The following is a 288358-nucleotide window of genomic DNA, read 5'->3' on the forward strand; positions in this document are numbered from 1 at the left end:
AAATCTCTTAATTTTAAAAGCGACAATAAATCATTTTATTATTCTCTTATTTTCAAAGTGCTTAATTCAAATTCAACTCTTTCTTTCTTCCTTCCTTCCTTCCTTCCTTCCTTCCTTCCTTCCTTCCTTCCTTTCTTCCCGCCTATAAAGGGGTTTGATTTCTTTCTCCAGAGTGGCCTACTTGGATGAAAGGAGTTACTCTCTAAAGCAGCGGTTCTCAACCTGTGGGTCTCCAACCTGTGGGTCGTGGCCCCTTTGGGGGTCGAATGACCCTTTCACAGGGGTCGCCTAAGACCATCGGAAAACACATATATAATTACATATTGTTTTGTGATTAATCACTATGCTTTAATTATGTTCAATTTGTAACAATGAAAATACACCCTGCATATCAGATATTTACATTATGATTCATAACAGTAGCAAAGTTACAGTTATGAAGTAGCAATGAAAATAATTTCATAGTTGGGGGTCACCAGAACATGAGGAACTGTATTAAAGGGTCGCGGCATTAGGAAGGTTGAGAACCACTGCTCTAAAGGCAACACACACAGAGGCTGAGAGTTAAGGATTAGACCCACATCCTTACACAAAAGGAAATGAAATCAGAACAAGATTAATCAGAGGAGGGTGAAGAAAATTAATAGGTGTAGAAACGCTTTTTTTAAAAAAAAGAAAAAAAGGAGAAGAAAAGAAAGGAGTTTACTGTAGAACATGGCCTCTTTGAATATCTGAGTGGGAAAGACAGAGTATCCTGCCTACCCCCTCCTTTACTAATATATTCATTTGTCCTTTCTCTGCTGTTTCATAACCATTTATATCCACTTTCACGAGCTTTCAGTTTCAATTTAGAAGGTAGCTCCTCAAAGACAGAGTGACGGTCTTCAATTCCCTCCTCGTCCTTCTACAGCACTTTGCACACCAAAGGCATTTTGAAAATGTTTTTGGAACTCAAGTGTAAGAGGTATGAGTGAAAAACCTTGAACAATACATGTATTTTTTAATTTTTTTTCTAGAGCCCAAACAGAAAATAACCATCTGTTGGTTACAAATCTGAGGATAAGTTCCACCAAGGATGCCAGATGACTATCTGGGCATCAGAGGACCTCCAGGTCTGGTTTTCCCTCTCAGGTGCTTAAAACAGTAGCTCCTACCACCACCCCACAAGAAGGCCAACAACATGTCCTTGTAAAAACTAAAATACTTTTTCTCAAAGCTGCATATCTTGTCAAAATCATTTGCCCACATCACTGCAATCTGTGTGCAGGGAAGCCTGAAACAAGTCCATGTTTGGAAAGCAATAGAAAGTACAGGGGGTTCTGAAATTCATAAGCCTGGGAGAGATGATTCACAGAGAAGCTGTTCTTGGTTCTTCCAAATTGAAAAGCACTCAAGGCAACAGAGCAGGGGCTGCTTGCCTAGGCTGGTTCTTATTGACCTAACTTGACCTTGTATCTCAAGTTTGAATTGGGCCTCTAACTAGACCAGGAAACCACAGCCACCCTCCCATGACCAACTTTGACCTAAATATCTTTCCTCCTCCCTGCAGAAGTATACCAGAGAGACAGCCACAAGTTAGGCCTAAGCATTTGTTTCACTCAAGGTTTAACACCAAAACAGTTATCACAGCCCTCCTTCCTCCTTTTTCCAATAATTTGCTCATTTCTCATCCTTTACATTTCATAGGTTTCAGTTCCTATTACAGGTGATTAATAATTGGTTATTAATTCCTTTCTATCTTCCAGAAGTCACAATAATCTGAGCAATGATGACACAATCATAGCCCGAGAAGGAAACATGGGTGGGCAGAACTGAAATTACAGTGTTTTCTTTCCTGTGTAAAAATTATAACATAACACATGACATGGCTTGTAGGTCACAGTGTTCAATCTATAAACAAACATTTTATTCCATTTTGAATTGTGTTTTTCCTTTATTTCCCAAGCAATCTCTGTGTTCTCAAGACATGAAGAAGAGGGGAAAAAGCAGCATTACTATTCAGGCATTATGAATTTCCTTGGCTCCAACTATTCAACTTTAAATATTTACTTGGCAGCTGATTCAAATTCAAATAAACCTGCAGTTATTAGGTAAAATAAAGTATTCCTCGTAATTCAAAACACTCCTAAAGTGGAGAAATTTCTCAACTGATGTCATTTATATTCCCACTTTGACCGAGAGTAAGTTGAGTCACTCATTACTGAGTGACATGCGGTTAAGGCCAACTCAGAAGAACTCAGTCAAGGAATGTTTTTCTTTGATGTTGCTCTTGACTTCCCAGAGTTTGTAAAACAAAATCCTTCCTGAAAAACAGTGAATCTGCATGGCGTGCGTGCATGTGCATGCGTGCGTGCGTGTGTGTGCGTGCTAAGCTAGTTGATGGATGCTAAGCATATTCCTATTTTATTTTTTTCTTTGTTTTTTTTTTAATTTTGTTTTATTACTGAAAGTATTACGAAGAGTATTACATATGTCTCCTTTTTTTATTCCTAACTATTTTAAATCAATTCAAAGAACTGGCAACTAGAGAAATTACTAACCACCTCCACCTCATACCATTTGTTCTCTTTGAATTCCCTCAAAGTGGTTTAGGGAGAAAAGCCCTTTAATTACAGTAGATGCTCAACAGATACTAAAGTAACTGTGATAAAGGTGCTTTGTCCCGCATTTCAAACATGCCATGGAATACCGGGAAAAATGAACTTTGTGGAGGGAAATATTCCATAAATTAATGTTGTCGTTCAGAAAAGAGCAGACGAACTACAATATTAGTAACACAGATGGAAGCTTCTCTTTCTGCAGCAAAGCTTCCCGGACCTTCCACTGCTCTGTGGTTCAGACCCTCAGCCTGGCTCCATCTCTGCCGCTCGAATTGGTGGAGGCTGTGAGATGTCTCGCTGTGAGAGAGGAAAAGACTCCAGAAGTGGTTTCAGCACTGGCTGCAGGTGCCTCAGGCAACCATACCCCAACTGAAATCAATGCAGAATAAAGATTGTCCTCCTTTCCCTGTCCGGATGAGCTGTGTGCTGACCAGGTTCTGGAACCTGGAGCTCTGACTGGCCAGCCCTGTGAGTGCTGAGGACGCTGGAGAAGAGCTGCTCTCCTCACATTCTTCCCCGGAGTGACGCGGGCAGAGAGGCCACACCACGCAATCAGCCAGCAAGTGTAAAATTAGTGCCTTTACCCAAACCTGGACTCTCTGCTCAGGAAACTTACGCCTAGTAGGAGAGTTTACGGAGCCTGCGGAGACGTCAGCCTTGAGCCCATGTAATAAAACCAGAGTGAAGGCCGAGGCCAGCCCGGATTCCACCAGGCAGCAGGACAGCCAGCACACGGTAGAAGGCAAGGACTTTGGACCGGAATGCCTGGCTTCATGACCCTCCACCTTGACACATTCCTCAACCCCCCTGGAGCATCCATCTGCAAACGCAGGAGACAGAGCAGTGCCCCCTCCCTGGACGGTTGTAAGAATGAAATGACGTAGGACATGCCAACTGGTTAGCCCTGAGCCTGGACCAAAGGCATGGCTAAGTGGGAGCTCTGATTCTGGGACACATCACACAGGTGCCTGGGCACTCTGGGCTCAGAACGTGGGCCCACCACTGTTTGCTTATTTCTCTCCACATGACTCCACCCCCCAAAAACATTAAGAACATACGAAATGGTGGGAGAGACGGTGTAAATATGTATGAATGATATCAAGCACTAAAATTTCGACATCCAATTTCTTTTCCTCAGTCACCAGTACTAGTATATCCATCAAGAAACTCTCTCAGGTTATTGGACTGTCTCAGGGCACATGTGGCCTTTGTCTGTTTTACAAATTCCCCCCAAATTCTTTTCTAAAATGGATGAGACTATAATTCATGTTTAATGTGCAGAAGAATGATAAGAAATGCAAAAGTCTCTTAGGTGATATAAAAATTGAAAATGCTCCATCAAAGAGACCCACTTAAATGTCTGACTGGTAAAAGCAGATGTCGTTAACAAATTTTTCATTTGTCACACTCCACGACGTCTCTCCTGCTCGCCGCGCCCCTGCGAGTCCCTCCCTGTGCTCCCTGGGAGCGGGACAGCATGGCTAGCTGGCTCCTGCTGGCACTGCTGCTGGATGTGTGCAAATCCACCTGCCCCAGCCTCCGCTCCCACTGGCACAGAACCATGTCTCCCTCTGCTGCGTCTTACAGCTACCCTGGGAGGGACGTGACCAAGGTCACCCACCCAGGTAGGTGCCCAGCAAGCACAGACTCCTTCCTGATGACTCCCAGTCCAGTGCTCATTCCACAAGACCAGGCTTGCATTGCGAGGCAGCAGAGAGAATGCCACAGGGCTGACTTTTAGCCATCAGATCTTAGATCAGAATCTTGAAAAGCCTCTGGGTGTTGGGTATCATTTTGGCCTCAGCTCCTCTAAGACCTTTGTGGGAATATCCTTCACGTTGCAACTCTGGCAAGCCTCACTCAGCCCAGGACTGCTGAAATACTGCCAGGCCCACGTGACCAGGACAGCCCCTAGAGCCAGTGCCGCCCCTGGTGGGACAGGATGGGACAGGCAGACTGACCAGGTGTCTTGGAATTTCAGGAACCCTGGCCTGGAAGGGACAGAGGGGGCTGAGGGCTGGGCTGCTGCAGGCTGAGGCCTGGGCTGCTGCAGGCTGAGGCCTGGGCTGCTGCAGGCTGAGGCCTGGGCTGCTGCCCTGCCGCTCATGTCACACACTGAGCTGCCTTCACTTAAGTGCTGCCAAAGTTCTTCAAAGTCTTTGAATGAAAATCTTCATAAAGCAAACACAGAAATCCATTGCCAGCAGTCACCAAATGCCGGTGCCTTGACGAATGGCCAACCTGCCAGCATCTGAGAAATGTGCTGTGCTGACAAGTGACTCTTGCAAAGGAGCCCTTTTAAATGAGGTGTGTACCCACCAGTGCACTACACGTGCGGCAGTCTGAGGATCAATGAGGCTACTTACTAATTAAAGCGGAGCATCAACCCCTGTGTTTAGAAAGCATTTGGGGAACCAGCGCCATCAGCTCACTTAAGCTCTCTGAATCCATGATTATAAAAATGAGTCAGGTTGTGCTGCGGACCAGCTGACAGGCCCCTGAGCTGCCGCTGGGAGTGCAGAGGCACTGGTGGTGGCTGGAGGAGATGCATCCTGTATCCTCATGGCTCCGCACCTTGCCCACCCAGGCATCCCACAGTGACTCCCCTGAAATGCAAGGGAGGACAGCTCACGGCGGATCAGAATGCTTACATAGAAAAACCAACTCTCCCCTTCAAAATGCACGTGGAAAATTTAAAGTTATTGCCTAAATATATTAAGATGAGGAATCTCTCTAATTATAAAAATCTTTGGCAACTTAAGCTAAAATTCTGCAGAAACCCTCAAGTATATTTTAGGGGTGGGGGTAAATTTAATCATCATTTTTAATGAAAGTTACATCTCCCTCCAATGCACTTCTCCACAAGACACCCAAACTAATGCCCTCAGCAAGTTTTAATATCTCATTTTGTATTTCTTCTTTTTTACATTTTTAGTTTTAATGTTTATATTGAAACAAAGAGTAGTCAGAGAACATTTCTTTCCAGGATAATTGAAAAACAAACCTTTGTATCACTGGCTTATATATGTATGTATAGAATACATGATATATATTTATATGAAATGTCGATAAAATACATTATATATGATTCTATATTACATTAATATTATGACATATAATTTTATGTATCATATATTATATATAATTGTATAATATATAATATAAAAGTTTATTATGTATTTATATATAATAGATAAGTATGTATATACATGTTTATATAATAATTTATATATAAATTTATTTTACATATGCATAGTCCAATGTCTTTGCAGGATGAGGACACTTCTGTGTTTTCTATCACCTTTGACAAAATCTCAAGGGCCCTGGAGGAATGAGATGCATTCCCTAGTCCTCAATTTTCATATTAGTACATGGGTTTGAGCAGCTAAGAGTTTGCAAAGCATAAACCTGCAATCCCTGCCTGGTCCTGGAGGCGAAAGTGTACTTAGCTCACAGGCACAGACCTCCCTCTGAGGGAGAAGTGCCGTTTTATACCATGTTGATGACTAATATTTCAAGTGCATTTTGCAGACTCATTTTACCAGCATTCTGTTGTTTCAGCTGAACCATTCATGCCACAATATTTTTATAGGCTCTGAGGCTGAAAAACGTTCCCATCCAGGCAGGATATATGAACCTCTTAGTTTTCTGATGCAAAAGATTATCCTCTTGCAAAAGAAAACCGCACTCCTTATGCTGGCAGGTGAATGGGAGAGTGGAGATTGAACAAGGACATGAAATATAGGTAGTACTTCTGAAGTGCCTTATGTTGCAGCATATGTGTAACAGCTGCCTTTATGCTATGCTGAGATTAAATCAGTGTTTCCGACCTGGGGTGGGGCATGGGGAGGCTTCTAGGAGAATTACAGGCCACACAGAAGGAACCCAATTCCCCCATTAGGTGCTCATAGTCTTATAAAGGCCATATTTCCTACTAAGCGTGGTGGATAAGAAGAGATGGAGTTCTAGAGACAGAGGCGTGGACTTGAACCCCAATTTCACTCCCTGTCCAGCCATAGACAAGTTACTTAAGCTTGAGTAGCCACAAATTCCTTAATAAACAGAATGGGGATAATTACAGTTTTGAATCCTGGTTTTGCCACTTGCCAATTGTAAAACAGACAAGTTTCTTACCCTCTCTGTGCCTCAATATCCTGTCCTATAAAATGGGAGTATTAATAGTTCTCATTGTATAGGTGAAGACTGAATGGTTAAGAGAGGGAAAGCTCTTAGAATAGTGCTAGCACACAAAAAGCTGTTTCATCTCTAGCCAGTGTGCTCAGTGGTTAGAGCCTCGGCCCTCACACTGAAGAGTCTTGGGTTTGATTCCCGGTCAAAGGCACGTACCTGGGTTGCAGGTTTGATCCCCAGCCCTGGTGGGGGTGCAACCAATCAATATGTCTCTCTCACATTGATGTTTCTCTCTCTCTCCCTCTATCTTTGCCGCCCCCCACCCTCCCTCCTTCCACTCTTTCTAAAAAAAAAAATCAATGGGGAAAATGTCCACATGTTAGGATTATCTAAATAAATAAATAAATAAATAAATAAATAAAACCATCTCATATGGTTCAGAAAATCCAAACTTAAGAGAGTCCTCCCAGAGACCAACCAAAGGACTTATATGCAAGCATATAGGCCTAACCAATGGACACAGACAACAGGGGGGTGAGAGCATGAGTGGGGTGAAGGGGGTAACGTGGGGATAAGGACATGTATGTAATAACTTAATCAATAAATAAATAAAAATAAAAAACCAAAAAGTGAAAAGGAGCCAGTAAATCACTTATGAAAAATCAGTGAATCAATAAAGTGACAGTAAATAGCCTTTAAAAAAAAGAAAGAAAGAAAGTCCTCCCAGAAAAGATGAAGAGGGGAAAGAAAGAAGCAAAGAGCTGAGACAAAGAGAGGAACAATGAACAAAGACTCTTTCCCCTGCCTTTGAAGAACTTGACCACACTGGCTTCTTTGGAGTCTGGTCTTAGGGCCTCTCCTTCTGAGCAGAGCTGCCAGGCAGGGTGACAGGTCCCCAGGAATTGACAGCTGCTATAGTTACACAGTTGTTTCTTCAATTACTTCACCCACAACCACTTGAGATCCACCAAACAAAGTACTTTTCTATAGACATTGATATGGAAAAAAGGAAGACAGGGAACTGGCTGAGACTAAATGCAAACAAAAAATAATTTTAAGCATTTAAGATTAATCAGTGGTAACAGAAAGAATGTTCTAATTTTTATGAGCTTCTAGAAAGCTCTCCCATAAGAACACACAAGGAACTAGTCATTGCATGTAAATGCCATATTAAGTGTGAGACTCTGGGAGCTATTTAAACTCAGAGTCTGAGCACTTCTTTTAGATGGCTAAAATCCTCTACTACGTTTTGAAGATAAAGGAGAACCAGGAAAAAACTCAGAGAAAAACAAACCACCTTCATCTTATTAATGCTCTCTGACCCCATCTGTGAGATGGGGACATACTACTTACAAGCCGGCCAGAAGGACAGGCCACCAGGGCAGTGCCAGAGGTTCCAATCCTGAAAGAACAATCTCCCTGACATTTGGAACTCTCTGAAAATATAACCAGAGGAGAAACATAGATACAGAACTTCTTCCATGAAGAGTATCACATTCAGTTGAAATACATTATTTGATAATCCTAGCCAGGGAATAGTTGATATCTAAAACCATACCCGCTCCTTTCTCAAGCCTCGGCTGGGAAGGCTGCAGTTTCTCCATGTGGTCAGCTGCCTAGGTTTGTGTCAATGAGGTATGAGCAGAAATGATACTGCAGCATCCAAATCATGCCCATAGAGAGACATGAGTGGCCTCTCCTTCCACCTGTCCCTTTTCTCCTTCCCACTGCATGGAATTTGACATGTAGGAAGCCATCTTGGACCATGAATATGAAAATCCTGCTCTAGGGATGGCATAGCAACAGGTAGAGGAAGCTGAATCCCTCATTCCATGGAGATACCATACCAGCCCCGGGCTACTTATATACTGGACCATTAAGGGACAAACGTTCATTTTGCTATTTTGGGTGGGTATCTGTGGCACTAGTTTCACCTGTGTTCTAATTAGGTAATGGAAAGATGGGGTGAGAGCCGCAAGAGGTGCTCTTGAGTTATAACTGAGCATAAATTGCCTTCAAAGGAGGAAAGGTCTCAGTAATGCAGGGTTTTGCTTTGCTTTTTGCAGCCAGAGCTGAATTGCCATGAACAATAAAGAGGAGACTGAGCCTGAAAAATATCCTCCTTCTCAGCTCTTCCCACAGACAGTGCCCAGACTAGTCTATATATAAATATGGCTAAAAAATTTAGAGAATATCAACTTGAAGGCAGAGGCCCTGGGTGCACATCTCAGTTTTATCCTACCTTCCAGGCAGAGTTTTGAGATGTGAGATGTTTGTGAAAGTACTTAGGAGAATGCTTGCCAAGTATTTTGGACTCAGTAAATGTTACTTTCCTTTCTTCTTGATAACTGCCTCCTTTTTTAATAATGAACATGAGATTTCTAATAGAGGACCTTGGCTGTATTAAGAAACGCTTTGGAAGTTCCCTACCTATGAATGCATGTCATAGATATAAACAAAGCCAAATCACCTGTGAATTACTGACAGGCCAACTACAAATATTGTTTGCAATTAACAAATATGAGTAAGGCTTTCCGAAAATTTTATTTGGGAACAAATGAGTGAAAGTTTAACCCCAGGCCAAGAAACAAAGCTGTTCATTAGGAACTCCTAATTTAATTTTTCAACAAAAGTTTTTCAACAAACGTCTCTTTCCTCGCTGAAATATTGAAAGGAGTGGTCTGAGTCAATGAGCCCTGCAGTCTAAACTGAAACTGGAAAATAAGAAAATATGATGTGGAAAAGTATCTTTCATTCATTTTAAAAGTCATCTTGCTATAACTTCATTGATTCATCCCTCACTCTTCTGGTCATAACAGCTGCAATGCATCCAGTAGACATGCATGAGCACCTCCTGGTACCCAGGACCTGCGCCAGGCTCTAAAAACACCAAGACAAAACCCTTGAATACATTCAATCCACTGGGAGATGCGGCCAGAAAAGGGCTCGACATTCCAGCTGGATCTGGAAAGTGTGGGAAGACTTTGCGATGGGCAGTAGATATTCTTGACAGTGAATTGATTGTGGGTCACTAGAGGACACCGAAGAGGACTGGGGACAGAGAGACAAGTTAGAAGATGATTATAGTCAAGACAGAGAGAATAAAGACCTAGGTTAAGGGAGTGTTAATGGGGATGCCAAAGACACAGAATTTAATGACTAATTAGATGTGAAAAGAAAGAAAGGAGATGACTCCACAGTTCTTGATTTGCTATATTATGTAGGTGGCATCCAAATAAAACATGACGAATAATGAAATAGACAACATAAACCTAGAAGACACCAAGTCCTCCTTTCAGATCATGAGTTTGCAGTTCTGTAGGTCATATCCAGAAGGAGATATCAGGGAAGCTGCTAGAAGTAAAGCCCTTGAACTCAGGAGAGAGGTCAGGCTGCAGGTTTGGGTTCAGAAATCTTCCCCACATTCATGGTAGCTGCAACAATGGGAGGAGATGAGAGGATGCAGGGAGAAGGTGTACAGAAATAAGAGGTGAGGATAAGAGACAAAACCCTCCATAGTCTAACATCTAAGGAATGGAAAAGGAATGAAGAAAAGACATAGAACTGGGGGTTTCAAAAAAATAGAGGGAAATCAACATTCTCAAATACTGCAGAAAGGTCACTGAGAATAAAAACTGAAAATAGGCCAATAGACTTGGCAAGTAGGAAGACACTGTTGAGCTCTGAGAGCAGTTCTCATGGAGTAGAACCTGTAGTATAAGGAGAGGAGAGAGGAGGGAGCATACAGGAAGTGAACTTGGCGAGACTAAATTACTTTCAAGAAATTTGGTGGTAAATTGAAGGAGGGAAATTGAGTACTAGCATGAGGAGGAGGTCATGCCAAAAGAAAATAAAATTCAAGATGGAAGAAGATTTAAAACAAGTTTGCAGACTGATCACAAGGGACCAAGAGAGAATGAAGGGTTGATGATTCAAGAAGAAAGTAACTGATGGGACAAGATCTGGAGCAGGTGAGAATGGATGGGCTGTCAGGCCCTCGCCTGACTTCTATCTCTCTTTTAGCAGGCACAAGCCTTGAGTTCCAAAGTTCTGCTTTGGGCTGACTGCTATTCGTAATAGTGATAACAAAAAACTAACCTAGGTTGGATCCTAGGTGTCCAACATACCAGATTGAAAGGTACCAACCCAGGAAATCTAGAAATTCTAGTCACCTTCTAACTCTATGAGATTATGACTGGCTTTAGAAGCCAACCCTATTGCCCATACCTATATATGCTCGTCTCTTATGACCTTAGCACCTAGCCTCACCCTCCACTCTTTATTCTGGTTTGTTAGGCAAAACACAGGCATTGAGTTTGACTCCAAGTTTCCTCACTTACTCCTTGTGTGATTACTAGTATAGGCCAGGTATGTAATCTCACTGTGCCTCCGTTTCCTCATTTGTAAAATAGAGATGCTTTCATGCCTCAAAGCTGATCTTTTTAGTTATCATGACAATTCACTTCTAACTATTAAAACACCTTTACTTCCTAAATTCTTACAAGTAAAACAACTATGTTTTCATGACTCAGATATTCCCTGTTCCTCCCACTGAAATGATTGTTATTATATTGTAAATTTTTCAGAAGCAAAAAAAAAAAAAAAATAGTGAGGAGCCCCCTCTAGATAAAAGGCAACTCAGACTCTACCATCCTCAGGAAAGGCTGAAGGATTGTTGTGGTAGGCTGAACGGGGCCCCCAAAATATCCAAATTCTAATCCCTGAAACTTGTTACTTTATATAGAAAAAAGGGGACTTTGTGAATGTCCTCAAATTAAGGATCCAGAGATGGGAGCTATCGTGGATTATCCAGATGGGCCCAAACTGCAATCACAGGTGTCATAATAAGAAGGCAGGGGAGAACCACTCACAGAAGAGAAGGAAGCCAAATAACGGAAGCAGAGAGAAGTGGAGAAAAAGGAAGGGGACGGGGGGGGGGGGGGGGGGGGGGGCGGGGGGGATGCTATCTTTGAAGACGGAGATAGGGGCCAGGAGCCAAGGAATGCAACTCCAGAAGCCAGAAAAGGCAAGGAAACGGATTCTCCCCTAGAGCACGGACCTGCAGACACCTTGATGTTAGCCCAGCAAAACTGATTTCAGATTTCTGACGCCAGAATGGCAAGAGAATCTATTTGTATTGTTTTAAGTCACTAAGTTTGTGGTAATTTGCTACAGCAGCCATAGGAAATTATTGCAACCGTGTTCTTCTTTCTGAGACGTAGAAGGCAAGTAAGTTATCAAGCCCTCTTCGAGAGAAGAAGGCAGAAATCAAGTTCCCAATCCTCTTTTCACTTCTGGACCACAGAACAGGACCTTCTAGAGCACTGGCTAGTTGTTTACCCCACCCCAGAGCAGCCTCGCGGCCTGCGAGAGAGGATTGTTCATTCTCTTCCGAATGGGAGTCCAAGAGGAGATTCGCATGTGCTGCAGAGAATGGTTTTATGTGTTTTTTAATCAAATGAAATTAAGATAATCATTTCAAATATTACATACAATAAAAAGGTAATCAGACTAAGTTAAGATTCCACTTTTTATTTGCCCAAGAAGCAGGGAACTTCCAGCTTATTTGTAAGTACTAATAAAACCTGCAGTGTAAGGAAGTGGTTTCCAAACACAACCCATAAAATAAGGATGTATTTAAAATGCTGTTATTAGATAATTGCCATTCCCACAAACTTCCCCTCATGCATCCTGGCAGCTGATCACACTCTGAAGGAAAAGGAAGAAATGGTTTTATGTGTAGTTTTTTTTCTTCTTCTGACATTTTCATGAACAATAAGATCATGTCATCAAGAAAAACCTGCTCTCAGAAAGAAAAAAAATTACTTAAATTTTGTCAGGTGGTCCTAGGGGAACTAATGAAAAATGTACTTCTTTCAGGAGGGTCTCTGGATGCCTTAAAGAGGCGGCCAGCACACAGAAGCCTGCAGATGTCTTGCTTTTACAGTCCACCTTCCTCTGAAGGAGTAAGTAAAAGGCATTGTCTGAGTTGTCATAAAGAGTGGTTTATGTGCCTGGATAAAAGCCTGACTCTGTTGGTCCCTGATCCACTTGGATATACTATATCCTCACGGAGCATCCCAGAGACTTTTGGTGAAAATTCATTTTAAACACTACTTATACAATTCTCCATACTTGAAAATGTACCATGAACAAGGAGATTTGATTCATACAAAACATCGAAATCCTATTTTCAATTTGATATATCAAACAAATATTGAGCCACCACTACCACCCACGTGCAAGGAAATCATATAGCTGCTGAAATTGGGGATAATGCTCAATAACAAATGAGTCACCTGCCTTGATTGAGAAAAAGCAATCTTTTCTAAGATAAAGACAGAAGGAAGCGTGTAGGCAAGAATATTCAGTTCAAACTTGACCTCTCCTGGGGGCATTCTGGGTTATACTGCACATCTGTTATTTCACTCTGCCTTAGCCTCTGCTCCCAGATTGTGGTAACAATTTAAGAGATTCCGATTCGCAGGCTCTCCCCAGATCCAAAATTCCCAGCTATTCCCATTTCTTAAACAAACTATTCCAGTATCATAAATCATTGAGGGCTAGCCTATATTTTTGAAGTGTGTTGGAAAAGGGGGTTTTTAATTCTCTGAGGTCATAGTTCAAAAGTTACACATAACAAGAGTAAATATCAAGTATATAAATGCCCCCCTCAAATGCACTAAGAATAACTCTAAGTCCAATGTTCTTCTTTAAAAAAAAAATATTATAGAGTAAATATCCCCAAAGTTGCTTTCATCTGACCAAATTTAAAAATCTAATTTGAATCTCTGTACTTGAAGTGCATGTTATTTCTATTTGTCTTTGGCTTTTATTTTTGTAATACATTTTATTGATTTTTTACAGAGAGGAAGGGAGAGGGATAGAGAGCCAGAAATATCGATCAGCTGCCTCCTGCACACTCCCCACTAGGGACGTGCCCACAACCAAGGTACATGCCCCTGACCGGAACCGAACCTGGGACCCTTGACTCCGCAGGCTGACGCTCTATCCACTGAGCCAAACCGGTTAGGGCTGTCTTTGGCTTTTATAACTCCCTGTTTATATATCCAATCTTCTGAACAATTTTATCCTAGAAAGAAGGTTGTGGAGCTCAAGAAAATCTTATGTGTAAAGGAGGTATCTGACTTGGGTGTATAGTCTACTAAATTACCAATGATAACACTGAAAAACAATACAACTCAGGAAACTTAAAGCACCCTGGTGTCATGGCCTTCTGACAAATATACAAAACATTCTGAACCCAAAGAGATAAACAATCGAGGTTATAATTTCACCCCACCCAATGCATCTCCTGTAGCTGAGTCAACAGAAAACCGAGTGATATCATATCACAGGGTGGGATAGCCACGTGTGTGGCTACGGAATACCGTTCTTTCCTTTTCCTGTTAATGTTGTCAGTTATGAAATGCTGACTTGGAATGTTCTTATATTTAAGACCTGTTCAGTGTTCTCTCTTTTTCCTCACATTTATGTTAGCCCTTTCCTTTAATTATCTTGATGTTGTTATTCTTGGCAAGGCTGCCCTTTCCATTATGGTGTGTTTACCTTCTAAACAGTCCCTACTTCCTCCTTATCTTTGTGAGCTTATTAAAATCTCCAGCTCCAACTGCTCACTTCCCCTCTTCTGAATATCCTCACCTTCACAGCTCACTTCTCTTTCTCTCTTTTCAACCCTTCTTTCAACTCTTACCCCGGCCCTCTCACCCCTTTGGAATAACAAGTTATTTCCTCTTTCATTTCCTCTTACAGAAGATGTTTTTGGACCCATTCCCAAAAATCTTTGGCATGAAACCATACTCATGCCGTTCTGTGTTTCCATTGGGCGCATCGCCAAAGGTGTTTCATCGGCCCGGAGCCCTTGGCCTTCACACCAGCTTAGGTCTGGCTCTGTCAATCATGTTCATCCCCAGCCGGCATTCCAGGAAAGCCACGACTGTGGTAATAGGACTGGTGAGTCTTGCTCCCTCTGGCAGCAGGCTCTTGTGTTCATATCACTTTCAGAAAGTCTGTATGAGGTATGAAGAATCCAGACTTCTTTTTTCTCTTGTGAGTGAAAAGGTGATTAGATGAAGGGAGGGGATGCTGAGCCAGCAGTATTTGCCCAGCTGAGACGTGTTTCTCAATTTATAGAATAAGTGTATTATCCAATCACTTTTTATTCTTCAGGGGGCAATCCAGAAAGAAGTATGTTTGACAGTTGCACCCAAGCTGGAGAAAAATATATTAAACAAAAAATCTACCTAATATTAAATGTTTTCTATTTTAAAATTAAAAAATGAAAATTGAGGGGGCAGAATCATATCCATTTGTCCTTTAATGGGGGATGGAGTGCTAATACCTATAATGATTATATCAAACAGATTAAAACTTTTACCGTTCCTTACTGGATAGTGTGTTGAAGTGAATGAGTAGTTTCACAACACATTTTGATATTTATTCTTAATATTTATGTATCACTAACACAATATATTTAACAGCTAGAGGACAGTGTCTTGAGATGAAGGTGTTTCTCATGCACTGAGACAAAAGACAAGAAGCTACAACAGTGTCCTGAGTCATGTTACCCTAAGTGGTCTCTCCACATTCTACATGTAGTGCTCTGGCAACCAAGTAAATAAACATGCATGAAACCTCACATTCCAACTAGTGGCATTGGAATCTGGTACCCATAAACTAATGCACTCAAACTGAACAAATAAGTTTTTTCCTTTGATTCAAAACATTCTACATTCAAAATCCGAACCTGGTCTGTTTTGCGAAGTTTGATCGGTTTAGTTTGTTTTGGTTTGGTTCACAGGGCAAAGAGCAGGGACAAAAGAGAAAAGGCTGTGAATTTTAATCTAATCTTAAAATATTGCTTAGTAAGTAGGCTGTTGTCTGGGCCAAGTTATAAACATTTCCTAAGTCACTCCAGTACATTGTTGTTAATAGCATTAAAAATACAAAATCAAAGAGATTCCCAATTCTAATGGTATTTGCCAACCAGCTGCAATATAGCATCTTCTTTCAATCCGATGACAATACTGATGAGAGCCCAGAAAAGATCGCATTGCTTTTAAGGCATGTGCTCAGCACACAAACAAGCTGCAGGAGGGGCAGGAGGAAGAGAGAACATGAGTAGATCGGAGGCGCACTGGTGAGCACTTGTTTGGAGGAGGAAGGCTCAGTGCCCATTCGTCCACCTCCACAGCCTGAGAGCTCAAAAAGGAGATCAGACCCCACCCCAGGAAAGGAGCAAGGGCCCAGGACAGTCCACTAACAAGGTCCAATCTGCAGAGCTCACTCCTGTGTGAGGCTGAACAAAAAGGGGTGGGGAAATACTGCAGAACAAGGGAAAGAGAACAGCTTCCACAAAACCCAGAGAAAGAGCCAGCAGGCCTTCAGTTTATCACGTGCTGGCTGCCTGAACTTGGACAGGGTACCTAAGCTTTGTAACCTTCAGTTTTTGTGAGAAGTAAATAATGTATTAAAAAAAAAAAGCAAAAAAAATGTTGTGCCTAAGATATAGTAGTCAATAAATGTTAGTATAATGACTTTGATTACCAGTGATTATTACTGAATGCCTGTTCTGTTCTGACATTTAAAAAAAATATCATATATCCTTTCCTATTATCATGCTGCTTATCTTCTAGTATAATAATCTATATAATAAAAGCCTAAGTGACCGTTATGACGAAATGACTGGAACGACTGGTCACTATGATGAGCACTGACCACCAGGGGACAGACGCTCAAAGCAGGAGCTTCCCCCTGGTGGTCAGTGTGCTCCCACAGGGGGAGCGCAGCTCAGCCAGAGCTGGGCTCACGGCTGGCGAGGGCAGCGGAAGCCTCTCCCGCCTCCACAGCAGTGCTAAGAGCAGCGAGCAGGCGGGGTGGTAAGGAGCGAGGGGTCCGGACTGCGAGAGGGATGTCTGACTGTCAACAGGCAGACATACCCGAGGGGTCCCGGACTGTGAGAGGGCACAAGCCGGGCTGAGAAACCCTCCGCCCAGTGCATGAATTTCATGCACCGGGCCTCTAGTTAATAATAAAATAGTTCTGCTCCAAGAATGATAAAAATGGTAAGCAATATAGTAATATTATCAATGGAGTATTGGGAGAAAGGATCATGGGAATTTCATAATCATAGTCAAAGTCAGAGTTTAACTAAAACTATGTCACCAACTGGATTTAATAAAAGCCTTTTTAATTAGACTTTTACACCCAATATTTAAGAACATAATTACTATTCTACCCAAAAATATAAAAATAGTAAAAGCATAATGACCTCTGAACACAGACACCACATAAATTGCTTAATGTGGAATATAGAAAATTCAAGGAACTTAATTTACCAAGATTTGTTATAAGAAAAGTAAAGCATCAATATGATAATATCAATCCTAAGTTAATAGCAGTCCTGATGTTCTAATAGTTATTATGTCAGAATTGCTTTAACTTCCCCCATGCATCACTCTAATTTTACTATCAGACATCTTTGCTATTTTATTTAATGTTATCACATTTGTCCTTTTATAGTAGTAATTCTGCTAATATTGACACATATTTTATTGAGGAAAAACACAATTTTTAAACTGACTTTTGGAATATGGTTAAATTGATTGATCTTTCTCATCCGTGTCAGGGCTGAAGAAGTCAGTCATCCAAACTAAGATGATGGAGCATTTGCCCCAAAGTAAACCCATTCCTGAGGTTGCTTGAAGTGTCATGTGCTGCTGCTTCTGTTCTGGACCAATTTAACAGAACTAGCTGATGTTTTTCCTAAAAATCCTTAAAGATGCTTGTTTTTCTCTGTGTATACTGACTCCTCAGGCAGACAGCCATCCTAATAAAGTGTGCTAGCATCTTACAATCACAGTGTTCTTGAGTAAGCCTGCTCACATAAATGTATGCAGGCTGTCATCCTGCCTACCTCATATGACAGGAAAAAATTAGGGATTTTACCTAATTATGAATGTTGAAACTACATGATTTTATGTCCCCTCAAAAGTTCTAAGTAAATAGATACTCATTGAAACAGACCAGAGCATATAACAATTTCCAAGTGTTACACTGCATCAGATGCTAAAATAGAATCCTCCTTTGTTTTCTAAGATGATCTGTCTATTCTTTTTTTTTCTATTCTTATTTAGAGAAGCCAAAAAAAGAAAAATAACTTCTTATTCCACACTAAATACCTTTTAAAGTCATGAATTGCAAGGCCTCCTTGGACCCTCTCCTATCTTTCTAGCTCTCTCTCCACCAGTAAAGGCTTTTAAAAAATGGAAAGGAATATCTTTATGTTCTTCCTAACTGTTCCCCACTGCCTCCTTCCTTTTGATGGGTAGGTTGGTGCTACCGTCAGCAGTCCAATTCTCTATCAGCACATTTTAAACTACACTGAAAAAAAAAGAGGAGAGAGGAGGTATGTCAGAATCCAGAGAGCTGACCACACTGGCTTCAACTTTGCTAATTGAAACACAACTCCCCGGAGCCATGGGTCCACAACTTTTATGTCCATAACTGTGTGTGAAGAGTTTGGAGAAAGAAAAATAGCAGGAGAAATACCAAAGTCTCAGATAGGCATAGCTGACCACAGAAGATTTCCAGAGTGATACCAGGCAACACCTCACTCCTGTGTGAGGCTGAACAAATGTACAGAGTGCAAGTCGAAATTGTCTTTGGAAGTAAACAGTGCTGAGTTGTAATCAGGCTCTATCCCTAGACAAGGTGCTTAGTTCTCTGAGCCCGCTTCCTCATTCATAGACTATGAATGGTAATACCTTGCTATTTCTGTTGTTATATAGATTAAATTAAAATAAAATATGTGGAGTACTTAGAATGATAATTGACCCATAGTAAGTACTCAGTATTAGCTATTAATATCATCATCATCTTTTACTTGTCTCATTGTTATGCATTTCTCATTTCTCCCAGTTATGTCAACCATTTCAAAAAAAAACATGTTTAAATACATGCCATGTGCCAAACAAGCACTGCAGAAGGATTTGTGATACAAAAAGTACCTGAAATGTGGAGATTGTGGCTACAGGGGCTCACAGTCCAGGGATGAGACAAAAACATAAACACATAGGCACTCAACTTACTAGTGAGCACATGGCACAATATGCCCTTATTTCTGCATATGTCTCCACGAACAATCTACATACCCCTCTAAGTCAAAACCCCTGTCTTAGTTTCTTCTATATCCCTAGTACCTAATCTGGCTCATGATAACTTGTACAATAAATGCTTGCAGAACAAGCAAATGAATAAATGAGTGCTTTGCATCTGTAACAAATAGAGCTTACTCCATCTGTAGAGATGGGGTGGCCTCGCCAAGGAGGTCACATGTGAGCTGGGTCTTCAAGAATAAGTTGAAGTTCAATAGGTATAGTGTAAAAAGGCTTTCTGGGGAGAAAGAACTGTATAAAAATTCAATTAAAAATTCTTTGAAGGTTAGAGTTCTAGTTTTAAATTCTCAGGACCTTGAAGAATGCCTGAACAATAAAAGTTATCCATAGATAAATGAATATCTGCAATAACTGATACTTGTTTGAGCACTTAAATGTGATGGGCACTATTCATAATGTCTTATGGTACTAACTCATTAAATGCTCACAATAATCATATGAGATAGGTACTTATTTTACTTAGGCACAGAGAGGTTATGTGATTTGCTCAAGTTCACACAACCAGAAACTAGTAGAGTCAGCTTTCAAACCCAGATAGTCTGAATTAAGACCCTATAGTCTTACAGGCTCTCTCACCTCTATATTTATTCACACCATCATTTAACAAATACTGTTACCTACTTTGTGTCAGGCACTGTTCTAGGCACTGGAGTAGTGCTTACCCTTGTATTCTAATACAAGAAGACAAACAAAAAACAAAATAAATAAGTAAACAATATAAAATATGAGACAGTGATAGTGAAAGAATTAAGGAGAGAGGAGAGAATAAGGAGAATTCGGTGAAGGGGAGATGATCTATTTTAATGACAGAGGTCAGGGAAGGCCTTGCTGAGTAGATAGCATTTGAGCAAAGACTTGAAATAACTGAAAGAGTGAGCCCTGTGGAGGTCCAGAGATAAGAACAAACCTGGCCTGTTGAGGAATCACAGTAGGCCAATGTGGCTGAGGCTGAGAGAGACAAGGAGAGTAGAAGAAGAGGTCAGAGAGATAAGAGATGGCCAGATCGTGTAGAGTCTTAGAAGCACTGGTTTTTACTCAGTAGTGAAAATATAATATAGTAGTTGATTTTCTTGGCCTCCCCACTACCTCCCCAGCCTTCTTCCCTAGCCTGAGTTAAGCAACAAGACAGATTTTATAACTGGCCTCTACCCATCCTGTTCTTTGCACCCAAAGAGACTGAGTCCACTTTCTGGTGCTCACAAAACTATCCCACCTTCTTTGGATCCCTTTCTGCATGCAATCAGATATACCCACGGGCAAAACAGAATCATTACTGACATACACAAAGTCCCTGGACCTTTGAATGAGTTGCTGAGTCTAATAGACCGGAAGATTAGGGATGGGGAGGAAGAAGGATGCTTACTTTAAAACAGCTGCTCTAAGCTTATTAGCATTTTTGGATGACAACTTCTATGACTTCACTTCACCCCCTACACAGTGGTCGTGGCCAGTAAGGCTCATTTAGTTAAAATGTTTTGGGGGTTTTTTCACACATTTTATAAATGTTTTAATAAATGCCAATTTTTTACTTCAGAACTTAGATTATTTTATTTTATCTCAATTTTTAATTTACAATTTGAAACCAGAGTCCCATTTTGAGTGAAAATATTCTCCACTTATCTCTCAAACTAAACCACAAAGATTAAATTTGACAGGGAAACTTTATAATAAGATAAAGGCAGATGTTAGTAACCAGATAATTAATAATCTTTAAATTCTATTATTTTAATAATTTTTATGTATAAGAAATCTGAAATCTCTGAATCAATGACACTTTTAATTGTGTTTATATAGGTAAAATTTACACACAATGAAATCTACAGACCTAAAGTGTTAGTTCAATAAGTAAATGTAAACCGTATAAGCAACAACTTTTAAATAAAGATATAGAAAAGTTCCTTATACATCCTTCTAGTCAGTCCCCGCAACCCCAAGATAGCTACTGTTCTGATTTTAAATCTCACCATAGATTAGTTTTAATGAGCCCATTTTCAAGTGTATATTGGGCATCTACCTGTCTTCTTTTTGAAGTACCCGATCTAGTCTTTTGCTGGCGCTATTGATATGTAGGAGTTCCTTACTTCTTCTTGATAAAAATCACCTGGCTTAGATATTTTTTAAAAATAACTTATTCCAGCCTACTGCATACCTTTTCTTTTCTTAATGATGCTTTTGATTATCAGAAGTTTTTAATTTTAGTGATGTCTTGTGTGATCATTTTTTAAATTTTGTGGGCATCCTTTTTCCACTCTCAGAAATCTTTGCCTGTCCCAAGTTCACAATGATATTCTAGGTTTTCTTAGTCTAGAAGCTTTATACTTTCATCTTTAAGCTTATACTCCATCTCAAATTAATTTGTATGTAGTGTGAGGGAGGGGTCAAGATTTTTTTTCTCCTTACATTTATCCATCTGTACCAGTACCATTTGCCAAAAATATTTTTCATTCCCCCATTGAACTGCAGTGGTATCATGGTCAAAAATCAATTCACCATATGCAGGGTGGGGCAAAAGTAGGTTTACAGTTGCAAGCACATGAAACACAAAATTTATTCTTGTATTATTATTTATTAATTATTGTATTCTTTTTCCACACGAACAACTGTATCTATTTGTAGACTCTATTCTATTAATATATCTCTCTATCCTTATGCTTCATTGCTGTAGGTTTATATAAGTCTTAAAATCAGGTAATTTAATTCCTCTAACTTTGCTTTTTTTTTCTCTCTCTCTCTTCTAGACACTTTGAAGTTCCATATAAATTATAGAATAAGCTTTTTTCTCCCAAAGGTGGGAAGGCTATTGCAATTTTATTGGAATTGTGTTGACTCTATCTATATATCAATTTGGACTGAAGTAACATGTCAACAATATTGAGTCTTCTATTTGTGAACAAATTATATTTTGCTTTATTTATGTTTTATTTAATTTGTCAGCATAGTTTTGAAGTTTTTAGTACAGAAGTCTTAAACATCTTTTGCTAAATTTATTTCTACTTATTTTATGAATTTGTTATTGTTTCCTTAAATTTTATTTTCAAATTATTTGTTACTATAATATAGAAATACAAATAATTTAATCTGTTGACCTTATATCCTGTGACTTTACAAAAATCACTTAGTTCTAGTAATTTTTGTGATTTTCTGAAGAATTTCTGTACACACTATTATAGCATCTGAAAATAAAACAATTTGACTTGCTTCTTTTCAATCTTTATGTTTTTCATTCCTTTTAATTTAACTTTTTCTCATTTCCTTTATTTTCTCTCTTTTTAGCTTTATTGTATTAACTGGGACCTCTAATATAATGTTGAGTAGAACTTCAGTCTTTCAAATAACTTTTCTGACTCATTCTTTTTCTTCTTTCTTTTAAAAATTGTAGTTCAATGTGTCTTATACTACTTGATATTTTTCCGTAGATCACCCAAGCTCTGTTCTCACCCGCCTATCTTTTCTTCTCTGTGTTCTTCAGTTTAACTAATTTCTATTTACTCCTTGAAGTTTACTGACTCTACTGCATTGTCCAAATTGTTTGTTGCTAATATAGAAATCTTTTCTAAGTTTGGGTCAGCTTCTAACATTTTATTCTTTTGTGGCTCAGCTTCTAACATTTTATTCCTCAATGTTATGCTTTTAAATACCATAAACTCTTTTAAACCAAGAGTTCTTTAATGTGGAGTTCTTTTGTTTTGTTTTATTTTTTCCAGTGTCACCTCCTCTGGGAAATATTCACCATTTCTCCACAATCAACTTCACAATTTGATTACCAAAGTGATCAGATTTTTTTTTTCTGTGCTGCACTGCATCTTTGTGGCCAATTCCCTGCTTCAATGATCAATTTTTGTAAAATGTCATGTGGGTTGAACACTGGGAGGTAAAGAGACAACACCACCATGCACTTTGCTTTCTGTGCATGAACTAAATAACAGATGCACAGTGAGCAATCACCGACAGGCATTGAATAAAATGATGTGATTGGTCACTGATCATGAGTGCATCTGTTTTTTACGTCACGCTTTGTGTACTGAAAGCTAGCAGCAAAGTCTGTATTTTAGAAATTACTCATGGTTAACAGACCGCAGTAACTGAGATTTGAACCATGTTGTTGGGGAACTGGTGTTATCTGACTAAACTGTGGTAACTGAAATTCTTGCACATCTGAACCATGCAAAGTGAGGACTGCCTGTGTTTAGAGACTTGGTTTTCCCACTGATTTGATTTGGCCTAAATTTAGTCACTTCATGTTTTCTTTCTGCATTAATGAATTTTATAGAACTTCTAAGCAAAAAAAAAAAAATACATATAAATAAATATATAAATAAAATTTTTTAAAAAATAAAACTTCTAAGCAAAGGATAGAGCTTAATTTCTATTTCAAATCCTTATTTCACCAAGTGGCAAAGCTTAACATCAGTCAATGCAGAGTTCCCTTATTTACACGTGTCTGGGTCCTGTGTCTGAATCCAAGAGTCTTCTATTATGCCAGCATGTAGTGAGTGAGGTAAGGGAGATTTCTGATCTCCAGGCACCAGCTTCTCTCCACACCAGCACATGGTGAGTGACTGTCTGCCTGCCTGGACTTGGCTCTCGTAGGGGTCACCACACCTTCCCTTCCTCATCTTGGCTGCACAGCTCTTTTCAGGTGCCCTGGTCCTTTGGGCAGGTCTAGCAGCTTTCTGTGATTAGAAAAACATTCTGTGGATCTCCAAGCCAGGCTGGGATGCTTAGGGTCTCTATAGGAGTCCATGTTAAGAGGAAAAGGTCCTCTCCTTTCTCCCTGTCATGGCGGGGGGGGGGGGGGGGGGGTAGACTCTTGCTCCTTTTCTAAACTCTTCCTGGAAAAGGGCACCGTCTTGTTCTTGGCTCTCCAAAACAACCTGGTATTCTACCAATGGCTTTCACCCGCACTAGGGTTCAATTCAAGAAGCCCCTACTCAGGGCCTACCAACATCCCTCCGGCTTCAGCCTGATCCTCTTGTATTCAGGGGCCCTCCCTCACCAGCACACATTACAGGATGAGGAAGGATCCTTACTGTTCTTCCAAATCATCTCATTGTATGCCTGGATCTTTCCAGAACTCAAAAGCCAAGAATTTGATTCATTTCCCATGACTACCATGAGGGGTTCTCCTACAGTGACCCCTTCTCAAGCAGCAGAGACACAAGATTCCAAATTGAATTGGAAAAGGGTCACGGGGAAAAAAGAAATGGAAGGAATCACACAAGCTAGTGTGTTTCCTAAATTTTATCCCACAGCTAGAGAATAAGAAACACATTGCTGTATGGTGGTTATGAGCTTAAACAAAAGTCTGTCTGCTTCTTGAGCTCCATGCCTCAACTACCCAGTCTATGATATTTTTCTTATACCCACTCAAATGGATATTATCAGACAGTTCTTAATCTAATATTATGCTCCCTTACAAAAAGCACTTAGGGGTTTTTTCCCACATTAACAAACAAAAATAATAGTAGCAACAACAAAAAACGACTGGGCTAGAGATTCATGGTACACGGCAACTTGGTCAACCATTTATACTGCATTGAGTAACTGCCATGGCAGTTTTTGACTCATACTCACTCATATGAAGGGAAAAGACCTTGATGTTCCCCTGAGTTTTGTCTTAACTTCCTGGACTGAAGTCCCTCTGTGCCTGTCTTTTGCATGGATACCCTTCTTCATTTCTTTCACCTAGCGTGACTACCAGCGGCTCCCTTTCAATTGGCCAAAAACCACTGTGAGACAATCTTCCACCAACCCCCTGTGAGCAGCCCAGTACCCAGTGAAAACCCAGAGCAGCCTCTTTTTCAAAGAGCAAGAGAGCTCTGGACAATAAGTTCTTAATCATTCATTCCAGAACCCTTTGAGGCTGCAAAACTTCCTATTAATTCCATAATAGTAAAGATTACTAATTAACTTCACTAGAAACTGTCTTTTAAGCCCTTTGATGGAATTATACCTTTTTCCTAAACTTTAAATAAAACTGAACCAAGCAAAAGTTGTTTATTTACTTTGTTTTGTTTTATTTTTAAAGAGAGTTAGGCAGTGGTTTTCTTACTGGTTTTCAGTACATTTTCCAAGTGTACTGCCTTTGGTAACTAATTCTGTTATTGAATAACACTTGGCTTGTTCTCTCTCTTCAACATCAAAAACAGTGTGGTCAAGTATTTAACTATCTTTTTGAACTACAACAAACCCCAAAGATTGGTGAGTGAGAAGAAATAAGGCACCATCCCAACCTACTTCTTTCCTGACAGACATAATGCTATCCTTCTCAATTCACCAACCTCGGGCCCTCTTTCAGAATTGTTCCTGAGTGCAAACAATGTCTCTTATCCCAATTTGGAATTCAGCTAAGACAATTCTGTATTGCATACTTCCTGACATTACTTTAGGCCAGGGGTGGGCAAACTTTTTGACTTGAGGGCCACAATGGGTTCTTAAACTGGACCAGAGGGCCGGAACAAAAGCATGGATGGAGTGTTTGTGTGAACTAATATAAATTCAAAGTAAACATCATTAGTTTTATTCATTTCAAACATGCCGGATCCGGCCCGCGGGCCGTAGTTTGCCCACGGCTGCTTTAGGCACTCTGGTGCATGTAAAAATAGAAGGTAATGTCTGCTTGTTCACATTGCAGCAATCCCATCACATTTCAAGGCTGATATCTACTTTCCTGTGAAGACCACATCTTTCTCTTTCTCTTTCTCTGAGCTCAGAACTTCCTTGGATCAGCAGCTTTTGCAGACTGCATTGTCTCCCATCCTTTGTAAAAGAAACAAGTCATACAAATGGCAAAGGCAAAATAATAGTAATCATAATCGTGAATAATGAGCCAGGGGAGGAAGGAGCCACAATGCAAAAGAGCTGAACTCAAACCCACTGGCTATCCTAAGAGATCATAAATTATAGGGACCCAAGGGCTTTGTCTGGGACTCACATTTATTTTACTATCCCTTTTGTGATATCAGTTACTCTTCACTTTTTGGATACAGAAGACTCTGTAGAGTTTCTGAGATGGGTAGAAGTCACAGAGAGGATGAGAAGCCCAGAGTCTTGCTACTCAAAGTGTGTTCCTGGACCAGCAGCATTAGCATCACCTGAGACCTGTTAGAAACGCAGAATCTCAGGCTCCACCCAGACCTGCTAACTCAAAACCTGCCTTCGAACAAGATCCACTGTGTGACTCCTCCATACACTAAAGTTTGAAAAGGTCCCAGTGGTCGGCAAACTCATTAGTCAACAGAGTCAAATATCAACAGTACTTCTTCAAAATAGACTCGCCCAGGCCGAAAACCGACTTCTGCGCATGGGCCACGAAGTTTCAATCGCACTGTATGTGTCCCCGCACATGGTATTTTGTGGAAGAGCCACACTCGAGGGGCCAAAAAGCTGCATGTGGCTCGCGAGCCGCAGTTTGCCGACCACGGGTCTAGCCTATAGCATTTGATAATTTGAAAAAGCTTTCAACACTACCTGAAGTTCCTGGTTATAATTCCTAGACTGTGAGAGAGAGAATTTATAATGCATGTACACGTCTTCCCTGCAGTACAGCAGGAAGCCCTTCTGATTTGTGACTGGAATAAGAAGACATCTTATAAGGCCTGTCTCTACTGATATGAATTGTCCGACAGTGAAATTTTTCATGTCATATATGCTTCCACTGAAAGAAAAGAATTTATGTGCTTATCAAATTTAAAATAGTTACACTTATTTTAATAACACTTAACATGAACATGAATTATGCAAAACCATTAAGGAAAGAATAAGAAAAATAAAACTAGTTCCTATAAAATAACCTCATCCCCCAAAAGGTGCCCAAAACAAAATCATGGACCGACATGACTTTCCTTTTTCTCTTTTCCAAAATATCCTATTAAGTAGATTTAATTTTGTTTTTCAGGCACATTTCCCTTGCCAAAGAATGATTTTGTGATATGCTTAAACCCATATGGACCATTCCACTATAAAATGGCCATGAATAATAAAGAAAAAGAACCCATTTTTTCCTAAAGAATTTACTTGAGGTGACAAAATAGACTAAATGAGGCTATTGCAAGGGTTAAACTCAGACTCCATGTCCTCCAAAAACCTAATGAAATGTAGGCCTTCTGGGAAGGATGGAGAAAATTTTATAGAAAATGAAGACTCTAAGGAAAACAATCTCCATGGGTAGTTCAAGAGGAATGAGAACCTATCTATAGCATTCAGGATTTAGGTTATAAATGAGGAGAAGTTTCCTGACAATTAAGATTATTAAATGCATATATTAGCATTAAATGGGAAGTTAAGAGGATACATGTTAATAGAGCTTGCCTCCTTGAAGTCACAGGGTTGATTTATTCTTATTGGGGTTCTTGCTTTAATAATAATTGTTGTTGTTACTACAAGGATGATGATGATGACACCAATGACAATTGAACACTAACAGTGTACCAAGCACTGTGCTTCATACTTTACATACTTTGTACGTGCTATTATTATTCTCATTTAACAGATGAAAATAACTGATTCTTTGAGAAGTTCAATGACTTATTCAGAGTCACAAAGGTAGTCTGTGGTAGAACCAGGATTCATTCCCAGGCAGCTTCCCTCCAGAGTCAGCACACTGAACCACTGACACACAGACTGGGGCCCCAAAGTTGGGTTAATGTGTTTTGCTGCACATAGATTTAAAGGGAGACTCTAGTCAATGTTGGGAAAGGCATTAACATCCAGGTGGTCTAAACATCTCATTTGCTCCTGGTCTGCTCAATGTGTCATCAGTCACTAGGAACAGCCCACCAAGCTGAAATCTAAGTTAGGCTGCCTCAGGGTGTCCATATGCCATCCACATGGCCCTCACCATATCAACACCTAGAAACAAAGCTGTTCTGGAGACATTCTGACCCTCATTCTCTACTGCACTAACCAACCTTGATCTGTCAACATGCAGTATCCTAGAGCAACACACACACATCGTCTCTCTCTCTCTCTCTCTCTCTCTCTCTCAATTACACACCAACCAAAATCACAAAAGTTTTCATCAGAAGGTACCAACAGAGGAGCCTGAAACTGAACTGATGCTATCATTACAATAATATAAATGCAATGGATTTAATGTTTCCAGTATCTACCTAGGTCAGATAAGGTAACATGGAAGACCCAGCCATCATTCAGTACATCAGATGTACTCAGCAAATGTTGGTTCTTTCCTTTGCCCCATCCTTAATCAGATCGCTCTTGCATATTTTATTTTACTTCTGAATTGGAGAGTGGAAAGGCATGATCCCTTTAAAAAAAAAAGCCAAGTATATTCCATTGTGAAGGCGACAGAAGGGAGTTAGAAGTGACAGGGCAGCAATGGAGATATTTACAGGGTGCCTCCGCTTGATAAAAGGCAGCTCAATTCCACAAGAGAAAAGGAAGATGAGTACAAATCAAGACAACACAAGATAGCAGAAGAGAGCTGAGAACTATAATAAACTGCGCTTGGCTGGAAGAAACCCCGAGTCATTTGAAGACGCTGACTGCCTGGACTCTACTGGGCTGTTACCAGTAGCTTATTATAAAAGGAAAGTACTGAACTGACCAAACACTGTGAACATGACTCAGATGTTTACAGGAAGCTTCAAATGGACTGATGGATGTGAGTTCGGATAACATTTTACCTTAGAAGGTATATCACTTGTACAAAGGTTTCAAAATGGACTTGTTAGTTACAGAGAAAATTACTAACTTATGTATTAACTTCTTAAATTATATTTTATCTTATAAGAGTGCTCCTGTAATAAGTGAGATGTCCTGTTTTTCTCCGTGACTCACCCTAGAGGCAAGTCTAACATCTGTCTCTGTGCTCCAGTGAATGAGTAGAAAGCAAACTATCAAAAACAAATGATGTTCTCGCTAGCACAATGGTTTTCCTTTTTGAAACTCATGTCCTTCTTTGATAGGTATCAAAATCTCATGCCTTCTTGTAATGTTCTACAAAATTCAAAGCAAAGTGAATATTGTTATTTACATTGAATCAAAGAAATGAAACAAAGTGATGCTTTGTCTTCACCCCACACGGTCCCTGCTGCCATTGGGGTAGTGGAGGTGGCCGTATAGGGGTGTAGTGCACCCCGGCTCACTTCTGCTTGAAAAATAATTACTCTTGTACTTATTCTGAAATACTGCTGGTTTCCAGATAAAAGAAATATTCTCACTGGCCAAATCACAAAGTTCCAATCTGGTGGACTTTCACTGAATACCCGTGGTTTCACAAGAACCCTAATGAAGGTACTAAGAGAAATATGTGAGCTCATTTTGTTTAAAAATAATTAATTCTGAGCAACTGCATCTGCACATTTTGCAAGGTATCTGTTAGTCATCCTAACTCTTGTGAAGCATTTCTAACATTGCCCATATTCTACACATGGTTAGAACATTTTGTAGGTTGTCATTTTCTGTCATCATCTAGGATTCAGAATTTGTTCCCTGGAACACACTCAGCGTATTATTGGCTCTTATGAGGTACATCATTTCTTTATATGGAGTGAGAAGGCATCATGGTACTGAAGGGGTTCAGAAAAGGCCCCCCAAGATGTGCCACTTTGGCATGTGGATTATTTTGAGCTGAGGGCAACTGAGACCCTGCAGGCTAAGAGAGACTTTTTGAATCTAAATTGGGGGCCCTGCTCATAGTAAACGTTAGTGCCTGAAGGACCTTTTTTATGACTTGTCTATAGGGCAAGGTAACTACCACTTACTGAATATCTGTCCTTATCATCCTCTGAATGACCTTTCTCCCCTCTGAAGCCCCGGGTGCCTTGCCTCATCCTTCACTCAGAATGCTATATGCACCTCATTTTACCTTTCTGTCTCTGATCCTCTCATATGTATGGATATGGGGTTTTCAAACATACATATGTAATTAAATTTGGTTATTTTCTTGTGTCAATCTGTCTCATGTTGATTTAATTATTGGACTGTCTGAAAGAACCTAAAAGGGTAGAGAAAAATTTTTTCTCCCCCACAGTATTAAGACAGGTTCCAAAGGCTTTGACGGTCAGATACACCCACATTCAAACCCTGAATCTGCTGCTATCTGGATGACCTTGAGCAATGTTCCTTAACCTCTCTGACTCTCCATTTCCACATCTGAAAATGACCTTAATAATTCCTCTCTCACAGGACAGTGTGAGAGCTAACAGAATATATTTAAAGCCTCTTTGCACAGTACCTGGCACATAGGAGGTACTTAGTATAATTTTTGAGTATCAAGTTATGGAAAAGATTTTGTTATTAGCATGATTTTTAGTACACATGATATTCCTTAAGAAAGATAATAGGTTTTGAGCTTTTAAAATGAAAAGTACTATGTGTCTAGATTTAATGAAATTTGATCTTTACTATCATAATAGTGATCATTTTGAATGAAATTGAAACATTGTTACCTAGGCAATACCCAAAAGCTAATTCCCCAAGACTGAGTGAAAGGAGATGCAAAAATTACTTTGATAATTGCCAATTTGTTTCCAAATGCTAGTTTTCTTGTCACATTATATAAATTAACTATACAGTACCTGCCACTAGTGTATCAAATCTTTGTATTTTTCCAATGTACCAACTAAAGTTAATTTAGAACAGCTATCTAATATTATCAAGACATCAGAAGCTCTGATTTTTTTTTCATTTTAGCTCCTCCATGCACATGGTTTGGTCTCTCATTGGTCCTGAGAAACCTAGTTTTCCTGGCGTGAATTCTTCCCTTCTTACCCTCACCCACAGGCAGTCACACTCTGCTCAGGAACAAGTGGTGGGCGGGGGGGGGGGGGGGGTCCCCTGAAGGAGCAGGGCTCAGCAATTACTGCTTACCACACCCGAGAGGATTAGGAACCCACAGAGTATTACAAAGTTAGGACCCAATCTTTTCAACCAGGGAGAAAAATTTAAATGATGATGTTGAAACATTTCTCAGCAACTCAGAAAGAGTACACTGTCCACAATAGTAAATGAAAATGGAAAAAAGAAAAAGACTTGCCAGCCCAGAGGAACAGTGATGCACCCATGACCATTGTTGGTAATGGTAGTAAGAAAGCAACCACGACAATGATCATAATCATTAACTTCCATTTATTGAATTCCACTTCTTGGCAGGCATGATGCTGGGCACTTCACATGTGATTTCCAAACCAGATAGGTGGTGTTATTTCTTGGTATTGTTTACTGCCTACTGGTACTCTGAGTGTGGACCCAGTTGAGAAAAAATACTCGGCTCTCGCTGGTTTGGCTCAGTAGATAGAGCATGGGCCTGCGGACTGAAGGGTCCTGGGTTTGATTCCAGTCAAGGGCACATACCCTGGTTGTGGGCTCCATCCCCTGTGGGGGGGTGTGCAGGAGGCAGCAGATCAATCATTCTCTCTCATCATTGATGTTTCTCTCTCTCTCTCTCTCTCTCTCTCTCCCACCCTCTCTCCCTCTCTGAAATCAATAAAAATATATATATTTAAGGAAAAATTTAAAAATACTCAAGGATTACAACAATGGAAATTAAAATGTCAATTTTAATCCTAAAAAACAAAATGAGAAATTGTGACTCGGATTTGCTGTCAAATGAGGTTTTTAATGTATATCCCTAAAGGGGAAGGCTTCCTCCACGAGTGTAAGACTATTCCTGTAAGCTTAGTTCACAGCAGAAAAAAAAAATCCACAGAGGAAAGAGGAAGGCAATGAAGTCAAGCACCTACCTGGTCAATAAATGACTCCCAGTCCCAGTGGGAAGAGTGAGAAAGGAAGAGGATGAAACAGTGTTTCCTTCACTGCTTTTCCCAGGGAAGGCAAATCCCTCCTTTGTATGGAAGAGTGGGGAATAAAAAGCACTTGGTCTTATTATCCACACTTTATAGACAAGCCAATTGCTGTTCCAGACTGTAACTTGCCCACGTCACAGAGCTGGGAGGCAAAAGAGAATCCAGGATCTGTCACTATGTCACATAAATTGTTTAATTCTTACAAAGGTATGAAAGGATCGTTGGAGAGAATACAAATATGAAAAGAGAAGAAAATTAAGAACATCCATCATTGCTCATAGCCTTTGCGTATTCTCGGGGTAGCCTTCTGCCCTTATGTGAGATGGCCTGTCTGAGAAAAACCTTGAACCAGGTTATTACTGGGAAATTTCTGGAGGGAGTTGGAGGACAAGGAGATGGGGCCCAGGGCCTGGAGAGTAAAGCCATGAAGTAGATCTGCAGACTCCTGAGACACACCACTCCTAACATCTGCCTGCCAGAAGTCAGCCCTCACCTTGGCCAAGTCAGCAGTGGACCCCCTCCCCTGTCCACTCCCCCTGGACGGCTGAGCGAGGTCCCTCCCTTTCTCTGGCACCAGAAGTTGGGAAGCTGCCTCGTCCATCATAGTCCCTTCTGTTCCTGAGGCCTCGTACCTGAGCTCGGGGTGCTTGGTCATTCCCCTTCCGCTCCCCAGGCACCTAGTTGCTTCCAGTTGCCTGGTTTGGGACTACTTCCTCGTTTGGACATCTAGAATTGGGGCTCCTTTTTTCTTAAATGTCTATCTGGCTTCTAGCTCACTGCTTGCTCTGATCCTTGTTCTTTTGTTGCTTCCATGGATAATCCTAACACTTGGCTTTCAGAACTAGGGCATTCCCATTCCAGCCTGCTGACCTCTCAAAACCAGGTTTCGCCCAGAGCCTCGCCCATTCCCACACCTACCATCTGTCCAGACTTGTACCCAGACCTGGATCTCACAGTCCCAATGCCCCCTCAGTGTCCACAGCCAATCAGTAACTCTCAATGTCCCCAGGTTCAAACCAGTCTTTTCCACTTCTATCAAGAGTCTGATCAGAACACAAGGATCAAAGACATTTCCAAACTCTATGTCTTCCACTCAAATCCGTTCTCACTGAGAAGTGGCATCTGCGCCCATCGCCGGAGTAGCAGTCAGAACACTGCTGCCCACTGCACCTTGGTATCTGCGTTGCCAAGGAAAACACATTGCAGTCAGGCACTGGATGGAATAACATTTTATTTACATAGAGAAGAACAGAGCAAGATCAGCTTCCGTGGTGGGCATCGTTGCCCACGGCCAGTGGCCACTCCTGGCAGCCTCGGGGCCACTGGCCTGCATGCACACCTCTTGTGCCACAGAATGAAGACCCCTATCCCCTCCCCAGTGCTGATAGGTTAGAGCAGTGAGGTTCGCCAGGTGCCATATGCCTTGAGCAAAACAAAGGAGCACATACTGAGTCTGAAACAGGGAAAGATGTGCCCACACAAGGTAATTAGTCTAGCACACGCTGTGAGGACTCTCAATCTCCTGGTGAGGAAGGTTCCAGGCCCAAAGTCCACTCTTATGCACAAAGGAGACTGTGCATAAGAGTCTCCTCCCACAGTTCTACTTTCGGAGTCACTCTACTTAGAAATGGTATTATTTTTATTGGGTCTATCAATGTGTTATCATTCCATTTCCAAAAGCAGCATAAGTGTATCTCAGTGAATGGAATATTTTTAGAAGATGTGGATCTAAAGAATTTTTGTTCTGAATTTGTTTTCAGCTCCAACTCTGTCTGATAGAGAGTCTCTTACACTTATCTGAGGCCATCACTCCCCCTCTTCCTGAACACAAACCACTGACTTGGCATGAGACCATAACCCAAGGGCTTTAGACTGTCATAAGATTATAAGCACTAAACGGAATAAATCTTATTGGACAGATTAGAATGATCAGAATTAAAATGATTATGTTAGAATCAAATTAATAATTAAGTTAAAATTACGGATTTGGAAAATTAGCTATAAAAATGTTCAGATCAGTGACTGCATTGAGAACTTGACTAGCATGTTTCTAAGTTTTCTAGAAAGAACTTAAAGAACGGGCCCCTACGCCCACACCATGTCTATGTTCCATGTAGTTGCTATGGAATGAACAACTCCCCTGGCGAGCATTTCCAGCTAGAAGTCAATGCACATAAACTGTCCCACGCCCCTCTGGACATATTTCTGCCCTGGTAGCGAGAGAGGTTGAACCACAGAATCTGAATCCGAGTGGAGGTGGGGGATACGTTTTAAACTCCTTCATTGTCCAAACGTTCCGACTCAGGTGGCTTTGAGATGTGTCCCAAAGATCTTAAAGACTTTGGGAGGGAAAACCCATCAAATCATTGGAATGCACCGTGTTTTAAACTCAACTTTGAAACCACTTCTTGGAACTGCACCAGATAGGAGCACCTTCAAACCGGCCGCATACAAGCACGTGTAATCAGTAAGCACCAGATTGGCTCAGTCAGTGGAAGACTAATAGAATAATGGGATTTTACTGAGTAAGCACATGGCTTGTTAAGCTGCGGTCCCTGGAACCAGCAGCAGCAGTGCAACCATCCCCCAAATGTTAGCAAGGGGCTGAAAACACAGTTTCTGAAACAGGTGAAGAATCAAAGTTCTTTGAAATCTAGCAGGAGGTTAATGTGTCCCCAGGCATCATTGAATCTAACTTAAGAAAGACCTCAAGGGATATGTGCTTCTCGGCTGCAGTTTCTTTTAATGCAGAGCCCCCGGCCCAAGAGACAGGCAGAGGGGAGCTCTAGAAATCCTTGGGTCTTCCCAACTGGGGAAGTGGCCTGGTCTCATTACCTAACACCAGCAGCACCATCTTCATCCACATAGTAGGGACAGGACGGATAAGCAAAAGAGGCTTTTCTTTGTGGTGCCAAAAAAAAAAAAAAAAAAAAAAAGACCCACTTCTCTTTTCCCCTGTTCAAATGCATGGGATTTTATAGCACAGTGCTAGACCAGCTCAGTACCTGATTGAAATAACCCGAGAGGAGGATACAGAGGGAAGGCTGAATTCAGAATGCTCTGTGAAAGAAAGTACATCTGTTTTATATGAGACACACAATCTGTCTCATTCCAACCTGCATTTCTGGGTCACTTGAGACATTTAAACTGCACTTATAATTAACAGCTATTTTTAAACAGTGAAAAAATAGAGCACTGGTAAGGTACAAAAGCATTAAAATTGCCCCAGTTTCGCTTTTCAATAGGACACACCACCGCAATATGCTTCAAGATCAAAGAGAGCTCAGAAAAAGAGAGAGTGAGAGAGAGAAAGAGAGAGACAGGCCGATCAGTGGGGATAAATTGTTCCCATTATAATGGTGTAAGAATAGGGTTCTTTCAGTTGAAACAATTTAATAACCACATTCATTACATTGGTGTCCACTTGGTTTTATCTGAGCAGTTTTTGCATAACTGGGGAGCGAGTTCAATTGAGCTTATTCTCTAGAAATTAAGATGTGCGGGGTTTGACATTCAGAAATTAAGCACTAATAGTCGACCAAGCAGTTGCCTCGAGATGTCCCCTGGATGTACTGAGATCTGCCTGCTGCTAATTATGTCAAATGCAAATGCATTCTCTAAAAAACCTGCCCCAAATTTTCGTCAGCTCATTTTAAGGCAGTTAAGGTTATATTAGGGTGATGATGGGATGCCAGGGTCTCTTCTTTGGAATATGTGTACAGAATCACCTTGCAAGGCATCACTTGCTTAGCATAAGTACAGCGTTGCCATCTGTAAACTTGTTTTTCCCTTAGCTATCCACAGAGCACATCTTTCGGCACACTCCTCGAGTATTCTGTGAGATCAAGACAACCAATAAGAATCACCGCAAACACTGCAAGTGCTGATTTGACAAACAAGGGGATCATTGATTTAAAGGGGGAGAAGTCACTAATTTTCCAGGGTGACTTCAGCTGTGGGTATCTATGCACTAGAAAAGGCGGGGGCGGGGGGACTTTTTGTCAACCAGCTCTCCTGAGCGCGGTTCCATTTGCCAGCTCTCCACTGCACTGTGGAGCCTAATGTGTCATTTGAAGTGTACTTTATCCTAAAGTGCTATTTTAAAAAGATATTAGGAATGGGGCTGTGGAAATGCATGCAGAAGAAACTCCAGGGTTTACATATGATGTATTAGACATGCACAATCCATTCTTGTCTGCTCCCCTCACGAGGAGCTAAATCACATACAGGAACATTTAGAAGACATTTCCCAGCACACACTAAATCCTTCTTTGTTTGCTTACTGCTGCCAAACAAGCAGAGAGTAAAGAATTGTTGGAACATACGTTGGGTGGCAACTTCATAATAGCTGCACTTCTTCTTTCCTTCCTTTTGCCAGAAGACAAAGTGTAAAAACTGAGAAGTCCCCCTTACCTCCGCAAAGCCTCTTAAATTATGGCTTTTCCAGGGGCAACTGCACTTCTCTCACTAGACCATTTCCCCAGATGGGATTTGCAATATAAAACCACCATAGATTGGCTTATTGAGGAAAGGAGATAGACTTGTACAAATCACTGGGAAGATAAATAAGCTATAGAGATCAATAAATAAAAGCCAGGCGGAGGGGAAAAAATCAAACTCCGGCATTCCAGACCAATTAAGATGTTATTTACTGCCCATGCGATTGTAACTTCGATGCTCTCCTTCCTCGTTTTCACACCATGCGCATTTGTTTTGCTGAGAGAAAGATATATAACCGATGTGTAAATAGAAAATGATATAGATAGATTTTATGTCCCATAAAACTGTTAATCTGTGCTCCACATTAAATATAAAGTACATTTTTTATTTAGACACTGCACTGGTATAATTAAAATAAAGTATGCTAGCTTTATTTTTTCAGTAAGTCATTTCCAACCATAGAGATCAAATAACAGTGCAACAGCAGCATGAAATGTGGTTATAATAGCCTGAGACCACATTTCCTGAAACTAAAACATGGGCGATAATAGTGTGAAGGTACAAATTAAATGCAAATAAAACAGATTCCCTATTGTTGCTAATCCCTGGATTGGGTTTCAGTGGGGAAATTTAGCTGCAGCGTTTAAATGCTTTATACAGCAATCAGTGACATGTTATCAGTTACATTTTGGGATCTTCAATGGAAACCGCAGTGAAGGGTTTAAGGAGACTACCTGTTCTCCTTTCAGGAAGAGAATGGAAGTGGCCTGTGGCAGATCAAATAGAAACGTACTGCCCAGACTGCCTCCTGGGCACATGGCAGCTGGCAAACACTCACTGGCTTATTCCCTAATTGATGTACATTTTTCTGGCAACTACTTTCATTCCCCAGCAGACGCTTCTTTCAATTTCAAAGGTGTGTCACACCCTTTTGAGGGTGGCTGCTCTGAAAACATCTCACATTTTAACACATTTTAAGGGAACTTATGGAGTCAGCCTGTGTTACAATTTCTGGGTTTCTTGCGCTGCAATGAGCCTACATGCCACGGAAATCAGGTGTGGCTGACACACACGTTTTCTAAAGTTGAAAAATACAACTTAAAGTGAGCTGAGCAAGGCTACCTTTCCTTTTGGCTCAGTTCCACAGGGACCTTGCTACTGGTGTTTACAATGTTTGTTGAGCAATCGGCTTCTCAGGGTTTTAAGCGCGCTGACACAAGTAGTTGTTCTGGGGAGACATGGCCTTACTCTAGAGCTTTTGGTAAATAATCGCTAATCTTTTATAAAATGACATTGGTCTTGTAATTCTATAATTTACAGCTCTCAGATTTCAGGAAAATTCTGGGCACATTACATTCTATACCATTACACTCTGTAACTACAAATGCCAATAATAGTGTAAGCAAAGCGAATAAATAACTGTCAGAGACCAAACTCTGCAGCCCCTTCCTTTCCTCAAAGCCTTATATGTCTGAAAGGATAAAGAGCCACATTTACACAAGTTAGTCCAAATGTCATCCTTTGTCCTTCTTCTCCCAAATAAGGTGCTCGTGGTCCCAGGGGCACATGAGCTGATGATGCATTGGGGCACCAAGGAACCACCCAAAGATCTGTTTTTATTCCTTTATATTCGAAGAAGAAATAAAGCTTTACTAACAGTATAAGTAATCCTATCTAATAAAAGACAAAAAGGGTAATTGACCATACCTTCGCTACGCTTCCCATTGGCTAATCAGGACGATATGCAAATTAACCACCAACAAAGATGGCGATTAATTTGCATACTAGGCTCCAAGCAGTGGAGCGAAGCCAAACGTACCCGAAGCCTGCTGAGCAGCGAGGCCTCACGGCCCCAGGATCAGTGGAGTGGCGAGGCCTCACCGTCCCGGGGATCAGCAAAGCAGCGAAGCCTGACAGCTGCGGGGGGGGGGGGGCCCTCTGGCCGTAGCCCAGCCAGAGCGAAGGCCTGGGTCCCAGGTGCCAGAGGAAAACTGGTGCCAGCAGCCAAGGGAAGGGAAGGCCTATTGCACGAATCTCTTCGTGCAACAGGCCTCTAGTATTATATAATAGTGTGGTTTAGAAGATTTACATATATTAAGGTGCATACTCAAAATTTTAAGACCATTTTCGTGCATGATTTTAAGAGACTACGAGGCTGGAGACTGCTATTAATCCTTCAAATATCAGTTTGAGAAAGAACTCGCAGAGACTCCATGTGGTAGGCAGACTAATGCCCGCCCCTAAGATGTCTAAGTTCCATCCTCCGAAACCTCTGAATGTGATGTCTTGCACGGCAAAGAGACTTTGTAGGTGTGAAAAGGGTATGGACCTTGAGACAGGGAGATTACCCGGGATTATATGGGTGGACCCAATGTAAACACATGAGTTCTCAAAGGTGGAGAACTTTTCCTGGCTACGGAGAGAGACAGAGATGTGACGATGGGAGGGGGTCAGACAGATGTCATGTGAGAAGGCAGGGGCCATGAGCTGAGGAAAGCAGGCAGCCAGAAGCTAGGAAAGACAAGAGAAAGATCCTCCCCTGAGCCTCCAGAAGGAATACAGCTCAGTCAACAAGTGATTTTAGCCCAGTGAGACCTCTGACCTACAGAACGTAATATAATAAATCTGTGTTATTTCAAGCCACTGAATTTGTGGTAATTTGTTATGGTAACAATAGGAAACTTATACACTCCATCTCCCTAACTAATTTTGAATACTGGAGTATTAGGACAGAGCTGAGTACTATATCCAATAGATTCAAGTTGCACTCACTTAAACATTTTTGGTCAACATTTTTCGTTTACATCACTAGGGGAACTAATAGCAGCAAGGTATGACATGAGAAGTTGACAAAATATTATTTGCAAAAATGAAAATAATATTTGCAAAATATTGGAGCAAGCTCTTTGGTCAGGAAGAGGTGAGAGTTTTCAGATATGATCTTGCCATTGTCTGAAGTGCCACCAAATATTAAAAGAGGAAAAAGGTGGCCTTGGAATAAGTTGCATTTCCCTCAAATCTAATGCTGTTAGAGGGTTTTAAAACCCATTCCTCAATATTTGAACTTCAGAAAGTAAAATCTCTAGGAATGACAGTATTGTGCTGGAAACATTAATGTGCCAGCATGAAATAATACCATTCCGTAGGAGGTAATAAAGGCATGAATTATGTCAAATTGTATTTGGTTCATGGATGTTACTATGCCTCTTATGGGCAGATACAGCTAACAGGCACAAGAACACCTGCCTGTCTCTCTCAGAAAATTACAGTCGTGTGCACAAATATCAGTCTAAGAAATTAGGGGACCGTTTGTGGCAACATGAAAATGTGCCATGTTATAGATACACCTCCTAAGGATATGGAATAACTCCTGCTACAGCAGGACATAATTTTTCTCTTGATCTTGCTCATAGTCGAAAGAACCATTAAACCATTCACATTACAAGTGGTGGCTTCTACTTCTGCCAGGTAATATAATTGACTAAATGAATTTGCTGCTATGCCATAGAGTGCTCCATTATGGATTCTAGCCATTAATTGGTTTGGGGTCATTGGCCATCTCCACTAATGTGAGGAATCTATTCTTCTTTAAGTAACATGTTCACTAGCATCTCCTATTGAAAGGGGCCACTCAAACACTATGCATCATCACGCATGTGCCGAGGTACATGTGTATCGGTTTTCCTGCATTTATTTAGGGGAAGAAAACAGAGTCCTTTCTGTAAAGTTTAAAGAAAGTATTATTAGCGCTATTGTGTACCAAAGTTGTCTAAAAGTCTGGGGGACATGTGAAACTCCATAAGCCTCCTCGTGACTTAACTCTTGGAGCTGAAGCACGAAGGGGGGACAGCGGCCTTCCCCTTCGTTGGCCCCGTCTGCAGATGCGTGGAGATGGCACCGCAGACAGGACCATCCCTTCTGCTGCAACCTGGGTAATAATGTGCTCGGTTCATCTGCACAGCACAGAGTCATCCTCTCAAAAAGTAATTCGCTTCTTTAAAAACGGGAAGGAAAATAAATATGGCGCAGTAAAATTGTTGAGCAGAGGAATCTATCTGGACATTTCACAAAACATTTCATTATGCTGACAATTCCCAGAAGTACTCTCAAGAGTGCTTTAAGCTGAGGATTACGGCGCGGGAGCTGATGGACTTTTTTTGCAGCCCCTTTAAAAGGCAGTGAACCGTTTTTCTATTTTATTTAAATAATGCCCCTTAAAATGGATTTTTAGAGGTATAATAACTCCTTAAGAGTCAGTTATGCTAAACAGTTTCTCTTGATAGAAATGTTGTAAAACTCGTTAACTGCGCAATTTCAGATGCCGGGTTGGTGAACACTAACTGACATGTGAATGACCAGAGTTTGTAAAATAAATTGCAATCGTTGTTGTATCACACAGCTAGCATTGCATGAGCTGGAGGCCACGAGGGGCTCCAACCTGACAGAAAATTACTTCAAGATGAATGAAAAGTGCTTGTTTCTCTTTATTAGTTTTTAGAGAACAATGAAAATGTTGAATTGTTTACAGAGGGCTGATTAAATGTGGTCAGTGGGGCCATGTCCCTACTGCTAACTGTTGGCCTCCCCCTCCCGCTGGCCCTCAACCTGCACACTCACAGGCCATGCGATCCCAGCTCCCAGCCCCCATCCTCTGCGCCCTGCCACATGCATCTTCTTACGGGCTATTATGGCCGCACATCTGTGTGTGAAATGTGCTCGTTCTGACATTCCACGGCTGCCCGGCGCTGCGAGGCCTTTGTTAGGTAAAGCCCTGTTGTCAAGCCCAACAAGCAGGTCATGCAATTTGCCGGACACTGCCGCAGGAACAGCCTGGGATGAATTGCTTCAGCCTCAAACAATGCTCGGTTCCACATTGGAATACATATCTATTTCTTTCATAACGCAGCACTCCAAAGAGTCATGATTTTGTGTTTATGAGGCTGTGATTTAAATAGATATGTACATGTTGCTAGGGTTAGACTACCACAAAATAGCCTGTTTGTTGTATTTACTTAGGATAACTGCTGTCTTATGGCTAAAGGAAAAAGCATGAAGTGCTTTCATTGGCCATTTGTGGTCTAAATCCCATTTATGTTTTACCAGAACGCACAGCGAGGGAGAGGAGAGGCACTCGCTACCATTTTCGCTGACGGCTTGGTTTACTTAAAGGGGTGGTCAAAACCAGGGCATTTAGGAGGATGTTGCGGAGGACGATTCTCACTTTATATTTCCACAAAGTAAACAGCCCTTGATGGAAAGAAATATGAGAACTCATTAATAAGCATATGCCAAGCAGGACAAAAACAGTCTTTTTACCAGACCAGGCTAAGTGAATCAGATCCAGAAGATGTTTTGGCAAACTAAAGCATCAGGAAAAGCAAATCACTGCCCTTTCAGCACAACATGCAGCTTCCCGTGGCCCATCCCCTTCCTCACTGCCAGCCTCTCTCTTACACACACATGTGTGTGCGCGCGCACACACACACGCACACACACACACACACGCACGCACATTAGGACATCAGCAGTAATCGGGAGCAGTTCAAATGCTATTTGTGGCATTCTAACACAATACAGACCACACACCCCTAATGTGCGAGCAGGGTTCTCTTCTCCTCTACGCAGAACATGCGTTCTGAGCCTATTATGTGTATAAACAATGGCATATGTAATTACCTTTCCAGGGTGGCAATTATTCCTCAGAATCAACAACCAGATTTAAAGCATGTTCCCCCAAAAGACATTCGGGGATCAATTCTGGGTCAATTACGTCAGGCTTTGATTTATCACATGGTGTCAGGCCATGTTAAAAAAAGAAAGTAAAAAAAAAAAATCAAACAGAAACACTCTGAGGTAAAGGCTAAAGGTTTGACTCAACTGGTTTGTTCCAACTTTGCTTTCCCTCAATTGCTCTGCTTTCCCCATCCTTAAAACAATTGTGATTTGCTGGGTTTTATCTGTTAGACAGTTTGCTGTTCGAGAAACTAAATGCAGTGAATCTGGACTACATCCAGATGTGAGCTGCCCCCACACCACCACCTGGCACTGGAAATTTCTCCAGGGATGCAGCAGAGAGTAGGGGTTAATAATTCAGGCTTTGGGATCTAAGAGATCTCGATTTACATCCCCATGATTTAAACAAGATACATATCACTGCAGTGGGTAATACTTCAAGTGGTTGTTGTGAGGTTTAAGTGAGATAATTAATGAAAGGATATGTGTAAGGCACTTAGCTCAGTGCCTGGAGCATCGTGAGTGTCCCATGAATAGAGTGATTGCCCTTCCATTGATGAACAAGCCATCGGAGAGGTGGGACAGCCCTCAGGACCTGCCCCTGTGTGACAAGGACCAGGGAAGCAGTGGCTGTTGGTACAAATCATAGGGCTGAGCTGCTGAATCCAAAACTGAAGTTAAGAGGTCCAATGTAGAGGACTAGACTATATATAAAGTATCAGATGATAAACTACAAACCAACAGCAAGCTTACTCTGTTAGCAAGATTGTTCTATCTTTTATAGAGCCTTATGAACCATAGATAAAAAGGCTACTTTACACACCTTGGTTACCAAGTGTTAACTGAACACATACCTGCTATGCACCAGGCACTGTGCTAGGCACCAGGAATACAGAGATGTTACTTCTAACAAAACTCCCAGAACAAAAAAATAAATATCTACAATTTAGTACAAAACAAGTTCATAACTCAGATTATTGAAAGCTACTTCAGGCAAATTGAAAGTGACATAACAAATACACAATATCACAAGGGTTTGGGAGCTGGGTGATTAATCCTATTAAAGGTGAATCATATAACTAAAGTTGTTGGTCAAATTAGAATAATCCTTTACTGAGAAGCAAAGTGGAAGTTTTCAGAAATTAAATAAAAAGGGATTATATGAGAATTCTCATCAAATTCTTTAGGGAACAATATAATATCCCACTCAAAGAACACTTAAAATCAATTTTATATGGAGTAACATTATTTATTCAATAAGAGGGAAACAGCACTTACACAATTCATTTCTCAGACGACACACAGTACTATTGGCAGTATGTATTGGCAGCTTAATTAAGAAGTCCTTTGATAATGTTAAAACGCTGGCACATTTTCAATTTAGATGGACACTCTCAAGACAAAGACATGTCAATTGTTGGCTCAAACATAACAAAATGTGTCACAGACACTACATAAAATGCCTAGTGTCAACAATCATATTAGTGTCTTAACACTGGAAAAATCATGACTTACTCCCAGATCAGAACTAATTTTTTGGAAAAAGTATATAGTCACTCAACTTATAGAACATAGAGGACAACACCATGAATACTGAAATAGCCAAATTTTCACACACAGCCATTTTCCAGGTCTGTTTGGCTCCTGTCCTGCCCTGTCTTGGGTCCATGAGTAAGGACCCCAAGCTTGATCCAAACCTTCCCCTCCTCCATGCTAATAATTCACTCAGGACGGCAGGCCCCTAGGCATTCAAGGTAGAGGCCTATTGAAACAGATGTGATTCCCTCACCCACTCCCCACCAATGTACAAACATAATATAGTTTTCCAACAGACACTCTACACCTACAGGGAAAAAGAAATTTAATTCAAGTTAACTCCAACTATAATGTGTTGATATCTCTAAAGTCTACAGAACATTTTTGAAATCAACAAAAAGGATCCTACCTATCAGAAGTCCAAAAAGAAATGGAATTAAGATGTCCTGAATTGTTCACATTAGAAGTTTTGTTTTGTTTTTTTTATTAAAGGAACTTAAAATACTCAGAGAAATATACTCTTCCATTTGTTTCCTGTCTTAGAGACACATTTATTAAGAACAGAAGACATACACAAAAATGTTCATTGAAACTAATAAATCTATGGATGGCAGGGACCACATCTTATTTGTCTCCTTCCCTCTCTCATGTTCCTTCCCCTGCTCCGTATAGTGATTCACATGTAGTAATTACTCAATTAAGTTGAAAAGCCAATGCATGTTTCAATTCACGTTCATTTGGAAGGATTGTGCTGATTTAAGGAGCAACTGAGACGAAATTTCCTGATTTCTGGCTAGTGAGGCACACACTGTCTTGAAAACTTTCTTTGCTGAAGCTTGCGTGCATAGCCCCAGCATCATTAACTGCTGGCAGCGGTGGCATTCTTAGGGTCTTCGCTTGTTTCCATTTTTGTTGATGGGAGCATGTTGATTCTCCATCGGCTGTTTTTCTAGAAAATGTGAAAGATGATGTGAAGCAGGTACTTAGTGAAGTGGGTGTTCAGCCTATCCCTGTCCCACAGATAGTACATCTGTGAACAAAATGCAAACACATTATTAATCCAAGCCTTTATAAAACAACTTCTCACAACTAGAATGACTGGTCTTTTGCTGATCACTAAAATTATTTAGCTCAACAGTTCAAAAACACAATAAAACTACAGGGTCTTTTATGGTAAATAAAAGTTTGAACAGGATTAAACTTTAATGCTGTTTAAAGTTTTCTTTCCTTACCTTAAATAATGACTTTCAAATCCATGCCACCTCCAGGTGTAGATCCACGTGTCACAAAACCAGAAACACCACATGTCTGTGCATTTCGAAAATAAGGTTTCCCTACCCGAGCAGATTCTGTCTTTTCTTCCTTGCCTTGATAAACAGGAATAAAATCCCTCCTGAGGTCCCAAGACCTACGTCTTCGTGACTAAAGTCCCTGCCTGGGTCCCATCGTTTAGCACCAAAGTGGATGGCTGGGAAGCAACAGCTGCAGATGGAGAAGCCTGTGATGAAGCAATCTGGCTGGGCAGGAGCACGCTTTCCTCAGCAAAGGCTCTGAGCTAACCAGGTAGGTAAAAGGCAGGTACAAACACTGCCAACACCAACCCCAGTGGGGGAAAAGCCCCCGCCACCATGAGAGCAGCATGCTAGGACCCAGGTAGGTTCCACCTTAGGCATATCCATGTGCATATCCATGTATATTAGTAACACTATTGTAGACCAGGAATGAGACACCTTTGCAAGAAACATTTCTATTTATTCACATCTCTGAAATGTTCCAAGCAGACCCACAGCAGTGAGAGGTAAAGCCAGCAAACACATAGGTAAGCTTAGCCTTAACACAATTTATTTACTAATTTACTTTATTTATTTGGGTTTTTAAAAAATAGGCCAAAAGCAATTGCATATGTGTTTATAATGCCCTTTAGCCCATGAGCAAAAATGCCATACTACATGACCATTTAAAATCCACCTGGAATCATTTTAGGTTTTATCCATTATATCAAACTTGTCACTAAAGCATGTTACTTCTTCATTTGAAATGTTTTTTGCAGTCCCTTTTTCTTCTAATTTCTACTAAGTCCCCCACCCCCCACTCCCTTTGTCAGACCTGGTTCTCCTCACCCTGGAATGTGGCCGCCCCCTCGCTATTCCTAGATCTCCTCAGCTGTAGTATCAACTCCTTCCAAATGATGCTGTTTCCACTGGGCCTCCACTTCCAACATTCACTTCAGGACCCCTCTGAGCTCCTGTCCTGCCCTATAGAAGTCTCCACTTAAGAGGCTCAGAATAGCTGTGACCTTCAGCCCACCTTTATCAGGCAGGCAAAGGAGCAACCACCTCAGCCCGCCAGATAGCACGACTGGAATTCCTTTTGTACTAAAAATACACTAAATTTGCTTCACACTCCTTCATTATTCTTTCTCCCACAATTTCCCTACTAACTCCAACATATTGGCCCAATATTCAGAATATTATAGTGTTAGGACCCCAGATTCTCTTCCAGGACGCCTGCTGCTGGCTGGGATCAGAATCCCCACTGCCATGACACCACCATTCCTGGCTCTGAATCTCACCTGTTCTAGTTGCCCAAACCTCCTGAATTGGATCTCCTCCAACACTGTCCCTGAACCACTCTCAAGGTCATCATGTCCTCTTGGTCACTGAGGACTGGATTGCTGGCCAACCGTAGTGCAGCCAGGCTCCCAAACCCTGATACACTTAGTCTTGACTTCCCCCTGCCCTCTGGCAACCTATGTTGCTGAGATACTCTTCCCAACCCAGACAAACTCTAACACTATAATGTTTTTGAAGCATTCCACTACATTTCCTAGTCTCCAACATGAAGTCTCCACTGCCCTCTCAGCTCATTCCGAATCTTTTTTTTTTTTTTAATATATTTTATTGATTTTTTACAGAGAGGAAGGGAGAGAGATAGAGAGTTAGAAACATCGATGAGAGAGAAACATCGATGAGAGAGAAACATCGATCAGCTGCCTCCCGCACATCTCCTACTGGGGATGTGCCTGCAACCCAGGTACATGCCCTTGACCGGAATCGAACCTGGGACCCTTCAGTCCACAGGCCGACGCTCTATCCACTGAGCCAAACCGGTTTCGGCCCGAATCTTTGTTTGTCCCCTTTCTTCTACCTTCTTAATTAGCTCTGCCTTCTTAATCACCTCAGTTGTGACATGATCTAAGAAGCATTCTTCAAGAAACAAATCCACATTGACTTATCCCTTATCTGGATTCCTCTGGAGTAATCAATATCACACAGTTTAAGCACTTGGTTTTCACTAAATGTTTTCATAGACATTAGCTCTGCAGACAGACTGCTAGTTCTCTGAGGACTTGGAGAGGAGTCATATCCTGTGCATGCTATTGACCTACACTGAGAGAGCAAAGTTCCACTTCCATCTTCTCTCTACCCTTACTCCACTCCCCAACCCACCCCCATGAAAGTGGCTGAATCAACTTACTGGATTCAAACTAAACCTTGTTAAAAGGAATACAGCTTTTGGCATAATGAGAGGAAAGGTTCAAGTTTTGGCTTCTGAAGGATGTGGTCTGTTTGGAGTTTGTCTCTTGGGGTTCTCCTTTTGGATTGCTTCTCTGTACTTCTATGTCACACTGAGAGAGCAAAGTCCCACTTCCATTTTCTCTCTACCCTTACTCCACTCCCCTCCTTCAGCACCGGCCCAGGTGGGCGGGAAGCTTGGCTTCCTTTGTCGCCTGGGTGACCCAAGCCTCCTGCCTGCTCTGGCTGGCTCAGTGGCTGCCACCATCTTTGTCCCACTAATTTGCATACTCACTCCTGATTGGCTGGTGGCCATGGCTGTGGGCATCGAGAAGGGACAGTTAATTTGCATGTTTCTCTTTTATTAGTGTAGATACACACTATATACATATGTACATAACCTTGATGTACTACTTGAAAAGAAGTAAATACTGAATGTAGGATATCCCAAAGTCATAAGATTATCTGTCACTTGTCCAAGTCTGTGGCCAAAACTTCACTTTGAAACAATGCTTTTAATTAGCATGTGATGCAGACACTGACAATTTTCCCCATCTCCCCTTCTCCTTTATTAATAGAACCCCTGAATTTTGAGAAGTACATTGCCACAAAGAGTATATTTCCAGGCCTTCCTGGCAGCTAGTATGGCTGGCAGGATGTGAGTAGAAGTTAAAAGTCCAACATCTAGGGAATGCCTTTAAAGAGAATACTTATGTCCTGACCGGTGTGGCTCCTGTACACCAAAAGGTCACTGGTTTGATTCCCGGTCGAGGCACATGCCTGAGTTGTGGGCTCGATCTCCAGTAGAAGGCATGCAGGAGGCAGCTGATCAATGTTTCTTTCTCACATCAATTTCTCTTTCTCACATCGATTTCTCTCTCTCTTCCTCCCCCTCCTCTCTCTCTAAAATCAATTTTTTAAAAAATATATTAAAGAGAATTCTTATATATCTTTAGACATATGAATGAGGCAAGCAGAAGGTAGTAAGATGGAAGTTTCTTTCTCCCTTACCCAGCAGTCTAAGTATAAGCAGTCGGAGCTGATATACTCCACTTTGTCAGGGAGCTCCCTCTAACTTGTTTCAACCACTGTATTTTAGAGTCTCTTAACCTGGATATAGGTTAGGCTGCTGTAACAAATATTGCATTATAATTCTAGCTCTTACTAACTATTCCAACATTGGACAAATTATTTAAACTCTATGAACTTGTTTCTTTTTTTTATACCTACTTAACAGGTTGTTGTTAGCAAATAAGACTGTCTTTTTTTTCTTTTGCTTCCCATTATATCCCCAGCTTCTAGCACAGATCTGCATATAATAAAAATTAGTTATTCTTGCTATTTCTGTTGATATACTGATCTAGAAAAATAATGTCATACTTTAACAACTAACCACTAAGTACTTCCAAAAAAATACACATTGAAATACAACTAATCAATATGTTGTGCATTAGAGATGTGACATTTTCCTGACCCAAATCTTAGAAAACATGATCTAACAAAAGGTTTTGTCTGACTTGTGAATTTACTTATATGAAAATTCTTATATGTTAAACCAATGGTTGTCAATTTAAAGAACTGACTTTACTTTTAAAAACAATCTGCTTAAATTGGGCAGCCTTGGAAAGTCAAAGGCACACAACCCCAACATTATTGGTTCTGTCCCCTCTGGTTTTTATCACAAGGTTCCATTTATGCATGCATAATATGAAAAAACTGGTTTTATAACATATTTATGGTTGTGAATTGGTATTATCCTAGTTCAGAATCTCGTGAAAAATAATTCTTATGTCTTCCCAAAGGAAGATGAGCACTTCTTGCTTCTACAAAAATAATAGGAGTGAGTTTTCAGTAAAACACATTCCTCCTATTGAAGAGTACTTAATAAACACACATACACACATGGTTGCTTTCATTTCACAAGTGGCACCCATTTGCCAGTCATCAAAGTAATACAGTCTGATCTACTGAGGTGATGGATTCTGATAAACTGTGTAAGCCTGTCATTAGGGGAGGAGATATTATAGTCTCTATGCAGGACATGATAGTGCTTAAATTTCTCATCCATACAGCCTATGAAACACAGGGGAAAGCAACAAGATGAAAATGAAGTTGAACATAAACTTACTGCTTCCCTTTTCAATGAATGATATGAGCTGGTCCCACTCTATACTTTCTACTTTGTATACATACAGCTCTATTTCTTCCTGGCTAATATAAAGATCTTTCATAAAGGACAAAGATTATGCACAAATTTTACTATTCAGTAATTTAAGTCTAACTTAATGCCTTGTGCTTCCACTTTTAAAATATTACTTTTCTCTCTTTTACTCTACCTATCTATATAGCCATTTTGCTTCTCTATAATTTTTTACTTACATATTTAAAATTCTCATCAGGATGAAGATTACATCTAGAGTAAAATTCATTAATTAGGTGAACTGAAGAAGACAAGTCTGAATTAATGAAAAGTCTTGAATGTGGGCTACTGTCAAAAAGATCACGATAACAGCAACATCTGATGTTTGAGAGATACTACATGAAAACCACCGGGCTGGCCACTTTACATGCATTATCTCACTGAGTCCTCATGGAAGTCCGGGAGGTATTATCATCTCATTTTCACAAATTAAAAAATAAAACCTGAGCAACATTATGTAACTTGCTTAAGGCCATGTAGCTAATGAGTGATAGAATTACTTTCAAACTTGAGTCTGACACTGAAGTATATGCATGATTTTCTCTACCACACCAAACTGCTAGGTCTTCCTTCAATCAGAAATAATAGTAAAGCAATATTTCAGATCAGGTTAACAAAACTCTAAAGCATTAAAGAACCCTGCTCTGGTGAAAAAAATGAGAAGTATTTGAAATTAGCTACTTTAGGTAGGTAATAATTATCTGCCATTTATGAAGTACATACTCATACCAGGCACTTTCGACACATTAAATGTAACCCTCACAGCAACCCCATAAATTAGATTACTGTCTTCATTTTGCAGACGAGGAAAGATTCTCAGAGAAGCTGAGTCATTTGTCCAAGGTCACATCGCTGGTGAGCGGCACAGTCTGCACCGTGCATTCTGCACACCACCTCTCTCCCTCTCCTGCAAGGCCTTCCCCTGGAGTGCTTGAAAAGACTGCTTTTTAAAGTAATAGTGCCACCCCCACCCCCCTGTAATTGTATTTATACTATGTGTTAGCCCAGAAAAGCTTTCGTTCAGAGACAATGCAAAAGTAAACTCTAACCCAGGCCCTGCCCTCATTATCATAAATTCCCAAATTTAGTGAAGTCCGTGTTAATGGGTTTTACTGTATATAACAAAGAGTTTAATAGTCACTTAGACCTGCTCTATCTCTATTAACAAATCTAAAAAGCTATTCAATGGTAAAGGGAGGAAGAGGAGTAACCTCAAAGCTAAAACAGATAAGAAGTGCCTGTAATTTGTACTCCAGCAAAATAAAAATAACACATAACATATGCCAATACAACCATATAGTACAGATGCCAATATATGACAACAAATTCAATCCTACAAGTTTAGTGATCTATTCATCAATTAAAGAAAATCAATCCTAATCAGATGTTCATATTAAGGAATATAGCCATAGCAAATCGGCAATAATAATTAAAAGTCCATTTCAAATCTCTTGGTCAGCAGCAAAATGATCTAACAGAGCCAGACTGCCTGGTCCTTTCTGCAGTGCTGTCTAAATGTGCACATTGTGTCAGAATTCCTGGCTGTTTAACACGGCCCTCCTTGCCACTCAGTCTGCACTTGTTTCTAATGAAGATACGCATCCATGTGTACCCTGAGTGAGGAAAATGTACAAGTGTGTAGGTCAGGCACATATCTGCTGCCAGAGCCAAGTCCCCGATACACAGTGTGGGTTTTCCCACACAGGTCATCACAGTGTAGCAGATTCCACACAAATTCTACCAGCCTTCGAGGGGCTACCTAAAGCCGTCAGGATCCCACAGCTCAGTCAGATTGCATGGGGGTTTCTTCTTGTCTTTAGGTCAACTTGTAAATGAGCTACCACAGGCCTCTCTCTACAAGGGAAGTAGCCTTGGGATACAAGCAAAACAATCTAGGTGGAAGGAGCCCAACTAATGTTTTAGGCCTGGTGCCCTGTGGGTAGGTGGTGGAACCAGATTTAAGTCAACAAGCACTTATTTCTCACAGTTTTGCAGGTTGATCAAGATGGGAGCAGATTCGTTTCTTGGTGAGGGTTCGCTTCCTGGCTGACAGCCACCTTTTTGCTATGTCCTCTCAAGGGAGGGGAGGAGGGAGGGAGGGAGGGAGGGAGGGGGGAGGGGGAGGGAGGGAGGGAGGGAGGGAGGGAGGGAGGGAGAGAGAGAGAGAGAGGAATCAAGCCTCTGGGAAGTAAGATTAGGAAGAGAGGACTTTAACTTTTTGCTTTGTATACACTATTGTATTTATTTAGGTTTCCAAGCAATTCCCCAAAATTGAGAACCCCCCTTCCTCTCCTGGGTTCCGAAAAAGTTAAGAATACAAAAATAAAAGAGATGAGAGGCTAAAGTATAACCTTGATTACTAACTGAGACCAGAGTAGAGGAAGCAGCTTATTGTGAAAGCCAGACCAAGCTCACTCCAGCAGTTGCCAACCGGTGGTCCCCGGTCCACTGGTAGTCTGTGAGGTCTGAAAGGTTGGCGACCACTGGAAAACCATCAACTCAAGCCATCTCCACAGCCAGGCTCATGCAGCCTGGCGGCAGGGGGCGGGGGTTGCCTCCCAGATTCAGGGAGAGTGTGGGCTCTCCATAGCCAGGCCCTCCTCTGGGTAGAAAGAAGGTGGCGGTAAGCTGAGCTGGCCCACTTATTCACTCCACATGTGTCAGTTACGTAAGCCCCTCTCCCTGTAGGGCAGAAAGTGGTCTGTGAATTAGGAGTATAGACTTTGCCTGTGACGGTAGTGTCAGTGGTGGCTGAGTCTAGATTGCAACAGATTAAAGAGTAAATGGTGAAAAGGAAGAGGCAAGAAAGTAGACAACTCAAGAAGAATTAAAAGAAGGGAAACAGAGTAAGGAATTTGGGGAAGGATTTTTTCAGGAAGAGGCCAAAAAATGTTGAATATGGCAAGTGGAAGAGACACCATGATTTCCAGAGAGAGTCTGGGCACAGCGATGGAATCCAGGCCACGAAAGGTGGATGCCTGTCACTGAGATGTGAATAAAATGGAAGGAAGAGGGAAAGCCACATGATTCGAGGCAAGGATGAAGGAAAAGAAGTTGAGTTCATATCATAGGATCAGTTTTGCAAGAAAAGTGGAGAGAGATTCTGGGGCTAATGCCAGACAACAAAATTTAAACTTGCAAACTGCCACAGGGCTGGCTGTGCTAAAGTCATGACAAAACAGCAAACCCAAAACCTACTTGTAAATGTTTTATCACAGTGTGATACTTTTGAGAAATTACATGATTTATTATTTATAAGACATTGCTTAGATTAGTATTGATGTATATGTACTCTGTCTCATTCACCATCGTGCATCATAACATTAGTTGATTCACATGCTCCCTTGTCCCTGGGAGCTCTGAGGAATAAAGTTTAAGCTTGACTGGCCCTGTGCACTTTTTCATTGCAATTCTGGCTACCATTACACGATAGTCCCCACATCACCAGGCAGGATGGTGGGAAACCAAATGGACCAGAGAAATTGGGAAGAGTCATAGTCTAAAAATCTGACTCCATACTTTTAACTGATAAAGAAATTTCTGCACTGAAATGTTTCCATATTCCCACTGATCTATCTATTTCCATGTTATGGTTTCAACGGCCACAGAAATCCTTCTGGCAAACAAATTCTTCCGGTGAACAGATTTCTGTGAGAAGAAGAGGAGGAAGAGGAAGAGCTTCATATCTTATAAGGGTCCCCAAAGTTATAGCCTTTCTCAAGTATTTCTTTCTTTAATCAGATTTTAAAGTTATGTTCCACGTCTCCTCAGTGGGGTTTAGCTTTACAACCCTCTTAACTAGCAGTTTTTGACATCATTTAGGTTTGGCAAAATGTGTGCTAGGGCCCCTCCTGGGCCTTCTCAGCTGCTATAAAAGTTATACTGCATTTGGGTAAGTGTGGAGGCTGGCACCACAGAGGATCCCTGATGGTGATTATCATGCAAATCGGCCTCCTGCAAGTCCAGCTCCTCCGAGGAGGCCCTCCAGCTCTGCGCCCCCAGTCGCCTCATTGTCCCCAGGATAAAGCGAACCATCTTCACTGCTGACACTGGCCGCGGCCGAGATGGGATCTCCTGGCAGAGATTAGTGAGCAGCAATGAATCTTTCACTTGGGGTAGAAATATGATTTTATTTAAGAAAATAACTATCATAATTGGGCTTCTGTCACTTTAAATTTTAATGGTGAGAGTAATATGGAGGCTTCTGGAACTTTAAATTATGGCTTTCAGAAGCTTCACACTGAATCTTTCAATTATTCTCTGTAAGTACTTTCTCAAAGCATGTGCCACCATGACATTGATATCACAATTCAAATCTAAATTCAAAACTGACTGCAAGGCTATGAGCTATGTGCTGGCGCGCCGGCTGCCTCATTTTATCTTTGAACATCTGAGCAGGCGAATCAAGAGGCGCTCTCCCAGAGCCCAGCCAGCTGTTTGCCAAATATTCAAATACCCTGGCATGCAGAAGAGCCTTTCAGATTTCCCCACATCAAAATTAGCGACGGCCCCCTATTTTTCTCATTAGCTTCTGGCTCACCTACACGCTCGCACACAGGCCCGCCTGACTCACTGGGCTGTTGGCTCTCCTCGCTCCCTCGCCTCCCAGGTGCTCCACTCCAGCACTGGGTCCTGGGTGTGCTGCAGGATTCAGCAGTTCAGACAAAACCAGGCTGGGGGATTCACGCCTGTGTTTCCTTGAAGTGGATCTGAGAGAGGGGCTGAGCTATTTGTAGTAGCAGAAAGACAGAGAGCAGAGGGAGTGTGTGGATTTTATTTAAAATGCATCCATTAGGGCTGGAGCAAAAAAAAAAAAAACGGAATTGGGAAGACAGCAAGGGAAAGGGAAAAGGCTTTCCTCTTTTATTTTGCTGTCTTAACTGCCTTGTCATGTGCCTATTTTCTCTAATCATGTTAATGGTTTCTCTTCATTGTAAAACAAATAGAAATAGATATATTTATTTTTAGGATGAACTTTAGACTGCTTCAACCATTTTAAAATGAGTCCTCTACCTCAGTAAGGACAGTGCCAAATATACAACGGTAAATAACTAAATCCAGCTGCACTAATGAATCTACGACGAAAGACAACCCTTACTTCACATTCTGTAGGTCCTGGAGCAATTTTCCTCAGCCAGATAACTGAGGACAGCGCACCCGGGGAGTTGAGAAGGAGCAAGGGACGAAGGTGCCACAAGACAGCAGCCTCTGCCCAAATGGCTGGTCCAATTTCCTGAAGCTGGACCCCGAAGCCCGCGCTCCAGCTGGGTGAGGGGGTTCCTTGATTCCTTCAGGAAAAGTGGGTCTTTACGTGCTCATTTCCTGTGATGTGTTTACACTTGCACAGAAGGGGCACAGCAGGGAGGCTTTCAGGGCACATTTAGGGGGAAGCCAGCCTCACAGGAGTCGTGAATGCCAGATGTCAGCCCAGTGCGAGCTGCTGAGCGCTCTGCAAGCAGGAGGCGCAGCCACCAAATCACAGTCTGAGAACACTCCGCCGTCCTGATCCAGGGCCTCTCCTTAACCACAGGCAGAGCAGGGTAGAAATTGATGTCACTTAAAAAATAGCAACAATAATAAAAGGAGCTGCTAACATGAGTATAAAAGTTATTTAAGAACCAGATAGGTTGATGGCATTCCAGTTCTGCCAGTCCAATATATTCATTCCATCAACCCAAATCATCATAAAGCAACTAACTTACTTCTGGGAACCACAGGTGCAAAGGTTAGGAAGAGGCCCATGTGTGGAGTGGCCGTAGGGTTGTTGATTGACATGATTCCCTGAAAACGGCCTCAAACACTACTTTGCACGGAGATAAGGGCTGTGGTGCCCAAGGAGCCACTCTTCTAAGACACTGACCATGGACAGAGAGACACAATTTTTTAAAACTCACATTGATTTTGTTTGGAGCCCAAAGCAGTACAATTACAAATCCTGTTTGACTTGAATACTTGAGGCTTATGGAGTGTTTCAAACACAAAACAGTTCTACATAAATCATTCATCCAAATATTTACTATGCCCCCATTACATGCCATGTAATATATTTTGATGAGCCAGTTTGGGTTAAAGAATAATCCTCTGTAGAATTTAGTACCACGGCATGTCCCTTCATCTTAAAGTTCCTTCATGTCTATAAAAGTTCTCTCCCCCTTAGAGGGATCTACATCTTGGATCACTCTGTCCATTTTACCAACTTCTCCTCTTCTTCCTCAACCTTGTCCTCATTACACTAACTCGATTGGGTGGAGGGGAGAAGGGTAGTACATGAAAACCATTTGGAGAACTTTTTTTTTCAAACTACAAAGACACTTTCCACCCCCATTTGAGAATCATTACCTATATATATGAACCACTCAGTATTTCTAGCTGCACTAAATCACATCACTAAGAGTTTGGGGATGAGAAAAATAAAAGACTAAAAATCTCTGTACTAACTACTTCCTCTTGACATTATCTACTCCTGAGACTTCAACTATCACTTAGATGCTGATATTTTAAAAACAACATTTTAATAAGCCCGATCCATATATGCAAATGCCTAGTAGGCCTCTGTTTTCAAATAACCTGACAAACTCAGGAAGCACAACCACAGATCTATTACCCTTATGTTTTTACTCTTCCCTTTCTTTATAGTATCCACTCAGTGGGTACTTCACACTCCCCACTCCCACTACACATACATCAAATCTGTCGCCAGATCCTTTCTCTTCTTCCTCAGACGCATCGTAGGTCTACCATGTGCCATATCCCACCTGGACCTCTGCAATAGCCTCCTCACTCCTTCCTACCCTTCCTACTTCAAATTAGTTTCCACGTGCTCCTGATTCCTACTGGTTAAAGCAGGAACTCCAAGAACACAGCAAAGCATAAGAGAAATACAAAATGACTTCTGATAGCATACAGACCTACTTTTAGGATATATTTTTAATAGGTCTAGAAAAGTAGACTTAACAGATCAACCTGGGGTTTTAAGTTAATATTGAGTTTGCTTTCAAAATAAATTTTAGTATAAGATCTGAACAATTAAAAATTAATTCAGATAGTATGCAGATATTTTTAAAAACATAAAAGTGGTACATCAATCAATAAAGTTTGGGAAGCTTGGTCCTACAAAATAGGTCTAAACTTCTTAACATGGCCCTAACCGGTTTGGCTCAGTGGATAGAGCGTTGGCCTGCGGACTGAAGGGTCCCAGGTTCAATTCTGGTCAAGGGCATGTACCTTGGTTGCGGGCACATCCCCAGTAGAGGGTGTCCAGGAGCCAGATGATCGATGTCTCTCTCTCATCAATGTTTCTTACTCTCTATCCCTCTCCCTTCCTCTCTGTAAAAAAATCAATAAAATATATATTTTTAAAAAATAAAAATAAACTTCTTAACATGATATTGCAAATGTTACACATCCTCTTCATCTCCAGGAAATGCCTCCTCCCACATCCCCTACACTCTACTTAGACCTTCTAGGTTATTAGCTTTGCTATCTATCAAAACACCCCAAACCTACTGGCTAAAATAATATTTTATTTAGTCCATAATTGAGCAAATCATCTGGGTCTTTTGACTGGGCTGACAACAGATTTCTTCTGGACTCTCCCATGTGTCTGGGGGATCAGCTGGTAACTAGATGGTCCAAGACGATCTCACTCACACGTCTAGTGGTTAGTAGACTGTCAGCCAGAGCCTCTGGCCTCCTGCAGGTGGCCCTTATTCTCCAGCAGGATAACCTAGGCCAGTGGTCGGCAAACTGCGGCTCGTAAGCCACATGCAGCTCTTTGGCCCCTTGAGTGTGGCTCTTCCTAAGCCTTAGGAGTACCCTAATTAAGTTAAAAACAATGTACCTACCTATATAGTTTAAGTTTAAAAAATTTGGCTCTCAAAAGAAATTTCAATCGTTGTACTGTTGATATTTGGCTCTGTTGACTAATGAGTTTGCTGACCACTGACCTAGGCTCATTGACAATATGGCCTCAGGGTTCCAAGCACAGAAGCACCAATGCATAAGCACTTTCACATTTGCTAGTGTCCACTGGCCAAAGCAAATCACGTGGCCAACCCAAATTCAGAGATGGGAAACAGACTCCATTTCTTAGTGGAAGGATCTTCAATATCACATTGCCAGGAGTTGGGTGTAGGAAAGGGTAGAATTTGTGACCACTCTTGCAATGTACCACTCCTACCATGTCCCAAAAACTACAAGGTGTTTTCACACACGTGCTCATGTTGTTCCCAGCACCTGAAATAAATTATCAAACTCCTTCTGTCCTTCTGGAAAATTCTTACTTCTTGTCCGTCAAAGTTCTGTTCAAACATAGCATTCCCTAACACCTTCCTTCAAATTAATTATGCCCTCGTATGTTCCAATGATCCCTTGCATATGCCTCTATTATAACATTCAGTGAATTGTATTATAGTTATTTGTTTCCCTAAATAGACTGTCTTTATACCACCCGCATCTAACACAGTACCTGGCAAAGAACAGACATTCAATAAATGTTCCCTAAATTGAATTGAATTGAATAAATTCAAAACAAAGCTTAAAGTCCTCCTCAAATAAGCCTACATTTAAAAGACTGAAGGTGCAACAATACAAAACTGGCTTTATGAGTAAGTAGGACTAATTAGATCCACCTCATCTCATTTAAAGGCCACCATATTATTGTAAGTCTAATAATGTTTTGCTGTAGTGCAAAGTGCATAGGTTTTAGAGTCTGAAACACTGGGACTCAAAGCCTAGCTCTTTTTGTGATCCTAACAATTCACTTAATATGTTTCTCTGCACCACTCAATACAGATGTTTCAGGGAAGGACTTAGCACAGGGCCTGCCACATACCAAACACACATCAAAACCCAGAGACTCCTACTAGAAAAGCAAATGACCTGGGAGGGGGTGACCTCAAGCCTTTATCATTAATATCTGAGGAGAGTAGGAGAAGGGGAAGAAGAAGAGCATGAAAGTTAAAGGGTAGAAATTAGACAACTTTACAATTTTACTGAGAGCCAGGCTTGTGGCTATAATTAAACAATTATGTCAGTTTTCAGGGACCCCCTGCCACAAGGTATACAATGACTATCTCTTGTTTTATATATTTTATTGATTTTTACAGAGAGGAAGGGAGAGGGATAGAGAGTAAAAAAAAATCGATGAGAGAGAAACATCGATCAGCTGCCTCCTCCATGCCCCCTATTGGGAATCGAACCCGGGACCCTTCTTCAGTCCCTGTGCTGATGCTCTATCCACTGAGCCAAACTGGTTAGGGTTATTTCGGTTTTAGAGTACTCAGAAATCTCTGCATAATTTTGCTGGGTATCAAATACGGAGTCAACATTTACACATGTACTTAGTCAAGACTACTAGGGAAAGCCTTAAGGAAGAAAAAGGGTTATTTAAAATGTTGGTGCTCTCATCTTTTTAATGCATATTCCTGTATCTATTTACTTTTACATTTAAAATTGGTAATTGGGTAAACAAGGTGTGTGTTTTTCCCTAACTAAAGATAACAATTTTTAAATGAGAAAAATGAAAAGCATGTTACAAACGCATAGTTCTACACTTCAAATTAAGTCACTTTTATAAGAAATGTTACATTCAAATCAATATAATGTGAGTTTTAGATATACAAATCCTGTTTCAAAGAGAAGCTAAATCTAATACATTTTAGATAAAATCTTTAAACTTCTGAAATCCAGGTAGGAACCTCATAGAAGGAATCTCTATAGTTGTCTCTCCTGAGGCTTCTCACATCTCAATGGCAGCTCTGAAACATTTCCGTGTTAGTGCACACTAAAGCAATGTGTATTTGTTGATACCCAGCCCTCTAAATGAATCTCCACCATGTCCCCTGCGACCTTTCATCCCAGCTACACTGTAAACTTCCTGGTACCCAGGATTATGCTTTCTGTATTTTCTTAATCCACCTCTCTTCACTCCCAGCACCCAGACTGTATTTAGTAAATGTTCATTTATGGCTGATGAGGAAAAATACGTAAGTAACATTTACTGATGGTAAATCCCTTGGTCCATTCAGGTTCAGATCAAGACCTCTAGAAACCCTAAACACTAAAAAATTATGTTGCTCCTCTCCATGCACATAGATGTAAAAATAGACTAACACTAAACAATAGGGCACAAAACTTACATGTTCAAATTACAGTAGCCTCTGCTAGCAACATTTTAGGTAAATTCATCAAAGGCTGGACTCCTCTCTCATTCTTTCCCCTCCCTATTATGAGAGAGGGAGGGAGGGAGGAAAGAAGGAAGGGAAGGGAAGGAGTTTCATCGCTTGAGTAAGCAAGTACACAGCATGTGCCTCTGATTTCCCTTTGCTTGGTTAGCTTTAGGGTACCCCAATTCTGGATTGAAATCATAAAACTATGTCAGGATATTAATTATGGGTATGTATGCTAGTAGCAAAAGAGGAATCAAATAATTGCAGATATTCACTGAGTGGCCAGATTATTATGACCAGCTGACATTTGTAGGCAAATTAGCTATAATTTCGCACTGAAGTTGCTAGAGGGCCAGACCATTATAAATAGGGAAGCAGGTTGTTTCCCATGACAGTAGAAGTGACATTTTTCTGAAGATATGAGTAAACAACGCGATTTAACAGCCTTTGGATGTGGAATATATTTGAACGTGAGTGGCCAGATTATTATGACCACCTCACGTTTGTAGGCAAATTAGCCGTACACTACATCATATGGGATATGGAAGCCGAAGGCCTGTTCGAACACCTTTGCTGTCTGCAGTTACCAAGATAAAACATCTCCAATTCGCACATGAACACAAGAATTGGACAGTCGAGCATTGGAAAAAAGTCATGTGGTCCGATGAATCATGTTATCACGTTTCCAGTTGCATCATGCAGATGGCAAAGTGAGAATTTGGCAGAAACAGCATGAAAGTATGCACCCCACATGCATGAGTACAACCCTTCAAGCTGGTGGGGGCAGTGTTATGGTTTGGGGCATGTTTTCCTGGCATGATTTGGGCCCTTTAGTTCGTGTGGAACAACATCTAAACAGCACAACATACCCAAGTATTGTTGCTGATCAGGTTTATCCTATCATGTTGATGGCATATCCCAATGGAGATGGCTTCTTCCAATAAGACAATGCACCATGCCACGGTGCTCGCATTGTGCAGGAGTGATTTCAAGAACATGAGGGAGACTTTACCTTGCTTAGGTGGCCCCACAATCACCAGATCTCAATCCAAGTGAGCATTTGTGGGACGAAGTTAAGAGAGCCATCATGCAGCTGGTTCCACAACCATCAAATCTCACAGAACTGGACAGTGCTATTCATCAGGCATGGTGTCAGATTCCTCGCATCACCTTTCAACATCTCGTGGAGTCAATACCAAGAAGAATCACCGCAGTACTGAAGGCAAAAGGTGGCCCAACGAAGTACTGATGGGGTGGTCATCATAATCTGGCCACTCACGTTCAAATATATCCCACGTCCAAAGGCTGTTAAATCGAATTCTTTACCCTTATCTTCAGAAAAAAATCACTTCTACTCTCATGGTAAACAACCTGCTTCCCTATTTATAATGGTCTGGCCCTCTAGCAACTCCAGTGTGAAATTATAGCTAATTTGCCTACAAACATCAGGTGGTCATAATAATCTGTCCACTCAGAGTGTGTGTGTGTGTGTGTGTGTATGTATGTGTGTATATATATATATAAATATATTTCCTCATCCAAGGATATGTCTCCATTGACTTTTAGAGAGAGAGGAAGTGAGGGAAAGAGAAACACTGATGTGAGAGAGAAACATCAACTGATTGCCTCCCGTATGCGCCTCGGCCAGGAATCAAACCCGCAACCTAGGTATGTGCTCTGATTGGGAATCGGACCCTCAACCTTTTAAGTGTATGAGACAATGCTCCTGCCAATTGAGCCACCTGGCCAGGGCAATCCATATGTACATTTGATGTTGCCCTGCAAGTGTCCAAACTCTATTGTATAGCAGAACAGCTTAACATAGTATGAATAGAAAAAATGCAACATTTTGCTTTGTCTGAGGTCACAATTGTATCACAGTTGTATATAGAAAAGGAGGTGCAATAAATGATTATCAGCAAAGCACACAAAAGCACAAGTTCTTTGCATTTTATTCCATTAAACTCCAATATTTGATAAGGGCAACAAATACCAAATTATATTTGGATAAACCTTCTATAAATAATGTTTTCACAGCAATCACAAAGTCTAGAGTATAGATGCTAATTACAGAGCCAAATCAAAACCATCATAATTATAATTACCATAAAACTAAAATATCTCACTTATAATATGATTCTCATATCCATAGTAACAGATATTAGTTAATATTTCCATTAAATTTGAATAGTCTTTATGGTTAGATATAATAATTTCAGCTGATCTATTCCCCCTTTTATATTTTAAAATCTGAGTGTGTGCCTCATGAGCTGAACACTTCATTTTTATATACCCAGGCAGACCTTTGTCTTATAATTTTTTAAAAAATGCTTGGATACTTAGGAAAACAGCATAAAAAAATCAGAAATATCCTGTGATTAGAACTTTTCTTCTAATTATAAAGGAACTTTAAAACAGTAAGTTTCTTAAACCTTATACTGACAGTGAAGTGCAACAAGAATACAAATTTAGGAATGAAATAAGATAATTTAGTACCTTGTCATGTCATCATTTCTGATGGTCCTAAGATGTGTCCAATATTTTAAATAAAGAAATAAAAAGATTTCCTTAGTGGCTTTGGTCTAAGAGTGGAGGGTGTACTGTGTCCATTAAATAGGAAACCAAGGATTATTTGAACAAATAATATTACAGCTCTATGAGATGACTGATGGTCTTTGCAAAGGCTCAGACTGGTTCCATCTTTCTTGAGATTTTTATCACTGATTTGTTCTTACTCATGTGCAGTCACCAAGACCAGCAGAGGTAACAAGTGTTTGATGTATGATGTGTGAGCCACTTTTGTCATACTGCATTTATTTTCAGCTGTACTCATACTCGGTACTATTTGTGTATGTTCTTGGACTTTAGTTTTTTCTTGTTTCTAGTGATGGGTCAAACAGATATGAAAATTATAATAGCACTACCCTCTAAAGCTCTACCAACATAACATATATCTGCTTCCTTGTAAGAGGCGCCTTTCCATTGCAAATTAAACAAATGACTAAAGAGCAAATACCTGAATATAAGAACTTAGTCTTTGTTGCCTTATTTGCACAGCTTACACATCCCCTACCTTTTAGCATGACCCATTTCAATTCAATCCCTATTTTACAATCTGTAGCACACCACAGAACTTCTCTTCTAGTTGAAAGGAAATTTCAGGGGATGAGAAGTATGGAAACACACATTTAATTCATCCTATTGAAAAAGGACAATTCTAAGTGTTTTCTGAGAACTTTTGCATCTTCTCACAGACTGCAAATCAGCTTAGATATCTTAATCAGTGGTTAGAAACATATCCTATTGGTAACATATTCATGAAAGATGGTATGTGTATGAGCTGCAAAATGTTTGGCAGAGACTCAGGAGTGAAAAAAAAAGAAAGAATATGGTAAAGAATTGATGAAATAGCTTTGTTTCTACCCCATTCATTTGGTAAATTTTCTATTACTTCTGTTTGCTCTATATGGAAGGATAATAGACAAACAAGCAGAATGTCAGACTTCTGTGATTTGATTTCATCTATATATAGATACACACACTGTACAATGATGCAGGATGGATGGATGTCTAGACACAGTGGTGACTGTAAGGCCATATATGCATTCTCATCTCTCTGAATTTTCCTATTCGGGATATTATTTCATGCAAAGTTTAGTGCTCTTTTGTTTTAACAATCTAAGCACTGCCTAAACATTATTTCACAAAATCGAGAGTAGATCTTGACAATTAATTTCTACAGTCAGTGGTCTTCTCAAACTGGGCAACTCCCCTTGGAACGTAGGAGCCACAGCAGCAGGCTGTGCGCGAGAAAGAGCAAGACAATTCATTAGCTGATTCTGCAGCAACTCAAAGTGGTGGGGGATGTCAACCCCTGCTCCGGCGCTTCAATACTAATGAGAGTCATTGCATATTCATAACCCCAAATACAGTCAGTTTCTTGTAAAAAGTTTTGTCACCCAGGCTTCATGGCAAGAGCAAAGCACTGCACAATTCGTGCGGTGGCACTTCCGCCAAGTGAGTGCAAGAGCAAGATTGATTGTTTTTCAGCGGAGCCTGACGGGGAACTAAAAGATGCTGCCCCAAGGGTCCTAAAACTCCGGCTTAGTTTGATTGCAAAGCCCTGAATAATCAAAGAAACAAAAAAGGAGGCCGTGGTGGTGAATGTGTATGTCTATTATATACATACACATGCATATACACCATACATAAATATATATTTATATATAAAGAATATTTCAAATAAGGAATCTAGCTTATTGAGTGTTCACAGTAATTATCTGTAAGGAATGTAAAACCACTCACATCAATTCTTATCATGTTAAAAGGAGGATGGTGAGCCTTAGTAAACTTGTTCTCACAGTTGCAGAAACGCCCTGGTACATATCTTAATGGAAACAGATTTCTAAAATTGTCTGAAGTTTCCCGTCATTATCAATACCAAAGCTTAGGGAGCTGAACCTGTCAGCTCTGCCAAATCTAGAGCTACCTGGAATCCAATTCCTCAGGCAGCTTTTTATGTTGTTGTCACTGCCTCCCTTGCTTTATCATCCTCATCATTATGATTAGTTTCCAGAAGTAAGCCATTCGGTGTGCTTGCCAGGAAATCCTAAGGGGCCAGTGCTATACCATTTGACCCCAAAATACCTGTCTGTTTGGGGTAGCTACCAGCATCCCCTCGAGTCAGAGAAAGGAAATGTATGTTTCAGCACCCACTTTGAAAAAGCCTTGAGCATTTTTTCACTCGTAATGATGTCTTCAGCTGGAATGCCAGAGCACGTCCACATTTCCCTGACAGGCATACAGTCTATAAACTCTCCATAAGAATTAAATAAAACAGGACAGTGAAAGGAAAGTTTCTAAATTTGATCACACTTGAGTTGTTCAAAGATATTTCCAGATGCATAGTGTGTATAAATATCTGCATAGCTAAAAACAAATCAGGGATATTGGGAGAGTGGTGGGGGATAGAGGATGAGGTGTTGTGGGGGAAGGGGCTCAGCAAACTGTTTTATATCTTAGTCACAGACACACAAGCTTCAGAAATAGAAGGATTTGTGTTTATGATTGATTGAGGTAACTGATTATCCACAGATATTTTAAGTGTGGAGACATTAAATTGTCAGCTCTATCAGTTTGATTGCAGTAAAACATGAAAACATTGACTTTTGTCTAGTTAGAGAAATTTATTTTTCCCAGAATGACAATCCTTTAAGTAGACGCCAGGCAGCTTGCCAGATTTCTATGTCATACACTGAAGTTTGCAAATGCAACCCATATTTTCAAGTGTTTTTCAAGGTTCAGTGAATGGTGCATAGGTCTTTTGCAAATAGTCTTGTAATAAACAGATTCCTGCGTTATGCTCATTCTCTAAGCCTGAGAAAAGCATTTACTCATTTTTGGGGGGGTGAAGGATGGGGGGAAGACAACATTGTAGTTTTGTATTCATGAAGAGTATGTCACCAGCGCTCCTCAGTTATTTAAAGTATCTCTCAAAAATAAAATAACCCTCTTTGGACCACCACTTCCAAACAAGTTTGATTAATATGTTTTATAAGCCTGAAATAAATGCTCATCATAACTGTCAGTGAGCTGACAGTTTTCAGAAGTCTTTGTTCCAAGAATGAGTGATTTGTCTGATATTCTGTAATATACCATGTTCCAGCCTAAAAGGAAGATGTCACAATCAAGTAAATTCTACTAAAATTTGATTGCCGTTAAATCGGCTTTGTATTCTGGAACTTTGCGTGCACTGTATGTGTGCACACTATTTTATAAAATAAAAACACCACATCTTATTTGTTATTATTGCTTGCCAGAGCAACTCTGTATTTCATTGGGCAGAACTGGGGTTCCAGTGTTTAAAACCTAGTCTATTATAAGAATAAAAAATGTCAGATATTATATATAGTCAGTCTTTTTAATAAAATCTGTGACTGGGAACTTATCACTAGGCCTGATGATTTAAATGAAAACACCAATCAAAAGACAGATGTGGTCATTAATTTCTACTGAAACATCAATATCTCTATATTTGCTACATATTTTCTAAGCATTTATTATGATCATTAAAATACAGTATGTTCTAAAGACCAGCAGACCATTGATCTCTCTGTGTCGGAGTTCTGCAGACAACAGTAGCTAATACCTGGGGGGAAAAAGAGGGTACCTGAGCAGCTAAGCCAGCTACATCAACTGAAATAATACTTCTTCCTAACTCCTTTAGCCAACCACCTTGTGCCCTGGAGCACTGGATTCGGTTGCCCTTCTTATCATATTTTACAGAGTAATAACTATTATAAGTAGTCATTAAATTATCCATTCTTCTACTCTTTTGTTCCAACTACCACTGATGCTTTATTGCTGTTCTGTGGCAGAGCTTTACAAAGCACCCTGTCCATATAGTGCCTACAATTACAGTTCCTTTTGTCAACATGCTTTCCCCTTGATTTAGTTCCACCTATTTTCACACCAGGCCTACCAATGTTAAAATTACAGATCCTTTTCCATTTAACATCTCTTTGTTTAATTTACATTTCTTGTCAATCCTGAATCATTTTTTCATCATCTGCTCTCTTAAAGTTCACTAGGGTCTTGCCTTTCTCGTGATAGCAGCCACCCTTATCATGATGTATCAACTTAAACTAAGATTTCCAACTTCACTCCTGCCTATGCTTCATTCTGGTTGCACCAATAAACCTAAATAAAAAGGTAAGCTTTATTGCAGCTACCTAAATAAGTTCCTTCATACTACCTATAGGCAGTCTCTCTTAGACTTCCACAAGCCCTGAGGGCAAATACAGACTTTGCCCCAGTGCCTAATTCTATCCACATGTTCTTTTAAGTGTATATCTCTATTTACCAACTATATCTGCACATTAGCAATATTTTAAAAGGTAACTTGTCTCTTCTTACAGCTAGTGAAATATAAGATATGCCCTTCTCTATATAAAACAATTACTATATGTATGACTATTTGCTCTCTCCCCTTTCTTTGCTGGAAGAAAAGATCACTTTAGTGCAGGGATTTTCAAACTGTATTCAGGAGCACATCAGGGGCCCTTTTCAGAAGAAAATGAGTGAAGGGGGATACCAAATAGAATGTACTCCAGCACACCATCACTTTTTTCATAACGTTTTATTTTGAAATCATTTTAAACTTGCAAAAAAGTTGCAGGCTTAGTACTATAAAGAACTCCTGTATGTGCTTGACCCAGATTGTTAACATTTTGCCATAACTGCTTTATCATTCTTTCCTGCCACCCCCTTCTCCTCTTTCCTCTCTCTCTCTCTCTCTCTCTCTCTCTATATATATATATATATATATATATATATAAAATCTTTTATTTTCTAAATTGTTTGAAAGCTACAAACACCATGTTCCATTCCTCTAAATATTTCAGTAAGGCTTTTCCAAGAACGAGGATGTTCACTTACATAAATTTAATACCTGCATGATGCTATTATCTGATTTAGAAATGAATTTAAATTGAGTTAATTGTCCCCCAAATGCCCTTTACAGCAACTTTTGTTTTTCTGGTCCAGAATCAGCCTTCCTCTGTCTTTCACAACATTAATACTTATGAATAGTACCAGCAATTTCCTTTATTAAAATTCCCCAGTTTTGCCGTAGCCGGTTTGGCTCAGTGGATAGAACGTCGGCCTGCGGACTGAAGGGTCCCAGGTTCGATTCCGGTCAAGGGCATGTACCTTGGTTGTGGGCACATCCCCAGTGGGAAGTGTGCGGGAGACAGCTGATCAGTGTTTCTCTCTCATCAATGTTTCTATCTCTCTATCCCTCTCCCTTCCTCTCTGTAAAAAAATCAATAAAATATATTAAAAAAAAAAATTCCCCAGTTTGGGTTTCTCTAATATTCCCTCATACGTTTTTGGTAGTATATTATACTAGAGGCCCATTGCATGAAGAGATTCCTGCAATAGGCCTTCCTTCCCCTGGCTGCCGGCACCAGTTTTCCTCCAGCACACGGGACCCAGGCCTTTGCTCCGGCCGAAGCAGAGACGCCAAGCCTCTTCGGTCTTCAGTCGTCTTCAGTCTTCAGTCTTCACTCTGGGCCTGCATATGCAAATTAACCGCCATCTTTGTTGGGTTAATTTGCATACTCATCCTGATTGGCTGGTGGGCATAGCAGAGTGACACCAATTTGCATGTTTCTCTTTTATTGGTGTAGATAAGTGATGTTGTGTTCTTTTTGGTGTGTTGCATCAGGAAGCACATGATTGGTTTGCCCAATATTGACATTATTAACTTTAACTACTTAAATAATTAAGGGGGTGTCTACCAGGTTATTCCATAGTAAAGTTCCTATTTTTCTTTGTAATTAAAGAGTAACTCATGGAGAGATACTTCTAAGACTATAAATATCTCTGTCCTCAATAGATTCTCACCCACTGGTTTTACCTTCACTGATGATCTTGTCTGATAGTTAAAATGGTTGCATTTACCACTTCTCTCACACTTAATGGTTGGCATACTATTCCATTATATTTGTTTGTTATAAGTGTGGACTCAAGGATTTTTTAAATTAATGAATTAAAACTTATTGACCTCATTATTTTGAAGCTCAAAATGTCTCTGATTTGGCCAGTGGAAACTCCTTTATTCTAATTCCTGTGAGTTTTTTTACATGTCCCTATCATTTTTTGAGATGAAACATCATTTTTATTGATTGATATTTGGGATTGATTTCCAAACAATGCTTTCAAAAGTTTGAAACTCACATGAAATCAAAGCAGTAATCAAGAAAATCCCAGCAAACAAAAGTCCTAGACCAGATGGCTTCATAGGCGAATTGTACTAAACTTTCAAAGAAGATCTAACACCTATGTTCCTCACACTATTCCCAAAAAAATTCAAGAGGAGGGAAGACTCCCAAAGTCATTTTATGAGGCTAACATTATCCTAATTCCAAAACCAGATAAAAATACGACAAAGAAAGAAAATTATAGGCCAATAACCCTAATGAACATAGGTGCTAAAATACTAAACAAAATAGCAAACCAGATTCATCAGTACATGAAAAAGATCATACACCATGATCAAATGGGATTTAGTCCAGGGATGCAAGGTTGGTACAATATCTACAAATCAACATGTGATACACCACATAAACAAAATGAAGGATAAAAATCACATGATCATATTAATTGATGCAAAAAGAGTATTTGATAAATTCCAACATCCATTTCTGATTAAAAAACAAAAAACTCTCAGCAAATGAGGAATTAAAAAAAAGATACCTCAACACCATAAAGGCCATCTATGACAAAACCACAGCCAACCTCATACTCAATGGGCAAAAATTACTAGTATTTCCCTTAAGATCAGGAACAAGACCAGGATGTCTGCTTTTATACCTTATTCAATATATTACTGGAAGTTCTAGCCATAGCAATCAGATGAGAACAAATAAAAGGCATAAAAATTGGAAAGATCAGAGGAATTGAATAAATAGACTTCAAGTCATGTGGCTCTTGTGAATGAATGAATATATATACATAAAGTTTGAAACCCACTTTGACAAAAACAAACATTTTTCTCCAATTTTCCTTATTTTGAGTCAGGTTTGTGTAAAAGTACCTAGAATATAGAGAAGATTAAGAATAAATGATGGTAGCCCCTTTGTTTCTGTGGCCACATTGGCCAACATGATGTCTCTCCAAACTGCCAGGTGTGCTCATGTGCATCCACTGTGCCCTTTTCCTGGGAACCTCCTTCCCATGCACCTGAAGGGCTCATTCCCAAATCTTCAAGTCATAGCTCAACAGCCCCTTCTCAGGAGGCATTCCCTGACCACCTTCATTATATTTAAAGCACTGTTTGGAAACCCCTTCGATAGTAACCTCTTCATTCCTAAAGCTTCATTTCAAAGCAAGATTTAAGATGACAATTAGGTGCAAGTCGGAAGCATGATCTTAACCTTTACTGGCTTATTTCACCCTAGTGGATTGACAAACTTTCTAAAGTGTTTTTGCTGGTGTACACATAGTGCTTCTGGGTAATGGAAACAAAGTAGATGTTACCCACCCTGCTGCTTTTGATTTCTTTGATTCCTTATTCAATTCACTTCCTTATTTCATAGAATACATCTACTTCTCTATCACTTTGCTATGAATTAATCTAATTTGAAAGTTGTTTTCTCCTATATAAAAGCAATAATAAATAAGAATAATGTAGAACTGTTTTTCTTTTCCTATGGAACACTCTCTAAAAGAAAATCTTTTTAACTATATAACATTCATAATTTCCTTTTCCCAAGTAAGTCTTTAAAAAACAAACAAAAAGAAAACCTTCAACAAGTATCATAGATAACAGCCAACATGGAAGAGACAGCCATAGGCTTTACAAATAATCAAGTGCTTTCACTCACATTCAGCAGAGAAACACTTTCCCTGAGCACACTGCATCAATAATACAATTCAACATGACTGCGTTTCATAGATGAGGGTTAAAGGTGTCCTTGCTAAAATACACAGCAAGTTCTGTCAATTACTGAGCTTGCCCAAAGCAAACTCAATAAGTGGTTACTACCATCAGTTTCTTAGCAGGTCTTAAGTTTTTCAACTACTTAGCTAGTCTGTTTCTAAAACTACTAACATACTAAAAACGTTCAAAAGGGTATTATTTCCAACTGCTACAGTAAGGGCATATAGGGTGGCTGACTTTTCCCTTCAATGTTTGTTTTTTCTTAAGTTACATAACAGAAATCTTTTAAGTAAGATGCTTCAGCAAAGCAGAATCAACACATTTTTCAACATTGTAAATAAGTAAATGTTTACAAGCCACAAAATGATGACCCACCTCATTATATAAGATTCTACCAACAGTAGATAATTTTGATAGACTATCAAGAATGGTTGTGCATAAACTTTAATAACCTCAAAAAACTTGTTTTCAGCATGTCAAGATCTGTTAAGCACCTTCTAAACACAAATATTCATTTTATAATTCATTTCTGGAATTTTAAGTTAGGAATGGATGACTTCTCATGAGGATCGTATCTATCCTAACCTTTTTAATGTCTTAATTTAGCAAAACCAAAAACACATTTGATCAAAACACATTTTAAGCCATTTCTCAAAATTTGTACACAGGTATATTTCAAAAACAATTTATTTAATGTGTTTCTGGTTCATTTACACTTTGCACATCAAAATGTGTTTTTTTATAAGAGTGCTCTAAAATGCCTTATAAGATTGGGTTTTATAATACATTGAAACACATTTTATAATGCATTTGGAGAGAGAAAGTTGCTCTAAAAACTTGTAACTCAAAATTACTAATTTGACTTGAATGGAGTCTACACGTGGCCAAATATTTCCATACTCTCAACCAACTTTTAACATTTATAACTCTATAGGCCAAATATAGCTACAATGGATGAGGACAGTGGGGAGGGGGGTAAGGGCAGAGGGTGGGGTGGGAACCGGGTGGAGGGGAGCTATGGGGGGGAAAAAGAGGAACAACTGTAATAATCTGAACAATAAAGATTTAATAAATAAAAAAAAGACAAATATAGCTACAATGTAATTGAAGGATATTTTTCACCTTATCTAGGCCGCATTTCCAAAACTGTGTTCTCTGGAACACTCATGTCTCAAGAGATGTCCGGAGGAGTGCATGAGTAGAAAGTGGTTAGGAGTATAGTCAACAAAGTATGGGAAGGGCTGAGACAAACAAAATAAACAGATTTCTTTACTAAAGATTTCTTAGAACCTTTATGTGCATAATGAATATTCAAGAGAAAGATATAGGAAGCAATGTTTCTCAAACTTATTTAACAATGGAACTCTTTTAATAAACCTCTTAACATGTTCTGTAAAAAATTTGGGCCCTGGTCGTTGTGGCTCAGTTGGTTGGGTGTTGTCCCATGAAATGAAATTAAAAGCTAGCTCTTTGAAAAGACTGATAAAATTGATAAACTAGCTAGTCAGGTCAAGAAAAAGAAATTATCAAGAACAAAAATGGAAACGGAGAAATCACCATAGATATTATAAACAAAAGACAATAGTAAGATAAAATCATGAATTATTTTATGCCAGTAAATTTGAAAATTTAGATGAAATGGACAAATTCCCTGAAAGAAATGAGTTGCCAAAGCTGAGTAGTCCTACATATTTAAAACTTTATCACAAAGAAAACTTGAGGTCTAGATGGCTTCACTTATGATTTCTACTAAACGTTTAAGGTAGAAATATCAACTCTAAAAAACTGTTTCAGAAAATGCAAGCAGAGTAAACAAAAGAGAATGCTGGGACAAGAGAGAGCAAACCCTGTAAGGAGCCACTATGAAGCTCCAGTTGACTTTTACCATATGGAAATTTGGTTCCAGTGTTGTCAGATCATTTTTTCCCAAAAAGAAATCTACCCAAATCAAAACGACAATAGAGTACTATCTCACACCTGTCAGAATGGCTATCATCAACAAATCAACAAATGACAAGCGCTGATGAGGATGCAGAGAAAAAGGAACCCTCGTGCACTGCTGGTGGGAATGCAGACTGGTGCAGCCACTCTGGAGAACAGTATGGAGTTTCCTCAAAAAACTAAACCCAGTGATCCCACTTCCAGGAATATATCCCAAGAAACTAGAAACCCCAATCAGAAAGGATATATGCACCCCTATGTTCAGAGCGGCACAATTTATCATAGCTAACATTTGGAAAGAGCCTAAGTGCCCATCAGCAGATGAGTGGGTTAAAAAACTGTGGTACATCTACACAATTTAATACTACGCTGCTGTAAAATAGAAGGAATTCTTACCATTTGCAATTGCATGAATGGAAATGAAGAGCACTATGCTAAGTGAAATAAGCCAGTCAGAGAAAGATAAATATCACACGATCTCACTCATTTGTGGAATATAATGAACAACATAAACTGATGAACAGAAACAGATCCAGAGACAGAGAAGCATCAATCAGACCGTCAAACCTCAGGGAAGGTAGGGGAGGGTGGGGGTAAGGGGGAGAGGTCAACCAAAGGACTTGTATGCATGCATATAAGCCTAACCAATGGACACAGACACCAGGGGGGTGAGGGCATGAGTGGGAGGGGGTGGGGGGGGCAACGGGGGGATAAGGACACATATGTAATATCTTAATCAATAAAGAAATATATATATATATATATATAAAAAGAAAAAATAATTTTTTTTCAATTTAATAAAAAAAAAAGAAAGAAACCTGCCCAGCCCATAGGGCTCAAGGTTGAGCACAGACTCATGAACAGGAGGCCACAATTCAATTCTAGTCAAGGGCACATGCCTGAGTTGCAGGCTCTATCCCCCGTGGGGGGAGTGCAGGAGGTAGCCAATCAAAGATTCTCTGTCATCATTGATGTTTCTATCTTCTCTTTCTCCTTTCCTCTCTCTGAAATCAATAAAAACATATAAAAATGAGATAATAGAATTAAAAGTTCTTTGAGTGATACTTATTTCTTTAAAAGAGAAATTTGGAAATTAAGCTTTTTATATGAATTTTCCCAACTTTTGAAATACTTCCCAAGCAAAAAGCACTTCTGTGGGTCAAATTCAGCCTATGGATTTACAACATCTGGCACAGAAGACAGATTTAAAACATCTTAAAAAAAAAAAAAAAAAAAAAAAGACTTTCTCGCCTCCCAGACTTGAAGAAAATTCCCTGTAAGTAAGAAAAGAAGAATCAAAGGAACAATGGATAGATTGTTTTTACAAAAGAACAGAGGCAATCTGCATCCCATGCCCTAAGCACAGGAGGCAGGAAGATCACACAGAATTGGATGGATACTGTGAGAGGCAAACAAGGTTATTAGCCTCATTGCATTTCCCAGGACCCCTCCAGCCGCAAAGAGACTTAGACAAGTAGCTCTCTCTGAGAATTCTCCATGGTCTTAACGGAGTTCGGGGACCAGAGAAAGATCGCACTCTAATCAGCAGCATGAAAATTGCAGGAAGAGTTGCTCTACCAGCTAAAACCTTGTGGATGAGAATGTGGGCTAAGTCAGCAGCAATGGGTGGCCACCAACTAACCTCAGAAACAAAATGAAGGATGAATATTTCAACAGATGCCCCCACTGTGGAAAGACGGAGATGTCCAATAGGACCCGCCACCCCCACCCAAGAATTAACAGAGCACTAGGAAAAGGTAAGAGACCCCTCATTAACATTAAAATTTCCGTCTTCTGTGCAGAATATGGGTTCAAAAATAGAAACTGAGTTATAAAAAAATAACAAAAAGCATACTTTGAACATGTGACATTGTAGACTGAGATACATTTCCATAGTCTGCTGCAGGCAAAGAGGTTATCAAGGGATGGGGAATCATTTTGTTTTATTTACTTTCTTTAGATGAATTATACCAAATAAATATTGAATTTGATAATATGCTCTACAAATAGGCCACAAGAGCATAAGACTCTGAATCACTACTACTCGGATTACAGAACTAAGCCCTTCAGATGACCTCTGTAACAATTTTACTAGATAAACTCTGCTATCAAACACATTAAGTTTCCCAAACTCGTTTTCAAGGACGAAGTGATTAGAACTCATTCATTCTTCAACTATTTAAATAAATATAATAACAATACAGCCAGAATTTATTGGCTTACATTGGAAAAAGTACAGGTTTGAGACATTAACAAGGAGGAAGCAGAAGTTGTCACAATGTGTGTGTGTGTGTGTGTAAAATTATATCTCCCATTTTTCAAAAATGACCACGTAGTCTTTTAATTTTCAGAAAATAATTAGAAAGTATGTGTTTTAAAATAGAAGCCATCTTTTCAATTATTGCTTTAGTATATTCTTAGAAATTTAATTGCCTAGTTAATCATGATTAATACTTAGATCTACACTATTGCAATTACCCCAATCATTCAGGCAAAGTGCCTATTTTAGTGTGAGTAATTAGCCAAGTGCTTCCTGCAGCTGTGGCACAACAGGACCTCTGAGGTTCAGTTTTCTTCTCTGTAAAATGGGGACAAATACCTGCACAGGCTAACATTTTCGAAAGTATCTACCCCAGTGTCTTATACAAAAATATTTGCTGGTTAGCCACCACTGACTTCACTTCTAATGGTCTCTGAAAGAGCTAATCAATGAAATCTTTCTAGGAAAACAATCACCTATTCCATCACAGTACTGTGTACTCTTCCACGGGTACAATAGTGCAAGCTGTCCTTGAACACCACTTCCCATTCCTACTACACTATTTAAATTAATAAATGCAACTGGGTAAGTGCCTATGACTTCTCCAGATCCTTTGCAGTTCTGCTTTTATATAAGAAAATATTGAGTGCAATGAGTCCATATTGCCTGTCTGCTCTCAAGTCTCTAAGTGTGATGCTATTTAAAATAAAATCCTATTACTTCATTGTGGTCTATCAGCCAAAGTCTTATCCTCATTTCCTACCACTCTCCCTTCCATCCACTATGCTTCTTGCTGATCCTTGGACACACCATACATATGCCTTTACACTTGACTCATCTTCCTGCCAGGCACATACTGCCCTGAAACTGACATATTTGTTCCCCACACTTCATTCAGATTCCTACTTAAATATCACCTCTGTCAAGAAAACTTCCTTGACTACCCTTTCTAAAGTAACATACTCTTATTTTCTATCACCTTCATCCGCTTTTTCCCCCCATAACAAATCAAATATACATTTATTCATCTGTTGCAATGTAAGTTCCATGAGGATTGAGACTTCATCTCACTGACTATATTATATCTCCAGAGCCTGGAACATTGCCTGGTATAAAGTGACACAGAGCCCTAGCTGGGTGGCTCAGTTGGTTGGAGCATTGTTCCGTACACCAAAAAGGTTGCAGATTCAATTCCCAATTCGGGCACATACTGAGGTTACAGATTTGATTCCTGATAGGGATGCATACAGGAGGCAACAAATCAATGTCTCTAATGTCAATTTCTCTCTCTCTCTCTCTCTCTCTCTCTCTCTCAAAAAAAAAAAAAATTATAAAGTGACAATGAATTATCATTGACAGTAAATCTGTTTGAATTAACTAAGTGGGAAAATTTGAATATTCCAGGAAAGCTTTCAGCAAATGCTACTGACAGTGGAATAGGAGTAAGAAGGCCTGAGCAGTAGAATGGAGAAAATTACCTTATTTTGTATCCCACCCTCTTTCTCTCCTCATCTTCTTTCCCTTCATGTTTCCTCTCTCAGTATCTACCCACTTTTGCCACCTCTTTTCCTCCTTCTCTTTTGCTTCCTCGGCCACAAATTGTTTTTCACTTGTATATTCCCCTTAAAGAGGATTTTCCCCCCCCTGTGAATCAGCAGTCTCAATAAAAGAAAAGCTCTCTAATAAGAAACTGTTAAGAGTATATTTGACATTCTGCCCTGGCCAGGTGACTCAGGTAGCTGGAGCATCATCTGTACACCAAAAGGTTGTGGGTTCAATACCTGGTCAGAGCACATACCTAGGTTATGGATTCGTCCTAGTTGGGGAGCATATAGGAGGCAACTGGTTGATGTTTCTCTCTCCCTTCTCTCTCTCTAAAATCAATGTAGCCCTAGCTGATTTGTCTCAGTGGATAAAGTGTTGGCCTGTGGACTGAAGGGTCCGGGTTCAATGCCAGTCAAGGGCACATGCCCAGGTTGTGGGCTCAATGCTCAGTGGGGGGGCGTGCAGAAGGCAGCCAATCAATGATTCTCATCATTAATGTTTCTATCTCTCTCCCTTTCCCTTCCTCACTGAAATCAATAAAAATATATTTAAAATAATAATAATAAATAAAATCAATTTAAAATATGTCCTCGGGTGAGGTTTTAAAAATACCAAAACAAAAAAAAGTGTATATTTGACATTCCTTTACATGCCAAGGATAACACCAACATTGTCATCATCAGTATCAAGTACTCATCAGGAAGGCAACAGACTGAAGCAAAGAATCATGAAGCCATTCCCTTTCACCTGCTACATCAAGAATTCTACGTGCTACAAATTCAAGAAGATTGAAATCATAAAAAGCTTCTTCACAGACCACGATGGCATAATGTTAGAAATAAACTACAATAAAAACAACCCAAAATACTCAAACACTTGGAAGCTGAATAGCATGTTATTAAATATTGATTGGGTTACCGATGACATCAAAGAAGAAATTAAAAACATCCTGGACACTAATGACAATGAAAACACAACAATCCAAAACCTCTGGGACACAATGAAAGCAGTCCTGAGAGGGAAGTTTATAGCTCTACAGGCCTATCTCAAAAAACAAGAAAAAATGGTAGTCAATCATCTAACTCTACAACTCAAAGAATTAGAAAGAGAGCAACAAGAAAACCCCAGAGTGAGCAGAAGGAAGGAGATAATAAAGATTAGAGCAGAAATCAATGAAATAGAGACCAAAAAAACAATACAGAAAATCAATGAAACCAAGAGCTGGTTCTTTGAAAGGATAAACAAGATTGACAAACCCCTAGCCAGGCTCACCAAGAAGCAAAGAGAGAGGTCCCAAATAAACCAAATCAGAAATGATAGAGGCGAAATAACAACAGACCCCACAGAAATACAAATGATTGTTAAACAATACTACGAGCAACTCTACTCCAACAAACTGGACAACCTGGAGGAAATGGACAAATTCCTAGAAAAATACAACATTCCAAAACTCAATCAGGAAGAATCTAAAAACCTCAATAGGCCAATAACTATGGAAGAAATTGAAGCAGTCATCAGAAAGCTTCCAGCAAACAAAAGCCCAGGGCCAGACGGCTTCACAGGGGAGTTCTACCAAACATTCAAGGAAGAACTAAAACCTACCCTCCTCAGACTACTACAAAAAATTCAAGAGGAAGGAACGCTTCCAAGCTCATTCTATGAAGCCAGCATCACCCTAATACCAAAACCAGGTAAAGACATCACAATGAAAGAGAATTACAGGCCAATATCCCTCATGAACATAGATGCCAAAATCCTCAACAAAATCTTAGCAAATCGGATCCAGCAGTACATCAGAAGGATCATACACCATGACCAAGTAGGATTCATCCCAGAGATGCAAGGATGGTACAACATCCGTAAATCAATAAATGTGATACATCACATAAACAAATTGAAAGAAAAAAACCACATGGTCATATCAATTGATGCAGAAAAAGCATTCGACAAAATCCAACACCCATTTTTGATAAAAACTCTCAGCAAGGTGGGAATAGAAGGATCATACCTCAACATAATAAAAGCCATATATGACAGGCCCACTGCCAACATCATACTCAATGGACAAAAACTAACACCATTTCCCCTAAGAACAGGAACAAGACAGGGATGCCCACTCTCACCACTCCTGTTCAACATAGTACTGGAAGTATTAGCCATTGCAATTAGGCAAGAAGAAGGAATAAAAGGCATCCAAATTGGAAAAGAGGAAGTAAAACTGTCCTTATTTGCAGATGACATGATATTATACATACAAAACCCTAGAGACTCCATCAAAAAGCTACTAGACTTAATACATGAATTTGGCAATGTAGCAGGATACAAAATTAACCCCAAGAAATCTGAGGCATTTCTATACACCAACAGTGAACTTTCAGAAAGGGAGATCAGAAAAACAATCCCATTTACCATCGCACCAAAAAAATTAAGATACCTAGGAATAAACTTAACTAAAGAGGTTAAAGACCTCTACTCAGAAAACTACAGGACGTTGAAAAAAGAGATAGAGGAAGACATAAACAGATGGAAGAACATACCATGTTCTTGGATTGGTAGAATCAACATCATTAAAATGTCCATACTACCCAAAGCAATCTATACATTCAACGCACTTCCCATTAAAATACCAATGGCCTTCTTCAAAGATCTAGAACGAACTCTCCAAAAATTCATCTGGAATAAAAAAAGACCCCGAATAGCTGCAACGATCCTGAGAAAGAACAAAGTAGGTGGGATCTCAATGCCAGATATCAAGCTGTATTACAAAGCCACTGTTCTCAAAACTGCCTGGTACTGGCACAAGAACAGACATATAGATCAGTGGAATAGAATAGAGAGTCCAGAAATTAGCCCGAACCAATATGCTCAATTAATTTCTGACAAAGGAGGCATGAACATACAATGGAGCCAAGATAGTCTCTTCAATAAATGGTGTTGGGAAAATTGGACAGACATATGCAAGAAAATGAAACTAGACCACCAACTTACACCATACACAAGAATAAACTCAAAATGGATAAAGGACTTAAATGTACGACAGGAAACCATAAAAATTCTAGAAGAATACAAAGGCAACAAAATCTCAGACATATGCCAAAACAATTTCTTCACTGATACAGCTCCTAGGGCAGTTGAAACTAAAGAGAAACTGAACAAATGGGACTACATCAAAATAAAAAGCTTCTGCACAGCAAAAGAAACCATCAACAAAACAACAAGAAAACCCACCTCGTGGGAAAACATATTTGCCAACGTCATATCGGATAAGGGCTTAATCTCCAAAATTTATAGGGAACTCATACAACTTAACAAAAAGAAGATAAACAATCCAATCAAAAAATGGGCAAAGGATCTAAATAGACACCTTTCAAAAGAGGACATTCAGAAAGCCAAGAGACATATGAAAACATGCTCAAAGTCACTAATCATCCGAGAGATGCAAATCAAAACAACAATGAGGTACCATCTCACACCTGTCAGAATGGCCATCATCAACAAATCAACAAACGACAAGTGCTGGAGAGGATGTGGAGAAAAAGGAACACTTGTGCACTGCTGGTGGGAATGCAGACTGGTGCAGCCACTATGGAAGGCAGTATGGAGGTTCCTCAAAAAATTGGAAATGGAACTCCCATTTGACCCTGTGATCCCACTACTAGGAATATATCCCAAGAAACCAGAAACACCTATCAGAAAGGATATATGCACCCAGATGTTCATAGCAGCACAATTCACCATAGCTAAGATCTGGAAACAGCCTAAGTGCCCATCAGTAGATGAATGGATTAGAAAACTGTGGTACATCTACACGATGGAATACTATGCTGCTGTTAAAAAGAAGGAACTCCTACCATTTGCAACATCATGGATGGAACTGGAGAGCATTATGCTAAGTGAAACAAGCCAGTCAATGAAGGAAAAATACCACATGATCTCACTCATTCATGGATAATAAAGACCATTACAAACTTTTGAACAATAATAGATACAGAGGCAGAGCTGCCTCAAACTGATTGTCAAACTGCAGTGGGAAGGCCAGAGAGAGTTGGGGGGCAGGAGGGAGGGGAGTAAGAGATCAACCGAAGGACTTGTATGCATGCATATAAGCATAACTAATGGACATAAGACACTGGGGGGTAAGGGAGGGTAGTGGTTTGTCAAGGGCGGGGGGGGGAAAAAGGATACTTATGTAATACCCTTTGTAATACTTTAAGAGGAAAAAAAAAAAAAAAAAAGAAAAAAAAAAAATTTTAATAGAAGATTAGTTAAATAAGTCATGGTACATCCATATAATATATAACAATGCCGCTGTGAAGAAGGAAGAATTATATCTACATGCAGTGACTTGAATAGTGATTATTGGGTTAAAAAAAAAAGCAAGTTACAGAATATGATCTTATTTTGTATTTAAACATTGAAAAGGGGTAGCCTATAAGTAGATATATGTTTACATATGTTTGCATATATAAAAAAAGTGGGGATTATATGATTGTGTGGAATAATGTGGAAAACTATGTGTATGGAAAAAATATGGAAGGACACATGGGAAATTGTTGACCTTGGTTACTCCAGAGGGTGGTTGGAATGGGTAAGAAGATTAATTTTTCATAAACTATGTATTGTTTTATTTATAAACACGAATTATTCTTATAACTTTAATAAAGAAGAATAAAATATATTGTAAAAATAAAAAAAAAAAAAAAAAAAAAAAAAAAAAAAAAAAAGAATTCTACGTGCTAAGTCTAGTGCTGATCTGGCACCGTATAGCTATTACAATATTATTGACTATATGATTATTTTATAACTACCAATTTGTACTTCTTAATCCCTTCACCCTTTCAACCACTATGCTATAGACCTGAAACTAATATAAAATATTACATGTCAACTATAATTGAAAATTTAAAGAAAAAAAGAATTCTGAATGCTTTGGGATTTCATCTGCTTAATTTTCTTCTCTTCTTTCTCCAGAATATATCTTTAAAATATAACCAACTTTTTTTTAGCTTTTCTGAGATATAATTAATATTTTTAATTACACATATTTAATGTATATATTTGGAGAGTTTGAACAGAGGCATATACCCATGAAACTATCACCATAATCAAGCTACTATAAATACATCTATCATCTCCAAAAATTTCTTTATATTCTTTTGTGGTTTTGTTTTTGCTCGTGGTAAGAACACTTAACATGAAATTTACCCTCTTAACATATTTTGTGCATAATAATATACTGTTAACTATAGGCAGTGTTATACAACAGACAACATGTTTGACTTCTATCTCACATTCCATTACAAAAAACTATGCCACATCCAGTAATATATATTTGCCAAAAATCTAATGCCAGGCTTAGATTTTTTTTAATTAAGTTGACCCTGGTGCTTATCAGAATAAATGAAAACTGGCAAGCAGTCCCATAGGCTTATAAATAATTGTGTATATGTGCCTCACCCCACCCCTCACCAAATGACACTGAGCTTGGTGTTTAAGTGTACTCTTTGAAGAATAATTCCTAATACATTAGCAGCAACCAACAAAATAATATCTATTAATTTCAGTCAAGTACCTCCCAAAATTCAGAAGGTTGACTTACTCATTTTGAAATCCTTCTGTAGGAGGTTACAGTAGAAGATGATTTCTATAATTCAAAATCAATCTTGAGAAAGTAAATTGTAAATCAACATTTTAGGAGAAATTCATTGTGAAGTTCATGTTTTTCCCATTAATCCTAGAGAACAAAGAAAAATCAAAGCAAAAAACATGGGTTTAATTTTTTAAGTATCAGGCATATTTACAAGTGATAAGGCATTAAGATTTATAAACTACATGATGACCTACTTAGAGCTAATCAATATATTCAATAACAAACAAGATACCCAGTCTTAAATAATGTATTCCATTATATTGGTAACTATGCTTAAATTAATTCCAATTATAACCATAAGCTCAAGACTTAAGAGAAAAGTAAGTTAATTCTATAAATGAAATATCAAAAGCCAAGAGTATTAATCTTCTCCATGTCTTTCCCTGTTTCCTTTTCCCAGTTCCCCATACCCACATCCCCTGTCTCTCTCATTATACATTCAAGTCTAGAATACTATGAAGTCTGATAGGGTTAGCGTAAAATGTGTATAACTAGCAATGTGACTTTACTATTCATTTTTCTAAATCCCAAAACTGAAGGATGCTAATACCCATGTAAAAGACTGAAACAATATATATGATATATATGCCCCAGTGCATGGATTTGTTCATATTGAAAGGTAATTAATTAGAAGTTGGCCAGTGGGAAAGGACTGGGTGAGATGGGCCAGACACGACCTGGAGCCAGAGCCAACCTCCCGCAGTCACTCCCCCAGTTGGTGGCTCGAAGGGTGTCAGTGGAGTGAGCAGGGTCCCTCCAGCAGGTGGGGTCCCTCAGCCTGGCCTGCAGGGATCGAGCCAAAACTGGCTCTCCAACATCCCTCAAGGGGTCCTGGATTGTGAGAGGGTAGTTCTCAGGTGACGCACCCTGGAATCGGGCTCCCTCCTCTCTGGTTCCAGGGTGTGTCACCCGAGAACCACTGCTGCCAAGTCACCACAGCTTGGCAACTCGTGCGTTGAGCATCTGCCCCCTGGTGGTCATTGCGTGTCATAGCTACCAGTTGGACAGATGGTCGCTTAGCCTTTTATATATAGAAATATGTCTCTCCTCACCCCTCACCAAAGCTGTGCATTCACTGACATATATTCAATATAAAATGTGAAAGTACAGAATGTAAGAACTATTTGTAATCATTTGTATTAGCTCCACAACATATTTACTAATAGTAAAGGGATAGGTCCAAATTTATGTTAGCAGCCTAATGTAGCTTAAAACAAAATACATCTTCCTAAAGCAACAGTTCTCAACCTGTGGGTCGTGACCCCTCTGGGGGTCGAACGACCCTTTCACAGGGGTCGCCTAAGACCATCGGAAAACGCATATATAATTACATATTGTTTTTGTGATTAATCACTATGCTTTAATTATGCTCAATTTGTAACAATGAAAATACATCCTGCATATCACATATTTACATTATGATTCATAACAGTAGCAAAATTATAGTTATGAAGTAGCAACAAAAATAATTTTATGGTTGGGGGTCACCACAACATGAGGAACTGTATTAAAGTGTTGTGGCATTAGGAAGGCTGAGAACCACTGTCCTAAAGAATTCACATTGTAAAATAAATTATAACCCATAAAAAGTAAGTATTTAAAGGACAAAAATATAGAACAATACTAATAGCAAAATATTCTGCTTTTCATGTTCACTAACTTGGTGTTAGCTTAATAAAATCTGACATTACTATCAGCATAGTACATTAAACATGAAAAGGTGTCCAATGTACAAAGAAAATATGAAAATCCCTAATGACAACAGCAAAAACAAAAATTATGTTTTCTCTTTTCCTTTAACATGCCCTCTGTGATAGCTTGAGAACATATGACCCTATTATCTACATACTATAATAAAAATAAAATTACCAGTGTGCCTAGATGGAGACTTCAAAAATAACTAAGGAAAATATTTCTCTGTACCCATAAAAGATTCATCATACAAGACCCAGTTCTCATTTCCTTATGTTAAAAGCTGTATTAAATGCAGATGAACAAGAAAAAAATACCTAAATAACTCTCAGAAGTAGCATACATAGATATTATATCTTTGTTGAAATCTCAAATCTTACATTATCTAAAGATTTAAATCACTTTTAAAATAATTTCTTTAAAATTCTAAACTCATATGGTGTTTAACTTTTTTAGAAGTGAATATATTCCTAATAACATGTTTGTATCTTATGTTACTCATATAAATAAAAGCACACAGTCATTTTAGGGATTAATAGAAAAACAGACATCTGCATGGAACATTTCCCTCATTAGATATTATCATGTTAGCATATTTTTCCTATTTCTGATTTTACTACAAAATAAAATGAGCTGATTTTTATCCCTAAGTTTCTCTATAAAGTATATTGCCAATAATGCAAAGACTTTAATTGCACATTAGAAGAATCTCATGTTCTGATAAAAAATTACTATAGAAAGTATCCCAGAAGAGACCTTATAACACAAGCAAAAATCAAGATAAGATTATGTCAAATTGGCAAACTAGTTACCACTTATACCAAATAGTACTTTGAACATTACTTTTAAATTAAAAGCTATCTTTTTAAAAATTCCTGGCAATTTCACATGAGTCATTAGTGTGTTAGCCTCTTCCTAAATTAGTACCAAATGGAATCAGTTAAAAAAGAATCAATTCGCCAAAAAAGTGAAGGAATGGGAAAAAATATTCCATGCAAATGGAAATGAAAAAAAAAGCTGGGGTAGCAATACTTATATCTGACAAAACAGACTTCAAGACAAAGGCCATAAAGAGACAAAGGACAGTATATAATACTAAAGGGATGGATCCAACAAGAAGATATCACCCTGGGAAACGTATATGCACCCAATATAGGAGCACCTAAATATTTTTTTTTTTTAATTCTTGGTGGACTTTAAGGAAGAGATCAACAGCAATACAGCTATAATGAGGACTTTACGACCTCACTGACATCACTGGATAGATCTTCTAGACAAAAAATTAATAATGAAACAGTGACCTTAAGTGACATACTAGATCAGATGGATTTAATAGATATTTACAAAACATTTCATCCCAAAGCAGCAGAATATGCATTCTTCTCAAGTGCACATGGAACATTTTCAAAGATGCACATGTTAGGACACAAAATAAGTCCCTACAAATTCAAAAATATAAATCATATCAAGCATCTTCTTGGATCACAATGGCATCAAACTAGAAATCAACTACAATTTAAAAACTCAACTGGAGGGTGCAGGAGCAGGCTGGTAGAGGTCAATGAGGGAAAAAGAAGACATGCAATACTTTCGACAATAAAGAATTAAATAAGTAAATAAATAAAATAAAAAACTCAAAACATTCAAACACATGGAGGTTAAATAGCATGTTATTAAACAATAATGGATTACAAATGAGATAAAGGAATAAATAAAAATTTACCTGGAAACAAATGAAAATCTATGGGACACAGCAAAAGGAGGAAAGTTCATAGTATTTCATGCCTAACACAAGAAGCAAGAAAAATCTCACCTAAAAGAACTAGAAAAAGGACAACAAGAAAAGTCCAGAGTAAGTAGAAGGAAGGGAATAACAAAAATGAGAGCAGAAATAAATGACATAGAGACTAATAATAATAATAATGATGATAATGCAAGAGATTGATGAAAGCAAGTGCTGGTCTTTTGAAAAGATAAACAGACTAATGAACCATTAGCCAGACTCATCAAGAAACAAAGATACAGGACCCAAATAAATAAAATCAGAAATGAAAGAGATGAAGTAACAACTGACATCACAGAAATACAAAGGATTGCAAGAAAATACTATGAACAATTAGATGCCAAGAAACTGGACAACCTGGGCATAATGGACAAATTCCTAGAAATATACAATCTTCCAAAACTGAATCAGGAGAATCAGAAAACCTGAATAGACCAATAACAACTAATGAAATTGAAGCAGTGATCAAAAAACTCCCACCAAACAAAAGTTCTGGACCAAACAGCTTCACAGGTGAACTTCATCAAACACTCAAAAAAGAACTAACACCTATCCTCCTCAAACTATTTCAAAAAATTCAAAATGAGGGAAGACTTTCAAATTCTTTTACAAGGCAAGCATTATCCTAATTCCAAAACCAGATAAAGACACAACAAAGAAAGAAAATTATAGGTCAATATTCCTGATGAACATAAATGCTAAAATCCTCAACAAAATATTAACAAATCAGATCCAGCAACACATTTAAAGGATCATACAATATAACCAAGTGGGATTTATTCTGGGGATGCAAGGCTGGTACAATAGTCACAAATCAATAAGCGTGATACATCACAAACACAAAATGAAAGATAAAAATCACATGATCATATCAATAGATGCAGAAGAAAAGTTCTATAAAATCCCTCACCCATTTATGATAAAAACTCTCAGCAAAGTGATAATAGAGGGATCATACCTCAATATAATAAAGGCCATATATGACAAACCTATAGCCAATATACTCAATGGTCAAAAAACGTTTCACTTAAGATCAGGAAAAAGACAGGAATGTCAACATTGTGCTGGAAGTCCTAGCCACAGTGATCAGACAAGAAGAGCTAAAAGGCATCCAAATTGTAAAGAAGGAAGTAAAGTTATTTGCAGATGACATGATATTGTACATAGAAAACTTTAAAGACTCCACACAAAAACTACTAGATTTAATAGTTTTTAATAGATTCCTCATAGTTAAAAGAAAGACAAATAAATGTTTTAACTAATGTTCAACAGGATAATGTCTAATATTGTTTCTGGAAATAACAGGTATGAATAAATACTTGTGGTATTAAACCAAACTAACCTGCGATAACTAATAAAAATAAAAATAGAAACAAATAAGTATCTTCCTGTCACTTCCAAAAGCTAAACACAATATCACTTAAGATAATAAAAATTTATACTTACCAAATTATAATATTAATATTAGACAACTGTTGATCATTAGGTAAAAAAAAAAAAGAGGGGTGGGGGTGGTTACTTCTACACAGAATAAACAGTAATACCATGCTTAGAATGCAGTATGTAGTCCCTAAAAAATTCAATACTATATTGATTAAGGATCTAGAAGTGGATAAAATAATTTTATAATTTTCCATTTTAACTCTTAAAATCAAACAATTGAAAATTTAATCTGAAAGTTACTTCCTTTTAAATGAAGCACTACAGGATTTCTAGAATTTTCCTATTTGGATAAAACTATTTCAAATCATAGCTCCTAATAATTTTATCTGTCATCAGAATTAAATAGCTAAAAAAAAGAATTAAATAGCTGTGGTTTTCATTCTCAAACATATTATCTAAATACATATTTTTATCAATATATAAAACTTATACCATCTATACCATCAAGATGATTAAACCAAGTTAAGGCCCATGTGTCCTATAAATTTTCAAAGAAAAAATTTTTTGCTGGTAAATGTACCAATGGTCAACATTCAGTAAATTAAAAGAGAGAAATACATTTAAACTGCTACAGACAATCAAGGACCAATTGGGATTAAAACATACACACTAAAGTACATAAGTATGCTTAGATAAAACTATATTTAACAATGCTTTAGTATACTCTTAAAGACCACACACACACACACACACACACACACACACTCTTTTAAGATACAAAGGAATTAACACTACCTGGTGGAATAATAGTCTGGTTATGTTAATTTGTGAAAAGCAGACCTCACTCAGCCACTGTTCAAATTTAAACCCTGGCATAGCATGGATAACCCACTTATGGACAATCAAGAAATTAATTACCACCACCACCCCCACTGAAGATCATTTGCACAGTTTGAGTTTAAAATGAGACTAATTTGCCGAAACCGGTTTGGCTCAGTGGATAGAGCGTCGGCCTGCGGACTGAAAGGTCCCAGGTTCGATTCCGGTCAAGGGCATGTACCTGGGTTGCGGGCACATCCCCAGTGGGAGATGTGCAGGAGGCAGCTGGTCGATGTTTCTCTCTCATCGATGTTTCTAACTCTCTATCTCTCTCCCTTCCTCTCTGTAAAAAATCAATAAAATACATATTAAAAAATAAAATAAAATAAAATAAAATGAGACTAATTTATAAAAATTATATTAGTATGCCTATGTCTTCTTTATAAATAATTATAAATAATATAATTTAAATAAACAGAACTAAGAGATGGATCGAAATTATTATATTAGTTAATATTACCTGAGATTATTAACCAAAACAGAATTATAGATAAAAATGAAATGGATTAATAAAACCTGTTAAGTTACACTTATAAAATTAATCTCCTTTAATGTTTCAATAATTATATTTTTCAGGCAATTTTTATGTAAAATTGTCTATCTTGTCACATTTATAACTTGTACAAGATTTTTAAATATAGATCAAATTTTGACCAGTTCATAAAGTAAAAAATTTTTTTAAATTAGATAATAATTTCTGAAAAGTTGTTATTAATTTGTCACAGTGTCTCAGATGCTAAGGTTGCTCATCTCACTCATTGTTATTCTCAGAACCAAGCATAGTGACTAGAGCATTGCAATTTGTAAATCATATCAAGCTGAACATGTATTTTTCAGCAGTCTGAGTCAAATTATTTTTTTAAGAAGATTTCCCTTAACATTTTAGTACATGTATGCCTATGTGGATTTTTCTGGGAAGAGAATCCATATTTTTCATCAGAGATTATATAACACCAAAAATGTTAAAAGCTATAGAACTAAATAAAATATGCACATGCTACCCTGGCCAGTTTTTCTCAATGGTTAGAGCATCAGCCCATGTACTGAAGGGTTGCAGGTTCAATTCCCAGTCAAGAGCACATACATCAGTTGCAGGTTCCCCACCCCAGTAAAGTTGAGGTGGAGGCAACCAATCAATGTGTCTCTCTCACATCAATGTTTCTCTCTTTCTTTTTCTCTCTCTCTCTCTCTCTCTCTCTCTCCCTCTCCTCCCTCCTTTCCACTCTCTCTAGAAATCAGTGAAAAATATATCCTTGGGTGAGGATTAAAATATATATCTATACTAATAATAGAGGAATATGCAAATTGGCTGGGATGTTATCACATAACGACCAATCAGGACGGGGGAAGGGCTTCGGCAGAGAGCACTCAGCACACCTGCACTGGGGGTCTGAAGGGCAGGAGAGGATAGGAGAGCAGATAGGCAATTAGGGCGATCAGGCCAGCAGGGGAGCAGTTAGGGGCATCAAGCAGGCAGGCAGGTGAGCGGTTAGGAGCCAGTGGTTCTGGATTGCGAGAGGGATCCCGGATTGGAGAGGGTGCAGGCCAGGCTGAGGGACCGCCCCCACACACACAAATGTTGTGCACTGGGCCTCTAGTGTGTATGAATATAGGTTGTGCTTCTCAAACACAAAGTAGAGAGCAAAGGCATCTCTAGACATAGTTCAGAAGAGAAAGGTCAACTCTGGAAAAAAAAACAAAGGAGTTTTTGGTTGTGTGTGTTTTCATCTGTTTGCTTGTTGCCCTTGTTGTTTTGCCTATGTTAAACAAAATTAAAAGATTAAAAGATTGCTACAATTCTTCATTTAGTTCAACTGGCACAAATGCAGCCACTGAGACAGTCATAATAAAGCACACTTTAGAACTGAACACTACCAGGGTACATATGTTTCTAGATAATTCTCATGGAATCCAGAGTTTAGCTTATTAAATATTCCTTTTATTAAATTTCGGAATACTTGGTTGGTATAACTCAGTAAAATAGTGGCTAAAACTCACATAATAAAGTAGGCTAGATTTCACATTAATTCTCCCTTTACATCCCACTTAAAATCTTCTTTTACACATATGTAAGTAATACCTTAATCAATAAAGAAAAAAATTAAATTAAAAACATCTTCTTTTAATTCTGAGCATACCTATTTGTAGGTGAATACCATATAGCCCTGCCCCAAGCTCACTGTATATGTCTGTCCTCATACCAACTGCAACTAAAATGCTACAATTCCACATCAGTACATTAAGCAAGAGCTAAGTTTCAGATTTTACACTGTCTGATTACTAAGATCAGATTAGCCCACTACTAGTGGTTTAGTCACTGTATCAGCTATAGTATTAAATCTTTGGATGCAATGAAAGTTAATGCTATTTTTATGCTGTGCAAAAAAAAATCATTCAGTCTGTTTTCCCTTTTTGATTACAGTTCATTTAAGGAAAAAAACGTTGCTGTATGGCTTGACAATGTTTTATGTGTCTTCAGCTGATAGAACACACAAAACGTTTGAATAGGCCCATTTATTTGAGCAGACGTATTAAATAATACTTTAAATGTGAACATGCATGTCATAAATTTTGTAGTCTCTTTAAAGTAGGATAAATCTGGTATTTAAAATAGTCTTTGTTCAAAGCCATTTTTTTCCTAACAGTCATAAAGGGACTCTGATTTGTGCTGCATGAACAATGCCAGCATCATCATTTTAATGTTATCCATATGGGCTTCTAATAATAGATAAGAGTCTACATTTGTATTATATGTCTTAGAGACATTTAAAATCTAGATAAGGAAAGGCTGATTTCATTGGCCCCATAGTTAAAGGAAAGCAGACCCTAATTAAAAGAATTCTGTTCTGAATTAACTAGTTTGACATGTGCTAATTGACAGTTCCTGTGAAATGGTTCTAATTAAAGTCAATATGTCTTTTTCAATTAAAAGGAAATTAAGAATATACTAATATACATTAACAACTTAATCTGCCTTCAATATCCCATACATCAAGCTGCTCCCCCCTCCCCCCAACATTATTGGAGAACCATCTGACATGAATCATCTACTGTTTGCTTATGGTATCTCAGTAATACTTCACACGAGCATAGCATTAGTATATGTCCCCTTGAGGAAGAAGATAACCTGCTTTACTTTTCAGAGCTTCCAACTCTTCAGTTCATTAAAAATAAACCCACCTTTTTTATTCCAAAAAATGGGCGTTCTTAATAAAAATATTTGGTAACTGAAAACAAAGACAAGTGTTCTCAATTAGTTGGTCTTTTTACTATAGGCCTTAGAGGTAATTGCATTCTGCTGGAAAGAAGGCTGGACTATGTTTTCATCATTTGGCTTGATTCAAAGCAAAGCTTGATTTGAGCAACATGCAACAGAAAACATTTTTCAAATCATGTTCTGTTTCCCAAGTGAAACTTTGGGGAAATCTCAGGTGGGAATACTTTGCTTTGTATATACAACAGGAAAATAGAAAGCAAGATTGCTTAAACGCCAGCACTAACAGAAGGCCCATCATATTCATTGAAAATGTAGCATTAGAGAAGCTGTTTATAGCAACATGATTAAATATTCAAATATGCATTACCAAAGCTATGGTGTTAGCAATTTTAATGCTAGTGAAAGTAATATTAAACTCAAGCATCAATACTAATGTACATAGCATTAACATCACATGGAGAACCATGGAATAGATTAAAACTATTTGTTTCTTCATAGATGATTATAATTTAGACATTTTAATTATAAGGAAAAGATTTTTAAAGAAATTTTTATACTATCAATATGCTATAAGCAATCCTTTCATATAATATAGCTTATATTTTGATAGTTCCATCACAACTGCCCCTTTTTCCAGAGTTTAAAACTCAACCATAAAATGTGGCTACTTATAGAAATAGGAAATTATTTTACTTAATTTCACCAAAACTGATTTATTCATATTTAATACAGATCAAAGAAAAAGATAAACAGGTCACTTCCAGGTTTCCACTTTCATTCACTCACATTTTTAAGAGATTAAATTTGCTATCACCTGTAGCATTCTGGGTATGTGTGAGAGAGACAGAGTCAGTCAATCAACCCAAGACTCTCATTGAAAGCATTTTCCCCAAATGTACTCTATTGTTCTTTTCTGAGTACTTACCACAAAATCTTTAATGAAAATCATCTTAAGTGGGACTTTAAAAGCAGTTGAAATCTAGTGAATTTCCAGAATGAGTAAATGCATATTAAACCACGTTCAAAAAAGTACCTCTTTACAGTTATAAATACAATCAGACTCAATAGTCAAAATGCAGTGCTATTTATCACCATGTGGAGCCCCTAGTCTGATTTTTAATCCTAGGATCTTGCTCCTCGAGCTGGCATAGCCTGGAAATGCTGCAGTAACAGTGTGTACTCAGCTTTTTTAAATGGGAGAGAAGCCCATGCAGCAACTTTTCTGCCCAATTAAAGAGCATTGTCTATAGCAGGCCTACACAACATAAGGCCTGCAGACTGCACATAGTCATGAAGCAATTGTTCATGACCCGCCCACAGATGTGAAAAGGGGGAGCAAGTAGAAAGACAGGCAAATGGTACCCCTGTCAGCAATAAGAGACAAGGCTGTTCCACAGACTCCACCTTTCAGGTCACATGTTATAATGACAATAATCCGGATCTAAACTCGGGATGAAAAATCAATGTGGTATGTCAACCCTTCCAACAGAGGTATGTACTGTACCAATGCTGGGCTACTATAAAAACTACCTAAAAAGCAGGAAGAATATTGAGCTGAAAACTAGGAAAACCTTGTGGCATTCACCTGACAGCTTATACTCTTTCAGCAGTCAATAAATATTTATTGATAACCCCCATGGTTTATATTTTCTGTAAGAACTTGTGTGTACCTATTTCTCTTGCCCCTGTCATTCAATTATAAATGGACAACCATAAAACTTATTGTCCAAAGGGAGTGGTATCATGGAAGATGGCAAGGGATGAAGCTCTAGAATTAGTCCCTCCACCAAAACAATTAATGAGCTTGTAGGAACTCTTAGAATAAACTATTTCAGAACTCTTCAGTCTAGTTGAACACTTGAAGCATACAGGGAGTGCTTGACAAAAAAAAGTGCCTGGTAAATTTTGGTGGATTTCAACATTACTCATAGCAGCCACAATCTTCAAGCCCCACTGAAAAAAAAAACAAAAACACAGCGACAATGTCCTGATCCTGATGTAGTTTTCTGGCATCATGGTGGACAATGGGAACCTTCTCCTCCAAAAACCAGGGTTCTGTATTTTGCTCTACTTGGAGTTCGCTAAGGGACCAGCACAGAAGATTCACAGGTATTGTTGAAGAAAGTTAAAGAGTCAGAATACCCTTTAAAAATTGTTTTTTCTTACCAGGTCCAGGCATTTAAGGAAATCTCTGCCAAGTCACTGACTAACCACAGAAATAAAACACGTAAGTTTCAGTGAGCACACATGACAAGGAATACAATCTTTGGGGGGAAAAAAACAGCAACAATTTGGTAAAGTCATTAAACAAATGAACAACTGCAGCCTTCATCAAGTAACGAAAGCAATACTTGATGTAGAGGAGAGAATCTGATTTTCAGAATTACATTATAATATTCAAACTGTTCAGGTCTCAACAAGTAAAGAATACAATTACAAAAAAGAGTAAAGTATGACTCTTTCACAGGAAAAAAATGAAATGGGCAGAAACCTTTCTGAAGAAGCCCAAACATTGAACTTAATAGACAAAGACTTAAATTTATTGCCTTAAATATGCTCAAAATGCTGAAGAAAACTATAGACAAATAACTAAAGGAAATTAGGTAAACTAAGTATGAACAAGTAAGAATAATCAACAAAGAGACATAAATTATTTAAAAGATTAAAGTTGAAGCTAAGTTGATATCAATTCAAACTAGATTTTTATAAACTTAGGATATTCATTGTAATCCCCAAGAAAATAAAAATGTACATAAAGCATTATTATCAAACTGTTGAAAGACAAAGATAGAGAGATTCTTCTAAGCAGCTAAGACAGCAATTCATCACACTTTGGAGAAGTGTCTATTCAGGTCCTTTGCCCATTTTTTAATTGGAGTGTTTGTCTCCCTGGTGTTGAGTTGTATAAGTTCCTTATATATTTTGGAAATTAACCCCTTATCAGATGTTTCATTGGAAAATATGTTCTCCCATACAGTGGGTTCCCTTTTCATTTTGTTAATGGTTTCTTTTGCTGTGCAGATGCTTTTTAGTTTGATGCAGTCCCATTTTTTTTCCTTTGTTTCTTGTGCCCTAGGAGATGTATTACCAAAATATTGCTCCAAGAGATGTCTGAGATTTTTATTGCCTATGCTTTCTTCTAGGATGTTTATGGTTTTGTGACTTGCATTTCAGTATTTTATCCATTTTGAGTTTATTCTTGTTATGGTGTAAGTTAGTGGTCTAGTTTCATTATTTTGCATAAACTGAAACAGTTTTCCCAACACTATTTATTAAAGAGACTATTTTTACTCCTTTGTATGGTCTTGCCACCTTTGTCAAATATTAATTGACCATAGAGATGTGGGTTGATTTCTAGGCTGTCTGTTCTGTTCCATTGATCTATATGCCTATTCTTATGCCAGTACCAGGCTGTTTTGATTACAAAGGCCTTGTAGTATAGTCTGATATCAGGTATTGTGATCCCTCCAACTTTGCTCTTTTTTCTCAAAATTGCTGAGGCTATTCAGGGTCTTTTTTGGGGTCCATATAAATTTTTTGGAATATTTGTTCCAAATCTGTGAAATATGCCCTTGGTATTTTAATAGGAATTGTGTTGAGTCTATAGATTGCTTGGGTAGTATGGACATTTTAATGATGTTTCATTCCATGAACACGGTATAAGCTTCCACTTGTTTGTATCTACCTCAATTCCTTTCTTCAATGTCCTATAGTTTTTCAAGTAGAGGTCTTTTACCTCCTTGGTTAAATTTATTCCTAGGAACCTTATTTTTTTGTTACAATAGTAAATGGATTATTTTCTTAGTTTCTATTTCTGAGAGTTGATTATTGGTGTATAAATATGCTACCAACTTCTAGATATCAATTTTGCATCCTGCTACTTTGCTGAATTCATTCATTAGATCTAGTAGTTTTTTTATGAAGTTGTCATGGATTTCTATGTACAATAGCATGTCATCTGCAAATAATGACAGCTTTACTTCCTCTTTTCCAATTTGGATGTCTTTTAATTCTTCTTATATGATTGCTGTAGCTAGGTCTTCCAGTACCATGTTGAATAAGAGTGGTGAAAGCAGACATCACAGAGAAGGAACACTTTATAATACATTTTATGAGGTCACCATTAACCTGATGTCAAAGACAAACAGATATCACAAGAAAAGTACAGACCAATATCTCTTATGAATATATACACAAAATTCCTCAATAAAATACCACCAAAGCAAATCCAACAGCACATTTAAAAAAATTATACACTATGTCCACGTGGCATTTAACTCAGGAATGAATGGTTGTTCAACATATGAAAATCAATCATTGTAAAACATACCACATTACAGAATGAAGCAAAGAACTACATGATCATCTCAATACATGCAGAAGGAGCATTTCACACCCTCTCATGATATTAACACTCACAAACAAGATAGAATGGAATTTTCTTAACATGATAAAAGATATTTATGAAAAACCAGCAGTTAGCACCATACTCAATAGTGAAAGAATTAAAGCTTTCCCTAAGTCAACAAGAAAAGAATGTCCATTTTGAACTCTGATACTCAACACTGTAGGAAGTTCTAGACAGAGCAATTTGTCAAGAAAAATATAAAATATACCCAAATTGATGATGCTTTTTAGGAGTAGAAAGAAGTAAAACTATATTTGCAGGTAACATAACTCCATATATACAAAATCCTGTAGAATCCGCACAAAAACTACTAGAACTAAAAAGTGAATTCAGTAAAGTTGTAGAATAGAAGATCAACACACACAAGTCAGTTGTGTTTACAGCAGCAATAAACAATCTGAAGAGGAAATTAAGAAAACAATTCAATTCACAACAGCTTTCAAATGAATAAAATGCCAGGGAATAAATTTAACCAAGAAGGTGAAAGACATTTGTTGAAAACTACAAAACATGGCGGAAAGAAATTTAAAAAGACCTAAGTAACTGGAAATGTATTCCATGTTCATGAACTGAAGACTTAATATTAAGATAACAATACTTCACAAAGTGAACTACAGTTCTTTAAATTTACATGGAATTGCAAGGGACCTCAAATAGCCAAAACAATATTGAAAAACTAAAACACAATTGGAAGACCCACTTTTCCCATTTTAAAAATTAATACAAAGCTACAGTAACCAAAACAGTGTGATACTGGCATTAAGATAGATATAGACCAACAGAATAGAATTGAGAGTCCAGAAATAAGCCAAATCTATGACTTTGGTTTTTTACAAGATCATTCAACAGGAAATAAGCATTTCTTCAACAAATGGTGTAGGAGCAAATAGATAACCACATACAAATAATTAAGTTGAATCTGTATCTTATTTCTTATATAATATTAATTTAAAATAAATTAATGGCCTAAATACAGGAGATTATAAAACTGTCAGAAGAAAATACAGAAGTAATTTTAACGTCAGATTTGGCAATGAATTCTTAGATATGACACCAAAAGCATGAGCAATAAGTCAAAATAGACAAACTGGACTTCATAATTAAAATCATTTGTACATCAAAGAACATTATCAAGAATGTGAAGGAACAAGCTAGAGAATGGAAGAAAATATTTTCAAGTCATATACCTGATAAAAGATTAATATTCAGAATATAGAAAGAACCCTGACAACACAACAAATAGACAACCCAAATAAAAAATGGGCAAAGCACTTGAATAGACATTCCTCCAGAGATTATATATAGCCAAACAAGCACATTAAAAGATTTCAACTTCATTGATATTTAAGAAAATGCACAAGGAGAAAACACTTCTCATCCACTAAGGAAGTGTTAATCAAAAAATAATTATTGGCAAGGATACAGAGAAATAGGAACCCTTGTACATCACTAGTAGGCATGTAAAATAGTACAGCTGCTGTGGAAAACAAACAAACTATTCCTCAAAAAGTTAAACACAGAATTACAATATAACTCAGAAATTCTGCTCCTAGGTATATGGCTAAGAGAAATGAAAACATATGTCCACACAGAAGCTTGTACATGAATGTTTATAGTAGCATTATTCATAATAGCCAAAAGATAGAAACAGCCCAAGTGCTCATCAGTGGATAAATGGATAAACAAATTGGGGTTGTATGTATTGTCTTTGTGTATACAAAAGAGTGAGAACCTCTTCAAAAATTCTAAGATGTGAGCCTTAAAAGTGCACTATTTCTATAATGAAATGTAAATGTTTACAGACTTTTCACCAAGAGCCAAGAGAACCTAGGCCTGCTCAAGAACATGTAATGGAGATAAGTTAAGGCTCCTAATACCTACCCTTTTATTCTATTTGGAAATAATAATTTATTCACAAAGTTATCAATCTTTAACATTAACTTTTAAGAAAAAATAAATTTAAATAATTTTATTTAAGAGAAATTTATTTAAGAGAAAATAAAAACACTACTTACTCAATTAATTATAAATTATTCTGGAAATGTTCTCAAGCAATTTTTCTGAAAGTATTTTACAACATTAAAATCGGAAAAATAATGTTTTTTGGATATTATAAACTAAATACAGTATACAATTCTAAAAACTATTGTAGAATATAGATAGCATTATTGCTAAACATTGTGCATATGATCTGAACAGAAAGAAGAAACTCAATATCCACATGCTAAAAGACCAGGAGAAAAAAATGAATTATTTCTCCAAGACTAAACATCTATTTTTTTAAAATGTATTTTATTGATTTTTTACAGAGAGGAAGGGAGCGAGATAGAGAGTTAGAAACATCGATGAGAGAGAAACATCGATCAGCTGCCTCCTGCACACTCCCTACTGGAGATGTGCCTGCAACCAAGGTACATGCCCTTGACCGGAATCAAACCTGGGACCTTTCAGTCCGCAGGCCGACGCTCTATCCACTGAGCCAAACCGGTTATGGCTAAATATCTATTTTTTACATATTATTAGGTATCCCCAAAAGTTAATAAAATCAAAGTGAAACAAAAAGAAACTCTAAATTCCTTTATATAAAATAAACACAAAACCCACATTTCATCTTTGTCTTTATGTAAATAATTAGCAACACATTCTGTTTATGTCTTGCTTTGATCAAGCAGGCTTGTCTATGAGAAAAATAAACTGCTGTTGTTAATGCTAGCTAAGCCCATCCTATAAATTCTAGAATCCAGGGAAAATACACTTTGCAAGAAATCTACTTAAGGAATTCAGAATTGGGCAAAAGTAAACTTGATTTGGGGTGATGAACACACAATGTAATATACAGATGAGGTATTATAGAATTGTATACTTGAAACCTGTATAATCTTATTAACCAATGTCACCCCAATGAATTCAATTAAAAAATTATTTAAGTTATAACAACAACAAAAGGAGAAATCAGAATTGGAAACATGGCATGGGTTGGCCCTTGTAGAAAGAACCCCCACCTCTTTGTCAGAATTGCTTTTATTCATTACTTTGGCTGTTATCTTCTTCTCTCTCTACTCTGTCTCCCTACCTGAGTATTCTGAAATAGTTAGGCATCTTCTTTTAACACATGCATTATGGAAACTATTTGCTCTGTTGAATAGGTAAATATGTTTTCTACATTTATTTGTTCATAAGTTAAAAACAGAAATACAAGGTGATTTTCAAGTCTTTCTGGCTTTGCCATATAGAGTAATTGTTCCCAGGCATTATTAATTTACACACCATGACTTTTGTGATATTTTTCTCTTGTTTGTTCTTGTTAACTGAATATTCATTTTTGTTATCTCAAAGCACAATAACTTGTTTCCTAATTCTAATTCAAGATTCCTGGGTGCATGATAAAGAGACAGTCAACTCCCTTGCCAGAAAAAAAATATATTATATGCAGGTACATGGGTCACTTTCTAAGTGTTTGCTTTAGTTAGCTTCCTCTTTACTGTAAAAACACGTATCTGCACTAAATGGTACAGATTTTCAATAAGGCTGTTTACATACTACATGAGAAAAAATCCAATGACTCTGAAATAGTCTGCCCAAAGAATGGACTTCTAAAATATATCCCTTTCTTAAATGTTTGTAATACATTCAGTAGAGTACTTTTTTAAAGAGATATTCTTTCACATGCTTCAGTGATTAGTAGTAACTTTAGTCATTCCCATAGACTGTGGTAGATACCAAATAACTCAAAAGCCCAGTTTTCTGGTTGAGTTTCTATTAATGCAAAGTGTAGGATGTGCATGAACAATGATGAAGCAGGAAATGACTTGGATAGCAATGGAGATATTATGCTGTATTTGTTTAAGTTGCTGTGTGAAATGCAAACCTTCCCACTTCCCTCATCACCAGAGCTGTAATTAAAACTCTGGCTCCCTGAAACCAAATATAAAGTTGTGTTCTCTTCACCAACCTGTCAATCTTTCAACTCATTGGTTTGCAAGATCTGGGCAAAGACAGGCTCCTATTTTAAAAATGTGGGTGAAAGATCCTACTTTGGCAAATTCAATTAGATGAAAAATTAAGCCTTCTCTCTTAGTTCCACATCACTATGGAACAGTGACAACTACAGGGCCTTCAACTGTTATCTTGTTGAACACTGTTTTTATTTATTATTTTTTAATCCTCACCCAAGGATATGGATTAATTGATTTGAGAGAGAGAGAGAGAGAGAGAGAGAGAAAAGAAATGAGAAAGAAAAAGGGAGAGAGAGAAACATCCAACCATTGCCTCCCACATGCACCCTGACTGGGATCTATCCTGCAGCCTTTTGGTGCATAGAACAACGCTACAACCAACTGAACCACCAGGCCAGGGCAACACTGTTTATACTTATTAATTTTGATGTGTGTTTTATTGTCTCAACCTATAAACTCATATTTAAATGTATATATACTATACTCAAGTATATTCAATGTAATACATATTTATAAATCTAAGTTGATGTAATTTTGACAGAGATGACATCATGAATGTAACAAATATCATAGCCCGAAATATCAGAAAAATTCCACATTAAGATTTTCATTTGCCCTGGCCAATGTGGGTAAGTTAGTTGGAGCATCGTCCTGTGCACCAAAAGATTGCCAGTTCAATTTCTGGTCAGTGCACATACCTAGGTTGCAAGTTTGATCTCCAGTAGGGGCATGTACAGGAGGCAATGGGTTGATGTTTCTCTCATACATTGATCTCTCTCTCTCTCTCGCTCTCTCTCTCTCAAATCCATAAACCATGTCTTCAGGTGAGGATTTAAAAAAAAATAAAAGATTCTCATTAGCTTTACCATCTTCCTCATGTTTTCACTAAACATGTCAGTAAATAGCTACACTGCATGATCTCTCATAATTTGAATCAAGGTTCAATTAGAAAACATTTCACCTTTTATTTAATTGATTTCAGAGTAAGGGAAAGGGAAAGATAGACACATTAATGAGAGAGAATCATCGATTGGCTACTTCCTCCCCACTGGGGGCCGAGCCCACAACCGGGCATGTGTCCTGACCAGAATCAAACTGTGACCTCTTGGTTCATAGGTCAAGCACTAGGCCATACCAACAGGGTAAAACATTTCACTTTTAAGTTTGCTAAACAACGCACAGCTTTCAATGGCATGTATGCCATTTTTGCACTTAAATTTTCTGTGCTCTTTTTTTAAAATAACTGAAGAAGTATGCTTTGAAGTTTCTTTAAAAATAATTTATAGCAAAAAAATCATAATAATAATATCTTTGGGGCTATCCTGAAAATTAACTTCCCTTGGAGCCACTCAAAGTAGTCTAAAAGAAGATTTAATACTCTTTCTTGTATTACTTTTCTCTCTGGTTAAAATATTATATATAATGAGTTAAAAGCTAACAAAAACAAGTAGGAATGAAATTACTATTAATTGTGATGACTTAAGAAACTCAAAATGATTAAAACAATTTTTCTCATACTTTTTAAAAATTCTTACCAATGCTTAAAGTTACAAGTAAATGTATCTTGGGGGAAAAAAAGAATTTTTCCAAAAGCTACAGATCTCTTTAAGGAATCTGTAGATTTAACTATGACATATATTTCTAAGCTATTTACTACATATTAATATTGCCTCCATATTTTAACTTGAAAAAAAATGCATAGCAAAAAATCTATCTGGAATATATGAAATACAAAAGTTCCTTTAGGTGGCATGCCAGTAGCAGATGCAGTTTAGTGAAACACCTGCCCTGCACAAAGAGGAGTACAAGTGAAACAAACATTATAAATCAAACAGAAATGAATGTCATTGGATAAGGGCTCTTCAAAGACAAAAATATATCCTAAATCAAGAATCTTAAGTGCCCTCGGCGGTCCCGGATCTGTCTCTTGCTTCAACAGTGTTTGGACGGAACAGACCCAGGGACACCCCTTCTTCCAGCCTCTGACCACTCTACAGCATCATATCCAGTCACCACCTTCAGAACCAGCTCTGGGATCAGCCAACACACCGGTTCTCTACCTTAACTCCTTATTACACAACAGCCATGAGCTCTCAAATTCATCAGAATTATTCCACCGAGGTGGAGGCTGCAGTCGACCACCTGGCCACTGGGCACCTGCGGGCCTTCCACACCTACCTCTCTCTGGGCTTCTATTTCACCCCAAAGATGTGGCTCTCGAGGGCGTGGGCCACTTCTTCACAGAGTTGGCGGGGAAGCACGAGGGCACGGAGCGTCTCTTAAAGTTGCAAAACCAGCACAATGGTCACATTCTCTTCCAGGACATGCTGAAGCCTCCCCAAGATGAGTGGGCAAAACTCAGGACGCCATGGAAGCTGGTCTGGCCTTGGAGAGGGACCTGAACCAGGCCCTTGTGGAGCTACAGGACCTGGGTTCTACCTGCACAGACCCTCGTCTCTGTGACTTCCTGGAGAACCACTTCCGGGACGAGGGGGTGAAACTCATCAAGAAGATGGGCTACACCTGACTCACCTCCACAGGCTGGCCGGACCCAGGCTGGGCTGAGTATCTCTTCGAAAGGCTCACCCTCAAGCAGGACTAGGAGCCTGTGGAGCCCAGAGGCCTTTGAGGGGCCCCTCTGCATCCCCTAGTGTTTGGCTTTTGCCTGAGCCTCTCCCCAAAACTACTAGCTATTTCTTAACCACCCTGAAGCCCTCTCCCATGCATTGGACCAACTGAAAACAATAATGTTTTTTCCAGAAAAAAAAAAGAATCTACACTAATATCCACAAATTATACTTAGGTAATTTTTATCTATTTTACTAAAAAGATAGTGTTATTGTCTAAAAGCCTTGTGACTATATATATATTGCCCTTTAGGAGGGAGCACTAAGATTAATTGACCTGTGTTTCCTACACAAGTTTTTCTTTGATTAAGAAAAAGGTGAAAAAAAGAGGAAAATAAGCAAGACGAAGAGGAGAAAAAGGAAGAGAATGTATGGGAAAGCACTCTAAAATAACTATTGCAGAAGATCAATAATATTTTCAAGTGAAAGAAAGGGGAAAAGGTTTAGTAGAAAATAAAATAATTTCAGTTATAAGATATATCTTATAAAATTGTTTCATATGTGTGAATGTATGTGTGTGTTCCTTCAACCAGCTAATTATAGAAAAGGGATGACAAACATGGGTGACAGAAATAAATGCTGTTGATCTACTTCTGGCAACATGACAAAGTGAACTGTTCCTGCTCCAAACAAAGAAATGCTGGATAAAATACATACCAAAAATTAATACATAGCTTAGAAATACCCAGGCTCCAGAAACAAAGAGAGAACTCAATCCCAGAGTTACAAGAGTAGCTGACAGCATGACAATTTAGGAAACTCTACAGAGCAGAAACAGGAACTAAGCTAGTTAGCTGAGGTGTAATGTCTGTATGTAGGGACAGAATATATGGTTTGGGGCCCACATAAGTAGGAGAGTTAGAATGAAATAACCGAGATACTGGAGTAAAAGGTTCAGAAAATCAAAAGATTGTTTATTCCATAAAAAGAAATATTAAAAGACTGGTCAGTTTGGCTCAGTGGTTGAGCCTCGACCTATGAACCAGTCAGGGCACATGCCTGGTAGGGGGCATGCAGGAGGCAGCTAAACAATGATTCTCTCTCATCATTGATGTTTCTATCTCTCCTTTTCCCTTCCTTCTGAAATCAATAAAAATATTTTGTTAAAATAACTATTAAAAATAAAAACAGAATCTCTTCTCACAGCTCAGGAGAGCAGCAAGGAAGCTGGTTCTCTGCCCAAAGCTCTAGGTAGGAAAAAAGTTTCCCATGAAAGAGTAAAACCTAAAGATAGGATTAGGGTCCAAATTTACATTATATGCATCGTATGGTAATCCCATACCAGATAAAAAAACAGATCCTAAGAAGGAATTTTTAGATACTATTATGGTATGATTTCCAGAAAATATTATTAAATGAAAAGAGCTGTGTGACAAACAATGTGAATAGTATGCATGTGTTTAAGAAAGAAAATACAAATATATAAACACACTAGTGGCCCAGTGCACAAAATTCATGCATGGGGAGGGGGGTGTCCCTCAGCCCGGTCTGCACCCTCTCCAATCTGGGACCCCTCGGGGGATGTCCAACTGCTGGTTTAGGCACAATCCCATGGACATCCCTCTCACAATCCGGGACCACTGGTTCTTAACTGCTCACCTGCCCGCTGCCTGCCTGATCACCCTTAACCACTCTGCCTGCCAGCCTGCTTGCCCCCAACTGTCCCCCCTGCTGACCTGATTGCCCTAACCGCCTCTGCCCCGGCCCCACCAACATGGCTTTGTCCAGAGGACGTCCAGAAGGTCTCCTGGAAGGTCTCTCGGACTAATTAGCATATTACCCTTTTATTAGTATAGATAGTTGGCTCCATTTAAAAATAAACAAAGGGGAGATCAATCAAAAGCTAATTAAATTACTGCCTCTGGGAAAGAGAGTAAAGGATAGAAGGGAGAATAACAGAAGCTAGACTTCTCTAAATTTATCTTTTTTTTAGATATGACTTTAAAATAAGGTAAATATCTAACATAATTATAAAACAAAATTGAATCAAGAATTTAAAAAGCAATTTCTAAAAAGTGAAAGTAAAATGAAACAAACAAATCTATGTATCGAGTTGATGGCCTAAAAACACTGAGAGTAATAATTTCAAGTTACTTCAGAATAGAGTAATTGTATTGTAAATACTTAGTGGGATTCACTTCTAGGAATATATCCTAAGAAACCTGAAACACCAATCAGAAAGAATGTATGCACCCTGTTGTTCATCACAGTGCAATTTACAATCGCTAAGATCTGAAAACAGCCTAAGTGCCCATCAGTAGATGAGTGGATAAAAAGCTATGGTTCGTTTATATCATGGAATACTATGCAGGAGTAAAAAAGAAAGATATCTTACCCTTTGAGACAGCATGGAGGGACCTGGAGAATATTATGGTAAGCTAAATAAGCCAGTCAGAGAAAGACAAGTATCACATGATCTCACGCATATGTGGAATCTCATGAACAAAATAAACTGATGAACAAAATAGATCTAGAAACATAGAAGCATGGAACAGACTGTTGAATCTCAGAGGGAAAGTGAGGGGTGAGGGAGTGGCGGGGAGTGAGGTGGTGAAGAGATCAACCAAAGAACTTGTATGCATATAGGCATAGCCCATGGACACAGGCAATAGTGTGTTGAAGGCCTGGGGCGGGGGGCCGAGTGGGCTAGAAGGGGTCAATGAGGAAAACAGAGGGACATATGTAATATTTTCAACAATAAAGATTTTTTAAAAATACTTTAGTGGGATATACAACAAAGACCAAAAGAGCTGCAAAGAAATTTTAAACAATTTCAGTAACCATATTATTAGTAATGGCATTGGTGTTGTTACACTGATATTAATATACAGAGAGCAAATAATTGTATTAATATCACTAGGAACCAACTTTTTCAGCATAAGAAAAAAAAAATCACAAAACCAAAAGAAGTAAAATCCCCATATCCCAAATTTGAATTGAAAATATCAGGATAAACTCAAAGTATTTTTTCATTTTAAAAAAAAGTTCATATTTCCTAGATGTTCATATTTTCATTGAAAAAAAACTAGAAACAATGACAAATCCAAGGCACTGAGCACCTCATAATCCAGATTGTGGTCTCTAAATATCATTTTTGCACTAAAAAGTACTAGGATTGCATAGAAAAACAGCTGGATTTAGATCTGGGGCAAGAAACATAAAATGAGCCTGAAATATCTTGCTGTACCAGAAAACAAGGAATCAAGGGTGAATAGATGGTGTTGTATCACAATGCTCAGTAGCTAACTTGAGGTGGCAAAAGATGGGACAATTTTAGGGAAAAGATTTCTATTTCAATGTATTAAAATATTAAATATGTTTAATATCCACATGTTCATAACAATAAAAACTCATACTTGTCTTTGGAGTATGCTAAGGGACCAATGTATTATCCTTAATACTGAAAATAAAAGGAATTCTGAAGTAAAAGAAAGAATCTTGCATTTTTTTCCCCTACCTTTTATTAACTGTACTTCAGAGTAAATGAATAGTTGGTGAGGGCAAATTCTTATTTACAGAAATATTACAGCTAATAAGTGAAAAAGAAAGTTAGATTTTACAAATCTAAATGGCATGACGAATCAACAATTGCTAAAATCATTAGGTTAATAGCCGATGGGGAACTTTATAATGCCTATATCAGGCTGATAACACCTGAACCTTCTAATCAAACTTAACATCACACCCACATAAAAAAAAGAGCAACCAGATGATATCTGCTTCCTGATAAGATGCAATAGAAAGTATACAACACCATCAATGAAATATTCTTGTCAAAAAAAAAAAAAATCAAGCTTGTGTAAGCCTATAGACCTAACTACTGGTTTACAGGAAACAGAGGAGACAGAGTAACGTATTTACCACCTAGCGTGCAGTTAGCAAAGCCCTGAATGTGGCTGTGCAAGAGAGAGTTACAGGGCAGGCCTGAAACTGCTGTCCTGAGAAAAATCCTGTTTGCAAGGCCGGACCTTGACTGGTGTCTGGGAACGTGGATTTCAGCAGGGTTCCCACCATTCTAGGAACTGATAAGAGTGCTCAGTGTGCCACTTTCCTTCTGAGAGCCTGGAATTTGGGTGCCGAGGATGCCTAAGTAACCTGTTGTTACCTCACAAATATATTACATAAAATCTTCAACGATGAACTGTGTGGAGAATGCGGTCGATGCTGAGCACCTGCTTTCCGTCCTAGAGTCTGGAATTTGGGTGCTAAGGATGCCTATGTAACCAGCCTCCAATAAAAACCTTGGGCACTCAGTCTCCAGTCAGCTTCCCTTTTAAACATCTCACATGTGCTGTCACAACTCGTTCCTGAGGAAATTAGATACATCCTGTGTGACTCCTCTAGGAAAAGACTCCTAAGAGGCTTGTGCCAGGTTTCCTGCTGACTTGGCCCCCTTTCGCCTTGTCCCTTTTCTGACATCGCTTTGTATGCTTTTGCTATAATAAATCATAGCCATGAGTCCAACTATCTGATAAATGCTGTGAGTCCTCCTAGTGAATCACTGAAACTCGAGGTGGTCTTCGGAAACCCAAACACAGTGGAAACTTTTCAGATTAATAAGCTGATTTCTTCAACAAATAAATTGCACAATGAAAAATGAGGGAAACCCTATAAATTGCAATTCAAAAACCGTAAAACTTAAAAGAAATTTAAATAAACTTCCAAGTAATTGTTGTACACCTCTGTGGCATTTATACTCTTGACGTCATTTAAATTTAAAACTGCACTAATACTTTCGGAATATTTTGTGTAAGTAACCTAAATTTGACTCAAGAAGAGTATCAAAAACTGAATATATTCCTAAACATCAAAAAAGTTAAATCAGCAGTCAAATATCTATCCACAAGAAAGCACCAGGCCACAAGAAAACCTCTACTGAGGCAATTATACTTTATTGTCAGGCATAAATGGAAACACAAATGAATGGGAAGATAAACCATGTGGGTGGATGGGAAAACTAAATTTCATAAAAATGTCTATTCTCACTAAATTACTCTCTAAATTCAATTCCAATAAAAATCCCAGGAGGATTGTTAACAGAACTTAATACCATAATCCTATAATTCACATAGGAGAGAAAAGACTGAAAACAGAATGATTTTGAAAAAGATGAACAAGGTGGGATGATTTACCCTAACAGTCATCATCATATCATAAAGCTCTAATAATTTAGATGGTGTGATACTGACACAGAGATCAAAAAATCAACTGCACAGAATAGAAAACCCACCCATATATAGCAATTTGGTAGATTAAAAATGGCAATATAAATCAGTGAGGAGAAGAGAAATTATTCAAAAATTGATGCTTAGAAAATTAGTAATACTTATGGGGAAAATTAGATCACTGTCTCATAATATAAATCCCAGGTAGATTTAGAAAACCTAAATCTAGAAAGCAAAATTATAAAACTTTTAGAAGGAAAAGCAGGAAATGAACCATATGGCAGCAAAATAAGCAAAGCTTGCTTAAGCAGGACCTAAAAAAGTACAAGCATTAAAGGGAAAGGCTGAAAATTTTTACACAATAAATTTTTAAATTTCTAGGCATCAAGACACTATAAACAAGTAAAAAATACAAGCCACAAAATAGGACAAATTTATAATGCATCACCAAAAATGAATTATTAAGAACTCCTAAATCAAAAAGAAAAATAATTTTTAAAAAAATAATGTGAATAGACTATTCACAGAAAAGGAAATCCAAATGACCAATAAACATATGAAAAGCTGTTCGTCTTCACTAAATATCAGTAAAATTAAAATTAAAATTTAATAACATATGACACTCTAGTCTAATAATATTAAGTATCAGCAAGGATGCGAAGAAAGAAAATCTTACATACTATTAGTTGAAGCTTAAATTGGTATATCTACTTTAAGGAATTATTTGGTCACATCACGTAAAGTTAAAAATGATTACAACCAACAAATGCATACCCTAAAGAAACTTCACACATGTGTGTATAAAAACAAGCATAACCCTACTACCTACAGCATTATTTTAACATTTAAAAGTAGAAAATAGCCTAAATGTCCACAAATTAGTGTGTCATTGTAGATAAACCTCAAATATAATATGGAGTGGGAAAAGCTCCAGAATATGAATAGTGTGATACCATTAGTATGAAGTTTAAGAACATGCAAACTATGGTATACATCAGCACTTCTTCAATGATGAAAATGTCCAGTATAGTAGCCTAAACCACGTGGGGGTACTGAACATTTCTAATGTGGCTAGTGCTACTGAGAAACTAAATGTATTTTATTTTATACTAGAGGCCCGGTGCACGAGATTTGTGCACTCGGGGGCGGGTGGCGAGGGAGGTGTCCCTCAGCCCGGCCTGCGCCCTCTCACAGTCCGGGAGCCCTCGGGGGATGCCGTCAGTCAGACATCCTTAGCACTGCCACAGAGGCGGAGGTGGGAGCGCCACTGCTGCTGCACTCGCCAGCCATGAGCCATGAGCCCAGCTTCTGGCTGAGCGGCACTTCCCCTGTGGGAGGGCACTGACCATCAGGGGCAGCTCCTGCATTGAGCGTCTGCCCCCTGATGGTCAGTGTGCGTCATAGTGACCGGTTGTTCTGCTGTTCAGTTGATTTGCATATTACCCTTTTATTATATGAGATTTCAACTTTTATTTATTTATTTATTGGATTTTAACTAATTTAAATGTAAATAGCGAGATTTGACTAGTGACCACCATCCTAGCAGAACAGGTATATGCTATAATTTATGGGTACATACATACATAGAAATATGAAAACTTAGAGGAAGGAAACACACCAACTTCCAGATAGTGTCTGCCTCTGAAGAAGTGGAGTGGGCCGGAATGGGGTGTGAAGAAACTCAACAGTTTTTATTACCTTTTATTTCTTTAAAACAACAAAAACATATAAAGCAAACATGTCAAATCACAAACATTTGTTAAAATAAAATTAGTCTCTTTTTTTTTTCTTCCAGTATGTTTGGAAAATTTCTAATTTACTTTTTCTAATATTTCCAATTTTAAATGCTTTATTTTAGTTTCTTTGAAATAGTTACTAACTTTAATTTTTAAATAACTTTCTGAAAGTAAATAGTATTTAAACCTTTGTTATACCAGCAGAGCTAAACCCAGGGGATCAACTATCATATGTATAGTCTCAATAGATACACATAAAATTAAGTAAAACAGTCAAGAGAGCAAAACCTCTGATACAATATACTCATATAGCTCCTATCTTACACAATTTTTACAATTTATTTTCAAAAGTCCAGCACAGACATTTCAAAAATGTATTATTTTACTTAGATTCTAAATATAACAAATGGACCATGTGTTCATCTTATAAATTAGAACCATTAAAATATATTACATAAAACACTGAAAATAGCACTGCACCAGGAGCCAGGGCAGTTTACATTACGTTCCAGTTCCACTCCATATTACCTTTCTGTGTTCTATTCACGTAAGTTTCTTCATTTGTACAAGATGAACTAGAGTCTCTGAATTCAATGTCAATTTCTTAAGATGATATTTAAACTTTTAATCAAGTTTCATTTCTTTCTAAAAATACATACCTAGTAAGTTATTTAGAATAATCATTCCTCTATCAAAATGTCAAAGATCTACACACCAAAAATCCAAATTCCCTTAGTCCTACCTCTCGTTGTCCATAAAATAGAAAAAGAGAGAAGACAGTAAGTACATGCTCAGCTAGTTAGTGATCCATGGCCTTCAAAGAACCTCATTTTTCAGAGCAGGAACCTTTTCTACTGGGTGGATGATTCTCTTGTGGATATTCCAAGCTCCTCAACAGAAAATGCGATTCTCTATATAAGTTGCATCTTTGCTCACATGAATGTTTTTATCTCACAAAAATTTAAAACTTATACATAGTTCCAATGTATATTTGTACTTCATTTTATAAAAATACTGAAGATCTTTCTAAGAAGGAAAGGTAAATACAACGACTCTCATTTATAACATTAGCCAGAGATCTCAATTTATTCAGTGCTCTCCCCATGTTATAATGCATACAAAGAATGTGGAAGAATTGGGTCTCTCTATGCTATTCATCCACACAACTTTTAATTACATCATTACGGGTGTGACAGAAATGTCCAGATCAGAAGAGGGAAGTTTGACTCTTTATGATCTGTTCTGACTAAACTGTATGGCTGGTATTAAATGGTGAGACTTTGGGAAAATTTATTTTGGATATTGGTACAAATGGCGGGAAATGACGGTAATTATCTCTTACCTTTTAATTTTTTTGTGACAAAATTATTGAGACATTTCTGACTTCTATCATCTTTCATAAAATACGTATAGAACTGCCCTGGCCGGTGGTGCTCAGTGGTTAGCATTTGGGTTCTAAAATGAAGTAGTTGCTTTATACCTTCTTGCTAACTCTTTAAAGTATTGTACAGCTGCTAATGTATGTTTATACTGGCATTGCTGAGTGGGCCTTGGGGATACAAAATCTGATTTCAGAAAAAACAGAACTTAGTTCAAATAAAAGAACAACTCTCTCCAACTGATAAGGTTCTTACTAAAAGAAAACAAAACACTAAGTGAAAAACACACTGTGATATCCCCTGTTAATCCTCTACAATTCTCAAAACTTTTTTTTTCATTTATTTCTTTATTTCATTATATATAGGGTGTCCCAAAATTCACACAAGATTTGCAGTTCAATTCAATAGCAAATCTTGCGTGAATTTTGGGACACCCTATATTTCCATTTCACATTTTCTCCTATGGTGGCTAATTTTTGTTAGCTTATTTGTTTATTGTAGGTTTCAAAATGTAATCCTATTGTTTCAAAGTACATTGAATTAGATATTTAAAACCAAAAAAAAATTTTTTTCAGAAAATTATCACAAAGATCTCATCAGAAAGGGAAACAAATTTAGGAACTATGAAGTGGGTACTTTTCTTATCCTGGGTAATAAAAGGCTACATAATATGCAAATAGACCGAATGGCGGAACCACCGAACAACCAGTCACTATGACATGTTCTGACCACCAGGGGGCATGTGTGGAACATGGTGGGTGTCAGCAGCAGGCGGTAGAGCACAAAACATGGCAGGCATCGGCCATGACTAGATGGTGGAGCAGGTGAGTGGGGGCACCAGACCAAGGCGGCCAGTCGCTGTCATCAAGGTGAGCCTCTGGTGGTTACTGAAAATTATTTGCTCCTGCATGCCACAGTCCTGCCCAGTGCTTGCACCTGCTGCCAGCACCAGCCCTGCTTGCACCCACTGCCAGCGCCTGGCACCAGCCCTGATCACCCCTCAAGGCTTCTCCATCTCCCCCTGCTCCTGAGGGGCGATCAGGGCAGTAAGGAAAAAAAGAGCCCTGGCCATTTTGGCTCAGTGGATAGAGTGTCAACCTGCAGACTGAAGGGTCCTGGCTTCAATTCCAGTCAGGAACACATGCTCAGGTTGTGGGCTCGATCCCCAGTGGGGGGCCTATGGGGGCAGCCGATCAGTGATTCTCTCTCATCATTGATGTTTCTGTTTCTTGCTCCCTCTCCCTTCCTCTCTGAAATCAATAAAAAAAATAAAAATAAGGAAACATTCATTCAAATGACTTCTACAATATATTAACTTCTACAATATATTACAGGCATATTAACTTCTATATTATATTACAGGCATAAAATGACCTTTAAGTCTTGGGCTCATGAGAACAATCATTTTGTACTTATGATAAATATTAATAATGTTATACAGACCTACAATAGACTTAGTGTCTCTAGAACTGAGGTGGTGTAGACACAGTAGAAAGACCATTGAACTGTTCTTTTCTGATATGCTATTAAGTAGATGATTTACAATTTGTAGTATATTAAAAAATTATAATCCTGATTTTGTATTTGTATGGAACATTAGAGTTCAAAACATTTTCATGTAGATGATTTTTATATATGTTTTTATTGATTTTTTTTTTTTTTAGAGAGAGAGAGAGAGGAAAGGAGAGGTACAGATAGATAGACACGTCATTGGTCAGCTGCCTTCTACACAGTCCCCACCAGGGATCAAACCCACACCCGGGCATGTGCCCTGACCAGGAATCAAACCGGCAACCTCTTAGATCCAGGGTCGACCCTTAACCACTGAGCCACATCAGACGTGCTCATGTAGATTACTTTATTCAATCATCCCAATAACCCTCAAGGAGAATAAGATTTCCATTTTACACATGAGAAACAGAGACTCAAAAGGAGAAATTTTCCAAAGAGCACATAATTTCAGAAATGGGATATGAACCCAGATATTTTTATTGCAAGACAATACATTTGTTTTCATCTTTACTTCAGCTTCTTTATCTTTAAAATGAAAACCATTATATGTATATGATGCAGTTTTTCATTTATTCCTCGAGTATTTAGTATCAATTACATGACAGGCAAGATTAAATGACATGCATGAAAGTACATTGGATGCTGTATAAAAACCAAAACAAAACATCCACACACAAATGTAGGATGGTAACAGTAAAGAAACTTGGCTTAAAGGACATAAATACCAAAGTTGATCATTTAACCCACAGTTATTAAGTTTCTTTGGGCTCCCTATGATATGCATCTGAGAAATCACCCTGATACACCTGGTAGATAAATCTATTAAGGTAGATTAGAATAGTTTGGTAGACTATTAAAAATTTTTAATGAAACAAAATAACATTTTAGGATACTGAGAGGACCCTTAATTTTTATTTCTATACTGAATTTTGGTAATAACATACTTGATAGTTAATATCACATCCCCATCCTCTACTAAAACAATGCTATTTAGAGCCTCCTGTCTGTTGCTATTGCCCAGTAATTCTTAATTTTTGACATAGAGATACCCAACTCTATTACATTTGTGATCTTTTATAGGAAAGGACTCTACAACAGCTGTTACTACACATTTTGTTCAACATAACGCTTAAAATACAATACACTGTGGCTGAAAAAAATACACTAAAATAACATTAAGAAGTCTAAACTAGGAGAAAGAGTTTCTAGAATATTACTCATCTCTGATGACTAAGTACAAACTGACATTTCTCCTAGCCAAGATTTTTTTTTAAATCCTATTTATAGAATCAAAAACTGAGCATTACTGTACCTAAAATCTGACTGTTAAGAATCGGGGTTTTTAAGAACAAATTCATATTCACAATTATTTATAGTAATATATATGTCCTAATAAACTCCATATAAATCACATAGTTCAAAAAGGAAATGTGGTCTATCTATTTGGAAACAGAACTACCTACATACATATTATTATAATAGTTGCCACATTCTCAAAAACTAAAATTTGTTTATAATACTTCAACTTTTAACTGTTTATTTTTTCATGTTTTAAGGTTGGAAATAGATTTGTTTTGACTAGTCTCTACTTTTTTGTTAATGAACACTTCCATATTGTCCTATTTCTGAAGAATGAAAGCTACACGCAAAAAAAAAAAAAAAAAGTTGTTTAATTCACAACTTCATTTTCACATATTCACCACACTTAATTATCCAAGGGAAAATTTCTAGACAAGTAGACTAGTCATTAAAATTTTAATCAGATCAAACAAAAGTAATTTTATTGTATTACTATCCTCCTTTTCCATTCAACAAGAAGAAATTTACAAGTTCTACTGAAGAATTCCTTGATCTAAGTTAGAAAGTTTTCAATCTAGGGCCAGATTATCATTCTATGAACTTCAAAATTGTTTTCAAGAGTAACATAGTATATTCGTAAGTGGATTGGCACACACAGTGATGGAGACTCCTCCAATGAATCCCAGTAAATTCTCATCTTCCATCAAAAACAAAGGAAATTGTTTAAGTGAGCAAAATGTAGATCACAGTCATAGCTAAAACACAAGAATAACATAGTGCTCTCCCTCTGTGGCAAAATAAAGCTTCTACATATCCTTGGTTTAAAAAAGAACCTGTGATTTTTATACTTCTTTGACCAAAATAAGTATGTAAATTATAAAATTAAACATTTGGAAAAGTCACAGTACTTCATTAATAAACAGATGAAATGATAATACAGTTAGTTGACCCTTGAACAACATGGGTTTGAATTTTACAGGTCCACTTATAAAAGATTGTTTTCAGCATATGCTTAACTTTATGTTTTTCTTGTTTTCTAAAATTCAATATATTTTTAAATTATTTTAATTTTTTAATTACAGTTGACATACATACAATATTATATTATTTTCAGGTGCACATCCCAGTGATTAGACATTATGTAACTTACTAAGTGATCACCCCAATAAATCTAGTACCCATTTAACACTATACATAGTTATTACAATATTATTGACTATATTCCCTATGCTGTACTTTATATCCCCATGACTGTTCTGCAACTACTAATGTATACTTCTTAATCCCTTTACCTTTTTCACCCATCCCCCCCCAACACCATTCTCATCTGGCAACAGTCGAAATATTCTCTGTATCTATGTCTGTTTCTGCTCTGCTTATTCATTTATTTCATTTTTTAGATTCAACTGTTGATAGATATGCATGTATTGCCATTTTATTGTTTATACTTTTACCTTTTTCTTCTTCTTCTTAAAGAAGACCCTTTAACATTTCATGTAATACTGGTTTGGTGGTGATGAATTCCTTTAGCTTTTTCTTGTCTGGGAAGCTCTTTACATGCTCTCCAATTATAATGAGTACCCTGATATCAAAACCAGACAAGCACACTGCAAGAAAAGAAAATTACTGGCCAATATCCCTGATGAACATAGATGCAACAAAATATTAACAAACTGAATTCAACAATACATTAAAAGGGTCATACATTAAAAGGGTCATACACTACTATCAAGTGGGATTTATCCCAGAAATATGAAGATGGTTCAACAGCCACAAATCAATGTAACATACAACATTAACAAAATGAAAGATAAAATCATATAATCATCTTAACAGGTACAGAAAAAGCATATGAAAAAATTCAAAATCCATTCAAGATATTAAGGATACATACCTCAACATAATAAAGACTATATATGCAGGCCACACATAATAACATACTCAATGGTAAAAAATGAGAAGTTTTTCTCTAAGATCAGGAACAAGACAATCATACCCATTCTTATTCAACATAGTACTGGAAGTCATAGACGGAGCAACTAGCCAAGAACAAGAAGTAAAAGGTATTCAAATTGGAAAAGAAGAAGTAAAACTACCCCAATTTCCAAATGACATGATAATATATACAGAATACCCTAAAGACTCCACCAAAAAAAATTACAATTAATCAAAAAATTAAGTAAATTTGTAGGATACAGTATCAATATGTAAAAAATCAGTTGCATTTCTGTACACTAACAACAATCAGAAACTGAAATTAATAAAATAAACCCATTAAAAAGCACATCCAGAGGAGAGACCAAGATGGCGGCATAGGTAAACACCGGAGATTGCTGCCGCAAACAACCACTTCAAAAACACAACTAAAAGACGGAACGGACATCACCCAGAACCACAGGAAGGCTGGCTGAGGAGAGACTCTTCAACTAGAAGGAAAGAGAAGAGCATACCGAGGCTCAGAGGAGGCGCAGTGTGGAAAATACAAAGGTATGGAGGTGCGCGCGCGAAGGGGGCTGGTGGCTGAGGGCACGGTTGTTGTTTTCAATCAGGAGGGAGTCTCAGACTCTGAGCTCCAGATCCAGGCGAGTCTCTAGGGACTCAGACTCAAACGGGAGAGGCGGGATTGTCTGGCATCAGTTGGAACGTGAGGGCAGCTTTCTCTCCGAGGTTTGCAGCAGTTGCTGGGGTTCTGAGAAGCAGAGCCTCTGGGAACAGGACTGAGAGCAGCCATAACTGCTCCCTCCGCCCGCCCTGTTGACCCCGTGCAAACCGCCCCGCCCAAGCCCTGCGCAGAGCCATTTGCCGGATAGCCTCAGGCAAAGGCTAGATTAGCACCTCTCCAGAGGACAGAAGTTTTCCCAAGGCAGACACAGGTGATTCTCACAGCCAGTCGGCCTGGTGGTCAAATCCCTCTAGTATTAACTACAACAATCAAGGCTTAACTAGAACAAGACTGGCACAAAGACCACAAGGGGGTGCACCAAGAAAGCATAAAAAATGCGGAGACAAAGAAACATGACAGAAATGGAGGATATAGAGCTAAAAAACGCAATTTTGAGGGCTTGCAATAATGTGCTACAAGCTGCCAATAAACTTGATGAGAGCCCCACGAAATCTAATGAGACCCTTGATGCTGTGATAAAGAACCAACTAGAAATTAAGCATACACGTACTGAAATAAAGAATATTATACCCAATAGCAGACCAGAGGAGCGCAAGAATCAAGTCAAAGATTTGAAATGCGAAGAAGCAAAGAACACCCAACCGGAAAAGCAAAATGAAAAAAGAATCCGAAAATACGAAGATAGTGTAAGGAGCCTCTGGGACAGCTTCAAGTGTACAAACATCAGAATTATAGGGGTGCCAGAAGATGAGAGACAGCAAGATATTGAAAACCTATTTGAAGAAATAATGGCAGAAAACTTCCCCCACCTGGTGAAAGAAATGGACTTACAGGTCCAAGAAGCGCAGAGAACCCCAAACAAAAGGAATCCAAAGAGGACCACACCAAGACACATCATCATTAAAATGCCAAGAGCAAAAGACAAAGAGAGAATATTAAAAGCAGCAAGAGAAAGAGACTCAATTACCTACAAGGGAATACCCATATGACTGTCAGCTGATTTCTCAACAGAAACTTTGCAGGCCAGAAGGGAATGGCAAGAAATATTCAAAGTGATGACTATCAAGAACCTACAACCAAGATTACTTTATCCAGCAAAGCTATCATTCAGAATTGAAGGTCAGATAAAGAGCTTCACAGATAAGGAAAAGCTAAAGGAGTTCATCACCACTAAACCAGTATTATACGAAATGCTGAAAGGTATCCTTTAAGAAGAGGAAGAAGAAAAAGGTAAAGATACAAATTATGAACAACAAACATGCATCTATCAACAAGTGAATCTAAGAATCAAGTGAATAAATAATCTGATGTACAGAATGAACTGGTGATTATAATGAATCAGGGACATAGAAAGGACAAAAATCGTGCACCTATGGATGAGGACAGTGGGTGGGGAATGAGGGCGGAGGGTGGGGCGGGAACTGGGAGGAGGGGAGTTATGGGGGGAAAATAACGGAGGAACAAATGTAATCTGAACAATAAAGATTTAATTAAAAAAAAAAAAGAATAGCTAAGAATAAATTTAACGAAGGAGGTAAAAACTCTATACAACACTGAAAACTATAAGATCTTGATGAAAGAATTGAAGAAGACACAAAATGGAAACGTAGTGTGGGTTCATGGATTAGACGAATTACTATTGGTAAAATGTCCATACTACCCAAAGCAATCTACAGATTCAATAAGATCCCTATCAAAATCCCAACGGTACTTTTCCCAGAAATAGAAAAAAAAAAACATTTAAACTTTGAATGGAATCACAAAAGACCCTGAATAGCCAATGCAATCTTGAGAAAGGAGAACAAAGCCAGAGGTATCATGCTCCCTGATTTCAAACTACATTTCAAAGCTATAGTAACCAAAAGAGTATTGTATTGGCGCAAAAACAAACACATATATCAAAGGAACTGAATAGAGAGCCCAGAAACAAACCCATGTACCAGAAATATGACTTTCTATTTCCACCTGGGATCAGCTGGCTCTCTCCTATAGACCTTTAGAAAGTTCCCACTTGATGGACTCATTGGCCTAGTCTTTTTCTCTCATTCAAGGCAGAACCAAAGTAATATGTTTAATAGTAGTAAAAGTGGCAAAAGGACCAATGGAACAGAACAGAGAACCAAGAAATCAACCCAAGCCATTATGCTCAATTAATATTTGACAAAGGAGGCAAGAACATACAATGGAATCAAGACAGTCTCTTCAATAAATGGTGTTGGGAAAATTGGACAGATACATGCAAAAAAATGAAACTAGATCACCAACTTACACCATACATAAAAATAAACTCAAAATGGATAAAAGACTTAAAAGTAAGACAGGAAACCATAAAAATCTAAAAGAAGCATAGGCAGTGAAGTAGCAACATATGTCGTAGCAATATCTTTACCCATACATCGCTGAGGATAATGGAAACTACAAGAAAATAAACAAATGGAACTACAACAAAATAAAAAGCTTCTGCACAGCAAAAGAAACCATCAACAAAACAACAAGAGAGCCCACTACATGGGAGAACATATTTTCCAATGTTACATCTGATAAGGGTTTAATCTCCAAAATTTATACAGAATTCATACAACTTAACAAAAGGAAGATAAACAATACAATCAAAAAAATGGGCAAAGGACCTAAATAGACACTTTTCAAAAGAAGACATTCAGAAAGCCAAGAGACATATGAAAACATGCTCAAAGTCACTAATCATCCAAGAGATGCAAATCAAAATGACAATGAAGTACCATCTCACACCTGTCAGAATGGCTATCATCAACAAACGACAAGTGCTGGCGAGGATGCAGAGAAAAAGGAACCCTCATCACTGCTGGTGGGAATGCAGACTGGTGCAGCCACTATGGAGAACAGTATGGAGTTTCCTCAAAGAACTAAAAATGGAACTCCCATTTGACCCAGTGATCCCACTTCTGGGAATATATCCCAAAAAATCAGAAACACCAATCAGAAAGGATATATGCACCCCTATGTTCATAGCAGCACAATTTATAATAGCTAAGATTTGGGAACCCATCAGCAGGTGAGTGGATTAAAAAGCTGTGGCACATTCACACAATAAAATACAACGCTGCTGTAAAAAAGAAAGAATTCTTACCATTTGCAACAACATGGATGGACCTGGAGAGCAAATAAGCCAGTCAGAGAAAGACAAATATCACATGATCTCACTCATTTGTGGAATATAATGAACAACATAAAGTGATGAACAAAAATAGATCCAGAGACATAGAAGCATCAAACAGACCATCAAACCTCAGAGGAAAGGCAGGGAAGGGTGGGGGAGATGAGGTAAGAGATCAATCAAAGGACTTGTATCCATGCATATGAGCATGACCAATGGAAACAGACACTAGTGGGTGAAGGCATGAGCTGGGGAGCAGGAGAGGGCAGGGAGAGGTCAGTGTAAGGAAAAGGAGACATGTAAAACTTTCAACAACAAAGAATTAAAAAAATAGAGAGATCATGAAAAAAAAAGAGTGGCAAAGGAAATGGACAAACAAGGGGATATGATGCTAACTGCCCTTTGAATATGGGTTCATGGCATCTTTCATACCTCAAGATCCCGATTTACTTTCTCCCTAACATTGTAATTCACTGAAGAAAAAAAAAGACAGAAATACCAAGTTTTATAGCAAGTCAGAGAGTTCTTCAATCCTAGAAACAATATTTGGCCAGATACAATATAGTTTGGATCTGGGAAAACCTTAAAAATTGAGTTCTAGCCTTCATTTTATATATAAGAAAACAGATTCAAAGAGGCTCAGTGACTTAGCCAGGGTTAATTTTCTTAAGTTTAATTCTTAAAAAGAAAAAAAATATTTTTCAAGTTTTTCTTTAACAATTTTTGTATGAGAGAAGAAAGTAAAGATCTGCCCAAACTTTTAAAATACAATCTTTTAAAAGTTGCCATTTTCTAATTTGTTCAACGCAGTCTGGTTAGAAGTCAATAAATAAAAGAAAATGAACTTGTCATTCTGTTTAATTAAAAAAAAAAACAGAAGAGAACTTTGTTTATCAACAATATAATAACGTATACTCGCAGCAGTTTTCTTGAAACCAAGAAATTCAAAGAAAGGAAAACAATGGCAAATGACTTCCCAAACTTCAGGGAAATATTTTTCTTTTAGAGTTAGTTTTCTGAAGCAAGTAGATAAAGACAAGACCACCTGTGAATTAATATAGTCTCAGAAAATTCTGTTTGAAAAATAAATGTGTTTGTTTTATTGTTCTACACACACAAAAAAAAAGAAATCAGACTTTATGAAACACACTGGAAAGTCCCATCCTTTCCATGCCTATCCTTATTAGTACAATAAAGAAATGAAAGCCAAGATATCACTGGCTATGATCCAAACTGCATGCTTTGGTTCCCGCTAGGACTTACACTAAATTTCTTATGAACTATTCTATTTTCCATTTAGCTGAGTGATTTCTTATAATTGCTACTACCCCAAAGAATTGTATTTATAGTTAAATAGCCTATGGCTCATACTTTGTGTTTGGGAAAGACTTTTTTGCCCTCGTTTCACTGTTTCTTTCCCTACCTTTTCTAACCTAAAGTGTCCCAAAACTTTATTAACAAATATTTCAAATCCAAGGATGAAAATATACCAAAATTAACCACAATAGAAGTTCTAACTCTGTCATAGTTAGATAAAACAGACTGGTAATGCAGACAAATATGATAGCCAAGGAACTAAAGAAGACTCTTTAAGCCAAGTTTTAATGCCAGAGAAGGTAAATCTAACATTCGCTTTTATTATTATTCCTAGAATGAATCCCTACTCTAAGCAAGAATAACAACAGCAGTAAATCTAAAAGGAGACAAGAAATCTTGAGAAAGCCTAATTATATCTTTTTTTCTTCATAATACACAGCAAATCTTAACACTCAATAGATAACATACACTCAGAGAAGAGCTCATTAATTAAAATATCACACTAGCTGCTTAAAGGCTGCCTCTGCCTCTGGTGATTTAAGTGGAACAGGCATATACTGCCTCTTTTAACAGTCTACAATTGCTTTTAGTTTTTCTGTCAATAGTTTTAATCTTCTTTGTTGTTTTGATGAACTTAGTCTTTTTTTAAAGTATACTTTGCAATCAATTTTGCAAGTATTTGTAACAATAGGTTCAATTGTGGACCTCTGTCCCTAAATGGAAAAGTCATTCTAAGTTTATTTTAGGTAAAACATGAATTTATTTGGTTGCTTCATTTCCAAACGTAGTTGTTATTAAAATCCTTGCACTTTTATAAATTTCAGACAGCAAGACAGAAAGAGAGAGTGAGAGAAAGAGGGGGAGAGGACTTTGTAATAGAATCCTGCTAGAGCCAACTCTCAGTAGTCTTTTGGCAAAAGGCCTGTGTGTGAACTATTTCCAAGACCTCAGTCTGAAAGACAGCCAAAGGCTCCACAAAAGAAAAGGTTCTAAATGGCTTATTACCTTTCACCTTTGACCTTTTACCCAGTTGCCTCAAACTTTGTGAACTTGAAATCTTGTGAGAGAATGCTTTGCCATCCTACTATTTACAAACAACCTATTTATTCTACAGGAACAGCTTGGCAGGACATATCCAGGTCACCTGACCTGGGTTGTCCCAGAAACTATGTGCCTCAGACTCTTCTTAAAATTAAGCCAAAACTGCAACATTTTGACTGGTTGAAATCAGTATTGGACTGTATAGCAATCATCAATTATTTAATTCATTTTTATTTGTACACTTTACCAAACTATTAACACAAAAAATGTAAAAGCAATCATACTTGTGTTATAAGTGGTATAAATTATGCCTTGCATGGAAGAGAGAAAAAGCATAAATTTTTAACCTGAATATTACAAGTTAATCTCAACTATTATACTACCCTAGATCTTGCTAAATTTACCAGTTCGTGACAAAAATTACACAGTCTTGCCGAGCCAGTGTGGCACAGTGGTTGAGTGTCAACCTATGATACAGAAGGTCACAGTTCAATTCCTGGTCAGAGCTCATGCCCAGGTTGCGGGCTCAGTCCCCAGTGGAGGGTGTGTAGGAGGCAGCCAATCAATGATTCTCTCTCATCATTGATGTTTCTATCTCTCTCTCCCTCTCCCATCCTCTCTAAAATCAATAAAAATATTTTTTAATAAATCTTTACTGATCAGATTGTTACAGATGTTCCTCTTTTTCCCCCCATAGCTCCCCTCCACCTGGTTCCCACACCACCCCATACCCTTACCGCCCCCCCATCACTGTCCTTATACATGGGTTTAAGATTTTTGTCCAAACTCTTCCCACACCCTTCATACCCTCTTCCCCCTGAGAATTGTCAGTCCACTCCCTTTCTATGCCTCTGATTCTATTATATTCACCAGTTTATTCTGTTCATCACATTTTTTTTATTCACTTGATTTTTAGATTCAATTGTTGATAGATGTGTATTTGTTGTTCATAATTTGTATCTTTACCTTTTTCTTCTTCTTCCTCTTCTTAAAGAATACCCTTCAGCATTTCATATAATCCTGGTTTGGTGGTGATGAACTCCTTTAGCTTTTTCTTGTCTGTGAAGCTCTTTATCTGACCTTCAATTCTACATGATAGCTTTGCTGGGTAGAGTAATCTTGGTTGTAGGTTCTTGCTATTCATCACTTTGAATATTTCTTGCCACTCCCTTCTGGCCTGCATGGTTTCCGTTGAGAAATCAGCTGACAGTCATATGGGTACTCCCTTGTAGGTAACTAACTGTTTTTCTCTTGCTGCTTTTAAGATTCTCTCTTTGTCTTTTGCTCTTGGCATTTTAATTATGATGTGTCTTGGTGTGGTCCTCTTTGGATTCCTCTTGTTTGGGGTTCTCTTCGCTTCCTGGACTTGTAAGTCTATTTCTTTCATCAGGTAGGGGAAGTTTTCTGTCATTATTTCTTCAAATATCTTTATAATATCTTGCTCTCTATTTTCTTCTGGCACCCCCATAATTCAGATGTTGGTACGTTTGAAGTTGTCCCAGAGGCTCCTTACCCTATCTTCATATTTTTTTATTCTTTTTTCTTTTTGCTTTTCCGGATGGGTGTCTTTTGCTTCTTTGTATTTCAAATCTTTGACTTGATTCTTGGGATCCTCTAGTCTTCTGTTGGATCTCTGTATATTATTCTTTATTTCAGTCAGTGTATGCTTAATTTCTGACTTGTCCTTTTCCATTTTTTTGGCATTCTCATTAAGATCCTTGAAGGTCTCACTAAGTTCCTCTGAGGTTTCTAGAAGATTTTTGAGTAACCTTATAACTGTGGTTTTTGAACTCTAAATCCAGTATTTTGATTTCTTCCATTTCTTTCATTTGTGACATGTTTCTTTGTCTCCGTATTTTGGCTGCTTCCCTGTGTTGATAGAGTGGCTTTGTGTGGTAGGTGTCCTATTGGGCCCAGTGGCTCAGCCTCCCCAATCACCTGAGGTGGACACTCTTGGTGCAACCCCTTTGTGGGCTGGGTGTACAATCTTGTTGTAGTTAAGCCTTGATTGCTATTGGTATCCCTGGGAGGAAATGACCTCCAGGCCAATTGACTGCAAGGACCCGCTGTGTCTATAGTGGAAGAACTGCTGTGCTGGAGATACCCTTATGGGGCAGGACTTGTATCAGTGGGGCTTTGGTGCTCACTGAGTCTGCCTCTTGAGTGTGTCACTTATGGATGTGAGGAGTTGAAATCTGGTATCTGACCACTGGGTACACTGGCTCCTGGATCTCCAAGGAGGCGCAAATTCAACCACTGTGTGAGTCCGCCCAGCAGGCGCTACCGCAAGATCTGCAGATTTCTCCTCTTCGTTTGGGGTTTGAAGATTTTGGAGCTCTTTGACCCAGCTGCAGTTTGTTAGGTTAGGCTGCAAAAGGGCAGGTGATCCATTTGCGCCACTGTGCACAGTTTGGGTGGGGTTGTAAATTGAGTGGGGCGGGATCTCAGAGAATCACAGGGCGGAGCAAACAGCGATGGCTGTCGTCAGCAGTCTCCGTGACTCCGCGCCTCTCCACGCCTCCTCCAGTCTCAGTGTCTCTGCGTCCTTGAGTCTCCAAGTCCTGCACCCCCAAGTAACAATGTTCCCTGCAAGCAGTTCTGCAAGAAAGCCACCCTCGCTTTCCAACCCAATGCCAAACAGTCCAGTTTCTCCCTGTAGGAGTCTGGGTCCCTAGAGTCTCGCCAGAAATGAGTTCAGTGCAGTCGGGAGCTTGTATCTCCTGATTGAAAAAACCACGCACCCAGGTGCAGCCCGGTTCTCGCGCCTCTGTACCTCTGCTCTTGGCGCCTTTGCACCTCCTACCCAGCCTCAATGCGCTTTTTTTTCTTTCCTTCTAGTTGTAGAACTTCCACTCAGCCAGCTTTCCCGTGGTTCTGGATGACCACCGTTTTGTCTTTTCGTTATAGTTTTAATGTGGTTGTGGGGGGGCGGCACGTACAGGTATATACCTTATTCCGCTATCTTGGTTGTCCAGAATATTTTTTTTAAATCACACAATCTTTCAGTCAGTTATTCATGTGTTTTCAAAACTCAGCATTTATTTTAATCAGATTTTACATTAGGCATTTACCTAAAGAAATTACTTGGTTAAATTCATTACCTCCAGCATGTTTGAACTGATCCTTCAAGGCTGCTGCTTTGATTATTTTGGTGATTCCTTCAAATAGATAATATAATTAATTTAAGTCCCACAAATTATTAAGGAGTATAAATATAGTCAGATTTATTTTTTAAATGTGAAAATTTATTTTAAGAATGAATAAATTAGTGAGCAATCACATTTCAAAGGGTCCTTTATTATTCAATGAATTTATTTTCAGGAGTTATTTTATTAATGTCCTTACTGTACTCAAAATGTAATTAAATTTGCCTAAATATTATATGCACACAGCTTATCAGAAATATCAACTATTTTGAAATAAGTACAATGTCAATGGATTTTCTTAATTGAAGAAAACTGTATCATTGTATTTACATATGTATTCACCACTAAGGAAAAATTAATTGCACTGATGACAAGAGTGAAGTTGATTTAATAATTTACCACTTGATAAATCGTAAATATGGTTTTTAATTTTAGAAAAGAGCTTCCGTGTTTAATCTAATGATGACAATGATGATGATAGGTAGGTAGCATTTATTGAATGTGCTGAACACTGCTGTATGTACTTTACATGGATTATCTAATTTAATCTTCATGACAACCCTATGAAATTGATACAATTATTATTCTCATTTATAGAACAGGAAAGTGAATCAAGGATAAGCTGGCAAGAGAAAGACGGAATTTGAACTTAAGCAATGTGACTTAATTGCCTCTCAAACCAGGGATGACTCTTAGAAAAAACTTACTAAATATACAAATAAAGTAACATTTTGAATTATAATACTTGTATACCACTTTATACTTTCTTTATAAGTCACCTTCATAAATGTTTCATTTGAGTTTCACAATAATCCTGTGAGGTAATATCATCATTCCTATTTTACAAATGAAGAAGCTAAAAGTAAGAAAGATTTCCCAGCCAGCCTGGCTCAGTGGTTGAGTGTTGACCTATGAAGCAGGAAGTCATGGTTCGATTCCCAGTCAGGGCATATGCCCGGTTGAGGGCTCAATCCTCGGTGGGGGGCGTGCAGGAGGCAGATGATCAATGATTCTCTCTCATCATTGATGTTTCTATCTCTCTCTCCTTCTCCCTCCATCTCTAAAATCAATAAAAATATATTTTAAAAATTAATTTAAAAAATAAAAGTAAGAAAGATTAACTGATTTTTCTAAGGTCATTTGGCTAATAAATTAATAGTGTGAGAATGCCAACCCAGGTCTTTTAAAATCAGACCTTATGGGGTTTTTCTTTGTAATTAAATGTATTGGGATGGCATTGCTGATCTCTATCGGCTAGATACCATTAGCTCCCTGAACCCCAATTGCAGAAACCAAAAATGTCTCCAGACATTGACAAATATCCCTTGGGAAAGCAAAATCATCCCCACTTGACAACCACTAGTTTAGACTATCCCTCCTGCTGAAAACTAAAAATGCAGAACTTTTATAAAAATACAATCACCTTAAAGCACTGAGCTGACATTATAGGGAATTTTCAAGTCAAATTCTAAATGAAATATCAAACCCAGTGCTATCTTTCTAGTAAGTAGAACATCAAACACCGAAGCCAATATTGACTTGAGGACATTTGTTAGTTGGCAAATTTAAACTTCAATTCAGAAACATTAAAGGCAAAGAGCCCCACCCAAGGAGGGGGTTGTCTAATAGAAAATCGTCTCCATATTAAGTTGGACCTCAAAGGCAATACCTAGAATGTCCTCCCATTCACAGCCTCACCCCTACGACTTCAGTGAAGGTTACTTTGGCACTAAGAAGAACGGAGGGAAAAAGGGAAAGGAAATGAGGAGGAACCTCTATAATCAGATGCAAATAAAATTAAATTGTACCCCTATCTTATACCACTCACACGAAAAATTAACTCAGAATAGATTAAAGACTTAAATATAAGACCTGAAACCATAAATTCCCAACTTTCCACTACCAAAAATATTTGGTCACAGGATGGCCCTTATGCATATTTGCTGACCAAGTTCTCATTACCTTAGTTGACTAGGGAACCTCAATTAGAGATTTTGGTTGAAATGGTCCTACATTATTTGGCAAAAGCAAATGAAAATCCTCCCTCTAGGAAGGGAACTTTATACTAAGCCTCCAAATAATTTTGCAAAAGCAATGAGAAAGATAACCAAGCATGCAAGGGAACAACAGCACAATGGACAAAAGCCTACATAAATAAAAGCCAACTGAGAGGAGAACCAAGATGGCGGCATAGGTAAGCACCTGTACTTGCTGCCTCTCACAACCACATCAAATTTACAACTAAAAGACAGAAAAACTATCTAGAAGAACTGCAGAAAAGCTGGATGAGTGAAAGTACTACAACCAGAGAGGTGAAGAAAGTGCATTGAGACTGGTAGAAGGTGCGGAGGCACAGAAATGGCTGGCACCTGGTTATGCTGCTTTTTTAATTGGGAGGAAGATACAAGCTCCTCCTTGCTCTGAACTCCAGTTCTGGGCAAGACTCTGGGGAACCCAGACACATACAGGGAGAAACTGGACTGTCTGGCATAGGGGCAAAAAGCAAGGGCGGCTTTCTTCCAGACAAAGGTGCTCACAGTGCTCATTGTTCCTGTACTGGGACCTCTCCAGTGCAGGGCTGACTGGCAGCCATTGCTGTTTGGTCCACCCTGGGGATTCCCTGAGACTCCGCCCCACCCAATTTACAACACCACCCAAGCTGTGCCCAGTGGCTTTTGCATATGAATGGCCTGTCCTTTTTCAGCCTAAAACCTGTCAAACAGGCAGCAGCTGGGTCAGGGAGCCCCAAAGCTATCAAAAGAAGGCCCAAGAACTGGCACCAGCACCTTGCTTCACAGCTGGGCCTCATCTGGGCACTTCCAAACCCCATACAAAGAGGAGGAATCTGCAGATCTCGCTGTAGGTCCTACTGGGTGGCCCCAGGCAGTGGCTAACTTTGCACGTCCTTGGAGATCCAAGAGCCAGTGTACCCAGTGGTCAGTGTGAGATCATACCAGATTACAACTCTTCACATCCAAGGGGCAGACACAGTCAAGGGGCAGACTCAGTGAGCACCAAAGCCCCATTGATGCAAGTCCTGCCCCATAAGGGTATTTCCTGCACAGCAGCTCTTCCATTGTAGACACAGCTGGTCCTCACAGCCAATTGGCCTGGAGGTCAATTCCTCCCAGTGATACCAACAGCAATCAAGGCTTAACTACAAGACTGTGCACACAGCCCACAAAAGGGTACACCAAGAGTGTTCACCTCAGGTGATTGGGGAGGCCAAGCCACTGGGCCCTGTAGGATACCTACCACACAAGGCCACTCTATCAACTCAAGGAGACTTAGCAGCTACCCAATACATAGAAAGTAACACAGGGAAGCAGCCAAAATACAGAGACAAAGAAATATGTCACAAATGAAAGAAATGGAAGAAATCAAAATACTGCATATAGAGTTCAAAACCACAGTTATAAGGTTACTCAAAAATCTTCTAGAAACCTCAGAGGAACTTAGTGAGACCTTCAAGGATCTCAGTGAGAATGCAAAAAAAAAAAAAGGAAAAGAATCAGTCAGAAATTAAGCAAACACTGACTTAAATAAAGAATAATATACAGAGATTCAACAGAAGACTAGAGGATCCCAAGAATCAAGTCAAAGATTTGAAATACAAAGAAGCAAAAGACACCCAAGGGGAAAAGAAAAAAGAAAAAAGAATCCAAAAATATGAAGATAGTATAAGGAGCCTCTGGGACAACTTCAAGCATACCAACATCCGAATTATGGGGGTGCCAGAAGAAAATAGAGAGCAAGATATTATAAAGATATTTGAAGAAATAATGACAGCAAACTTCCCCTACCTGGTGGAAGAAATAGACTTACAAATCTAGGAAGTGCAGAGAACCCCAAACAAGAGGAATCCAAAGAGGACCACACCAAGACACATCATAATTAAACTGCCAAGGGCAAAAGACAAAGAGAGAATCTTAAAAGCAGCAAGAGAAAAATAGTTAGTTACCTACAAGGGAGTACCCATATGACTGTCAGCTGATTCCTCAACAGAAACTATGCAGGACAGAAGGGAGTGGCAAGAAATATTCAAAGTGATGAATAGCAAGAACCTACAACCAAGATTACTCTACCCAGCAAAGCTATCATGTAGAATTGAAGGTCAGATAAAGAGCTTCACAGACAAGAAAAAGCTAAAGGAGTTCATCACCACCAAACCAGGATTATATGAAATGCTGAAGGGTATTCTTTAAGAAGAGGAAGAAGAAAAAGGTAAAGATAAAAATTATGAACAACAAAGTGACAATAAATACATATTTATCAACAAGTGTATCTAAAAATCAAGTGAATAAAAAATGTGACGAACAGAATAAACTGGTGAATAGAATAGAATCAGGGATATAGAAAGGGAGTGGACTGACAATTCTTGGGGGGAAGGGGGTGAGGGGGGTGTGGGAAAAGACTCAATAAAAATCTTACACCTACGGATGAGGACAGTGTGGGGGTGGTAAGGGCATGGGGTGGGAACCGGGTGGAGGGGAGCTATGGCGGGGGGGGGGAGAGGAACAACTGTAATAATCTGAACAATAAAGATTTATTTTATAAATAAATAAATAATAAAAAAGCTGATGAACAGAATAAACTGGTGAATGTAATAGAATCAGGAGCATGGAAAGGGAGCAGACTAACAATTCTCGGGGGGAAGGGGTTGTGGGGGTGCAGGAAAAGATTGGACAAAGATCTTACACCTATGGTAGAGGACATAGGTATAACTCTACCACCAGGCATAACGACCATCAGGCCCCCCGTGGGGGGGCGAGGGCCTGGGGTGGGGTGGGAACTGGATGGAGGGGAGCTATGTGGGGGAGGGGGGGAGAGGAACATCTGTAATAATCTGAACAAAAAAGATTTTTAAAAAAAGAAAAAAGTTTTCCAGGCAACCTCCATGCTGTCTCAAAGGGTAAGAGATCCTTCTTTTTCACTGCTACATAGTATTCCATGGTATAAATGTACCACAGCTGTTTTATTCACTCATCTACTGATGGGCACTTGGGCTGTTTCCAGACCTTAGCTATTGTAAATTGCACTGCTATGGACATAAGTGTGTATATATTCTTTCTGATTGGTGTTTCGGGTTTCTTAGGATATATTCCTAGAAGTGGGCTCACTGAGTCAAATGGCAGTTCCATATTTAATTTTGGGGGGAAACTCCATACTGTTTTCTATAATGGCTGCACCAGTTTGCATTTCCACCAGCAATGTATTAGGATCCCCTTTTCTCCGCAACCTCGCCAGCATTGTCATTTGTTGATTTGTTGATGATAGCCATTCTGACAGGTGTGAGGTGAGACCTCACTGTCATTTTAATTTGTATGTCTCTGATGATCAGTGACTTTGAACATTTTTTTTCATATGTCTCTTGGCCATCTGTAGGTCATCTTTGGAGTAGTGTCTATTTAGGTCCTTTGCCCATTTTTAATTGGATTGTTTATCTTCCTTTTGTTAATTGTATGAGTTCCTTCTACATTTTGGATATTAACCCTTTATCAGATGTATCATTTCCAAATATGTTCTCCCATACAATGAGCTCCCTTTTCATTTTGTTGATGGTTTCTCTTGCTGTCCAGAAGCTTTTTATTTTGATGTAGTCCCATTTGTATATTTTCTCCTTAGTTTCCCCTGCTCCAGGAAATGTATCCACAAAACTATTGCTACAAGAGATGTCTGAAATTTTGCTGCCTATGTTTTTTTCTAGGATTTTTATGGTTTCACAACTTACATTTAAGTCTTTTATCCATTTTTAGTTTATTCTTGTGTATGGTGTAAGTTAGTGGTTTAGTTTCATTTTTTGCATGTATCTGTCCAAATTTCCAAACATCATTTATTGAAGAGGCTGTCTTGACTCCATTGTATGTTCTTGCCTCCTTTGTCAAATATTAATTGACCACAGAGATGTGGGTTGATTTCTGGGTTGGAAAGAGGAGCATTTTATGGCCCCAATTTAGTTTATGGTCACTTCACAAAATCTGTCAAAGTTATAAAAGATGTAAAGTTTTTTCTATAATTAATAACTTGATCTTTTGTCTCTCCATATCTAATTCTTTATTTCCAATTCTACCAGGATGATTTATATTGTTAAAAACATCTTTAGAGGATTAGTATTTTGGTCATAATTTTATATGAATATAATAATGGATTATATATTAGTACATAAATAACTGCCTAATCAGGAATAAAATTTTAATCCTAGAAAAGACGTTTAATAGAAATTTTAACTAGTAGGCACATAATTAGTGGTGCTAGGGGTTTAAAAATTAAATTTCAATGTGGTTAAAGCATAAATTCAAGAACTTTAGACAATTTTTAAGAGAATAAAATGCTAAAATAAAAATCAGTTTATAATGTGTTTATATAATTAGGTGTAATTATACATTACTACTCTATTTTCATATATGTTAATATAGTAGAATATCATTCAGAAAAAAATTTTATGTAACATTTTTTTAAATATTTTTACAAATGTGTCTTTATCCCCCGTAGTCCCGTCATCCCCCAAGTCTTTCCCTCACCCTCACCCACACCCGCTGTTGTCTGCGTCCATCGCTTATGCTTATATGCATGCATACAAGTCCTGTGGTTGATCTCTCCCCCGTACCCCTACCCTCCCCTACCTTCCCTCTGAGGTTTGAGCATCTGTTCGGTGCTTCTCTGTCTCTAGATCTGTTTTTGTTCATCAGTTTATGTTGTTCATTATAGTCCACAAATGAGTGAGATCATGTGATATTTATCTTTCTCTGACTGACTTATTTCACTTATTAGCATAATGCTCTCCAGATCCATCCATGCTGTTGCAAATGGTAGGAGTTCGTTCCTTTTTACTGAGGCATAGTATTCCATTGCATAGATGTGCCAAAGTTTTTTAATCCACTCATCTGCTGATGGGCACTTAGGCTGTTTCCAGATTTTAGCTATTGTAAATTGTGTTGCTATGAACATAGGGGTGCATACATCCTTTCTGATTGGTGTTTCTGGTTTCTTGGGATATATTCCTAGAAGTGGGATCACTGGGTCAAATGGAAGTTCCATTTTCAGTTTTTTGAGGAAACTCCATACTGTTCTCCACAGTGGCTGCACCAGTCTGCATTCCCACCAGCAGTGCACAAGTGTTCCCTTTTCTCCACATCCTTGCCAGCATTTGTCATTTGTTGATTTGTTAATGATAGCCACTCTGACAGGTGTGAGATGGTACCTCATTGTCGTTTTGATTTGCATCTCTTGGATGATTAGTGGCTTTGAGCATGTTTTCATGTGTCTCTTGGCCTTCCTTATGTCTTCTTTCGGAAAGTATCTATTTAGATCTTTTGCCCATTTTTTGATGGGTTGTTTGTTTTCCTTTTGTTAAGTTGCATGAGTTCCCTGTAAATGTTGGAGATTAAACCCTTATTGGAGATATCGTTGGCAAATATGTTCTCCCATGCAGTGGGTTTTCTTGTTGTTTTGTTGGTTTCTTTTGCTGTGCAGACGCTTTTTATTTTGATGTAGTCCCATTTATTTATTTTCCCTTTAGTTTCCATTGCCCTAGGAGCTGTGTCGGTGAAGATATTGCTTTGGCATATATCTGAGATCTTGCTGCCTGTGGATTCCTTGAATATTTTTATGGTTTCCATCTTACATTTAAGTCCTTTATCCATTTTAAGTTTATTTTTGTGTATGGTGTAAGTTGGTGGTCTAGTTTCATTTTTTTGCATGTGTCTGACCAAGTTTCCCAGCACCATTTATTGAAGAGACTGTCTTGACTCCATTGTATGTTCTTGCCTCCTTTGTTAAATATTAATTGAGTATAGTGGTTTGGGTCGATTTCTGGGTTCTCTAATCTATTCCATTGGTCTATATGTCTGTTCTTGTGCCAGTACCAAGCAGTTTTGAGAACAGTGGCTTTGTAATACATCTTAATATCTGGTATTGAGATCCCTCCTACTTTGTTCTTCTTTCTCAGGATCGCTGCAGCTATCCTGGGGGGTTTTGTTTTGTTTTTATTCCAGATGAATTGTTTGGAGAGTTCTTTCTAGGTCTGTGAAATATGCCGTGGGTATTTTAATGGGGAGTGCATTGAATTTATAGATTGCTTTGGGTAGTATGGACATTTTAATGATGTTGATTCTACCAATCCATGAACACAGTATGTTCTTCCATCTCTTTATATCTTCCTCTATCTCTTTTTCAAACATCTTGTAGTTTTCTGAGTACAGGTCTTTTACCTCCTTAGTTAAGTTTGTTCCTAGGTATCTTAATTTTTTTTGTGCAATGGTAAATGGGATTTTCTTGTAATTTCTCTTTCTGTAAGTTCACTATTGGTATATAAAAATGCCATAGATTTCTTGGCGTTAATTTTGTATCCTGCTACTTTGCCAAATTCGTTTATTAAGTCTAATAATTTTTTGATGGAGTCTTTAGGGTTTTCTATGTACAGTATCATGTCATCTGTGAATAATGACAATTTTACTTCTTTTTTTCCAATTTGGATGCCTTTTATTTCTTCTTCTTGTCTGATCACTATGGCTAGAACTTCTAGTACTATGTTGAACCACAGTGGTGAAAGCGGGCATCCCTGTCTTGTTACTGTTCTTAAGGTTTTAGTTTTTGCCTATTGAGTATGATGTTGGCTGTAGGTTTGTCATATAAGGCTTTTATTATGTTGAGGTATGATCCTTCTATTCCCACTTTGCTGAGCGTTTTTATCAGAAAAGGGTGTTGGACTTTGTCAAATGCCTTTTCTGCATCAATCCATATGATTATGTGATATCTGTCTCTCAGTTTGTTTATGTGATGTATCACGTTTATTGATTTGTGGATATTGTACCAGCCTTGCATCCCTGGAATAAATCCCACTTGGTCATGGTGTATAATTTTTCTAATGTAATGCTGGATCCGGTTTGCTAGCATTTTGTTGAGGATTTTAGCATCTACGTTCATCAGGGTATTGGCCTGTAATTCTCTTTCTTTGTGGTGTCTTTATCTGGTTTTGGGATTAGGGTAATGCTGGCTTCATAGAAAGAGCTTGGAAGTGTGCCTACCTCTTGAATTTTTTGGAATAGTCTGAGAAGGATTGGTTTCAGTTCTTTGAATGTTTGGTAAAACCCCTGTGAAGCCATCTGGTCCAGGGATTTTATTTGCTGGAAGCTTTTTGATTACTGTTTCAATTTCATCAGTAGTTATCGGCCTATTCAGGTTTTTTTATTCTTCCTGATTAAGTTTTGGAAGCTTGTATTTTTCTAGGAATGTGTCCATTTTGTTGAGGTTGTCCAGTTTTTTGGAGTAGAGGTGTTCATAGTATTTTTTTACAATCCTTTGTATATCAGTAGGATCAGTTGTTACTTCACCTCTTTCATTTCTGATTTTGTTTATTTGGGTCCTCTCTCTTTGTTTATTGGTGAGCCTGGTGAGAGGTTCATCAATCTTGTTTATCCTTTCAAAGAACCAGCTCTTGGTTTCATTGATCTTTTGAACTGTGTTGTGTGTTTTTTGTTTTTTGTGGTGTGGTTTTTTGGGGGGTTTTTGGTATCTATGTCATTTATTTCTGCTCTGATCTTTATTTCCTTCCTTCTGGATACTGTGGGCTTTTCTTGTTGCTCCCTTTCTAATTCTTTAAGTTGCAAGGTTATTTAATTTATTACCAGTTTTTCTTGTTTTTTGAGGTAGGCCTGTAGAGCTATGAATTTCCCTTTCAGGACTGCTTTCATTGTGTCCCATAGATTTTGGATTGTTGTGTTTTCATTGTCATTTGTTTCCAGGATGTTTTTTATTTCTTCTTTGATCTCTTTGGTAACCCAATCATTGTTTAATAGCATGCTATTTAGCCTCCAAGTGTTTGATTTTTTTTCATTGTTTTTATTGTAGTTGATTTCTAGTTTTATGCCATCTGAGAAGATGCTTGTTATGATTTCTATCCTCTTGAATTTGAAGAGACTTTGCCTGTATCCTAATATGTGGTCTATCTTTGAAAATGTCCCGTGTGCACTGGAGAAGAATGTATATTCTGTAGCTTTGGGGTGAAATATTCTGAAGATGTCAATTAAGTCCATCTGATCTAGTGAGTCATTTAGGATTGCTGCTTCTTTGCTGATTTTTTGTTTAGAGGATTTATCCAGTGGTATTAAAGTCCCCTACTATGACTGTATTGCTATCGATCTCTCCCTTCATATCTTCCAGAAGTTGTTTTGTGTATTTGGGTGCTCCTGTATTGGGTGCATATATGTTTACCAGAGTTATATCTTCTTGTTGAATTGCTCCCTTTAGTATTATGTAGTGGCCTTCCTTATCTCTTGTTATGGCCTTTACTTTGAGGTCTATTTTGTTAGATATAAGAATTGTTACCCCAGCTTTTTTCTCATTTCCATTTGCCTGAAAAAATTTTTTCCATCCCTTCACTCTCAGTCTGTGTGCATCCTTTGTTCTGAGGTGGGTCTCTTGCAGACAGCAAATACATAGGTCATATTTTCTTATCCATTCAGCTTATCCATTTCTTTTGATTGGTGCATTTAATCCATTTACATTTAATGTTATTATTGATAAGTACTTATTTGTTGTCATTTTTATTCTTAATATTTGTGTTTCTTCTTGCCTTTCTGTTTCTTCTTTTTAAAGCAGTCCCTTTAGCATTTCTTGCATTGCTGGCTTGGTAGTAATAAACTCTCTTTGCCTTTTTTTGTCTGTGAAGCTCCTGATTCCACCTTCAATTTTGAATGATAGCCTTGCTAGGTACAGTATTCTTGGATTCAGTCCCTTGCTTTGCATCACTTTGTATATTTCATTCCATTCCCTTCTGGCCTGGTGTGTTTCTGTTGAAAAATTAGTTGATATTCTAATAGGAGCTCCCTTGTAAGTAACTTTCTGTCTCTCTCTGGCAGCCTTTAAGATTCTTACTTTGTTGTTAGTATTTGCCAATTTAATTATGATGTGTCTTGGTGTCAGTCTTTTGAGGTTCATCTTGTTTGGGACTCTATGTGCTTCTTGGACTTGCATAGTTTTTTTCTTGCCAATATCAGGGAAGTTTTCTGTCATTATTTCTTCAAACAGGTTTTCTATTCCTTGCTTCTCTTCCTCTCCTTCTGGTACTCCTATTATGCGAATATTGTTTCGTTTTATGTTGTCCCAAAGCTCCCTTAGGCTCTCTTGCTTTTTAAATCTTCTTTCCAATTGCTGCTGTGTTTGTGTGTGTTTTCCTACCTTGTCTTCTAATTTGCTGATGTGGTCCTCAGCCTCTTGTAATCTACTGTTAAGCCTTCCATTGTGTTCTTTATTGCAACTATGTCATTCTTCATCTCCTCTTGTTTCCTTTTCATGTTGGTGACATTCTCATTCAGCTCCTTATAATTCTCATTGAGTTGTGTGTATTTGTCATCCAGCCGTTTGAGCATCCTTATAACCATTACTCTGAATTCTTTCTCTGATATGTTGCTAGCTTCAGTTTCATTTAACTTCCTCTCTGGTGATTCTTCTTTTTCTTTCCTTTGGGGATTGCTTTTTTGTCTTCCCATGTTTTGCTGTAACGTTTTAATTGTAGATCCGATTGCTTTGCTACCTAGGCTTTTTTGGGAATGGTGCTACTGGTGTGATATCTCAGGTCTCCTGGGCTTGGTAATCTAGAGTAGCTCCCTACTTGAGCTTTTTGGGTTCTCTTGATGTATGCCTGTGAGCTGGAAATGCGCAACTGCGGTGTCTAGAAGTCAGCAGCAGCCATAGAGGGGGGTGTCCCAATTTTTGCTGTCTTATGCCCTTGGTTGAAGTTGTGTGTGCCCAGCAGAGACTCACAGTGGCACTGAAAGAGCGAGCAACTGTAGTGTCCAGAGTTCTGCAGCTGTGGGGTGGGCAGACTTAATTTTTGCTGCTGCACCTGTGGTGGATAGGTGCACGCTCCCAGTGGCGGCTTACAGCGGCACCAGTGGTGCGTTTGCTAGCTTGGCTTACTGAAGCACTCTGAAGGGCTCTGGCACTGAAGCCACGTAACTGAAGCATCTGTGGGCAGGTATCCAGGGTGAGTGAATTCAGAATTTCTACCGTCAGGGGGAGTGCATCACTATTTGTCCAAGATCGCACCTAGTGGGGGCTCACAGCAGCTCCTACAAGCGCTCTGTCATAGATGAGCTCTGGGTGCCTGCTCCTTGGAAATGCGCAACTGTGGTGGTGAGTTTGACGGCGCAGAGCTCTGACGCACTCTGAGGGGCCCTGGCGCTAAAGATGCGTAGCTGGGTTGTCTGTGGGCAGTTATTCAGGAAGAGGGAATTCAGAATTTCTACTGCAAGGGCAGCATGGCCTTGTCTGTTCAAAATCACACCCAGCAGGGGTTTACGATGGCATCCAAGAGCTGCCTATGGAGTGGTGTGCCCTGGAAGTCTGCACGCTGGAAACGCACGAATGTTGGAAATGTGTGAATGTGGTGTCCAGAGTTCTGCTGCTGGGGAGGGGGAAAGTTGCACTTACAGCTGTGGGAGTATTGCACCTTTAGAGGTGGAGGTCCCAGGGTCCGCAGGTCTGCAGGTAGGACAGCAGGATTTTGGTTGGAGTGGCTGCTGGGTTGCGGGCAGTGTCCAAGACCTGTCTGGGTGGTGGTGCTGATGAGTTTCTAGAAGAGACCACTCTCCCCTTCAAGATGGCATGGGCTCCGTGCCCGAGTCCCACAGTCCAGGGAGTGCCCTCAGTGGTGGTAGTCTCTCCCTGTCCAAGAGAGCCTGGTCTGCCAGCCTCTGCAGCTCCTGCCGGATTTAACTATCCCTCACTCACTCATACACACACATCCACACACTCTCCTTTCATCCCCTCACTAACTCACTTCCTATCCCTCACCTCCGTCCTGCCAACCGCCATCTTTTTTTTTCTTATATAACATTTTTAAAGACAATGGAATAGCAACAAAACAATTTTTAGATGTAATATAAATAAATCTTATTTATTAAAGAAACTAAGTTAGAAAGCACGGGAACACTGACACACTAATTACTCTGCTTTACATAAGACTCGAAAGTGTAACAGCACAATTCTGTGATCCTTATATATACAAATTTTCCCTTAACTTTGATGATTCTGCCTTTGTTGGAAACACAGAATTACTTTATCATATGCAATTCTATTATTAGTAAGAGGATCTCATAATAACTCTGTTAAACAACTGGGGCCCTACATTCCCATGCCTGAGAATTTTCAATGAAGGGCCCTCACTTTTACTAAGGTAATAACTGAATTTTGTTCAAGATTCTCAAATTTTGAGTATATCACATTAAGAAGCACTCACTTTATTTTCAATTGCTTAGGTGGATGGGATTAAAGAAAATGCAGCTGTACTATAAGAATTTTCTGCTACTCAACTGCCAGTGTAGTTATACATGAAGAATTCTTATTACATCAAAAGAGAACAGAATGCATTTCAAAGCACAATTGACCCCCTGGATTCAGTTTTACCAATGGAAAGATTCCAGTCACTATAGACTCTTTTCCCTACTCAAAAAGAGACCCTCTCTACTAATTACCATTAAAATGCTCCACATTTTTAAGTTTGCAGCATCATGGCCTCATTACAAATTAGGTATTTAGAGAAAACTGCATTTTCTTTAAAAGAAAATGTTAAGTATGTACAATTCCTCCATCATGCATTTTTTAAATACTAACTGTTCTTGCAACCTTGACTCAGGCAAATGCTCAAGGAGATTATAGAACTGATATAAGTATGAGTTTTATGCCTGATGGGAAATTATTCTAAAGATTTTTTTAATGTGAAAAATGACATCATCATTGTGAATTCTGCTCTGGAATACAAAGGCAGGAATTACATTGCGTTGTTAAAATATTAGCAACTACATTTCATTTTTTGAAGAGGCAATTTAGTTTTCTGAAATAAAGACTTGATTATATCTCTTATTACTGTTGTAAGAATTTGATAGATCACAAAATATAAGAGTTACAGCATGTGCCAACTATCAACCAGGAAAAATGAACATGATTCATAATTCACTTTGAGAATGTCTAGTTAGTCAATCAAGTGATTTGTAATCATGAAGGCTGCCAGAAATTGGATGAATAATGAGCCACAGTAAAACCCCTGGATGTTTTTAGTATTCTTATTTCATTATGTGACTTTTATTGCTATTTTTAATCTCTGTTTCTCAGCATCACAAATTAAATCACATATTTACTTAGACTTTTTTTTTCTACTAAATAGGCTAAAGGATATACAAGTTGAATGGCCAGAGTATTTAATGTCTTCCTACAAAATTAAAAGTCTTCATATTTATAGCTGAGCAAAGAAAATTGCATTCCTTCCAACCTCCTCAACACTTACCTCATTTTATCTAAATTATTTAGTGAATATGCTATTTCAGCATAGCTCATTCTAATTCAGTATATTTTCTTAAGTTGTTTTATATAGTCTAAAACAAATAAAATCATTTAACAGAATCTAGTTGTTATCAGAAGTCTTAAGCTTGCTTTTAATATTTTAATTGCATAACATTTCCTCAGTTAAAATTATAATATAAGCTGATGGCCAAAGAACATTTTACCTCTAATCCATATAATCTTATTAAATTATAAACAGAGAAAATATGAACCAACTTAAAGCTTGGCATATTATTAAAAGGATAATGTGATAAATTAGTGTTTTTCAAAATGTAAAACTACAAAGCTATGTAAGACTTTGTCATTCTGATAATACTGACCATTAGTCAGGAGTATATTACATAAGAACTACAGTTTAAAGCAAATGGAACTTTAAATGTGATAACCAATAGGCTCATTTTTTACTTCCTTTTCATAATTTTCAAGCAGAAGGGTCCTTTTCCAACTTTAGATTGATTATGACATGACACCAGAGCACATGTGGGCCTCTTTAAGGAAAGTAATAGAGTCCTTGAGTCAAGATCTATCTACTCATTATTGAAATACTAGAGGCCCGGTGCATGAAATACGTACATGGGTGAGGGGGGCATCCCCTCAGCCCAGCCTGCACCCTCTCCAATCCGAGGCCCCTCAGGGCATGTCCGACTGCCAGTTTCCTGAGGATCGGGCCTAAACCAGCAGTCAGACATCCCTCTCACAATCCAGGACCCCTGGCTCCTAACTGCTCACCTGCCTGCCTGCCTGATCGCCCCTACTGGCCCCCCTGCCAGCCTGATCACCCATAACCATCTCTGCCTGCCAGCCTGGTCACCCCCAACTGCCCCCCTTTCCAACCTGGTCGCCCCCAACTGCCTCCCCCCCTGCCAGCATAGTCACTCCTTACTGGCCCCCCTCCCACCGGCCTCGTCTCCCCCAACAGCTCCACTCTGTTGGCCTGGTTGCCCCTAATTGCCCCCCCACCAGCCTGGTCACCTCTTAATGCCCCCCATTAAGGCCTGGTTGCCCCCAGTTGCCTCCCTGCCAGCTTGGTCATCCCTCACTGTCCTCCTCTGCTGGCCTGGTCACCCTTAACTGCATACCCCTGCCGACCTGGTTGCCTCTAACTGCACCCCCTGCCGGCCTGGTTACTCCTCACTCCCCCCCCCCCCTGCTGGCCTGGTTGCCCCCAACTGCCCCCCCTGCTGGCTTGGTCACCTCTCACTGCCCCCTCTGCTGGCCTGGTTGCCACCAACTGTGCCCCCTGCCGGCTTGGTCGCCCCACACAGCCTGTTTGGTCATCCATTCGGTTGTGATGGCCCCTGGCTCTTTATATATATATAGATATTTATGAAAAATCAACTACCTAAATTTTATGGGTAAATTTCCAATAATAAATGTTTGGTTGTTCAAGATAACAATATCTTAAACTCCAAGAAGCCAATATGATTATAGTGAGAACTCAGGGAACTATTTTCTACATTGAATGGCCCCTGAAAAGTATAGCAATACTCCACCTTAGAATTACTTTATCAGTCCTGTCATACCAACTATGAGAATCATCTTTTCTTTAAAAAAAATTTATCTTTTCTTTCCTATCAAGATTAACCAACCATTCCTTCATTCATTCACTCAGTCATTCAAAAATGTTTATTAAGAAGCTACTATGTTCCTCCTTGTGCTAAAAACTGAGGATATAAAAATTAGACACACCACATTTTTATTTGCCCTTGAGAAATATATAGTCTAGTTAAAAAGAGACATATAAATAAGTGTAATAAAATATAGGTTCTAGAATAACCTATGTACGGGAAAGGCTTACAAAGGTAAAGTTCACCCGGCCAGCGTAGCTCAGTGGTTGAGCATCGATCCATGAACCAGGAGGTCATGGTTTGATTCCTGCTCAGGGCACATGCCTGGGTTGCAGGCTCGATCCCCAATCCTGGGCATGCAGGATGCAGCCAATCACTAATTCTCTCTCCTCATTGATGTTTCTGTCTCTCTCTCTCTCTCCCTCTCCCTTCCTCTCTGAAATCAATTTAAAAATATATATTAAAAAGAAGAAGGTAAGATTCACTGGCAGATGTCAGTAGTCAGGAAAGGCTTCAAAAAAATAACAAAGCTGAGTCTTAAATGAAAAGTTGCACTTACCAGGAGCAAAGAGGAAAGATCATAATGGTAAGAAGGAAATATATAATAAAGATTAAAAAGTACCAAATAACAAATCATGGTAGGATGACTACAAGCTATTTAGTCTAAGACCGACATGTAAGGAGTATATATGATATTAAGTGGTAAGGGAGGGCTGCCAGAGGTAAGCCTAAAGCAGTATGCTATGGCTCAGTAACAAAAGACCTTGTACACACACTAAAGAGAACACAATCTATCTACACAAATAAAAGAGAAACATGGTAATTAGCGTACGACCGCTACCCTTTTCATTGGCTAATCAGTGAGTATATGCAAATTAACTGTCAGCCAAGATGGCGGCCAGCAGCCAGGCACTGAAGCGAGCAGGGAGGCTTGCTTGCTGCGGACTCCAACGTTCCCCGCCTCACTTGCCGGCCTCTCAGCTGCAACTCTAAGCAACTATGTACTATGTTGCAAATAAGAAGCTAAACAAAACCCCAGAAACCAGCCGGACTGAAAGCCAGGTGGACCGAAACATTGTAACATTGTATCGATGTTTTCAGCAGTGAGGCCTCAGAGCTAAAGCTGGCCCAGAATTAAAAAAAAGAAAGAAAAGAAAACAAGGAGCGGTAGGAAGCTTTAGTCACTCGCCAGCCGGAAAACAGCCCTCAGCCCCTCACCCAGACTGGCCAGGCACCCCAGTGGGAACCCCCACCCTGATCCAGGACACCCTTCAGGGCAAACCAGCCAGCCCCTACCCATGCACCAGGCCTCTATTACATAAAGTAAAAGGATAATATGCCTCCCAGCACCGGGATCAGCAGAGCAGCGAGGCTTCCAGCACCAGGATCAGCGTGACAGGGGGCAGCGCCCAAACCCCCTGATCGCCCTGCGGCTCTGTGTGTGACAGGGGGCGGGGCCACAACCTCCCTATCCACCCTGCTCTGTGCCTGATAGGGGGGAGCTCCCCAATCCCCTGATTGCCCTGCGGCTCTGTGTTTGACAGGGGGGAGCTCCCCAACCCCCTGATCGGCCCTGCGCTGTGTGTGACAGGGTGCGGCGCCCCAACCCCCCTCCCCACGGGCCCTGCTCTGTGCCTGATAGGGGGGAGCTCCCCAATCCCCTGATTGCCCTGCAGCTCTGTGTTTGACAGGGTGCAGCACACCAACCCCCTGATCGGCCCTGCTCTGTGTGTAACAGGGTGTGGCGCCCCAAACCACCCCCCAATGGGCCCTGCTCTGTGTGTGACAGGGTAGAGCCATAACCTCTCCATCGGCCCTGCCCTGAGTGTGACAGGGTGCAGCGCCCCAACCCCCTGATCCGCCCCGCTCTGTGTGTGACAGGGGGCGGTGCTCCAACTCCCCTATCGGCCCTACACTGTGGGTGACAGGGGGGAGCTCCCCAACCCCCTGATTGACCCTGCTCTGTGTGTGACAGGGTACGGAGCCCCAACCCCCCTGATGGGCCCTGCTCTGTGAGTGACAGGGGGCAGTGCCCCAACCCCGATTGGCCCTGCTCTGTGCGTGACAGGGGGTGGCGCCGCAACCTCCCCATCGACCCTGCCTTGAGTGTGACAGGGGGCGGTGCCCCAACCACCCAATCGGCCCTACCCTGAACGTGAGTGAGGGTGGCATCGCAACCTCCCAATCCACCCTGCTCTGTGCATGACGGGGCGGCACCCCAACTCCCCAATCAGCCCTGCTCTGAGCCTGACCAGGGGCTGCACTTAGGGATTGGGCCTGCCCTCTGCCACCCGGGAGCAGGCCTAAGCCAGCAAGTCGTTACCTCCCGAGCGGTCCCAGACTGTGAGAGGGCACAGGCCGGGCTGGAGGACCCCCCCTCCCCCCGCCCCCCGAGTGCACAAATTTTTGTGCACCGGGCCTCTAGTCTTTTATAAACAATAGAAACCATCAAAGGATTTTAAGTATAAAAACATAGGATCATAGATTTCCATGATGTCTAAACAACTTATGCATTTGGCTTTCCTCAACAATGATCAAACCAACATTTCACATTTAATTATGCATCTGTTAGAGAACTATCACCATTTTAGCCTACCTGTTTTATATCATATGCAAATGATTTTCCAGAACAAGGGTCTCAGCCTCTAGCACACTTGTGAGTAAAATAACAATTCTACTCCCTGAAAAGTGGGGTAGATACTAAAGATACACCAATTTCCAAGGGATTCATCAAGATTCTACTTAAAGAATTCATACATGTGATATATGCACTTGCATATACACACAACATTAAATATTCATAATCTATTGACAGATTGTCAAAAGTTATGCCCACGTGAAGTCACAAAAGCAAATGTTTTGGCCAGTCACATTTTGGTATGCCTTAATAAGCAGTATAAAATCACTGTGAACTAGCCAGACTGTTTCATAAGTGAAGCAGTTCAGTCCTGAGTTACATACATAAAAACTTCATGCAGCTTAACACAGAACTTCTAAATAGACCACAGAAGCTCTGAGGTCATGTATCCACACTTGGAATCCTGGGTCAGCCACTTGTGCAAATTATTACATTCTTGAGTCTTAGTTTTCTTGTCTATAAACCTGGGGCAATTATTCCTACCTCATATAACTATTGTGAAGATATAATGAGATATAGAAAGCACTTAAGCATAGAACTAACCAAATATTCATTATTCAATAAATAGTATTTTATTAAAACTACACTAGAAATTATTCTAGCTATGACAAACTCAAGTTTATACACTAACTAATTTTGTTAGACTTGCATTATTAAAGAAATTTCCAAAATCTAGTCCAAATGAAAATGTTTGAGGTAGGCCAAATGTGAAAATAACAATCATCATACTGAGGCAAATCATATAAAATAATGTATTTAAGAAAAAAATTTTTAAAAGTGCATCAAGTTACACTGACTAATTACTTATAAAGCATGGGAAGAAAGAGTCCAATCTTTTTTTTCCAAATATTGAATTTTTAACATCCAGAGGGGAAAAGTATCTCGTTTTATGCTAGAAAGTTGTATGAATATATATGTATATATCCATAAGAGGTCAAAAATAAAACCACAGTCCAAATCATCTAGTGGGGAATTTGGAAAAATTGAAATAGTCCAATCTTAATATAGAAATACTCAGAGCCTTTGTGAGGAAAAGAAAATTGTACAATAAAACTTTTTCTCAAATTACAGTGCCATGTTATTACCTATTTTAATTTTATGGCCTCTTATAAAACAAACATACAGCACAGATAGTAAGGCTGGTCATAATCATGTAATGTCATGTACCTGTAGTATAAGGAGCCCCTTCTTACAGTTAGGCCTTTCATCTGCCTTCAGTGAGCATCAGTCCTACCAGTCTGTGACTTTGGGATTTGTTTATACCCTGAAAGAAAGAAAATAAAAATGTAATAACAGCAACAACCAAAAAAAAGCAGAATACTAGCAAAGCAAGACTATAAAAGAAAATTTACTTTGACAGCCTGACAAATAAATGACTCAATTGAAAACAACTAGAAAAAATGAGGATCAAAGCAACATTAGTAACTGTAACAAGTTATTTCTGTATACTCCCATATGTTTACATATATACTTGAATATGTACATAATTCATGGTCAGATAAGATTGGGTCAAATCACAAAAGTACTTAGTAGAGTAAAATGAAGTTATGATTCTTAAATATGTATTAAATAATATTGACCTGAACTACAGATTGCTAAGCAAATACATTACTAACTCTTATAAAATTAAACATATGTAGTCATCCACTATATCTCTGAATAGCAAGCATTAATGATGGCTACCAGTTGAAAGACCAAAATGGAAGAGAATTTTCAGATTGATAGTGAAATTTTCTGACATCAGTAATATGTTTTAAAGTAAGTATAGAACAGGTCATTCTGTTCAGCCAATATTCATCCAAACAAAAGTCATGAATTATAAGTTAGTTAACATGTGTTATATGGAAATAAGAATGAAGGTTGAGAGAGAAGTTAATCAAACTACTTTTAGGTATATTCATAAACACCAAATTATTATTTCCATTCTTTTTCATTGTTAGGTTATTCCTGTGTGATCCTTATACTCAAGTAATAAAGCATTATGGTTTAATATCTCATAAAACAAAATTTAAACCAACCTATCACTTGATAAAACTGAAAACATAAAATAATACTAGCATGATCTTTCCTGTATGAAAATGACACTGACTCACCATCGTAGAGATGAGTTTCAAGTTGTTTTTCCACAATGGAAATGGACTTGCTGATCGAGCCAGTTTCCTTGCCAAAGTTCCCTGGTGAACGAAAGCTTTTATCTGCAGGATGAGTGTTTCCAGTAGTTACAGAAAACAACTAAATTAAATAATCAACATAGAAATTAAACTTGTGCCTTGATCCCAAGCCACTATGTTCTGATGACCTACAAATAAAGCCACAGAAATATATAAACACTGTATAATACTTACATACAAAGTTGCACATGCATTTCCTTAGACACATTCACTGTATTCTATATTTACTGAACTAAAAATACAATCAGAGCCTGACCTCTTCCCTAAATAAAAATCTTCTGAGCTATCTTAGATAAAAGAGATTGCTTCTGACATATAAAATCAGAAGTATAGAATGAAAATGCTCAGAACATGAAAGCATGTCAATTTTACATTCCTCATCACAAGTAGCAATAACTGAGGAAATTACAGAATATGTTTGTTAATGTTAGCGATATTCTCAATAGCATTAAGTGTAATATGACTACAGGCAAAACTACTTTGACATTTCCAGAATTCTGAAAAATATGTCAACTTTATATGAAGAAAAATATTTTTGTTACTAGCTACAGTGTTCATTCATACTAATACATGCAAAGGTTTTGTAATTAAATATTTCTGATATGAAATTTTATCAGTTGCCTGCTCAATCTCCATATGAGTTGAAGAGCTGGTTAAACATTACGCAAAGGCGTAGATCAGAGGTCCTCAAACTTTTTAAACAGGGGGCCAGTGCACTGTCCCTCAGACATTCCACACATGCGCACTGCGGGCCGGGACGAGTCGGCTGCTAAGCAGGACAGGCAGCTGCGGCAAAAACACCCAGCGGGCCAGATAGATGTTTTCGGCTGGCCGCATGTGGCCCTCGGGCCGTAATTTGAGGACGCCTGACGTAGTTTTTAAGTATAAGTAAAAATAATGTTATGTGTTTCTTTATTATCTAAGAAAATAAAAGATTAGATTAACATCTGTTAAAAATCAATGAGAAAGAGTTAACAACTAGGCATAATTCAAACAAACTCACAATGCTAAGTATCTATGAGCAAGGCACTCACTATATGGGGGTTCTGTGAACAGGTGGTACACAATCTCAAAGAAATCACAATATTAATATTATTGAAACATTCCATTTTCAGTTCTACATACTTGTTTGCAATAACAAACAGCTAAATTCTAACCCAGATCCTCCGCCAAAACAAAGGATGAGGTGGAAAAGCATGGCATCATACCAGCTCATTGTAGCTGCCACAGGGATGAGGCCCTGGGGCTCCTCTTGCAAGTGAAGATAAGGAAATTTCAATAGAGATGTTGAGAACATCTGCTAAACCTGTGATGTAGGTCTACTGTCACCTGTAGACAAATAAACTTTGTTAATTTTAAGACACTAAAAATATTCCCAATCACAATTTCATTTTAATGCATCATTCTCTTTAACAACTCTGTATTACATTCATTACCATCATCCCACACCAACTTACCGAAATTGAGTCGTCCACTAAACTGCAAACCCTAAAGTTCCTCTTCATTTTAGTTTCCCATTTCCACAATGCCCAGCTGAGCACCTTACAAATTGTAAATGTTTAATAAATGTTTGATAAATTGAAGTTAACTAGTCATCTTACTCCCTCACCTGTTACGCCCCACCACCAATAATCACTTATTCTAGCTATAGCCACCATTCCCGATGAAAAGACAGGATATTATTCATTCTGTAAACATTTTTGCTTGAACACCTACTGGGTACCATGTTAACTACAATGGATACTAGTGTAAGTAACACCTGATTCCTGTCCTTAAATAACTCAATCTAGTAAGAAAGATAAAGATGGAAATTAGCCATTATAACATCCTGTAATCAGTTTATAACAAGTTTTGTAGAAAGTGCTACAGATACTAAAAGGAAGTGAAAACTGGCTTAGAATAAAAGCTTTAGAAAGGAAATGACATGTGAGATGAGTACTAAAGAATGAGTAGCTCCTGGACGGAGGGAGAAATACAGAAAGGGCACTCTCAGTGGAGAGAAGAGATGAAAAATTATAGAGCTGCAAAAGGGCACATGATATTCTGAGAACTTCAAGAAACTTTTGGGAAAGTAGCAGATGAGAAGAAAAAGGCACGAGAAATATTACAGAAATGCCTTATTATGCTAAAAAGCTGGACCTCTGTCCTGACTGAAGGAGGTAAGCCAGGAGAATGACGTGATCATTGAAAAGATGTTGAAAGCAATGGGGAAAATGGGAGGAAGGACAAGACTGAAGGCAAAGGACCAAGTCAGACAAGACAAAGCAGGTATGACCTAATGGCTTATGTAATTACGGTGACCCAATTCATCACTAATGACCATTAGGTCTGTTACCCAATATATCTCAAATTTAGATTTATATTTAGAGAATACAGACTCTAATGTATTTTCGAAAACTGTTTATGTGATATGATCTCAATGAAAAATCATGGCAAGAATTACAAAGAAATTACATCAAGATGCCAAAATGTTAATAATGACTAGCTCTGGGTAGTGGGGCTACAGGTCATGTTTTTCTTCTTGTTACTGATATATTTCAAATTTTCTACATGATAATATTTAAAATATATCCTAGGGCAATTGCTTGAAACTTAGCTAAAACTGGCATTAACCCTAAAGGGCCAGAGCCAGGATTCCTTGACAACATAATTGGCCCTGAAATCTCCCTTTAGCACCAAGCCCATCTATATATAAAAAAGCCCAGTGACTGAACGGCAGAACTACCAGAATGACCAGTCGACCAGTCGCTATGACGCACATTGACCACCAGGGGGCAGACGCTCAATGCAGGACCTGCCCCCTGATGGTCAGTGCACTCCCACAGTGGGAGCAGCCACTCAGAGGACGGGTCCACAGCCACTCAGCTGACCAGGATGAGCAGCACTCCCATAGCGTGCCGATCCCCACAGGCCACGCTCCCCACCAGTGCACAAATCCCATGCACCAGGCCTTTAGTTATACATAAAATGCTCATTCTTACATTAGGACCTAAACTCATGTCATTTTTGTATCTTCTGTAACATCTGCTTGCCCTGAATGCCTACCTATATCCCAATTTGATCATACCACCAGCTATACCCATCTTGTACATACAATATCAATAGCTCATTATATGCCCCACACATCATGATATCCAATCATCTTTTATTGAAAGCCTTTTTGAACAGTTCTCCAATTTGTTCTTCCAACAAGATTTTACAAGAATACTAGTGCAAAATCAGTCCTATTCTAGAACAAATATTCACACATGAGTCAGCTATAAATATACTAGTGGTCTGGTGCATGAATTCACGCACATTAAAAGGAAATTAATTAGAAGAAATATTTTAATATTGCTATTCGCCCTTTCTCTATAATAGAAGTGTCAACCAAAATCACGATAGACAGTGACAGATGGAAACACACACGTGCGATTGGCGCCAACAAGAGCTTTATATGTATTGCGCATGCGTGAGTCAACTTAGCCTTTTATAGATATAGAATAAACTTGCATAATTAGACCTGCTTTCTGACTTAGCTAAACTTTTTCCAGCCCAGTGAAGTACACCAACTTCTTTCAGGTAACTGTCAGCAACACAGCAGTAAATATCAACACAAAGCAGATTATTATTGTAGATCACACAGGGAGAACAAAGAGTAAAATATTTAACTGCAGCAGTGTTTGACTATATTCTGCACAGTGAGAAAACCTGAAGTCATTTTCAAGGTCCACCATTTCTTACTTCTTTTCAGTCGGGTCAAGTTTCTAAACTTTCTAAATCTCCATTTTCCACCTAATGAAAAGAAAATAGGATTCTACCAAGTCTCCTATCTACCTACTCCAGGACTTCTGTGAGGATCAAATGAGGTGAGGAATGGGCAAATGCTTCACAAACATTTGGTTAAAGTGTAAAATGTTTGCATCTGGCTATAAAGCAAGTCGTGTTCCTGGGCTGAAGAAACTCCAAGGAGGCTAGTCGCTAGGGAGAGGAAGCCGGGCGTTGCTACGTGACATCATTACCCAGAGCCCACAGCAACTGTTTCTGGGCTGGCCATGGGATCTCGGTAGCATCAGCTGCGATTTCGTGGGGTGTCGCACGCTCTGGGGTAGTGGCAGGGCCTGTGTCCCACTTGGGGGAAGCCAAGCATTGCTTTGTCGGCCAAGTCCACACTGCTGTTTCTTGTAAATGGCAAGTGTGCGTCATGGCAGCTCCTGTGTTAAGCGTCTGCCCCATGGTGGTCAGTATGCATCATAGCAACCAGTCGGACAGTGGGAAGGACACTTAGCATATTAGTCTTTTATATATATAGATGTGCCTGTAATTATACTGCTGATTTGATAAACTGCAAATTATGTAAATAACCACTACTAAAGTGTTTCCAAATCTATTGTCTTAGAAAAAAATTGCCTACTGCTATGGGTTGAATTGTGTCCCCCCCAAAAAGATGTTGAAATCCTAACTCTCAGTACCTGTAAATGAGACCTTGTTTAAAAATAGGATCTTTGCAAATGATCAAGATAAGATAAGGTCATTAGGATGGGCTCTAATCCAATATGACCAGTATCCTTATGAATAGGGAACATTTGAACAGAGAGGACACCATATGAAAAGGAAGGCAGGGATTAGGGTGATTTACAGCTACAAGCCAAGGAACACCAAAGATTGCCAGCATATCACCACAAGCTAGGAGAGAGGCATGAAATGGATCCTCTCCCTCGCAGCCCTCAGAAGGGACCAACCCTGCCAACACCATGATTTTGTACTTGTAGTCTCCAGAACTGGGAGACAATAAATGTCTGTTGCTCAAGCTACCCCATATTTGTTACTTTGTTACAGCAGCTCTAGCAAGATAATATACCTACTAAGGGAAACCATGATTTTTTTTCCCTGAAAGCCACTAAAGACAAAACCATTTTGAAGAAAGATTGCAAAAAATTCCTTGCTATTAAGTTTTCAATCTGGTAGCAAAAGTGCTATTTAATAGCGAAGCCAACCTACGGCCAAAAAAAAAAACAAAAAAAAAAAACCACCTCTCAGATATGAGTGATCCTTCATCCTCTAGTACCTTTTATACATACAGCATCACATAAACTCTGGAGAATATCATTACCCCATAAATACCGGAACATGAGAATAACATGAAATTACATAGATGTCCCTTTGTTTTGTAAGAGTGTTATTCTATGGAATTGTATGTACCTGTGAGAATCTAATTGACCTATAATAAAATCAGAAGGTAGCATAGTGAGTTACTTGATAAGGAGCACTCAAATCAACATGGATCAGGAATGGGCTCTGGAGTGAAATACTTCAGTTTGAACTCCTGCTCTGTTACTCATCAGCCATGGGATCTAAGCAAAAAACTTAACCATGTTTGGGCTTCAAATTCTTCATCAGTATAATGGAAAATTTATATTTTACATGAATAGATCAAATAATATATGAGATGTGCTTAATATATAATGATGATAATGGGGTTTTAATAGTTTTATAAAAAGTAATAGTCACCCAAAAAAGAAAGAAAAAATAAAATTAATAAATTAAGGGTTTACTTTTTTCCTTTATTTGGAATTTATTGGGGTGACACTGGTAACAAAATTATATACTTTGCTAGAGTAGGACAATAATTAGGCAAGCTTATATGAAAATAAAAGTATTGCCTTTGGCTACTTCCTTACTATAAAATGTAGGACCTTCAAAATCTTTCAACCATTTGCTAAAACTCAAAAATACATTTAAACTTATTAATATTGGAACTGAAATACAAATAGGATATTGGTGACTTTGGGCTCTATCATAGACATCAGTTGGAATGTGGCTTTCAAAGCTCTTATAATAACATTCCTTTATTTCCTCAGATCACTAAGCTCTAGCCAGTCCAAAAAAACTACAACTTAGACTGATATCAGGTTAATTGTAATAGTATGACATAATTCGCGGTAACCTTCTACCAGGTATTACTGCTGTAGTTTTTGCCTCTTTTTAAATATAAAACTTGTTAAATTAAAATATACATCTCAAAAATGTAACTAGTTGAAAAGGGACTTATTTTGGAATTTATATACTCATTTTGAGAAATGTGTAAATAATGCAAAGCCCAGTTGACCACCAAAATTCAAAAGGACCTTGTTATATCTTATAAACATTCTACACAAAATACAAATTATATTTCCACTGCTAATCATAATAGTACTTATAAACTAAAATTTATATCTACACCTACACATTAAATAGAAGAAACTAAATAATTAAGTCCAAAAAGACTGCAAATATTATAAAGAGAATGGTAGTATTTTTGTTAACCTTTTTATATAAAGGTTATCTATCTACATTGGTCAAATTTGTTGGAAAATATATCAATAATCCAATTCTTGTGAGAAAGCCAAACAGTATTCATTCTTAGCATCTTTTACACTTTGGTGAACTATAAATACATATTGAATGCTATATTAAATTCAGTAATATTAGCAATAAAGTAATGTGGGGTCAAGACCAATCATAGGTGTTTTTCTAAATATTTATCAAAATATGGTTTGCCTTCATACTTAGTATAATTCCTAACTTAAACTCAAATAGATTTTGTTAGTTGAGATGTAAAAAAAATGAACCTCCTTTTTGCTAAATAAGCAACATAAAGTCCACTTTTCCAAAAATATTGTTACACAAGTATTTTATTTTTTACTTTTTGCAGAGAAATAATTAGGTTGGCATACTCAAGTTAAACAAAATTATTTATAGTATTAAGAAAAATTCTTAGACCTTATATTTTTTAAAAACTGACTTGAAGTTAGCAACGGCCATATTCTATTTATTCAAGATACTCTATTAAGAATACAATATCATTTTGACTGACACCAAATTATAATTCTAAAATATTTTTCAAAAAGTGGATAGAAAAAAAACTAAATATATTTTCTTTTTTCTTAAAATACTAATATTAATAAATATTAATAAATAACACAAATACATTACATTAAGAAAACATAGTCTATTAAATTATTGGCAAAAAGACCATACTGACTATTATACCCCTGAAGGCAGGGATTATGCCTTTATCTACCTCATATACCTTAAACATGAAAAGAACTCAATAAAGTGTAATTTTCTATATCTCAAAAACAATAAGCACAACAGTAACATAATTATCCTAAGAATTATGGGAAATAATCCTAGTGAGCAGGCAAATTTAACATTAATAGAAGAAAATTCTATGTCTCTTACCATAGACAAATTCTGAAGTCACAGCTAAAAATTATGCATTGGTTGTGTCAACAGAAAATATACAACCAATGCCAGTTTTGAAATAATCTCAATTTGATCTAAAGTGAAGTCATTAAGAACTGAGTAGAAAAAGTGAAGATATTGAGAAACTATAATCCTACTATTCTATATGGCAAAAAAATATAACCTTTTACCATGTTCTGTTATTTCTGTAAACACCACATAACTTTTCCACAGAGAGCAATTTTCACTAAGAGAGTAAGGTAACACATGTGGAGTGTATATGGACTATCCATTCTCATGTCTCACTGGGGTCGTTCTGGTTTTGCATTGCTGATTTGGTGGTTAAGATTCCATATTCTCACCACCATCAGGCAGATCCATATTGTGATCAGGAAGAAAACAGGTTAGCCAGGGCTTGTTTCCTTTACCCACACCTTTTCTCATGAATTTCATAAACTTGCTAGAGCAACATGGGGACATTTAACCAGTGCAGAAAATTCCTTACATATTACAGATGTTCACCAGAATTTTCAACTAGACAAGAATTACCTTTTGAAATCTTTACATACACACACACACACACACACACACACACACACACACACACACACATTTCCTCCAGATAAAAATGCTATAGAAACGAAGAAATCATTTTGGTCTAAGCAAATAAACCAATAATTTAGGCTAAATAAAAGGGATATCTGATTATGTTGGATCTCTCCTCCCCAACCTAATATGCTAGGGAAATTTTCTTACTAGCTGCTGAACACATAAGATAATTGACCTAAACTACTCAGAAAAAAATGTTATATGGTTTGCTTGTTAAAACACAACCACCCTGGAAATATTTATAGCATTGGCAACGCCACTATTAGTAGCTTCATCTGCCCTAAAGAAAAATGATTCTATTATTACAAGTTTCCAAGTATGTATTTATAGAAGGAAGCAAATAATTTATTAAACCAACTTTTTGGTCTTGAAGCAACAGATTTTGGAAAAGGTGGTTTTACAATAAGATACATAACTCCACATCTAGTTATAATGCTATTTTTTCATAGAAGAGGCATGATACTGTGTGAATATTATGAGTCAAGCCTACTCATCTCAACTAAGAATGAATTAAATTTATTAGAGTGAAAACCTGAGAGAAAACATACATGCATGTAATTCTAAATTGCCATTTTTAGAATGGGGTTTTTCTCCAAAGGGATTTTAAAATGTGTTTCCACGTTATTCTATTTGTGCTGCTTTCACTTTAGCACTCCGGTAAGTTGGTTGCTAAACAGAAACAAAAAGCAAACTTATTTTCAAATAGAAAGTGGTTTGTGATTTGACCATAGAATAAGCTATTTTTTTTTTAAATCTGTCAAAGCCCTACCTGGTTTGGCTCAGTAGATAGAGTGTCAACCTGCTGACTAAAGGGTACAGGGTTTGATTCCTGTCAAAGGCACATGCCCAGGTTGCGGGCTCGATCCCCAGTAGGGGGCGTGCAGGAGGCAGCCAATCAATAATTCTCTCTCATCATTGATGTTTCTAATTTTCTCTCCCTCTCCCTTCCTCTCTGAAATCAATAAAAACATATAAAATAATAAAAATATAAAAGACCTGTCAAAGCCCTGACTGCCAAAATATATTGAAATTGAGATACATGTACACATAAGGAGACACTTGCATTTTCCTGGTCTAGTTACCACACAGAGATCAGAAAATTAACTGTAAAGTAAGGTGCCTATCAAAAGCCTCATCATACCCAAACTATTATTCTTTCCAGAAAAGTCCAGAAGGAAACCACAGGCTCTGCTGGACACACAGTGTTCTTCTATAAGTAACTTCCAGACTGATATGGTTCCAATATTTTACCCACAGAAAAGATATTCTAAGAAGAAAACTTTCCTGCATGCACAATCCCAAAATCACACAAGCCTGTGGATAGTCCAGAGCAGTGGTCAATCAGCTAGTACCCAAAAGCTGACAATGTGAACTAAAGAAAAGAGTGCTTGAATGGAAGTCGGGAGAACTAAGTTTTACCAGTATAACCAGCTCTGGGATTTACTATTGTGTTCCGGGCAAGTTAGTTAACTTCTCTGGGCCTCTGTCTTATATTTGTTTTGTTTTATTTTGTTTCATGTGGGAAACAAGAGGTAATCAAAAACGTTTTGTAGTTATGGCCAGGAGGCCATCAGAAAACATGTAGACCTATCCCCGACCTCACAGATGAGGACAATAAAGCAGAGGAACATTCCCAGGCATTTAAAAGGACAGTTCACTTATGTCAAAATTCTAGGCCATATAAAAAAAGGTACTTATAAGGCAAAAAGGATTAAAACCATCAAATTTAAGATGATTACCATCTTTTCAGGAAGAGCTTCAGTTGTACTGGTAACATTTCATTTCTCAAATTGAGTTTGGAGTACATGGAGTTATATGTATGATTTTTTTATTTTTTGTTTGAAATAGTTTCTAATCATTTTTTTAAGTAACCACCAAAACATCTTTAACCAAAACATTTCTCTGAAAATTTAAAGGTCAATGGAAATAGTATGTGGTTTCAAACATTCTCCTGCTGAGTTTGAAAGGTAAATATCACTGTGTCCCCCTAATATAAGAAAAAAAAGTGAAATAGGCTATAAATAAATACACACACACACACACACAATCTTCCAGCTTAGTAAAATATAAACAATACATAAGTGGCACAAAACACATAATAAACTGTATTATTAGTATCATTATTGCCCCTTTAAGGATATTGAGAGAGGCCCTGGCCAGGTCGTTCAGTTGGCTAGAGTGTCGTCCTGATACCCCAAGGTTGTGGGTTCGATCCCGGATCAGGGCACATACAAGGATCAACCAACGAGTGCATAAATAAGTGGGACAATGAGTTGATGTTTCTCTTTTCTCTCTCTCCCACTCAAATCAATAATTTCAAAATGTTAAAAATATATATATTGAGAGAAACAATAATAATTTGTACTCCAAACATGCCTAAGACAAATATATTCAAGAGTCACATCTGAGAGCCTCGTACTCAATCATCAGGTTGTTTGTTTGTTTGTTTTTACTGAGACAAAAAATAAACTGCAATGATTTACCTAAAGTAAGCAAACACTTTTCCAAACCTCTACACGAAACTACCTGTAAAACTAAGTGTCTCTAAAATCTCTGAAATTTTCCAACAAGAAAGTATAGGTCATTCAGCAAAATATATTTACTGTATACTACCATAATAGCTATTTAATTGTTATCATTATGATGCAGATATATAATGGAAACAGATGTTCCTTTTTCCTTTCAGCAAAGCACAGGAAAAGCTCAAACTTGCTGATACTGCATGGACTACTACCATAGCACAATAAAGGAAAAAAGACATTAGCACATGACAATATTAGTTTTTACTACACAACTAATTGCATAAAAAGTATAACTTGAGATCATTAAATCAATATAATTTTCAGCACTACAGAAGGGAAACAAATAGATTTGTATAACCAGCCTATTTCACATCTGCAGTTGGGAAAATACTTCTGAGAAATTAAGTATATGCAAAATACTACCACTACTTTCAGAACACAAGGAAAAGATTGTTGTTCTGTTTTATTTGCTCATGTAACATGAATTGGAATGCTGCCTCTACAGAGGAATTTTTTTAAACAGTGCCGGTACAGAGTGAAAGAACCTTTCTAGAAAACAATTTGGCAATCAATATTAAAAACCTTAAAATACAGTCTATACCCTCAGTCCAAGTAATTTCTATTCTAATAATATATCATAAGAAAATAACCACAGGGATGATTAAAGATTCATTTAAAATGTTATTCATCATAACTTTATTTATAATGGAAAATTAAAATCTAACTCTCCAGTGGTAGAATGACAATTAATTAAATTATATATGTTAAAACATTATACAGTTAATATAAATGACTTTAATAATAATTTTAATTATATACAAAAATTTTTATTCTACTACACAAACTGAAAAAAAAGCAGAATATGAAGTGATGTCTACATATTTTTATAAATATATATAAAAACATATAAGTGTTTGGAGGAAAAAGGCTTAGAGAAAATACACAAAATGTCATTTTTAACTTGTGAAAATTCTCTATTATGAGCAGATACTACTTTTTAATTAGAAAAGTGATTTTTTCTTTAAATAATTAAACAATTCTATTTCTATGCTCTAATACTCTCTGTCCTTGTCCAAAGTTACTGAAGATTCTTTGGGTCAAATAATTCTATAAATATTTTAGGTAAATTGATTTAAGTTACATTGATATGTTATTTGATCCTAAAATCTGGCATAGAAAGAAAAGTATTTGTCAAGTACATAGACAACACATTTTTTTTATCCTGAGTTAAACAGGATCCTTACAAAATTGAGAAAAATTTTATAGGATAAACATTATAAATAAATGTTTTCTTAAGAGCTATTAACATAATGTGTTTTCAGTCACCATGTCAAGGAAATTTTTCAATTAAAAATATTTCTAAAGCAAATAGAGTACCCTATTAATTGCTCTCCCAGTTTGCCAATAAAAAGTTTGACACAGCTTTTGTAGGACTCCTAGTTTCATGATTGTATTTTTAAGAGAAGAAGCTGATTTGTCTTAGGCTATTACTGTCTACTACTTCTAGAAGTCTTAAGGAAAGGTGGGAAGCAGCAAATTCTGGCAATCTGCCTAAAGAGAAATCAATGAAACAAATTAATCCTTCGCAGGCTGCAATGACACAGTAATCCATCATTCAGAGCTGCTTTTATATACCAAATCAGAGAGCAGAGGACGGAGCCCTGGGGGACATCACAGACAACAACTTACACCAACACTGGGAAAATACTGAGGAATCAGTTTATTTAAAGAGGATAGATTTCAGTTGATTGCCTATTTTGTCAAAGATTTTTTTCTTTCACAGTGTGGGGAACCCAAGGCCCAATGACTCTCTCTTCAGAATTCAGTACCATCTATGCTTGCTGACATCAATAGGGATGAATGTTTATAAATAATTAGCATCATTAATCAGTATGAACAACTATCTGGCTAAAGTAATATTACTTTTTCCATTAAACTTCCAGGTGTTAAATACATTCCCAATTTTCAGTAGGGACTAACTGTAAATTTACATAATAATCAACAATTTAACTGACCAGTTCCTGGTAAACCACATTTGAGATATTTTTTTACACATAAAAATGTAACCATCTAAGATGTGTATAACTTCCTAAGTACTGTGTTAAGTTTAAAGACTTGAAAATTTTAATTTCATCTCTTGTGGAATAAATTTTAATAAGCAAATCAGATTCTAAATCAATAACTTGTTTTAAAACCATAAATAGTACTTTGGCTTGTAATTATAGTTGACAGTGCTGAAAGATAAATTTAAATGTGGTTTCTTTTTTTAAAATAAACTTATAATCAATGTATAGCCATACATTCACACTGAGTATATTTATTTATGCATATACAAAAACATATACATCTAAATTTATTGGTGCTTATGTAGAAATTTATGCACCTGAGTATGTTTTACTAGAGTAATGCATTCTGAATGGAAGTATATTCCCTAGATGAAAACTAATGAGAAAAACTATAAAGTCAAAGTATATTACTACTGTTAAATACATCATTTTCATGGTTAAATGTGAGGAATTAGTGAAAGAAAGGGATTTTCAAGAAATAAACAAGCAAAACTTGTCACAATGGTCCCAAATATCTAATCATAAACCCAAAACAGAAAAAGAAGGTTAAATAAATGCTAACTAGTCAATTTTTGAATGGCATCTTCGATTCTGAGGCCCATGGCCATATGATTGTAATTCCTAGCTATGCTGATGCATTTTTAATTCAATGCATGGATCTAGTATTTATTGATTTAATAAGGTTAGGGGTATTACATTGTTGCTGCTACTGATGAACTGTCAGCAATTTAATCTAGTGAAATCTTACAGAGGAATATATATATTTTAGAGTTGTGAGAGACACTAAACAGCTATGTAAATGTAATCCCTTCATTACCCAGGACAGTGGCAAAAGCAATGTCCCTTCTTTCCCAGACTGCTTTGGGTTCCAAACATTTTCTAAGAGGTTGGCTACCAATAGACGGAGGTGACACTGAAAGGATTGCAGCAACGTCTTGCAGGTACTCCTTCAAAACGTTAGCCACAGCATCATCGACGCAGACAGAAAAGAAGGGAGAAAATTCACTTTCTCAAAAGCCATTCTGCCAAAAATGCAACCAAAGGAGATAGGCTTTAAAGGCTCTATCCAAGTAAGGAGGTATTATGTGATCCAGAATTTAAAAGGGGGGGCGGGTGCGGGAATCCACCTGAATTTGCTGAAACAAACACTTGGGGACTATTAGAAAGCTTTCTGCGCTGCTGTGCTACCCTGCTTGTGGGCTTATTTCCCCAACCTGGACACCTGGGAAGCATGTTGTGCTCCAGCTTTTCCCTGACTTTGAAGAAATGGATAACCTAAGAAGCGCGCTGTTGCTGGGGTCAGTAAAACTATGCTAATTGCTGAACCTAATTGCTTCAAGCAGTCCTGCCTCTAAACAGGGAGAGCACAGTGGATGGAGTCAGTCTGTTCCTAATAAAATGAAGAAGCACTGAATTAAATTCCCAAGGAAGGCACTATAAAAGTTTCCACAGTGTAACCAAATGACTTCACCTCTGCTATTACCCCTAGGATGACATCTTTGAAAGAAAGCAGACCCCAGTCAGGCTCCATATTCATAAATTGGCTGAGCTTAGGCCAGTGAATCTGGATTGATTTAAAAAGGTTTTTTCATCCTTCCAATCAAATGAAGTCATTGTTAATTAGATGCTTTCTGTTAACAATGTCACTCTTCTCCACATTACCTGCTCACACTTGCAGCGCCTCTAGTGCAACATCTGGAGCACCAGTCCCCCTGCCATCGGTCCTCACGAGTTTGGCGGAGGCTGGTGGTATTTCCGCTGCTCGATCCCTGTCTGAAGGAAGACACGGCTCAGTGTGCTGCTGGTGAGACACATACCAACTTTCCAGTGTGAGAGGCTATAAAACAATCTCTAGGAAAACTCTTCTACCAAACTCTCTTTAAAGGAACTACACAGCACTGTCCCTGTGCTGTTCCGGCTTTGTAGATGGATGTTTTAGAAAATGCCTAAGGCCACAGTCAACTCCCACTGACCAAGCTCCTGCTCACACTAGACAACCGGGTTAAGGCTGCCCAGCCGCGCCCGGGGCCTGGGCACCAACCCCTGTCGGCCTGAGGCAGACTGGCCGCTGGAGGCTGGGCCACTGGGAGCAGCCCCGAGGGCGTGAGGCACAGAGCGCTCTGGCAGGAGAGAGGAGGGCGAGCCAAGGGCTCTCCATCCACCGGGTCCCTGAACCTCACCACGTCGGGCAGAGGCTGCCTCACACTCTCTCGGGGCCCATTCCATAGAAGTTTGCGTGCGCCACCCCCACCCCCACCCCGTCTGGCCTGGCCTCCTCCTGGGATCTTCCGGGGAGCAGGCCTGGGACTTGGTCACTGCGGGATGGGGTCTTCAGCGCCAGCCAGGGCACAGCTCCTGCCGTCCCACCAGGTCCTGCTCGGCGCCCACTTGCGCCCAGTGCCCGCAGGCGACCCCGCGAGCGAGCGAGGCTCCGCGCACGATGCGCTCCTGGCTTGGGGAGCTGCTCCTGCTGGCGTCCGGCGCAGGGTCCAGTTCCCCGGCTTCAAGGGCAGGAGTGGAGGCTCCCGGGCCCTCCCCAGGCGGCCTGGTTCTCAGAGCGCTGATCTTTCCCAAGGGAGCGCCCTGTGGGTGAGGACATGAGGAGCCACGCGGAGAAGGGCCCTGGCTGCTGGAGGGACGGTGCCCCCCGCGACCCTTGCGGCCCGGACCACGCTGATCCCAGCGCTTGGGGGGACCGGTGGCTGCCGCGGGCTCCTGAGGACCCGGCGGCCGGGAGGGAGACCGCAGGCCTCCAGGGAAGCCTCGGGACCCGCCGCCAGGTCACCGGCTGCTTCTCGGCTGGAGCTCCTGCGCGGGACTCTGTCCCTGACTCCGAGGTGCCTGGGGACAAGACCACGGCCTCACAGGCCTCCATGGGTGGGGCTGCGGGGGGCTCGGGGGGGCACGGGGGCTCCCTGGCTCGGCGACAGTGAGTCCCGAACCCACTGGACCTCACAGAGGGCAGAATCGTGCTAGAGGAGGTTAGGCGGCGAGGAGGAAAGGCGCGTTGGGACTAATTGCATGTCTTCCCGTCCTTGACCCCAACGCGCGCCTTCTCCACAAGAGGGTTTGGGGAAAGGAAGTTTCTTGGGAATCTGATCCCTGTTAGGTGGGGCCCTGGAGGAGGGCAAAGAACAGCGGCAGCCGAAACACCTGCGAGTTCTCAATACAATCTAATATGGACGTGAGCGGAGTCATTTCTCCTTCCGTTTCCAGGGAGAGCTCAGACCTGATGCGTCAAGATTATCCCTCTCCAACGTGTCAAACAGGGTACCTGCCAGGGACACCTGCGCCTGTCCCCCCCCCGGGGGGGGGGCTTCCCCTTTGCGAATAGAAAAGGCGGCCTGGTATTCTGTTCCACTTAGTGCTTGTGTGACCCTAAGCTGGAGGCCTGAGCCGTGTGGGACGCTGCTTTGATCCTCTGGAGACTAAACTAGAACGGAGCACAGGGAAGGCAGGCACACAAGCGGGCGGTGCCGAGAGGTGGCGGACGGAGGGCAACCTGGGTGGGGGGCGCGCAGGCTGCTCTGACCCGCGACGCCCGCTCCCGCGCTGGGAGTCTCAGGACGCTGCGGGCTGGCGGGCCAAGCAGGGCCATGTGCTCAGGGACCGCTGGGCTCCGGCTCTGCGTTTCAGGGACACACACACACACACACACACACACACACACACACACCAGCGCCTGCCTCTCTCTGCTAGCGCTGGGGTTCTTCTGAGGTGGTCCCTGCGCTCACACTGGCTGAGGGGGCAGCTCCAGCCGGGGTGAGAGAGCAGCTGGGGGCGCCCGTCCTGTGGGGACGCTGCCCCGCGCAAGGTTAGGGCTGATAAGTGACGGAGCCTGGGAAGGGCGGCGTTCTCACCGGCTCGAGGGTCCTCCCCGCCTTCCAGTCCTGTCACCTGTCACCCCGGGTCCTCGTCCCGCCCCGCTCTCCGTGACCACGCGACCACCGGTGCCCGGGCCCCGGGAGCCAGGGCTCCCCTCTCCCGGATACAAACTGCACAGGCGCCGCTTTCCCTGCCTCCGGGTCCTCCTGTTTGGGGTGGTTGGTGTTCTTGTAAAAGTCTATCAAAGGATCGCTGGCGTCTCCCCGTCAAGTCATTACGCCTTTATCCCCATCAATTACCCACACCTCAGAGGGCTGCTATTAAGAGCTCAATTGAGCTGCAAAAGTAGAGATCCCGTTTCAGGCAGATGTTGTCACCTCCCGCAGAGATAAGCAGCCCGTGGGACCCGGCCCGGCAGCTTCCCCAACCGCCCGAGCGGCTCTGGACCAGGCTCAGCGCTCGGGCCGCGGGGCTGGCGCTGGAGTTGGAGCTGGAGCGGACCCGCGCCCGTGCTCCCGGGACAGGGGGGCGCGGGGAGGGCCCCGCTCTCAGACCTCCAGCGCAGCGCCTGTCCAGGGGAAGTGTCTCCAAAGTTGTGCTGGGGAGACCGCCGGGGGCGAGCCGGGCGCTTTCGCCCAGAAAGGGGCGGGGGTGGAGGAGGGAGAGGGCACAGTTGAGAGTTAATCTGGCTGCCGCCGCGGACACACCCTCCTTCCTCTTCCCGCCGCTCTAGCCGCCTTCTTCCCCGGTACCGGCCCCAGAACCCCCTGGGAAGGAAGGCCGGGCGCCGTGGGTCTGCTGGACTTAGAGCTAGGCAATCCGGGACAGAAGCGTGGCTTTTACACAAAGGGGATTCCCCGGGACCGCCGCGGCCTTTCGCCCAGATGTGTCCTTCCCCTCTCTCTCACCCCAGTCACTCCTGGGGACCTGGGACGGGGCCGCACGCGGCTGGGAACCCTGGGGGGCTGAGGGGAGCGGAGCAGGAGGACGTGACCTCGCGGCAGTCACTGTGCAAGTGCGCGCATGTGTGTGGACAGCCAGCTGAGTTTGCAGAGGACTGCGTCCCTACGCACATGTGCTGAGAGCGTCTGCCGCTTTCCTCCCGACAGTGGCCACAAATTTAGCCAAGGCTAAAGGAGATTAATTTCCTAGCACAATCCAATTAAAAGATTTCTGAAGTCATCTTTGGCAAAAATGGGGGGGGGGGGAGGTGCATGGCTAAAGAGGAGACTGGTTTTGATGACAGTGATTTATCGCCCGGGCACAGCATGCGCTGGTCGCTCTCTCCTGCACCCGCGATGTGACCAGAGCATCCCCGTCAGTGCCTCCAGTCCAAGCCGTCTCCTTTCTGAAAGACAGCCATCCATCACGCCAACCTGGGCAGAAGAGAATATGCGAGGGCCTGGGGTTGCTTACAAGCACCATAGACTTTTTTAAGTGCTATTAGATTTATGGTCTCTTTTTCGAGGCCCATCCAGAGTAATTAGCACATATGTTCTAAATAGATGATAGTTTTGTGAGCAATAAAGCAATTACCCATCGCTGGAGCTGACAGTTCCTCCAACTAAACTCCAACCAGCAGCTAATTGGAAAAGTCATTTCAGCTCCATTGTCTGCAATTAGTCCTGCTAAACTACTACACCCCAACTAGCTGGTTTGAGGTTAATTTATTCAGTGTTGTATTTGCACAGAGAAGCCATTGCCACAAAGGGACTTGCCTTTTGCCCCTCCGGACTGCGCCCTGGGACTAGAGGAGCCGGTGGCAGCCAGAGGCCAATATTCAGGGGCTGGCCGGTTCCCAGGGGAGGAAGTGCCTGACCCGGCCTCAGCTTCAAGGTCAGTGTCCAGTGCGCTGAACCAGCTGACAGAGAAAGCCATTGTTTCTCCTGCTGGGCAGTAACTAGAGGAAACTCTTCAGTTCCCACAACCAAAACCTTAGTTTATAAAAAGGAAAGTCAGCATAGAAGAGCTGACTGGGTTCTGAGTGTACCTCCTAGGCACCCAGTTCTGACCCTAGGCCACGTGTATCTCCATCCCTAACGGATAAACACAGATTCAAAAACCAACCCAAACTGCCCAATTCCAAGCCCTCAGCTGGGAGAGGGAGCCTCCAATTCTTGGAGTAGAAAGAAAAGACAAGACAGGTCAGGAAGCCCTGCTTTGCCTTCATCCTCTCTCTGAGTACAAGGTCACTTCTCCCCTTGAAACTGGAGCTGCTCTGTGACTTTTTTTCTTTTTCATTTTTCCCTTTCCCCTTCTTCCCTCATCTTTTGTTCTCTTTCTTGTCTAAAGTTAAGCCCAATAGGTCCACGATTTGCGCCAGTGAGTGGAAAAAATGTGTTAAATGTTGGTTTGATGCCCCACCGGAGCTTCCAAATATCCAGTGGCTGGGATTCTTCTACTTAATTTAATCTTTATTGGACAGGGTGGCTCCTACACTCGTATTCCCCAGGAAACCTGGGAAATGATCTGTTGGTGTTCAGAAAGGAGGGAGGGAGGGAGAGAAGTTAAAGAGGGATTAATCCTCTCCCACCCAACCTCGAAGGAACGTTGTCACTGTGATTTCTGATAGGCTGAGGGTAGGAGCGGAGGGGGCTCAAGGTCCCAGCCCAGACAGCCAAGGGTCTCTGCGATCTGCAGCAGGGGGCCGGAAGGCTGGCAGGTTGAGATGGGAACTTGTAGCCCTGGTAACAGAGTATTCCCTTAAAAGAATTTACAGCTAAGTGTCCCAGGCTCTGGGAGCAATTCGAATTTTAGTTAGAAGAACACGGGGTTTGGGGGCGGGGAGAGACTTCTTAGGAGGTAAAGCCAAGTGCTTTCAGTCCTAGAAATCTAATGTCCTTTTTCTGGAGAGCCATTCATACTTAACAACCTGAGGGCTGTTTCTCCTTTTTGAAGCAAACACAACACCACCTAAAGAAGACAACTTAGGTGGTATTTCAGTCAGCATAGAATTACTAAAATAATTTCAATTTCAAAACCAATTGTAATCAATTGCTCAACTTCAACGATTTGGAAATACAAACCTATAGCACACATACACACACACACACAAAACTTAAATTGTGTAAGGTCAGCCTCTTGTTTGCCACTTACTTATTGTGTTTTAACCAATTTGATTCCAAGAAAGACCAAAAAGAAAAAATATGGGGGAGAGATTGAAAGTAATAGTCTCATCTTACCCCATCACCTCCCACCTGTCACACAATCTCTGCCCTTGAAGAGAAATCCTCCCGTCAGTGTGGCTCCCAGTTGAAATAAGATGTCTTCACTAAAAAAAAAACCTGTCCATCGTGTTCTCAATTATTTGTTTTTTTTCCAGGACTTAAATATGACATCCCATAGAGTGAGGGCAAGAAAAAGCTGAAGGGAGAACCAGCTGCAATTATCACCTAGACCTGACAGAGAATCCTAATGTGGGTGTGCATGCATACTTAAGTATAAGGGCAAATAGAACCCACCCAATCAGTAACCCACCAAATGTGTGGGAAACATTTACAACATGCACCCCACAAAACTCTAAGCACATGTGTGTAAAGATGTAGTCATATGCAAATTTAGTTAGCTGTCCACACATGGATCCACTGCTAAAGGCAGTTTCGTTGCTCCCATACTTTCTTTCCATTAAGAGCGATTAGAAGATATCTATTCAAAGTTGCTGATCCAGAGAGAAAATAAGAGTAGATAAAAGGAGATTTCAAGTGACCTCCTTGTCCCTTTCACACCAACCTTAGCCCTAGACTAGCCAAGGATCAACTAACACAAAAGCCCTTTCCTTTTTCTTTTCAGCTTCAGAAGATTTCATGCAAACGGTTAACAATAAAACATAGAACTATCCTGGAGTTTTGTTAGATCATGCATTTGAAATACCTTATTAACTCCTCCCCATAGATGGGCTAGGTTTATTATCCACTTCTGAAATGGGTAAATAAAATATACATAGTGTAACAGAGGGCATAATTATTTATTACTCCATGTGGTTTGTATCAGTGGTGGACTATGCTCATTCTTTTTCATCTAAACTTTACTTAAATCCCCTTTCTCCTTACTGATGGAGACTGATGGAGGACACTGTAATAAACATGTCTTTCCACTGACAGTTTAGAAAGAAAGGTTAGGGTTATTATTTAGATCAACTTTCTGATAGGTAGGTACAAGTGAAGCATGACAATAGTTACCAACAGATCTGCTGGCTTTGTGAGCCAGTACTTTCCCAATAGTTTATTTTATACGCAGTGGAGATTTTAAAAACTTAAACATACTTGAGCAGTCCTTAATCAATGAATGTCCAATTCAAATCTACTTCTGATGGGCTAATCCTGTAATAAAAGAAATCTGTGTTCTGACAGGTAATTATTAAGAAAAATGATAATATAGTTGATTGTATTGTCAGGGTACTTTAATAAGCGTCAAACTCCTTTTAAAACCAAAACTTTTCATCCAAACCCAACCCATTTTCTCTTGGAAGAAGAGCCTTGCAGTCAGTCTTCACTCAAGTCTGGCATTTAAAATGCGTTTTATAACATAAACTTCTCCATTTTCTTTTTTGTACAAATGCATTTATCTGGCTAAAACTTGATTTTTACAAAAAGTAAAATTTGCACCCTATCCCCACCCCTTTCACTGATGTGCTATGAATGATTGTTACGTTTCCTCCTACAAAAAGCTTGTTTTGCATCCAAAGGTCAACACTTGCTACTGGGGGGGGGGGGGGGGGGCTCTAACTTGGGGCCCTAGCAGAAAGGGGAAGTACTTTCTTTATCTCTGTTTTCCAAAACCCGTGCTTTAAATGGCCAGTTTGTGATAGAAAACTAAACCGCTTCTAAAGTAAAGCACTTATCTCTGAGTGTTTCGACCCAAAGTTGACAAAGAAGAAATGCCCAGGCTACCAGAGTTATAGTGAGTACAGGAGTCTGCTGGATCCGTTGTCCAACTATATGAACAGGGTAAGAGCAAGCAGTACAGCCCACTCCCAACTTGGCCTTTCCACCCTTGTTTTCAGGTCATCAAAGACAGAACTTTTTACAGTTGGGAAGCTACAATACAGACTGAGTTCAACCTTTTGGGAGGGGGTTTCTGACATAGGCCAGGCTTTTGTTTGTTTTTTTAATAAGCACAAAACATTAGGCAGGCATTCCAGTGGCTTTCTCTCCTCCCTTTTCTTCAAAATATCTATGCAAGACCACGTTAAATACATCTTCAACTGCGTCCTTCCCAGCATTAATCTCATGCCAACGGAGACTAATTGATTCGGCACCTTTAAAATAAGCTCTTTGGGAAAGGTCTGTAATAAGATCAGAAGAACTGACCTTTCTCCCAATGATTGCAGGCATGTTCATCTCTCCAGATGGGCTTGATAAAACAGGGCTATTTCTGTTCTGTGGTCTCTCTAAACAGAATAATACCATTTTTAATTATTTAGAGGGTAGAGAAGAGGTATGAGAGAGAATCTTTTTTTGAGGGGGGGGGGGAGAATCTTTTACACACATCTGGTCATTTGTAGGATCTCAGGGCTCTTGAAGTAGATTTTGAAAATATTTTTTACAAGGACACCTTTGTTCAGTGTAATTTGCCAAAAAGCCAAAATGAATGTACCAGTGAGTTTCGGGAAAGCAAAATACCAATATCAAAGATGTCATAGGATTAGTGAAGAATGATTCAGCATTCCTCAAAAGAAAGATATTGGGGAGGGGGTATTAATCAGTTGGAAAGTCTGCATAGATCAGACTCTGGGGCCTGGAATGCAAGTCAATGCTGAGATCTCTGCTTCTCTCCTCCCACCAGGTCACAACTGTTTACTGGCTGTCTGGCTAGGAGAGATCAAGGATTGTGTGGAAGTTCTTTTAAAAGGTGATTAAGGCTAGGCCATGATGCTAGCAATCTGAAAGGGGCAGTGTAAGTTTACAGCCTGATTCCTTCTCTTCCTCTGTTGGGTGAACCACACTGCAGACTTTGTATGCAGTGAGTAGCCTGTAGGAAACAGGAGGGCAGAGAAAGACTTAAGGAGGGAGGCCCAGGAGTCCAGGCCCTGGGAGGCTTTTCTGATCCCTAGACCAGCCTCACGAGGAGAAGCCTTGGGGAGGGCCAAGGAGATAGGGCCACAGGGCTGGTGGTCTCAAGTAGGGTGCTGGGGAAAGGGCCACAGCCTGAGGTTATGTGCGAGAAGGAAGGGAGAGCGATCTGGAGAAGAGAGGACGAGTGAAAAATGGGAGGAAATTTGCAACTGCGTTTTCTGCTTCGGCAGCTGAGTGTGCCTGGACACGTGTGTGGAATTGCACAAGGTGGGGACCTACGTGCTTCCACAAAATATGGCCACTTTTCTATTAGGTGCCCTACCAAACAACAAGAGTATCAATAGGGCCCCAGGTCCAGTGTGGCAAGCCGAACCAGTGACAAACGCCAGCCAGAGCTCCCCAGGAGTCCCCAGGACCCTCAGTCCCTCCACAGAAGCCATTTTGCTGGTGAGGCTGTGAGCACCAGTGGAGGCGCTCTGCGGGTGTGAAGGCGCGGTTAGGGGGAGAAACCGAGGCCTGAGTGCCGCTAGGGCTGGACAAGTCCCAGGAGGGGACGGCGCCTCTCCTCGAAACGTTTAGGTTTCTTCCTGCCCCCTTTCGAGACAGAAAGTTGGCGCATTTGTTCCCTGCCCCAAAGCCCAGGGCTTCCACTGCTCCGCGCACCACCACCAACAGCAGCCACCCTCCGGGGCAGGGGATGGGGGCTGCACCCCTCCCTCCCTTCCTTTCGGGAGGAGCGAGGGCCCCGCCGCTCCCCATCCCGCGGGTCACGCGGGATGCCAGGGGCCTCTTCCAAATTTGGAAGCTCAATATGGGGGCTGGCGGAAAGAGCCCGCAGTGAGCGCGGGTGGGCGCCGCCGTTCAAGCAAGTTTCAGCTCATCCTCCCGCCAAGCCTCACCCCCCACCACCCCCGCCTGCAAGGCCGGACCGAGGCCAACAGCTCTAGACCGGCTCATTCCCGAGCCCCGGGCGCGGCACCGGGCGGGCGTCGGCTGCCCCCGCCCCCGCCCCCGCCCCGCGCGCCCGCCCCGCGCGCCCTCTGACGCAAACGCGCGCCCCTGCCCCGCGCGGAAGGAAGCGCTGCCGTTGGTTTTAATTCAAGCTCTTGGTTTCACACACGCCCCCTCGGTCCCCACCCCGCGAGGTGACCCCCTCCCCGCCGTCAGCCCGCTCGCTGCGGGCCAGGAGCCTGGCCGGGCTGTGGGGCTGCGAACCGGGGGCTCCCTCGCCGCCGCTGCCGCGGGTCCTCCGCTGGAGAAAGCGGCTCCGTGTCCCTTTTCATTCCCTGACACTATCGCCCACATCAAACAGGCAGCCATCGATCGCCTTACGTTAGGGGGTCCCGTTACTAACGGCGCCTGCAGGTGGGCGGCAGGAGCCGAGCTCGCCAGGCCCCGCTCGCAGCCCGGCAACGTGCGGGCGGCAGGGCCAGCCCGGCGGGACTCTGCCGCCCGCTCCTCCGCGGCTGGAGCTCGGCCCCGGCGGGGGCGGCTGCGCGGTGCAAAGTCTGCCGTTCCGCGGCCCCCTGTCCCCTGCCTCCGCGCTGGAGGCCCCGTAGCTGATTCCCGTGTGTGTTGTGGGGGGGGGGGGGGGGTAAGAGAGTGGGGGTTGGGGAGACCTGCTTTGAATTTGGACTAACGCTCGGCTGCACGATCCTCAGGTCGGCTGCGGCGGGGCAGCGGCCGGGCGCGGGCGGCTCCGGAGCAGGCCCCGCGGAAAGTTCTCCGCGTCCCGCCCTGGCTGCCTGGACTCCGGCTCCGGCCGACAGAGGCCATGGAGCCCGGGCTGCCTCCTGGCCTGCCCGCGTCGTCGACCCCGAGTTCAAAAGAAACCACAGTCATTGCGTTACTTGCCTGGTGCGGCAGGACTTGGCAGAGTCTCGCTTCCGGTGCCCGCGGCTCTCGGTCCAGGGTGCGGGGGCGGCTGGGCCTGCGCACCGGCGGCCAGCGGACCTTCCACTCCCTGGCGCTCGCTCTCGCCTCCGCTTCCACTCGCTCCGTCTCCCTCCTCGTCCTCATTCCTTTTCTCTCTGTCTCCCTCTCTGCCTGCGTCCTCTGCCTGCCCTCGGCTGCTTGTCTCTGCACTGGATGGAGAGTAACATTTAGAATGCATGTATAGAACGCTGGTTCTTGTTCTCTCCTTTTTTTTTTTTTTTTTTTTTTTTTTTTTTTTTGTCGTGTTCATTTCACCTTTTAACTGACCAGGAGACGTGAGCGCGTTTATTTGGGGAGAGGGACAAGGGCAAGGAGCCCCCGCTGGCCCCAGTCGCCTCCTCTCCATCAGCCGCGTACAATGGGCCGCCGCTTGCCGAGTGCATTGACTGTTCCCATTATTCAGGCTGGAGGGGCTGCGGGGCAGGCACAGAAAAGCCTTTATTCTGCTCTTTAAAATCGTCGCTCCTCGCGAAGCGACCGCCAACTCGCGACTCAGAGGTTGGAGAGACGGGGAAGCGCCAAACGCACCCCCAAAGCGCAGCGCTTCCCAAACCCCTCCCTGGTGGAATTTAAAGTGAGAACGAGTATTTAAAAAAAAAAAAAAAGCCCTACCTCGGTCAATACAGCGTGGCCATTTACTCCCACCTTTATCTGAGGGCGTGTTGAGGCTCGGGATGCTGGAGCTGAGACAAACTTTTACGCTCTCCCGAGTAGAGGGGCGGCGGGCGGGCGGACGCGGCTCCCACCCCCGGCGGCGGCGGCGGCGGCGGCGGCGGCTTTGTCACTCTGAGCCGCTCCGCGCCGCCTGAGCCTGCCTAGGGGAGCCATCCCAAAACGAGGGGGTGCGCGTGTGCTATTGGAGAATATGTAACTAACAGAAGGATCATTTTCCCCTAGTACGGTCTTTCAAGTAAAAAAAATCCATTGAAAGAATTTTCAAAGTGTTGTCTTCCTTTGGAGAAAAGGCTCAGGCTGCCTGCGGAGAGGCGAAGGGGGACCCGGCTGTGCGCGCCCGGGCGCGGCTCCCGTCCGCTAGGTGGCAGCCGGAGCCAGCGATTTCCGCAGGCCCGCGGCCCGCCCCCTCCTCCCGCCCGCCCCTCCCGCGACCAATCGCCTTCGGGAATCTCTCTCTCTCTCTCTCTCTCTCTCTCTCTCTCTCCCCTCCCTCCCTCCCTCCCTCCCTTTCTCCCTCTCTCCTCTTTCTCTCTCCCTCCCACCTGCCCCTCTCCCTTCCCTTCTCTCCCCCACTCCCCCCTTTCCTCTTTTTCTGACTCGGCCGCACTAACTCCCCACCCCACCCCCAACAATATGAGGACTTATTACTGTATTCTTAATAATTATGGAAGCGTTGTTTGGAGTTTGGGACACCCTGGGGATACCAAAGCGGGGGGGGGGGGCGGGGGAAGAAAGTAGAAAAAAATCAAATTGATTGGAAAGTTTATTTTTTAAAATCAACTCTGGGATCCATCGGAACGGTTGAATTCTGATTGATTTTGTGGCAATAGCTGCAAATTCCACGAGTGTCCTGTCGAAATTAAACCTTTTAAAACCAAGTTATACTAAGGAGCCAAAAAAACAGGAGTCTCTATCTGCCTCGTTTCTTAAGAGGATATAAAATAAACGCAGTCCACACTTGGGTTATGCTTATATGTGAAAGAAGAAAACAATCTAAACCCAGTGTATTTCACGAGTCATTAAAATGGTGAGTTAAATTCCCATATAAAAAATTCCTAACATTTTCGATGACACTGTCTTCAAGCTCATGAAACCTAATCTTAAAAACTTTTCATAAGAAATCGACATTATTTCCTTCTAATTTGCACGTTGCAAGGCATTCTCCCCCTCGCCATCCCTTCCCCCCTCTGGCGTTCGCGTGTGTGTGTGTGTGTGTGTGTGTGTGACCATAGACGACCCATACTAATCAGGTCTCAGAGTAAATAGCAGAGCAGGGCGATCTCAATGTAAATTGCGCTTGTCAGAAGCACACCCCCTCCCTCACTTTCTCTCCTCCTCCCCTCACCATCCCCGTCAGTAGGTAGCTGGGGCGGGGGGGGGGGGGGGGGGAGCAAAAGAGGAGGGGGGAGGGACTCTCCAACCAATGGCGTGCAGGAGGCATGGCTAACCTTAGCCTCCCATTTTCTCCTCCCTCTCCCCCCCTCCCATTCAGGGCTCTGACCAGTCAGTCTCCTTTGATTATCAGTTGCCAGCAGCCCTTCTCCTGGCTCCTTGACACGAGCTCCATATAAGGCAGCGATCTCCATAGAAACGTGTCAGTTTCAATAGTAGTGTCAAAGTTCACTATATACAGACATTCGCGCAGATCCCCCTTTCGGAAACATTGCTCTGCGAGTCCTCCCGATTAAACGCATTCAATTTTGGGATCTCTCTCTCTCTCTCTCTCTCTCTCTTTCCCTCTCTCTCTCTCTCTCTCTCTCTCTCCTCTCCTCCTCCTTCTCCTCTTCTGCCTCTCTCTTTCTCAGTCTCTCAATCTCTCTCTCTTCTTTCCCTCGCTCTCTTCTCTCCTTTTTCTCTTTTCTTACATATCCTCTTAGTTGTTTCCCCGTATTCTTTTTCTCTCTCTCCTTTTTTTCCCTCCTTCTTGTCTTTTTTACTCCATTCCTGCAGAAGAGAGAGGGCTAAACTTAAAAAAAAAAAAAAAAAGAGGAGGAGGAGGAGGAGACACCCCCTTCGTATTCTTCTTATCGTTATTTTATACATATATGATTTTTTTTGGAGGGAGGGTGTTGGTTCCCGGCTGAAGAGCACTTATTTAAAATACTAAAAAAAGAACATTTTTGGGCGATCTCCAGGGTTTTTTTAACTAGCTCTGTGTGTTATAGCAGAAGAAGCAGAAGAAGGAGCAAGAAAGAGGAAAAGAAGAGGATTATTTATTCGACCTACTTTGGATGTCTCTCTCGCTTTTTTTTTTTTTTTTGCAATTCTTTTTCTTCTGAATTTTATTTTTCCTATTTCGCTGTGAACTCGTCGCCGGCGTGAATTATCTCCTATTTTTCTTCTTTTCCATCACCTCCCCAAAGAAGAAGGCAGTGAGAGCCCGGCGCCACCGGCACAACAAAAAGAGCAAAGTGTGCGATCCTCCTCGCCCGCCGCCTCTCGCTTTCCAGCTCTGCCTTCCTGAATGGCTGGCAGCGTCCGGCCCTGGACCTGGCCCCCCGACACCAGCGCGCCCTGATCTCCGCCTGCAGCCTTGCCCCGCGCCCCGCTCGGCTCACCGAACTCCCCTCCATCTCGAGCCCAGCGAGGGCTCCTGCCGGGACAGCGGCGGCGGCGCGGGCGGCCCCCGACCCGGGCTCGCGCTCCGGCGGCGGCCCCGACTCCAGCTCGGACTCCGGCCCGGGCCCCGGCTCCTCCAGCGGCGCTCGCCGCTGCAGCTGAGGCGGCGGCTCCAGCGGCGCCTGCAGCCCCGACCTCCTTCTCCGCCGCCGCCGCTGCCGCCGCCGCCCTCGCGGTCTTCCTCTGTGTCGGCTCAGCCCGCGCTCAGCGCGTAGCCCGAGCGGCCGGCGGGCGGGCAGGCGCCTGGCGCGGGTGAGCGAGTGTGTGTGCGAGTGTGTGTGTGCGCGGGGGTGCGGGCGAGGCGGAGGGCGAGTGTGTGCGCGCGCCGTGGCCCATGCCCGCCGCCCCCGGCGCTGCGCCCCGCGCCGCTCCCGGCTGCCGCCTGTGCCATTTCTGATTTTGCAACTTGGGGAAGAAGAAAAAAGCGAGAGAAGGGAGCTTGCTCTCCGGGGGGGTGGGGGAGGGGGGGAAGGAGAGCGTGGCCCCCCCAGGATCGGAGCGCGGGGGGAGCGGGCGAGGGGAGCAGGGGTGTTGCGGGGGGGGATCCTGAGAGCCTGGGGGGGCTGCAAAAAGAGAGAAAGAAAACAGCAGGAACCACAACAAAACGCCAGCAGGGCGGGCGGGCGCGCAGCAGCAGCGGGGCGGCCGAGGCAGTAGCGGCGGCAGCGGCGGCGGCGGCAGAGGCAGCGGCCGGTGCCCGGCTCGGGCTCGGCTCCCGCGACCCCGGGGCGCCCGGTGGGCCCCCCGCCCCCTCCCCCTCCCCCCTTCCCCTTCCCCTTCCCCTCCCAGCGCGCCCGCGCGCCCCGCGGCCCTCGGCGAGCAGCTCGGCTCCCCCCAGCGCTCCCCGGGCCCAAAGATATGGCAATGGTAGTTAGCAGCTGGCGAGATCCGCAGGACGACGTGGCCGGGGGCAACCCCAGCGGCCCCAACCCCGCAGCGCAGGCGGCCCGCGGCGGCGGCGGCGCCGGGGAGCAGCAGCAGCAGGCAGGCTCGGGCGCGCCGCACACTCCGCAGACCCCGGGCCAGCCCGGAGCGCCCGCCACCCCCGGCACCGCAGGGGACAAGGGCCAGGGCCCGCCCGGCTCAGGCCAGAGCCAGCAGCACATCGAGTGCGTGGTGTGCGGGGACAAGTCGAGCGGCAAGCACTACGGCCAATTCACCTGCGAGGGCTGCAAAAGTTTCTTCAAGAGGAGCGTCCGCAGGAACTTAACTTACACATGCCGTGCCAACAGGAACTGTCCCATCGACCAGCACCACCGCAACCAGTGCCAATACTGCCGCCTCAAGAAGTGCCTCAAAGTGGGCATGAGGCGGGAAGGTGAATATTTCTTCTCTGCTTCTCTCCCTCAGCTTCGCCCGCCTTCCCGGCCCTCTTTCTTTCTCTCTCACAGAGGTGGCTGCTGTATGGGGCTGGGGCTCCTGCAGTCCTGGCCCGTCCCAGCTTCCCCTGTCCCCGCTGCCTTCCTCCCCCGGCATCCCCCCCCCCCCCCCCAGCTCGTTGCTGCTGCCTCCCCCTCCCGGCCTGCGCTCGTCTCCCTGGCTCCTCCATCCCTCTCGCTGCCTGCTCGGGATTGTGTCCCTGGGATCGTGAGCTGTGGCTTAAAATCCCCTTCTTCCTCTGTCTTGGATGTGCTCGATGTGTGTCTCTTTCCCGCGTGTGCGTGAGGATGCTTGCGCTGTGCTGGCATGAACTTGGGGAGGGTGCTTACTTCCCCCAGAAAACTCTGTGTCTGTGTTTTTGCATCTCACTTTCCCCTCCATCTTTTCCTTCCCTTTATTTGAAATGGGGGAGGGCTGGGGACTGGAGTACCCTGAGTAGATTCATTGCTGCATCATCCTTTTGGAAGCTTAGCATGGAAAAAGAGGAGTGAGATTTATTGCACTTGTAGGTCTAATTAGGGGGTGGGGGGGGGGGGGCTTCTGGCCTGTTCACTGGTTCCCTCTCCTCTTCATGGAGCTGGGGCCGCCTCCTCCGGAGCTGTGGCCTTGTTTTCACCCCTCTACTTTGAAAGGAAAGTTTGTGACTGAGCCGTGCTTTCATAGTTGTGTCATTTTTTTTTTAAAAAGCATGATACTCATTTTATTTCTTCATCAAACTCCACCCTCTGCTTAAATACTGCATACAAATTACAATTTACAACGGCATTTACCGAACCTTCTGATTTGGCTATAATGCATAGATAGACTGCAGCTGGCATGAGCTTCCACATCATTTAATCCCTGTGTTGTATGGCTTTGGTTTCTTTTAACGCAACTTTTGATGTTGTATTTAGATATGCTTCATGTTCATGTGGCAAGAGATGCAGCACTTTTCTTATAAATATATTTAGCCATTTACAGTTAAAGTTTATCTCCTGACAATCATTAAAGATGTCTTATAGTCAAATTAGCGAACCAGTCAATTTTGCAGAATGCAGATTACTCCTTCTTGTAATTGACTTTAAAATTATATTTTATATGCCACAGGAAAAGAAATTGAATTCCTTCAGATCTCAAAGAGCAGGCAAATATGACGACTTCATTTCTAGCTCCAGGAAGATTTTGTAGGCATCTGGGGGGAGGGGGGAGAAAAAACAACAACTTTGAATTGTGCTGTCATTTAATTGAAAAATAACTGCCAAGTTCAAAACTATAATTAGAAAAAAGTATTCTAGCCATTATGTTTCAAGAGCTGAAATTGCATTGGGACTCGCATTAAAAATGGAATCAAAGCAAACTTAAGAAAACAGTGCACAACCTGAAATAAGACAGCTACGTGTACATGGACATATCTACATTAATTTGTTGGGGGGAGAGTTCAGTAGCCCTAACTTTTCCTAGAGTTGTCTTTGTTTACATGGCAATTTAAAACGCTGGCACTGTTGAAGTAAAACATACACATTAAAAAAAAAACTTTGGTCAGCTTTAAGAACTCAAAGCATGCTTACGTTTTGCATTCAGATGGTTAATGAATCCAGTGTTTTTGCAGTTGCAAGCTCGTGCATTCACTGGGCAAAAGCTGGCTGCAGGTTGCAGTGGCACCACGCAGGACAGACATTAATTATATTTCCTACTTTTTCCCATAATGTTTGGCTACTGTAAGTTCAACTTTTTTTTGAAATTTTTCAATTTTCTGTTGCTTTTAACAGCGAGAACTTTGTGTGGGGCGATGGGGAGGAGAGGAGAGGGGAGGGAAGCAGGATACTTGTTTTCTATTGAAAAGTTGTAAGTGATTAGTAGCATATGTAACTTGTATCTATTTTAAGGGTAATTCTATGGCATTTTTAGAGAATATGAGAGCATTTTGAGCAAAATGTTGCTTGCTTGCAAATGAAGAGGCAGCTAGGCATTTGCCTAGAACCACAACCTTTCTCTGGTTCCTCCTGTTTGTTTTCTACACTGATTTGTTTCACTCTGGAGGGGGTGAGTGGGATTTCATTGATCTGCGTGCTACTCCTTGGTGGTAGAGGGGTTGGGTGGGACTTTCTTGGGCTTGCGGGGCCTGGGGGCCCTGAAGTCAGGCCTAGTTCTGGCGGGGCTGGGGTGACCAGGTGCTCAGGCGATGGACCGGCGGAGCAAGAGGGCCTCACCCCAGGTTTCCTGCTGGTGCAGGCCGTAAGAGCGAGCGCAAGAGGAAACGCGCCGGGAGCGTATGGCTGTGGGAAGAGCCTCCGCATTGTGTCGGGTGCTCTGCAGCGCGGCTATGTCCGCAAGCCCCCTGGATGCACATTGCCTCTTTTCTCTCTTTCTTTTTGTCAGCGGTTCAGCGAGGAAGAATGCCTCCAACCCAACCCAATCCAGGCCAGTACGCGCTCACCAACGGGGACCCCCTCAACGGCCACTGTTACCTGTCGGGCTACATCTCTCTGCTGCTGCGCGCGGAGCCCTACCCCACCTCGCGCTATGGCAGCCAGTGCATGCAGCCCAACAACATCATGGGCATCGAGAACATCTGCGAGCTGGCCGCGCGCCTGCTCTTCAGCGCCGTCGAGTGGGCCCGCAACATCCCCTTCTTCCCGGATCTGCAGATCACCGACCAGGTGTCCCTGCTCCGCCTCACCTGGAGCGAGCTGTTCGTGCTCAACGCGGCGCAATGCTCCATGCCGCTGCACGTGGCGCCGCTGCTGGCCGCCGCCGGCCTGCACGCCTCGCCCATGTCCGCCGACCGCGTCGTGGCCTTCATGGACCACATCCGCATCTTCCAGGAGCAGGTGGAGAAGCTCAAGGCGCTGCACGTCGACTCGGCCGAGTACAGCTGCCTCAAAGCCATCGTGCTGTTCACGTCAGGTGAGGCTGCGGTCGCTGGGAGGGCAGGCCGCGCGGGGAGCCGCCGCAGGCTCCTTTCGGCCGGGCCGGCCTTCTGCCCTGCCGCCGCGCCGGTCGGCCTCGCCGGACCTGGGGCCTGGCCCGGACCTGCGGCCCCCGCGCACAGACGCGGCCGGTGGCGCCGCTGCCATCTTGAGAGCGTGGCGGTGCGGGAGAGGAGGCGGCGCGGAGGCGGCAGCGGGCCTAGCGGCCTGGACCCCCGCGCGGGGCGGCGGCGGGTGCGTGTCTCATGGGGGAGGCGGTGTTGTGAATCGTCTGGCTGCGCGTGTGTGCGGTGTGCTTGCGTGTGTGTGTGTGTGTGTGTGTGTGTGTGTGTGTTTCTGGGGGAGGGGAAGGAAGGAAAGAACGTGGGAATGCGGCTTTCTCCTCTGTGTGGCACGCTCCCTGGATGAGTTTCCTGATAGAGAGGTGCGCGCACACATACATATACACACACACAGGTGGAAAGAGAAGAATACGCACAAGTAAATCATAAATAATCCCGTTTTATTGCTGCCTGATTTTCCCTTATCGGAAACCATTCATGTTTGCAGTTGCTGAGGTTATTGAGGGTCGTAAAAAACGGATTCGATCTAAACAAGAAAGATAAAAACAAAAGCAAGACTGTAGAATCCAGAAGTGCAGTAGGCTCCCCGCCCCGGAGGTAAATCTCATCGCCATGCAAAACACTTGAACATCGGAAATTTAACAGAGTGCCTTAAAAATATCAAATTAAATGTGGGCGGCGGTAACATGCATGTTAACAATTTCTCTTATGATAGATGGTTCAAATTAACTTCCAGGAAAGTGCATTAACGTTGCCTTTGAAGGCTCTGGTCTGAGCCTCTGAGAACACTGCCCGCCTTTTTTATTATTGTAACCTGCAAGAGGGAAACATATAAACACCCGGGACAGCAGGTAATGGGGGAAATATAAACAAAGCCAGAAGGGACGCTGGTGGGGAACAGAGCTGCCCAGACTGGGGCTCAGCCTTGCCCACTGTGAGGAGGGTTAGCTGCAATTTTACCTCCAGGATTGCCACTATTGTTTTTAATTCCTCCATTCAGAGAACAAATAAACCATCCTAATAAATCTAGCCTAGAACCAGGACACCCAAAGGCCAAATTAAAACCATTCTTGAGCAGAGGTGGCGAAACCCCTTTCCCAAGGCCTTGTTGAACAGTAAGCAGTGGTGTAATCTATCAGTATTTCTTGGCTTTCATGCGTGAAGAATCGTATTTACGTTGTATTAAAATGACTCTTAAATTTGCACAATATTGTAATGTAGCAAATGTAGTATTAATATCGATCTGAGCAGCAGATAATTTATTTAGACAAGAGCATCTCATTGGTATGCAGGGTGGCCAGAGCTGTGGACTTGGACTGCCCCCCTTTTACTTCCAGTGCAAATACAGGTCTGCTAGTGGGAGAGGGAGTTATTCTTTGCAAGAGGATAAAGTGAGAACCTTAAAACAAATGGAAGATTTATTGAATAGCCTCCTTGGTGTTTGAATGCGTTTTATCTTAATAAGTCTTCTTGATAGAAACGTGTTTTTCACAAGTGACAAAGAGCCTGGGAAGCAATGACCGGGCTGCGTTAGTTCTGGCAGGCCTGGGCCTGGCTGGCTCTCCACTCCCCGGCTCTTTAGCCAAATTAATCAGGAAGCAAGCCAGTGTCAGGGAGGCTGGGGTTTTTAAATCTCATCCAGTGAGGTGTCTTGAAGCAGATATGTGACTTGAAGCTGGACAGAGGTCTTCTCAAGAAAGGTCTCCCCTCCCTTGTCCTTGTCCTTCCTAAGGTTCTTTGAACTCCCTTGACTTTTCTCATCCCCTGCCCTTTCCCAGAGAGAGGCGAGGACTGTGCCGGCTGCAGAGTAGACTGTGGAATTATTTAGCTTTTCTTTCAACTTTTCATCCTAAAACATCCCTGTAAAACATGTTTCTTTAAAAAAAAAAAAGTCCCAAAGAAGTTTCTTCAAGTCTTCAAGGTGCAAGGGGGAGGCAAGAAGTGAACAATAACATTATTTTGCTGGAAAATTGCAAGCAGAGTATCTGAAAATGGAAATAGAGCTGTCAGTAGTAATTCACCCCCCTCTTTCATACAACACATTTCCACTTTTGACTAAACTTGTTTTGATTGCCAGCCAGAAGGGAATTAATTCATGGGAAGCCTTCTCAAAGTCATCCAACTTTTGAGCAAACTTTGAATGATGGAAAAGACAGTTTTAGACATATTGTCCAATGAGGTTTGCTCCGGTTAAGTATTTGAAGCTGGCACAGGGGTTCCCTGTGGTGGTTTTCACATTTGGCCTCCGGATGGTATGCTTAATCCTTAATATTCTGGACAGCATCCAAAGGCTAGGTCATGACCTGAACTTACTTTTTTAAAAAATTCATTAATTCATACACCTAAATATTCCCTCAAATAAATGAGACCTTCCCTGAAAGGAGCCATCTAGTTAACATAAATACAATAAATCCATTTTCAGTACAATAATAACTTTGATTTCTAGTTATGGCAGCTGATTACATCTATATTTCCTGAACACTAAACTCTTCTGAATGCACAACATGAAATACATTCTCTGCACTACAAAGGCTAAGCCGGGAGGGCCTGAACAGTAATGGTTATTTATTTACATAATTTCTTTTCCATATACTGTAGAAGAAATATTGAGGTTTCCCACATTGACACTGCCATATAAAAAGTGAGACATGGATTTTGCACATGCTGACTCCTTTTCTGATCTGGGGTATATATAACTCATGGCGTATAAATATGGACTACATTACACCCCCTGCTCACCTCGCTTTGCTACCACAACCACCCAATCCATCTAAGAGCTCACACTGTCTGTCCACAGTTGGGGGAATCCTGTTGCAGGAATATCCAGAGTGGGGATGACTATCTACACTGGGAAGCCAGGCCCGGACTAGGGCCATAGGGCTTGCCTCCTGGCACCTGGCAGTCCGCTGAGCTACAGGCATTCTGCCTTCAAAGGAGGAAAGATATCAAAGCAGCCAGCACAGGGCCCAAGCAAGACTTTCCTGGGCTTCTCTCCCTTGGAGTGGCCTAGCTGGGAGAAGGGTAGTGACCTTGCACTCTGGGGTCCCTTGTCATAAATATCAGATAAATATTTTACGGACCTGAGGGGATGCCATATGGGTCTTTTTAAAAAATCTGCTGGGGTATCAGTGGGTCCTTTTCATTTTGCATTGTCTGAGGCTGAAAGGGATCCTGACGTATAATGGGCAGATAATGCATGTAAAGCAAGATATATGTAAATATGAGTCTGCATGCATGGTGGCTATTCAGCAGAGCCAGGTTAGCAAGCAGGGCCAAGGGCAGACCTCAGGGTCCCTTCTCTAAGGAGCAAAGCCCCAAAGTGCTCCTGCCCTCGCCCTGCTAGCCATAAAACCTGACTGATTTCCCAAGGCAGGCGGGTGTGGGTGCACCCTAGCAGCTGGCTGGAGTAATTAGACATCTGACAGGAACCCAGTCTGGATCTTGGGTCAAAGGACACTTGCCTCAGAAGTTCTTGAATCATCATCACTAGTTTTATCTGTATTTTTGCTCAAGGCCATAGCCTTGTCAATGAAGGTGATACAATGTTTTGTAAACCCCAGTTCTTAAAATATGAAGACATAAAGCTCAGAAACCCAGCAGACACAGGTTTCACTTTGAATCATTTGCTGTGTCTTTGTAGGGTCACACTTGCCCATTCACAAATATCTAATGTCCTTTTAGGGGCGTCGCCACGCATGGATTTCTTCCCAGATCTATATATTAGCAAACTCTGCCTTTGATCTCTAGTCAACCTCCTGACTGGCTAAGGGTTCCTCTGTGATCTTCCTGTTTTTGAAATATTCATTATTAATATAAGAAACAACACAGGCATTTAAACTAGGAAGCCTTCATCTCATTCCGCTGATTCCACCATCCCCTCCATTTGCTTGCCTCCAGTTAGTTGATATAGTATGAACTGCTGTCTTGAAATATTTTTAGGAGACCAAGAGGAGCCTTGGTTGATGTGAGATAAACACACAGGTTTTGAGATGCCGTCCTTGCGTGTAGGTCCCCCCCCCACCCCAGTTGGTCCTGTAAAGGAAGCCTATCTCCCCAAATCCCCCCCTCAACTCCCCATCTTCCAGTTTGAAGCAGCAGCAGCTGCTGCTGCCTCTAACCCAGCTTTGTGTCTGATCACGAAAGATGTCTCCTTTCTGCAGCCTGGGGTCACTGAGCCACATTCTTCCTGATTATTACACAGTTTACAGAGATGTGACCAATTTTCAATTACTTGATCTAAGGCACAGATAGCAGTGTACACCCTCACGAAGGCGTTGCTGCGGAGTCCTTGCTTGCACGGATAGTGGATCTCAAATCCTCTCTTGCTAAAGCCTGGGCTTGATCTGATTCCAGGCACTGCCAGCCCATGATTCCTTGCCTGCTCTTAAGTGTTTGTTCACTACACAATCCAGGTGTTCCTTAAGGTTTCTGGTTGGGGTCATTTGTTGGGAGGGGGACTCCACGGAGCCTTTAAGAACTGCCTTCAGGCTGCACATTCAGGGCTCCTGAACACCCAGAAAGCAGGGGGGAGTGGGGCCAAAGTCCTCCCCTTAATGAGCACAGTGGAAGGATACTCCCCTGCAGGCAGAGGACAGGTTGCTACCACAGCAAACATGGCTCCAGCACCGTACTTACTTAATCCAAAGGTGGACGAGGAAAAACAAAGGGACGAGAGAGGTTGCTGCCTCTGCGTGTGTGTGCTTCTCTCTCCAGCTCCCCTAGGCTTGGTTTATTTTATTAGTTTTGGGGCTGGTCGAAGAGTGGGGAAGCATGGATGGGTGGATTTCTTTCATTTTCTCTTCTATTTCTTTTTTTCTCCTTTTCTCCTCAAAAAAGATTATTTTAATGGCCTGTTGTTTGTGCTTTTGCTGTTCACCGACCTAACCATGTGCCCACTCCCCTTGTCTTTCCTTCCTGTGGCTGCTTGGGCAGATGCCTGTGGCCTGTCGGATGCCGCCCACATCGAGAGCCTGCAGGAGAAGTCTCAGTGTGCGCTGGAGGAGTATGTGAGGAGCCAGTACCCTAACCAGCCCAGCCGCTTCGGCAAACTGCTGCTGCGCCTGCCCTCCCTGCGCACAGTGTCCTCCTCAGTCATCGAGCAGCTGTTCTTCGTCCGTTTGGTAGGTAAAACCCCCATCGAAACTCTCATCCGTGATATGTTACTGTCTGGGAGCAGCTTCAACTGGCCTTACATGTCCATCCAGTGTTCCTAATCCTTGGGCACTTCCCACCTGCCCCCACCTCCTTAGAGACTCAGAGGACCTGCGGGGGCCATGGACTCCAAAGCCTGGGGGACCGGGCAGCTGATGCAGGGTGCAGCGTGCAGGGCAGGCTGGGCAGGGGGGAGGAGGGCCGGGAAGGCAGGAGCAGCCCACCCTACAAAAATGCAACCCAAGCTACAATCCAGGAGAAAAAGAGACTCTTTTAGGATCAGATCTGTGAACACATTGGAAAGGAAAGGAAAAGGACCTTGTGTCTGGTGAGAAAAAGAAAACAATCTTTGGAAGAGAGGACCATGAGAATTTTAATAAAACAGAAGGAGACTAAAGGACCTTCCAGGATTTATTGTGGACGGATGTGGATATATTCTGTACAGAAAACAACACATGGAAGTGGACTGAATCCTATGTAGAAACACACACGCACCCCCAAACATGGTTATTCATTTTGTAAGATACTAGTCTTTATTTTCATTTTTTGTAAAATTTAAACATCGTATGCACATAAAAAAAGAAACAAGAATTAGGGGAAAATAACATTTTCCAAATAATTATAAAAAATTGTCCTGTGTCTATGTATCTATATCTGTTTTGTATTTTTTTCTGGTTCCAAACCAGATTTTCTGTGATTCTATACTAATAATTTTTGATATAACCCTTTGCTTCTTATAATGAGTGCGATATATGTTGTCAAGGCTGTTCTTCAAGAATTAAAATTGAAGTGAAAATTTAAACAAAAATAAAAGAATTTAGCAAAACCCATGCGTCTGGTTGTTTGACAGATGTCATCAGTGCAAAAGAACACTCCACTTAATCTCCATTCCAATTCTTATTAGAAGGGGGGCGTTAAGAGGGGGAAACTTTTAAGGTCTATTACCAAGTTGGCTAGATTTATTTCCTAAACCAAGTCACTGCTTGGTTTTGTAAATTCAGAGGGCCAGGCTCTGCGTGGGCCATTGTGGTCCCGGACGACAGGGAGCCTTGGTTGCAAACATCCCATGTGACCTTGTGGGTGGTGGTGGTGGGCTGCTAGAGGGCCTGCGTGCAGCTGGGCCTCAGGCTGGCAAACCTGGTCATATGGCTGGTCCAGGCTCAGGCACCACTTGCTTCCGGGACTGCATGTGGGTCTTGCCTGGTTGTAGGGGTGTGAAGCACTAGAAGAGGTGGGTCAACGGAGGGAAAGCTTTGCTCAGGCACCTCTGTACCTCATGCCTGTGATGGGAGGGTCTGGCCTCTCCCTAGCCCTGGGAGAGGTGGGGCCTCAGAGCTGGGAGCCCTGGCTTTGCTCCCTCTATGGTCCCCTGCAGAGGTGGCGAGGGTTCGCCCTTTTCCATACCCTGCGACAGGTCCCATGCAGGGCCCTCCAGGTGTGTTGGGTGGGTGCAAGGTCCTTCCTGTGGCCTTAAGGGTGTTGTGGGCCTGGGACCTGGGAGTGGGGGAGCTAGGCTGGAGCAGGTCCTTTTCAGAAGGGTGTTTGGGTCCTAGTGGCCCCGTCAGGGCAGGAACTCCCGCCCCCTCCCCCCCCCCACCGCCAGGCCTCTCCTCGGGTGCGCTGGGGTGAGCATCGCTGCTCTCTCACACAGTGTTCAGAGCAGGGCTGTTTTACAGATCACAGGCAGCACTTCGAGAACACACACTACCAAAGGAGCTTTTTCTTCCCGTATTAATAAAGCCAGATCTTTTAAAATAACACCTCTCCCCCCCACCCCCACCCCCCCCGCCTTCCCCAGCCCCAAACAGGCCCTTTTCAGGCTATCAAGTCACTTTTAGAAGCAATTGGCAAAGTTTTGCTTTCAACTTGCTATCTAGAAGTCTCCAGGTCCCCACCCCACTCCTTTAAAAACGCATTAACGAGCTCCTACACTCCAACCAGCTTGGAGTGTGGATACTCCAGGCAGAGCACAGTTCAGGCAATGCCGTGCGCTCTGTGGAGAAGCCCTGCAGGTCCATGATCCCAGCCAGCCCGCCTGCAGACTGCCGGAGCCCTACCACAGGGCGTGTGGAGTGTGGAGTCCCTGCTGCCCTCCAACTGGTCCCACTCAGAAATGTCCCTCATCCTCCCACCGCACTCAGGAGCTCTGTCTTTGTACCTAGATAACCCAAGGCAGTCGGGTCAGATTTAACCACTGATCGCCTCCCAAGAAGTCCTCAGGCTGATGGAGGAGCTGCAGGGATTGGGGTGGGGTGGGCTGCAGCCAGGGCGCAGGGGGGGGGGGGGCGAGCCAAGCTGTGTCACCAAGAGCTCCCCTCTTTCCTGCTTTTCTCCAAATGAGATGTAAATATATTCATTACAGTGTGATCCCTCTGATGAAAACAGATAAACATTTTCATAGGTCAGAAACGTATTTTTTCAATTAATTTCAATATGGAGGCCCAAGCACAAGGCACCCAGTGTGGGACTGGCTGGAAACCGAGGCCTGGATTGGAGGAGGCACTTGCTCCAGGGCCCAGAGGTGTCAGTACTAACATGGCTGTGCCAGGCAGGCTGGAGTGTCACCCACTGCCCACTGCCTGGGAGTCCCTGGGGCCTTGCCCCCCCCCCCCCCCCCAGAGAGCCAGCGCAGGAAGAGGAGCAGCCCACCCCAGGCCTCACAGAGTCCCCCTCAGGCTCAGGCTGAAAACCGGGAGGCCCTGCGCTGGGCCCCAGGGAGGAGGAAGGGGTGCTCCGCGCCTGGGCTGGGCGGGCAGGCTGGGGGCTGGCAGCAGTGCGCTTCCCCTCTGCTGTCTCCGTGGTGGCTGGGGCAGTCCTCGGCATTACACACAGAGGCAGTCGTCTTCAGAGGTCTCTGTGTGTCTCAGCCAGAGAGAGAGCGCCTCCCCGGGACTCAGGGGCCTTGCGGGCGTCCTCGGGGCAGGACAGGCGGCTTTCTCTAGCTGTGAGTCCTGGGAAGGGTTAGGAGCCCAGATCCAGGCATCAGAGCCACGGCGTGAGCCTCTGGCCACCAGGAATCGCCCTTGGGGCTCCGATCTACAGGCTGCTGGGCAGGGCTGACCAGTGGGCCCAGGCGCGGGGCCACCCGGCAGTGAGTGCCGAGGGCAGCTCCAAAGCAGCCAGGCTGCCCCTCTCGGGTCCTGCGCCTCCTCGGCCCTGGAAACCACGGGGCGGAAGGCGACGCGGCGCAGGTGGGAGTCGCTGCCTGGGTGGCCGCCTGGAGTCCCCCCAGCGGTGAGCTGAGCGCCAGGGGGAGCCGGCACCCGGTGTGCGGCGCAAGCAGGGGCGGCAGCCGGCCTCCCGGACGCCCGCGGCCTGGGCCTGCCTGGCCGCCCTGAGGAGTGGGAGCGGAGGCTGGGTGACTGGGCGAGGCAGGGCCCACGGGTCCCACGGCCAGCGACCTGCCTCTGCACAGAGCGACCCACGCAGGAGGCCTCCCCTCTGGAAACTACCTGTGACATATGCAAGTCAAGCGTCCCCTTTCCCACCGAAACACCGGCGGAGCCACCAGACCTCTAAGGGTTTTGAAGTCCGTTTAAACCTTAAAACATCAGAAAGGCCATCCCGGGCGCGCTTTCCTGCGGGAATCTCTGGGGAGTGCGGCTGCGCCTCCTCCGAGGCCGGACAGGAACCGGCGCGAGGGGGTTCCAATACGACCTTTGCCCCGACGGGCACACCCCAATCTGCTACCAGGCGTGGCGGGTCCCCAGGACGGGGTGGGAGTGGGGGAGGGGATGGGGGTGGGGGCAACGCGAACAACCTTGCGTTTCCAGGCCCCTGCCCCTCCGGCTGGTGCGGGTTGGCCATCTCTGGCGACCAGGTCCCAGAGGCCCCACCGCCCGGCTGTGCGTTCAGGGGCACTGGAGACCCACCTGAGCTTGTCTGCTTGGAGCGGGCAAAAAGTTTATTTTTTAAAATCCTCCTCCTCCTCCCTCTCCCTCTCCCAGGCAGTCCTTACATCTCCCACAGTGTAGCGTCACCTCCAGAAGCTCCTTGGTCCCTCAGGACAAATCGCCTGGATGCGCATCTGCAGAGAGGGAAGCACGGAGGAGCCTGGAGTGGGTGCGCAGGAGTCACAAGTGGCAACTAATAAAACTCTTGTTAGAGGGCCTGCTCGGCGTCCGCCGCGTCACTGCGCCTTTAACTTGGGAAGCCAAAGAGTTGTATTCCTAAATGAGTTAAAGACCCATTTACCTCTGTCGTGTTCTATTCATCAAGCCACAAGTTGAGAGTTCCTAACATGAAACTATTTGTTTGCTTACACAACCAGCTGGGCGCAATTTCACGTCTGAGATATCTATCTGAAAGCGCCTCTCATTTATTATCTCTCCCTGTCAGCGAAGCCATTTCCCAGCTCCCCCTCCCCCTTTGGAGATTATTTATTTATTTGTCTATCTGTTTATTTACTGATTTATTTATTTGTGGTAGGACTTCTTTGCCTGGGAGGACCTGGGCGAGGAGGGCTCCCCGGGCGCGACTGCTGCCTGCGCGGCTTGCGCTGCGCCTGGAGCTGGGACAGGGCGCGGCAGAGGCTCCCTCGCCACCGCTGGCCCCCGCCCCGTGTGTGGGCAGCCGATGGGCCTGGCCAGACACAGCTGCCTGTCTCCCTGGATGTCCCCCTGCTAGCTCTCCCCAAAGGAAGCCTCAACCACCTGTGCAAGGCGAGGATGGAAGGGAGGCACGGGAGGGGGGCCCAGGAACCTCTCCCGGAGTTGGGGGCCCAGGACACGGCTTTGAGATAGGCTTTCACAAAGCCTCACCTAGTCCCAAGGGGCCAATTTCCTCTTCGGGCCGGAGCTGGAGTGAGTAACCAAGATGTAAATAGTTGTGTGATGGGTTGGGGGAGGGAGCAGCGCATTTATTGTGTGTGCGGAGGGGAGAAGGCTGCACGTGGTTTCAATTTTAAAGCACAAAGAAATAACATGCAACGCAGAAAGAGGTTTGTGAATGTAATTGAGAGGAAAGAAAACAATTAACACGGTGCAAGGTGGCACACTCCACCCCTCGCCTTCTCTCCTGCCCCAATTTTGAGAAATCCGGATCTGGTCCATAGAGTAGGTCTAGGCAGTTGGATCCGGCTGATAAGGGAATCTCTGATGGAGATCACAGTGATGGGTGGATAATGGTGTCTTTCCGTCTCCTAGTCTGCTAAGGCCTTCTCCAACCAGGCTGGAAGCAAGGGATCAAATACCCAACTCCAGCATCTTAAATGTCCCGGTTGTAAAGATGGAAAGGAGAAGGGGTGTCTGCAAGGGAGGGGAGAGGGAGAAGGAGAGAGAGATAGCGAGGGATTTCTTTAAGGCAGACCAGGCTGGTCTCTGCAGGCTATCCTATTGTGTTGATTTACGAAGACATTTGCTGTATATAACGTTTAAGGCTGATAATATCATTGCGCAGCCAGATAAATAAAGCGTTGGCCCAATGGTGGGGTCAGCGATCGATCTCTGGGCTCAGAGGAAAAAGGAGAGAGACAGGGTCGAGCACGAGGCTCTGTCTGTGTGCTTGTCAGTCGGCAGGCGGGAGCCCGAGTGTGTGTGTGTGAGCGGCAGGGTCTGCCAGAGAGAGAACCACGTCTTCAGCTGGCCAAGAGGCTCATTAGCATTCCCAGCCCATGGACCTGCGCTGACAACTAACAGAGATATCCCGCTCACCACCCGGCCTCCTCTCCTTTTGTCTTCAGATCTGGAGGAGAAAAAGATTTCTCGGTGGAAGCTGGAGCCTGAACTTCCATGTGGCTGTTGGAGATTCAGGCTATTTAAAAAAAAAAAAAAAAAAAAGGAGGTTCCAGGATCTTGCCTGATCGTTCACTCTGCTTTTAAAAAACTTCCTTCCTAAAGAAGGAACTTTTTTGCTTTTCTCTCTCAAAGTGTAACCTGCTGTGGAAACTCCAAACTTAAATGAGAGCGAAGATGTCCTCTGAAAACATTTTGCCATTTCTCCTTGCTGACACTGCGGAGAGGTGGATGTTTATATGTTTGGCTCACATGCACATGTGAAGTTGGTACTTTCAGTTAAAGACTTCTAGAGCATAGCAACCAGGGATTGTTTGAGCTTTTTTGTTTCTCTTCTTTTTCTGCTTTTTTTTTTTGTCATGATAAAGTTCATTTTCTTTTCTACAATAAATGTCCTATTTTATCACTCTCCCTTGTTTAAATAAAGTACAATGTTCAAAATTAAATGGACCTAATTTTGTATTAACTATCAGAAAGAAGCAATTTCAGAGGCCTCCACTACTTTAAGAAACATTTTAAAAGGAGACTCATTTATGAAGCTTTAATCACCTTATAACTATTTTGGGGAAAGTGTCTGTTAACCATATCACACAGGAATAAATATGTATCCACTTTGCTCTCCTGGATCCTGTGCCTTCAACTTCTTCTAAGGAGGCAGGTAGTTTTACATCAGAGTGTACAAATTATCCCATGTTGACAGATGTTTGTCACTTAGTAACTTCTTTCCAAGTTTTCCCCCTCCCCTACGCCTTCTTTCTAGCTTGCTTTGTTGTTTTAAAATATGCATGTCTCTCACTGGAATGCCAGTCACGAGTGCAAACTTTGTGTCCAACCTCCCACATGAAATGATCCTTTTAGAGGGAACTCGATATGTCTCAATCTGCACTTCACTCAAAGCCTCTGGGCACTGGCCACTCACTCACTGGTCCTGGCTCCAAAATAACTCAGCAGAAACGAGTTTCCAACCAAAAATCCCCTCGAATGTCTCCCAGGGAAGAAATATAGCTCCTATAATTAAAGGAGGCAACGGCCAGAGGGGGAATGCAGCCGGCAGCCAAAAAAAGTAAGAGTTTTATTTATTTGCTGATTGAACTTGGTTTGTCATAACCAGCAGGTTTATCCACACTGGAAGTGCTGGAGGTTTGTACTGTGTGTGCACAAGAGGGAGAGGTGGGGAGGGAAGAAAGGGGAAGAGAGAATGATGTGGAATAGGCAGAATGAAAGAGACAAGGGCAACAACATTGGGAGGGAGAAAATGATCTCTGTGGACCATGTAATGTAGGAAATTTCCTAACACCAGATTTGCAGATTTGAGTAAAAACTTGCAGCTGAGAAATATGGGGGATGGGGAACTCAGAGGAGATGAGGGGATAATTGCAGTTAACTCTTACATGTGGGGTATCATCAGGAAAAGGAAGGCTCTGTTTTCCCTAGAAAACTAGTGGGACAGCAGGAAAATGAGCTGTGCTGTGTGTGGCGGCTTTGGTGTGTGGGGGGTGGAATTATAACCAGAGGAACTGCAGAGAAGGGAAGAAGTTTCAGGACTCAAAGCAGAAGTGTCATGGAGCTAGGAGCCCTCCACTATCCTTGGCAAAAGTTGCCTAGTAAGTGTGGGGTGTGAAATCTTCTCTAGAAGACACCAGGTTTGCTTCTTATCTTAATGATGTTTACCTATTTGAGCTGATTCTGGCATTAGACGCAGGTATAGGATGATTGGACGCACAGGATGAAGAGCACCTCCCAATCTCTTCAGACCCCCCCCCCCCCCAAAAAAAAGGCTTCAAAACAGAAGGAGTACTCAGCCGGGGCACCTCATTTCTATTAAAAAGGCAAAACTTTAGCACTGATGAAAAACAGATGAATTTTTTCTCCCTCTCTCTGAAACAGTTACTCTCCTTCACTGATGTGAAGTGACGTCAGCAATGCCTGTCCTATCCCCTTGGAGAGAAGGGAGTGGGGAGGAGGGGATGGAGGGAAGGAGCTGGGAGAAAGGGCTACAGAAAAAGAGAAAGAGCCGGGCAGAGAGAAGAGGATGGAGGGAGGGCTGGGGAGGCGAGAATGAGAATGAATATCCTACACGTTGGGGCCAAAATTCCACAAAGAGTGGGCAAAACAATGCTTTAGAAGCTGGTGATGGATAGGACACCTTTCTCTGCCCTCACCCGATCTACATATTCTAACATATGGAAAGCTTACAGGCCCCGTGCACTTATAGAAGCCGATAATGCATTAGCTCTCAGCAATATTTACAGCACCACTTTTAATACACACCAGATGGTTCGCGACTGTGCCGCCTCAGCCAGCTACACTCCTCGATTTTACTCGGCGGCACTTTGTTGCAATTACGCTCCATGCTGAGACCAATTTTATTGGTGACCTATTTTTCATATTTGCAGCATTTTATGTTTTGGTGTCTTGTTTTGTTGTTTAAACCCTCCTCTCTGGCCTTTTGGTAAGGGCAGCGCTCAAGAAGGGAGAGCTTGGGAGGACGGCGGGGCTGTCTAGGTGGATATTAATATTTATCATGATGTTCCCTACCTCGGGCTTCAGTAAGTAAACCGGAGAGACATAAGTACTCCGGTCATTATGTGTGTTCACTCTCCCCCCTGTCTGTCAGACCCCCACGGACGGTCTACCGGGCGCGCTGGCCTCAGAGTCAATACTTCGGACCATAAATATTGTATTCCATTAATTATCACGCCACCGGCTGCTCCTGGGCAGCGGCATCCTCGAGCGACGCAGGGCAAATGAGGACGCGTCCTGCGCGTATTGCGAGGCTGGGAACCCCGCCGCAGTCTCCGCGGGGCCTGGGAAGTCCCGGAGCCCAGCGCCTGGCTCACCTCGCCGGGCCTGCGGGTGGAGGGCCAGGGAAGGGGTGCAGCGGGGAAGCCCGGCGCCACCGGGAGCGCTCAGTACCTGTTATCTCGCCACGCAGAAGGCCGCAGGGAGAATCCCATTTGGCACGCAGGGAAAGGCTTTCAACTTTATCTCCCGCCATGTAAATATCCCCGAGTGCCCGGCTGAGGGACTTTGTTTTGCACAGAACAATGTAAATATCGTATTTGCTGCAACGCAGGTGTGCTCTTCCTACCTAAACTCCTCCCCCCCCCTCGCTTATAGTAACTCTTTCTGCCCCCTTCCCCTGGTTAAAAAAAAAAATCACAGATGTTTACTTTATTGATATAACCTATACCATGGTTAGGCTGAGAATAGTATGCCTCAGCTAACAGTCATTTAGCAAATAATAGAGGCGTTCTGGATGCTTTCCAACGCTACACATGTACTTGGTCATAAAATGATACGTGAAAAAATTAACATCTGCTTTCCTAAAATAAAGTGTGCCAAGTAGCTTTTTATGAATGCTTCCCTCATTTTAAAAAGAAATATGGAGAGATAAACTGGCACCCAGATGTATAGCATATTTATAATGGGTTTAGGAGTTAAAGGTAGCTATTCATTGCACAGGCCATTTAAAAACTGACGGTTTAAAAGCTACTTAACCCCAGACATCTTCGAATCCTGAAGCGTCTTCCAAATTTTATTATTTAAAGAGGAATTTACTGTAATTTAATTGCATATCAAGGCAAAACTGTGTGCAAGTCAGGGCCCCGCAGCCTGGCCTCCGCCGAAATTCCAACTTGCCTTTTATTCGCCTACTTTCTCAGCGAGGTTCCCAGGCCCTTAGCAGGCAGAGCTGGAAAGTTGAGTTGGGCTCTTTTTTGTTGTTGTTTAATTCCACTATTAGGAAATGAGGCCTACCTTTGAATTATTTCATTAGGATTTGGCCTTTTGGGGGAAGGGGTGGGAACCATAATCATTAGTGGCTTTTTATTATTTCTACAATAAATGGCTAGATTCTTTGTTGAATAAGCTGCTTGAATGTTTTGCAGATGTTCTACTTAGACCAAATCTGACCCCCTGTTTCCTCCCAAATAAGTCGCTTAAAACTCTCCCACCGGTGCGAGGACTCCGCGGCACCCTCCCCATCCCGGCAGGTTTATAAAGTGGAGGCCATATTCTTATGAAAGTTCCACCTCGCTGCACACACGCACGCACACAAATACATTCACACGCACTCCCACTCCCACCCACTGCGCCTCTGAGCGTGGCCGAGGGTAAAGGAGGAGGAAAAAAGACCCGAAACTGGTGAGGCGGAATGGCAAGGAGGCGGGAAGCCGCGCAGTGGTTACCCCCCCAGCGGAGGCGCGCCCTCCCGGGGCCCTCGCCCCCCTTCGAGCCTTTGGTGGAAACGAGGGGGGTGGCCCCGGTCTGTTTCCCCCAAAGGGATGGGAATCTGGGTTTGCCCAGCGCTCGGGGCGCCCGCCTCAGGGGCTCCGGCCGCCGGGAGAGTGGGGGCGAGGCCGGCAGCCCGCAGGCGGCACCGCCCCGGCGGCGGCCGCGCGTGGGGACCGCGGGCGCAACAAAGGGCTCCGTGGGCGCGGGCACGTGACGGGCCCCAGCGCCGCGCGCGGGCCGCCGCCGGGAGGGGCCGCCCGTCGGGGTGCCCGGGGGTTCTGGGCCGAAAAGGCGCTGCGGGCCGGGGCGGGGGCGCCGCACCTCCCCTCTCCGGCTCCCCCTGGAAAAGCACTTGGGAGAACTGCGTGCGGGAGGCCGCGGGGCGGGCCGGGCGGGGCGAGGGGGCCGGCGGGTGGGAGGCGGTGGGAGAAGCGGCTCCTTTCTGAGTGACGGGACTCCTTTTCAAAGGGCAAGCAGGAGAGGGTGAAGCAGCTCCTAATGTGAATGGGAGAATGTTCAAGGTTCCGAAGAGTTACTCCCCCGCCCCCCTTTTAGGACAGGGATCTTTTTTCTTTTCTCTCGTCTTTCTTTCCTTTTTTCTTTCTTCCTTCCTTCTTTCCTTCCTTCCTCCCTCCCTTCCTTCCTTCCTTCCTTCCTTCCTTCCTTCCTTCCTTCCTTCCTTCCTTCTCATTAAGGTATGAAGTGCCTGTGCAAACGTGTCTTGTGTGTCTCAGGATAAAGGATGAACCATTAACTTTAAACAATCTTGTTGGGTTATAAAAATGACTGAAACCTTTTCACATGATTTTGTGACTCACTGGCCAGAGTGCTTATGGCAGCAGAGGAGTCCGGGTGGCACGTTGGTGAGGCAAACAAAGGACTATCTGACAAAGTTCTCCCTCACCCCAGTGACAAACCTGTCACATCTTTACTCCTTACCAGAAAAGAGATGGGCTCCTTGTTTCAGCCACCTCCCAGGTGCCTGAGGCGGCTCTGTGAGGAACCAGCCTGGGGGAGGCAGCCTCCTCTCTCGCAGAGTCTCAGAAGCCTGCCTGTACTTACCATTTAACCCTAGAAACACGTGGGTTATCTCCCTTCTCAGCCCCAGCTTGTTTTCCTTAGTTACTGAAGGACCTGCCTGATGGAGAAGAAAACCTGCCTCTGAAATAGATTGAAACCCACAGTCCCAGTTGTTTGTTGTTGTTGCCGTGATTATGATGGTTATTATGTCATCCCCTCCTTTTTGCACTTGATCTGATGAGAGAACTTTTTAAAAGAGTGTGAAATGAAGGACACAAAGACAGTATATTAATGAAAAGAAGAAAGTGGCCCTTTTAATGAGAACTAAAGAAAACTCAAATGTAGATGAAGTGTACCGTAAAAGCTGCTTCAAAGTCTATCTTAATTCCCTTGGGCTCAGCCATCGAGAACGTGTGATAATTGGGAGTTCTCTCGCGGAGGTGCAGCGGCCGCGGGGTGGGGGGGAATGCGGATGCGCCTCCCTCCCCGCCCTGTCATTCCAAACACTTTGGAGACGGGACAGAGCCCAGCCCTGGCTACTTCGCTCTCAAATGCTACCTTTCCCTTCCAAGTAATTTTTCTTTCTCAGCAACAGCACTCACCTCACCGAGGGCGCTTCATCCTCTGCCCCACCCCACCCCACCCCACCCCCGGCTGCTGGTTGGTATAGACTGGGCCACATTCTAGGTTTTGACTATTATTTTGTGCTCAACTCTGTTTAATTTTCTATTTATTTTCGGACCTCAGCCTTTCTGGATCACACAAGTCCCCACAAGCAGCACAGCAATAAATCCGAACAAAAATGAGACGGATTTCCTCATCGATGTGTAATAAAGTTAAAGGACATTGTTTTGTCAGACAAGCGCTAAGTAGAAAATAAATCTCAGAGTCTGGGGAAACAAACGGAGCGCTGCTGGCATGTGTGTAAATTTACTTTTAAAAGCAATAAATCAATGTTAAATTAAACAGCTGGGTACCCTGTCCGAGGGGAAGGTTCCCTGTTTAAGAAGACCTTGATGGGAGAAATGTGCTATTTAACAAGACACCAAAAAAAGTTAAATTTTTATTGTTATCTGAGGGAAGACTGGCCTGGGAACCTGTCTGACGCTCAGAGAGGAAGCAGGAAAGAAGAGGCAGCCTGAATTGGACCTACTTTCCATGCTGAGGTCTTTATACACATGTTTTCAGCCATAAGGAGACAAGGAGGTTTCCTAGAACTCTTGCAGATATTTTGTAAATTGTTGACGAAGCTCTGACATTCCCTCTGCATTGGCTTAAGTTTGCTGGGTGGGATGGGATGTTTGTAGGATTCTTTCTGTAAAATGCTATAACCTATGGAGATATTTTAATAAGCACTAGGAGCATTTTCTTGTCTCATGTTTCCTTTATTCTCAATGCGGATGTTTTACACAGTAAATAGCCCAGAAGGAAGATAAAGAGACCTGTTATTTCCTATCTATTATGCCTGTTTTCATGGAGAAGCAAACCTGAGACTGAGTAGCATTTAAAGCTCAACTGTAATGGTTTAATATTTATTTTCAAAGGTTTGTGTTTGTTTTGGGGGGGGTGTATGTGTATGCATGTGTCTGTTTTCTAAACAAAATACTTCACTGGGAAAAATTGTATGTGTGGGGTGGAGGCAGGGCAGAACAATAGAAAACCCAAGCTCTGGCTTGGTAGTCTGAGAACAATGTGAATCAATGAGTTATTACAAAGGCAATATTCAATAGCAGGAAATCAGGAGTAGTTTAAGGCTAGCATGTCTGTACACTGGATCCCCCCAACCCCAATCTTAAAATGAAATTCCAAAAAGACTCAACAGAAGTACTTTTAAAAGCAGACATATTTTTGAGATGAGCCCTCTTAGTCTTTTGAATTTAGATCGACTGGTTTAACTGAAGAATATGGGGTTCTTGTTTATACAGAAACCAGCAGATTACTCTTTACTTTCTTCATATCACAATCCCAGAAGCATTGTCTTGTTAACCCAGTTCCTCAGAATATTCATGTACTTAGGTACATCCATTCAAATCTAAAAAATAAAAAAGGTGCTGTTTTACCCCCAAAGCCACAAACCAACAGGAGTATTTGGTCGCATTCTAGCTACCTTTGATTTTCTTCAGCCTAAGGAAATATCTAAGATGCAGTTGCCTGTGGAAGAATAAAGTTATATGCGATGTTTAGCAGGCAGCATTCAGTTCCCATGACCATCCATGGCTTGTTCAGGAACTCTGTGGCTCATGCCACTTGGAGATAGCTGGAATCGCCTGTCAGGAGGCCCTTGGGCAGCCTTGTAAACTCAGAATGACTTCTCAAACCCTGCTGGGTCTTCCCTGCGCTGTGCTTTCCTCTGCGCTGAAGCCCTGGGAGTCATGTCAGTCCAAGGTGAGCCTTTCAGGCGCTGCTCTTTGTCCCCATATGGAGAGGAAGGTGCAGAATTAGACACTAGGCTGGTTTGGGGGTTGGGGGTGCTGGAAACGGGAAGGCTGCTTGTTCTAATTAAAGACAATAAGCAACCCTGGAGGAGCTGTCCTTTAGCCTTAGCTTGCGGCAGGAAGGGTCTATCTCACCTCAGTAGTTACGTTTGTTTGAGCTGGCTGCTGGGGTGAAAAGCAGAAACCTGCAGGCAGCGCTGGGCTCAGGTGAAACTGGGCCCGTGCCGGTGGTTAAGCCGCAGCAGGTGCATCTTCAAGTCCTCCCTTTGCCTCCCAATTCCCTGGTCTGTCTGTACTCTGTGCTGGACTCCTGATTCTAACTTTGCTTGCTAGATGGCGCTCGGTGTCTCAGGACCTTCCATTTCAGAATTAAAGCCGCTTTTTAGCACCCGTTGTTCTCAACTACTCGTGGGCATTTGATTAGCACAGTGCTGGTAATGCTAGTATTGCCGTTGTTTTTGTCACTCTTGTTCACTTTATGATGAAGGTAGCATCCAAGTGGGAGCTGCCCATCTTCATCTGTATAATAAAATTGAGTGCAACTGTGCACCTGAATTTAGGGCACATTTATGGCTCAATGGCTCGGTCTGATACATTTTAAAGCACTTCAGTAACTTTTCCTTAAGCAATCTGATTGAGGTTCTCAGGAAGAAGATAAATCAGCAAGTCCAGATGGGTATTTACAATCCTTGAGGTTTACCACCAGGGTCCTCCTCTGGCTCCCACCACTACTGCCCACTCCTATTTCAGGATGAATTAAGCCAGTCATAGGGAACTTACTACTTTCACTTATCACTATGGTATATAATTAATCGATTCTAAAATAATTATGATTTGTTTAAAGCCCAGATACTAACATTTATGTCCATAGTGAGATATGTTTTAATATTAGTAATACAAGCTGCCAAAAAGCTTGTTTCCCATGAAGGATGATTTGTGGATTCTGATGTATATTTACTTTAATCACTATTCAAAACACTTTTGTGGGGGGGGGGACTCCTTTGTGTTGAAGCACAATGAGATGGAAAATCAATAGTTCTAAGTTTCTGATGGAAAAAATTAAGACGAGCCAAAAGGACCTGTGTATTGTTTTGTCCAATGAAGATGTCACTCTCACAGCACCCACCACTCTCCTACTATTGTGTGTCCCTTAAAGAAAAGGTTGCAGGTAAGGAAGGCAAATGAAAGGAAAGAAAAAAGAAAGAAAACCTCTATGCAGACATTTTACAAACCCTTTAACAAAAGAGAGTTTAACTTGTTCCTTGCTTTTAGGATTTAGAGAGCCCATTTGTATAGATATGTTCCACCTTTGGGAAAATCAATAACAATCAAAGCCGAGCGGTTTGGAAACCTTTTGTCAAAACTTGACTGCTTTGGTGAGGAACCCCGCAAAGTCTCTCTCTAGGTGTTAGGCTGAAACTAGCAGGCGCTGAAAACCTAAAGCGGAAAATTTACAACTTGATCAGCCCCAGCCACACACCAAAAAACCTGCTACTGGTGCAAACATATGTTCCAGATTAAGTTAAGCAAATGGCTCTCCTTTTCTCAGGGTTGAAAGTTGATCATGAAAATTCAAATTTGAATGAGTTGTGCTTCCAGTGGATCAGCGGATCCTCAAAGGTTTATAAATCCCTCCCAACTCTTAACTCGAGAAACTTCATATATTTTATTACCTTCTTGAGAGCCTAGTTTAGACTCTCCTGCCAATTTAATACAATCGGGTATTACTTTCTGGGAACACACATAGTTTTAAAAGTGGCTAAGTGAAAAACTGGGTGCGTTCTTCCCTCTAATGTTAAACTGCCAATGTGTAACTGAGTGGCTCTAATGCTTTGTTTTCTCACATATATACTAGCTTTAAAAAGCAGAAATTAAATGGTTGAATTTATTTTAAAGTTACTTTAAAGTTTGGTTTGCCAGAGGAGTAGGTGATTTTTTTTTTACAGCATGATACAAAATAAAGCAGTGTTCCCAAAGCCTTTAATTATGTCGAGGAAAGGAATTATGGTGTTTTGTTTTTATGGAGGTAACTGTCTTTTGCAACCTCACTGTGGTCATCCAACCATTTCCCAGCTCAATAATTTGAAGACCAAAGTGGCTACTGAGATGTCTTATAAGGAAGTTTAGAATTCACTCTGGACTTTCTAAGACAGCTAGCTCCCTGGGTGAGTTGCAGAGGGTGGAGCAAGGCAGCAGACACCTCTGGTCCCTTTCTATCCAGTTTCGGGGTCCCCAGTAGTTCCCTCTCCTACCTCCCCGTGTCGTCCTGCAGACTTTAACCAATACTGTCATGTTGAAGTTTGGTAGTTATTGTTTACATTTCTCCCTTTCCCAAGGGGTCTTGGCAAGTGTTTAAGAGATTATTGATTTCCAAGAAACCAAATAAAGAAGCCTGTTCTTTTATAACATATGAAATACACACTTTTCTTTAACTAAATAGGCAGTGTATATTTGACATTGACAAATGAGCAAGAGACAAGGAAACTTATTTTAAAAGACGTTTTAGGGAAAAACGCGGATAGAGCAGCTGCAATCCCCTAGAAAACTAAAGTTGGAATTAAAGGAAAAGCTTGATAAAAGGGGAGGGGATGCTCTCTATCCTGTAAAGTGTTTTAAAGTTCATTGAACACAAACAGGTGGTGAGCAAACATCATTGGAGACGCTCCTTTTGGGGGAGGGGACCTAGTCAGTATGATTCAGTGTTTTATTTATTTATTTTTTTAAAGAACTTCTTGTACTTCTTTTCTCCACATTTTTTTTTCTCTGACAAAGTGGTTCCGAAATATCCACTCAGGTCTGGGAGTTTCTGATTTACTTTGAACAACCCAGAAAAGCCATTCTGAAATTGAGTCAACAATGCACTTTTTCTAAAAGTAAGAAATTCCTGATTATTTAAATAGACATCTTAGCTACCCCATCCCGTAGTTCATAAGGAAAATCCCCAAGTGAAGGAAAGAGATTCCCCAAAGCCCAGATTGAGGGAACAAGTGCTAGGCACCCGGGAGTTCAGTGAAGTGCTCTCTCTCCCACCCACATCTCCATCTCCACAATCGCCCTGCACCACTAAAGCAAAGCGCTCCGTCCTGCCCCACACCCGGTTCCCTGCTTTTGCTCCTGAACCTCTGGAAGGTGAGAGTGAAATATATTATTTATCCAAACATGGAAGCTCAGTTCATGGACCAAGCTCCTGAAAATTACACCAGCAAAAGACATGCAAACATTAGGGAGAGATTTCAGTTGCTGGTTCGGATCTTGGGAGGTGCACCCCGGGTTAGGATATGCGAGTCTCCAAGTTAACTATTATTCAACAGGTCCCCGTTGCTGTCCTGCACACTGCAGCTGCCAAACTGCCTCACCGGTGACTTCCCCACCGTTTTTTTTTCCTTAGGAGGACCATGCCGCTAGTTTAAACAGCTCCCGCAGTGGCCCAGTTTCTCTACTAGCACGGACTTGTCTTAGTATTTGAGCAAAACGACTCTTGTGACTTAAGAATGACCAAAGTAGGAGGAAAAAATTATCTTCGGGGGGGAAAACTCAACAGTGACTTTGCACACTAAAAAGGGGGCAGAAACTTTGTGTAAGCAGCGCTGTATGAGAAAGATTAAATTGTTAACCCATGAAGTATTTAGTAAAATGTGTGTCTTAAAGGACATGACATTACAGTGTTTTGAAGCTAACTTGTTACGTGGAGGAAGCACGAAAATATTTTATTGTAATATTATGTCAAGTAGAGAATAATTTTATACTGAAATTATTGTAGTACATGTTACTATAAAAAAGCAAGTTTGAAATCGGTTTATTAAGCCTATTTTATAGGAAAGAAACCCCTTAATTTAAGATACTAGGGTTCTCTCTATTTTTCACCTTCCCAGCCCTTTCTTGTGAAGTTTGGATTAAGTTGGTTTGAAACTATTTTTTCTACCATTGATATTTAAATAAAAACTTGTTCCTGGCCATCTCGCCTGCTCTAAACGTAATATTTTCGCCTTCAAAGTCAGGTCAAGGGAGTAGATGACTAGAATAGGGTTGCAGTGGGAGGGAAGATATTTCACTCAAAGCCAAAAAGTGAGATGAGTTTCAATAAGGCAAAGTGCAATTTGAAATCTTTACAAACTAGCTTTGTCCTAGGAGTGGTGAGTGTTTCCAGGGAGACATGAAATGAAAGATACCGCAGGGACGTGATCTCCCTTTACCATACTCCTCTTAGCGCGACAGTTAAAAGGAAGCAGACAGGGAGAGTGTTGAAATTTGCAGGTTGGAGTTGGTCTGCACGTAGGAGGCGAGGTGGTGGTGGGTACTGAGCCAGGCGCGCCCCCTTTTTAGTGCTGTCAAATAAGTGGCTGTCAGGCTCCTCAGCGGGCGCCGGCTCGGGCTGCACAGCTCCCTCCCTCGGGGAGGTGATTAGCCCGTACCTGGGTGCGCCAGCCCCACCGACGGCTCTGACCCGGCAGCGCCTGGGGACCTAGGGTCGGTGGGTCTGGGCGCACGTCTCCTCTAACACAGGTCTCCCGCGACGGAGGTCATCAGCCCAGGGAGAAAGTACAGACCTCTTGCCCTGGAGCGGCGCGGATTTGGCCAGCTATGGGGTGGTAGTGAAAAGTTGGCCAAAGAAAGTTGTGGGGTAAGACTTCTACCGTGAAAATGACGGAGAGTGGCGCTGCTTTCATTATAAAGGAGATGCAAATTCGGGGAGCAGGCAAATGGCGTGTCAACTCCATTTGGGGCACTGTTAACACCAGGCTTGGAGCAAGCAAGACGCACCACCCATACAGTGCATACTTAAAAACAACAACAACAACAACAACTCATAGTCGCTTTGGGCTCAGATCCTAAGATTTTAAGGGCTAGTTTCCTATGGTGAGGTAGTGGTGGGAGAGAGCAGTCATGGGCAGATTTGGGGGTCCTGGGGGAGGGAAGGGGGAAGGGGCGCGCCGAGCGCTGTCCATGGTGCTGGGCAGACCGCGGCTCCATTTCACTGTACCCAGACACAGCTCAGGTGCACTTGAGCGGAAGAGAAACCAACAATCCGTGCGGCTGAGAATTTTTTCTCTCCGCGAATGTGGAAAGTACGCATGTGGAGGTACGATTTCAACAGCACTCTAGGGGAGTTCTACGTCCTTTCGCAGCCTGCACTGCTTAGGCAGACAACGGGGTTAACTGGTCATTTATAGGATGGCTTCTTCCTTAAAGCGTTCTGTTTTTTCAAAGTAATGTAACCATCAATTCTTGATGTAAAAGTGAAGATGAAGGCGGGAAGGAAAAGGGTGATTTGAGATTTTAAACATATCCAAAGGCACCTAGCTATTTCCAGATCTGATAGGATACAAAAGCACAGCACGACTTAACATGAGCTTGTTGAGAAAGTATTTAAAATATATTTCATGTCAATAATTCTCTAAAAGCCACGTTGGCCAATTGCTGCATTTATTTTTTTTTCCAGCAAGAATACAAGGAGCAACATACCTATTGTAGTGTATGTGTGTAAATTTGAAATGGCTAAGACTTTATTCTAAGTTCTAAACAACTGCAATCTATTAACAAATTGTGATTTCTTAAAAGACAGGTTACCAGAAAGAAAGCAGGATACAGATACAAATTATTTCAAATTTTCATAAAGAACTAAATTGAAACATAGGCTACCTAGTAGATGAATCACTTTAAAAATGTTTTTACACACAGGTGTAAAACACATGCTTTTACAAAAGTGTGTGTATACACACACATATATAATCATGTGACACAACTGCAGGTAGAATACTATGTTTGGTCAAACTAGAAATCTGAAAAAAAAACCAGAACAAAATTTATCTTAATTGTGTTAATCATAAAAATGTTAGTCTCAGTAACTTGAATCCATGTGACAATGAAGAAGGGAAAGGACAGGAATTCAAACAGCTGACACAATGATCAGCAGCAACTGACAGCATCTCATATGATATTTGATATCAAGCACTAGATCAATATTTGTGAGATCAATGCAATTTTAATGGTTTTCTTTCAAAACTGTATGAAAGCCAAATTGTGACACTGTGCTAGGGTTATTTTTAGAGCTGGTTATTCCAGGGGATGATATTAAGTAATTTACTGAGGCACAGCAAAAGCAAAGAAGGAATTAAAAAACACTCACAGGCAGGCAGAAGGGGTCAATGCGGGGGGGGGGGGGGGGGGGGCGAAGGGGACATATGTAATATTTTCAACAATAAAGATTTACAAAACTCACAAAACACCCCCCTAAACCCACACCACCATAACAAACCATTAATATTTCTTAAGTTGATAAATCCTGATTATGTAAGTACTCAGGAAAGTTATAAACATTTATTAGGAAAACATTGATGATTAAAAACAAACAAAAAATAAACCTTTGGAAAAAATATTTGGAGGTACATGAAGATGAACTGGATCAGAGATACTTTTTTCAGACACAATGGGATTAGGTGGCACTTGAGCCAAAAGAAATGAAAAATGATAAAAAGAGAATACCTAGGCCTTTCAGCTCTAGGGTCAATCCCTTCATGTGTAGAATTCAGTGGGAAATAACAGATTTCTCTGTGTCCCAGGCAGAGTATAAAACTGAGAGCCTTCCGTGAAACTCACAGCCAGGTTCCCATAAAGGTCAAATAAAGAAAAAAAAAGTAATTAGGTATACATGTTGCCTATTACTTCCCCTTTAAGAATTTATACCTTAAAAAATAGAATGCAAGTTCATCTAACTCAGAGGCACATAGGTCCTCAACCTATAAACCTTTAAACAGTCATCTAGGAGGATTTTACTAGTACTTTTTATCTTTGTCTTTATTTCTTAGACAGTAGCATTAATTCATTCGCTTACCAACTCATTTTGTTTGATAAAAATGCTAACCTTGTATGTATTTGTTTTTGCAGACTCAATTTTGAGGAATTTTCACCAAGAAGAATCCAAGATCTTCAGTACAAACAGCAATTTCTGGGGAGGTAGATGATGGGGGTGGCCCAAGAGGGAGTATAACTAGGTGAACATTTCAGTAAGGTGAGATGGGGTGACTCCCCAGTAGTGTTCCTGATAAGCAGATTTTTAAACTTTTAGACTAACAGAAAAAAAAGTCTTTCATTTGTAATTCAACTTTAATTAAAAACTTGGGGGAAATTGATTTTTTTCACTTGAAGTATTTTAGGAAACTTCTGATACCTGACCTAAAGACCGCTCATCCTTCAAGGTAGAGAATATTTCAAAACTATGCAATTCTTAAACTTTTCTGCTCCATGTTTCTTTTTCCTAACATTTTTCTTGATGACAGTATAATGCCTGATAAACTGTTATGATACAAACAAATCACTTCAAATAAAAGGCATTTTTATTATATGCTTTTAAATGAAACTCATATCTAAGCCCTTATGCAGTAGAATTAAATCGTGCACCCAGTGTATTCCTGAATAGCCTAGGTAAAGTTGTATTTTCCAGGATTTTAATAACTTACAGCAAACAATCACTCTCTGCATGTGTCTCTATGCTCCATTGTATTTCAAGTCTGGCAGATTGCCTACAAACTAAAGACACCAACAATTTAAATAAACTTTTCTTTAATGATATAAAGCCACTTTATACACAAACATACATTAGATACAAAGAGAATCTACAGATACAAATGAACTTGAGGCATTAAAAATTTTTATTTCAATGCCTTGCAGAATTTGAACATGAAAATTTTATTCAAAAGAAAATAAGTTTACAAACAGTCCTGATGACCAACATACATTGAGTACCTACTATGTTACAGGTACTGAAAAGACATACTATATATATTATCTATTTCTGGTGAAATGGGCATATGCATTTCATGGCTGAATATGTATACGTATGTGGCATATATACATATTTTTCTATTAGGTCTTTAACATAACCCTGAGTTATTTCAAAGAAATAAACTTTATATTCAATTGTAGTTAATTCAGACTTCATTTTGGCTAAGCATAATTTGACCAATAATTTTTCCCCCTCATAGCATGAAGGACAGTACTTAGAATTTAAAAGTTTAGTGTTCCCAAAATGCTGCTCTTCTTAAGTCACTTTGAAGTAATGCTAGTGAGTCTAAGATCCAGATCTACATGTTAATCTCTAGTTTTGCCTTCAAACAGAATTCAGTTACAAAGAACTTGGAAAGATTTTGAATCTATTCAGGAGAGGAAAACTCTTTAATTTTCTGAGGAGTAAAAACTCCCCAAGAAACTTCATATAGCTTCTTAGATTTTGCTTAGCATACGTGATAAAACATTGATTGTTGCAGTTTGGTGACCCATGAAATTTGGGGGTTAGTTTTCTCTTCAGACCAGAGCATATAATTATGCAAATAAAGAGCTGTCACTGATCTAGTGAAATACTCACAAACACATGCACTCTGAAATTGGACAGAAAAGTGAAAATGGTTGGTGATGTGATGGTGCCATGATTTGTTTTCCTGCCAAGTTTCTATCCAAGTTCATTATTCAAATTGTAAACTTTAAAAGAGACATATCATTCTTAGGGTGTTGGTTGTCTTTTCATTTCAGATTCTTTGTATTGGTACTGCAGTCTGGCTGCAAAGTACAGTTCAACATTATTTTACCTATGACAGTCTCTCATATTACCAGATGTAATAGCCAAGAAAGAAAAAGCTGAATGATCTGGAAAGATGCAGGTCCTCCCTTGATTTTTTTCCTGGAAACATGTTTCATGTCTGTTTTAAATAGAATTCAACTCCAACAATACAAAAATATAGTGAAAATTTTTTTTGACAAATCTTAAGGCAAAGGAATGGGAAAAGTTTCCTAGAAGGCCTCATGGATTAAGTCAAATTTCCATTTTCAAGATTTTTACATTCAAGGGGAAAATTCTGGTCACTGCATGATATCCACTTAATGGTCAATCTTTGAGGATGATTTTCTCCTACCTAGCAATTAAAGCCCACTATATAATATTTGGTGACTTTAACCTTTATGGTTCATTTACAATTACTGCTCCTCTAAAACCTTTGTGCTAAGAATTAACAAGAGTTCTTCAATCTAACCATGCTCTTTGGCATTGAGGTCTCCCAATTCCAAAGTTACCGTCGCACAGGCTGTTGCATAATTTCAGATGTCATGGAGAGTCCCACTGATGAAATCTGAGAAGGCTCATGTCAGACCACTGACTGCTAAAGACATCACTACATGAAAGATCAGTGATGTGAAACTTTAAAAACATCGATCCAAATGAATCAATTAAATCAACATTCATCCCTCCTAAGTGTGAGGTTTAAAACTATCATTGTTGCTTTTTTTTATAACCCTACATAGATTTTGAGATAAGCGCCGGAATGCTTTGATGGTTACTTCTATTCTTGAATCTCCGTTAATCGACTTTGTGCTATTTCCCTCTTTTCAACATCTTCCACTTGGTGTACATTCTTTACTTTTAGTACAGTGCATGACAGTTGCAATGCTTTAAATCTAAAACCGTCTAACAAAGCTGACACTTTAGGTAGGGTAGCTTTAAGCTCTGTGAAGTGTTGATTAAAAACCCTTTCCCAGACTCAAACTGATCTTTTTGGAGATTAATAGAATATTAGATAAAAGGAAGACGAACAATTCAAGAGACTCCCACTCGGTCACTCCATACAAGGAAGGAAGGAAAGTATTCAATTTTTGAAAGCGAGTACCTCCTGGAGTCTTTTATTTTATATTATTACAGCCCCTATTAAGTAATCATAAAATAACCACCACTACTTTCCCTCCCTTTTCTGGCCACCCATATTTCAAAGATGAGAATATCACACATTTATTTAAAGACTTTTTTTTTTTCTCTACAGTGGCATAGGCAAAGTTTTGGAGAAATTTTTAGGCTTTCTGTAAAGTAATATTTCTTAATGAATCAGGATTACAGACACCAAAATGAACCTGCCAATTCACAGTTACAGACAATGATTATGAGGAGACACAAATGTTTGGATTGAAACTCAGATAATCCAAGAAACATTAAAAAAAGCCAAAAACAACCACTAACTTATTAGCACTGACAATATAGTTAACATATTTTGTCACCCACACTCTCTCAAAGGAGTTGTAGGTTTTGAAGAAGGAAAAGCTGTAAAATAAATGTAAGCAAGACATTTTCAGATTAGACTGTGTAATACATCAGGGATTTATATTGGGATTTGGGAACAATTTAATCTCGCCACACGCCTTTTGGAAAACATAGTTGTTTACTGTACACTAAGGTGTATTTTATAAAATGATTAACAATGGGTTCAAATTTCCTTGTAGCTAAGGAGATATTTTAGATATTAAAAACAAATGTATTAAAAAATGGTAGCTTTGTGAAAGGTCCAAGCCAACTAGTGACTCAACCAGAGTTAGGATATTATCTTACAGCAACAATAATAGTAATACTAAACAGCTATAAGGTTTAAAATATTGATGAATGGTATCCCATCATGCAAGTTTCTGCTTTTATTAACATCTACACATGAATAAATGAACTTTTGGACAAGAATAACACACCACTGCTTGTTGGGAAAATTGTTTTTATTTTAAAATGGTAAACAGAAATATATAATATATAAGAAACTCCTGTGCTTTACTTTTGGTATACACAATAATGTAATCCAGGTTGAAGCACAAGGTGGAAACTTGAGAAAAGAACAATTATTACAAGTAGACTCCCCCCCCCCCCCCCCCCCGTCCCCTTCAAATATCATAAAAACTTTTAATGGCTGCCTGGTTAGGTACCTTTAGAAAGTTCCAAAGCATTGCAATATCTAGCTTTTTAAGTTTTAACAGGATGATTTTGAATCTCAGATTTATCAACAACTCTGCTCCCCATTCCACTTGCTGTAAGAACTGAGTATATAATTAAAAAGAAAATCCACATCCTAAATGTAAACCTCTATTCTCCAAAAAAACACAAAACAAACCCTGTCTAAAGAAACCAAATTGGGGAGATCAGAGCAAAAATATTAACACTTGTCGCCTCGAAGCAGAAGAGCTGCTACCAACTGATCATTGTTACTCCAGCAAAATTGTGGTGAAGATATTACTACATTTATACCAACAGACCTATAATCAACAGGTTAAGAAAGCCTACATTGCAAAGAATCTTCTCAGTTATCAGTTGGAGGTCTGGGATGGTTTGCCTAGCTCTCTTCCAGTGGCCACAGCTCAGATTCACAGGTAGAAATTACATTTACACAGCTTAAGATTGCAAATAGCTCTACAGATAGTTAAATAAGGCCTAACAACCCAGTAGTTTTAAACTATTAAAGGCAATTTAACAGTGATTTACTCTAGTTAAAAGTAACGGTTTTTTAAGAAGAGAGGTGAGAAAATCTAAGAAACAGGAGTGATTTGGTTTATAAGCTGAGCATATTTACTTTGCTCTAATTCAGCTGCAGAAGCATCACAAATTTACCATCTCATAAGTGCTGATTTAAAAAAAAAGGCAACAGAATTAGTTTCCCGTGAATATTTTCATGTTTTGGAAACACAGTTTATAACACTTTGAAAAATATATTCAATCTACATCAATTCTCAAACCCTCTCAATGGAAGTTACCTCTTTCATACAGTTCACCATTACTTCTAGAGTAGAAAAGACTGCAGACGGAAGGGCTTGGCATTGTTGGGGTTACACATTTTAACTTATCCAGAAGCTAGATAATATGATGTTTTGATTTTTCCTATGTTGTTTCTAAAATAACTCGGAAAGTATATGCATATATGATCATTGAAAAATATCACTTTAATTTGCCATTCTTAAAACTACATGAACTAATAACTATATTTGTATACCAAAGATGTTATCAATTTTAAAACGTTGCTGAAATCAGTTCATAATATAAAAACATTTTACTCATGAGGTGGTTATTTTAAGTTATTTTTTTTCTGAGGAGGCAGACAATTCTAAGTCATTTTGGGTACATTTTATCATGTCCTCAAGTACGGCCGTCATATTGTTGCATACACTTCACAAACAAATGAAGATTAAATTCAGATCCTCATCTATTAGAAACAGAATCCTCACTAGGTAATTAAATTCTTCAAGTAATTAAAATGATAATGTTAAGATTTAATATTTGATGTAAAAGTCAGCAAAATCTTAACTTATTGTACCTCTTATATTTCACAGTGTTGGCCAGATCTTAGCTGGATTAAAATAGTTAATAGTTGAAACTGTAGGGCACAACCCTACAGAGGAAGTGGACTGCTAAAAGTTGTATCACTGGATTGAGAGGAGAAAAACCTTTCACAGCAGGTCTTTCCCTTTCTGTTGGAACAGAAAATTAAAAGAATCATTTTAGCCCACTTAGCCTTCCAGAAGGAAAGGCTCAAGAGTGCACGGGTACATTTTCCCGATGATGATAAAAATTCTGTCCCTAAAAGGGTCTAACTCCATGAAAGATCAGAATAGATCATTCTAGTCAGGATTAACAAACTTTACCCACATTAAGATTAAAAAAGCAAAACTTAAGTATGCTATCTAAATTACAATGCCACTCAATATACATTATATTTTAAAAAGTAAAGTCAATTCTAATGATAAAGTTGGAAATTCCATTGAAAAGGGGGCCTTCACACATGTACTTAAAGATTTGTTCCACGTTATGTTTTAGAGACTTGTGTACAAAATGTCATATTCAACTGGCAAAGATTTTCAGCGGTAATGTGCATTCAGTACTTCATAGATTTTTTATGCAAAGTTTTTCTTCTGGTCTGGAAATGAAAATAGATCGTTAGGGAGAGAACCATTTACGCTCCCCAAACTACAGTACATCATGGCATTCATGCTCTGAATTTAAATTTGGCTTTTCTGGGTGTGAGGGGGCAACTTCCTTAAAAAAAGAGGCCTAAGACGCCCTCAGTGAAAAACCTACTGAAAAGGGAAGCTGGAAGTCTAGAATAAAAGTTTGCTTCTGCTGGGAGAGGGGAAAAAAATAAACGTGATTAAGGGGGGCCTGGCCGGGGCGGGGAGGGGAGCGGCGGCTGCGCAGCAGCGGGTGGTAGGACCGCGCAGACGCCGCTCACCCCGCAGCCCCGCGCGGGCCGGGCTGGGGCAATTAGAGGCGCGGGCGCGCGGGGCAGGCGCTGTCAGCCTTCATCTGAGCGCTGACGGGCAGCGCGAAGCCGAGCTCGGCCCGCAGGAAGCAGACCGGTGAACCCATATTGCTTTGACAGTTGCACTCATCTAGAAATAATGCAAAACGCTATTTAGATGTATATATCACGACCCTGTGCTCTGGGAAGAAAACAATCTAATGAGGGGCTGGGCGTCTGCTCGCTGGCGACGAGCGGCGAGGGGCCGGCGGTGCAGGCTCGAGTGTGCGTCCCGGCGTCCCGCCCCGTCGCGCTCGCGCTGCTCTTACAGCTCTTCGTGCTTGATGCGGTGCGAGCGCCGCGCCAGCGCCGGCTTCAGGGAGCTGCTCTTGGCCTCAGAGGCTTCGGCAAAGAATTTGAAAATAGACGGGAAGCTCTTCCAGGAAGTGAGCTCGTGACGGTCGGTGCCTGCAAAAAACACAGACTCGGTTACGAGGGGCCTCATTCCGAGCCGAGGCGCAGGCTGCGGGTCCTCCGCCCGGAGCCCAGTCCGAACCCCCCGCCCCGCAGTTCCAGCCCCCCGCGGCGCGCGGCCCCTCCACACCACACCTTTACCTGCGGGTCCACGCGGCCCCGGGCTCGGAGCAGAGCTGACAGCTGCCGAATCCGCGTCTCCCCAGGCGGCGCCCGGGGCGGCGATCCCAAGACCTCCGCCGCCTCCGGCCTCGGCCCCGTTGTGCCCCGGGCGCGGGGACGCGGCCGGGACTTCCCCGCGGGTCGCCCGAGGCGCGGCCAGGCGCCCCGGGCCTCAGCCCCTCAGGGCCAATGGAGGCGCGCGGCGGGAAGGGCCACTCCCTCTCCCGCCTCGAAACCACCCACTTCCCCAGGCTCTGCGCGCACGCGGGGATTGGTTTCCCCTGTGCGCGAAATGCGGCTTCTGCACCCACCCAGGGCACCCATGTTTCTCTGCTTTCCAGCAGGAAAACTCAAGTCGGATTTTTCTTGCCTCTCTAGGAAGCGTGCTGTTAGGAGGTCACTAGACCAAATTGTATGGGATGCTTAATGAAGGACCAGATACAAAAGACACTTTGCCTATAAGTGTCCTAGAAGGCTACATTATTATTTTTTACAGATTTTAGGGGGCAGTTTTTGAAAAGCTAAGAAAAATAATGTTTCAAGGCAGTGACTACTAAAAGAGCATCTAGACCTTTTTTTTCCAGGAGAAATCCAACTTACAAATCACACGCTTGTCAACTTATGGGGTTATTTTATTTTACTACAGCTTCTCTCTGTGGCTTCAATTTAATAGTAATGCACAATATTCTTCAAGTCAAATCTACCTACAGTTTAACAGGCAAACAAAACAGATGTAGACATAACAGGTGAGGTCATTAATCTGTTTTTGACTGCTTGTGATAGCTCATATCATTTCACCAGTAGATTCACAACTGAACAATTTTTACATTAAAAAAAAAATAATAGTAAGACTCTCCCATAGAAATAATGAGTGAGTAGCTTTAAGACAGTTGAAATCTCTTCCTAGATCACTCAATTATGCAGAGAGATACTGCCTGGAAGTCTCCAGATTCAGGGCCTCTGATACTTTAACATTGTTAATGATAATTCTTTAGTCTGTAATAGTAGGTCATTGCTATGGTTACTCTACAATGGTGCAACACTTTGCTTTCCCCTTCAGCTATTTGCTGAGACCTGGTAACCACATTTGTTGCCTAGCAACAGTTTTGTGACAGTATCACAATCTCAGAGTTACAACAATAAGGATGCTATGGCTGCAGTTGACCAGAGAGCAGAAAGCTACAATCTGTGCATGTGACTTAGCTGTGGGAGCTGGCCCTAGGAAAGAACCCCTCTCTCTATAGGTCCCCTCACAAGGATGCTCTCTATCCTCTTCTCCTTTGCAGATCCACCTTAAAAACCTGCATTTGAAACTAGGATCCAGTATTGAAGCCATATCCTTGAGAAATATCTCCCAACACTACTGTATTCAGACTTTTTTTAAAAATGAGGTCATTTCTCTATGTGCTTACTCATTTTGGGCAAAATTAAATGTTATTCAATGGGAGAGAGGGTTTATCCTGGCAAATCCTAAAGTGACTGACTGAATTTTGACAAGTCTTGGTACATGCCCTTGGCCGGAATCGAACCTGGGACCCTTGAGTCCGCAGGCCAAACTGGTTAGGGCGATTTTGACAAGTCTTAACATAATTCTTGGTATAAGAAATTACACATATGCCTGTCTGCATCAATAGGTGTGTAAAATTTCAAGTTCTTTAAAGTATATGTAACATCCAGATATTTATTATTATAATTTTGAATTTGGAGGCATTTATATTCTCTGAACCCAACTGAGCAGTTCTACACATGGTCAGACATATCAACTTTAAATAATATTTTGTGGGTATATCTAGAAGGAGGCCCAGTTTCTGGAAAGGTTTATGAAATACCTGTCCCTATTTCTATAGTACTTGCAACTCTAGTTTCATTTCAACAATAACTGCTAATTGCACTTATAATGATGATAAAATATTTTAAAATCAATTGTATTTCTTCTTTTTGAAAGTCTATTCTCAGTTGCATACTTCATGGCTAGCCCCAAACAGAGTAAGAAAAAAAAAAGGTGTTAATTGTTTTTTTTCCTTCTCATTTCCCATGCTTCCAGGCTCATTTGGCATTTCCTCCATAGTGATCACACTTACACTTACTAGTGTTACCAAGACTATGATCAATTTGTAAGCTATCTCACGGAGCTCTTCTCATAATTCCTTCCACCCCCTGAAAACCAATTCAATCTATGAATCTAGAGGGACCTGAGGAGTCAATGGTCTGAAGCAATTTTAACTCCTTTATTTATTTTTTTCTTTTCTAGTGACAATCTTTCTGAAGGATGAACAAATTTCCCTGGTGATAAAATCACTACAAAGGCTTTTTAGTTTTAGCTTATGATTACTCTCTGCTTGATTAGTCCTTGGCTGAAAAGACCAAAGTCCCTGAGATAACCAAGTATCTGCACTGGCTCTCAACATTGACTCTTGTAATTTAAGAGTATAAATAATGAGAATGTGTACTCTGTCAGAGGAAGGGAAATTGCTAAGAATAAAAGTAATAAGCAAGGTGGGTTAGAAACTGAATTACAGAGAATGGCATGGGGGAGGGAGAATTCTCCCTAAACGAAGGAATATTTTATAGAAATAATGGCTTACTTTTTAAAATTTTTGAAAGTAGATTTTTAATAATTTAAAAATAGCATTTCTACATTAGGTAAATGCATGTCCATCTGGAACTGCATATACACATTTCAAGAACATGTATTAAGACCATTTAAAAAATTCAGGACCAAAGTTCAATGAAAATACTTACAAATTTATATGACTATCCACCCATGGCAATGCTTAGAGAATGGAAACTTTCAAGAGCAGCTTTCTAATATTTAAAGCATACACCACTTTAGAGGAAATTATCCCACTAGGGCAGAAACACTAGGCCCGTGGTCGGCAAACTGCGGCTCTCGAGCCACATGCGGCTCTTTAGCCCTTTGAGTGTGGCTCTTCTACAAAATACCACGTGCGGGTGCATGTACAGTGTGATTGAAACTTCGTGGCCCATGCGCAGAAGTCGGTTTTCAGCCTGGGCGAGTCTATTTTGAAGAAGTACTGTTGATATTTGGCTCTGTTGACTAATGAGTTTGCCGACCACTGCACTAGGCCATTAAATTATCTATTCATAAAAGGATAAAAAAGAAAAGTTTAGGCCAATAAAAAAAGCAGCCATTTATTAATAAGCTGCAATGATGTATAAGTGACATGGAAACTAGTCCATTTCGCATTACCATGCTATTTAAAGGAGACGATATAGTCTGATAGTCAGAGCCTCGTGTTTCCTCTACCACAGCTTTACCCTGATCAAAAAGCTCCTCTTTTTAGGGATTGTGACTCTTTCCACTTTTCAAACCACCATTTTCTTTTCTTTTTTAAAAAATATATTTTTATTGATTCCAGAGAAGAAAGGAAAGGAATAGAGATACAGAAACATCAATGATGAGAGAGAATAATTGATCAGCTGCTTCCTGTACTCCTCACACTGGGGTTCGAGTGAGTCCACAGTCCGGTCATGTGCCCTGACTGGGAATCAAACTGTGATCTCCTGAGCCATGCCAGTTGGGCCAAACATCATTTTCTTAATATAGAGAGGACTCCACAATGTAGGGAATAAAGGGTTTTTTCATATTTAAATGTCTGCCATGTTCTCAGGGAATGATTTTTTTAATCCTTTGGATTGAGAGGCTTGTTCGTATTGGATAAGTCACCTTTGGTCTCCCAATCCATAAAGTCAAGTCAGTATTAAAAGAAAATGTACAGGATCATAGTGCTTTATTATGAAAAAGTGCTTTGCTCAGTCTTAATCAGTGGGTCTCAATGGGCATAGTAGTGGCCTCTGGGGCATTTTGGAAATTTGCAGTGATGTTTTTGGTGGTCAAAACATTTACTGGAAGATTTTTAGCATTTACTGGGAGAAGGCCTGGAGTGGTGGACATCCTGCAGTTTGCAGGGCAGTACAGCACTATGAATTGTTCTGTACCCTACACGGATTTTAAATATTCCACCAGCTATATGTACATGTAGCTGAAAAACTTATTTATAATTAGATGGGCTTAGAATTTAGATCTGTTTAACAAACAGTCAAAGTATTTTTGGCATGATTTTAACATACACAGAATTTCCCAGGAATCCAACCATCATATAAACTGAAGGGATTTTGTACTTTATGTTGTTCAGAATATTACTAAGAGTGGTTTACCACATGAGAAAATCTCATCACCAATGGCATCACTGTCCACTGCACCTGAGTTGCCAATAAACACACCTACCTTTGTAGCTGTCAAACTCATGGTGATGCTATACACTGGCCCAAGTATCTGACTACCATATTATGCCTTCTCATGTAGCTTTTTCTGAGCACTTTAAATATTGATATGCACATTATTTTTATTATAAGCTTCTTTTTCTTTTATTCTTCCTATATGTTTACTAGTACGTTACAATAGTAGATGGGTTATGTTATTTTTAGATTTTATTTCAGGATAGTAAAAGCAATGCATAATCTTTGTTGTAATAGAAGGTATTTAGATGATCAAGGGTCAGCTTAAACAAAAATGAATAGTTAATTCTTTTTTTTTATCACATTAGAGATTAATTTTCCTTATAATCTGAACCCTAGTCTATCTCTTTTATGCTTATACAGACAAAGAACATGTCTTTTATTTCTCTTAATGTTTCTTCTAAAAATACTGTTTATCAATGATGTTGTTCTGTGTGAAATAATCAAAAGGTAGGGGAGAGGGGACCTTCCAATTAAAATACTACACTGAATATCTACCCTTTATCTATCACTTGTTTTAAAACATGAACTGCAGCAATTTTCAAAACTGTAAAGATAGCACAAATGGTCGAAAGAATTAGGAACTTTAAGTATGAAGGATGAAACTATGAATCATATAAGAAAGATAAAATTGCTAAAATGTTTCATTTGTTTTCCCAAAAGACTATATATTTAAGTAAAAGTGTCTTATAATGGAACTGAGAAAGAGGGAGACTACATTTATGTAATAGCATTTAGAAATTAAAGAAAAATGGGTGGAAATAGCACTGAGAGTAGAATTCTCAAAGAACAAGCTAAGAGAGAAGAAAACATTGCTGTATCTTCTGTCTGGTTTATTCCCCTTACTTTTTTTGATGGCTTCAATCCAATTGTTTCTTACAAATCTGCTTTGTCCACACTCCTCTTCACTTGGTCTTAGTACTTATATTGGAAGAAGTAGGTTATTTACTTCTTCAATGAATCTTTTAATAAATTGAAGAATTCTCTGGGAAAGTAAATAATCATTCTTTAAATGATATTATTCACACACACACACACACACACACACAAGATTTGCTAGAGATGAGGCTTACTAATACAATTGGATGGATGGTCTAAAAGTAAGTTCTCACCAAAGAGATAATTTGGAAGAATTCCTTGGTCAGCCATTTATTATTCTAATTATTGCTAGTCACCTTATTTTTACATGGTCCTAGACCCGTGGTCGGCAAACCGCGGCTCGCGAGCCACATGCGGCTCTTTGGCTCCTTGAGTGTGGCTCTTCCTAAGCCTTAGGAGTACCCTAATAAAGTTAATAACAATGTACCTACCTATATAGTTTAAGTTTAAAAAATTTGGCTCTCAAAAGAACTTTCAATCGTTGTACTGTTGATATTTGGCTCTGTTGACTAATGAGTTTGCTGACCACTGTCCTAGACCAAAAGGTCATGGAATAATTTCTATAGTCTATCCATAATTTACATTTGAGGGGAATGGCCTAGAATAGGGAATATAACTGTTTATAAAGTCATCTGTGAATATGAAGTATCATTTTTATATCTTTGTTTCAGGGTGGAAAAGCTAGCATGTGCCCTAATCTTCTCATTGACACTCCCTCTCCCCTATCCCCTCACAATGAAAGAATTAGTTTTTAAAGCAAAAGAAAATGAATACATTTTATGTTTCCTATGATAAAAGGTGAGAGAAAAAACCTAGAAAGATATGAAACATTAACAGGATAACTTGTCTATGATATTTTCAAAATGACAAGGCTTGATTTTAAAAATTGATCTTTAACAAGAAAAAGAAATATGGGCAATTAGGAAATAATGAAGACCCTGTCAATATAGCTATGTTGATAATAACAGGTAAGGGAATTCTTGAGAAAATCTAATATATAAAAATCAGGAGGTCTGTAATATGCATTACCGAGTCCCAGCGGGATTAGCTAATGAATTTATGAGCTCACCAGCAGTTATTTTTAGAAAGTTATAAAGAATTAGAGAAATACCAGAGCACTGAAAAATAATGTGCCTTCTAAAAGATATAAAATATAACTACTAAAATTCATTTTAAAATGAATTCTAGAGCTTCTAAGGAGAACATCATTAAAAAACCCAAACTTTCCAATATTTGAACAGTGAAGGGTGCCTAAAGGAGACTCTCCCAGTCAGAAGCACTAGTGTGGACTCAGCCACACTGGGGGCAGGTAATAAACGGAGTGGGGTGGGGTGTTCACATGGCTCAGGAAACATGTTGCATTGCCTTGTTAAATTACTTGTGTAAGATACAGGCAAGTCCCTTACCACTGCTAACCACTGTTGCAAGCCCTGTAAAGCTGAGACTGTTGAGACCCTAAAAGAAAGTCATCAAGGTTGACCAGAGAGATAACAGGGAGGCTGAAACAAACATAAAATCAGTGGTAGAAACTTTTAGGTCATTTGCAGCTTCTGGAGCAGTCTGTCCTTTCCTTCAGCCTCTTGTCAATCTCTCTCACATTGAATCTGGCAGACCCCTTTAATAAACCATCTCCTAACTAATAAAAAATGGAAACATTTTTATTGCTTCAATGACCTATTAAACCCAGAAAGTTGGTGTAGAAGTGCTTTCTTTGGTTTTAATTCTTGCCTCACACGGTACTCTTACTGTTGCCACAAGCTTGGCCTCCAAGATATTGTTTCCCTTTAAAATTTGAGCCCAGGGATGGGCAAAAGCTCTCTTTTCCCACTTTCCCTTTGTCATTTTCAAAAGTAACTTTAACAAAGAATTTTAAGAGCACAGAGTACTATATAAGGTAATGCAAAGAACCAAACAATAGTTATTTCATAAGTATAGTTTTATGATTATTCCCAATACAATCAGCAAAGAGCTGAACTGGACCTCATGCTAGAATAAACTGTCAGAAAGGATTGGCCCTAGCTGGTTTGGCTCAGTGGACAGGGTGTCGGCTCTCTGACTGAAGGATCCCGGGTTCGATTCCAGTCAAGGGCATGTACCTTGGTTGCAGGCTCTATTCCTGGCCAGGGCGAGTGCGTGGGAGGCAACCAATGGATGTTGGTTGCCTCTCTGTCTCTCCCTTGCCCTTTCACTCTCCCTAAAAATCAATGAAAAAAATAAAAGTATCCTCAGGTGAGGATTAACAACAACAAAAGGACTGTTTGTTCCTATGTAGGTAGGTGTGGCTTATGGCTGCTAGTTTGTGTGTGTATGTATGTGTGTGTGTGTGAGAGAGAATAAACTACAAAATACTTATCTACACTAATAAAAGAGAAACATGGTAATTAGCGTACGACCGCTACCCTTCCCATTGGCTAATCAGCATATCCTTATGCAAATTAACTGTCAGCCAAGATGGCGGCTGGCAGCCATGCACTGAAGCGAGCAGGGAGGCTTGCTTGCTCCAGTGACTGCGGACTCCAACGGCCTTCAGCTGCAACTCTAAGCAACTATGTACTATGTTGCAAATAAGAAGCTAAACAAAACCCCAGAAACCAGCTTTCATTCAGCCGGGCTTCAGCCAGCCGGACCGCAACATTGTATCGATGTTTTCAGCAGCAAGGCCTCAGAGCTAAAGCTGGCCCAGAATAAAAAAAGAAAAAGAAAAAAAGGAGCGGTTGGGAGCTTCAGTCACCTGCTTCCGGAAAACAGCCCTCAGCCCCTCAGCCAGCCTGGCCAGACACCCCAGTGGGGACCCCCACCCTGATCCAGGACACCCTTCAGGGCAAACCAGCTGGCCCCTACCCATGCACCAGGCCTCTATTCTATATAGTAAAAGGGTAATATGCCTCCCAGCACCAGGATCAGCGTGACAGGGGGCAGCGCCCAAACCCCCTGATCAGCCCTGCTCTGTGCCTGATAGGGGGGAGCTCCCCAATCCCCTGATCGCCCTGCGGCTCTGTGTGTGACAGGGGGCGGGGCCACAACCTCTCTATCTCCCCTGCTCTGTTTTGACAGGGGAAGGCGCCCCAACCCCCTGATCAGCCCTGCTCTGTGCCTGATAGGGGGGAGCTCCCCAATCCCCTGATTGCCCTGCGGCTCTGTGTGTGACAGGGGGGAGCTCCCCAACCCCCTGATCGCCCTGCGGCTCTGTGTGTGACAGGGTGCGGTGCCCCAACCGCCGCCCCCCCCCTCCCCAAGGGCCCTGCTCTGTGTGTGACAGGGTAGAGCCATAACCTCTCCATCAGCCCTGCCCTGAGTGTGACAGTGGCAGCGCCCCAACGCCCTGATCGGCCCTGCTCTGTGGGTGATAGAATGTGGCGCCCCAACCCCCCTCCATGGGCCTTGCTCTGTGTGTGATGGGGTAGAGCCATAACCTCCCCATTGGCCCTGCCCTGAGTGTGACAGGGTGCAGTGCCCCAACCCCCTGATCCGCCCTGCTCTGTGTGTGACAGGGGGCGGTGCCCCAGCTCCCCTATCGGCCCTACTCTGTGAGTGACAGGGAGCTCCTCAACCCCCTATTGGCCCTGCTCTGTGTGTGACAGGGTATGGAGCCCCAACCCCCCTGATGGGCCCTGCTCTGTGAGTGACAGGGGGCGGCGCCCCAACTCCCCAATCGGCCCTGCTCTGAGCCTGACCAGGGACTGCACCTAGGGATTGGGCATGCCCTCTGCCACCCGGGAGCAAGCCTAAGCCAGCAGGTCGTTATCTCCCGAGGGGTCCCAGACTGCGAGAGGGCACAGGCCGGGCTGGGGGACTCCCCCTCCCCGCCAGTGCACAAATTTTTGTGCACCGGGCCTCTAGTTTCTAAATAAAACAAAACCTTTACTAATTCAATCTAAATTTTTTGTTGTCCTCCTCTCTCAGTTGTGAATTCTACTCTATATTTTGTGAGCAGATACTTTTACCGGAGGTCCTGTGATTGGTTAATTTATACAGTCATACATGTATTTACTGTATGTCAGGTGCTATTTCTGGAGCTGAGATACAGTGGTGAGCAAGATATATAATGGCTCTGCTCTGTAGCACATAGTTAGTAGGGATGACAGGCAGAGAGTCAGAAGCACTGCGAAGAAAACATAATAGGAGGATGTGAATAGATGAGAAGGAGGAGGAAGAGGAGGAGGAGCAGGAGGATGAGGAGGAGGGACATGGAGGTGGTCCTCAGGTCCTCAACTTAGATTGGATGGAGAAGACTTGTGACCTGAGACCTGAATGGCAAGAAGGCAGATGAAGTCTGGGGCGAGTGCTGCAGGCAGAAATCTGGAAGAACAAAAGCAGGGGCTCTGAGGCAGAGCTTGTTACGTGGAGAAATGGAAAAGTTGGAGTGACTGGAGAATGGCAGGTGAGGGGAAAGTGGTATTAGATGATTCAGAGAGGTGGGCAGCCTCTAAGCCATGTGAGGGCTCGCAGGCCATAGTGACAAGTTTCAATTACATTCCAAGGGCAATGGTCTGTTTGCAGTTTCAAGCATTTTAAAAAGTACATTGGTTGGCGTGTGGTGAGTGGATTGTGGGGAGTTAGAATGATGGATTTAACCCTTCCTGACTGCATTTGAAACTCCTCCCACCAATACAACGTTCTCTGGGGCTCACTCTTCTACTACACACTTCAGAATATAAACCCACATACTGCTAGTTTACCTGAATGAATGAATGAATAAGTGATACAATAATAGTGATATTCAGTAAGAGGTGAGAGTCTAATCTATAATATCTATAATAATAAAAGCATAATATGCTAATTAGACCAGATGTCCTTCCGGACAACCTTCCAGACAAAAGCCGGGACTGTGAGGGAAGCCCAGGTCCCAGGTGCTTTACAGAGGCTGGAGGGAAGCCCGGGTCCCGGGTGCCAGAGGGAACCCAGTGTCAGCAGCCTGGGAAAGGAAAGCCTACTCTTGCACGAATTTTGTGCATTAGGCCTCTAGTACAATAGTATTTCAAAGTAGTGGGTAAAAAAATGGAGTTTAAGTAGAAACAGCGTTTTCCTCAACAATCCTGCTCTTGTTATACGTGCTGATATGTCTGGTTTCTCAGCCCTTAGAAGGACTGTAGTGGGAAGGTATTGGGACAGGGACTAAATGTAGCATTCCATTTCTGCATGCAGTCCAAGCTAACTGGTGGGCTTATTTTCCAGGAAGGCTTTTCCATTAAGGTTTTCATTTCTCTGAATGGACACAACATTCTCTTTACTTGAGCTCAAAGCCTCTCAGTCATCTTTGCTTTTTCCCCTCCCTTGTTAGCTGCCTCCTGATCCAGTTAGTTACCAAATCCTGACAACTACACCTCAACAAAGTTTTTCAGTCTCTTTTCTCCTTTTCACCCCCCACTGTTAACACTCTAGATTTAATGACCTATCATTTAAAATCCAGAAACATCCTCCTAATTTCATTGCCTTCAGTCTCTCCTTCTCTATCTCATATACTATCTACCAGATGAAAATTTTAAAGTATAATTTGTCTTATATCTCTTCTTTGCTCAAAAATATCCAATGACTCTCTTAATTTCTCAAATTAAGTAGAAATTAATTAGGTTTAAAGTCCTTCATTCAGGAAGAAGAAAAAAGTAAAGATACAAATTGTGAACAACAAACATGCATCTATCAACAAGTGAATCTAAGAATCAAGTGAATAAATAATCTGATGTACAGAATGAACTGGTGATTACAATGAATCAGGGACATAGAAAGGGAATGGACTGACTATTCTTGGGGGAGGGGGAAGGGGAATGGGAGATGCGGGAAGAGACTGGACAAAAATCGTGCACCTATGGATGAGGATAGTGGGTGGGGAGTGAGGGCGGAGGGTGGGGTGGGAACTGGGAGGAGGGGAGTTATGGGGAAAAAAAGAGGAACAAATGTAATCTGAACAATAAAGATTTAATAAAATTAAAAAAAATAATAATAAAGTCCTTCATTCTCTGGTTCCAGTCTTCTTTTCTGGGTTCATCCTTCTACTCTTCTTCTATACTGGTAAGAATCCTCTATTCTCCCAGGCCCAGATCAATTGACATTGCATAAACCTTTTCAAAATCTGAGAAACTGGGCATCTGTGATTCTGGTGATTTTGAAGTCCAGCCAGAGAAGAGATAACCACTGTAAAGGTTTTGAAGGCAAGGATCAAACTTGATTCATGTTCAACACAGATTGATAAAATATACCTTATGCTGAAGTGTATGCTGGCTTTCAGAGTTATGAAATAAATTCCTCTAAAATTGTTATGTAATGGCAGTTGGATACTCTATAATTAAAGCTGAAGGAAGTAGAGTGTTTTTCTTGCCTCTCCAATATACTGATGAGGGGATCCACAGTCCATTAGCAACTAGTTGATAAGCACTGACAAATACTGAAAGTATTTCCTAGATCTTTTAGCTGCTAAAATGTAAATATAGCTTAGAATCAAAAAAGGTTAGGAAAGTGTCAAAACTGAGAATTCTCAGGGAGTCAAACTTTGACTGTTCAAGAGCTTGCAAGATGGAGCTGACCTGGTCCAAATTTAGATGTAGACAGAAACATATCCTATCTAATAATAGACAAACATGGTAATTGACCGTACCTTCACTACGCCTCCCATTGGCTAATCAGCACGATATGCAAATTAACCGCCAACAAAGATGGCGGCTAATTTGCATACTGCAGGCAGGGCGAGCCAGCGCGAGCCGCCATCCGGACCCCCATGTGCTGCCTAAGCCACGCCCCCAGCCAGGACCCCCGTGTGCGGCCCTGGGCGGTCGGGATCCCCGTGTGCGACCCTGGGTGGGCAGGACCCCCGTGTGTGGTCCTGGGCGGCGGGGCTTGGTGGCGCGATCGGCCTGAGGAAGCCCTATTCTTGCAGGGACTGCTGGGGGCCTGATCAGAGACACAAACATGCAGGCCTGGCACCCAGCAGCCCCAAGCCCCGCCATCACGGTGCTGGGGCTGCTGGGGGGATCAGAGACACAAACCTGCAGGTCTGGCACCCAGCAGCCCCAAGGCCCACCACCTTGGTGCTGGGGCCTGATCGAAGACACAGATCCGCAGCCCTAGCACCCAGCAGCCCCAAGCCCTGCCATCAAGGTGCTTGGGCTGCTGGGGGTATCAGAGACACAAACCTGCAGGCCCGGCACCCAGCAGACCCAAGCCCTGCCACCATGGCACTGAGGCTGCTGGGGGCCAGATCAGAGGCACAAACCCGCAGGGGGGCCCTGAACCCAGCAGCACCAAGCCCTGCCACCACAGTGCTGGGGCTAGGATCGGAGACACAAACCAGTGGGGGGGGGGGGGGGTGGGGTGGAGGCGGCACCCAGCAGCCCCAAAGCCCACCACCTTGGCGCTGGGGCTGCTGAGGGCAGGTTCAGAGACACAAACCCTGCGAGCCCTGCACAGGATGGGTGCTCTGCTCCAGGCTAAGTGCTTTTCCTCCAACCCAGCTCTCCCTGGGAGTCTGGCGTGGAGGGCGCTCTCCCTGGGAACCCAGAAATCTGCCTCTGGGGCGACTGTGCAGCAGCCACGCCTGGTGAGCCACAGAGAGGGTGACCTATCCATGTGGATGTGTACACTGACGGAGGCCACGCAGCTGCCATAGTTGAAGTCATCCTTGATGTAGGAGTGGGGGTAGTGGGGATCAGAGTGGGCCAGGTTGGCAATGGAACCCCAGCTCCCCACCGAATGACTAGAGCACATGGTGAGCAGCAGTCAGCCCCGACCGAGGATCAACCTGAAACCTAAGTAGGTGCCCTGGCAGAATGGAACCCAAACCTTTGCTGTAGCAGAGGAGCTCCGACCCACAGCAGGGGCCAGGGCAGCTGGCGAGTGCAGCGGTGGTGGCGGGAGCCTTTGCGGCAGCACTAAGGAGCAGCAAGCCAAGTGGCAGGAAGCAGCAAGCAGGTGGGCAGTAAGGAGGGAGGAGTCCCAGACTGCGAGAGGGCACAGGCTGGGCTAAGGGACCCCCCAGCCACCCCCAGTGCATGAATTTCGTGCACTGGGCCTCTAGTCAAATATAAAATAAAAAGATGTGGAAAGGACTGTAGATAAAATTTCATATGAGAGTTTCATTTCACAGGTAAAATCTAAAGTTTAGAGAGGTTGTGATAGGCCGAAGTTACACAGGTATTTTGCTGTAATATAGTCAATACTTATAAATCAGTTAAGCACTGAAAATGAAAACAATTTTCAGTAGATGAACATCTAATTGCTTTAAGCTCCATTTCAATATTTATTTCCTCTAATAAATCACCTTTACTTCACACCAACTACTCCCTTTCTTTATGTTTCAGTATTTTGTATATGGTGTGTATTAGATTACCATATACTTGCTTTGCTTAGCTAGTCATTCCATGTATTACAAATACCTTGCTTTATCTCCTAAATCCTTTGGAGGTAATCCCTTAAAACTTTTTATTTCAGAAATCACGATTGAGGCTTAATACATGTTTGTTGTATAAACAACTGTCTGGGACAGAATTCATCAGAAAACTGATGCTGATTAAATGTTATTAAACATATAACAAAACATAAAATCACAGAAAATTTCTATGGCTTTTACACTATTTTGATGATGATTTCCATTTTGAAATTAAGGAAATAGAGATGCATACAGAAGATCATGAAAGTAAAAACTTGTGAATTTACAAAGCAAAGTGCTGTTGGTATCCTGAAGACATTATTTTGTATTGTTTTGTCAGATTTTCAAAACCACAGCTCTTTACTTTGTAGTCAACAGGAAGAAGGAAGTGGAGAAAGGAGGAGGTTATAAATTAGTCATTACAGATTATCCCAGTCACTTAATGATTTGAAATTGTAATAAAGCTTATAGGACAATTTTGGGAGAACTAATATATTTACAATACTGGGTCTTCCAATCAATGAACATGCTATATACTGCCATTTATTTAGATAATTTTTGATGCCTCTTAATAAAGTTTTATCATATTTTCCCAAATTGATACTTTGTACTTCATTTTTAGCTGCATTAATTCATAATTACATTTTTATTCTGAGATAATTATAGATTATATTCAGTTGTAAGAAATAACACAGATTGATCTTCTGTGTTCTAATTTCCCCCAATGGTAGTAACACCTTGTAAAAACCTTAGTAAAGCCCTGGCTGGTGTGACGAAGTGGGTTGGAGTGTCATCCTGTGCACCAAAATATTGCAGGTTTGATTCCCTGCAATGACACATGCCCAGGTTTTGGGCTTGATCCCTGGTAGGGGAGTGCAGGAGGCAACCAATTGATGTTTCGCTCTCACATCAATGTTTCTCTCTTCCTCCCTCTCCCTTCCTCTCTCTATAAAAGTCAACATATATTTTAAAAAACAACCCCATAGTAAAATACGACATCCAGGATGGTGACAATGCTACAGAATATTTCCATCAGCATAAAGATCACTCACATTGCCCTTTTATAGCCACACCCATTTCCCTTCCAACCCCTTCTTAACCCTCACAACCACTAATCAGTTTTTAAAAAAAATATATTTTTATTGATTTAAGAGAGGAAGGGAGAGGGAGAGAGAGATAGAAACATCAATGATGAGAGAGAATCATTGATTGGCTGCCCCCTGGATGTCCCCTATTGAGGATGGAGCCCACAACCCGGGCATGTGCCCTTGACTGGAATCGAACTTGGGACCCTTTAGTCTGCAGGCTGGTGCTCTATCCACTGAGCTAAACCAGCCAGGGCTAATCTATTCTTTATTTCCATAATTTTGTCATTTCAAGAATCCTATATAATAAAGAGCTGATATGCTAATTAGACCAAACAGCAGAACGACCGCCCGGACATCCTTCCAGATGACCGTCCGGACGACCTGCCAGACGAAGCCGGGGCTGTGAGGGCCGGCCAAGACAGCCGGGGCTGCGAGGGCTGAGCCCCTTGCACGAATTTTGTGCATTGGGCCTCTAGTGTCACATAAATGCAACCATACAGTAACCTTTGAGATTGGCTTTCCAAAAAATTTAGCTTAATTCCCTGGAGGTTTTCCTAGGTTGTTGTGTGTATCAAAAGGTTGTTTCTTTTTATTGCTGAGTAGTATTCTGTGGTATGGATGTACCACACTTTAACTATTCCCCTGTTGAAGGGCATCTGGGTTGTTTCCAGTTTTTTGGCTATTATAAATAAAGCTGCTATAAACATTCATGTACAAATTTTCATGTGAAATAATTTTCATTTTTCTGGGATAAATGCCCAAGAGTGCAACTGCTGGGCTGTGTATTAATTGCATGTTTAGTTTTCCAAGAAACTACCACATTGTTTTGAGTCATTGAACCACTTTACATTCCTTCCACTAATGTGTAAGTGATCTGTTTTTTTTTTTTTTTCTAATATATTTTTATTGATTTTAGAGAGGAAGGGAGAGGGATAGAGAAATAGAAACATCAATGATGGGAGAGAATCATTGATCAGCTGCCTCCTGCACGCCCCCCACTGGGGATCGAGCCTGCAACCCAGGCATGTGCCCTTGGCTGGAATCGAACCTGGGACCCTTCAGTCCGCAGGCCGATGCTCTATCCACTGAGCCAAACCAGCTAGGGCATGGTTTCTTTGTATATTTGCCAATGATGTATTAAAATTGGGTAGACCGATTCCTCCCACTTTAATCTTCTTCAAAATTGTTCAAGGTATTCTAGTTCCTTTGCTTTTCCATATAAATTTGAGAACAATCTTGTCTATATCTATTGACCTTGCCCCAAAAGGTATCAGCTTGAGCTGTAGAGGATCCAGAGACTAAAGTTAGTCATGCAGGCGGTCAACCATTTTATTTCTTCTAGTCATATATTTAAAAAACTTTAAATTATACACTTAATAGCCTCAAATGTATTCATACCATTAACTAATGAGATGAGTAAAATATCACATAAAGCAAATTACAAATAACATAAAACTGGCATAAAATTACATTTTCAATGATGCAGTTGAAGAAAACCTAGCTGTCAGGTAATATCATCTACCTGCTGACCACTGGACATGAAGGCTCCCTATCAGCTGATGATGAACACCGGCAGCTTCTGGAGCAGTGGTTCTCAACCTTGGCTGCACATTAGAATCACCTGGGAATCTTTTTAAAATCCTGATTTCTGGGCCCCATCCTCCGGAAATTCTGTTTCTTTGTTACTAATGTTGTGGCCTCACCCCATAACAAAGAAACAGAATTTCCGGAGGATGGGGCCCAGAAATCAGGATTTTAAAAAGATTCCCAGGTGATTCTAATGTGCAGCCAAGGTTGAGAACCACTGTTTTGGAATGTCAGTTATGCTCCTAGAACTGTGATTTCTTTTCATCCTGGTTATGGTAATGTTGAAATAAACTATTTTTGTTATCTTCAACCTCTAAGTCTAGAGCTTTCTCACGCTCGCTGGTACTACTAGAATTTCATTCCCAGATCTCTCCCCCAAAGCATTTCCTCTCTGACTGTACTTTAAAAAACATCCCATAATGCAATTGCTTTCTATATGGCAAGAATCCTTAAAGGATTCTGAACTTATTTACACATACCATTAATACATATAGAATAACATCTTCAAGATAAAAATGAACTGATTTTAAATTAATACATATATTCACAAATACGGCATGTAAACGTAGTGAATTCTTACTATTTATTAATTTAGAAAATGACATGATAACATATTAGATAGGATTACTTTAATACCAGGTAATATTTCAGAGTATCAGGATAGAGAAAACTCATGAGCACTTAAATTAACAAGTTCCACTGGGGCAGGGGGAAGGGCGTCCCTCAGCCTGGCCTGTGCTCTCTTGCAGTCTAGGACCCCTCGGGTATGTCCGCCTGCCGTGGGAGCCCCGCTTCTAGCTGAGCAGCGCTCCCCCGTGGGAGCGCACTGACCACTAGGGGGCAGCTTCTGCGCTGAGCATATGATCCCTGGTGGTCAGTGCGCATCATAGTGACCCGTCGTTCCGCTGTTTGGCCGATTTGCATATTATGCTTTTATTATATAGGATTATGAGTCACTGCATTGAGGTGATAAATGCAAACCAGTTGTGGAGAACAGATGCTTTTTTTGCTTGTATCCTTCATGTTTACTCATGACAACACTACAGAGAAACTTGGGAGAAGTAATCCAGAGGACATAAAGATAATGTGTTTCAGGTGCCCTGATAGTCTGCGATAGTCTGGCTTCCTCAAGAGACAAAATTAAGCACATCTAAAGGAATGGATGGATTGTTTCTCCTTTAGACAATTGTATTTTTTAAGATAACTATATTATTTTTATTTTTGCCCAATGACAATTGAGCAATAGAAAGTCTGAGCTTATATTCCATGGCAAAAACTTGGGTGACAGATTATTTTTGACATTTTGGGTTCATTAATATGCTTTAATATCCATTCAAATTGTGAAGGCTAACAGGATATGTGCCCAAATAGATGGCTCTTCTATTTTAAAAGGGTGTGTGTAGTAGGGTGGAGGGGGTGGGAGGTGCCTAAAGGAATGTCTGGGAGGAAGGGCCAAGATAAAAAAAAGAGTGTTGACTTTACTCTGATATGTGCATAAATAGATTATAGAGGTCCCAAACTGGATGGCATATCTGTAAAACTTTCAGCCTACAAGCCTACATATGATACTCTAGCCACAAATCATCATCCATAAACAGCCCACAGCATATGGAGAATTTGTAAAATTCAATTTTAAGCAAGTTGATTTAAGTTGTAATATGATTGTAATATGTATTCCTAGTAATTATCATCATCATTAAGAAATGAAAGTTAAAAGAGTATTTACTATGTTCCTAGCACAGCATTAAGCACTTTAATACACTAATTAATGTAAACCTGAGAATGATTTTACCAAGGTGGTATTACTTTCACTTTGCTGAAGAAACTGGAGTCTGGTGAGGTTATGGAGTTTTCTAACAATCACAGTGCTTGTAAGTATGAACTTAAAATCCATGAATGCGGGACTTAGTTTTGTTCAACCTTTATTCCTATTGCCCTATAGCAGTGCTCAACGCATAGAGGCTCCTGACAAATATTTGTTGAAGTCATTGAGTCCAAATGCCAGCCTCTTAAACTCTATAGTACAGGGCTACGAGAATATAAGCCTATTGATGGTTTCAGTTTAAAGCAGATGACTGCTTCTTCTTTTCTTGAAGTAATGAGACATACTGTATCAACTTGTGTTGGTACAGTAAGTGGAAAAATGATAGCTATCTTCGGTGTACCTATGTGGACTTCTAGAAGACATTTTGGTGCAACTAAGATTTTTTTCATTTTCATATTCTTTTCTTGAGCTGGTTAGCTTAAGTGTATAAAATATTGGGTTTAAATAGTAAATGATTCACTTAATTTTATAAGGATAAATATATATTGTTTGTGATTTCATATCTATCTATCTATTATCTATCTATCTATCTATCTATCTATCTCTCACAACTGTAGACTGAATCATTTAAAGAATTCAGGAAAGTTCACAATTACTTCCTGTTTACCAAAGAGGAGTAAAATTGGAACATATGAATGGCCCAACAAAAGAATAGCCCCAACTGGAAAGTTTTTTTCTTAATGATGGGTCAATATTATACCAAAGATAAAAAGTAAACAAACATTAATGCATTATCTATTTAATTTCTGTAGGCATTCATTTCTTCTCTTCATTTACTCATCAATTTCATCTTTTAAAAGCCAGATGAAAACCTGTTGTAAGATACAATTTTCTGATAATCCTTTTAAATGTGGACATTAAACACATAAGTTAGTGTAGCAGCCATGTCACCAAATAAAAATGATGACCCATGCCACAGTGATATGATAAGGAAGTAGTTAATGCAATACAGAGTGTTACTGTTAATGGCATAGGTTAGCATGATACCGCTAAGATATCTCTGTATTCTGTTTTTCTATATGTATCATTATCTTTTTTTGCTAAAATATCAACGTGAGTGTATCCTGAGTATAGAAGATGAGCATTTGCTTTTAGCTGACAACTGATAGCAATCTTTCATAAACCATGAATGCAAACCTATTGGAGAAAAGAGCCTCAAGGTCAATGCTCCTAATCTGAGTGAGTCAATCAACAGGTCATTTCCTAATCATGAGGTTTCTCTGTAACCATTCCAGACTAGTATTTTTCAAAAAAGAACAATTTTTCTCAACATAACACATTAAGCTTCCAGTAGTTGTAACACGGAAAGCAACATTTTCACGTTTATATAACTCACATCTCTTCTTGACATGAAATAATAGCCAAAAGGATAAGGGCAGCATCGGCCTCAGTGAAATAAATATACTGAACTATATAAAAATCTTGTTTCTTATCTTTTAAAAATTTATTTATTTTTGGTATTGATTTCAGAGAGAGGAAGGGAGAAAGAGATAGAAGAGAGAGCATCACTGATCGGCTGCCTCCTGCGTGGCCCACACTGGGGATTGCAGAGACCAGCCTAAAATTATTGCTGAAAGGTTACAAAATCACCCTCTTTGCTTGCAAGATGGCTGCATATTAATCATGTGTCCTTGGTGACTCTCCCAAGTAAGGAGCTTATCACATCAACAGGGCACTCAATAGTCACAGGTAACACAGCCAGCTCTGTTCCTTATGAACTTGTCAATGATAAAGACAGTGTAAGAGTACTTTATTCCCAAAGAATTGGCAAAGCTTCCAGAGAATATTAAAAATTATAGTCCCAAAAGGACAGTTCAGTAAAAATTCACCAACCCTTTTTATTATGAAGACTACTAATATGAGTCATTACGTCCCAAGGCAGCAGAACTAATGAGCACATAATAATAATTTAAATTCTATGACATTTAAACAAAATATATGACAACGAAGTAACAAAAACAGGCAATGAGCCTAATGTTTTCTAAGAGTAAAAGGAGATAATGTAGCATTTTTTATTTGAGTTGGTTCAGAAAGTACTTGACCTCTATGGTGAAGCTTGTGGTCCTTTCTATGTCCATGCACAGGCACTACTATACCACATAGTAATGGAGAATGATGTGGAGCCATTTGTTATGGCTTCTGTACCTCCTCAGACTGAAAAGCCCTCCCTTCTTGTGTCTATACTTCTTTCTTAACAGATCACAGGAATGTACTTCCTACCTTAGAATGCCTAGCTGTGAGAACATCACATAAAATGCATTTTCCTCTCTTTGATATCATTGTATTTCTATTGTATTGTCCTTGTTCCTTTTAGCATGCTCATGCGTCCCCACATTTATTAGTTATCTTGACCACCTATTGAACTGTTAATGCCTATCTGTTCATTGAATTACTTGAACATACTCTTGGCATAAGAACCCTCCATTTAAAAAAAAAACAAAACCAAATCCTCCCTTGATAACTGCATAACTTTTATCACCATTTTCCTGTTTAGAAACTTTCCTTCTTAAAACCATTGATTAGTTTTCTGACTGAATCCGAGATCCATTTTTCTGTTTTATGCCGGCAGCCTTCTGTTGCTAAAAGACACTGTTACTTTCCTTTCTCACTGGCATGTTAGCCACAGTTTCAGATCCACATTCCTATCATCACTCTACTTCTCTTTGTGTCTGCCTCCTCTTGAAAATATGTTTGTAGCTATGGTGCAGTGGAGAGCACTCCAGACTTGCAGATATAACCCGTGGGTGAGATGTCCTGTTCTAACACTTTCTAGCTTTAAGATTCTGTGCAAATTATCTGGCCGAGTCTCAGTTTCTTTATGTATAAAACTAGAGGCCTGGTGCACGAAATTCGTGCATGGGGATGGGTGGGGTCCCTCAGCCCAGCCGGCACCCTCTCCAATTTGGGATCCCTCTCACAATCCAGGACTGCTGGCTCCCAACCACTCACCTGCCTGCCTGATTGCCCCTAACCGCTTCTGCCTGCCAGCCTGATCACCCCCTAACCACTCCCCTGCCAGCCTGATCAACGCCTAACTGCTCCCCTGCCAGCCTGGTCACCCCCAACTACCCTCCCTGCAGGCCTGGTTGCCCCTAACTGTCTTCCCCTGCTGGCCCAGTCACTCCTAACTTCCTTCCCTTCCGAGCCTGGTCACTCCTAACTGCCCTCCCTTGCCAGCCTGTTCACCCCTAACTTCCCTCCCTTCCCAGTCTGGTCGCCCCTAACTGCCCTCCCTTCCCAGTTTGGTTGCCCCTAACTGCCCTCCCCTGCAGGCCTGGTCGCCACTAACTGTCCTCCTCTGCTGGCCTGATCGCCCACAACTGCCCTTCCCTGCTGGTCATCTTGTGGTGGCCATCTTTGACCACATGGGGGCGGCCATCTTGTGTGTTGGAGTGATGGTCAATTTGCATATTACCAACTTTTTTTTTTACTGTTTTATTGCTCAAAAGTATTACAAAGGGTATTACATATGTCTCCTTTTTTTCCCTGCCCTTGACAATCCCCTGGCCTCCCCTATTCCCCAGTGTCTTATGTCCATTGGTTATGCTTATATGCATGCATATAAGTCCTTCGGTTGATCTCTTACCCCCCCTTCTACCTCCCTACCCTCCCTGGCCATCCTGCTGCAGTTTGACAGTCTGTTTGAGGCAGCTCTGCCTCTGTATCTATTTTTGTTCATAAGTTTATAATGGTCTTTTTTATCCATGAATGAGTGAGATCATGTGGTATTTTTCCTTCATTGACTGGCTTATTTCACTTAGCATAATGCTCTCCAGTTCCATCCATGCCGTTGCAAATGGTAAGAGTTCCTTCTTTTTTACAACAGCATAGTATTCCATCGTGTAGATGTACCACTGTTTTCTAATCCATTCATCTGCTGATGGGCACTTAGGCTGTTTCCAAATCTTCGCTATGGTGAATTGTGCTGCTATGAACATATGGGTGCATATATCCTTTCTGATTGGTGTTTCTGGTTTCTTGGGATATATTCCTAGAAGTGGGATCACAGGGTCAAATGGGAGTTCCATTTTTAGTTTTTTGAGGAGACTCCATACTGTCTTCCATAGTGGCTGCACCAGTCTGCATTCCCACCAGCAGTGAAGGAGGGTTCCTTTTTCTCTGCATCCTTGCCAGCACTTGTCGTTTGTTGATTTGTTGATGACAGCCAGCCTGACAGGTGTGAGATGGTACCTCATTGTTGTTTTGATTTGCATCTCTCGGATGAGTAGTGACTTTGAGCATGTTTTCATATGTCTCTTGGCTTTCTGAATGTCCTCTTTTGAAAGGTGTCTATTTAGATCCTTTGCCCATTTTTTGATTGGATTGTTTATCTTCCTTTTGTTAAGTTGTATGAGTTCCCTATAAATTTTGGAGATTAGGCCCTTATCAGATATGACATTGGCAAATATGTTTTCCCACGCAGTGGGCTTTCTTGTTGTTTTGTTGATGGTTTCTTTTGCTGTGCAGAAGATTTTATTTTGATGTAGTCCCATTTGTTCATTTTCTCTTTAGTTTCAAGTGCCCTAGGAGCTGTATCAGTGAAGAAATTGCTTCGGCATATGTCTGAGATTTTGTTGCCTTTGGCTTCTTCTAGAATTTTTATGGTTTCCTGTAGTACATTTAAGTCCTTTATCCATTTTGAGTTTATTTTTGTGTATGGTTTAAGCTGGTGGTCTAGTTTCATTTTCTTGCATGTATCTGTCCAATTTTCCCAACACCATTTATTGAAGAGACTATCTTGACTCCATTGTATGTTCTTGCCTCCTTTGTCAAATATTAATTGAGCATATTGGTTCGGGCCAATTTCTGGGCTCTCTATTCTATTCCATTGATCTATATGTCTGTTCTTGTGCCAGTACCAGGCAGTTTTGAGAACAGTGGCTTTGTAATAAAGCTTGATATCTGGTATTGAGATCCCACCTACTTTGTTCTTTCTCAGGATCGCTGCAGCTATTCCGGGTCTTTTTTTATTCCAGATGAATTTTTGGAGAGTTCGTTCTAGATCTGTGAAATAAGCCATTGGTATTTTAATGGGAAGTGCGTTGAATTTATAGATTGCTTTGGGTAGTATGGACATTTTAATGATGTTGATTCTACCAATCCATGAACACGGTATGTTCTTCCATCTGTTTATGTCTTCCTCTATCTCTTTTTTCAACGTCGTGTAGTTTTCTGAGTAGAGGTCTTTTACCTCTTTGGTTAAGTTTATTCCTAGGTAGCTCAATTTTTTTGGTGCGATGGTAAATGGGATTGTTTTTTTAGTCTCTCTTTCTGTAAGTTCACTATTGGTGTATAGAAATGCCTTAGATTTCTTGGGGTTAATTTTGTATCCTGCTACATTGCCAAATTATGTATTAAGTCTAGTAGTTTTTTGATGGAGTCTTTAGGGTTTTGTATGTATAATATCATGTCGTCTGCAAATGAGGACAGTTTTACTTCCTCTTTTCCAATTTGGATGCCTTTTATTTCTTCTTCTTGTCTAATTGCAATGGCTAATACTTCCAGTACTATGTTGAACAGGAGTGGTGAGAGTGGGCATCCCTGTCTTGTTCATGTTCTTAGGGGAAATGGTGTTAGTTTTTGTCCATTGAGTATGATGTCGGCTGTGGGCTTGTCATATATGGCTTTTATTATGTTGGGGTATGATCCTTCTATTCCCACCTTGCTGAGAGTTTTTATCAAAAATGGGTGTTGGATTTTGTCAAATGCTTTTTCTGCATCAATTGATATGACTGTGGTTTTTTTCTTTCAATTTGTTTATGTGATGTATCACATTTATTGATTTTCGGATATTGTACCATCCTTGCATCCCTGGGATAAATCCTACTTGGTCATGGTGTATGATCTTTCTGATGTACTGCTGGATCCGATTTGCTAAGATTTTGTTGAGGATTTTGGCATCTATGTTCATGAGGGATATTGGCCTGTAATTCTCTTTCATTGTGTTGTCTTTACCTGGTTTTGGTATTAGGGTGATGCTGGCTTCATAGAATGAGCTTGGAAGTGTTCCTTCCTCTTGAATTTTTTGTAGTAGTCTGAGGAGGATAGGTTTTAGTTCTTCCTTGAATGTTTGGTAAAACTCCCCTGTGAAGCCGTCTGGTCCTGGGCTTTTGTTTGCTGGAAGCTTTTTGATGACTGCTTCAATTTCTTCCATAGTTATTGGCCTATTGAGATTTTTAGATTCCTTCCTGATTGAGTTTTGGAATGTTGTATTTTTCTAGGAATTTGTCCATTTCCTCCAGGTTATCTAGTTTGTTGGAGTAGAGCTGTCCATAGTATTTTTTAACAATCATTTGTATTTCTGTGGGGTCTGTTGTTATTTCGCCTCTATCGTTTCTGATTTTGTTTATTTGGTGAGCCTGGCTAGAGGTTTGTCAATCTTGTTTATCCTTTCAAAGAACCAGCTCTTTGTTTCATTGATTTTCTGCATTGTTTTTTTGGTCTCTATGTCATTTATTTCTGCTCTAATCTTTATTATCTCCTTCCTTCTGCTCACTCTGGGGTTTTCTTGTTGCTCTCTTTCTAATTCTTTGAGTTGTAGAGTTAGATGATTTACTACCATTTTTTCTTGTTTTTTTGAGATAGGCCTGTAGAGCTATAAACTTCCCTCTCAGGACTGCTTTCATTGTGTCCCATAGGTTTTGGATTGTTGTGTTTTCATTGTCATTAGTTTCCAGGATGTTTTTAATTTCTTCTTTGATCTCACTGGTAACCCAATCAATATTTAATAACATGCTATTCAGCTTCCAAGTGTTTGAGTATTTTGGGTTGTTTTTATTGTAGTTTATTTCTAATATTATGCCATCGTGGTCTGAGAAGATGCTTTTTATGATTTCAATCTTCTTGAATTTGGGGAGACTTTGCTTGTGACCCAATATGTGGTCTATTTTTGAATCTGTCCCATGAGCACTTGAGTAGAATGTATATTCTGTGGCTTTGGGGTGAAGTGTTCTGAAGATGTCTATTAAGTCCATCTGATCTAGTGAGTCATTTAGGATTGCTGTTTCTTTGCTGATTGTTTGTCTAGAGGACTTATCCAGTGATGTCAGTGGTGTATTAAAGTCCCCTACTATGATTGTATTGTTGTCGATCTCTCCTTTGATACCTTCCAGGAGTTTTTTTTATGTATTTGGGTGCTCCTGCATTGGGTGCATATATGTTTACCAGGGTTATATCTTCTTGTTGTATTGATCCCTTTAGTATTATGAAGTGGCCTTCCTTATCTCTTGTTATGGCCTTCACTTTGAGGTCTATTTTGTCTGATATAAGTATTGCTACCCCAGCTTTCTTTTCCTTTCCATTTGCCTGGAAGATATTTTTCCATCCCTTCACTTTCAGTCTGTGTGAGTCCCTTCTAATGAGGTGGGTCTCTTGTAGACAGCAGATGTATGGGTCATGTTTTTTTTATCCATTTAACCACTCGATGTCTTTTGGTTGGAGCATTTAGTCCGTTTACGTTTAAAGTTATTATTGAAAGGTACTTGTTTGTAGCCATTTCTTTTTTTGTGTGGCTGTTTTCTTTCTGAGCTTTTTATTTCTTTTTACACCAGTCCCTTTAACATTTCTTGCATTGCTGGTTTGGTGGTGATAAACTCCCTTAGTCTTTTTTGTCTATGAAGCTTCTTATTTCCCCTTCAATTTTGAATGATAGCCTTGCTGGATAGAGTATTCTTGGATTCAGTCCTTTGCTTTGCATCACTTTGTAAATTTCCGTCCATTCTTTTCTGGCCTGATGTGTTTCTGTTGAGAAATCATTTAATAATCTAATGGGAGATCCCTTGTATGTAACTTTCCGTCTCTCTCTTGCAGCCTGTAAGATTCTCTCTTTGTCATGAACATTTGCCATGGTAATTATGATGTGTCTTGGTGTGGGTCAATAATAGCACCTATTTCACATCTTTTTTTTGAGGAGCCTATGAGATGATATATGTGAAAGTACTTCAGTAGTATGCATTCTAAAGTACCATCCACATGTAAATATTAATGGCCAGTTTCAGATATATGGGATTTGTGTGTTCTTTACTCTCTAGATACATCTCCTCCAAGAGCTTGTTTTCTAGTTAATATTATCATTTGTGTGTGTGTATGTATATGAAACTGGATTGAACCAATTTATAGGACAGCTTTATAGTTATATCAGTAATAGAAAACTGAATGCTTTGCCATATATCCATCCATTTTCCTCACTTTTCTCACTATGTTGAGTGATTCTATCATTCTAAGTATTTGAGTCTTTAAACCTGGTATCACCTTCAAATATTGTTTAGTGCGTATAGTGGATGCTTGTGGATTTTTTTCCTGCTGCCCAGCATCTTCCATGCCTTAGAGAATATTACAGAATGTAAGTGGTGGTGGGGAACAGATGGGAAGTTTCACCATTTACAACCATTTAATAGTGCACAGGGAGGAGACAAAAAAAGTGGTTGGATTGATATATTTCCATCACTTCTGGAGAAAACAACTCAGTCAGTGATGTTATATTATAGGTCTGTGGGACAAAGAGAGCATGATGATTTCAAGTTCAATGAAGGGCAAGCAGTTGCAATAGCAGGAGTAGGCAGCCTCAAAGTGTGAAAAATGAGCTAAAGGCGTATTACCACTCCCTCACTTCCTGCTGTCACTCTCCAACCCATTCTCCTGTTAAATGTTTGTTGTGACACTTATACTTACTAGCATTTGAAATACTGTTTATTTCTTCATTTACTAGCTTTTCTTGTGGGAGGGCTTATATTTTACTATCCATCTACTCTAACTATAGTGTAAGCTCCTTCCAGGCAGGAACTTTGCTATGTCTGTTGCCGGAAACCATCCCAGTGCCTGGAACAGTGCCTATAACAGTGCCAGGCACAGAGCAGGCATGCAGTCAACATTTGTGGACTGACTGACCGGTTAAGTCTTCTGAATTAGTGGGAGCTCAGTAAATGTGAACTGAATTAGAAATGAAATACAAACACGTTCTGAGATAAGTACTTAACTTCAAATGCTATGTTTTCCAGAGGGAAAAAATATTATAAAAAAATTAAAAACATTCTTTAAATGCTTTTCAAAAAATATAAGTGCTAAGTCCTAAATAGTAAAAGTGACAAGATATTGTACATGTTGCTTCTAAACTTTTGATAAGCCTGTTATTCTTAGTAACCCAATCTTTTGGGTAAAATGATCATTAAAAATATGATTGTTAAGTTTCTGGAAATACAAGAAACCAGGTATTTGGTTAAAAACTGAGTTCAATGGTGTTTGTGTTACTCGGACTCTTACTAAAAAGAGCTGTTTCTATTCCATAGAAATAACCTGAAAGATTCATGTGCTATTCACATTTATTTTGGAAGAAGTATAGTAAAAAGAAATAAAACACTATTTATTATTTAGAATTTTAAAATATTTTCACATTTAACTAGAGTTATTATTTTTTGTGAAGGTGTTTTTTTTTTGTCCAAACAGTATAAAGTTGTGTTATTCTCACAAGTATTTGACTCCAATCTATTGTGTTCTAGGGTGAACTAGCTTCCTAAAAGCCTCATCATATTGATGAATAGGCCCACTGCCTAATGATTAAGAGACAAAGATAGACGTTTCATGGAGAGTGAAAATAATACAGGGCTAGTTCACTCCAAACACATGGGAGTTGCCTAAATGGATCAATTTTAGACATGTGGTGAGTTCATAGCAGTGAAGTCTGTTAAATTTCTGTCTATTCTATTTTCTTAGCAGTAAAAATCATGAGAAAGGGAGAGGGTTTTGATGAAATAGGAGAAAAGGTGATTTTTGAGAACTGAAAATAATTTTAATGGAACTAAGTATTCTGGAAACTATTTTCTTTTTTTTTTTCTCTCTCTCTTTAAATTTATGGGGGTGACATTGGTTAATAAGATCATACAGGTTTCAGGTGTTCATATCTATGAAACATGACCTGTATATTGCATTGTGCTGACCACCCAATCAAATAATCTTCCTTCACCAAATATTTAGCCTCTTTTACTACCTTCTGATGGGCCCTTCCCCTGGTCACCACCATGCTGTTGTTGGTGTCTATGAGTTTCAGATCCCACATGTGAGTGAAATCATATAGTTCTTAGCTTTTTCTGACTTATTTTGCATAGCATAATATTCTCAAGGTCCATCCACATTATTGCAAATGGCAGTATTTAATCTTTTCCTATGGCTGAGTGGTATTCCATTGTTTACATATACCACATCTTCTTTATCCAGTCTTCTATCAAAGGACACTTTGGTTGTCTCCATGTCTTGGTCATTGTGAATAATGCTGCAATGAACACAGGGGTACATATATCTTTGCGAATGTTTTCAAAATTTTTGGGTAGATACCCAGAAAAGGGGTTGCTGGGTCATATGGTAACTCTATTCTTAATATTTTTAGGAGTCTCCACACTGTTTTCCATAGTGGCTGTACCATTTTACATTCCTACCAGCAGTGAATGAGGGTTTCCTTTTTCCCACAACCTCTCTAACATTTGTTATTACTTGTCTTGTTGACAACAGTCATTCTAGCAGGTGTGAGGTGGTATCTGATTGTAGCTTTGATTGCATTCCTCTAATAGCTAGTGAAGTTGAGCATCTTTTCATATATCTGTTGGCCATTAGTATGACTTCTTGGGAGAAGTGTCAATTCAGGTCCTCTGCCCATTATTAAAAATTGGATTGTTGTTTGTTTAGTGTTGAATTGTATGAGTTCTTATATATTTGGATATTAACCCCTTGTCAGAACTGTTTTTTTATGAATATCAACTCTTATTCAGTTGGTTGCTTTACAGTTTTGTTGTTGGTTTCTTTTGCTATGCAGAAACTTTTTAGTTTGTATGTGGCTTTCCAATTTTCCCAGCACCATTTATTGAAGAAGCTTTCTTTTTTTTCTACATTGTATGTTTTTGGCTCCTTTGTCAAAATCATTTGCCCAGGTACTAGTGAATTCTACAAAACATTCAAAGAAGATTTGATACCCATCATTCTCAAACTCTTCCAAAATAATTGTAGAGGCAATAATTCCTAACATACTTTATGAGGCTAACATACCTTGATACCAAAACCTGGAAAGGATAACACAAAAAAAGGAAACTACAGACCAATTTCTCTATTGAATACAGATGCAAAAAATCCTAAACAAAATACTAGTAAATCAAACAACAGACATTAAAAAAATAATACATCATGACCAGGGACATAAGGATAGTTCAACATACGCAAATCGATCAATGTGATATACAACATTAACAAAATAAAGGATAAAAGTCATATGATCATATCAATAGACATAGGAAAAGCATTTGATAAGATACAACATTCATTTATAATTAAAAAGCTCAATAAAATGGGTATAGAATCAAAGTACCTCAACATAATAAAGGCCATATATGACTAAACCTTAGCTAACATCATACTCAATGGTGAAAAACTGATGGGGGAAGTAAACAAATTATTTCACAAAGAATTGGTTATTTACAAGTAAATCATGTGATGGTTTCTTTGGTATTTATTGCAAGGAAAATATCTTTCCAGATGAGTGTATATGCTTTTGCTTTTCAAGTAAAAAAGATATTAGCTATTTTTTCTTCCTTTGATGATAAGAAAGCTAGAGATAAATTTTATTTTATTTTTAATCCTCACCCAAGGATATTTTTCCATTGATTTTTAGAGAGAGTGGAAGAGAGAGGGAAAGACAGAGAGAAATATCGATGTGAGAGAAACACATCGATTGGTTGCCTCCTGCACGTGCCCCGAACAGGGCCTGGGCTGGGGAGGAGCCTGCAACCGAGGTATGTGCCCTTGACCGGAATCAAACCTGGTACCCTTCGGTCCGCAGGCTGATGCTCTATCTACTGAGCCAAACTGGCTAGGGCTAGAGATAAATTTTATATTAAATTAACACAATTATCATATCATAAGCTGATAATTATCTATATCTCTAAATATATCTAAAGTAAAAATGTTTAGAGGCACAAAGATATAAAATCTTCATACCTTTATTTTAACTATTATGTCTTTATAAATGTCTTATTTATTGCAGGCTGACCAAGGAAATAAAGAAGGACAAGGTACGGAGAGAGGACTAAGGTATACAATACAAATAAAAACAATTATGTCTTCTTAAAGTTTTATTTCACAATTACATTTGAATAGCAGAACTGTCCTATATGTCCACTGCTGTATAAAATTATTACAGAAGTTCCAACTTAGACTCTTCTCTAAAACCTGTCATCCTATTAAAAATGGGGATCTCAATAGCTTTTAGCCCCATGATAAAAACAAGGGACAGATTAAAATTTCAATAACATATTTTGTTAAAAAAAATCAGAATTTCATAATCTTTTGAAACTCTGTAGCACTTTAATGGAACTTCTAATAGTACCTAACATTTGACAGGATTCCACAGTTTGGCTCCTGCAAAGTGGTTTTTGACAGCCAATGTGCACGAACCAGGATCTACACTGAAACTTGAATTTGAGCCACTTAGACATTATGATGTTGCCCAAATGTGAAGTGGTTCCATTGGCAATACCATATCCTCTCTCTGAAGCATGAAACTGAGTTGGGGGATATTTAGCTACCAAACTAACAGACCTTATCTAAGTCTTGATCAGATAGAAAAAAAATTGAGAAAGACTTTCTGGCATCCATTCTTTGTGAAGACACAGAGAAACCAAATGAAGTTAACAGCTCTACGAAGGCTAGAAATTGTGGTGTCCTAGAGACTTCATCATCATTGCCATGTTCATTGATGCCAATGGACATTTATTGAGCTCTCACCATGTATTAGTACAATGTCAGGGGCTTTACTTAAAATGGTCTTGAAGGTCATGGATCTTATTTTATGGCTCCTTATAATTCCTTGTGCCGGGCACAGGGTTTTTGAAGATAGCAGATATTCAGCGAATATGTATGGATTGTAGGAATGAGCCTGCTAGAGACTTACAGTCTAATTGAGTGATCGGATAGAGGTGACTTGTTTGCTAGCATGAACAGTAACCCAGTTTTACTGTTTCTTTCTAGTACATGTCCAGCACAAAACAGGAATTTAAAAATAACCAGTTAATCAATAATGTGCAAGTAATTTTATAGAAAACATTCATTGAGCACTTACTATGCTTTACCTGCATTACTACATTCAATTCTCACAATGTGGAGATACCATATTGTCCCCATTTTAGAGATGACATAGCCAAAGTTTATAGGGGTTAAGTAACTTGCTTAGTTACTGAGATAATAAGTTGTGCAGGCAGACTTGCACCTGGGCAGTCTTCACTAATGATGGTGTACACATAAAAAGGTAAACAATATTGTGAGGTAGCCTTTGTTAAAGGCCGGCTGAATAGTAGAGACAATAAGTCCTCTAACTTTAGAATAAGAAGCAATTACTGAGGACTGGGATATGGGAACAGCTTTATGACAAAAGTAGAAATTGAGGTGGGCTTTGAAAGAAGAGTAAGAATAATTAAGTATGGAGGAAGCAAGAAGACAAATGAACAAAGGAGTGGATGGAAATGCTCATAATGTATTTGGAGATCAGAGTTAGACTTACGTGGATTGAATGAAAGAGGTCGTATAGGAGGGTGCTAGAAAACCTAATTAGAGATTTAGCAGGAACAAGGGAGTTAAGGATTTAAAAGTTTGGGTTTCATTCTTTAGGCACAGGGGAGCCAACAAAGTTTTTTTTCATAGTGAAAGCTGCTTTTTAGGGAGATGTGTAGGATACAACAGAGGACAAGAGCTTAGAGACCATGAGATTAGTTTGGTAGAGGTGAAGAAGACCTGGACTGGCAGCGGCAATGGAGGATAATTTTACAGATAAAAGAGAAAGTAAGGACCAAAAAAACATGACTGCCTTGATGCTGGAGAGAGGGGTGAGTCAGTATCTGTGGCTGATAATATCACTGTCAGGAATGGGGATGTTTAGGAAGGGAAATTGGTTTTTGGAGAAGTACTAAACTTATGCTCTAAAACACTTGTTTCCTATAGGTTTAAGGCACTTAAAAATCAAATCAGAAATCTTTGGATACTGTTATAAGCCAGGAATTGGACCAAGTACAGGAGAAAGAATGGTAAGCAGGTAAGATATGGTCCCTGTTTTCACAGACGTTGGAGTTTATGAGAAAAGTGAGGCATTAAAAAAATAATTACAGTAACACTAATGAATTTTTTGATGGTGGTGAAATACTGAATATAATGGAAGCACATGTTAAGAGAGTATATAGAATATAGTCTGGGATTTCCTTGAGAAAGTGACATTTAAACAATGGGTGATGTTAACAGTTTGGTGCCTCATTTTAAGGATAGTGATTTGTTTAAGACAGGTTATATACCAGATGTATCAATCTTAATACCTACTACCAACCACCGCTTCTAGCAAAACTACATTACTTATATAGATCTGCTTCACAGGACAGCAGTAGGGGCCATCTTTTATATTTCATGACCCTGCATTGTCCATCACAGCTGACTGAACTAGGAATGGACACTGATCCAAGTGCAGCTAGTTTCTAGGACCATCACCTATGGTCTGAAGCAAAGAGATGAGAAAAAAAAATAATTTTCTTAAGAATCTGAATGGGAAAAACCAAGAGATTGGTGGAGGATTGCAGCTGAGGTAAAGTCAGAACTGGAGACACATGAAGGCCATGCATTTACCAAAGTTCTCAGTGGGCAGAAAGAGTAAGGAAAAGGAAGAAGCTGATCAATACGCAGTAGAGAGGAATTACAGAGAGAGACAGAGATTCCTCTAGAGAAATACCATGTGTCCATAAGAGATAAATGGCAAGAGAGTTGTTTCGTACAGCAATATTAGTTATCAATGACTACAATCACAAGATGATGAGTACCGTCACAATAACCCATAATGGATTCCTTTCACATTAGAGCAACATAATAAAGTCTAAATGACCTAAGTTAACATTTTAGTATAGGATTCAGTTTTATATATTTTCTGTAAGAATCCTTTTTAGGAGACAAACTACAAATTCAACCCAAGTTATCTGAGTGGGTCTCTATGGTTGGTAGACAAAAGGGCTTAATTAAAACACATTATCCCCTCATGGATAAAAGTAAACTACTGTATTGAGTTCAGCTACTAGGGTAAATTATGATATATAAAACAAATATGTTTCCTACCTTTAAATGTCCTTAATTGTCATAATTATAGCATGCCTATCTCAACACAGATGCATCCGATATATTCTTAGGAAAATTGCCACAACTGTTGATACTTATATTGAAGTGTTATTTTGCATACTGTATACCATACACATATACATATACATGAATATATTTATGTATACCTAACTAAATCAATTATACAAATGTGTAAACAATTATATGACTTTCTCACAATTCTGCATGTATATGAGAAACACTGAGATGATAACCCCCATATAATTATGATCTCTTCCCATGCAGCCTTTAGAGTACATCACTGGGTATATAGATGGTAGATTAAAAATTTTATCTTTCTGTCCAAGTGAAAGTAATTTGTTTCCAGATATAATTTCAACAATGAAGAAAACGTTTTAAAGGAATAAAGGTAATATTTTATAGTACTAACTGCATTATTTAAAACTAATTTATTTTTACAGGCATACCTAGGAGATATTGTGGATTGGTTCCAGACCACCACAATGAAGTGAATATTGCAAGAAAGTAAGTCACATGAATGCCTTGTTTCCCAGTGCATATAAAAGTTATGCTTATACTATACTGTAGTCTATTACCTATGCAATACCATTATGTCTAAAAAACCCCCAACATGTACATACCTTGATTGGGAATACTTTATTGATAAAAAATGCTATCATCTGAGCCTTTAGTGAGTTGCAATCTTTCGGCGAGTGGAGGGTCTTGCCTCCATGTTGATGACAGCTGACTGATCAAGGTAGTGTTTGCTGAAGGCTGATGGCTGTGACAATTTCTTAAATTAAAACAAAAATGAAGTTTGCTGCCTTGATTGACTCTTCCTTTCAGGAATGATTTGTGGTATGAGATGCTGTTTAATACCATTTATCCATAGTACTTCTTTGAAAATTAAAGTCAATCCTCTCAAATCCTGCCGCTGTTTTATCAACTAAGTTTATATAATATTCTAAATCATTTGTTGTCATTTAACAATTGTTATAGCATCTTTACTGGGGAGATTCCATATCAAGAAACCATTTTCTGTGCTCATCCATAAGAAGTAACTGCTCACCCGTCAAAGTTTATCATGAGATTGCAGCAACTCAGTCACATCTTCAGGCTGCATTTCTAAGTCTATTTCTGAGATTTCTACCACATCTGCAGTTACTTCCTCCACTAAAGTCTCAAACCCTTTCAAGTCATCTAGGAGAGTTGGAATCAACTTCTTCTAAACTCCTGTTAATGTTGGTATTTTGACCTTTTCCCATGAACCATAAATGTTCTCAATGACATCTAGAATAGTAAATCCCTACCAGAAGATTTGCAATTTACTTTACCCAGATCCATCAGAGGAGTCACTATGGCAGCTACAGCCTTATGAAATGTATTTCTTAAATAATAAGACTCAAAAGTCAAAACTGCTCCTTGACCCATGGGCTGCAGAATGGATGTTATGTTATTAGGCATGAAAACAACATTGACCTCATTGTGCATTTCCATCAGAGCTCTTGGGTGACCAGGCGAATTGTGAATGATCAGTAATATTTTGAAAGAAACCGTTGGTTCTGAGCAGTAAGTCTCAATAGTGAGCTTAAAATATTCAGTAAACCATGTTGTAATTAGATGCACTGTCATCCAGGCTTTGTGTTCCATTAAAGAACACAGGCAGAGTAGATTTAGCATAATTCTTAAGGTTCCTAGGATTTTCAGAATGGTAAATGAGCACTGGCTTCAATTTAAAGTCACCAACTGTATTAGCCCCTAATAAGAAAGTCAACCTGTCTTTTGAAGCTTTGAAGCCGGGCACTGCCTCTGGCTATGAAAGTCCTAGATGGCATCTTCTTCCAATAGAGGGCTGTTTTGTGTCTATTGAAAATCAAATCTGTTATTTAGTGTAGCCACCTTCATTAATTACCTTAGCTAGAGCTTCTAGATCAGCAGTTCTCAACCTGTGGGTCGCGACCCCTTTGGGGGTTGAACAACCCTTTCGCAGGGGTCGCCTGAGACCATCAGAAAACACATATATAATTACATATTGTTTTTGTGATTAATCACTATGCTTTAATTATGTTCAATTTGTAACAATGAAATTGTGGGTCACCACAACATGAGGAACTGTATTAAATCTAGATAATTTGGTGCAGCTTCTATATCAGCACTTGTTGCTTCACCTGGCACTTTTATGTTATGAATACCAACCTCTGCTAGTCCCATACTTTTTGGCAGTGTCCTCCCCTCTCTCAGTCTTCACAGAATTGAAGAGAGTTAGGGTCTTGCTCTGGAGGTGGCTTTGGCTTCAGGGAAAGTTGTGGCTGGCTTGGTCTTCTATCCAGACCACTAAAACTTTCTTCACATCAGAAATAAGGCTGTTTTACTTTCTCATCATTTGTGTGTTCACTGGAGTAGTACTTTCAATTTTCTTCAAGATCTTTTCCTTTGCATTCACAACTTGGCTCATTGTTTGGCACAAGAGGCTTAGCTTTCAGACTATTTCAGCTTTCAACATGACTTCCTCACTAAACTCATTTCTAGCTTTTGATTTTCAGGGAGAGATATGTGACTCATTCTTTCACCTGAACATTTAAAGGGCATTGTAGGGCTATTAATTGGCCCAATTTCAATATTTTTGTGTCTCAGGGAATAGGGAGGCTCAAGGAGAGGGAGAGAGATGTCAGCTGAGCAGTCTTAACATACACAACATTTATAGATTAAGTTTGCCATTTATTTTTTAAAAAATTATTATTTTTAATCCTCATCTGAGGATAGGTTTTCACTGTTTTTTTTTTTTTGTTTTTTTGTTGTTTTTTTTTTGAGAGAGAGAGGAAGGAGAGAGAGAGAGAGAGAGAGAGAGAGAGCAAGAGATCAATGTGAGAGAAACACCTACCAGCCGCCTCCCACCCGCAACCGAGGTATGTGCCCTGACTGGGAATGGAACTCACAGCCTTTTTGGTGTATGGGATGACGCTCTAACCAACTGAGCCACGGGTCAGGGCTAAGTTTGCCATTTTACATGGGTGAGGTTCGTGGTGCTCCCAAACAATTACAGTAGTAACATCAAATACTACTGATCACAGATCACCATAACAAATATAACAATAAAAAAGTTTGAAATATTGTGAGAATTACCAAAATGTGACACAGAGACAAGAAATGAGCAAATGCTGTCAGAAAAATGGCACCAACAGACTTGCTCAATACAGGGATGCCACAAACCTCCCTCTGTAAAAAATGCAGTATCTGCAAAGTGCAATAAAGCGAAGTACATTAAAACAAAGTATGCCTGTATTATAAGAGGAAAGCTTACCAAAAGCGTCATGAATCAATAGTGCTCTGATAAGCATCAATTTAGTAAGGAAAGTGTTACAAAACATGTTCCCTTGGTTTCTGATATACTTTAAAAAATAACATGGATAATAACATGACAAATATATAATGATATAAATTACATAAATAAAAAAGTTGCAGAAAAAGATATTCCAATTCTACCCTTATGACACATATTATAAGATCTAAATAATAAGAGTAGATTGAAGGCATCATATCATTCTGGAATTTATATTAATGCATTTTTAGTGTCATGTGTATATACAGGAACTCACCTTACACATTCAGATTTAGCTATATGCTTAGAGAGTTGATGTAATGTACTTAAAAAAAAACACCTCAAAACTAAGGCTTCATTTACTTCTTTTAATGCTGAGGATAAAAATTAGTGCATGTTAAATAATTTTATTTTCAAGAAAAACAAATGAGTCACAGATAAGAGATTTTGCAGCTCATATAACTTCTTTAACTTCTGCACAGTGCTTAGAAGTTGCTATACATATCCCAAACAGCATTTCACATCCACCTTGATGACTAGAATATGCCACTAAGATATTATTCATGGTTCATAACAAACTTGGACAACACCCAAGTCTGCAGAAATGAAACATGAAGTAGAAGAACCCGAAAGACTAGAACCTAAAACATCGATGGCAGAAACATATGGATAAGAGTTCTAACTTCCAGAAAACACAAACTAATTTTTATTGTTTAGAATGTGAGCTGATAGAACAAATGGGAGAAAGATACATGGTGTCCTATTCTCCAGAAGCATCTTCCATGTTAGCGCTTATTTTACACAGAAAACTGCAAATAAATAATGATAAGAGATCATAGTGTGTCTGATAATCTGTGACAACAATTCTAACGCTGTCGGGGTAGCCACTGGAGAAACCTGCACGTACTGAGCCCTGACCCACAGAGTCTTTTATCTGCATGTGTACTCTCCACAGGCCAAGCAAATAAAGGCCAAATGATAATTTACACATGAATCAACTTTCTCTGCAGCACAGGCACCAGAGACGTTTCTTTCTCTGTTACTCAGAGAAAGGCAGCCAGGTCTAAGCTTGTCTCACTAGAAATCATACAAGTGAAACCGCGATTTGCAGGAAAATGGCAGATCAGCAAAGGGAAGCTGTTCTGAATGCTTGATAAAAATGGAAGCCACAAAGGACTAGTTGAATATTTAGTTTGAAAGCAGTCCTGACAGTAACAATGAATCTTTATCCTATTCAAAACAGGTAGTGTCATACAAACTGAAACGCAGATACAATCCTGATAGCAGATTACACAAGATACCTGGGTGGGTATCTTTAAAGACTTCAGCCTTCATTTGAATAAATGTAGACTGGTGGATCCTTTGCATCTAGATCTTATTCAGAGTACATACAGTTATTTCACATGAATGTCATCTGGAAGGTATATTGCCCACGTTGATAATGAGAAATAAATCAGGCTTGTTCATGAAAAACTGGGAACACATTTTATACCAAGGAACTTGTAAAGGGAATTTATACAGTGTATTTTTCTTCAATCCAGACCCCTTGGTGCCTAGGTCAACTTTACAAATTCATCAAACTATCAAACTACTGCTTTAATCTTTCTTTTAGGAATGTATAAGTGAACAATAATTGTCCTGGCTCATTTAACAGAAGAATGGAGACTTATTATTAAATTTGTGTTAATAGGCCATTCCAAAGATGACTATGTAATCTAATGAATGATAGGTACCAACTAAATCAATAAAATTATTTTTTATTCCATTATTACCACTTTTACATCTGACCCCTAAAATGCCTACCTTTCTACTAAACAATGCATATCCATATCCCTAACTTTCTTCAAATTTGGTTCAAAACTCACTGTTCAGGAAACTTTCCCTTTCGTTTTGGTGTGTTGCTTGGATATAGAAGAGCATAAGTAAATGCTGCTAGCTATGTACATGGACTCTTAACACAAAATGATAGGCCAAAATCTTAAATATACATTTTATTCATGAGTTGTATTAGAAATGTGGTACAATTTCTGTTTCATAAAAGGAAATTGTAAAATTTTATGGTTTTAGAATCCAGAAATAGATCTGTAAACCCCATACCACAATTCACACTCTGAGACATTAAAAAATATGAAAAGTTATGAGTAAGTCACATCAATTCTTTTTGATGGATTGCATACATAAAAAATTCTGACAATGAACAGTTTTTGACATTACAGTGGAATCACGGTTCTTGAACTTAATTAGTTCCAGAACGCTGTTCGAAAAGTGATTTGTTTGAAACCTGAATCATTTTTGTCCCATTAGAAATAATGTAAATTGAATTAATCCATTCCAGACCCCCAAATGATTTCCTGTTTTAACATTTCTTATATACAGTAGATGTCTAATGTACTGTTTAATCTATAAACACTTCTTAAATTTATTGAACTACCCCCTACTAACCTTAAACGAATTTTTAATCACTGCCTCTGAAATGCTATAACTGGCTAACTGCTTTTTGTTTTTCCAATCAACAACAGTTTTTCTACCTATTCAATTGCCTGTGATTGTTCTGTGAGCACTTTCACACCCTTAGGAACATTAGCACTCTTGATGGTCTCTTTATTGTTTTAAAATTATGCTAAGCATTCTCTCCTTTGTTGCCTGAGAGACGCTTTTTGTCATGCTAAGGTATCAGCATGGACATTATGCTAAGTGAAGTGTCAGAAAAAGATAGACATATACTATATGATCTCACTTATATGTAGTATCTAAGAACAAAAGAAAATAAAAGCAAGCTCATAGATACAGAGAGCAGATTGGTGGATGCCAAATGTGAGGATGAGGTAAAGGGAGTCAAAAGGTATAAACTTCCAGTTATAAAATAATTAAGTCATGGGGATGTAATGTACAACACTTCACTGTATTGCATATTTGAAAGTTGCTAAGAGTAAATCTTATAAGTTCTCATTACAAGAAAAAGAAATTCTGTAAGTATGTATGTTGAAGGATGTTAATTTGAATTAGTGTGGTGGTCATTTATATATATGTGTGACACACATCCTATATAATAAAAGCATAATGTGCAAATTGACCGAACAGTGGAATGACCGGTCGCTATGAGGCACACTGACCACCAGGGGGCAGATGCTCAATGCAGGAGCTGCCCCCTAGTGGTCAGTGCGCTGTCACGGGGAGCGCCACGGTGGTGGCAGGAGCCTCTCCCACTGCCGCTGCAGGCAGGTGGTAAGGAGTGAGAGGTCCCGGACTTCGAGAGCCCCAGACTTGGAGAAGGATGTTTGACTGCCAGCTTAGGCCTGATCTCCCCCCCCCCACCCCCCCCCCGCAGGCGGACATCCCCTGAGGGGTCTCAGACTGTGAGGGGGTGCAGGCCTGGCTGAGGGACCCCCCCCCCGCCGCCCAGTGCACGATTTAGTGTGTGTGGGTGTGTACACACACACACTGAATGACCAGATTATTATGACCACCTGACGTTTGTAGGTAAATTAGCTATAATTTCATGCTGAAGTTGCTAGAGGGCCAGACCATTATAAATAGGGAAGCAGGTTGTTTACCACAACAGTAGAAGTGATTTTTTTCTGAAGATATGGGTAAACAACACAATTTAACAGCCTTTGAATGTGGGATGGAGATATAAATATATATATTCATTATGTTTAACACCTGAAACTAACACAATGTTGTATATCAATTGTACTTCATTTAAAAAAATCCTTCACAATGAAATATCAACTCACAATTGTTAGGATGTCTTTTATCAAAAAGACAAGAGAAAAAAATGCTGCAAGGATGTGGAAAAAAGGGAAGGAATCCTTGTGCACTGTTGGTGGGAATGTAAACCGGTACAGCTACAATGGAGAACAGTAAGTTCCTAAAAAAAAACAACAAAAACAGAACTACCATATAACCCAGCAATCCCACTTTTTGCTATGTATACAAAGAAAATGCAGTCAATATTTTGAAGAGATACTTTCATGTTCATTGCAGCATTATTCTTAGTAGCCTAGGCATTAAAAATAACTGGTGTCTGTCAACAGATGAATGGATTAAGAAAATGTGGAGGTATATATAATGGCATATTATTCAGCCTTAAACAAAGAAGGAAATCTTGTCATTTGCAAGAATATGGATAAATCTGGAAGGCATTATTCTAAGAGAAACATGCCAGATAGGGAAAGACGTATACTGCATGGTATCACTTATATGTGGAATATAAAAAAAGACAAACCCACCACAAACAATGAACCAAACAAAAAACACCAGTGGTTGGCAGGGACTAGATGGGGGTGGGAGTGGGGTGAGGATGGGGGAAATAAGGAAAGATTGGTGGTGGTGGTGGGAAGTACCAAGGAAAAAGGAATATTCGTGAGAGATGCCTACTGTGAGGACTCTAAGAATACATTAAAAAAAAAGTCATGCCATAATTTAGCAAGTGATATTCATTGGTTTGTTGACCAACTTATAGGTAAATTTATAAAACAGCTCTTGTACATTTCATGACCATTTGGCATGACAACCTCAACGTCACTTACTGATCTCAAAGAGATAAAGCTTGGATAGTGATGAGGGAGCAAAGAAAGACAATTGAAATGCTCATGATTGTATAATTAACTTCATAAAATATTTGATGAATAATCTCAATCACTAAATTTCTTTTTCTATTAATATTTTTACAAGTAGGTTTAATGCTTTTTTGTTGTTGTTAAGAAAAAGTTACCCTAATTTAAAAAGTGATTTACTATTGTGTTAAATTAATGGTACTTTATGTGTCAGGCATAAAGGACTATGGTCTATAAAAGCAAAGCAGGTGACCTGTCCACATATATAAGGATAACAAAAGAATGGGGATAGGATGTTGGGTGAAGGAGGGAATGGGGGGGGGGGGGGCGGGAAGAAATCAGGAGCTTATCAAATACCAAACAAAGCTAGAGAGAGAGAAAAATGCAAATTTGAATCCATTTAATTTAATGTATTTTAGATGCTATTAGTAGTTTTTTGTTTGTTTGCTTGTTTTGTTTTTGAGTTTTAGGAACAGGGGGCAGCATAAGTATATAAACCTAGTGATATCCCCCAACTTCATTTCCCTATGTACTATGTTCTTCTTCATTACATTTGGTAAGACCAGCTTCTTATCAAAGTCATCTCTCCTTGTCTTATCATTCATCCAGTTCCCTCCTTATTGATCATCAGACCTTGAAAGAGACAATGGATAGCTTTACTAGAGTCAATATATAATGTGGATATCGCATCTACTCAATCTACCAGGTCTGTCGATCTGCCATGGGGGAAACTGGATTGGCCTATAATTTGATGTTCACAAAAGCAAGCTGATAATTACACAGAAACTTGTGATCCACAGATGTGTGAATAATGATTTTGGATAACACTGGTACTTTCTAAAGTATCTAAATTAAGTTGATGGGACTATAACTTTAAAAGCCATCCTAATTTGCATTTGTAAGCAAAACACCAAATCTGTCTCTTCCCAATTCTGGTTTTCCTTATTACTGCTATATTTCTACCACATAAAAAATGAAAATAAACACCTATTTGCCAAAGCAAATAACCTTACTCCTTAAACTTGCAAACATATGAACAAAATACCAAGCAAGAAAAAGTTACCTTTTTAAAAAAAATATATTTTTTATTGATTTTAGAGAGGAAGGGAGAAGGAGAGAGAGATAGAAACATCAATGATGAGAATCATCATTGATTGGCTGCCTCCTGCACACCCCCTACTGGGAATCCCACAACCAGGGCATGTGCCCTTGACTGGAACAGATTCCGGGACCCTTCATCATCCAGGAAGCTCCATCTGCTGAGCCAAACTGGCTAGGCGAAAGTTACCTTTTTTAAAGGTGATAAAACTAAAAAATTGAAGGGTATAGTTTCAGATGATTGTACCATAACATAAAAATGGTAAAACTGCTGTTCACCTGAAACTTATATAATGTTGTTAACCTATGTCACCCAAATAAATTTAATTAAATAAAAACTACTGTCATGTATGTGGGAAGAACTAGTTAATATCTGGGACATTTCTTTTTTACACGTGACTGACAAGATAAGGCATGAGAGGCTCCTTTTTTCAAGTTTGAATGGGACTGATGGGAGTAAACCTAGTCTTACAAAGGGTTACTTAGCCATTGGGGGGAACAAAAAAGAGGATAAAGCTGAATTCCTAAATTTTCAAGGCAACATCATTAAGCTGTGGGTTCTTAAGAAAATGTCATTAAAATTCTTTAATAGAGAAATCAAGAAAAAGAGAAATTGCTTTTCAAATTATGTCTTTGTTGTTATGCTGGGGTGCCTGAAAAACTTTACCCATCACAGCAGCAAATAGTTGATTTGCATACTTTGGAAGAAATCTGCATTGGTTGGAAGTGACTAAATCTAAGGGTGTATATTATATACCCTATGTTAGTCAATGGTCATACTAGCACACACTGTTTTTAGATCCTTATTTTCTAGTCAAATAACTTCTAGTTCATATCAGAAGTCTCATGTACTGGTAAAAACAAATTTAAGTCATGTACTAGCATATGCTATTTTTCTTTGTTACCCTAAAACTTCTCTCTGATCTCTGGAATATTTCCTTAAATAAATATTTATAGATAAAGCATGGCTAAATGCTAAAATTTTACTTGCAATTTTCCTTTCCAAACTTATTCCTCTTTTACTTCTTCATTTCAGTAAATGACACCACCTAGATGTTCAAGCCAAATGTCTAGAAATCACCCTTCATTTTTCCTATCTTCTCACTCGCAGATGTAAATGAATAAGATATGGACACTTCTTCCTACCTCTACTGGCACCATCATCCAAGCCACTATAACCTGCGTAGCCTCCTGCGTAGGCTTAGCTTCTAAGAGAACATCCATAACATCGATCAATCGGCTGCCTCCCACATTCTTACTCCTCTAGCAATCCAATTTCTCTCTAGAAATTAGATACTCTCACTCTCCAACTTGAGAACCTCCAGTGGCATCCACTGTACTTATAGGACAAAGCAGAAATTCAGACTCCAGGTCTAAAAGTCCTTGAATAATTTGGGCCTTGTCTTTATCTTCTCCTTATTCTTTTTGTTCCTTTCTGTTTCCTCAGTGTGTGTAGAATGAATCTGTGGATCTGACATAGCATAATTCAGGGCCACACACCATGTCTGTTAGTTCCACTTATAAGTGCCCTCAATATCAGTAAGTCTAAAAAACCCTCACAGCAGATTATATTCATTTCCACAAAATGAATGTTCACACGGGAAAAATCAAAGCACAATTTCATACTTTGTTTTACTTAGTTATATATACCGAGTAATGGAAGATTATAAACATAATATGTCTTGTGCATTTCTAATTATGGAAAAATCGGGAGTTTAAACAGAGACAGACTTTCTCAAGGACGGTAGTGAGTCCCCTGTCTATAATAATAAAAGCATAATATGCTAGTTAGACCAGACAGCCGAACAACCTTCCTGACGACCTTCCAGATGAAGCTGGGACTGGGAGGGCTGAGGCAAGCCGCCTCGCTATGAAAGCCAAGCCCCTTGCATGAATTTTGTGCATCAAGCCTCTAGTTTATATATAAAATACAATGGTGATTGTACACTTCACATTGCTGAAAAGTTCCACATTACTTTCATTTACAATTGTACTATGTAAAAATAACTATACTAAATATATTTTTCTTACTTGGGGGTTTTGTAAAAGTGCTTTGCAAGAGGAACATGATTTTCTTTTGGTTCTTCACAGGAGCATCCGGAATGGCCACTGTTGCAGGGCTTTCGAAATGCTGACTGATTATACACTTGAAAATGATGAATTGTTTTCCTCATTAGTAAGGGAAGCATTATAAAAACTCTTAAAACAAGATATTTTGCATAGATTTTATCTAACAGGACACTGGCAATTTCAACCCTTCCAGAATCCTGAAGTAGCCAAATTAGTTTATGGAAAATGAATATAGACTGCCATTATTACTATTATATCAATTGTTACTGAGCAATAATCGTCAACAGTAATTTTACAGTTTTTATTCAACTAGAAAGTATAGAATATAAAGAATCATAATAGGGAAATAGAAAATCCAGCATGAATTTTTTTATGTGAAGTAAAGAATACAGATAAAAATAAAATGTAAAATGAATGATAAAGTAGGATTACAATGTTACTTGAGAATTTGTTCTAAATGGCAATTAGAACTGAGAACTCATCTCCTTAAAAAACTTTGTGTATAATTGAAACCATCCCCAACATTTGATTAATAACAAATAGATTTACCACTCTAATCAGATATGGAATATACCATCAGAGTATATATTTAAAAAATAAAGCAGAATTTTATTTATAGAAAAATATCTTTAACATGCAGTAGCTGTTAATTTTCAGAAATTGTGAATTGACTGCACAATTTTTCAAACAAGCTCTTATACTGAATAAGAGACTCAAAGCTTGGGAAAAATTTCACTAACTTTTAAAATTTTTAGGCTGATTGGTTGGAAGGTGAGATAAATGATCATTTAAACTTAACATTTAAATGAGAGAAAAGAAAAAACTAACTTAGAAAAAGAATAAAGGTAGAAGGTAGTATAAAGAAAGATAGTGAAGTTATTGAATTAATAAAACATTTATTTCAATGGAAAGAACAGTAAAGTATGTAGGTACTAGCTCCGGACATGGTAACTTTGGGGAAGAGCTGAGTAAGTCTTGCTCAAGATCAGTTTATTTTTCTACTCTCTTCTACAGGTGGGTCTAAGTTATGTTGAGAATTATCTCCAAATCTTAAGGAAGTATTTTATTATGTCATTATCAGTTATTGGTCTTCTAAATAACACAACATACTTACATATGAAAAATCAAACTACTCTAAGTCTCTCCCTGGAGGTGGCTTGGGCATGACAACATTCAATATTTTTAAAATGATGGGACTAAGAGCAATATGAACAAAAGGGTTAACCACATTTGGCTAGTAGTTTCAGAAAAGGGAGTGGCAGACATGTATAGTTCACTGATATTCTAGTGCACATAAAGCTTTTCTTAAGATAATGAGGAAAAGAAGGAAAAAAAGGATGGTGGGTAAGGAGTACTTTAAAAAATAACCACAGAATTTAGTCCATAACTAAACTTAAATTTGAAGAAAAGAGAATTTAAAAACTCCTTATTTACAAGTATGATTTGGGGATTAACTATTATTAATCTTTAAATAATTTAGAAAGCTATAGAAAATACCTATTTGATTTGACTCTATAATCACATTACCAGAAACTTAGTGTTTGACTACAGAAGTTATTCTCAGTCTCTCTCATCTCTAGTTGGTCTGTTTGTCATGTTAGCCACAGCGGAAACCAAACCACACCAAACCAGTTTTCATTTTCCTCATTCATACCAATGCATATGAAACAGTCATCTCTAGATACTGAAATGTGACCCTTTTCTAGTACCACTTGGTAAAGAAAAGGTTTTCAAAATTAAAGAAGTAGCTTTCCTTTTCTTCTAGTTTCATGAAGTTTTTCTACTTTACAACCTGGATTTTATAGAGAGCCAGCAGAACCTACATCTCAAGAGTGAGGGAATTTTAAATTAAAAATTTTAAATGGAATGTTTTGAAGCAGCACTGCTCTCTGACACTGATGGTTTTGTTTTGGGATTACAGAATATAAAACCATTTCCTCAAGATAGTTTGTGTTCAGCATAAAATATTTAAAATGTCTCATTTCCAAGAGATCTGGTGGGAGTTCATGACAGATGTGTTCTTTTTCTTTTTAAAAAAAAAAACAGCTTTATTTTGTCTAATTAGCACTGGTGATTTACCCTTGGCAGTATGAACTTATTGAGGGGAAAGAAAAGTAGACCAGCTTCTTTGGAGAAAAGAACAAACTGGAGATAAAATGGAAAAAAGGCACTTTTTAAAAAGGTATTTTGCAGCAAATGCCCACAAACAGCCCTCAGAGAGTTCACTTATTTATGCATCACCATATGATCAATCCAATTGCCTTTGGTCTTGAACAGAGAAAACTTCGGTACAAAGCATTCTCCAGGTGTTAGTTTAGGTTTGTCATTATTTCCTATTTATAGACTCTGTCTAGTAAAAGAAGACAAATTACTGTAAGTGAGGGTAAACGTGATTAAATGAATCCTCTGAAGATAAGAGGGTGCATGGACAAGGGTCATTAACACAAGTGGCCTCTCCGGGCCCAGACCACATTTGTATTTTGTGGATTTGGAAAAACAACAACAAAGCAAGAATAATTTCTACTACATATATCCAAAGAGAAATCGTCCCATTTACCTAATAAACATTTTCATGCTTTTGCAGTATTTTAATAACACAGTGATAGTGCCAAAATACTCTCAGAATACACTTAGAACAATATTGGAGAAATTATTCATCCTAAGGAGTCTAATCGGGAATGCTGAAGAAACAGTTATAATCAGACTAGATAACAGTCCTAGAATGTAAATTAGTGTATGCTAAGATCATCTGAATCAAATGAAAAGTTGAAATTTGTAAAGTTTCAATTAAAACCTCTCACTCTTTCTTTCACCTGATTGTAGCCCCATATGGCAAGGTCAGCCCTTTCAGTGAACAAACAGCTCAGTCGCCTCCAGTGTAGCTGTTATCTTTCTCAACAAGGGGAGACATTTGGCACAGCCTAAAGCTGGGGCATGAACCCTGGCTAAGCTTAAGACATTTATCTGACAGCATCAGCTGACACTCCACAAACACATTTGCTCTCCATGACCTCAGAGCATTCGTGATTAATCAAAAATGTATCTTGAATCTTGAGAACAAGCTACAAGCAGGCACACACAAAAAAGAATATGCTCTCGATCTCGCTTATCGACTCCAGAGTTATATTGAATTTAGAAATAGCAAATAGAATAAAATGATCAATATGTTCTCACTTGTCCATGGAAGAGCAAACTTTATCCCTCAAGCAAAAGACATTGATCATGTAAATGTTTCAGAAATGCTTTCAAACTAAAGAATGCAAAATGTACAGGGCTTACTGGGGGCGGGGAAGGAGAACTACCCAAGAGGAGCTTTGGCTTTAACTTAAGAAAAAAAAATCTATAGCTTGAAGACATAAAGTATATGTTTGTAGCATGCTATACTTTTAAAAACCCGTGTGTTCCATTTAAAACCTTTTTTGGTAACATGTTGCCAAATGTTCTTAATAAAACATTACAAGAGACTTTAAAACTTAATGAAGGAACATTATTTGTGCAGAGAAAACCCGTTGCCTCATTTTAAATGAGACACGGTTATAGCATATCCCCTATGCACTGTTTACAATTTATAATTTATAATTTATGTCTCTTGGTTCAAATGCACTATTTTCTGTAGTCATCTGCTAAGTAATATGATTGGCATGTGAATACTGTAATATTCTGTTTCCCAAAACAGCATAATTTAGTATATTTTTATTTTCATTGGTACTTTTCACTTTCTAATAACAATACTAAACTCTAATTAAAGCAACGGGAAACAGAAGTCATATGCCCCACCCTTGATAATATGAAAATGATGATTATTTTAAAAAATCTCTACATTTGAACTTATTAAATCCCATTCTTGCCTGGTTACCCACTGGTTAGGTTACAGTCGTTCACGATCCTATGGCAGATCATTCCACTAAAGAAAAACCACATGTCCTGGTCCCTGTTGGCATGGCAAACAAACTTTCATAGCATGTGCTCACTCTATAAAATGGTGGTACTAATTAGAAGATATAAACTCATGCTGAGACATGATATGAATCGGCTTTATGTATCTACTAAGCTCACAGCAGTACTAGATTTATACTGTTGTTGCTTTAAACTAACACTAAACAGAAAATTCAACGTCTAAATCTGTATGATAAGAAAGCAAAAGTGATTGAGTTGAAAAACAAAATCTCAGCCCCTCATATTTGGTTTTACTTCAAAAATGTTTCCTGTGCACTCAGAGGTTGCCCAGCACTTCTCTCCCATATGTTTACCTAACTTAAATTCTTCAAACATGAATTGCAAGTACCAGATAGCACAGCTGTATGTTTTGACATCCATGGTGAAAATGAGCAGAAAATCTAACTGTTCCATATCAAGAAGTATTTTTACTAGTGCTAATGTGCCTTAAATACCTTGTTCCACAGATGAGTGGCCTGGCACCTGCTGCATGAGAAATAGCCAATTACTGTTCAGTGTCTCTAATTTTCTGATTCAATTAGCATGCTTCAGAGCTTTCCAGTTTAATTGCAAACTACTTCACAGTTAGCTCTCTGATTAATCATTGCCCATCTGCAAGCCATCGGAAAACTTAGTGGAACAAATTTGTGTACTTTGGAATGCTGGGAGCTTAGCAAATCAAACTTGTTTTGGTATATAAAGCTTTAATTTTGTTTGCCCTTTTCAGCTGCACTTGTAAGAAGCTCTGTACTGATTAAACAGGAAGTATGGACAATAATATGCTACATTATGCATATAATTACTGTAAATACAACCGAGATTGTAGAAACATCATTTAAGGTTAGGCACTAACATGAATGGAGAAGGAGGTCAAGAAAACACATTTGGAATCAATTTCTTTCCATTAAGACCAAATGTAAGTATCAACGAAAAAAAAAAAAAAAAAAGCTGTGTGACACATAGTGATGTCATTACAGCACCTGTTCCCCTGAAGGCATTTTAAATTCTGGCTTTTCATGTACTCATAAAATCTTTCTTGTTATTTAATTAGTAGACTACTAAGTTTTATAAGCTTTGTTTACAAAACATATATTAGGGATTTTAAAGCGAACTGGCACCACATTGTTTATGCTTCATTTTCTAAGCTTTTTTGCTGGTCCCCTAACATATGAATGATAATATCAGAAAACAAAACTGTTTTAATTGAGCTTTGGCTGGAGTTTCGATTTTATCTTAACCCATAATCATGATTTCTTAATTTTGGAATAAAACATGAATTGCATATTTTGCTCATTCCTATGAACAAATACCACAGAGGGGACTCTGCATTGTTTGAGGAAGGAGGCTTTATAAAATGAACTCTAAAGTCCTTTCCAACTCTCAGTTTCTCTGGTTCACATTTTAAATTTGGAATTATTCTAATATAATTTTTTAAAAGCTTCTAAATACATCTACTGTAGAAGAGGTTTTATTTCCAAGACCAAATTGTAAGCTTGGGAGGGTGGGAATTATGAATGTAGCGTACCAGTGTATCTCCAGTGCCTCACAGAGAGCCTGCACATTCTTGGGGCTCAAGTAATATTTTGGATGAAGGAAAGGGAAGCAGAATGGGTCCTAAATTTTCCATGGAATGTCACAGTGTCAGGCTGGACACTGTTCTCCTTCTGTAACCTCAACAGGATGCAGTCATGTTATCTCATAAAGATGTTGACAAGTATCATCATTTTACAATTATTTGGCTGTATCAATAATGCAGAGAGGAGTGTGCTTTGCTAATTACAATGCCCTGTAATGATCTGTTATTAACAATAAACAATGAAAATGCAGAATCTTACTATCTTTTATGAAGATCCTTAACATGTTATGGAAATGTCTAAAAGCTGGAAGTTAAAACCCAACTGATAGCTCTAAGAATAGCATGTAAGTTGGAAAAATGGCATTTGGAAATTGCACAATGAAAAGATGACTTAAAATTTTTTGCAGATAGTCACAAATATTCAGTGTGAAGTGACGTTTTGACTTCCTTAACAGCAGATTCCATGAGCTCTCTAATAGTTTCTATTCTGTCTCCATTACAGGCTGTAAAACTCAAGTGGGCTGATTTCAAGCTTCTCTGAATCTCATAGGCAGCCAATGTAAGAAATGCTGAGAAGGCGTAATCTGATCACAGCGGCTCAGGCAAGTGAGCAGGCATGCTGCCACATTCTGCTGCCCACGAGCAGGAAAGCACGGCTGGAATCCCCACTAAGATCAAATTACAAAATAAGCTTTGTGGCCAGGCGGGCAAGAGAGGCTATTGTGGGGTCATGACATAAATCAGGGACAAGCCTGGGCAAAACCGGGCAGTCAAAAATCACATGTTCTGTGCCATACTTACAGCATGGTTCCCCATGGAAAATAGACTGTTAATGATGTTCAGATTTTTACCTCAGGAAGGGCAAACGGCTCTCCCCACACAAGTACCCACCAATGGAGCCTTATGTTTAGAAATAAGCAATTAAATCCCACACATCAAAGAAAAACAATGAGCTGTTCAAAATGGAATTTAGCCAAGGAGAGACCAAACTGGGCCTTGGTCCCTGTCCTGGGGTTCTCAGTCCTACCTCCACTTCTTACCCACTGTGTAGCCGAATGTCTATGTGTATCAGAAAGTAACGATGGAATGAGTGGATAATGAATGAAAATGAATGCAAAGCACATTGAAAATGCTTAAAGGACCCAAATATGATTTGAGAGAGAGGGTAGCACATCTTGGGCCAAGAGAGCCACTTCCAGAAATAATCCCATTATGCAAAAAAGAGCAGAATATTCTTTGGGAAGCTGGCTGATACAGATGGCTCTAATATGGCACCAAATCCCATACAATGGTATTTTCTACAGAGAAGCGTTATTTTTTTGTATATGGTTCCCAAAGCTAAAGGTGCCATGATAGAAATTACATTTAGTTCCTGAGAAGTTTCAACATGATTGTCTGTGTTGTACTAAATATGAAAGACAACAAAATTACAGAATAGAGCTAGCCTTTCAACAGAAGAAAAATATAAAGGTCCTAGTAGAGATTTCGGAGGAGAAAATAGCAAGACCCTGAGAGAACTACTATTTGACAAACTTTTGCTGAGGTATCCATACTTCAGGAGGGCAGAACTATTTCAAAAACAAGCAAGCAAAAACATAAATGCAGTGTAACCAAGGCTGTTTGGTAAACAAATAGCAGGCATACCAACAAGCCCACTTTGTACGTACTCCCAACAGGGGCCTCAAAGAAACACTTCTAGATGGTACAATGTGAACTGTGAGCCAGGTGTTGGTTGTTCACTGTACCCCATGATGCACAGATGAATTACCATCAGTCATACCTTTCTTAGACATAAAAGCTATATACCTCTCTGTACACTACAAATTCAAAGAGTTTTTAACGTTTAAAAGGCAAAAGATAAGTGATTATAAAGTTCTTAAGATTTTTTAAAAAGTGAAAATAAAAGCAACAAAGTAGTTGCTTTTAGATAGGGAATCTTACAAGAGATGTGAAATTTAGCATCTACTGTACTTTAAGCCTATATCTTATTGATAATTTAAAATTATAATTAGTGTTCTGGGGACTGAATGCTACACAGAAAACTAAATATGCACATATGTATGAGATGTGAGATGCTGCTGCAGGAGAGAAATACCCTATTTTTAAAGCCAAAAAAAAAAAAAAAATCTTGCTGAAGTCTATCCTTTCATTTATATGTCTCATGTAAATTACACACAATTTTAAATCTTCAACATGTTGAAAATGGCCAGGTCTCATGCACTTCTCCTTTATCACCTCCCATTTTCACTTAGCCATGGCAATGCAGACTTTTTAGAGATATTTAGGAATTAAAAGTTATATAGTTTGAATTGAACCAAGAAGTGACCCCCCTGTAGAAATAAATTTTTATTTTTATAATCTAGTAAAAAATATAAATTTTCTCCTCTAAAGGCATTTTCTTATGCAGTAACACCACAAAAATAGCTTAAGTTTAAAATAGTGGATTTCCCATATGGTTAGTCCACAGCAAGATAAAGTTGTAAATGAGGGGACTATGTGAAGAAAACATAAAAAAGCCTTAAGGGCACATACAAAAAATGTGATATTGCGTGATTTACATACACAATTTTATTCTCCAAAATTCAAAGAGAAAGCTTAATATGTCATAATTTAAATTGTATTTCACATCAAATACTCCTGATTACGTATTTAACTCTAAGATCCATAACTCAATTTAGAGCATAATGTGGGAGAGGAGTTAGTAAGAATCTAACCTTTTGCATTTCTTGACTTTTTTGGGCTTGTGGTAATGTTGTATTTATAGAGATTCTACACTTTCAAATTTAAGTCTTGAAATGTCAGAAAAAGCTGAGATCTCACAGAAGGTGATTTTTAACAGTCCTTAAAAGTAAAGACTTTATGATCTTCTGACAACTGGAGCTTTCACATTATAAGATTTAAAATTTTCAGTCCTAATATTACATAAGCACACACATTGGTGCACTTTTAAAGATTCCATTGTCTTTGATAAACTTGGAAAGAAGAGACAAATAATAATACAAAAGTTGTGAAGTTCAGCAATATTGTACAAGTACAAATATAAAAAAGTAAATACTTAAAAAGTCTTCTGTATTTAAACATGGTCCTTCATAAGAATATATTTTCAATGTAAAAGAAATAACATTCAGTTAATTTTTGATTATTTATAGTAATAAAAAAAATGGAAACCTCCCAGTATTTTGAAGCTGGAACATGGATGAAGAAAGAGATCCAGAAAGGTTAATTGATATAAGATCATACTGCTACTTTTAGAGTTGTTTCTAGAATATACCAGGTCTTTTGTCTCTAAATTTCTCTCCCATAGCTAAAATTTTATACATAATTCTTGGAATTAATTTATTTTCAATGTACACTACTACCATCTGTGTGACCAGGGCAAGTCACCATGTAGTTTTCTCAACGTTTTCAACTCAACAAATACTTTTCCACCACCTACTATGAGCCAGATGTAGAGATTACAAAAATGATAAGAAATGAGTTAATCTTATTCTTGGGTATTATACAGTTTATTGAAGAAGAGAGAGATTGAAAAATAAGGTAATAATTTGAATAGGAAGGCATCAAAATCAAAGGTGACATTTTATTTTTTTATTTTTATTGATTTGAGGAGAGAGAGAGAGAGAGAGAGAGAGAGAGAGAGAGAGAGAGAGAAAGAGAGCATCAATTTGTTGTTCCACTTATTTATGCACTCATTGGTTGATTCTTGTATGTGCCCTGACCGGGATCACACCTGCAACCTGGTGCATTGGGAGGACACTCTAACCAACTGAGCTAGCCAGCTGGGGCTGACATTCAGCTTCTGATTACCAGGATTAAAGAGAGGGTCTGGACTAACTGATGTCTAAATCCCTTTCTTGAAATTTTTTCATTTTTTCTTAGATGGGCTTTTTAATAAATAGATAATTGATAAGATCAAAATTTCTAAATATTGAAAGTGATCTTAGTGGAACACAGTGATATGTTTATGAATAGATGTAATGAACAAAGATTTTTATGTGCAAATAAGTTTGTGAAATGTCAGGGTTTTTTTTTGGTATAGGCCTTCAAAGGGTTATGTGCATTGTAACTCCAACAGGAACATTTAATACGCAGTGCTTCCTTTTCTTCATTAAGAAAAATAAATCCCTAAAAAAGGAGCATTTATTATTATTTATCTCAGAATTAATATTCCAAGGAGCACATTTTGGGTAACAATGCTCCAGACAACTGTAGTATTCCCTCAACTGGGCTACAACAACCGATCCTACACACACACTGGTTAGTTCATCCTCCTAGAATGTTGCTCTCATCAAGTTTCTCTGTTCAGAAACTTTCAGTGAGGCTTTGTGGCCTATAAATTTCAAATTCCGCAGAGCCTCTAGATCAGCGGTTCTCAACCTGTGGGTCGCGACCCCTTTGGGCAGGGGTCGCCTAAGACCATCGGAAAACACATATATAATTACATATTGTTTTTGTGATTAATCACTATGCTTTAATTATGTTCAATTTGTAACAATGAAAATACATCCTGCATGTCAGATATTTACATTACGATTCATAACAGTAGCAACATTACAGTTATGAAGTAGCAACGAAAATAATTTTATGATTGGGGTCACCACAACATGAGGAACTGTATTAAAGGGTCACGGCATTAGGAAGGTTGAGAACCACTGCTCTAGATGCTGCTTGCACATCCCTCTTCAAAGTTATCTCTCACAACATCCTTAAACTGCAGCCAATGTCACTGAACTGACCAAGCTCTTTCTGTCTTGGATCTCACTACTTTTCTTTCCCTAGAATGCTTTCCTGTATCCACAAAATACTGATGACTTCTGTGACAAAATTCAGTTCTGGCTCTATTGTCTCAATAAACAAAATAGTATACAATCTCTGATTTGTTACCTGAACCATTTTTTATAAAATTGTTATAATCTCTTTATATTGGTATTGCTGTTTTACATGTATATGCATGCCTCTTTTGGCTGCATTAATAAGCTCTCTGAGGTCAGACACAAGGCCTGCATGCCAGATGACTACATTCTTTTGAATAGTCACACCTTGCTTTATTGCACTTGCAATTTTTACAAATTGAAGCAAAACCTTCCACAAGCAAAAAGATGATTAAGTCACTTTATTGTAATATTTGCTTTATTGCTGTGGTGTGGAACCAAACTTGCATTTCCTCTGAGATATGCTTATATCTGATATTTTGTAATGGTAATGGTGAGACTATTAGTGAAAAAATAAAAACCAGAGAAAAGAAAAGAACCCAAACTAGATACATAGTGATTTAGAGAAATATTAACTAACTTTTCCAAATGTCAAATGGTGACTGCTCAGGCAAGAGTTTTCAACTTTGTTGACATATCCTACATGTATACTTTATAGAAATATTTGTTAAATATTAAAACACTACTATTCAATGTTTTCTTAGGTACTTTTAAATAGCACCAGATTTTTACACATAAAGGACGTTTGTTTCAAAAGAGATTTCTACCCCAATGAAGAAATTTTAAATAAGCAAGGTGATCCAGTAACATATTTTAAAAGGTCATCTATTGTAATTAATAAATTAATTTAATATAATTGCAGAATATTTAACAGTTTCTTAATTTTAGACTATGGTGTATCTTTCTTTGGGAGCTTCATAAATGATTTGGTCTTGACCCTTGAAAAAGTGACTGTTGCACCATAGAATTTGTCACTGCAATCATCAATTATTCTGAAATTTTGATAAATATAACCTCAAATGACACAAAGCCATAGTGACTTTCTACCTCATGAAAAGTTCTTAATTTTAGATATTAATTTACTCATTTTTGTAACTGAAAGAAATAGCTCTTGAATTAAAGTTTTGATTAAGTAAAAAGGTTTCTTTTAAAAGTAAGATACACATTTTTAATCACATGTGAAATTAACTCTTTTTTTATTTTATATATTTTTTTTATTAGTTAAAGTATTACAAATGTGTCCTCATCCCCCCATTAACCCCCACCCTCCCACCCCCCCATATACATGTATATAAGCCAAACCAATGGACATGGACAACAGGGGGATGGGAGCATGAGAAAATTAACTCTTTTTAAAGTATAAAAATAACATTGCCCTTCCTGAATGTCTGAATATGCAGTATTAATTTTTTACACATTGTGTTATATTTAAGTTTTGTAACTCTTATGAATGTAATTAATTATGCTTATTACTGGCATTATTAGTATGTGTGTACTCTTTTCCTTTTATTAATCCTTGTTAGAGGAATGGGAAGATATGAGCTATGACAGCAATGACACTGTTGATCTCTTCAACACTTTACTCGAGGGCCTAGGACTCTACCGACACATGCTAGGTACTCAATAAATATTTGTAAATAAATTTCTAGAATATATGCTCTATGTGAAAAAAAGAATATACTACACAGTTTTTGAGTTAAAAATCTGGCCCTTGGAACCCTAGCTGATTTGGCTCAGTGGTTAGAGTGTCAGCCTGTGGACTGAAGGGTCATGGGTTCGATTCTAGTCAAGAACACAAACTTAGTTGCAGGCTGTATCCCTGGCCCCAGTCAGGGTATGTGTGGAAGGCAACCAATTGATGTGTCTTTCTCACATCAATGTTTCTTTCTCTGTCCTCCTCCCTTCCACTCTCTCTTAAAAAAAAAAAATCAATGGAAAAAAATATCCTAGGGTAAGGGTTAACAACAACAACAACAAAAATCATGGCCCCTGGATTTAGATTTTTATAGCCGTGTGACCTGTCTAAATCTATTTCTTCACCTGTGAAATGGAACATCAATAAAATCTGCATCTTATAGTTATTGTGAGGATTAATCCACATAAATACTTGCCCATAGGGAGCCACTACTAGGTGTACTGGTTAATAATGCGGATTTTTTTCAATAGATGGAGTTACACATATGTTGATATATATGTGATTTGATATGTATGCTACTTTGTTGTATTGACAACAAGCTTCAAAACTTGCTGAAGGTGTTAACATCATAGATATTTTTATGCTTAAAAATGTTGAATTTTGTGCCAAAAAAAGAGCATTTGTGGGAAGTTTTAATTAATTACTTTATTTTGAAGAAAAGTGCTACTGAAAGTTATCATATACTTTGGAAGCTTATGGTGAACACGCTCCATCTCAAGATACTTGTGAGCGCTGGTTTAAACACTTTAAAAGTGATTATTTCGATGTGAAAGACAAAGAATATCCAGGTCAACCGAAAAAGTTTGAAGACCAACAATTATAAGCATTATTGGATGAAGATGCGTGTCAAACTCAAAAGCAACTTGTGGAAAGATTAAACGTTGCTCAACAAACCATTTCCGATCGTTTACAAGCAATGGGAAAGATGTTAAAGGAAGGAAAATGGGTGCCACATCAACTGAACGAACGACAAATGGAAAACCGAAAAGTCATCAGTAAAATGTTGCTTCAACGGCATGAAAGAAAGTCTTTTTTGCATCAAATTGTGTCTGGTGATGAAAAGTGGATTTACTTTGAGAATCCCAAATGCACAAAATGATGGGTTGATCCAGGTCAACCATCAACATCGACTGCAAGGCCAAATCGCTTTGGAAAGAAGACAATGCTCTGCGTTTGGTGGGATCAGGAAGGTGTGGTTTGTAATGCCCTTCTAAAACCAGGTGAAACTGTTAATACTGATTGCTACCGACAATAAATAATCAATTTGAACCACACTTTGATCGTGAAATGGCCAGAATGTGCCAGAAGACACGGCAAAGTAATTTTGCTTCATGATGACGCACCATCACACACTTCAAAACCAGTTAAAGACACGTTAAAAGATCTTGCCTGTGAGTATTAACCCACCCACTGTATTCACCAGACCTTGCTCCTTCAGATTACCATTTGTTCCGATCGATGGCACACGCACTTTCTGAGCAGCACTTCAAAACGTACGAAGAAGTGGAAAATTGGGTCTCTGAATGGTTTGTCTCAAAACAAGAAAAGTTCTATTGGGACGTTTTATTACCTGAAAGATGGGGGAAATGTGTAGCTAGCGATAGACATTACTTTGAATAAAGCACTTTTGATGTTTCTCTTGAAATTATCGTGTTTTCTTTGATTACAAAATCTGCATTATTATCCAGTACACTTAGTATTATCATCATCAACATCATCTTCATTTGTCTCACTTGCCATTCATCCCTGTTCCAAGAATGTAGCACATGCTCAGTAAATAGTTGTTAAGTGAAGAAATGAATCATCAAAGTGCAACTGTCTGCATACACAAATAGGGTTGACTGCCCTCAGGATACCTGTAGGCAAGGTTCAGAAAAATGGCAGTTAAAAAATACACACATGACTCTAAAATTATGTGACTGAATTTCTCTTCCTTGAACCTGCTGTTTGGAGATCTGGTCACAAGTCCTAGTCATTCTCTAGTCCTTGGAGAATAGGTGTTTTTTATTTTTATTTTTGTTGTGAACTTTTGGTAGTGCCTAGCAAAGAGGGTTGTATCATTTATATTGAAATTATATAAATGAAAAAAATCCCTATTTAGTAACCAAGTCACATAGGGTAAACTTTGAAAACAAGTGAACATAGATTATAGAATGGGTAAATATTAGAACTCTTATAACTACATTATCTTAACAAATTCAGTTTGCAGCATTTATATTTCTTACAATGTTGCTATACATTGAAGTATAATAGTGAGAATTATTACTTCTACAGTTGCTAACTTAAAACTGCAGTAAAAATTGTGTAAACAGCAACTAGAGTTATATTCTGCAAATTGCCTCATTGTGAGTGGACAACAAAAATCAATCTCAGGTTGTATGAGTTTGAAATATTTATTTTGTCACTGACAAGATCATTTTAGATCTTAAAATCATGGTATTTCTCATCAGAAATGTCCTATATTAAATGATACTGATAAATTTTCTAATTCATTTTGAGCTTCACTATGGAAAGACACTATTAGCCCTAGCCGGTTTGGGTCAGTGGATAGAGGGTCAGCCTGCAAGACCGAAGGGTCCCAGGTTCGATTCCAGTCAAGGGCAGGTACCCCATTAGGGATGCACGAAGGAGGCAACCAATCGATGTGCTCTCTCACATCGATATTTCTCTCTGTCTTTCCCTCTCTCTAAAAAAATCAATGGAAAAATATCCTCAGGTGAGGATTTAAAAAAAAAGAAAAATGAGAAAAAAGAGAAAGGCACTATCAGATTATAAAGTAGCCTTTATATAGTTAAGTCATATTAATTTTTTTAATTTATAAAATAAATATGAACTTTTAGCAGCAAAGAATTTAGTATTTATTAAGGCAAGATGAATAGTGAATAATTATTTTAACTGGGTACATTCTTTGTGCAATTGTTTTGTTTTTACTGTATTTTCCAGATTGAAAACATAACTTGAAAAAAATGTAATATCCAAAAACCCTTATCTTCTTCATCACACTACCTCCCACAAATAGACTGGAAAAAAGAACTGCTGGTCCTAAACACCAAAGTCAGTCATTCTCAAACATTAGCATAGACACTGCAGACTAACAGATCATGGGCCTCACCTAGGATTCACTTCTGACCTCTCAGGGAGGAAGGGCTCAGGAGTTCACATGTGTCATGGTCAGAGGAAAGAAAACCAACCGCTATCCATTCTTCTATCTAAAATTTAAAATCTAAAAATTTCCTTCTAGTTTCTATTTTCCTTCGTTCCCAGGGCTTGAATATGGGGCTCTATTTGCTTCTCAGATGCATATCCAAATTTCTTGGAGATTCCAGAAACAAGCTCACACTGAGGCAGGACCAAGTTTGCTGAAATTCCAAATCTTAAACTTGAAAGGACTACTAACCATACAACAATTTAAAACATAAATCATTTCTCTCTCATATCATAAGAATTGCTCTAATAAATTGACTACTAATATGTGTTAGGCACTGAGCTAAGTGCTTTACATACATTGTCAGTTTTTTTCATGTACAAAATAAGCCCAACTTGCTCTGGCTGGTGGCTCACTTGGTTACAGCATCGTCCCCATTTGCCAAGGTTGTGGGTTTGATCTCTGGTCAGGGCACATATAAGAATCAATGAATGAATGCATAAGTGGGTGAAACAGCAGATCTCTCCCCTCCCTGCCCTCTCAAGTCAATAATAAAAAGAAAAAAGCCCAAACCCAAATACTTCCGCAGAAGCAACAGGGTGGGTAGTTCTGATTCTGAGTTTGCTACTGTTTTCTTAGCAAGTGTGGAATGGGTCTCCTAAAAATAAATGAAGATTGCCAAAGGCACGGTGAGAGAAGACCCAGATGGTCAAAAGATGTTTTTTCTTTAATCCTCACCCTAGGATATGTCTCCACTGATTTTTAGAGAGAGGAAGGGGTGAGATGGGGGAGAGGGAGGGAAGGAAGGGAGAGAGACAGAGAGAGAGAGAGAGAGAATGGGAGAGGGAGAGAGAGAGAGAGAGAGAGAGAGAGAGAGAGAGAAATATGAATCATTGTTGTGAAAGAGAAACATTGATGGGTTGCCTCCTTTATGTGCCCTGACTGGGGATCAAAACTGAAACCTTTTGGTGTATAGGAGGATGCCCAACCAACTGAGCCACCCGGCCAGGGCTCAAAGGATGTTTTTCTTTATCCAAGACCAACTATAACCTTGGGGATTCCAACATACACATGAATAATCTATCCAATACTCTACCTCTCCATTCCTCGATCATCAATGACCTCCCGCTCCACTTCAGTTACCCACATTTAATGTTTACCTCAGGTCACTGCAGCACTCTTCTGAAATAATAAATTTAGACATTCCCCCAATATGACCACAACCTCCTATCTTTGTAACCACATTATTCAAATAACTCCTTTTTCCAACCTTAAAAAAATCTTGTAAGACTTCTAGTCCAATCATTCTCCTTTTCCCTACTAGCCTTTTTCTGTTTTCACTTCCGTCCTTAACTGCTTAGAGTCCATGGTCCAACATTTCAATGTTTTCCTAAACTGCCTTGTCCCACTGTCCATTAAATGTGCTTGACCTGAAAACCCCAAAGTTCGAGGAACCCAGCTGACTGCCTTCTCTTTGGCTAACAGATTACTGTCCTAATAAACAAGTCATCAACCACAACTGGGTCTTCAGCACTACTCAGCCGTTGCATTATGTAATCATAGATAACTCTCCAGATGCTATGATTTAAAGGTTAAGAAAATCATAAAAACACGAAAAGAAAAGGGAATTTGTGTATAACTGTGGAGTGGGACTTAAGGCACACATACACAAAAAGACCTAAAGCTACAGAAAAAATGATTGACATTTTCTGCTCCATACAAATTAAAATGTTCTGTAAGAAGAAAAACACTCCATATGTAAAACAAAAAGATAAAAGGCAAACTGGGCAAAAATATACCACATATAACAGGATTGCTAGCCACTATGTATAAAGGACTCACACAAATCAACAAGGAAATGAAAAAGATTCAATTAAAAAAAGACCTGGTAATTTATAAAACAGATATAAATGGGCAATAATTATATATAACAATATGTTCAACTTTCCTGCTTATCAAATAAACATAGAATTGAGACTTCTTTGTGGACTAGCAATGATTATAATAATTAATAATGCTTTTACTTTTCTAGTATTCTTTCCAGTGGTTCTCAACCTTCTGGACCTTTAAATACAGTTCCTCATGTTGTGACCCAACCATAAGATTATTTTCGTTGCTACTTCATAAATGTTGCTACTGTTATGAATCGTAATGTAAATATCTGATATGCAGGATGGTCTTAGGCGACTCCTGTGAAAGGGTCGTTTGACCGCCAAAGGGGTCTCGACCCACAGGTTGAGAACCGCTGCTTTAAGACCGTTCATAGCATTTGACACTGCCGACCAATCCTCTGGCTCAGAGCATTCTCTTCTGTTTGGATTTCTTTCCTCTGATTTGATGCTTAGTTTTCAGATGGCTCCTTCTTTGCTGCTCCTTAGGGACCTCACTGAATATGTCCTCCTAGGGGTTGACTTCATTAGTTCTATTACTTGCAAATCTCTATCTCTTGAGCTTCGGTCAATATATCCAATAGCTTACTGTTCATTTCTACATGGAAGTCTTGTAGGCACTGCAAACTCAGCATGTCAAAACTGAACTCATCATTCCCTCACAAACAGGCTTCTCTTCTCATCTTCATTTTCTCTGTTAATGAAAGAATGTCAAAAAGACTGTCTAAACCAAGAACTTGGTACAGTCTTAGATGCTTTTCATTCCATCACCCATCAGTTCAGGGATTGATGAATGTTTACAAAGTATTTTCTCCATTTCCACTGCCGCAGCCAAGTTACCCCAGACTCCTCCAATACATCCATCCCCTTTATCACAGTTATATATCATATTATATTCCCTTCCTTAGGATCCTTCTCCCAAGTTCTTTCACAAGGTTGAGAAGGCTCTCTATGATCTGGCTCCTGTTATACTACCCTATAACCATGCTCTACTCTCCAGCAACATCGGACTTTCTTTGGTCCTAAAATGTACAAAGTATTCTCCTGCCTTTGTCTGGAACCTGGAAAACCATTTCTGTACCCTTCCCCCATATGCAATTCCACTCTCATCAATTGGAAATGGCTAACTTTTATATTTTTCAGGCCTTAGCTATTTGAGAGTAGTGACTGTTTTTTCATTCTACAGTTGTCTCCTTAGCACCTAGTACAGAACCGTAGCATCTAGTATGGCACATGGCAGGTGAGGAGTGGCTGAACCTAAGTGAATGAGTATTGTGTCAAAACCCAAGGCACTGCATGCATCACTTTGGCAATATAAAAGGGGTGATGGATCATTAAAAGTCTTGGTGTCACTGACCAGAGTAGGCCAACTGTTTCCCCTTATTGCTAAGACACATCTTCCCAGAGTCTGCTCACATAATTAAAAATTAAAGATATTTATCTAAGCCAGTCCTTAGATTTCCCCTCTTCTCTTTTCTATTTTTTAAAAAATGTTTTTATGGATTTTTTTTTTCAGAGAGAGAGAGAAAGGAAGGGAGAGGGAGAGAGAGAAATGTCGATAAGAAACATCGATTGGCTACCTCCTGCACACCCTCTACTGGGGATCAATTCCACAACCCGGGGATGTGACCTGACTGGGAATTGAACCGGCGACCTCTTGGTACATGGAATGATGCTCAACCAACTGAGCCACACCAGCCAGGCATCCTCCCTTCTTTCTCTCTCTCTCTCTCTCTCTCTCTCTCTCTCTACTCTCAAGCCCTGCAAAAATGGGTCAGAAATGTGGTATCTAGTAGGTACCCACAATTCTTTATGTCCAAAAATAAATTAAAAATCTTGCCCTAGGAAACTTATTTTTTCTTCTTGGCCTGTATTGGTTAATGGCATCACCAATCATCACCTTGCAAAAGTAGGAATTACTCATCTCTCTTTCTCAACCTTTCTATTTAAGCAGCAATTAAGTCATAACCTCTATGGCTTCACAGACATTTGGTTAAAGTGTAAAATGTTTCCACCTGGCTATAAAGCAAGTCCTGTTCCTGGGCTGAAGAAACTCCAAGGAGGCTAGTCACTAGGGAGAGGAAGCCGGGCATTGCTATGTTATGTCATTACCCGGATGGACACTTAGCATATTAACCTATATATATATGTATATATATATGTGTGTGTGTGTATATATATATATATATATATATATATAATTTAAATAGCTAAATAATCCTACAAATAGCAAGGTAAATGAAAATCTCAGCTCACATATGACTCTGAGCCTATGTATTTTTAAATACGTTTCCTCATATACAACTCCTTTCTACTTCCTATAGAATTAACTTGTTCAATTTGTGTTTTTGTGATGCCTTCATAATGAATTCAAATAATTAACCATCCAAGTGAAAGTTTAACCTTAATGAAAACAAATTTTAACAAAAATAACACAGGGAATTAATTTATAAGTCACATTGTTTCTTACCCCTCCAGCATACCACATTTTCCCTGCTAATACTGGCTCAATGCAGAATTTTATGCTGCAACATGTAAAAAAAACCAAAAAACTTTTATTGAAATAAAACCCCTACTAAGCTGGTAGACTAAAACATATCTTAATACAGATACTATTTTAATTATTCTTAATTAAAACCTTGCAGAGATTCTGTATTCATATTCTAAGGGAAGTTCATATTCATACATGCAAAGAAGCAGTTTGCTTCAGGGCTTAACCATTAAAAATACCTTGAGCAATGAGATCCCATATTAAAGACATAATCTTTAGGGATATATTACTTCATATAAGAAACTTCCTAAGTGACCCTTAAGGGGTACTTTGGTAAAGGTGATTTTCAGAATTTGGAGGCTGAGGGAGGTGAAGTTTGTATACTTGGCACAGTCAAAAACCATGCACTGACTGCTCTCAAGATGGAACTCAAGGTTTCTCGTTTCTAATTTTGTTGATTTTCCTTGAATCATAATTTTGCTTTCACTTATTTCCAAATTGGCAGCCCCAATGCACTGAATTTATTAATTAATTCACCAGACATTTCTAAAATGCCTGCCTACTCTGTGCCAGGCACTGTTTCAGATGCTGGAGTTATAGCTGAGCAAAACCAACAAAGCTTATAGTTCAGCGGTGGGCAGGGGAGGCCAACAACAAATCATAAACATAACAAATCTCTCAAATACATAGAGTGTTGGTCTGTCATAAATGCTACAGAAAAACACAACAGAACAAAGAAGAGGCAAGGATGCAATTACAATGAGGTAGTTGGGATAGGAATCACTGAGAAGGTGACAGGTGAATACAGATCTGAAGGAAATGAGGAAGTGAGCCCCGTGGACATCGAAGGGTAGACCATTCTAGGCAGAAGCCATTGCAAAGGAGTTGAAAGAAATCATTCCTAGCATGCCAGTGCCTGTGGAACCCAGGCAATAACTAGTCAAAGCAAATCTCTATAAATGAATATTGTAATATTTGTGGTTACTTCTTTTATATTTTAGTTAACATTAATCTAGAAATTATTTGTAAAGTACAAACTATATACTAGGCATTGAAGCAATAATGATGAAAAGATAGACAGTTTTCATCCTCAGGAAGCTTAGGTTAGTGGAACTAACAGTACTATGCATGATGGTTGGGGTAGTGGAGGCTGCCATGGGGACAGAGGGTAGAAGCACCTCCCCCAGATTGCAGAAGATGGGGTTTTAGAGAGAAAACTACCAAAGATTAAAGGATTTTCTTTCAGCTCCTGACAGCATAGACAGAAAGGATTGCATATAAAATCAAATAACAAATGCTTCACCTGTATTTTATCCTTGCAACACCCTATGAGGTATGTCTCATTATCATTGTCAGGTTATACGGGAAGGAGTAGAAGTGCAGGGTGGTTGGGCAACTTGACCGAGCTCGCATAGATAGGAAGTGGCAGAGAAAGGATATGAATTCAGGCAGTATGGTTCCCGAGTCTTACTCTTAACCACTATCTTACACACTCTGTGAGCAGCATGCCTGCATAACAGTTCGTTAATAAATAAAGACGTCTGGGTATTTTCTAGCTGCTTATAGGTAAGGCTTGTTGTGGACTATCTGAATAGTTTGATTCTAGAATGAGTTTTTATCAGCATGACCTAGAATTCAGAAAGTCTGGTTTGTTTAAAAATTAAAATCAAATCATCTTGTTCATACTGTGGTATGAACTTCTGACACTGGTTTTCACTAACCCATTAATATAACAAGTTTGCACAAGGAGCCGCTCTTTGGAATCCTCTCCCGCGTCTTCTGATATTCTCAAATGGAGAGCAGCCTTTTTTAAATTTGAGTGCTTTCTACTAGATTTTGTGAAATGTTCAAATTCCATAAATAAATTTAAAAATGTGTCCTCTAGAGCCCCAGCTCTGCTCTCAAATACTACCTTCCCAGAGAGATGGTGGCTTGGCTTTTCTTAGAGTCAGTGAAAACACCAGGGGTGTTCTGGACCAAATTACAAATCATATGCCTTCGTCCAGGTTACCAGGGAGTTGTCAGATGGGAACCATTTTGAGTACAGACTGCTCTAGGTGACAAATCTAGATGGGCTCCGAGCAGGCACATGTGGGTGGGGGAGTGGGCTGTGGAGCTTTGCAGAACTAGTATTCACTCTGCTGGGTTTCTAAGAGCTGATGAGTTTCCATTTTCATCATGCCCAGCTCCCTGACCAGACAACTGGAAATTCTAACTGGGGATCGCACAAATTCTCTCTGTTGAAGAAACAACATTCTCTGACAATGATAAGTGATACAAATTCCAGTTGGAATTCTTAGAAAGACATAAACAACTGGAAGAACAACTGTATATGAAAATGTGGAGACAGCAGGCTAGGGAATTAGAATCTAATCATTTTTAAGACCACGGGTACTTGTCTAATAATACCTATAGTAGAAAGCCATGAATGATTGAGCAAAGACTATATATGACTATTTATACAGCTTACAAGTAAATATCTGTACTGTATAACTTGGCTGTTTTCAGGTATAATGTTTGTAATAGAACAGTGAAGCATCACGTCTCCTAACTCATTCTGAAGGTTTGATCCATCAAAACAAATGTCCTAACAGCCTCGCTAATGCTGGAGACAGAAAATGTTTGAGAAAAATCACATTTAGGTAAAATTTCAACTGGAATAGGAAGAAATAAGATTTGATCAACTGGATTTGGGATTCATGCTAGTTATAATGATAAAGGTAAAAAAAAGGTCAGAATAGGATGAAAGAAATTTGGTAAAAATGGTGATCAGATTAACACTAAATTGAAATGGACAGAAATACGATTGTATTAGTGTTACCACCTCACAGAATGAAAGGATTCATGATGAATTTTCTACTTATAAAGAGAGCTCAACTTATTACCAAAGGAAAATATTGATCAGGCTCATAGAGATGGCAATGAAATTCAACAGTTGTGATGACTAATTTTCAGTTCTATCTTTTTTAAAAAATTTTTTCCCCTTTATTGAGTAAGATATTACAAATGTGTCCTTATCCCCCCAATGTCCCCTCATCCCCCCAATCCTGCCCTCACCCTCACCCCCTGTTGTCCTCAGTTCTATCTTTTAACTTAATCCCATGTCCCTCTCAAAGCAAATGTTTCCATAATATATAAATAACAGTTTTTAAAGTTAAATAAATAAAAATACACAACAAAATTTGTAACTGCTATTTCTGAGCACTATCATACTGGTCTGAATTTATATTGAGACATTACAAAAATGTTCTAAAACACTAGATTGCCTCTGAGAGATAAAGAATTCATAAATTTATAATGGTAACCAAATGAAAATACAGAGTAAACTTTCTAAATGAAAATATGGCTCTTCTAACGAAAGGCTGAAAAACAAGAAAATGTAATGTGCATTAGATTCCTATTGTGGGGAATGTGTTTGTATCTAATCTAATGCTTGCATACATTACTGCAATGCTTTGAGAAGAGAGTAACAATTGTAATTTTGCTCTGAATCAAAATAACAGAATCTGTCATTTGACATGCTGTAGTGTTTGTACTTTCATTATTGTTCATAGAATAATTGTATGCTTCTTTTTACTCTTATTTTGTAGCAGTTTATCTCTTTAAAAATGCTACTCAAACTATCTTCAGCAGGAATTTCAAAGTCAAAATCAATCACTATGTTTCAGTAGACGTTTTCATACGCCCATACATATGCTTATGCATATCTGTTTTGATAAAATGTGATTCTTACATGCCTAATATGTTATTTCACCACAATTTGCATTGTTATAATAGGTTATTGATTGATTTTCAGTTTAAGGGACTGAGGTAGTATTCAGTAATGACTGAGTGCTACCAAGTTTATTCCAAGTGCCCAAGGTTCACTCACCCCAAGCAATTTAGTCAATAACCAATTTTTATATTTCTATCTCCTTCAAAATTCTAAACCAATAATCCCTGTGTTTTTTAAAAAATTATTTCAGTATCAGACTAACATTTCCCATGGAAATCAATATGGGTGCGATCCATTAGCCAAAAATCTGCAGTACTGCAATGCAAACATATTAAAAATATTGATCTTGCAAAGCTACTGATGTTTTGATTGACTTTAATGTTTGTAAGCAGCAATAACAGAATTTCAATGACTGAAACAAACTTTTGATTAAAATTATAGATTTTCTTGGGGGGGGGGTGTTATTCTACTGGTTTAAAGCATATCACATGGTTGGTTTACTTGTCTGTCATAAATGAGTGCAGTGAGACATACTTATCCAACCCCTTATTTGTAAATATTTTAGTCTATCATAGCTTACACATCTCTAATCTACTTTGAACTGCTCTGACATTTCAATTCCACTTATTATATCACATAGTGAGGTGGAAATTTCAGACTGAGAATGGCAGGAATTGAGAGCTCTAATCCCTGTTTTACTATTACGCAACCTTTGGAAAGGCATTTAACTCTCAGTTTAAATTCCTCAAATGTAAAATGAAATTAAACCTTGGGAATCAATGAACATTTTCATTACATTCTGAGATCAATGGACAACAAAGACTATAACTTCTATATACAACAGGTTATTTGACCCAAAGATATATCCTTTAAAGAAAGCACACAATTTTGCAGCTACTTAGTAATCACCTAGCAATGCTCTTGTTTCATATATGAAGAGACTGATCCCCCAAAGGTCCAACAGTAAGCCAAGGAACTTCTCAGAGACCTTTCCTGACAACCTTATCTGAAATATAGCAATGAGCCCCGACCAGCCACTCTCCCACTGTGTAGCCTACTTAATTTTTCAAAAATGTATTTTTATTGACTTTATTAGGATTACATTGATTAATAAAACTGTATGTTTCAAGTGTAAAATTCTATAGTATAGCATCTATAGATTGATCTATATTGTATTATGTGTTTACCACTCAAAATCTAGTCTCCTCCCATCACCATTTATCCCCCCTTTACTCTCTTCCACCTGGCCCCACCACCCTTTCCCTCTGGTAATTACCATACTGATGTCTGTATCTATAAGGTTTTCATTTTTTTTTTTCTTAATCTTAACATCTCTATGTAAAACATTATATCTATTTATACCTATACTAGAGGCCAGATGCATGGATTCGTGAATGTATTAGAAGTCACTGAATTGTATAATTTAAATGGTTACAATGATGATTTTTATATTATATGAATTTTACTTCAATTAAAAAATGTGACCAGAATTCTTTTTCATTTTATTTATTATAATTCTGGGGAAGAAAGATATTAGTGAAATAAATTCCTGCTGAAATTAAAAATTGGATAGTACCATAAGTGCTCTTCTTAAATCTCATAAAATTCCTATGTTTGTTTGATTAGGCTTGCCTCCCCGACATGGGAAATTACTGAATCATCTGGATTGTTAAGCATGTTATCATAAGTATATAGTAGTATTTACAAATCTGCCCAAACAAAACAAGAGAAAAATGAGGAAATAAATCTACTCTACCCCAAATTCACTAGAAGCTGAGCAACTCTGCTTTGCTTTAGACAAGTGAACAAAATCTTACTAAAATGTAGAGAGAGATTTAAATCGTCAAATCCTATCTAATAAAGAGGGAATATGCTAATTGACCATCACACCATCACAAAGATGGTGGCGCCCACAGCCAATAAGGAGGGAGTATGCTAATTGACTGCCCCTCCCTCAAAGATGGTGGTGCCCACAGCCAATAAGGAGGGAATATGCTAATTGACTGCCATGCCCTCAAAGATGGTGGCACCCAGTCCCCTCAACCCCCCCAGGGCCGGCCTGAGGCACGAGCAAGCCTCGGATGGTGGCTGCCCAGACACCCAGGGCGGCCTGAGGCTCAGGTAACCAGGGCTGGCCAAGGCTTGTGCTGCCAGCAGTGGCAGCAGCAGAGGTGTGATGGGGGCATCGGCTTCTCCTGATTGCTGGGTTGCCTCCCACCCCTGAGGGCTCCCGGACTGTGAGAGGGGGGCAGGCCGGGCTGAGGGACCCCCCCCCCCCCCAGTACATGAATTTTCATGCACCAGGTTTCTAGTAAATAAATAAGTGAAGGATTTATATTTATCCTTCTGGTTTTGCAAAAGCAGCCTTTTATTCTGCCTATGGGATACAAAGCAAGATCCACTTAAGATTTTAAAAGTTTGAAATGAAGTAAACTTACCAAAATATTCACAAAGCACCTAATTACTTTCATATCTATTTCGTAATTACTTTAGTACTATATAGTACATTTGATTTTAATATATTTTAATTTTATTTGAAGAACTTTTTCTTTAATGTTTTCTCCACTATTTTATTCCCTCCCTTTTATTGTAAAAATATTTAGACCTATCAGAGTTATAATAGTAAAATGATTGCCTATATACCTGTCTCCTAGGTTCAATAATTGTTAATATTTTGCCACATTCACTTCATCTCTTTCATGTATCTTTTTTCTTGAACCATCTGAGTTAGCTGCAAACAAAATAAATTAACAACTACAACTCAAGTGCTTGTTTTCTGTCAAAGTCACAAGAGTAGCATTGGGATACTTTATTATAGTCATCCGCCTCCATAACAGTAAACGTTGGAAAATGCATTAAAATAATTATCTTGACTTTTCTGTAAAATTTCTCACAGTACAAGAAACACAATGAAGGCAACACCTTCTATTTCTTGGATATGATAACATACTTATTTCTAACTTAGAGACATTTTTCTATCTTGAAGGGAACCCTGGACCTTTTATTTAAGATCTTCCCTTTTCTAAGTCTCACCTCCCATAAACACACGACACATACTCATACATTCATTCTGATAGCCTTGGAATGTAAAGCCTGGCTGTGTATAACCCACATCTGGGTATCAATTTTATGCTGTAATCTAAATTTCTGTTGCAGGCTGCTTTGTCTCAATTGAGATCATAAGCTCCTTCAGGATAGTATCTAGGCCCTTTTAACCCCATGGTTAGTGTATACTAAAATTCTTTCACAATTTAACTAAAATCTTCATAGCATGATACTTATTATCAAAGGACTTTAAATGAATTGTAGATCATATACATTTACCACTATTGTGTTATGTGTAGATAACGTGCTATAAGCCCATTCAAATTAACACTATAGTCTGGTTGACAATTATTTTTTGTTTCACTGGATCTAATCTCATATTTTCCAGATGAAAGAATTTTCATGATTAAAGAATTCTTACAGATTGTCTAGATCAATTCTATGTTCCCAATCCTATGCTTTTTTAAGTGAGGAAACATCAACACAAGTTAAATGACTGATCTAACATTATAAAACTTTTAAAACAAAAAACCAAAAGTAGAAATAAATGAGTCAATACATCTAATGTGCTTAGATCAGGGCCTGGTTGATAGAGAGGGGCTTCAGAAACATCTGCCTCAGAACCAAGGTTGATGTGTGGTTACTTTAGTGCATTTTCCACTAAAACACACTACCTGACAAGTCCACAGTAAAACAAGGGAGACCGCCATTTGGGGAGCATGTTATGCATTCTTTTATGAGCAAGAGATACATGACAGACAAGAGACCAGGCAAAGGCTGTTGTCAGAATTGTCAGAACAGGCTCTGACTAGTCTCTCTTCCCTGAGGTCACAAACTGGCTGCCTGTGGGCCTGACCTGGATGGTACCTGTTTTATCTGACATATAATGGTTTTGAAAACTTGTTAGTTACAACACTAAAATAAGAGAGATTTCAAGCAATGATACAGATTCTGCCTTCTTTGGGAAAACTGAAACATCTGACAACACGGAGCTTGCACCCTAACTCATCAGTTGGTGTTCGAATTTATAATTCCTCAGTTTAGGCCTTAATTATGAGTAAGACACAGATGATAACTTTGAATCACATATTAAGAAATATATTACTTAGAAAATACTACGTGGTATTTGCTAACTATACCTATTTTCTAGCCATACCTAAGTAGCTATTTCCTACGGAAGGAGACAGATTGCTATAAAAGGAAAAAGAAAAAGTCACTGCAATGCGTAAAGGATTAATGACAATTTAACCAGAAAAATCCATGTGAAGAGGAGAGCCCACTCCCTGGATTTCAGTTCCGTAAGATATCACAGTATTTTTCTTTTATGGGAGACACTGGTCTAATAACCTTGATTCATGTGTTAAGTAAAATAAAATGACACAACTTATTTGGAACCAATTTATCCCCTTAAATTAAATATAGCCCTTAAGATTTGAAAATATTTTAGTTAGTCTGCTTTTGACTGGAACTAAGCAGCTATAAGAAAAACATTAAAAGTAACAATAGGTCACAACACATTGAATACCCTCCCTCTGCCACCTGACGCTTTTTGGTGCTAAAACATATGCTCTGCCACCTGCAGATAAAAGTCACACACTGAGAGTGTATATTCTGACGAGAATTACTGGTTTCAAGTATGCCTAGTGATTTTGGACAGTAGCACTTAAGAAACCTTCAATCTGGCAGTTTTTTTCACTGCACATTTTCTAAAGCAATCCTACAACTTAAAGTTGTACAAGTTTTAGGATCTGGCCTTTGTAAGAAAACAAAATGAAGTGAAACAAAAAGGATCCTAGGGTAGCGTTTTGATCCAACTGGATATATACATTAGATATATCCCCCCCGCTACCCCCCCTCATTTTGATGTCCCAATGACAAGGATACAAAGGTCATTTGGGTTTTCTGGCAGAGTAAAATTACCCGTTGCAAGACCAAGACAACGTCTGTTCCTAAGCACACTGGACAATCTGTCATAGGAGTTAAAAATTACTGTTGCTCCATAAGGAATTTATTTTCCTATTTTTATATTTCCTTTACCTTTGCCTGCTTTTCTTTTTTATCTTATTCTGTATTTATGTATTTATTTATTTAATTTATGTATTTAATGTTTCGCCTTGTTCCAGAAAAGGGTGGTGGCTTACAAAAAGGACTCAGGCAGGACTTCCAGAAATGACAGGTGAAGAGGACGATAAATCCTCTCCCAAATACTAAAACAGTCAACAAAATTGTCAACCAGGTGAGCAGTGTAGAAATCCACTGAAAGCAAACATCACACTGAGAAGTGTTTTCATGAAAACCGCCGACTACGGCAGCGCAGCGGCAGCCTGTGGCAGGCAGCCTGCTGGCACAGCAGTGTCTCCAGGTGGGACTGGCTGTGCAGACCTGCAGCTTCACTGCTAGAGGACCTGACTTGATGCGGAGTAGAAGGAGAAAATCCTGTGCCCAATGGAGTTACCAGTAAATAAAGCAAAGTTGGAAACTAACCACAAAAACCTGTGGCCCTGCTACCCTGAGGTCGTGATCTCAGTTGGGATGCGTGGCAGATCAGTGGACTAGCCAGAAATTTAACAAGGAGATCCTGGACATGAGAGAGCTACTGAGGGACTGGATGAACCCCTGGCACATCTTCCTGACTGGGACGCCGAGTGTGGGCACAGAAGTCCCAGGAAAGCCCAGCAGAAAGTAAAAGCTTGGGGTAGGCTTGAAAAACTGTGTGAACTCATAATATACTCTGCATCTCACATCCACATCCATCCACAAAGCCTCACTCCCTTGGGATGACTGAACAAAACTCTGACCCTTAAACTATGCAGGCAAAGGAGTGAACTCTAGAAAGTCAGACTAAAATAATAATTTTTAAAAAAAGGAATAAAAAAAACCCATACAGAAATATCAGCATGCACACATCCTGAAGGGGAGACAGACCTACAGATTAAGTCCAGGCAAGTTTCTTAAAACAAAACAAAACAAAAACAAATGAAAAACAGAAAAAAATATTAGCAACAACAACCCTCAAGGGGAAATTTCAGAATCTCAACTTTCACCACTCCTAATCAACACTACAGTTTACAGACAGTGGAGTAAGGCAGGAAAAGAAACTAATGGCATGCATATTAAAAAGAAAGTTCATAGATGACATGGTTCTATATGTAGGAAATCCTAGATTTTACCAAAATAATTCTAGAACTCATAAACACATTTTAGCAAGTTCACAGAATAGAAAAATCCATATGCAAAAATGAATTTTAATTCTTTACACCAGTAATGAACAATTTGAAAATGAGTTAAGAAAAGAATGCCAGCCCTAGCTGGTTTGGCTCAGTGGATAGTTGGCCTGCATACCAAAGGGTCCCAGGCCCCATTCCGGTCAAGGGCACGTACCTTGGTTGCAGGCTCCTCCTAGCCCAGGCCCTGGTCAGGGCTCATGTAGGAGGCAACCATTTGGTATGTCTCTCTCACATTGATGTTCCTCTCTCCCTCTCCCTCCCTTCCTTCAACTCTCTCTGAAAAGCAATGGAAAAAAATATCCTCAGGTGATGATTAAAACAAAGCAAGCAAGCAAGCAAACAAACAAAAAAGCACTTTGTCTAAAAGATACCTGTAATAGCTGTAACATGCTGTTGAATATAATTGTTTCTTTAACAATTTGATTACAAAACAGAGAATACAATTTAGTTAAAACTAAATTTTTTTTTTCATAGGCAAAGGATTAAAAACTATTTTAATTATACACATATGGTCACAATTTTGCCTTAAAAAGATTGTTGGGAAATGTACATAAGGCAGCTTGTAAATGTACATCATGTTACTGTTATGTCTAATGTCCAGAGAAAAAAATGTTATCATACAGATTTGCTCTTACTTGGGAGTAGGCTATCCAAAAATACAGTACTCTTCTGTACAAAGAAAAAAGTCACATCACATTTAATAAGATGGAAAAAGCATTGGCCTCCATGTTAACCAAATATCTCAGTCCAATACTTTCTATTATGCACAATACCCTGACTTCTTGAAAGGGATCCAAATCCTAGCATGTCCATATTAACTATGTTATAAAACAAAATGTTTCTCATAATAATAAAGAGAAAGTTGGTTCATACTTCTGAAATTATATAAAGATAAAAAAATTTTAAATAATCACTCTTGATTTGGAGAAATAAATTTACATTATACAACACTATATGCCAGGTCAAAGAGGCAGGGACATAAATGTACACTAAAATGCAAATGTTTCCCAAAGAGATAAAACAAATTCCATTTACAGCATGATGGTTTACAAATGTCTAGTTATTGGCTATCTGGCTCCATTTATCCGAGTTTTATATGTGGCTACAAAAACCACTTGAACTCCTATTAGGTGGCATTTAGTTTAACATATTTGTTTTTTTTTAAAATGAGGTCACCTTTATTTACCACGTGGCCAAGTTTGGCCAACGGAACTGGCTGTGCTGCCCAGTGAATGCTCCCCAAATGCCTCGGAAATTGTGAAAGGCCTTAGATACCCACCTCTCCAAATCCACCTCTTTACAAGTAATTTTTAAGCTCACTGTCACCACAATTTGAACTACACTGCAAAATATAAGCTTGTAGCATATTCATGAGGGAATGACCTAGATTAAAAAAACATAGTTAATCTTTAGTCTGAACCATCCCCTCCCACTCCATTTTAATTCCTCACAGTGTTTACAATGTGTCCCTGGGGAGCATTAAGAGTCCACCCTTCAGAATTTTTTCGGGGCAGGAAATTTCAGGTAAAATTGCTGGTGCAGAGGCCTAGCAATATAGGGTATGGCTTATGGCTCCATATATTGTCCTGGAACCCTTACTCAGGAGAATATTCCTACTTGGAGTTTTCCCAGCAAATATGACGTGGAGGAGATAGCCTTGATAAGCACATTAGTCAATCTTGATGGTTCTCTACCCCATTAGTCACATCGCCACACCAGAGTTACACCAACTACAGACAGTAAAATCATCTTAACATATTAATTTCCCATATGACACATCTGATTCCTGCATTATAGAGCTTCAGTTTTAAATAAAAAAGTTAGACTATTGCCTATATGATCACATATTCCATTTAACTATAAAGAAATTCCATGCTCCCCTTAATGAATTTTTACTATATATAAAAGTGAACCAAGAGGATTTTACTCTACTTATATAAATATTGCAATCATGTTTGTTTACTCTGAAAAATGAAAGGGTGAAAAGTGTATGAGTACATTTGAATTTCTTAAATATATGTGTAATCAAAAGAGAATTTTAGTGAAAAGTACAAATGTGAGGACAGCAAAAAGAAAAAAGTAGTAAATTTCCAGCACTTACAGATAAAACTGAAGCAAAAACTATAGCTAAAAAATTGTTTTTAAAGCATCCTTAGGTCTCTTGAATTCACGTAAAGTTTACCACTAATATAGAACTGCATTCTGCTGCAATCCCCTTAAGTCATCTTGTTAAATTTTGTCACAACATGTGTTACTGTAGTTCTACACTTACCTTTGCACTTTGTAGTGAGCAGCAGAGCAACATAATTAACCACTGCTAGGTAGTGTTTACGTTAGTTCTCAAAAGGTTAAGAAGCTGATTATAGCTAAGATCAGCTTTGCCCGAGGCTTCAGGGGCTCTGTGTAATCAAATTAGACAAGCAGGGCACAGTGTCACCTAACACAAACCAGTGGCACTTTCTTCTTTGCTTTGACCCTTTCCCCCTTTTTTATTAGGGGAACAACTCATGCTTTGTGCTTTTACCAGATAATTTTAAAAGACTTGTTTCTAATAAATTTTGCATGCAATCTCATAAGATACCCACCTGTTTAAAAGTAATGAGAACAAGTAGAAAAATCTTTGGAAAAAATTTTTGAAAAAAATCCTGCTTGTTAAAAAAGAAATCTACATTTAGAGAGATTGCGATGTTTTTGAAAGTATTTTCTGAAAAGGCAGATGACAACATGACCACGTGTACATGATTTTCCAGACATTTCCTGGCTTTAGACAGACTGCCGGTTTTGCTCTGCAGTACATACACCACACAATGGTTTATCTGCTCCCAGAAGAGCACAGAGAACTCCATAAACCTGATAGATAAGGCATTAGCACTTCTATGAAACCATGGGCAACCCATTCTACTGAGTTATAGCTCATCCTTTCTTTAGCTCTACTCTTTGATGTCAGGCAGGGTGAACTGTGTAATGGACACATTCAAGGAAGTTTTAATAAGGTGAGGAGAGAAGAGCAAACCAGCCCACTTTAGAAACTCCCTTTCCACAGGTTCTATATTTAAATGCAATAACAGTATCAGTCAAATCGAAATCTTGCTACCTCTGAGCCTAAAAGGAACAAAAGCACTAAACACTAAAGAGGTATTTAAAAAAAAATCTATGGCAAATTTAAATAAAAATCTAGAATCTCCTTCTTAACAAAATGTATGAATCATTATTAAAATAATAGGTAACATTAGTTACATCTTTATCTTCCTACATTTGACTTTGAATTTTTGGTTCAAATTTCACATAGTTATTACTTTGCTTGAAATACAGAAACGAAATGAATATAAACACCCCACAAATGAGTGATCAGGAGAAAATGAGTTTTGCTAATGATTTATTCTGGGCAATAAAATCAAAACTTGTTATTTTAATTGATTAAGTCATAAAGAGTTCCTGGAGAAGTCAGATCTTGCTATTTGCACAGTCAGACAATTTCTGCTAATCCAGCAGTACTTAACAAATTCACATGTGGTTAGCTTGTCTTGCCATAGCTGTATATCACATTTCTGTGCTGCAAGCTGTGCAAAAAAATCAATATGCCAAGTTTAACAAAAGGACAGGAAACATGATGTTCTCCTATATTTTCAATGAACCTCAAATGACTCTGCTGTTCATACTCAGTACAATTTATGGCAGAGAAATGTATTCTTCAATGAAAAAACCCCACAATGGAATGAATTATATAAATTCAGAACTGAAGTTCTGCCTTATTCCATAATAACAATTTATTTAGAAGATTCTGACATTCTGATTCAATGTGCACAGTACACTCAGCCATTCACAAGGCATATTTTTTTCTTGATGAAGGTTAAAGTATATTCTTTAGAACAAAGAAAGATATACTGTTCTATTTATGGTAACACTTTGATATACGTATTTAATTTGGGTTTTGGAGACCTTTTCAAATGTCTCTTTTCACATGTGAAACCTAGGGCGAGATGGTATCTATTAAGCAAATGCTTTCAATTCTAACACGAAGAAAAAAAAATCCCCAGTGGATCCTGAGCTACTGCATTGGTTAATTGCCTCTAGATTTTTATATATTCTTTTACTGCTGCAGAAGAACATTATGTGTGGAAGTAGATTAGGATAAAAATGTTAAGAATGAGGTAGGAGTGGTCATGACCAATAGGTCATCACAGAGTGGTGCCACTCCTGCCTTCTCAACTCAGCGATGTGGAACTAAGTGTGCCAAAACAACCAGTAAGTTGGACTTCAGCCAAAGGATTCAGAACTACCCTCCTCCCCACCTCCCCCACTAAAGTAAAAAGAGAATTGGCATTTGGAATCTCCAAAGAGCCATACATATAGGAAAATAAGAAAGCAAAGGTGTCCACATATACAGGGGAATTCACTTAAACATATGGAAAATTCTTTAGGAATTTTTCTCCATTCCAATGAGCAACAGTAAATGGATTAATGGCAATTAGCTGGGGAGAGCATGTCAGTAATCAGTGCTGAAGGTTTACTAGTAAACTGATACAAAAAAACTCAGAATCACACTTATGTTAACACAGTAACTTTCTGTTACTGTGTTATTTATAGGACAATTTTCATTTATAGATTATTATACCATTTAAAAGAGGATGGGCATAAAGTCCCCAATTAGAAAATAAGTATTTAATGATTTTAAGTGTTGAATAATATTAGTGCTGCTATAAATGATCATTTCAGTATAATTTATATTTCAAAATAGAGGATACAACATGGTTCAGAATAGTGATAAGAAGTTTTTGTATGGATATTCAGAAACCTAAAATACCAGGGCTTGGAAAAATAATATACCAAGGTATTCAAGTAGTAATGAGATGTATATTAAAGTAGACTCTTTAAAGTTTGCTACCTCAATTAATGGTCACATATAAATCCCAGTTAGTTGTATGACCCTAGCATATAATCTATACCCAGGAAGTGAATGAACATGTTTGGAAAATGCTTAATTGCTTTAAAAACAACAACAACAAAAGGGTCTATCCATTTTACTTCTGGCGAGTGGTTTATTACTGAGAAAACCTGCCTAAACATGTTACTGAGTTTATGCATAAGTGGCAATGCAAATTATTTTTCATCTTTATAGATTTTATATTTTCTAACTTCTCATGTCTCTAAAGGCTCTTTGGTAGTAATGCTTTCCTCTTCACTGGAAAACATCTATTAATGAGATTTCTCTATCACTTTATTGCCAATAAATCAAATCTAAAGATTCACTTCCGAAGTCAATTCCTGGTCTCTGTTCTTGAGGCAACACTGCCATTTCAGTCTTGTGTCTTCTTTAGACGTGGCTCATTTCTTTATACTCTCACATGGAGCACTATGTATTTAATTTAGGATTTGGAGACCTTTTCAAATGTCTCTTTTTACATGTGAAACTTAGGGCAAGATGGTATCTATTAAGCAAATGCTTTAAATTCTAACACCAAGAAAAAAAGATCCCAGTGGATCCTGAGCTACTGCATGGTTAATTGCCTCTAGATTTTTACATATTCTTTTACTGCTGAAGAACATTATGTGTAGAAGTAGATTAGGATGAAAATGTTAAGGATGAGGTAGCACTACTTTCTCTAGCACTACTTCATTTGTCCAGTGTTGCTGATATCCTCACTTCTTATCCTTCACAGGAGACTTTCCTATAATTTTTACACATGTCAAAATGTTGGGATCTTCACAAAATTATCCTTAGTTTTCTACCACAACTCTTATCTATAGGCCAGAATAAACCAGGTGCTGCAAGCTGAAACATTTGGTGTGTTTGAATTCTTAGGTCATGTAGTGCATATTTAATTCGGTTTGAATTAGGGCTCTTGAAGAGAATCTCAGAGCTGGAAAAGATCATGGAAATCGCCCACCTAACTATCTACTATTTAAAATGATGTGTGGTCCAGAGAAGTTCACTAACTGGCCCAAAGCCACATACTGGTTAGCGACTCTTTACACACTCACATTGTACTCTTTAGTCTCTTGTAATTATTATGCTCCTCAAAACAGAACTGGGGAGAACCATCAATTAATACATAAATTTCCTACAGGACAAGTTTCTAATACTTTCAATGAACACCTTCCTTCAGCTTCTACTGTTAAGCCTAAATTGCGCCTTTTCAACATGACTCCTAGGTCTTTTTCTTTCACAGTTCTTTCTGTCTTATCAGCTAAAAGATGTGTGCCAAGGCTAGCTTGTCCACAAGCTGCTGTGGCCACATTATTTCCTTGTAGAAATTGTTTAATTATCTTTCCCAAGTCAAACTGAATTTCAAAATGTCCATCTATCTCCAATAAACTAAAATTTGAACTTATCATTTTCCTACCTGTTTTGTTCCCTTCCTATACGCAACGCAGATAGGTATAACATCCACTGGCTTCTATTTCTAGCGCTCTGAAAATCCATGTGGGCTCCCATTCTTTAACAAAGCTGCATTTCCCTTCCCTTATGTTTCCCTGGGGTTCCCTTCTCTCTCAACCTAGAAAAGATGTGCATCATTTGTTGTTTACCCTTATCTAGTCAGGGACCATGCCTTTTACTTTTCA

At 40.0% G+C, this 288358-nt stretch overlaps 2 protein-coding genes and 1 long non-coding RNA gene across 12 annotated transcripts in view; 1 reads left to right on the forward strand and 2 right to left on the reverse strand.

The window, feature by feature from the left end:
• Positions 1–43113: 43113 nt before the first annotated feature.
• On the reverse strand, positions 43114–169039 carry LOC139008750 (uncharacterized). 5 transcript variants are annotated; one of them, XR_011471206.1, is made up of 9 exons: positions 168934–169039; positions 168241–168470; positions 158210–158320; positions 145353–145473; positions 144067–144272; positions 143141–143237; positions 113619–113771; positions 81078–81212; positions 43114–44434 (listed from the first exon to the last, which is right to left on the reverse strand). It is a non-coding gene; the product is annotated as an uncharacterized lncRNA (long non-coding RNA). The 5 variants fall into 5 exon arrangements; XR_011471209.1 differs by lacking the exon at positions 168934–169039 and having other exon boundaries at positions 144067–144168; positions 168241–168900; XR_011471207.1 differs by lacking the exon at positions 168934–169039 and having other exon boundaries at positions 43114–44353; positions 168241–168900.
• A 3127-nt stretch (positions 169040–172166) lies between these two features.
• On the forward strand, positions 172167–181941 carry NR2F1 (nuclear receptor subfamily 2 group F member 1). Of its 2 annotated transcripts, none has more exons than XM_070412328.1 (3): positions 172167–172933; positions 175354–175881; positions 180899–181941. In XM_070412328.1, exons 1-3 carry the CDS (start codon positions 172474–172476, stop codon positions 181177–181179), a joined length of 1269 nt encoding a protein of 422 aa, XP_070268429.1. In that variant the 5' UTR covers positions 172167–172473; the 3' UTR covers positions 181180–181941. The 2 variants fall into 2 exon arrangements, with proteins under 2 accessions (XP_070268429.1, XP_070268430.1); XM_070412329.1 differs by lacking the exon at positions 172167–172933 and adding an exon at positions 173605–174692.
• Positions 181942–205214: 23273 nt separating this feature from the next.
• ARB2A (ARB2 cotranscriptional regulator A) overlaps positions 205215–288358 on the reverse strand; it is a 383721-nt gene continuing 300577 nt past the window's right edge. For all 5 annotated transcript variants that reach the window (XM_070412332.1, XM_070412333.1, XM_070412330.1 and 2 more), the window contains one exon: positions 205215–208030. In XM_070412332.1, the coding sequence (XP_070268433.1) occupies positions 207888–208030 (143 nt within the window). In that variant the 3' untranslated portion in view covers positions 205215–207887. The remainder of the gene's footprint in view (positions 208031–288358) is intronic.

Source organism: Myotis yumanensis, unplaced genomic scaffold (genome assembly GCF_028538775.1).
Source record: "Myotis yumanensis isolate MYYU_CA2020_CCGP unplaced genomic scaffold, mMyoYum1.0.hap1 SCAF_4, whole genome shotgun sequence".
In the NCBI taxonomy this organism is placed as follows: Eukaryota; Metazoa; Chordata; class Mammalia; order Chiroptera; family Vespertilionidae; genus Myotis; species Myotis yumanensis.

Coding starts and splice junctions, on each gene's coding strand:
- NR2F1 (XM_070412328.1), top strand. CDS start 172,474: ATGGCAATGGTAGTTAGCAGCTGGCGAGATCCGCAGGACGACGTGGCC. Junction 172,934..175,353: donor AGTGGGCATGAGGCGGGAAG/GTGAATATTTCT, acceptor TCTTTTTGTCAG/CGGTTCAGCGAGGAAGAATG. Junction 175,882..180,898: donor CATCGTGCTGTTCACGTCAG/GTGAGGCTGCGG, acceptor CTGCTTGGGCAG/ATGCCTGTGGCCTGTCGGAT.